At 36.6% G+C, this 288,358-nt stretch overlaps 2 protein-coding genes and 1 long non-coding RNA gene across 18 annotated transcripts; 2 read left to right on the forward strand and 1 right to left on the reverse strand.

Annotated features, from left to right (window-relative positions):
- Positions 1-33,614: 33,614 nt before the first annotated feature.
- Positions 33,615-119,754, reverse strand: SLC16A7 (solute carrier family 16 member 7). Of its 3 annotated transcripts, none has more exons than XM_048300391.1 (5): positions 119,537-119,754; positions 70,837-71,080; positions 48,838-48,981; positions 46,571-47,383; positions 33,615-44,216 (listed from the first exon to the last, which is right to left on the reverse strand). In XM_048300391.1, exons 2-5 carry the CDS (start codon positions 71,048-71,050, stop codon positions 43,945-43,947), a joined length of 1,443 nt encoding a protein of 480 aa, XP_048156348.1. In that variant the 5' UTR covers positions 71,051-71,080; positions 119,537-119,754; the 3' UTR covers positions 33,615-43,944. The 3 variants fall into 3 exon arrangements, with proteins under 3 accessions (XP_048156348.1, XP_048156349.1, XP_048156347.1); XM_048300392.1 differs by lacking the exon at positions 119,537-119,754 and adding an exon at positions 99,270-99,368; XM_048300390.1 differs by lacking the exon at positions 119,537-119,754 and adding an exon at positions 97,629-97,868.
- On the forward strand, positions 118,871-149,607 carry LOC125324480 (proline-rich receptor-like protein kinase PERK10). Of its 11 annotated transcripts, none has more exons than XR_007202997.1 (6): positions 118,901-119,522; positions 123,994-124,211; positions 126,908-127,117; positions 130,412-130,616; positions 131,095-142,195; positions 142,961-149,607. XR_007202997.1 is itself a non-coding variant. In XM_048300393.1 (4 exons), exons 1-3 carry the CDS (start codon positions 119,038-119,040, stop codon positions 122,929-122,931), a joined length of 699 nt encoding a protein of 232 aa, XP_048156350.1. In that variant the 5' UTR covers positions 118,871-119,037; the 3' UTR covers positions 122,932-122,933; positions 123,994-127,372. The 11 variants fall into 11 exon arrangements, 1 of the variants encoding a protein (XP_048156350.1); XR_007202996.1 differs by having other exon boundaries at positions 126,922-127,117; XR_007202992.1 differs by adding an exon at positions 121,223-121,327 and having other exon boundaries at positions 118,945-119,522; positions 123,994-127,117.
- A 5,307-nt stretch (positions 149,608-154,914) lies between these two features.
- LOC125324481 lies at positions 154,915-186,315 on the forward strand. 4 transcript variants are annotated; one of them, XR_007203000.1, is made up of 5 exons: positions 154,915-154,998; positions 158,865-159,007; positions 161,376-161,503; positions 163,497-163,661; positions 167,357-186,315. It is a non-coding gene; the product is annotated as an uncharacterized LOC125324481 (long non-coding RNA). The 4 variants fall into 4 exon arrangements; XR_007203001.1 differs by lacking the exon at positions 158,865-159,007 and having other exon boundaries at positions 154,918-154,998; positions 167,357-167,480; positions 167,967-186,315; XR_007202999.1 differs by lacking the exon at positions 158,865-159,007 and having other exon boundaries at positions 154,918-154,998.
- The last annotated feature ends 102,043 nt before the right edge of the window (positions 186,316-288,358 follow it).

Below are 288,358 nucleotides of genomic sequence, written 5' to 3' on the forward strand. Positions count from 1 at the left end.
TGGAGAGTAGAGTACATTCACCCTTCAAGGAAAGGCATTTTAAAATTCATTTCAGTTATTGCTCGTAATTGAGTTTAACAGCTGAAAATCCTTCAGTTGACCTCCTGTCTATCTCTGTTTCTTCTTCTAATACAGTTACTCAGAGAGCAAAATGTCTACCCGAACAATGTGGAATGAAAACAACAGTAAATATATATATATATATATATATATATACACATAAACATATATACATGTATTTGTTGTATATGCACAACAATTTGTATCTTGTATTGTTTGCATATACATATATATGTACAATATAAGTTGGTGTTGTTAAATGCAAATTACATATTTATATTTATATATATCACCCATACCCCTACATAAAGAATAAAAAAACTGTCAAAGCCATCTGGTTTTGGAATGCTAGAACTGATGCAGGCAAATAATTGCGATTGCTTGAATTGTTTGGGTTTTTTCCACACACAAAGAAAATTTCAGAGCAACATGGTACAAAAAGATCACATATGGAAACTAATTAAAATCTTGTCAAAGTGAGCCTGTCATCTGAACTGAAGTGAGTGAGAATATGGAACAACTCTGCTATAAAATTTGGCACAATAAGTTGTTTTTATTTGAAAATACCTTGAAAGAATTTAGAAGCTGAAATATGCTCTTGAAAACACTATTTTAAAGCTGGTATTCTGCTTTTTCCCTACCCTTCCTTCAATACCTTGATGATTATAGCTATAAAATCCTACAGCCTGACTGGAACAGTATCCTAGCATCACAGCTTCATCTGGTTTTGACAAAACTTGTATTACCTTGTTCTATAGAGAAAAAGATATGCAAGGAAGTAGAGTATGGACCGCACAAACCAGATGAAAATGCCAGCAGGGATTCTGGATTTGCTGCCCTTTAAAGGAGGGCCTCCCAGAAGGTCCATCTCACTGCCTCATCAAACCTTTGGAAAAAGTACCAGGAATTATCTAATTGACTAAATGGTTGACAACTCTACCTAAGGTTTTCTTAATTTATTTTGATAAATTCCTTAACAGTATTGGTTTTGCAAGTAGCAAATAATTTCACTTCAGCTTTGTCCCTGTCCTATCAGTATTTGTTCTTGAAATATGACCTGTGTGTTTGACTAAGTTAACAGCTAAACTAAACACTTCTGAGGGAGGCACTGACCACTGCACCACCTTTCAAATACAAAAAGGTGAGGAAAAAGCAGGTTTTACTAATTTTTTCAAATATATTTTCTCAGACAGTGGACAAATTACATTTCTGCTTATCTTGTTGCCTCTTTCTTTCTCAGCTAGAACGGCCAAACTGTCGCTCCTAAGGAAAGACCAAATAAAGTTTGACATCTCTCTATTGATGTTTTAATCATCCTCTGTATGCCTCAGATTTGTCCTACTGGAAGAAAAAAAGATTACCACCTAGGTTTTCTGTCTGTTCTACTTGAGTACTTCACCTAGCTTCACTTCTCGTACAACAACCACCTCTCTAAATATATCTCCACCATAAAGGAATTTAATAACATGAAGTTTCTCTTTCATCAATATTTGTCTCAGGTCCTAAACAGACTCACCTGGAGCTTCCACCCACACCAGTCATCCCAGGAACTCTATTTAACCTCAGCCTGGGGCATACCAGAAAAGTTGTAGGCTCCAGCTCAGTTATAACCTGGCTATAGGCCTTGTTGATACTGATCCTGACCTACAGACTGATTTTCTAGCTCTGCCTTGTCACAGTTTATCTGTTAGTAAATTGATGCATCTCATCCTAAGGTTGTCCTTCAGACAGACTTAATGGCTTGACTTGGACCTGTGTCATTACCATCAAATAGCCTATTGATTAGAACTCCTGACTGGACCTGACCACGATCTCCAGGTCTGTCCTGCTACCTTGCTTGGATATTTTGGGATGGGCCTTCATTGTTAAGTCCTCTGGCCTAGCATGCTGTGCAATTTCTGTCCCTTAGCCAGCAGCTGGTCCATGGTACTCCCAACAGCTTCCTCCCTCTGAAAATCCTAGTTGCATCCCATACATCAAAGTAAGATTGATCTTTTCCTTATAATCTTTATATAGAAACGTACAATATGTTGAGGTATTGCTGTTTCCTCTCTCTTCTTCCAGACACTTGAAAATGTGTTTCCTGACCGTATTCCTGACTGTACTTACAGTCATGTTAGAATTGTGACTAGCTTCAGTACAAAAAGATTGAGATTTTTGTAAGTACCTTCAAAATACATAATTTTTCCTCCTTCCAAGTCACATCCAGGTTTCGTCTCTTTAATAACTGGAATTGTCATTATAGATGACAAAACATTAATTGTTGCAGCCTCCAGTAGCCACTGGTATGCAGTCCCAGACAAATATATCATTAAATGGTTTGAGTTGGAAGGGACCTTAAAGATCATCTACCTTCAACACCCTTGCCACGGGCAGGGACGCCTTCCACTACACAAAGTTGCTCAAAGTCCCATCCAACCTGGCCTTGAACACTTCCGGGGTGGAGCATCCACAATTTCTCTGGGCAACCCCTTCCAACATCTCAGCATTCTTATATTGAAGAATTTCTTCCTAATATCTAATCTAAACCTACTTTTAGTTTAAAGCCATACCCCCTTGTCCTGTCACAATATGCCCTAGTAAGAAGTCCCTATGTACAAGATGGAATATTTTTTAGTATAACTTCTTATAAACTTCTATGAATCTAAATTTCTTCAAATACAAGGGTCTTCAAATATATTTTCCAATTCTCTGTCTTTATTATAGTGATAGCAAATGATCTTACTGCAATTCACTTGTCCATTGCTCCAGTTACTGACTTGATTTTTTATCATATTATTCTCTATAGAGTTTCTTCTAATTTCTCTGCTTCCTAAGTGTTGACTCTTCTGGATACCAATTGCTCATGATAATCAGTTTGCCTAAAAATAAAATGATTTTACATCTGCAGACCAATTGCATTTTTTCTGAGATGTTTTCTATAGTATCAAATTGTTTGTGTAACAATACAAAACACAAAAGTTAAGTATTGCTTAATGGTTATTTTCCTGTCACTTTTTCTCTGGATTTTGGTATTCTCTCCATTTTTGCTGCTTGCACTAGTTTCCCTGAGTAAACGTGTCAAGGGAATGACTTGATTCAGTAGCATTGAATTACTAGAGTTTTAATTTGGTGTATCACGCCACACATATTTATTTACAGACTGAAAATTATACCTTGCATTTGAAATCATAATTCTTGGTGCCCAAATGTCCCCAGTATGTTCTATCTCCAAATTCCAAAGCTGTGCTAATTTTATAATTGTTTTATAAGAGTAGCCCTTGAATACCTTAATTTCTGCAGTTCAAGACAAATCTACTTCAGGGCTCAGCATGGCTTGCTATTGACATCATTGCTGCTCTTTTCGCTTCATTTTTGTTGTTTCAATAATGAAGGTCCCCAACACTTCACAGCCAAACAAAGCTTGGACCTGTTCATCTGAGAAATATTTATGAGATATATCTCTGGATAATTTGGAAAATCTGTTACAATAAATATTTTTAATGGAAGCAGCTGCAGTATTATAATTTTGATTTCATTAAATTTCAGAAGTACCTTCTAGAACTGAGCCAGAAAGAGGCAGAAAAGATGCAGAGGAAAACATACTCAAAATAAAAAATAAAACAATACAATGTGCAATAAACCAGTACTCAAGTACCTAGAAACTGATTTTCTGATTAATATTATGATTTTTTTTTTTACTAGCTTACACTGACTTTTTTTTAACTTAGAACTTTAAATGTAATATTCCTTGCCTCAATAATTTTCTCTTTACAATCATACTGTATTATCAACTGTGTTTCAATTAAACATTTTTTATTACGTATTATTTATGCATTTTATTTTAATATTTATTTATTACGTGTTTATTATGTTTGAAAGTGGTTTTGTCACAATTTGAGAAAAAATGGACATGTCACGGTAGAATAAAAAAATCTTTAAGTACATTTATTTTACTTGCAAGATGGAGAAGTAGGAGGCAATCCTGTGAGAAGAACCAAGTAAAGGAATGCTGTCTCTCCTGTGATTATGTAGGAGAGGATGCTATAGTAATGCTAACTTCAATTCAATCAAGGTCCAACTTAGGCAAGTTTTGCAGGTTTCTGTTTTTTTCATGTTAATAATGAGCACAGAATGGAAAGTTTTGGTTACTAAACTTTTCAAATTGTGGATTCTATGTGGGTAATTTCTGCATCATGATTTGTTTGCAGACTGAGTAGCAGAGTTTGGAATCTGGCTTTAGTTCCTGCAGAATAGTTGCACATACACTGTTTATGCATAAATACTTTGGACACTGTTTAGAATAGAAGAAAATATATTTTCTTAAATAGTATTGACTTGTGAATTGTGACTGGAAATCAAAAAGTGTGTGTTTAGATTATTTCATATGTGAAATCTGAATGGTGGGTTTGTTTTTGCAAACTGGGTTCTATCGTCCCATTTATCTGTTATTAAAAATATGGTAATATTCCATTTTTCTTCCTTGGTTGCAGGGCTTCTGGGACCCGACCCCCCCCAGCCCCCATTAACATTTTAAGCACTCTTTGTGCTTATAGTAGAAAGTTTACACAACAGGAAGGATACAGTCATACACTGCTGCCAATGTCTTTTTAATGTAAACATTTCAAAACCTGTTTCTAGTAGTTAATATATAAAGCCTGACTATGAGCAGGAGCTCTGGTCTAGAACAAAAATGATTAATTGGTCTGTACAGCCTACACTGAGTTTGAATATAGTCCACTGAAAAAACTGTGCGTCCTGCTACCTTGTAAGATTTCTCAGATCCAGACTTTGTTCAGCAGTCACACCAAAGCAGGACCAAAATAAATCATTGAAGAGTCTCTAAGCCAACAGATCTCATTAGACTTGGAGTTACAAGCTTAGACAGATGTCCTGAGACTGCAGGATGCATCCATCTGTAATCAGTGAGAAGGAAGAAGAAAATTTTACTTGTATTCCTACAGTGAATACAGACTGAATCCAAAAAGCTGAGGCACTTCTGTCCACCTCTTTTGAAGACTTTTGATATTGCTTTATGCAGTGGATGTAGACCTGTGTTTGCCTATTTACAAGTGATATACAGATATTAATCCAGGAGGACTATTTAGAAATCTGTATCTCACACACAACAGTCATTCAGTACCACCCTCATATTCAGAAAGTGTGAAGGGGAAGGAGAGAAAGATTTTTATCCTTTCATTACTTTGTGGCTACAGAGTATCAGCTGAAACCTTTCAACAGCTGTCAGAGTTTTTCCTCTGCGAAAAATCTTACAATAAATAAAAGCTCAAGTAGCTTTGGATTTCCAGTTCTTCCAGTAATGGGAACACTGGAAGACCTGCCAAGTCAGTACTTTCATGGCATTTTTATCTGGTTGCAGAACAAAGAAACTCAGAGTATAGATACACATATGTAGATTTTGTCCTCCAAATTACAATTTCAATGCCTTTGAATGTCACCCAATCAGTATTACTGATTTTCAGAGCCTTTCCTTGTCACCTTCCTGTGACAGTTTCCTGACACCTCTTGCTGTCATCCACATTCAATCAAGATTCAGAGAGAGTGCTTGTAATTTATATTTTAATTTTATTCTTTTGAAAAGTAACTCTGTCTCTCAGAAGGGACTGGCACATTAAGCAAAACACAAACAAACAATCATTAGAACAACTAGTGAATTTGAATTTCTATCATTTTTATTTTGTTCTATTTGATTTGTTGCCCTCATTTAGAGAGTCAGACAACATATCCATAAAATTTTATTCTTGACTCCTCATCAAGGAGCAAGTTATTGCTCCATTCATATGTTAAAAAAGCTTTAGAAAGCTTTAATATCTTTGTAGAAGAATGGATAAATGAACTGACACATTACAGTGAATACATTTATGATGAACTCGTCTTGTTGCTGAGTGTATCTGCCCAATAATTGTATTCTTTCACTGGATAGATTAAAAAGGTCATTAATTCAATTGCACTATTATAATATTTATACTGCAATCATACCTTTTGCAAATAAAACCAAACAGCCATTAGAATAGTCTTTCTGGGCAATTGGTAGATTTCCTTAACAGTGGACACCTTTAAGATTCATCTGGATAGGATGCTGGGTCATTTTGCCTAGACCATGCTTATCGAGATGATCCTTGAGGTACCTTCAGACCTGATATTATATGAATAATAATATTCTATGAATATAATTCTGTAAATTATTTCTGATCCCTGATTGGATGAGAGATCAATCACCTTCAGCACAAGTGTTAAAATAATTTAACTTTGATTTCCATAGCATTCATGCCAATAAATAGCATTTCTTTAATGTCTGTGGAAAATAAATATTAAAAAACTTGGAACTTGTCTAAATGATTAATTTATAATACCAAAGAATGCTCCTAAGAGGTTTTGTATTGCTCACCATATAGTCTTTAATATTAAGAACTGAGGTTGATCCTGGAGATAACTTGATGATATACTGGGCAAGGAGACTAAGCTAGAAAGAAGACATCATATTGCATCTTGTGGCCATACCTTTCAGCTTTCATTGCACAGTAGGAATTTTAAATAAATTTGAAAAGAAAGAAGTTGTTCCTACAAATATCTCTGGTAAATAATTCCAAATATTTAGAGCAAACAGACAAAAGTTGCATAAATTTTTGGACTTAATATGGTTGTACAGGAATGACATGACACCAATTTCTGGTATTGAACATTGAATTTCTTTACAGATTTTTAGTTTTTTTGCCCTTCTAGTACACTTTTCTTCAAATAAAATGAAATAAATTAGGTTATTGGAACTTCTTTTTGAAATGTCCTAGGTAGGTTACGTTTTATTTTGATAGTGTTAAACAAGAATTTTCTTCTATAACCTCATGTGAAAGAGAGAACATAGAGTGTGTTAACTGAAAGAGAAATGGCCTTATTTTTCATGTTTATTGTATTGCTGCTTAATTGAGGGATGGAACATATGACACAGAAAGCATTAAATAAAAATTCTGATACGAACTTTTAGAATTGACACTCCAAGTTTACAAAAGAACTACCTTTAAGAAGGAAGGAACTGGGTAAGGAATGAAATGGTTTCAGTGGTTTTTAGACCGACTCATCAGTATGAATTCTTACAGTTGTTGCAAATCATGCTCTTCCAGAGATTTTAAGTCAATGGTTTGTAATTTCCCCATAGAATCAGTAGATGCATACATACCTTTATGTCTCATGCAGTTTAACAGAGTGCAATTCATCTTTTACTTCAAATTGCCTTTCTGCCTCTATTTATAACATTAACAATTCCCAAGCAGACCAGACAGGACTGTAGCAATTAAATGTAGCTCTGAAAGCACTCAGGAATTTTTTTTTTTAATTTGGTTTGTTTTCTCCCTTCATCTGAGAGAGTAGACATTTGAATATATCATGGCACTGGAATAAAAGAGGAACAATTTCTGAAGAGAAGTTGTAAGCAGAGCTGGTGATCAGCTGAGGCAGCTGTCAGTTCTTGGAACAGGGAGCAGATAGAAGTACTGAGCAATTGCTGAGATGAATAGCAAACAAAAATGTTCACACGTTAGAGTCAAGAAGAAAAGAAAAACATACTTTGAAAATTACAGTAGAAGAAAAAAACTTCTTATTTACCCAAATTCATTCATGACAGTCTAATTTCCTAGAATAATTCCTGGTCCTTATGTTGCTACTCAGGATTACAGTGGTGTCTATAAATTATCCTGGAGGATGATATTTCTAAACTCTGCTGAACTGGAAGGGTCATGACCTTTCAGCGACGAACAGACATATTTACATACTCACATATATTTTGTCATTTATACAAGAATTTTCATGCACTGCTATAATAGATTTCATGTGCCAATCCATTCCTGTCAGGAGAAAGTTCCTATTCTAGCTCAGTTTTTAATCTGATACAGAACTTGAAAATAGATCAGGTATGGAGATCTGCTCAGAAATCTCAGCAAGCGGTCACATTATCTGCCTAAAATGCCATCTGACATGCAAAATAAACTGCTTTATTCTGGATATTCTTCCCTTAATCTTAATTTCCTTTTATTATGTGCTAAATATTTGCATACATATACCCAGCCCACATGCATATATATGCATATCTAAGGGGTTTTTTGGTTTCCGAGCACTTTGGTTTAAAGAAACACTTGGATGACTGTTATGCTATTTTCATCACATTCCGTCTGAAATGTCTGTCAGGCTTGGTTTTGATGATGTCATCTATTTTGTCCTGTGTGCTTCGGGCCAAAATTTAAACAAAACCTGAGAAAACTTTGTCATCAAACAGTCTAAGAATGAAGTAAGTAGTATATAGCAAGACATCCAATGTGGAAGTGGGAAATCAAACCTCCCCGTCAGCTCCTGTTCAGGATCTTTACATGTATACAAGTATAACACTACCTCAGTATTAATCCAGCCTTTAGTCTTGAAGCCTCACGACATTTTTTTAAGTATCTGATGCTACTGAATTGACTTAATGACAGTTTTGTAATTTGCTCGCTATTGTAAGTTTACTCTCAACATTATTAGTAAGCAGTTGCATGCAGTATTTTCTAAATTTATCTTAAGAAAGAACCAGATGTGTGTTACAGAACAGCTTTCTTCAGTTTTTCATTAACGAGTTATGCCTCAGATGTTGTATCACAAAGGCTTGAATTTATACTTACCACTTTTGTATCACAGGATCACACCTGCTATTTTTATGAAAACAAAGAGGAAAAAATAAAATAATTTAAAATAATACAGTTCTATTCCTTGCCTCTTCTGTAAAGAAAAAAAAGCAAAAGCTAAAAAAAAGAGGAAAAATTCCTAAGAAAAATCCTGCAGTATAAGTTGTGATATGGTAGTGTAAGAAGCTGATGAGTGAAAGTTGGCTAGTTTTTCCTCAATTTAACAAAAATATACATTGTATGTTCTGTTAGAAATCCTTTGAGCTATTCTTGCAGCCTAACATATCTCAGCTTCCCCTGTACATTTTTTTTGTCAGTGTAGCTCCTTCTTTTGCCTTGTGGTTTGCTAGTATTTGGGGGAAAATGGGGAATTTGCTCTAGAAAATGAAGATACTGTTCTTCCAGTCCTAAGTAGCCCATGATATGACCTATTTTTTCTCACTCAGCTGAGGGCTCTAAGCAAGTACGACTCTGGAACGTGCTAAGAGATTAAATTCTACTCTAGATCTGCAATGAATGGCAAGCGACTGGTGAAATACCCTCACTTTAGTTCTTTTTTTGTGTTGATTCCATTGGGGAAAGGGAATGTAAATAGATGTATACACATTTGTGCACCTTACGTATTTTCTCAAGGATCTCTTTTTAGATTACTGAGAAAAACCATGGCTTTACTGTTCATGCTGTTAAGTCAGAACTTGAAAAAAAACCGTGAAGCTTTGGTTTTTTTCTCTTCTGACTCATGAAAGCCTAGAACTGCTAAATTCCAGTTGGGGAATATATTAGCATATGTAGTGACTGCCAAAATTGTTTCTGGGATTTCATAATTAACCAGTCTTTTTAAATAAGTTCTTCATACTTCATGTTGAATGGTTTTACAAAAAGAAGGGAAGATATTTGAAAAATGGTACAATAATTAAGAAATGGTTGAGTTTTTTTAACCCTGAGCATTTTTATCATCAGTCTGCCTTGCCATCTCTAAAATTAAGCAGCAATATTAATTAATTAATATCATAAATACATCTAAGACAAAATACATAGTACACAAAATTTCCAAGAAGAATTCCTTCTTCTCCATATTACTAAGTATTCCGTTTTTCAGGTATAGTAATAAAACTGAAACAAAGTAGGTAGCAATGGAAAAGTCAATCTGTTAATTTGAGACAAATTTTGTTTCATTTTAAAATGCAGAAGGAACTATGATATAGAGTTTTCATTGAAACTAATAACATTGCTCTCTTCACAGAGATTTCTTAATCTCTTCAAAGTTTAATAAACAGAATTAATGAAAGAGCTTCAGATAAGTTCATCTTCTTTTAAAAATTCTAGATAACAAAAAATTGTTGAAATTTTTAAGTTTTCCCATGTTCGGTGGCTGAAATATTGATATCTTTTATATCAGTGAGATTAGAATTTCATCTGTAAATTATGAGGTTGCTGCAACAGTATCTCTAGCACACAGATGCATTTTGGAGTTCTCCACATACCTATTCTGAACCTATTTCCATATATATTTCCTATTTATAACCTATTTCCATAGGTTATAAAATTCCAGTCGATGCATATTTAAGAGTTTATATATTTGAAATTTTTACTTGAAATTTTACAAAAATCTCCTATAATAATCTCTTCTAAAGTTTGTACATACAGCTTTTTAGAACTATAGGCTGCAATTAATACCAGAAAATCTTATAATAAGAAAACAAATTTTGTAACTTTGCAGATCTTACTGGTTTTTCAGTATTCCCAAGTTTATGCCTATTCAATACTATTGTTAGCGCACACAGACAGAATAAGATGTAACAGCCATGCATCATTTAAAAGTTATACCTTGACAAGTGATGAAAATTGAGCATGACAATTTTGGTGATTCTTATTAAGATTTCACCATAATCACTTCTCAGACTTCTTCCAAAATTCCTGTTTAATAATAGTTTGAAACAGCTCAGCAACAGTACTTTATTCTATTAAACTAGAAAATTCGTCCCCAAACCATCTGGGCTGGCAGGTGCTCATCATCATATCTAGGTTGTTATGAGACAAGATTTGCTTATACTAATTAGTCACGTAGCATGAAACTCCAATTTTGCTCATTTGAAGCAACTTATATCTGCAAGGGCATATTACCAGCGCCTGTAAAGCTCAAAGTGTAAGACCCAAGTTAATAATGTCAGAAAAAGAGAAGACAGGGGCTACTCATACATGTAAAACCTTCCAGGTTTGCCCCTAGTTCTCTGACCCATGGAGAGTAGCTTAATATGAATGATGTGTTTGCCTCTGTGTCACAGATAAGTCACAAGGCCAGCTCAGTCATTGTGTTTAACTAACAGAAATTAGGAGTGTCTCTCTGAGTTAGAGCCCTTGCAGTGTTGAATTTTTCTCCTAAGAACCTTCCTAATGGTTTCAGGTCTGGGAGAGGAGAAGACAGGAAATACTATGCAGTTAAAATACTTGAGTTATGATTTTTTTTTTAGTATTTGTATTATAATGGAGCCCAGAAGATTAAGGTATGGTTAATATAGCATTCAGTAGCCAACATTATAAACAGCCAATAGACATGTTACAGAATTTTTCATATTAGAGTTGAGATAACCAAAGGATAAAATTGAGACTATATAAAATCATCATAATTTGAGATAAATTCAGGCAATATACTCTCCCACCCTGGTAGCATTCTAAGTAGAAGAAGATTCCAGTTTTGAATCAAAAACTTCCCCATGCACTTGCTCACAAATACTCCATATAACCACCTAGCCACTTAGTGAGTGTAAACAACATCAAAATTCAAAGATAGATTGGAAGAGGTACACAAGCACTGATTATGTTTCCACACAGTTGAAGACCCTGAAAAGGGACTGAGTTAATTCTAAAGAACATTTGTCCAGGATTTCAGTCATGGTGGTTTCATTACAGTCTGTGACACCAGAGGAGCCAGCATAATAAATAACTTAATTCAATGGTTTCAGAACCAACTTCTTATCCCTCTGTCCAGGGTAGCGTACACCTATTTTTTTTTTAATACAGTAAGCATAAAGGTTTCTGAGAGACTAGAACATAGGGAGTCCTCAGGCCACTGGGATATGTTTCAACATGGTCTTCCTTGTCAGTTTTTTTGTCCCATAAATCTTACACAGCTTGCAGAAGTGCCTTTGACAGGGAAAAGGCAGGTTGTCAGTCTTATCCATAACTGGATGATACCATAACTGAGGCTTTGAATTATCTATGATCCACTGAGTCCCCATTACTCTTACCCAATACCAGTTTCTCTGGGTTTTTCCAAATACTCAAAACCAAGTTATTTTTCTCTTTAATGTTCGTATGCCTGTACTGACACCCAGATAAGAGATTCCTAATCAGCAGCGTTTAATCAACTGTCAAGGCCTCAGAGATCACCTTAGACCTATTCTTTGCCTACCCTTTTTCATTGTATGCTTGTAGCTGCTCTATGCATATCTGAGGATCCTGCTGGATGTTAGAGGATTGAGCCTCACATAACTGAAATTGTCAGATCCAGTGGCAGTATCTAGATCTCCTGAGGTCAATGATTCCAGGTATGTAATTAGTTCAAATAGTATAACAAAATATTTGTTTTGCACTTCAAGTCCTTTTTTTTTTTCCTTTCATTGATGTCCCGTTGAATTTTGGTGTATTAAAGACAACTTGTGTGGACTGACTCCAGGAGGGAGACTCCAGGGAGTTGTAGCTTCCCCAAGGATTAATACTTGGTTATATCTGTTCTAGAAAAAGCATACATCTGGCTTAATTAGTATATAGGGGCTCAGATTCCATTTTCTTTTCTCTTGATGGCACATCTTGACAATAAAGCAATTAAAAAAAATTTCTGCATTTAATGTGACAGACCACCTTATGATGAGCACAAAAATGCATTAGACTTTTAATTCACAGTGCTAATAAGCAACAGACAGCTTTCCACAGGAGCAGTGATTTTTAGTGTGCAGTTTATGCAGCTTTTTATCTTTTTTCCCTGATTTGACACAACCCCTTGTTTTTGTTTTGGTTTTGTTTTTAGGTTTTTGTGGTTGGGTTTTTTGTTTTTTGTTTGTTTTTTGTTTTGGTTTGGATTTTTGTTTTGTTTGTGGTTTTGTTTTTGTTTTGTTTTGGGTTTTTTTTGTTTTGGTGTTGGTTTTTTTTGTCAGAAGAGTCCATGTTTTCATCTGAAAAACTTGCAGAATGGTCCAAACCTGAACACAAAACTTTACTGCTAAAAAAATCTTCACTCAGATTAATAGTGCAGGCTGGTATTCATTCAAGATCCTACTGGGGAACTATCTCCAGCTCTGCCTACACTGGCAAGTCATAGGAAAGCAGAAGTGGATCCTCAAGAATGAATCACATGATGCTGAAGACTTGAAATTTGCATTTTGGAGGTTGAGATAGGGCTATTAGAAATGGTATATTTTATTTCACAAAGTTATAATAGTTGACTGAGGGTGTAATTTTGGATGTCAGAATATTCCTCAATTTTCATTGTCTCAAAATACTAAATGGCTCAAAACTCCAGATAACAATGGAGAGAGGAACTATTGGAATTCTTGCAGAGCTTCTCTATCTCAGATTGAAAAGAAATGGTCCCTCCTGCCTCCCAAACTTTAAAGTCCCCATAATCAAAAAAATGTTGAAAAGAATTTAAAAAATATGCCCCCAGCAAAAACAGTTGTGGCAAGAGACAAAACCATGTGAAGTGTTCCACTCCATTGTTGAATGGAATAATTTGCCTGGAATCATTAAATTCTTATCCATTCATTTAGCAAGCAAACTGAGAAACCTGCTGATTCAAGGGAAATTTGATCATTTCATGGATATCATTCTTCAGCCAATTAAGGAGAAACAAATTCTGGTACTGTCTGGATGTGAGGGACAGGAAAACAGGCATTTAATAGCACAAACTTATAAATTGAAAAGAAAAAATATAAAATTAAACAAATTTATCCTAGCATTTTTTGCTGAACCAATTACTCAATGCTTTTCTTTATAAGCTTAGTGAAATGTAAAAAGCTGTATGGATATTGTGAGATTTACATAAATTATTGATGAGTACCTTTTTATTTTAATTTACCTGCGATTTACCTGCGATTTACCTGTGAGATTGATAGTTATCCCACTGGCATTACAACATATGCTTTTTGTTCTTTATTTTGTTTGTTCACAAGAATATTTAAGGAAAAAAATTATCTGCAATTTTTACACATCACAGTACAAACACTAGTAATGTTCCTCTATACCTGCCTAGGGTGGTCTGAAATGCATGAGTTACAAAAAGAGAAGGAAGTTAGTTTTCCAAGCCACTGAACAACCAATTAAAATGAGTAAGGAGGAGGAATATAAGGAGTGTCCTTTGCACACAAAGGTCTTTTGCTGGAGAGCATTTGTTCATCAAAAAAACAGTCCACCATGTAGCTGGATAATAAGACAATTTGAAAGACTGGATGTTTCTCAACATGAACTCTGTATAACTGCACTCGTGCTGACACAAGGTAATGGGCTTCCTGACTAATCCAACCAGTCAAAGAGTTGATGCAAAGGAGCAATAGCACAAACAGTTCTTTTCTCAGGAAGCACAAAACTAGGAAGAAAAGAAGAAAAGGAGGCATAGAAACAGAATAACACTATTTCTAACTTGTGCAACACCCTTACAGTAATATGAAGGCTGTTGAATACTTCATCATACTGTCCTCCTGTCTTCTCATTAGCATCTCATCTTCTGAAGTGCAGGTCGCTTAATTCCCAAACAGTAATTTTAAAAACAATATTTGTAACTTTTATACAAAGTTTTCAAGTTAGAAATAGAAATAAATTTACAATTCATTTTCAGAGATGTGAATACCCATCACTGCAGGCACAAAAAGGCAAAGTAATACTGTCTTTTCTATTGTCTCCTTAGACGTCTTCAGGCAAACATCTTTTCTATCTGTTAAATCAAAGTTAGATGCAGCCATGAAGTTGAGATGCTATGTATGTCCAGAAATAACCTATCCAGACAGCTGTCAGAAAAGGAACTAAAAAGAAAACCTTTATTTTCATTTTGCAGTATGAATGAATATATAACCTGGGGCTTTTATTCACTCTTTACTATTACTAACATAGACCATGACAGTATGTGTATGAAAACACACATACATAACCATGCAAAGTAGGAAGAAAGAGCAGACGAAATTGTTACAACCACAAAAAGGATGAAGAAGATGCTGTGATGGGTGTCACAGAGTTTCCACTGGGCATGGAGCACTGATTTTGAATAACTAAGACTTATGAAATGAGAAGGAGAGAGTGGAAAAAGAGTTCTGACCTAAAACAGGAAAGAAAAAGAGAGAAAGAGAGAAAGAGAGAAAGAGAGAAAGAAAGAGAGAAAGAGAGAGAGAATCAAATCAAAAAAGTCTAGAACAAGAATCTGAAAAATAAGCTAACAAAAAACATACCTAGGAATTTTGGATAATTTTATCAGAGAAAAAGAATGTAATGGTGAATTAATAGAGAAAGTCATAAAAAAAATTGCTTTTTATTTTTTTTATTTATAGCCCTATTAGTAACTGGATAAATCATGCTAAGCTCCCTCAGCCACCACTTTATTGTGGCAATATTTTTATTTAGCATGATTTATTTTATGTTTATCAAATGTTAATGATGGGAACTTGTCTCAGAACTCTCTCTTAAATATTAGTGAGGTTTGGAATTTTAAGCACTCAAAATTGAAGAAAAGAAGACAACTCTTTTCAGATGTTTAAATCTGTGAGATAAACTCAGAAGGTGATTGTTTTCCCCCTTGGTGCTAAATGGAAAAGATTGCACTTTTTTTTTCTAGATCTTTAACCTAAGTTTTGCTATGGAATTAAACACCAATGAAATTAATAAGTATGAAATTCCAGAAGCTTTTGAGGAGGTAAAAAATGAACAGGAAAATATTCCTACATTTTAATTACACTACATTAATACATTATAATTACATTTTATTTATTGCCATGGTGTTAAAAATGTGAGGGAATCCACCAAAAAAAAACCAAAACACCCCAAAAAAACCAACAAAAAACCCACACCAAAACCAAAACCAACAAGATGATAAATGCAACAGAGCTTGTGCTTTATTCTTGCTAACACAATTTTCAGGACATCTCTCTTAGTAGTAGTACTAGTTCTGTCCCTGGTTAAGATTCTAAAGGAGAAACCAACTTCAGTACAGTATATTTCATTAACAGGACCTGTCATTCATAGCTTTACAAAACACTTTTGTGTAGCAGATGCTCTCTCAATGTAAAGTCTCCAGAGTGATTAATTAGCAATTGAATGCATGATTAATGAATGAAATTCAGCCTTCATCTGCCTCAGTTCATGGATAGATATCAGTACTACAACTTCCTATGGAAATGAACAAGGAAACTTTGTGTCCCCATCATCTTTTCTATTTCTGTTTCCCCTTTATATTTTCATCTGGAACTGCTTAGAAAAAAATGATCATAACTATGGACACTCATATATAATTGGCTAATCTGAATGGAATGTTATTTTTTATGTTTAGATTTGGAGAGCCTCTTACAAACCTTAGCAGAATCATATATGGGTAAAGTTCCTTTACCTTATAGTAAATAAATTTTTTAAATAAATAGAAAAAAATTAACCACATTTATTGTTCAAACATGTACATCTTTTTGTAAAGAAACATTATCAACACTCAAAGGTAAATCTGAGTTATACTTTCATAAATCATTTTCAGGAACAATGTAAGACATAAATATGACAGTCAAAGGTTATATCTCTATGGGCTTACACAACATTTGATCTACATGCAAGAGAACTCCCTAGGAAAATGTGCTCATTTCACCCCACTCTAAAGCATGGTGTATTAAATAAAAAAACCCCTGCTAAATCCATGGGAGAGAAAAATTTCTTAAAAATATATAATATTTGTTGTTGTTGTTGTTTTTTTCTTTTAATATTTACCTGTTGGTTTCATAATTCCATATAAATGTGATTTGGTCAAAATCAAAAAGTTTTCTGTAATTGTGAAAACCAGAATAATGTTTACAGAGAAGGAAATTTTCTAATTTCCCAGTAAAACTTCACAACAGATAGCAGACTTCCATTGTATGCATACAAGTATTTCCAATCTCTCCTAGAGAGCTGCCTTCTCTCTCTGCCTTCAGAAGTGTCATCCCATAGGCAGGAGAAGATTGAACAAGTTTCTTGATAAGAAGCATGTGGAACGCATTGCTTTGCATTAAAAAATCACAAAGGTTCCCTATTACGTCAAATGCAATTTTCTTCTTCAACTCCTAGGAAGTTTTGAAGATGATTCCATTCCTATAAATTTTACAGACATGTCAAGTTACCATTTTTCAATAAAATAACTCTTTATTCAACTTCAATGCAGCAATTTTCAGGGATCTTTGTTTTTGGCATAATCTGCATCTCTTAAAATTCTACAACAATTAATTAAGCCATATTTAATCACACTTAACCAAGAAGTTGCTGATTCTTAATGAAATGAGGTTGCAGGAAAAAGAAGGTTAAGGTAAGAAGGTACTATTTTACTATTATAACTTCTAATGTCAGTGGATTTAAACTGGAATTAAAATTAAATTTCAACAAGTTTGAAAATGCACATTGGCACACAGTGCAAGCATTACTGAAGATAACCACAGGAGTCTGTTTTAGGAACAGGCATGTGATTCATCTTTGGGACACACAGTAAAAGGCTAACATTCACAAATATCTTCTCAGAGTCTTTTCATGTGCCTGTGGGAAATGATTAAGTTGAAAGCACTAATGTCTCTCATTTTCCTTTGTAAACAAAGACAGCCTGTAAACAAAGGCTTTCAGAGATTAAGTGAGATGTATTGACTAAAAGCATCATTAGCTCCTCACATTCCACATGCCTGGACTTGAAGAATATATTTCTGATTATAAAAGTACAGTCTCTTAGAGTAAAAATATGTAAATATAGTTTACTCAAAAGAGTAGCTCAATAGAGTTAGAGCACTGTAGAATCATTGAGCACTTGGCAAACTGACTCAAGGAAGTTTGACTTCCATAACTCTCTGTGACAATGGGAAAGAATTTTGATCTCTATGGGATTTTTCCTGTCACATATTTGTCACAATATTATCACACCCAATTCTGTACTGAGAAGTATGTTCATCTAATTCTGTCCATCCTTATTGTCCCATTAGGTTACATGACAAAAGATGGCCCCACACACAAGGGAATGCAGAGGAAAATCATAGTTGTGGGAATCCCAGCACCTGGATGCATAACCTACTCGTGGAACTTGTGATAGAGGCAGCATAGGAGACACCTGGAGAGAGCAAGGAGCCAGATCCACCTGCTGGACAGGCTGAATACCCATGACTTGGAGATGCATGGTGTGTGACTGACTAGCAAGCAAGATCTCACCAAGCTGGCACACACTGGCAATGTGTACACAACTCATGTTTTTGATATACACCATTGACTCATCTATGGTAATACTAACCAATGAAAGAGAAATTACCAAAATAGGGACTTTTATATTTCAGATTTGAATCTATGTCACAAAATCATAAATGGTGATTAGTGCTGTTTTGCTCTTTTGCCTTTTATAAAGTGATTTCCAACAGTTTAAGAATTATTTGGTAATAGGGAAACTCTTGAAGTAGATTTAGCCTATCTAAGGACTGGATTCAGATAAACCAAACCAGAATATATCTTCTGTTGCTTAAACTTTTAAAAACTCATGGGGAACTTGAAGGTAAAGTGTGGTCACTTGAAAGAGAAGTGATGGGTTACTATGATATGTGTCTTGGGATGACTTTATGATGTGTATCCCGTATCGCTGCCCTATGCCCAGGAATTAATTTTGTGCCTTTCTATGCCTTTAAACTGAGCCTGAGAGGGGGGAGGAAAACTTGAGCAAAACTTCTTCAAAGCAGTTTGCAGCTTGTTCAAGGTCACACAGAGATAGCAACTTTTTTTCCCAGCTGCAGCAGGGGAGCAAGGAAGCACCCAGCTGGCTGCTCCCGGGTCAGTTCCTCGCCAGTTGTTCAGTTTCTTCTTCTCTGGAGAGAGACTGAGAGTTGAACTTTTTTTCCTTCCCTGGAATTTCAGATTTTCTCCCTTTTCTGCTGGACTTCTTCAATATTAGAACACATCGGGAGGACTTTCCACCAGGCACAGAGGGCCTGGCCCTGGGCCAAGCCCCAGCTCCGAGGCGACCAAAGGGAGGACTCTAACACTTTCCCAGGTTTTTTTCTCCACAGCGAGAGATTTTATTATCTAGCATTATTTTCCTTTTCCCGTGTGCTTGTTAAATAAATAGTTTTTATCTCTTTCACTTTCCTTTGAGGAAAATTTATTTTTTCCCAAATCTAGTGGGGGAGGGGTGGTTTGTAACCTGCCTTCTCTCAGAGGATATATTTCTAAATTTGGCCAAAACAGCACATATGTCACCTCACTGCTGAGACGACCAGACCTGTTCAGCCTGAGAAGAGAAGGCTTTGAGGGATTCTACCAGCACCCCTTTAGAGCCCATAAGGAGATGATGAAGAAGATGGAACTGAGGTCTTCACAGGGGTGTGTGGCAGGAGAATGAGGGACAATAAACACAAGCTGAAACAGAAGAGCTTGGATCTGGACACAGGAAAACATTTCTCACCATGAGAGCAGGCAGGCAAGAGCCAGTGGTCCAAGCAGGCTCTGAGGTCTCCGGCCTCGGAAGTTTTCACAGCCTAACTGCATAAAGCCATAAGCAACCTCATCTGATTCCAGAGATGGCAGTCAATGTGCCCCAAAGCCAATGGGACCTGCGGTCTGACTTTGGTGGGGGAGCAACAGGGGCCCACAGGCTGGGCTGTCCCATTGCCCCAGCCAGGAGCAGGCAGCTGGTATTTAGTAGGAACAATTAGGTGCCGTTTCCAGGGTTTATTGAAATTATGGATTAATTTGATAAAAAAAAATCAGATTAGATTTCTATCAATCAGCAGTGAAAAACCTTGAGAAGTTAACTGCTTAATAATTTATCTCAGTTTAAGCACTGTTGTTTTTCATAAGCTATCTTTTCCTTGTTAGAAACTCTATTTTTCCTTGCTTAGTAATCTGTAAGGTTTATCTTGTAACACATTCTGAATAAAAGTGCTAGGCTCTAAGGTCCAACAAAAATAAACCTGGTTATAAAAATAATTTCCATGCTGTGGCCTAATAATAATTTTGAATACCTATACTCTTTCAGAAGCCTGTCAAAATAACAAAAAACTATTTAATTTTCAGTACTGATCTTGACTATCTACACTTTACAATTTGTGATGTTAAATTAAACTAATGAAGAAATGCGGGATGAATTCTACATAAACATTTTGCAATAAAGACAAAACTGTTCTGTGGTATTGACAATAATTTTTGATCTACAATCTAGCAAGGTAATATTGACCACAGTTTTCTGCAGTATTGAAAACTATACTAACTCAGATAAAAATTCCAGAATTTGCTTTGTTTTGTTCAGCTTTAAAGAGCAACTTTCAAGAAGGTGAATTGCAATTCGTGCATCCAATACCAGGTCATTTTCTAAAACAAACAAATAAACAAAAAGAAAAGAAAAAAGAAAGGATGATCCTGTGGTTATACCACTATGTCTACTGGACATGTACACAATATTAATCTTTATAGAAAAAGAGCAAAATGATTAATTAGGTGACTTACAAAAGTCCAAGTTACCACTGAAATAAAACTGTATACAGCAGCTGCTTACATGTCAAGGTTTTTTGCAGATATTTTTGATATGAGACTTCCTCTGACTTCTGCACACCTGGTTCTAGTGCACACACCTGGACATGTGAACTTGACTTTTGCCTAAGTATCAGTGAATTCTAAAGACTATAGGAATAATACAAAGGTCACTTGATTTGTACACTGAAATCTTTTCCTCATGTCTAGTGACACTAACAGGAATCAAGCATTCATGAATGGAAGGCACAGGTTCTTGATACTACCTAGTCTATGCACCATAGTGATTAGATTCTCAAAGTATTAAGCATATATTTATTTTCCTACTTTGGAGGGAAATGGAGAGTTCTAAAATTATATTTCTGTAATTTCTGTATCTCTTACAGAATAAGGTTTAGTAGGCTGGATAGCCTCCTACTCAGGAAATTGTATGAAAAACTGCAGTTTAATTGTTAGACTACTGACTGTCTTCAGTGTTACTAGGCACAAATTCTCAAGCACTTCTGCTATTGAATGAAACAAAAACAACAACAATGTACTGGCAGACCAAAATCTAAGAGTCCCTTTGGCAGGGAATTTTTAATATAAATTAATTAATTATATCTATAATCTATAATTAATTATAGATTTTTTTTCTCATCTACTGCCTGCAGAACAAGGATTCAGCATCTCAGGAATTACACAGGAGAGAGATAAAGCATTCTCAGTCACTAGTCTTTCTGCTGGAAGTTAGGGAGCTTTCTTAACAGGCAGAACTTTGAATTCTAGTTTCCCCTGCAATGCTGAACCAGAGTATCACTCTCACTGACAACCCTTTAAGTTATAAGAAAAGTATAAGGAAAACCCTAGACTTCTTGTACCATTGCCATCAAAAAAACCCCACCAAAACCCAAAAAAACCCCCCAAACAACTCCCCCCCAAAAAACCAAACAAACAAACCCAAACCCCCTCCCAAAAGCCCCCAGATAAATTCCAAGTAGCAGCAAGTAGCAATCCTCTGAATTTCAGGCTCCAGTTTCTAAGCAGTAGTTTTGATACTTGAGGTACAGTACAGAGTAGTACTCAGTAGCCTGATGAGTAGCTCAGAGTCTGATGGTAACTCTGGAAAGGAAGAATTGTTTAAAGGCACAGTAACTGCCTGTTTAACTTGAAGGCACCTAAACATTTAATTTGATCTAGTCTAAGACGATATTTTCAGGACTATCTTCTAACATGTAACCAGCTCTGCTTACATGTAAGGGACAAACACACCAGAACAAAAAATTGGTAGTATCTTAACTGATAGGTTGCTCAAGTTATTATCCCTTGCTATTTTGAGAAAATTGTTTTTCTTTTCCATTCAATTCAGCACCAAGTGGAGATTATTTCATATTTTGACTCAAAAGAAATGTGTTATTTAATAACTGCCAGTACTGATTCCTCGATCATGCATATTTTCCTTGAGAGTCTCCAGATTGAATGCCTGCACCTTTCCTTCCTTCCACACATTAGTTATAAGATCAGACAGGACCACAATTCACCGTAGTATGGCTGCAGGGCACATACATAAATATTCAACACCTACAAAAGAAATTTATTTTTCATGATAATGCTAAATTTTACAAATGCAAGCCCGAAGATTCTGCAGATGCTCCATGGCACAAAAATGAGCTCCTACTCATGTGATGGAACTTACTAATATTTTCTCAAACTGGAAAAACAGTCCTGAGACTAGGACAGGGGCTCCTGTCTGTGATGGGGGCATTGGGATCTGCCCATCATGGCATTTCTATTCTATTTCTTGGTCAAAAAATGGGTCTTTCAGCACTCCATGAGGTCAGACTGTGGTTAACATAAGCAGGGTTTGCAGAAGCACTCAAAGAATGGTGGCACGAAATCTCAATTTTTCTTCCACTCCTCCAAACTGAGGGAAGTACAATTATAGGGTAATTGATAAAGGTTTAGGACTCCCTTTTTTCAGAGATTTGAGATCTCATTATCATTCCACAAATCAGTTTGGCTAACAAGTACAGATGTATCTGTGCCTTATCTTTTACACACAACCTTCTTGGATTAGTTCAAAGAAGAAATATGGTTTGTAAATGTAATACTCTTCTCCTGTCTTCAAAGTGATTTTCTCTATCCCATAAAATACAACTAGTGAGACTGCATTTCTCAAAGTAAATCAAGATTTTATACTTTAGAGTGTATGTGGAACCCTGCTGGGACAGAAAAGAATGCTCCTAGAAATACTTATGTTCTTTCTGCCTCTATTTACATTAGCCCGTTTCCTGAAGTGTCAGATAAGAACAGATATTCTTTATAGATTTTCCAGCTAGGACTCTAGGACTTCTTTTCTTTTTTTTTTTTTTCTTTCTTTCTTTTTTTTTTTTGATAAACTTTTCACTTCTGGCTTACACATACTTTACCTGTATGCCATGATGTATCCTTAAAGTGTTTTATGTTCTTCCTAATACTTAAAAGCAAAACCTTTCAGATTCCATTATATATGTATATGTCATTACATTGATCAAAAGGTTCAGGGGCTCATTAGAGTCAATAATAATAATTAAGAAGAGAGAAGAGTTAAAAACTCCACAAAAGAAGTAAAAAGAAAAACGATCTTGAAATATAATTATAGAGTTAAGACTGAGCAAATATGTGAGAGAAGATGAAGCATAAAGCAACAACCATTTTCATATAACAATAGTTCACTAAATTAAAGCAATAACCTCATTGCATCTGAGCTGGTTGATCTTTTATTCACTAATTAGCTAATAAAAGGCATTTTATACGAAAAGTATTTTTGTGTAGGAGATGTTGCTTAGGATTTTTTTGAGAGCAACATCCAAGATAATTTCCATTATTCCATTATAATATTAATCATAAACAAATGTCATGTCTCAAGGGGTTATTTAGAAATACTCTTTTTAAACAAGCAGTATAGTTCATTCACGTTATTCTGTAATAATTTCAGATTTAATTCTTTCTGATTATTACAAAGGGAAAGCAAACTGTACTTTGTAAACATATATTCCCTTAAGAGACACGAGGATTAATTTATGACTTATATTTTTGTTTTGAATTGGATTAATTATGAGGGGTGATGCAAAGACCAATGATGGGAAACACTTTTCAACTCTTAATGTAGAGATTTGAGTTCAGTACATGGATGGCAGTTACCCTTGTTCTATTTTCTCTAACCCCTCAACCCTTGCCCACACTGCAGTCATTATGTGTGCCAGTGACAAGTGAGAAAGAATTAGGAACAAGTGAAAACAAAAGCTTTTTCATTCCCTTTGAATTTGTAAAAGTGGCCAAAGTGAATTCTGTGATTTGTCTCTTATGAAGTCCCATTGAAAAAAGAAAAGAAGAAACACAAACAACAAATAACCACAGTATCTCCATACCCTATAAACATCACTTACTGCTGAGAAAATAATTTCAGTGGTACAGAAGATCTAGAAAGAATTTTGTAGTAGAAGATGCATAAGAATAAACTGAGAAGAAAATTAAGTACTAGGAAAAAACCTTGAAACTAGAAAATTAAAGATCTTGAGTCCGATTTGAAGATGTGTATATGAGTCGATTCCTGTATTATTTTAGATTTATTTGATTATTGTCTTATAATTGGTTCAGCAGAATCTGATTCTTAACAACGACCAGGAGGAAACAATAGTTACCATTACTTCTCTTTCACGTCTGAGATAGTGTAGTAAAAACCAGCACATACTTGTAGAGTATAAAGAAAAAAGAAGTGACAGGAAAGCAAAGCAACATGACTGGGAGAGGAGGAAGAATATTTGCAAATTGGAAAAGATTGAAAAATCACACAGACTTTGGTCATTTCTTTAGTGACAAAGAGACTAGATAGGGTGGCGAGCCATTTTGGTTTTCTTTCTGTTCCTCATCAAGGCTGACCCAATCTTGCACTTAGTAATTATATCTCTTTTATCACAAAACAAAAGTGCATCTTTGAAGTGAGACTCCAGAAGCCAATTAGGCAGATTAGTTTCAAAACACACAGGATGCAGCAGTTGTCATTTATTGAGCGTTGAATAGCTGTGCTAATGATTTTGTCTCTATATCATCAATGTCTTAGTTCACTTGTGGCTACTTAGGTTTTAAAAATGTTAGGAACTTGATTAGCTACCCCAGCCTAGCTGGAATATGTGGGCTGACTGTCCAGCTGTATCATCTGTTGCTGAGTTTAAAAAAAAGAGGACAAAATCAGTGAAGTGGAGTGTCAGGTCAAAGTCCAGGTCTAAATGTTCCTAACTGTGAGTGCTTTAATTGGCTTTATCAACAGAAATTTCCTCTGTAAACAAAGTATTGTTTATCTAAGATAGAGCCAGCAACACTGTCAGAAAATGTACATATTTATCTCTTACTACATAAAAGTGATGAATGAATTCTAGCTCAATTTATTTTTTTTTTCCAAAGCTTTTAATTTCTCTGGTTTTAATTTCCATATTGTGTTATTTGTAATAAGGTAAGGAATCTACAGTCATCCCTTTCCCTGGTAGCTAGGGAAAATAGTAAGCTTGCTAACAAATAGTAGAACTTCAGTTTAACATTTCAACAGGAATAAGTCAGTATATCATCATATCATGTCACATCATATCAGATCATATCACATTTCATATATCATATCTTCTCCTCAGCCTGTTGAATATTAGTATTGAATCTAGTTAAAACTGAGAAAAAACGAAGAACTGAAACATATGATCTTCAATATATACAGAGCAATGTGAAGGTTACTACACCATTTCCATTGTTGTTAATGTTATAGGGAAAAATACCACTAGACCCAATTTCTGTTATCACATTTGTGCTGGTGATCACTGTACTCTGAAATCCATTAGACAGCTCCTGAAGGGAGTAAAAACAGTTCAGGAAGACTGTCCTTTGCAGAACATCATCAGGGTCAGGGTTCTGTGAAAAATAAATTTATGAACCTAAGCCTGACCTAGCCCTATCCCAGGGATAAACTGTGTTTATAATACTGAATTTTACTGCTTGATAAATAAATAGGTCTTAAAAGACTTTGTACTTTGATAACTTTGCTGATTTTATTTTGTTGATGACTGATGATACCATTTTTTATATTTAATGAAATCTGAACACTGTGAAGAAAAACTAAAATTCGCAGAAAGAAAATGAGCTAGGGGGAAGGAAAGAGAGAAAAGAGGGTGAAGGAGAGGGAGAGGGAGAGGGAGAGGGAGAGGGAGAGGGAGAGAGAGAGAGAGAGGGAAAGGGAGAGGTATTCCACAGTCACAGTGTGCAGGAAGTGATAGGCATCTTGAAAAGTAAGTAATCTCACCTTACTTAGAGCTCTGAAGACAGCAGAAATCCTCTTCTAGGATTAATGACAACAAAAAGACAAGTGGCTTGATGTGCTAAATGGCTGAGGTATCAAACACAAACAGTATACTAGCAGAGAGATATTTCAAATAGTGTAAAACTAGTTCAATTGTACAATACATCCATAAATAACCATTAGGTTTATTGTTAATAGGATTACAACTTCAGATCTATCATGTAGCCAATGCACTTCTAGTGAAAATGTTCAATTTAGTTACTGAGCTCACGGGGATTAGGCGCTCCATTTATTTTCTTGGAATGTTTTCCACTATGACTTCTTCAACCTTCATAAAGCCTGTCTTGTAAACTTTGCTCTTTTTCTTGCTAGCTGGGTGTAATTATTTTGTAGGAAAAAAAAAAATTAAAAAGAGATACATTGCGCTGCAGAATTATAGAAATAGTGTTGATTTCCATCAGAATTATAGAAATAGTGTTGATTTCCATCAGGCAAAGGTCTGAGCTCTCAAATGCCATTACTTAATCAAACTATGAATACAGTTTCACTTGGATCTATTTTTACTTAAAACATGAGTTCATCTTTTCTGTATATATTCAATCACTTTCACAGTTTAGGCATGTGACACATCAAATCTTCTCATTTTTTCCCAAATTATTTGTGTCAAATTGACAGCTCTTAGCACCAGGCTTGTAGTGCTTTATATGATGTATGACTTAAACAGTGAGTTCCTCAAATGATCAAATATCAGTTGATATAGCTCTTTTATACAGCAGTAAAATCTCATTTAATTCTGGGAAGGTAATCTTAACTATTTCTTGCATTCTGTCAACAATTTATTTTCCCTCCACAGTGTTGAATACAAATACATATGTCAAATACAAATATCTATCAGAAATAAGCCAAGAAATGTCATGGAAACTTCTTTGCCTCTGGAGTGGAAAGAAACTCTTACTAGCTGAGAGCCATGGCTATGATATTTTCCATAATGCTGTGGAAATAAACAGATGATTGCTTCCTTTGCACAGGTATTTACTGCAATGCAATGGGCAGCACACCGGAAGACCAGGTTAACAGAGAGGGTGAGAAAGCTGTAGATGGACATAAAATTGAAAATTCTCAGATCCTTACATAAAAAGTTGTTTCAGCACATTAACCTGGCCTTTGATTTTTTTTTTTTTTAATGCATGCAATTTGTTGTACTTTAGCGCACCTCTTGAAACTACTTTAAAAGATGTAGAAGCCCAACTGGACTTCTTACAAGAAGACTTGCATCACTCTTTAATGATTTAAAACTAAGTTTCTATTCTCCTGAACTCAACTCTAAGCTGCAGTTTTGAAGTTTGAGAAGGCCAAAGATACCTTTCATTTCTTTTGTAAAAGTATGGATTTCATGAACAGAGCAGCAAGTACGCTTTTTGACTTTACACAACTTTGATTGCCAGAACATTTCAGGGCCATTTCTTTAATCTTCTGAGAAGATTCTCTTGATGACTCAGATTATAAAGATAGATCTCATTTACTGATCCGTGCAAGCAGATGAAGTTTCTGACACTTTCATATATGCTTTTTTTTAAATAATCATCCTAACAGAAGAACTTAAGTAGTTGAAATATGAAATAGACAGTTAATTATGAATATAGAAAAACTGCCTGAATTTAATGAGGATTGTTCCCTATGAGCAGGAAAGCTTTAAAAGTTGAAACATGAAACTTTCTTAATGATTAATATTTTAAAATTGAAGGGAATCAAATGGAAATTCAACGGAAAGTTACCTGGAGAGCTCCATAGAAAGTGTATGTGTAGTATAGCAGATTCATATGGAACTTTGCACATACATACTAGGGAAAATGAAAGTGAAGTGATAAAAACCGTATTCAGAATGGAGATTTTAAATTATTTGATTGGGATGAGAATTTTTTGTGTTAGTGAGTGAGTGAATTTGACTGACTCTTTTTACAACCCTATTTTCATTAAATGTAAAGAAATCAGGAAAATAGCTCTGTAAAGTATTTGCTTTCTGAAGCAAATGAATTATTTTTCTGTTTATATTCATTTTTTACATATACATATACATAATGTTTCTGGGGATTAATTTAAAAATTGCAATTCCCTGCAGTCACAGTCAGTTTCCAGAACTGCTACCTGCATAACAGCTGATAGATTTCAATCATAAGATTTATCCAAAGAAATATACGGCTGGTAGTTTCAAAGCTACTCCTGACATCTCCAGCTGACAATCATCCACTCATTTAAATCAGACTGCAATTAAGCAAAAAAACTGTTGGACAAGTCTGAAACTTCCAGAGCTCCATGAAGACTCTTGGCTTTCATATGTATTCAGAAATTCAGTAAATCCAGTGCTTTGGATAAACATCAGAATTGGCATGTTCATTCTTGCTCTGCATTACAAGGTTAATTGTAGAAGGCCACAAACTATGGTCTTAAAGGTCTATTTGTTTCAGCTCTTCTATAATGTATTGAAAATAATATTTTAAATAAAAGGTGACATTCAGAACTCTGTCACAGCAGGCATAAACTCTACATTGAACCTGTAAGTCTCCGTCATGTATTGCAACTGAATGCAGGACACTAATTGTGGTCTTCATTAGCTCATAAAATGTTTCAGAAACACTATTGTTAACTGAATCAGAGACTGCTACGCTTTACACTTCGTAAATCACACATTAACTAAGAAACAGAGCTGATTGTGTCCTCTGTGGATTGCACTCACTGTTTCCTTCCTCCCTTCTCCTTTTATTCATGCTATTGAAATCAAGTCTTTGGAGAGCAGCTGATTTCCTAATCCTGAGACGACACCGACATTCTCATTGTAGTGTCCCAACAGGAGACTCATTTATGATTGTCCCACACACACATGCACAGGCATGTGTGGGTTGGAAAAGCTGAAGCCACCACAACATGTGGATCTAGAAGACCTCCCCATTCTCTCTGCTCAGCTCATAGTCTTACTAACAAAGCTTGTTTGAAGTGTTGCTCATCAGTCCATACTCCTCACAGACACACCCTGTTCAGGCCTGCTTTCAGGAAGATGCAAATAGCAAAAATAATGTGGTTTAGAGAGCTATTTGCTTGTTGATATAGATAAGAAAGGTTTAAGAGGAGCAGAACAGAGAGGATGTGAACGATGCCTAAGCAGAGATGTAGGTAATCTGTTTCTTCATCTTGAAGCAAGTGGCTACTGTGACATAAATATTTCACTGAGTGACTACAACATAATATGTGACAACCTGTCATGCGGTAGTAAAATCATATTGCAATAAGAACACTACTCAGCAGTAATCACATATATTTTCAGTTAGAGACCATTTTGAGAGACACAAAAGTACATTTAGAAAGTGCCTGTGACAGAAAAATATGAGAGAACAGCTAGCCAAGTAAAGACCAGCTCCTAGACTCCACTTACCTGCTTTTAGCTTAGACATTACTCACATATTAATGAGAAAACAGAGATTTTCCCCTTATTGCATCTTGTCTCGAGACTAGGAACTATGAGAGAGAATGTCCTATCTTTTGAAATGCAGGAAAAGACGGAAAAAAGTCACCAGTTTAGCAGCATATGGCCTTTTCTTCAACCACTGGCAACAAAAAAGGAGTTGTCACAGCAGCTAGGAGTGCTCAAGGGAGTAGGAATCTCTCTGGACCTTTCCTTTGCTCCACATCCTCTGCAGGTCCCCAACACTGCATAATGTTACCGACTGATTCAATGTGGGGGTAACCAGATGGATTTACAGATAGTTGTTTTTGTAGTAGAAAAGGAGATATGGTGACTGTAAGATGACTTTTCAGAAAGATTAGATGCTGTTCCTGAAATTGGTGCTTGATTTATATTTTTAGCTTCAGAGAGCACAATATGTTCTTTAGCAACTAATCCATTAGCGCTGTTAGAATGTCCATATCTATGCTTTCCTATGGTAATAAACCCCACTTAGAAAAAAAAAAAGCAGATGAATAGAGAAATGTCTTTAAATTTCTCTGAATTTTGCTGAACTATTAAGTTCTTTTTAGGCCAGAGATGTTAGAAAGTGCGTAGCTGTGTTATACTCTTTCTTCAGGGATGCTAGAAATCTCATGCTGAGAATTTATTGCCTGCAATTCTGTAACAGGGGAAATGGTTCTTCAGCTGCTCAAAGGTGACATGGAAAACAGTATGTGTTCTGAGAACATAAAAATATTAGTAATCACTGGTATTACCCCTTGAATTCATAGGTTTCACCTTTCTTTACTGAGGACTCTAGCCATGACTTCTTGTACGCTTAGAAAGGTAGGGAAATAGATCAGGTCCAGAAAACTGCTTGGAAATTGCCTGTAATAATCCACAGTACAGATGTGAAACAAATTTCAGTTATCTAGCATTTAAATTTCTTTTTATTTATACTGTGACTCTATTCTAAAAGGACAAGTTTCTAAAGGTATAAGCTTTCCCCTAAAGTCTGTATAAAAGAAGAAAAGTTTTTCAGGAGTGGAAGAGAGATGTGTGGAGGTGTTCTTCCATAATCTTGTTACAGTCGATACTTGTTTTTTGTTCCTTCCATCCACCCTAAGGTACTTCCAGCATGTGATTACTAAGAATTTTCCCAGTCACATGTGTTAGTCAAAAAATTTTTGACCAAGAATGTATTTTTCCATAAAGTGACTGAACATTTCTTGGCAGAGAAACCCTCTTAGGTACAGGCACCCTAAGGTGCAAAAATCTATTCATAAAGATCTTTGATTGATTCATGTGAGTTTTTTCATAGTTTTGGTAAAATCTATCAGAAAGAGAATTCCCTAATTAAAAACTTTACTTTTTAACTTTTGCCTGTCTATTATGTTCATCCACACTGAAGCTTACAAACAGAAAAGAAAGAACGACACAAACCTTTCAGCCCAAAAGTTTTGTGATCATCCCTCCTCACTCTTGGGGCAGAGTGAGGAAGAATCTGGACTCTAAAACAGATACTTTTTGATATAACCCAGTGAGACAAGCCCCTGACCTGAGCACCTTGCAGCACCGAAGCAAGGCATTGCTTCGTGGTGTATTGTGGATGCTTAGCTGTATTCTGGAGAATGTGCAAAAAGTGTGAGGCCAGCAATTTCCACTTCAGGCTCTACAGTCAGCTCTCTCGTCAGCACTCCAAGGAAGGTGAGAGAAAGGTTGTCGTGGAGGCCTCTCAGTGACTGTTGCTTCAATAAACAGAAAACACATTGCTGAGTCTGAGGACATAGATGTGGGAATAAGTTATTAACAGATACTCAAAACGGGATTGTAAATGGCTCCAGGGTGTTTCACGCTTGTTGTTGATGCCCTACACCAACTGAAGAATTTAAAGCAGTCCTTTGGCTGCAAACTCCTGTTAATGTCATTCTTAAGGGCAATTAGCTACGTCACGCTTTCAATACCTAGGACTATATATTTCTGCTAACAGCCCACTTGCAACCCTTTGCCAGATGCACTGAATCTCCAGGTTGCTGCTGCTGCTTTTACATAGACAGAATTTAAGAAGGAGTTTTTAATATCTTTTCTTTGATTAATTTTAAGAGAAAAATCTTGCTTTAATAAACTTGAGTAGAACCCAGAATTAAGATGATTTGATGACACTGTTACTTGTGGGAATAACATTGCCAGAAAAATTAACTCTCTTAGAAAATAATTGCTGCTTTGAAGCATTATTTCTCATTTTCAGTAACCTTTTGCATCCAGACCAAATTTTGTGCCTCTGGGCTTGTGGTTGGGAAGAAAACCATCTATTTCTGTAAGGAATCATTTTCAATTAGTGTGGCCCTGCAGCCAGGAGGGCCAACCATGTCCTGCAGTGCATCAGGAACAGCATCGCCATATGGGCAAGTCCTACTTTGCTCTGCACTGGTGTGGCCTCACCTTGAATATTCTGTGCAGTTTTGGGTACCACAATATAAGAAGACTATAAAGCTATTGGAGAGTGCCCAAAGAAGGGCAACAAATATGGGGAAGTGTCTGGGCAGGAAGCCTTATGAGAAGAGGCTGAAGTCACTTGGTCTGTCCAGCCTGGAGAACAGAAGACTGAGGGGAGACCTCATTGCAGTCTGCAACTTCCTCATGAAGGGCAGAGTAGGGGCAGACTCTGACCTCTTCTATGTGGTGACCAGTGACAGGACCCAGAGAAATGGCCTGAAGTTTTCAGGGAATGTTTAGGTTGCATATCAAGAAAAGGTTCTTCACCCAAAGAGTGGCTGGGCACTGGAACAGGCTCCCCAGGGAAGTGGTCATGGCACCAAGCCTGACAGAGTTCAAGAATTGTTTGGATCACGCTCTCAGGCACATGGTGCTGGATTCTTTTCCAGGGCCAAAGCTCAATGAGTTGGACTTGATGATCCTTGTGGGTCCCTTTGAGAAATTGTACCTCAAACAAATACAATAAATCCAATGTCAGTGTAAACACAAAACAAATAGCTATGGATTTTATTAATACCCAACAACAAAGCCTTTTATTATTTGCAGTGGACATCAGCTGAGTAAAAAGAAATAGGAGACTATCAATGTCAATCTACTTTTTTTTTCAGTGTTTCAAAAGCTGTGGTTCTTGTAACTTTCAAACCAATGCATTTGCTGTGATATGCCCTAAACACTATTTCATAGGGTTTTTTTAGTGTGCAGGTACTAGCAATTAATTTTACTGGTGTTCCTTCACCTTGCATAAAATATTTGATGCTGGAAGACATATAGTCCAGATAGTAGAGCATCACTATGTAAAATGGAACAAAAGATTGCTCTCTTCCGTGGCAGTAAAAGATATGACCAGGAGAGAAATTCAGTCCTGAATCCCCAGCCGCTTTAGAAGAGGGAATCATGGGGTCATTCACGTCAGGCAGAAGAACTGAATCTGTCTCTCAATATGTCTGGTGAATAATGTAATCATTGCTAAATTCTGTTGTTTTAAAAATTACATCCAATTTTCCCTTTATGTCCATTTAGAAAGTTCAAAATGGAATTGAAAAGCTTTGTTTTGCAATTAAGGCAAATAAGCACTTTTTCTGTGAGGGAAAAGAACCTCTTCATTTCAACCTCAACCATTTTCCTCCAATTATTCAGTTCAGTGATTGAACTGAATAATTATAGTGCCTAACTGTTACTCATTTATCATTCAGGCCAAACTGGAATTGCAGTTATTAATCAAAGTATATTATGATGGTTGGCAAAATGAATCACTGTTCCTCCAAAATAAACTCTTTGTCAGTGAAAACTGATACATGTATGATACATCAGAAAATGTTGTCATTTCTTTCGGTAGCTAGCTACAGCTTTAGGGTTCTACAGGACCATTTCCGAAAATATTTATTTTGTGGAAAATATAAGTACTAACAAGTTAGGGATATCCAAACTAGATTACATAAAATAGATGTTTTCTTTTAGTACTCAGTTAAAACTTATTTTAAAAGAAAGTTTTGAGAGTTTTAGTATGTTCGCATAACACATTTTCCTAAATATTTCACATGAATTTTTTGCTGAGAATTTAATGACATATAAAAGTTTAATTAAATGCTCATGTAGTTTGTAGGTCTTCACAAACTTTGATGAGCATAATAAAACAAAAACAAATTGATGAACTTCTGCTTGTCTTAAATTAAGAAACAAGTAAAGCAGCATTAGCAAATTTTCCATTCCAACTTCACAGACATTAAAAGTGTTTGAATAGATTGCACACATTTCCAGCTTATGAAAAATGGTATGAAGGGGAAGTAGGAACAGCAGTAAGAATTGACTTGAACTCTATATAATTGATATAGAAGGCATGAAAACTATTATGCTGTCACAGTTATTATATATATAAAAACATATATTGCTTGATTAACTATGGTTACACAATTTCCAGGGGAAAATATTGTAATTGAACTCTGGAAAAAAAAGAGACATAGCAAAGAAAGAAAATTAATAGGTGTTTTTAATGAAACAACATAAATGTTAGCTACTACTCTTAAAAGCACTCAAATTTAAATTGACAATTTCCAACAATAAAATCTAATTCAATCTTAAATGGAAATATGTGCAGGACTTCAGGATGATATCTGCAAATGCTGAGCAGTATCTCCTCCAGGCATGCATTTTGATTCATTTTTTTCTTTATGGAAACTTCACCATTTCGAAGAAATTTCTCAGAGGTGCTTTCTGTCATGTAAGGTCCAAACAGTTGGAAAAGAAGTTACGAAGTTTTTTTACTTACTGTTGTTGTTGGGAGGTTTTACAACTGAGACAGTTTGTGTATGGGTGTTCATTCCTTCTGTCACACCCCTAAACACTCTCCTCCTCTCCCTCAGCTGCAGGGGGAGTGTGCGCAAACCTGGCCTCAGCAGATGAGCCTGTGGGCTGTGGCCTCTCCCACCCTGAACTCAGCCAGAGATGATTTGTATCACAGCTGCTGAGTTTGGCTTTCCTTGTGGATACACTCTTCTCCCTCAGCCTTGTTTACTTCTCCTTAGACCTGAGATATTTGGACAAAAGTACCACCTTTATGTTATCTCAAGTTTCCGTCAGAGTCCAAATTCCTGTCAGGAGGCATATTTGGGAAGGGATGGGCTTCAGTGGTCAGTAGTCGCTACAATGGACAAAAGTCCTTCGGTGATCTTAACAATGTTTAAGCCAGTAGCCATTTTTAATCTCTCACACTTGCATGACCAGTACCAGTGAAAAAGTTAGGAGAAGAACACATGAAAGAAGGGAAGTAACATAATTACCTTCCAGGCCCATTTACTCTAAATTTTGACAAAATCCTAAAAAAGAAAATAATCTAAGATTAATATTAGTTTTGACAAATTTCTTTATATCCTCATATATTAATGTGAAATATTGGTTTGAGGCAATTTTCACACAATACATGAAATCTACAATTATAAAATTTTAAACTGAATTCAAGACAGTACAGTTCAAGATGTTTTAAGATCCATTTGTGCTAATGGATAAAAAGTAGGTAAAATGTCCTTAAAATATCAATCTGACTCAGTGTTTTTGGATTTTCTCTGGGTGTATCATCTGTTTTTTTATACCTTGTGAGAAAAAACAGTGGAACTTTGGATTAGGTCAAGAGTTCCTTTGTACAGACAAACCATCAAGATTGAAGTCTCATGCTAGTCAAAAAAAGAACAGAATCATATTGTCACATACAAGTTTTGAGGTAAGAACATCATTATGTTATACAATAGGATTCTGTAGGAAGTTTCCATGAGAAAACCAGTTGTTCACGAAGTGGATATTTTTTAAACAAGACTGACTTTCAGTTTGGTGTCACTGGGCACTGGTAATTAGAGGTCACCTTATGAAATGGAACTACTTATTCAACCAGTGAATCAAAATCATCAATTTTATATATATATAATTTACTATTACTATATATTTAATTTACTATTCACTATATATATAATTTAATTTTCTTTGACCTATGATTCAGACTTCATATTTAAAAAATAATGTTGGTATCTCTGATCTCTAGGGCACTGTCTTATCTGTAATATAAGAAGATAGAGCAAGACATAATGCGCTATGGCAAACACAGATGTTTGTCAGCTTCCAGTCAGCTGGGTCCTCTTCAGATTCCCAAGACTTTTGAAAAATAATTGATAGAGGTCTTGGATTGACATCAGCCAGCACTTTGAGTATTCTCAGAGTAATCCCATCAGGTCCCATAGACTTTTAGGGAACCGGCTGGCACAGCAGATCCCACACAAGTTCAAGATTGAGTGCATTTTATAGATTAGGATCTTCAATGAATCACAATGTTTTTAAAGTCCTGATCAGAGGAATAAAACAGTGGAAGCTATTAATGTTGAGTTGCAATGGCAAATGCAATCTATTTACTCGACCTGGAATAACCAGCAGTTAAAAGGGTTCATTATTAGAATAAAATAACATTTGTTGGAAACAGTAACAGCTGTTACTACAGCTGTAACTACAGACTGAGGTCTCCATTTATCTTGCCACTACACTATCAAAACACAAAACCTCAGTAACAGGAATGATTTTTCTCAATTCAGTATCCATTTCTTAGCAATATATTTTAGTCACGCAATCAGATTCAGTGACACAACATATCCTTAGGCACAAAAGTGATACCAGCTATGTATTTGAGCAGGGTTAAATATCATATCTTGTTTGTTGTTCCAAAGGGACAACTTCATCACTAGATATTTTTAGCTTTATTTTTATTCTTTTGCTTGGTCAATGCCTGAAAATGGATTTTTATTAATATTAAAATAGTCAGATACGCAACTATTATGAGGGTTCATAATCTAAACAAAATCTAAACATATTTTGGTAGCTGAATCAAAACTTCTGTATCACAAAGATTGTAGGCATAATTCTTTGAAAACAGATTTTACAGTTATTAGAATTATAACAATCATTTGCTTTGAAAAAATTCTTTCTCACTCAATAGTTCATCTTTTACATCTTTGTTTCCTAGTAGCTTACTATGCATCTGTATGAAAGGTGTGTAGACAGTATCCTAATACTGTCTTTAACACCCCCATAATATCTTAATTTTAAATATCAAATCACATTCTGTAAAAAACAACAATTTAACTAGGGCAAGCAATCATAGACTGAAGTCAATTGACAGAAACACAGGAACAGATAAGATTTATAAGGATGATACAAAGTAAGGCTTATCTACATGCACTATTTCAAGCCTCTTCTGTAGCAAAATGAGTATTGGTGATCAAGCAGTAACATTGCATATACATGGAATATAGAAATATCCCAGTTCGAGTAATGGGGAAAAAAAATCTCTGGTGTCCAGATGATATTTGAGTTATGTATGAGAATAAATCCTAATTATGCTGAGATTAGGAATAGCAAGGGGTTGGTACAATGTTCTGCTACTAGTAGTATCTTTTCTCCACAGGAAATCTTTAAGTTGTGTTTCTGTATGCAACAAGAAGTGATTTTGAGATCTTTGCTACAACTGAATAGTGAATCAATCTATGTATCTATGAATATTTGCACACTCTGAAGGTGTAAATAATTTACTATTAAGGAGCCTAAGAAAACAGAATTTACATCCTTTCAGAAACTTTACATGGAAATTTTATTTTCATTTTTCTTTTTTTTTCTCCCAATTGCTTATTTTACACAATTTTCACTGTAATTTCCCATAAATATATATGGACAAACTTGACATATTACACAGTAGTACAAGCCTGGAATAGAAGTTAATGAACAAAAATGCATTTAAATACAATTTAATGCAATGCATAAGCATTTTACAAGGTTAATATACGTTAGGAACAATGAATTTTGTCAGGTCAAAAAATGGATTTGGCATCTAGAAAGAGGATGTTATCATTCACTCTTATATCTTTGGAACATAAATAGCACCTCTATCTAATAAATGGTTGTCAAAAAAAAAAAAATCTAGCCAATATATTCAAGTAAAAACCATACAGTATTGCAAAGTACAGAAAGAAAGAAACAACTTTATTAGTCAAAAACAATGGTTACTGCATATTTAATTATTAATTATTGCATAGCAATACCAGGTTCTGTTGATAAACTGCAGATACAGTGAACTTTCCAAGTAGGCTGTAAGTGGAAAATGCAGCTATATCACTTTTCAAGGAAGGGAATTTATGTAAGTGATTTATGTACCACTGTGGAAAAAATCTCCCAGTAATTTCATGGTATAACTTTTTTAAAGAGTGAGAGCCAAATGTAGACGTTTCATGGGCTTGCCTACTTGCAGACAAATTAAAACCACCAAAACCTGTAAAAGGTAGGATAAATTGTCAGTGGTTTTAGTGACTAGTGTTCTGGACAGTTTCACATATTAATCTAACAGGATTATTGTTTGCAGACGCCTGAGTATCCTCATTTTCCATACTTGTTACATAAATGTCATGTCCACCAATACTTTGTATGAGCTTGTCATACATACCACAGTAGATGAAAACTCAGTCTGTTGGTTGCAGCCTATTCAGAGATCATTTAGTTAATATTTCCACAGCAACAACACCCCACCACCAACTCACGAACAATGTAGATTTTGCCGTCTACATCAATGAACATTCTCAGTGATCTTAGGCTGCTTTGAACTGAGTCATAGTTGGAAACCAGTGTTATGTAATACTGCAGCTTTTTGAATGAATTTCTACTATAAATAAATCTAGCAGAAACTGAAAAATAACATATGCCCTTACAGAAAAGCTTCAAATTTTTCTGTCATTTGTGGAAGTTTTTTATTTGCTTACAATTATGTTTCATTTATCAGGCACAATATGCAACTTACTCTAAAACCTTATATATATTTTATATATACATGAATATATATAATATATATAAATTAGAGTTTTATATATAGGGGAATACGTATATACACACATACCACATCTGCATATATATTCCCTTATATATGTCCATATATACATTCACAGAAGACATAAACCATTTTCTCTGGAAATAAGAAAAATGAAGGTTATAAACTGCTCAAAGAAGGCTTGAAAGGAAATAGATAATTTCCTTTGGGGTTAACAGATGTGTTTGGATATTTATTTAAATATATCCTCTGTATTTTATAATTTACATTCAGAGTGTATGGTGGGATTTTTTAAAAAATTTATTTACATATACTGTTAAAATAATACATACTGTGCATTAATTTAGGGACGGATTCATTAGGAATATTATGCAGGCATAGCAAATTTGCCAGTTGTAACAAATCCTGCATTTGCTGTGTTATATCTGACAGTCCTGAGATTTGGAATGGAGAAAATAAGGCTGAAACTTCCACTGAAGCCAGATCACCTCCAGTGTCTGATAAAGCTCTTTGATTGGTATTTTTATGTTGGCTTTAGTGGTCTTTGTACTAGGTCCTAGAAGGCAAGAATGATTTGCAGAATATCTTTGAAGGAACAATCATCTCTGTTTTTGTAAAGAGCATGTGAAGAACAGTCATTATTCCTTGGCCCCAACCTAATATTTTGTGAATACCTACTTCAACTGCCCCATGAAGGAAAAGCAAGCTAAAATTTGGTATTATTTCTAAATCAGAAACACAATTTTTTTTCAGGGATGTAGAATGTTCTGTAATACTTTTAAAAGCTGTTTCGACATTTGAACTTTGTTAATTTCCCTAACTCAGAAATTGTAAGAAAACAAAAAAGAAAGGAGGGCCAGCATCTCACAGAAAGAGAGCAGACTTTGGATATCTAAATGACACGCTGAGATTTTATAGCAGATCAGTGATACAAAAACTTTACAAGTATGGGTTAAGTGTTCAGACTTAATAAAGATATGCCAGCTGGTACAAAGATGTGGTTAGACATATGCACTGTCTTAAAAGCAGAAGCGTAAGCAGCTTTAAATATTTGGGAGACTTTCTAATACTCTGTACAGGTTTTACCATTATGCATTTTGTTAACTCTATTCTTCCAGGGTTGTGCAAGTCTCCAAACTTCAACTGAGAGGTAGATGATGAGGAAAATTTGAACTGAAAAACTACAGCATGCAAATTATGTTGAAATCACACAGCAATGCTTATGCAAATTCTGACCAAAAATATGATAGTACATGCAAGCACTTTCATTATATATATATTTGCACAAATATCAGAAGTTCACCCACCCCCAAAAAAATCCAAACAGCCTTATTAAAACTGGCATGCCATCTCTGAAAATAATTATTTTAAAATTCCCTTTATATTCCTCTCTGTGAGTAGAAAAATAGTCATCTATAGAGAAACTAACAAAAATTGCCTGATTCCATTTTGTTATAGGCAAAATTGTCAGTGTCATTTATAGCATGTTCATCTATAAAAGTGGTGATTGGCTTTGTTTAGTGAAATCCTGATAGCAGCCCAAAATCTGACTGCATGTGGTATCTGTAACTTATGTATCCCAGTAATACCTCTCCACTAATATTCACAACCAGACATGAAAGAAGCAAGTGAAAAATGTTGCTTTTGGCAACATGGCTAATGTGGCATTTCAGGAAAAACAAGAACAAGAAAGAATTAAAAATAAGTCCCTACATACCCAGTCCAAATTTTTTGTGTTACATCAAAATGAAGTATGGCATGGTGGAGATGGGGAACTTTTAAGAGAATTCTCTGGGAGGAACAATCATGTACACATTGCCAAATGTTTTTTTAAGCACAATGGATACTGATATGCAACACTACCATTAAAATGCATGTGAATTTTGAATCAAGAATCAGTAAAATTGCTGCACTTCACTTCAGCAGTAAGTAAAGCTGAACTTCCTCTCATAAGGACAGCATGACTTAAAAAAATCTATTTAAAGATGAAGTCAGATTTCCCCTAGCTCTGTCAAAACAGCTCACAAATCATGTTCTTGAAATCATTGTAGTCTTCCATATAAAAATATGCTTTTCTGAACTTCACGGAAATACAGAACTAACTGCAATCACAGTTAAATGGGGAGAGATGGGAGGGTGTGAAATTTCGATACGTTCTTGAAATAGTACTGAGAATTATTAGTGATGAATCTTTCTCTGGAGTTGGAAAGGGCAATACAGGATAACTTCCCAGCTAATAAAGTGTATGACATAAAAAACCCAAAAGAGAGACGATGTGTACTTTAAAACAACTTTAAATTTAACCCTGATATTAAATAGGCAAAAATATTATTGATGCTATCCCACCTTGCTACTAATTTTCAAATTTTGGCATTATTTTTTCTAGAAGAGAAAGAGGATAATTAGGCTTAGTGATACTATGGCAGAGAAATTGAAAGAATTAAGCATACATGAGTATAAATGAGAATAAGACCAATTAAGGATTTGCTTGCACTGACAGAGACTACAGATTCTTATAGTGCATAAGAGACTCGTGCTATGAAGTTTGAGAACATTTCTTCATCACTTATCAGAGGAATGTCTTAGTCCTTACCCTTCAGTGTTTTCAGACTGAGGGTGAGGTAATTAAGAGAAACCAGAAGAATTTAGAGAGATGATGTATATACCCAGGTCTAATCTTGAAAGCAGAAATGTAATCTTGAAATGATTTACAGTACAAATTACAGGTCAGTGCAAGTAAGAATGATATTCAGGAGTTTGAAGGCAAGGTATACTCATTTTGCTACTTTGATGCTCAGAATAAAGATGATTCAAGGCAATTTGTTTTCATCATTACTTTCAGAAATAAGAGCTACCTATACTAGGCAATTGCCCCTTTAGGACCTGTTATTTGGAAGACACAGGTTTTTAATTTGAGGCAGTTTTTGCATAGATATGGTTCCAATTTTCTTCCCTCATCTCTGGATTTTAACTTATTTAATATTCAGTAGTATCAAGAGTATGCTGATGAGTTTTATTTTGTTGCTATTATTAAGAGGAAGAGTAATGAAAGAGGTGTAAGTAAATGTTTCACTTGACTCTTCCTACTTTATATTGCTCCATTTGCCTGCCACATAATTTTGCCTTATGGGATTAGAAATTGCACATTGGTGAGTGGTGGTAAAACAGCTCTTGCACTCCTATTATCTTTTAACATAATTTACCAGAGAAGAAAGAGTAGCATCTTTGTAGAGTGTTTATAGAAATTTTTATCTCTTCTGAGATAGTAACATAATTTTTGCTACTGGTGGTCAGGTGTGTCTATGGCTCGAGGAACCTTGTTTTTCCCTTATTTCCTATGCCACGTTGTTTTGTATTCTGAGATCCTGCATAGAACAGGCAAGTTGCCTGCATATTTCCTGAGAGACTTTTTTTTATCATCATTTTTCTGAATCCTTTATTTACTCAACAGCAACTTTTAACAGCCTTCAGTCAAAAGTTGACCCTTGTTTTCTTCTACCCTGTATTCTTAATCATGCTGCTTTTTTGCAAAGAAATAATAAGCACCTACAGTGTTGCCTCAGACATTTTGGTTCAGCTCCTGTACTAATCTCTTTTCAAATAATCTCTGCCTTTCTATCAGTGGCTGTCAAGAGCAGAGTGATGTTCCTGATGACTACTCTTCAGCTAAAATTTCAGTTCATCTTTCACAATCCGGTATTTATAACTGATATTCCCCACTGCATGAAAGCTTAGTGTCTGTGAAACTCATCACTTTCTGGCTATGGGTGTGCAGGGCCTTCACAGATCCTGGAATTCACTCAGTATATTTGTACAGCCAAAAAGAGAGCAATGCTTTCATGTCATGGGGTGCTAGCAAGGCTAAGGTTCAGAGGGAGGTGCAATGTATTTATTTCCTCCCTGAAGCTGGGGGTTGGGAGAGGAGCTGTAATTTTACTGGGATTGAATCATTCCCCTTTACACAGAACACTACTCAAATCTGAACATGTAACCAGTATTTTCTCCCAAAACCCTGAAATGCATATATTTTGTTTCTGGTGCTCCTAAAAAACTACAGGATTTGTTGGAGAAGCTTGGTTTTCCTGAATGTAATTAGGTAAAAAGCAGGTATTAAATTCTGTACCATGCTGAGAGTAGATTCATGATGTTTCTCCCCAAAACAGTGATGAGAACATTAAAGAATTCAGCACTAATGTGGAACTTTATAAGATGATAAACCAGCAAAACAAAAGCAAGTACTACCAACAATTTTAAAAGAAAAATTAAAATAATATTGAACATGATAATATTAAGAAACAACTTTCTTAAAAGCCCTCCCATATCTACTAGACTTTACCATTAATTTTTAAATTTTGTTATTGGCACTTCAGAGTGCATTTATCACAGCTCTCTGTCCAATGTATTTCCAACTTTTTTGAGATTTAGAAGACTAAAATGAATGATATACTTTTCCTGGAATTGAGTGTAGGTGTATCCTGCATAAACAGTGCCTAAATGTTTTATGAATCAGACCCTTAATTTTCACAACTTCTAAAGGCATTAATAAGCATCCCTCCAAAATGAATAGCACTTTTCCTTACCTAGAAATAGAACAGAAATAATTTCACATATTTCCTTCAGAAGCTTGCACTTTTAACTTTCAAATGCAATACTAAATGATTTCTGTAAAGTCAGATTTGTAGATTTATGCTTTCTTTTGTCTAAAGGAAGCGGAACAAATGTGTACATTTTAATTTATATGAGTGTCTGCATGAAATTGTAGACACAAGACTAAACATCCTGCATAAAGCAGATATGTCAATACAAAGCTTCCAGACTGCCATTGTCAAGGTGCTTTACAGCATTTTTGCTCAAAGCAGCATTACAAAAAAAGAAGTAGCTTTTTACTAAATTCCTGGGAAAGGGAAGTGAGCAGTGGTATGAAGCTACCTATCTGCAAAGATCTGAAGTTAGATCTTAAATCTCCTCTCAGGAAACCATCAAACAACTAACGACTTGTCAATAAAGCCAAGCATCTACTTTGAAGTCATTGTCATGAAGCTGATTAAGGCCACAAAAGCCAAGGGTTAGTATCCTTTTGACATCAGCACATTCTGAATCTAGTCCCTTTAGGAAAATGGCTTCACAGTCCGATCCAGATCCTTCAGCTACACAGGAATACATAATCAAACAAACTAATTGCCACTCTTGTTAGAAATGTAAATCTTGGGTTTAAATCTTCTATGTACAGGCAGATTTTAGCTTGAATTAGCAAGGTCTGAACGTACTTTGTATTCAAATGTATATATTGAAGTACAATGTAATCAGCTATCACTGGAGGAAACTACTTCTAGAATATATTATAAATCAGCTTTTTGATGTATTTTAGAGATATGCTCACCAATTATTTATCTCCTAACCTTAACTTTTATATCCATAAATGGTTGTGGCTTATGCAGCCATATTTTTTATCCAGTGGGCATACAAAAGAGTACTGAATGTTTCAGTGTGTTTCAGTCAGGTATTATGTCTCTTTGACTTTATGTTCTCTTTAATATCAGTGGTAAGTAGAGTTTGGGCAGATTATTTCAGTAGCCTTTAACCACATCCTAAAGAGGAATGCAAGCATCTTCCCAAATAAGAGTAGGAAATACTTTTGCATTAGATATACTTTTGAAACAAAACTGTTTGTCATTGGAAGGCTTTATAGCCTGGTTTACCTGTCTCTTGATTGTCCAGAGATAAAAATTAATGGACTAATTTGCATTGAGTCACTACCTCTGTAATTGTAATTTTGTATCGCTGAAATAAATAAACTATAGATAGTAATTTAGCTTAGAGTCTTGCCATAGGGCAAAAATCTGTTCCCATCCAATATTGTGACTGATCATTATTACCACAAAACCTGGCCTGTGTCTTGAAGACAGATTCCTAATGGAAGTCATAAACGTTGCCTTCTGAGCTATATTTCAGATTAAATATTGGTTTCTCTTTCTGATGGATCTTCAAGAGCTTTATCAGCTCTGCTGGAAGCATCTTCATTCTCATTGTTTGTTAATGGTTCTGCTTCCTTTGGGTCAGCATTCTTCTGTGCTTTCTGCTTCTCATCTTCTAACTTCTTTTCTTTTGCCAAAAGCCTGTAGTTGATGGCATTGCCAATGAACAACCAGATACTGGCCACAGTCACAATTACTCCGCAGACAAAATACATGTACTGATATTCACCAGTAACATCTACTAACCAACCTGAAAGACAAGAGGAGAGAAAAAGAGTATTTAGATTAGGATACCAAATATAATCCACATATTTCCTTTGGAGAAATATCTATATATTTCTTGGTTTTGAAGTTGGAGCAGAAACACATTTTCAACATGTTAAAGTTGTCTAACAGTGGAACTCCTAAAAAAACCCTGTATTAGTCAGGATAGCAGTTGTCATTGAAGACACTGACAATAAAAAAATATTGAAGAACAAAGCAAGTAAAGCTTAATGAATAATGACAGACAGTTTTTCAGCTCTTTCATTTTCATTCTTTCATTGCCGTATTATTTTATTCACCTCCTAATTGTGTTTCCTATTGTTTGGAGTGACAGTCTGCCACTCACTGAGGCTGCATAAAGACAGTAGGATGAAGAGGTATGTGCCTTTTTCAGCTGCTGTCTCCTTGCATCAGCTGCCTGCTTTTTACATGTACTTTCCTGTGACTGGTGAAAGAGATAGAAAGGTTTTTCCCTTCAGCCATCACGCTCAACTGCTGAGTTTTAAACTCTGAGCCTTCTACCTAAAACTTATATTCAGACCTCTGAGATTAATTTCTTCAGGACAGGGAGAATAAAGATAACAGTTCTTCCAATTCATGAGCCATTCCTTTTAAATTTTCCCAACTCCCAAATTAACATTTACACATATCCAAGTATTTAGCTCTGAACTTTCCTACAGTATAATTGAAACTCACAGGGTAACCTGCACACTTCAATTTAGTACCTATTTAGATGCTTTTACTGAGTTGAAACCATAATGCCAGCCTATTCACCTGATACACATTTACAAGCCAGCAAATTATTCCAGACTTTTCTTTTTTTTCACAAACCTCATATTAGGAAAAGCTTGAATAGCACTGCCAGTGTACAATTCACCTATTAGTGTAAATAGTGCAGTCTGCTGATTTTTATCAATAAGCAGTCTCATAAAAAATGTTTAAAAAACAAAATTCTGAATTAGCATTGCTTCAGCATACTAGTTTAAAGGATATGAAGTAGTCAAAACTGGAGCTTAGCTTTTCCATGTTTTCATCCCCTTTGTTGCCTCTGTTTAACAAGTTAAATCAATTATTCACAGTGTTATAGCACAAACAAATGTTTTCCAAAACTCCAGAAAACCTAATATACTGAAAAATAAATAACTGTGGAAGCTACTGCTCCATAAATATTAGATTTGAGTTGATGCTGAACCTGACTGAAAAGGTTGGACTCCAGTGGTTACAGGCTCAGACCCCCCACTAGGTGGCATAGAAAGAGTCTGTGTGAGAATATATTTTGCTCTACCAGAGTGGATTTGTCTGTTAAATGATGAGAAAATTATGGAATGCCTTTAGAAGTATTAAAAATTTATTTGCAAAAATATTATTGTACTGAAGTGAGTGGAATTGTTTTGGCATATTTAGAATTGCACACAAAAATGTTATTTTTTGTAGAAATACTGAGAGTAATTTGAAGTACTTCTGTATGTATAAATGCTTTTAGGCACACATAATTTTGCTGACTTCTGAGGCAGTGCTAATGTGAGTATGGTATATGTTCATAAGGCTGCCAATCTCACTATCTTTATATTCTTGTATTGTTGGGCTTATACTGCAACACACACACACCAAGATACACACCAATGCTCCTCAATAAAATTTGAGCATCTATTTTAATATCTTATATCAGCAGAAATCTCAATAATACAAAGCTTACTATCAGCTGAATACTGACTAAAAAGCTAGCAAACAGAAAACACTTTCTGTATTTCATCATTTTTGTTGCTAGAAGCCCAAGTGTTACGAATATAGTCTAAGCTGTACAGCTAGGCTCCCTTTAAGCTCCCTTTAAGCTCCCTTTACACTTGAAAGAGAGAGGCTGGCAACACTGATCTTTCAGCCAGTTCACACTCTGAATTGCCTTGCCTGTATCTTTTGGCTACAGAAACAGGCTAAAGGACTGGCTGTGAGCAGAGATAGGGTGGGAAATCATGCCAGGGCGCAATGCTCCACAGCACCATGATGGAATCCCACTGTGTGCGCACCCTGCCTGAACAACTGAGCATGCCTGTGTTCCTTCTGACACCTTCCTGCTATTTTTTTCTCTCTGGAAATGGCGATTCTCTCTGTTTAGACAAATTAAAGTTGTTTAAGCAAGCGTAAGTGAGCACTCTTCAAGCTGCCCCTAGGTTGGAGAAAAGTAACTGATGCAGTTACGTTTTACTATCAGGCTGTTACCGTACATTTCTAGTCACAGTGAAACCATTAAATAACATAAAGAACAATGTTTATATTAATTCAACGTTACATTGCAAGTTTATGCTGTAATGTCTGAAAAAATAGGAAGAAATAGATTCTTACCTCCTAGAGGAGGGCCTATGAGCACAGGACAACATTCCACAATGGTGACGAGTCCCACTGCACTGGAAAATCTGGCAGCTCCAACAAGGTCCATCAATGTCTCAAAAAGAACACTGCTAACCATTCCAAATGCAAACCCAAAAAACACAGCATATATCACCAAGCCAGTGTAATTTTTTGCCAGAGGGCACAAGATATGACAGACACCATTGTACAAGACAGCAAAACTAAAAAAATACTGAATCTTTGGCCGGATAAACCTGGAGTTTGCTACAAGTCCCATAGAAGGCCTAGCAAACATGTCTACAAAGGCTAAGATCGAGAGCAAAAACGCAGCAGAATATTCATCAATTCCTTTGTGCTTGGCATAAGGAGCCAAGAATACTATTGGAGCAAAGAAACCAATAAACATAATGACATTTCCTGACAAATATATCAGAAACCCTCTGTGTTTGAAGAGGGACAGATCTAGATACTTATTCATAGTTTGCCAACAAGACTTCTTGTTGTTTTTGTGCAAGGCAGAATCTCCTGTGCCTTTTTCAACATCTTTTTTCATAGGAGGGACTTTTTTTGGTCCAACAGGTCTCATAAGTGACCCAGCCACACAGCAGTTCAAAAGAAGTCCTCCCAGAATAAGAAAGCTTCCTTTCCAGCCAAAAGCATTAAAGAGGAATTGATTGAGAGGTGCCAATGTGCTCAGAAACACTGGACTTCCAGCCATCGCCAATCCATTAGCGATGGGACGCTTCTTATAGAAATACTTGCCAATCATGGTCAAGGCAGGCTGTAAGTTGAATGCTAAACCCAGACCTAAACAACACATAAAAGACAATATTATTGCAGGTCATGCAGTGAAAAGCATACCCCACCTCTTTCAAATTATTTTTAAAATGACCAATATCCAATCCAGTGATTCTCAGTACAGAAACCAACTAGCATCAGAGAATGAAATACAGCCTCATTGCTGCCTGCAAGGGTTAAAACCAAGACTGTGTCAGGGTGGCATTTGGTCATTTTCCCCCTGTAGCACTGCATTGAAAGCCAAAACTCCTTGCTCTGTTTCAGCAGTAATAGAGACAGAGGAATCACATACAGAAGAATGATGGTATCAGTGCCTTGACTCACCATTTTTATATTTGCTAAGGTATAATACAATTCTCTCTTGGCTCATTTGACAAAAGCTATTAAATGTCACCTCAGCTACAATGAATGCAGGGTTTATTTAAATGCATAAATCTCCTAATTTCTTATTTCCAACTCTAATTAAGATCCAACTTGTCTGCAAAACTGGAACATAAAATGGCAAATTATTTTCCAGCACATTCAGTTCCCCTTCCCCAGGTCATTATAAAGGAATTGTAAAGGACATACATGGGAGCAGGCCACCCATCCACATCAGCTGAGTGTATAAACAACCCTAAGCTGAACCTCTAGGCCTTCTCTCTGTATTAAGACATCTAAGCTATAAGCTCTGATATGGATCTGCTTGATGGTACAGGAGAGATGCTTTCTTCCCTAATAGGCCCATTCCTGGACTCTGACTCTACTCTTTCAGTAGGTACAAGGTTTAGGATGTCAAAAATAAGAGATTTAAGGACTAATCACTGAAGAAAGAAGGACTCCTTTAGTTCCAACATAAAGGAAGATGAGCCCAAATATTCAAGTATTATCTCATTCATTTATTACCGGCCAATATGCACCTCTCCTTCCTTATTCAGAGATGGGAATTTTAAAAAAATCCACAACTTTTGATAAGGAGATTCTTTAATTTACTGGCATGACAATAATTTTACTTCATTACTTCAGACCTTTGATAGATGATTATGAATAATTTTATTTGGTGATTGACCCTGGGTGATTTTAAACAGAAAACTATTGAACTGAAAGTTGTTATACTTTTCTGTGATGGTATGTGTATGTACAGACCTACAGGAAGCTGGTACAAGCTTTCACAATTCTACTAGAATTTGGCTAGCCTCTGCCACCCTGTTTGCAGTGCAACATGACTGAAAGCTAAAACAATGAATGTGAATTCATATATGCAGTATTTATTGAATAAATTCATCAGATTTTTCTGTATTATCCTAGAAAAAATTCAACATCATACCAGTTAATTTCAGGTAGCTGAAATTAACAGATCTTACTGCCTTCTTGGATTGCATCTGTACACAAAAAACTCTTGATCAGTGAGGCTTATTTGTAGAACAATATTAGAAATAGTTCAATATAACATAACATAATATAACCTTATACAGGACTCTTACCTCCAACCACACCGATACATATGTAGAGTTCAAGGACACTATTGCAGAAAGAGGATGCAATCATTCCAAATGAACACAGGATACCCCCTGCTATCATCACAGGCCGGCTACCATACTTATTCACCAAAATGCTGCTTATGGGACCTGTTGGTAGAAAGAAAATGCAATTTCAGGTAACAGGTAACTCTATCTTTGTATTTACAACATGTTGAAATGCTTTACTCTTCCATCTGGAAAAATGTTAAATTGTTTCTATACCAATCTGTCTTATAAACAAACTCTGTGAGTTTGCAGACACAAGACTCGATGTGGATATACTGCCTCCATGACAATATAAATATTGATTAGTTATGGAGACGGATAAAAAGATTAAAGACATCAGACAAGCAAGAGGGATTGTTACAGCTCACGAACAATCAATACCGAGATTGGTCAATGGAAGTTTTGAAAGTGCAAGGACTGAAGAATTTCACGTATGAGACTGGTATCAAAACTCCACAGAGCAGGAGGAAGCTTCTGGCAAGCAGACTAAAATTACTTAATACTGCAGCATGTCGTGCACCCCCACTTAGAACCACACACGGGCTTAAAAATATTGTCAAACCAGAACATAAATCTCTGGCCCCTGAGACTTGTTTTCCCTTGCCTCATCAAAAGGGGAGTGTTAATGGCAGTAAGATGACTATAGGCTGTCCGGGAAAATCTAAAATGTGGTTTAGCATAAAGACCTATAAACTTTTAAAATATTGCTGCAGGTTCATTTTTCAGTTTCAATTGCAATTCAGTTTATGGCATAATTACATTCATACTAACCAAACAGCTAACGTGCAATTTAGCATGACATACATTATATGTTTTTGAACAACCATGGCTAGAATAGATGGTGTGCTACATATCAAGATTAAGAGGTTGTCAAAGCTCTTCAGGTAAACCTGCATAGCATCTGATTACACTATATTTGGCCCAAACCATTACGAATAGTCTTACTTTTGCAATAATGAAACTTATCCAATACAAAAATTTTAAAAAATAAAACAAAACAAACAAAAAAAAACCAACCAAAAAAAAAACCCCAAAACCCCAACATCATAAAAAGCAAAGCATTTCAAACTTAAGATAGAGCTGGCACCTAGCATGAAGTTGAACACCTTGATTTGCATCTGAGTCCACTGCAAGTTATTCACTGTACTGGTGACAGTTTTAAGTGTCTGTTTTTATAAATATCTAAAGGAATAAACTTCACGCTGTGAAAAGCCAAATCCAATGAAATTTAAGTGTGCTTTCATAGGCACAGTTATATTTTGGACTTCACTTTTCGAATTACCTTAAATGTATTACAGTATTATTATTGATAGATTGCAAATGTTAATTACTATTTGCATATCCACAACAGAAGTCTTAAGGATATGCCAAATGATCAATTTTTAGCTTCCTTCCTTAAGGAAATAAGCTTCTACAATAGAACTGGCCTGTGCTTGTCTGTCTTTTCTAACAGCTCATGAATACAGAGATCAACTTGAAATTAACTTGACCGGAAAGCAAAGATTTGAGTGATGTTTGGATCTCAGTTTGTATATTCATCAAATAGCTTGAGTCCCCAGGAGTCTTAAGCATAACTGTATATTGAAGCCAACAGATTTAAATATCCACAGCATGGAATGGACACCCAAACAGACAACAGCCCTGTGATTTATTAAAAGACTTTGGAACACTTATGAAGCACTAAAACATTAACTGACAGCTTATATGATGACATACCTAACATTTCTTCATTTCCATTTGAGGGGAATCACTAAGCAGAACTGTGACAAGCAAGGCTTTCCCCTTTGAGACCATATGAAGAAAGCAGTGAAACACAATTATTTTTATTTATAGAGCTACGTTTGGAAAATCAGTGGTTGGGCTCATGTTTGCGTTAGAAAGCAAGCCCTTTTGCAATATGTAAACAATATAAATAATTCCTCTGACTCAAAAGAAAAAAAACCCCTTTTAACTGGAAATCTCTTTTTAACTCAAAGTTTCATTCCGAGATCAAGTAACAGCTATAATTTTGAAAATAAATTAAATCTAAGGCAATTAAAAAAAAATAATTGTTGTTGCTAAACACAGTAACAGTATTCACTTAAGAGATATCAAAATAATCATTTTTAAAATTATTTTTAAAATGATTTTCCAGTTCTTCTTCCTGTGATGAGATGGAAGTATTTGCAAAATTGAAAATGAAAAATTTGTTTAGTGTTTGTTAACAGACAGTTCCTCATCAGGAACAAGAAAACTGCATCTCTGCAGATCTTCACTGTGGCAGTTAGACCAGCACTGTAAGTTACAGCTTTCCAGATGAAAACACCTAATGTTAGCTTCACCTACAAGACCCAATAGCTGAGCTCAAACATGGATGTATTAATGTAGGTAGGTAGTAGATACAGACACCAGAGGAAAGGCAAAGATGTCTGAGACTGACTCTATACTTCCAAATGACATAAATCTGGAATGTATGATGAATTAAAAAACCCTTAAACACAATACTGTTTTGAGATATTTTCTTTAAGTTAATTATGTGTATTTACAACGAAATTAATCTCCACTTAATTTGAGGTTTTCTTTATGGCTATTCCAGTATTTTGATTTAAAATTTGTGCATGTGAGAAATATTAATTGTTCTATAAGCCAGAAAGCAAGTTTAAGCTCCCTGAGTGTCTAGGAACTCTTCCAATGTGATAAGTAGGTTAAACATTTTATTCTGACATCTGTGCATACACTTGGTTATGAAGTCTCATAAAATAATGCATATTCATACCTTAACATAGAATCTACATAAATTCCAGCTGTTTGCCTGCCATCATATGTTTTATAGCCTTATACAAATTTCAGTCACATTTAACATCTCGTACTATTATTTAAGCAATGTTCAAGTGCCAGCATGGGTCTATATTCCTTGTGTATTTTTTCTTTTTAGACGAAGGAAGATTAAACTGTTTAAATACTATTAAACTGCCAAAATCTTGCTATACATTAATGTATGTTAATGCACTAAAGGATCTCTGTATCTGCTTTCCTGAAGCCTGAAGTAACTGCATAACAGATGTTAAGTCAGGAGACCCACAAGAATATTTATTCTGATCTCTCCCTTAACACCTACAAACCATCAGCCACAAAAGATTATATACTCCCTAAACCAAATTTAAGACCATTATCATAATATGCTAACACTCTCACAGCTGTATTTTTGTTTTCTATCTTTTTGTTTCAGGCAAATGACCAGGCTGTGAGAAGGTATAAGACAGCAACTGTGACCAGTGCCACTGAAAAACAGTCTCAGGAAGGGCTGAGCTTCAGAAGAAAAGAAAAAATAGCCACTTTTCACATTGTTTGTCATTATGCCAAGGGAAAGATGGCAAAAGTCATTTCAGCTGTGTAAGCAGAGATGGGAACATGCATTTTGGAGCTGTTTATGATGTTTCATACAAAATCTATAATAGTGTGACACCTAAGTTCTATCTCAATGGCTCAAGAGAGCATTTACTTGCACTTGTGCACAGAGAAATTATGGATGCAGAGAGTACATTTAGATTAGATGTAGGGAAGAAAATCTTCCCTGTGAGGCTGGTGAGGCACTGGAAGGAGTTGCCCAGAGAAGCTGTGGATGCCCCCTCCCCATGAGTATTCTAGGCCAGGTTGGATGCGGCTCTGAACAATCTGGTCTACTGGCAGGTGCCCTGCCTGTGGCAGGGGGGCTGGAACTAAATCATACCAATCACAGTCATAGAATGGCCTGGGTTGGAAGGGACTTTAAAAGTCATCTTGTTTCTGACCCTTTAAGGTCATTTGCAAAAGGTATCTCCCAATCTTTCCTGTAGGTTCCCTTCAGGCACTGGAAGGCCACAATTAGGCCACCCCACAGCTCTCTTTTCCCTATTCTCTCAGTCTTTCCTCACAGGAGAGATCCTCCAACCATCTAATCATCTTGGTGGCCTCCTATGGACTTGATCCAACAGGTCGATGTCCTTCCTGTGCTGGGGCCCCAGAGCTGGATGCAGCACTGCAGGTTGCAGAGTATAGGGGCAGAACAGAGCAGAGCAGAGGGGCAGAAGGGCAGAATCCCCTTCCTCGCCATGCTGGCCGCACTTCTTCTGATGCAGCCCAGGACACAAGTGACTTTCTGTGCTGCAAGCACACAGGGCTGGCTTGTGTCCAGCCTCTCCTCCACCAGCACCCCCAAGTCCTTCTCAGCAGGGCTGCTCTGATCTGTTCATCCCCAGCCTGTGTTGATACCAGGGGTTGCCCTGACCCAGGTGCAGCACCTTGCACTTGGCCTTGTCAAACCACATGAGATTCCCATGGGCCCACTGCTCCAGCTTGTCCAGGTCCCTCTGGATGACATCCTGTGCTTCAGGTGTGTCAACTGCACCACTCAGCTCAGTGTCATCTGCAAACTTGCTGAGGGTGCACTTGATCCCTTCATCCCTGTCATTAATGAAGATATTAAATATTATCATTTACTATAATATTAAATAAGGCCCCAGTGCAGACACCTGAGGGACAGCATGTGTCACAGTTGTCCATCAGGACTTTGAGCCATTGACCCTGAGCCCTCTGGATGTGGCTGTCCAACCAATTCCTTATCTATCTAAGAGTCCACTCATCAAGTCCATCTCTCTCCAGTTTAGAGACAAGGATGTTGTGGGGGATCGGGTCAAAGAATTTACAGAAATCCAGGGAGATGACATCTGTAAACCTTCCCTTGTCCACAGATAAAGTCACTCCTTCATAGAAGGCCAATAGGTTGGTCAGGCAGGACTTGCCTTTGTGCAGCCATGCTGGCTGTCCTGAATCACCTCCCTGTTCTCCATGTGCCTTAGCTTCTAGGAGGAGCTGCTCCATTTGTCCTAGCTTGATTTCTCACTGTTGTAATACAGTGATATAATTAAAGATCATTCTGTTGCTCGTTTTGCATATTGCCAGAGCATTTATGCTTTTTATTTTGCTACCTCCATGAATTTTAGTATGGAACTAGAGATAAACTTTCCTGATAAAAAGGTAATTTTTTTTAACATATATTGACAATGTCATTACAGTGTTCATAGTGTCATCAACCCAAAGCAACATGGGATGACTCAGTCTGAACACTATGACATTTATTTAAATGAAGTGAATTGCTGAAAGAAGTTGCAAATAAATGTAATAATACTTCAAATTGCACTAATGTTACATTGTAGATTGCATCCTGTCAAGTCAAGTGGTTTAAACACATTTTCAGCCATCTGCTCTGCAGAGTCAATGCAGCTGTCTTTCCAGTCAAGGTTTATCTTTTATTTCTGTTTCCTAGAAGGCTAGAAAAGCCCAAGGAGCTCCAAGAATTAATATTAGTATAAACTATTTGCTAAGATCAGCCCAACTTTCTTTTTTTTAATAAAATATGAAGCCTTCTAACAAAAACTCCTCCAATCACAAAGGCTTTAAGCAAGTACTTAGTACTACTATTGGAATCCTATCTCTGGTATTCAGAGGAAAAGGAACTCAAAATGCTTAAAACCCGTTCATTAACTTGGAAAATACTTACAAAATATGCTGTTTTTCTCAAGGAGGACCAAGTCAAAATATTACGCATTCTGTGACAATACTATCTCTCATTCAAAAACCTTTGGCTAAATTCTTTCAGTACTCTTGGACAGGCTTTAGGCAGAAAAAAAATATTAAAATGTCATTCAACTATTTTTGTATTATTTTGTATATTTGTATTTGTCATGTTTCTGGGAATGGTAACCTGCATTTCTGACACATCCTATGTATTTGTGTAACAGCAATGAAGGTAAATTAGTTCAAGAATTGTTGGAAAGTTTTCTCTGTAGTTCCTCTGCGCATTTGGCTGTATTTTTTTTTTTCCATTTCATATAACATTTACAACTGGCTGCACCGATTCCATAAACCTAGATAACACAGAAACCCTGGCAAAGTAACACTGACAATGAGAAAAAATGCACTTGCAGCAAATACCACCAAACAGAAATGTGTAACACTGAGTTAGGGTTGTTAATCTATGAGTTGGGAGAGCTCAGCAGCTAAAAGCTCAAGCCGCCAGGGACGATGCACTCACTCGTTCAACTATCCATCAAACCTTGCTCTCCACTTCCCCTGCTCTCAGTGTCATTACCCTGAATGCTCACGTTCTCACTTGTGTCCTGAAGAGGCCTTGTATTCTATCAAGTTTTTATCTTTTAATCTCTAATGAAGATTAATTTGACCTTCATCTATTCCTTAGGAGATATATAAGAAATGCAGTAATTGTGTGTGTGGTTACACATAGGAGCTTGACTGATGGAAGAGTGCTAAGCACTCCAGCTGCTTCCTCGTGGTTCCTCCTCCCAAAAAGGTTATGTCTCCAAGTTTTGAAATGAAGTGCTCAAGTCAGAAACACGTATGTCTGACTACAAATATAAGCTGGTTTTTTCCTGAAATGTTCAGGAGAAACACAATTAGCAATCAGTGGTGCTGGTACTTGCTCTGCATGTATTGCTTTTATGGAGGAATCACAAACCCTTGATCTGCTTTGGTATTTTGTTTTTTTCTAGCAATACATCAGAGACATGAATCAAGGGCTTTACATATTTTGATTAAAGCTCTTGTTTGGCTGGCAGGTTTTTTTCTTGTTCATTAGGGCGCAAATATGTATGGAGTTATGGACCACGTAATTTAGAAAATGTCTTCAAGTTAGCAAATTGCTCTATAACTGTGAATTTTAAAAAGTTGGAAAAATGCCCACTTTTTAATCAAGGAGTAGCCATGCTGATTATTATTTACATGGATATGCATCAATGCTTTATATTAATTATGTTTTGCATGCTGTGCTGCAGAATTTTTTTCATGAAAGACTAAACCGATCAAAATGCAGAAGACTTTAAGATAAATTATGACTTTTTTTGAAACGAGAAGTATAAAACTTCATCATATTTAGTAGGAAATAAGTGTAATTCTATGAGCTACTGAACACTCAGCAGATTTCAGAAACATATATGGTCATTGACTAAAAAAGTACTGTCACAAAATTAACTGCCCAAATTTCACATTGACATCTTTATTATTAACAGAAATCAGATGCAGAAAGACCTTTCAGTATTTTTAAAGCTTTTCTTGTATTTGGTTTCCTGTTACCTTCAATATCACTGAGTAGAGAGTGAAGCCCATGCATACATATTTTCAAAAACTAGTCTTTCAACTTAGAAAAGGGTAAGAAACAAGAAAGAAGAGAGAACAAGCTAATGATGAGATGGAACAAAAGCACCTATTGTTGTAAACAGAGACACTGTAACACCAAGTACATATTATTCCAACAATGGCCTGCATGCCTCTGTAAAGGGGATAGCTGGAAATAGCATCAGTGCATGATATGTGCATTGCAAATAATCTTCTCAGAAAAATGTTAATTTCTCCACAGAAAACCAAAGCAACCAGCTTGTAACTTGAGTATGTAATGTATCAACAAGAACATTAGAAAACTGGCAAGTGGCAAGTAATGAGGTACTGGGAAAAATTAATGAAAGTTTTCTGCAGAAGAAAAGACAATGAATTTTAAAGCTTAGTATTTAACAGCAATTAAGTCCTCAGGATGTCATAGGCTTGCATGATTCTAAATTTAAAATAGCTTTTCTGACTCAAAAAATGTGTGGGCATTTCACTTAAATAATATTACTCTTAAATGCACAATGAACCTGTGCCATTAAAAGCAACTTCTCCTTCAAATGAAAAACCAAACAAGGACTTATTCACTATTCCCTCCTGGAAATACAGAAAAGATAATAATACTAATATATAAATATTAGTAAATGTAATTATCTACAGCAGTATACACTATAGAAGGTAATAATAAATTAAATTTCCCTTTCTTTCAGGGATTCATTAGGAATGTCATGAGGCATAACTCTAAGGTATTTCATGAGTCATAACTCAAATGTTCTCATGAAAATGTGTAGTCGGGTTTTTTTAGAGATATCATCTTTGGAGTGTTATCATTCTTTCTCTATGGATGGCTGATATGAAAGCCTAAGTTCAATTCTGTGTTTGAGCACATGAACAGAAAGCATCCCATTTCTGAATATTTAAAAAAAACCCTACTAGGTCTACTTTCAGGGAACAAAGGGAAATTAGCACTAATCAGAAATTAGAGGTTTACTTGTAGCTAACCAGTATTTCTATCTAATAGTTTTTCTGTCTCAAAAATAATCTTATTAAAGAACTGTTATGGTCAGACATGGAGACTACATGCTCACACAAAGACACTCATAAAACCAAAAATACCCAATGCTTTCCCTCATCTGATTGATGGACTCCATGATAAAAATGGGTTGTTTTTTTCCAGGGATAATAGAAGGCACTTAGCCCATATATAAGTATTTTTCACCTGAAACCTTCTGAACTCATTCTTTCACTTTAAAAGAACTTGGAAATTTCTCATTGAAGACTTAGTATTCAGTACTTTGTGCCTTTCCAAAGCAAGTTACAATTTTTAGCTATCAAACTTGTCTTTACAGCTTGCTAACTGTGAACCAGATTGCCAAACAAGTTCTGTATATTCTGCTGTTACAAAGGCGGGGTGATTTTCTGAAGATTATGAAACTGAAAAAAAAAGGCAGAGGTTACACTCTACCACTGTAACAATTATAAATATAGCAACTTGAAAATAAGAGATATGTAGTTAATCTAAGAGACAACTGTTGGGAATCAGTTGTCTGAATCAAAGAATCAAAATAAAACAAAAAAAAAGACAGAATAACCAAACTGAAGAGTTCATGCAAATATTTATTTTAATTCCTCATAGACACTTTTCGTAAACCATGTTATTGCATAGTTACAAAGGTTTTCATTTTCTTCTTACTTCCTTCCTCTTTGAGGAATGACTGTCTTCTAAAAATCCGTGTATGCACATGTGAACACAATATTTGTAAATGTTCATTAATTGCCACTTCCTATTTAGTATTCCCTATTATCAGTCATTATTTTTACACCCCTACTTAAAAATCCCTGGCTACTTTTCCTGGAAGCAGAACAATTAACTTTGTCAATTCTGCCTAGGAGAATTTTAGAGAGCAAAAAGTCGTAACAAATACAATAGCCCAGGCTATTGAATAGTTCTTTGGAATATAGGGTATATTGTCTCCAACTCAAATCAGTACATTTTTCAGATAATGCATTCATTATCTGAACTGAAAAGTTCAGCCAACTTCAGTTAAGATTAATATTGTCATTTGGATTTCTCTGTCTTCTACAAGTTGCTCATCATAATAAAGTTCATACAATATCTCATTTTCATCCTGCACCTCATCCTACAGTTTATTTGTTTTCTTCTAGAATAATATTATAACTAACTCAACTTGGAAATGATTCCTTATATACTGTTACAGACAATAATATGTAATTTCAGAGAAAGCACAAAACACTTGTTTTTTTTCAGTTGTTCTATCATATTCCTTTCTGGTCCCAATTTTGCCCTGTATAATTAAACTTCAAGTTGAAAATACTGAATCTACTACCTATGATGTTTCTGTGGACCACTTACTGTGACTTATGGATCATGAGTGGATCATTAAATCTCATCTACATACTTAGAATAAATGTGATGAGAAGTATAAATCTGGATGTATTCATAACTTGGAAGTGTCCAGAGAAGTAATCAAATTTAGGCCATTGTCAATAACATTGTAAGATTATTTCCAGATGCATTTAACACATTAGTATCATCAGGCTTAAACGCTATTTTTTAGAAAAAAAAGGTAAATCATTATTTAATCTTTTAAATTACATTCTTTTAATAATATCCAATGAAATTTGGTGGCTTTCAGTGCTAACATTTAGAAGCCTAAGTGAGACAATTTCCCAAATTCCTTTACAAACCATAAATTAGAACATTTCTAAATATTTTGATAATAAAATATTATATTTAGTAATATAATAAATATTTAATAATATGTATTTCCCTATGTGCTGAGGGAATGGGAACAGGGAGGTAAAGGGGAAAAGGCAAGCGTGAGGGGAAGAGAAATGACAAAAAAACCAGAAGGGGGAAGGGAATTTATTTGTGTTTTTGGCACCTATTTAGAGTGTAAGTGCAGACAGTAGTAGTGTATTAATGGGATCATAATAGACACAGAAATTACATTTTTCCCACTATTTTTCAAAATACATTCAGTTGCCAATTAAAACTGAGAATCTTTGTGAAGCTTCATTTGCTTTGTTTTTTCCCGTTTTCAAACAAGTGAAAAAATAACGTGTTCATATTGAGAAAAATCTGTTAAACTATAGAATAATATGTAAACTAACGCTGAATAATTGTCTTCCTGGTCAAAAAGACTAAAAGCAATATAAACTTTTAAATGCCTAGAAACATGATTAAAAAAAAAAATCAAAATTAGAATAATGAACAGCCAAAAGTTGTCAAAATAACTCTTGATCCAAAACAGTAACAAGATTTATGTGATGTTTTTCATTTTTCAATGCATTTTCATTGCAAATGTGCTCAAATTAGTAGCCTTTATTACATGCTAAAAGAAGTGGAAACTTTGAAGACAACTCAGTCAACACATACAAAATTCTCAAAGACTTCCAACCCAACCATTTTATGAGCCTGCTATTTCCAATTTTCTTAAATTTAAGACAACCCAAATTTAACTGCTTTCTAAAAATAATATTCAGGAAAATATTTACTGATTAATCAATAATTTAAGAGTGGCTTCTAATTTCTTCTCTCCTCATTCTATTTTCCTTGCATCTCTCTAGCCTTCTACAGCCAAATACATGACTCAGAATAACTCTATCCAGTAAAACTGAAGGAGAAATCAGATACATTTTTAAAATCTTTACATCTGAGTAGTTCAGTTTATCTCTGCGTATTCCCATATCCACCTCATATTTTTTTTTCTCATCAGAGTTGAATTTGCCATTGAGCTGTCACTTCTAGATTTCCTACATTAGAATCTACATTAGAAAGAGCTTTACTTGATCTTTCAAATTTTTAGTGTTCTCCGTGTATTGTCACTTGTCATTTACTTTGTAGACTCAACCAAAATTATCATAAATTATGACCAAGTTAGGAGTCAAAGAGTCATGAAAAACTAGTAGAAGAAGCCTGGGGCTTGGACATGGAAAAGAAATATATTATGAGGGACTTGAACAAAGGCCTTTATGGCATTTGCATCTTGGCTGGACTAGAGAGGAAACAATGTTTATAACATTCTCTACATGGTCCTTTCCCTTGTAGCAGCAGAGGATACACCTCCATAGACAAGGTTTTCTGAAAATGTGTGGGTGGGCAAGTCTAGGTTGGGTCTGCTTACATGAACAAGGAGTATTTTAGCTCTGCTTCAAAAAGCAATATGAAGTGGCTTGGTGACCTAGTCCCACCCTGTTGCACTTGAAGATAGTATTTGCATGGCTTTCAAACAAGGGAGGGGTTTTTTACCTGCTGTGAAGAAATAAAACCTGCCACTGGCAGAAACTTCATTCTCCACCTAGTAATGTGAAGCATCTTCCTTCTAATGATTGTGATACATCATAAATTCAGAATAAATTAGTGCCCATTAAAATACAGGCTTCTCATGATTTGTATTACAGATACTGCCTAAGCATCGTGCATTTCTGGAGCCACCTTTCAACTAAAGAAATATCTTGACATTCTTCAGCAAGAACACATTAAAATAATCCAGTGAAATATACCTACTTCTGCAAAGATTTACCTTGTGTGCCTGTGAGGAGAATATTACTTAGGTTTACTGAGGAAAGTAATACTTTCTTCCTACAGGAGGAACTATGTTTCTTTAGTAATTTTTAATACATCTTACTGGAAAGCAATTAGCCAGAACTTTGATCTAGGCAATGTGTATATCTGAACACCTTGTCAGGTAATTTTTTTATGACATCAGGTGAAATAATCTGGAAGAAATTCCATGATACAAATTTGTTCTTGTCTTAATCCCATTTGCCACTTCAGCTCTGTTTCTCTGAGCGCAGGGTCAAGTGCTTTGCACTCAAGTTACTGTTTACATTTGAGTAAGTAAATATGAAGAGCTTCTAAATCAGAATGGCAAATGTGGCCTTGCACACTCTTTGCACAGGTATAAACTCTGATGCTGTGTGAAAGACAAGAGAAGCACTCCCACATATAGTATGTGGCATGTTAGCTGATTTTTAAGGAATAATACAGAAAATTAAAACAATCATTGCATGAACCAACTTTATGCTTTAACATCCATTTTATTCCCAAGCTGAAATAAAAATTTCAAGCCTCAAAATTTCCAGTTAAATTAAAACTCTTCAAAAAAGTCACTCTGAAATATCTCAAATGTCTTCTGCCATATAAATAAACAAATTAAAAATATAACCATGGGGCATTACCATGAACTAATTCTCCCTCTTAGCTCAAAATAATTACAAACATTTTGTTCAAGGTTATTAGGTATCATATTGCATTTCATTACCAAACAGTCTTAGAAAACTTGCAACTCTACACTTTCTTATTTTAGTATAAGCCCAATTTCTGGACTGTGCTTTTCATTATTGTATATGCAGTCACCTAATACACACTGAACCTTTCTCTGAGATGAACTGCAACATCTCATTCTGTGAGGTGTAGTCCTCCAAGTCTAACCCATAGGACACAGTGGCTTGTGGGCATTTTTTGTTGGGTTTTTGTTTGTCTATTGTTTTGTCAAACAATTTTTTTTTTTTTTGCTTTTCTGTACCTTTCTATTCCAACAGAAACATGTTAAGCCAAAGTGATTGTTCATGCAAGGGGACATGAGCTCCTTAGAATCATCTCCCATGTTAGAGTCATACAATTTAAGATCACTATCTGGAAGTGTTTTGTTACAGAATCTGTTGCTTCAATGAATAATCAGAATAATCCTCATAGTCACAAGTGTCTGATTCTTGACTCCACAGTGCACTTTGCAGCACCAGAACTCTATGGAATCCAATAAAATAAAACTGAATTTAGGAGACTCATACTTAAGGTCAAATTGTACTGTGTCCTTAGATTTTTGTTTTCCATTTACAAAGCAGAGATAAGCTTACTAACAAATAAATCAAAAGTTTTATCAATTACTTCAATAAAGCGAATACCACCAGCTTTGCTTAAATGCTGTAAGTTTTCAAAGCTAGTATTCTATATTTTATTTATATTTTACTTGGGGAAAAAGATATGAATCATTTATGGATCATGTCTTTTTAAGGTGAATATAAAGAAAAATGACATTTTAATGAATGCCTCTGTGATCACTTAAGTAATTGAAGGTACACTGTCAAGAAATCTTGATGGTGCAAACACCTAAGGATGAACATATTTGCATAAATATATTAACATACTTATATGTTGACTTAGGTAGGTAAAAAAAAAATTGAATTTTATGAAATAGCTAAGGTATTTAAAATGAAGTATTTCTTGCAGGATAAGCACCAATGCCCATACTTGGAATGGAGTTCCAGTCAGTTGTTTTAGATGTCCCTGATAAGAGTGTAACATCATCAGTGAAAATGTTCCTTCTCGCCATCTTTAAACCTTTATGTTCCTTAATTAAATGTTTCATGGTAACAGTTATGGATTCTTGGCTTCTTATGGATTTTATAGTTCCTCTAAAGACAGTCTTTAAGTTAAATATCCAGAAGGAAAACCTCCTGCACTTTGTTCATTTACTTGCTGCTCTGAAAATTACAACTATTCTGATGAGGCAAGTAATAGCAGATTCATACACTCTATTACATACCGTTAGCAATGCCACAATATGGAGAGATTAATTCTGCCAGTTGGTTATATGCCAATAATTCAAACAATTTAGACCAGAACTGCTCTAGAAGCTTTTCTGAGTGAAATTTTACTTCCAAGAACATAAGATAACTCCACCTTCTAGGGAAGGCCAAATAGGACATCTGCTGCCTTCTCTTGTGCCAGTCCTATCTTGAAAGCTGGTGCAGAGTTCTTAGGAAATCCTGTAAATCTGGAAGAAATATGTGTGGGACAGAGAATCTTATCCTTGTAAAAGAACTAAAAATTTCAGTCAAGTAAGTTCTGTTCCAGGAAGAGCAAAGGATTCCTCCATAGGAGAGCAGTATAAGCAAGGTTTGTATAATGACAAAATTGGTGCTGCCAGCTGATACTGGTAAGTGTTTGGGGATCTTGTTACAAAGAGATTGAACTGTATTTAACTTTTAAATCATTCACAGAACATAAGAAAATATAACAGATCCATAGATTTCTATCAGCTTATAATCAGCTACAGAAGAATGCAAACCTGGCCAATTATTAGACAAGCCAGTTATTCTCCTAGTAGTGTTTTTTCTTAGCTGGTTATGGAAGAAAGTGAATTACAGGTATGAGGAAAGTCATTGCAAGATAAGAGAAGATTTACAAGCTAAAAAGGTGGTCTTAAAATTACCAGGTATTTTTAAGCGCATCAAAACTAATGCAACTGAGTTGGTGTCACTGGAACTTGGGAGAATTGCAACAACCTAAGCAACATACAAGAAGAAGATAAAAGAAGAAAATCAAACCTTAAACACAACAAGCTCAAAATCACTAACCATGGGTGTTTATCTCTAATAAGAATGTTCTTAGATTTCAAGGTCTCGAGGTAGCAAAATATAATGTATTAGTATAGGGCAACAACCATGTAGGATGGCATCAGCTCAGATTTGTGCAACATGGACATCTGAACTTGACCTCTAGATTCTTTTAGCTCTCAAATACAAAGACGTCTTTAAAATACAGTTTATTTGATGTGTTTTGGACATTTAACTTAGGAAGGAATGAATTAGAAATTCCCATCTTTATTGACTGACAACAGAAGTTGTCTAGACAACTGGATCAGACGTAGGTGCCTATACTGAGGAAGACTAAACACACGAATCCTGTTCATCTTATCTGCAGCTACTATTGATAAAAGCCTGTAAGGATACCACTGCTTTCTTCAAAGTTTTCTAAAAGCTAAAGCTCTTAATGGTATTTCAAAGCATTACACATAGAAAACCAAACAGGGCACACGTTCCCATCATCAGTGAGAATGTTGCAGGAAGTGTTTGAACGATATGAGGAAATCAACATCTTAGTTCATAACACAGTTCCTGTATTTAATTGTATTATTATAATACAGTTCCTGTATTTTAATCACATTCTTTCATTTGGATGTCTAGTCATAGTAGATATTTCCCCAAATATAATCAGGCAGAACTGCAATGCAAATACTTAACTGTTTCTTGACAATGAAAAAACACCTGCCAAAATTTGTGGAAAAGAAAGCTAGGCTTTTCTTTGGCTTGTATACACCAATAAAACATGTATAACCTACTAAAGCTGCATTTGTTTGTATTCTTTGACATTCAGAATCTTAATAGAATATCACTATTAGATGAAAAGCTTCTGACTCCTCAAAAACTCTTCATATTGTTTATACATTTAAATACATGGTCTTTGCAAAAATCTTCAGAACCAGCAAATCAATTAAAAGATTGCTTAATACAATCATAGAATACATTCTAAACCACCTAATTTTTTGATTTCTGTCGTTCCTCTGGCATCACCATAAACCTGTCACTAAGTCCCTGGCCCACTTACCTCTTTTAATGAGTAGAGAACTACATATCTTTATGAATCATGGTACGTCTCAGCTGTTGCCATTTGATACTGGCTTAGAATATCTTCTAAACATATCAGTACAACTCTGTTTTCCTTGAATATATTCTCCAAAATAAACAAGGAAATAGTTCTTAGACATTCCAAAACAATGGACCAGCAAAATTCTATAATAAGTTCTTTGTAAAATGTTGGGTTTATTATTTCATTTGAAGTGCTGAGTGACTACAATGGTATACACAGACTTTTCCTTCCCCAAAGTTCTCTGGTATCTGCTTAAATATCTCATGATTCCCAGTTGCGCTAGACCATTGTTTCATTACCTTTGAATTACCCAACACACATCAGGAACACAACCATTGTATGACCCAGTGAAAAACTATATGGGAACTAATCCAACATTTGCAGTACACACAAAATAAGCATTCTTTCGTCAAAGTTTTACAAGCTCAATGAACATATCAAAGGCCTCAGTTTGTCCCTTGATACCTTTTTTAAACAAACCCGAAGTTTTAGCCCCTTAGAAAGTGATGCATGTTATTTATTATTGTTAGACTTTGACCTATTACTTGAAACTAAGTGGGAATCAAAAAAAGAATCATCTTTGCAGATAAAAAAATCTGTCAATATTGATTTAGTATAGAAATCCCTGTCTATAAAACCAAATTAAGATCAAGACAAATATAAAGTCTTACAAAGGGAAGGAGGGATTAATAAATGTTCATCATGTAATCCACATTTCCTACTTGTATGTAAATGAGACCTGTTTCAGAAAAAGGCTCAAGTTAATTAAACTTAAGTTACCACAAATATTTCTACAGAATCATGGAATTTTTAAGTTTGGAAAAGACCTTTAATATCATCAAGTACAACCATTAACCCAGCACTGCCATGTTCACCACTAAACCATGTCCCCAGGGGATCATATGTATCAAACCATTACTAAAACCTTATGGCTGGAACACTAAAAGAGGTTCGTAGAAGCACAGTGGGAACTCTGTATCATGTAATGTCTTTCTGACAATTACTCAAAATTAACACAAGCATGCAATAAAAGACAAAAAACTCTTTATTTCTCTCAGTGGAAGCATGTCCTTAATTTTGAGACTGGCTTCCTGAGTATATCTCAGTAGATCCCAGCGAAACTTTTGTTTCATAAAAACTTGACAAAATCAGATCCCCAAAAGGCACTGAATATTTAGCAATTAGATCTTTTCTGTTCAGCCAAATGTAACAAATTGCAGAGTGAAAAACCAGCTTGTTCCTGTACTAGGATGACAAACCTGTTTGAAAAGAAAATGTATAATACCATCTACAACAGATATGCTTTTTTTTCCCCACCTTTCTTCCCATGACCATTTTAAAGAGTGTTTTCTAAATATCTAGGATGGTCTCTGTTTAAAACATTCATTGCTACTGCAGAAGACTACTCCACAAAGTCCAGTTTTACTAAAACTCAAAGCCTTCCAAGAAATGTAAGACCTGGCTCTATTACCCTTCACAGGCTTTAGCATTCCGGTCTTGTTTTTTAAGAACTGAACTAGTTTACTAGTTACTCTTACCTCCATTTGCTAGTAAGATTCAAAATGCTCTGTTCTTGTGAAACCTCATTATGAATCCTTTTTCTTTGAGTCTCAAATTAACTTGACATAGATGTTTTACATGTATCTTAGGCTAAAAGTGAAGTATTCCCTTATGCCCATGAGGTATTCAGAAAGTTGGTAAGTTCTGTTTTCAAGGACACTCTAAATGAGGTTATTAAAATTCAACACTTTGCATATTTTGATGGAGAAAAACACTTGCCCCTGACAACAAAGGAGATAGGTCAATTCAAGAAAGCTTCTCAATCTCCATATGGATAGCCACTGAATTCCTTGTGCCAGTATGTGGAAAACCAAAATTAGAAAATGTTTTCAGGGAGGAAGAAAAGTGTAGGAAACCAGGTCCTGCCCAAAAGTAAAAATCCATAACCATCTGTTGTTTGTGTTACATGGATTTCACAACTGTCATCTCCACTGTGCACGCCATTTCATCTTCACAGCAATATCACCAAAACACCCACTGAGATAAAATCACAAATATTTTGAACATACCATATGACACATTATTTTCCAAATTAATATTAGACAAAGTCAAAATGAGGACTTGTCTATAGATTACTTTTGTGCTGTCACATGAAAAATCCTTTAAGGGTTTGCTACTGTTTGGAAATACTTAACTTCAACCTTGACTAACTTAACCAGTACAGAAGAGAAAGGAAGATATTAAATGCTGCATTTTTAAAGTATAAGTGTGTTTTGAAAAATTATATTGGCCACTCCATGCATTTATATAGCATCTTTCTTCAAAAGCAGTCTAAAGATGACTTTTAAATTATTTACTTAGAAATATCCAGAATTTAAATTTATGTTTTCTGAACTCCAGACCAGCAAGACTGTCCCACATTTCAATCCTGGGTATGGCTTGAAGGATTTATCAGCTCTCAAGGTAATCTTTATAACCCAATGTTATACCCAAAAAGTTCTTTTTGAGAAAAAACAGACAAACAAAAGAAACAAAAACCCCGAACTGAAACTGTCCTTGGAAAAATGACAGAAAATGAGTTAAGGACCAGTGAGTAAACAATCTACTTTTTCCCTGAGGAAATCTAATACTCAAGGTCAGCTCTGTCTGAAATCACCGGACCTGTCACATGGCTTTCATAGCTGCCACTATGGCTCCTATCAAACCCACACTGAAAGCAATGAAAACATTTTTACTGGAAACAGATCGAGGTCTGATAAGAAGTTCCCTAATCACCTTTGGCTGATAACGTTGCACAAAGCAAGAGGTGAAGTTTGGAAAAAGTGAAGAATGAACTAAGAGAACTTGAGGTCAAATGTATTTGATCTTTTTCTTTAATCCCTTAATGTCTCTGTGTGTTGGAGCAGAAATATGACTCTGCAGGTGTATGGATACATATATAGTTTGTATACATAAGAATACATACATGCATATGCACTTTATATACATATCTGTTCACACATGTACAGGAACACAGATTGTGCTGTCAGGATAACTCAACTAATTCAATTTTATCCCAGATTCTGTCCTCCAGTAACAAAAGTCTGATGGTCCCAATCTCAGCCCCTTGGGTGTAGGAATCTATCACAAAACCATCACCCTTAATTTAATGCAATTGACAGTCTCTGCTCAAGAGAGGCAGAAGAATGAGTTACCATGGAGACTGAACTACTGCCCTTCTCCAGAGGATGCTTTTATCAAGCATGGCCTGAACAGTAGAGACTGTGCAATACTTATAGCCTTAATCACATCACTGGATCTTGCTTTTTGGGATGCCTTCTTAGTAAACTCTAACAAACATCAAAAGGTTGGGGGGTAGGGGAAGAAGGAAGAGAGAGCTTAACAAAACAAACAAACTAACCCCCTAAAACACAACAAAAACCAGTATGAAACTGCACGTTGTGCCAGATTGAGAGAGAAAGGAGTTTCATATTGATTTGATTTATCAGATTTGTCACCTCTGCCTGGTGTTTCTTAACGTGGTGAATGCTGTGCTTGACCTATTTGCTGGAATTAACCAGGACTGCAGGAGACCATATGGATTGCCAGATGGTCTACTATAATTTAATGCCATTTATTCTAAGTATGAAGTAAGTGATAAATATAATTAACATTCTTTTAGCTCCTTACTGGAGCTTTTTTCTCAGGCATTGAAAGGTAAGTTAATACCTTGTTGCAGAAACACAGATGCCAGCTAATTACTGCAAGAGGCTGCAGCCTCCAAAGCAAAAAGTGTCTGGACAGATTCTAACTTATTCACTGACCCCACTGTGATGATTAATAGGTCGAATGCTAAGCTGTAATGAGGATGACAGATCTTAGATGTTTTCAGGTTACCGTGATTAGTAGTATGATGAACATCATTTATTGCAGATATATGTATCACACTTCATAGTAAACAATACACCTTGTACTTGCAGGCTAAACGTGTATTTCACATGACAGTACATCAAATATGAAGGAAGAATCAAACCACCGTCAGACAGTAAAAACAACGAAGCGATTTCCTTCAGAAATGTTTTTCCAGATTGCTATTTCATATTCTGCCAGTGATTGTCTAAATGGCCTTTTTTTTAGGAAGTGGTCCTAGAGAAGCTTTGGCTTCAAAGAGTGTTTATATCAGGCAGGGTCGTCATTCTCAGCATTTTAAGACCACGAGTCTGTAACAAGATATCCAAACAACTTTGGCCACTGTTCCTGTGCTGATAATCTTTGTAGTAAATGGGGTAGGTGTTGGCAGAATGAATTGCAAACAATTTTGTAGATTTTAATGTCAATATACAAGTGGACTTAGTATCTGGTAATCAGAACAGTCAAAGAAGTATTAGAGAAAGGGAAGAAATATGGAATCTTTTGTATTTAACATGAAAAGTTGTGCATGTTGAACCTTGCAGATAAAAATGACCACAGCTAAATGTCCTGAGATTTTCATGTGTACCATTAATAAAACCTGGGGGAACTTTGACCTGATAGAAATGGCATAAATTAAATGCTGTGCAGAGAATACAACATAACAGCACCCGCACTAGAGAGCAAACCTTCTTCACATTGTTAAAGGAGCCCAGTGTCAGCAAGTCACAACATATGGAAAGCAGAAAAAATCCAGCTTTTCAGCACCTGTGTTCTTCCCATGCTCCAGATTGGTTCAACACTTGTTCAGAGACCTCCACAGTTACTCAGGTACACTCCACAGTGCAGGTGCTGATGCACCTTTAAGGAAGCACTACTTTAGAGGGGACCTGAACATGATGAGACACATCCTCTTTCACTTCACTCTTGATTGCATCAAGTTATTTCTTCACCTGGTGAATTTTGGCGAATCACTTGACTACTGTCGCTGGTCCTATGAAATCCTTTATACTTCTCCACTGACATATGAATAACTTATGATTTTCTATTTGTACATGGATTAAAAAAGTATCAAAATGTCTGAACAGTATGCTTCTGTTGATATTGATACCATTTGTCAAGATGTCTTCATAAGGTCTCTGTAACTCCCAGTACTGGAAAAAAAAACCCATTTTTCCCTCCCATCAGCTGCAAAATATTTACCTGAGGTGCTAAAGCTAATGCTATGATGGCTCCAGCTTCCTTATTATACTCAGAGGGGAAAAAGAGGTAGTTGGAGAGAGCAATCCAGGTAGCCTGATTTTCTTTGTAGGCAAGCTCCTCACTTCCCTGACTGCTAAATAAGCTATGGCCATTCATGTGTCAAAATTTACGGAGACTGAAATAAGAGATAAAAAAACTACCATGCTAAAAATGAGACTTCATGCATCCTTCAACAGATCATTTGTTGGACCTGATAACACTGTACTTTACTATTGCACAGATGCCACTTCTGAAAAATCCTGGAGTGATACTCTTCAGTGACTAAAGAGTTTCAGTATCAGTACACTATCGGCACAATGTTTTCAGTCTCTATATATATACACTCACACACATGTACATATTCATAAACACACACATGTTTATAAATCTATGCATTTAATTGCTCCATCAGTGCAAATAGTCAGATGTTCCAGGTGGTCACCTCTTAACACTAAAAGAAAGGGAAATACCAGATGTGTTGCCTGAATTAATGTAGTTCACACCTCTGAACTGTCTAAGTGTTTTGCCTAAGCAGCATCTAGCTCTCACCAATAGTTAAAAAAGAAAAAAATTCTGAAAAAAACAAGAAACCATGCAGAATTTAACAAGTTAGTCCTTTGGGGTTGATAGACACAAAGCCTATCAAAGCAGATTTGACACTTAGTTCTTAAACACAGTTTTATACTTTAAAATCCTTTTTCATCTGTCTTGTTCTTTACTTGCTTGCTTACAAGAGAAAAGGTATCAGAGAATATATGTTCACTGTTCAGTCCCAAGAATAAGATTGTCTGCATCTTAGCTGTCATACAGATGGCATGTTTGAAACATCACTCTTGACCTAAATGGAAAATATGAATTTAGGACAAATAAGGACAGGATATAAGCCCCCCGTCTACAGAGGAATACCTGTGTCTCGCTAATGAACTCTCATTGCCATAAAAATTTTCTGTGATTAAGCTTCATCATCGGATTTGCTGAGAGATCTCACCAAGGCAGTGGAAACTGACTAAATTTACCCCTAGACCCAGAAGAAATTATTTGGGCACTGATTTGTTGGAAAATTGTACTCTCAAAAATTGTGACTTTAGGGAAAGATTGCAAAATCTTTTTTTACCTAAATTACCTAAATCTTAGGTAGAGGAACAAAGAAAAGGCCATAAGGGGAAAATTGCTTTAGGATCATATGAAAAAAACCAACCAACCAATGTTATTTGCTAATTTCACAAATGTCTTACCTCCTGCATACATGACAGCCAACATTATCGATGATATCCAAGCTATCTCACTATATGATGTGTGGAAGATCTCTTGTATTTCTTTGAAGAATACTGTGATGGCTTTGGGGAAGGCATAGGAAAATCCAATGGAGATAAAAGCCCCAAAGACCACAACCCATCCCCAGCCTCCATCAGGAGGTGGGTAATCTGGCGCTCCTGCTGCAGGTGGCATTTTTTGGTCTCTGTCTCTTCTCCAACTAGACTGAAAAACAAGGAAAGAAAAAGGATGTTAATTTTTTTCCCCTTTTTCTCCATATCAAACTACAGTATTCAAAAGTCATCTGCAGGGATCATAAAGAATCCTCAGAGCAAAGACCAATTTCCAGCTTTCATGGGACCACAGAATGAGAGTAGCTGTTTCTAGAAGCAAAAGCTGTTCTGCAAAAAAACTTGTGGCAAGAATATTTCCAAGAGCCTAGTCAATATGTGGCAACTGTTACAAATCACTGATCTCAGTCACTGAAGCTGTATTTGCAATTAGTCACTTATTGCAAAGTGACTAGTTTGTGTGGGTTGATTTATGTAGCTCTACCATCTACAGTGTGGAGAAAAAACAATGGAAAAAAGTTACACCTAAATTATAACTAAATGCTATAAATAAGTGTTAGTGAGATTTATTGGTACCACAGCAAAATCATCAGCAACAACAGAAAGGAACAAATTGCAAATATCTGAAAAGCATGTTCTAAGGAGAGATTTCTAAGCTAAAATTCCCTGTGTACCCATAAAATAAATACACAATATTAAAATTCCATGTTGTACTCTTAAGATTTTGATATTTTAATGATGATAGTACTTGCAGGAACAAGGTGGAGCTTGATGGTACTAATTTTGCTCTTTCCACGGCAGAAGACATCAAGAAGCCTTTCAGTAATAAACCTCACAAGCTTTCCACAGCTCTTCTCTAATTTAGAACTGGCCATAAGAGCTGCCACCAGAATGATACCTTACAGAGGTTCTGAGAGGTGTAGCCAACACATTCAGGCAGCTCAAGAAATCATAGGAAATTCACATAAAAGGCCTGAAATAAATTTTGTATTGCTAATATCATCCTCATATCTAAAACTCTAAGTTTTTTACATTCTGCATTGCCTTTTTAGAAAATATGTAGACGTGAAAATGCATTATTTTATTTCTGAGATTTTTTTCCACTATCAAATCCCTTTATTATTAAATGCTGAACTGGAGTCTGCTGTGGTTTTTTCTGTGTAATCCAGCCTACACAGACAGTATGAACTGCAAATTCTCCTTTCCTCCCTGTTTCTTTCTTGGGCATTTAGGCAACTTATTACTCTATTGGTCTCCTGCCATACTAGTATTGAAAACTGTGGATGATAACAGTGAGTAGGTTACTGTTATGCTTATGATTACCAGCAAGTCTCTACATGATTTCTTCTGTGCCACTTACAGCATATTCCAATTTCTCACAGTAAACTGCATTAGCAGTGGGAGTGAGATGATTACCTTAAAAAAACCAAAAAAACCAACTGTGTCAGCTTATACTTATCTCTTGGGATACTGCCTGGAGTACTTTCAGGGTAAATGCCGTGTATCACTGCATGCAATATATTCCACAAAACAAGCAAAATGTTGTTTTTAACATAACCTATCACTAGGTTAGCCCTGTAATAGAAACCCAGTGTACTTATGATTCTCCACTTCACTGAAGCTGACTGTAGACATCAGCTACAATCTCATGTAGCTGCCACACCTCTAGGGAAAGCTAAATCAATGACTAAAACATCTGGCTTTTAGGCAAAATTTTAAAAACCCAGGTAGTTTGGCTTCTGCACATATAACAGAGATTTCCTGCAGGCAGAATTAGGTATCTATTGCTCTGTACACAGAGCATATAAATCTTTTTACATGCATGTCCAGAAAGAACTTCTGTTATGTACTTTGTTTCTGCTTATTCTAGTCTCAGTTTAATATTAGTTCACAGAGAAAACAGAGAGGAAAACCTGGGCCTGCCACTAGAACAAGTTGGACAAACAGAAACATTTCTGGTCGCTGAGACTTAACTTTGTCAAAAGTGTTAAATGCTACTTTGTTTTTGATAATCAGGATCCATTAGAAGAAAAGAGTATCTCAGAAAGCCCACGATCACACAGAGCACAAATAAAAATGATCAATTGCATGTTCAAGAGCACAAACCCTCAAATTTGCCATAAAAAGCAGAATTCTGTTTCTGTGAGTTAAGTGGAAGTAAACAACAAAGTTTGCTATCTATCCCAGAAAAGCTGTTTTTCCGCTCATCTGAGAATACTTTTGGTTGTTTCATGAACAAAAGGTTAACTATTGTTTTCTTACACTTCAAGGGCTTGAGCATATTTGTTTTCATACTTAATATTCACATGACAACACTTCTATCGCTATTACAAATTTTCGTAATGGCAAACAACATCAACATATTGCTCTTCATAAAAATGGAAGGGGTTTATCAATTTACTGAGGAAGCACTCCTTTTCCTAAAAATAATACAAAAGCACTTTGAAAAATCACAGCCACCACATTAGTCAAAAGAATGTTGAAGGTTCCTGAATGTCACTAATGAATGGTTTGGAGAGATCCCGCTATATCCATCCCTTTAGGGTAGAAGAACAGGCTCTGACAGTTCAGTGCTTTCCTCCCTTCAAAAGCTTCACAGTAAATTACAGGAGCATTAAGGAGAGAAGCAAAGGGACATAGGCTGCTCCTGTGCCTTAGCCTAGAGGCAAACTGGTGCAAAGGCCACTGCATGGTCCTGTCTGCCAACCTACACTGGGCATTACGCTGTCACAAAGGGACTGGATCATTGTATCTCACACCTCCTGTTTATCCCATGAAGTAGAGCTAAGAATAGTTTCCCTGATATTCCTTTATGATCATCATGGCAAATATTAGCTTCAGTTAATAAAAGGCGAAGAGGAAAAAAATGATAAATATATGTTTGTACCAAGATGAAAATAAGTATTAATTTTCTCACAAACATTAAATCCAACATCTCAAACATTCCATATATGCTATGGAGCTAAAGCAGTATTCTCCTGTAAAATCTGCACTTAATATCCTTGAAACTGAATCCCCTAAAGAAGTCTAACCCATTAATAAACCCAGCTCTAACCTAAGCCTAACTAGTAAGATTTGGGTAGTATAGGTAGTATTAAGACAAGTGTAAAATCCACTAGCAACCAAAAACACCCCAGGATTTTACATGAGTAGATACAAATGTTGATAAAGAAAGAAGCAAAAGATGAAGGAATGAAGCAATGACAAGCAAAATGCCTTTTCAGAACTTTTAGAGGTTATTATGGGCTGTGAAGAATAAAAAAAATATGGTAGAAATCATAAAAATAAATATGTGTGATGATGTTCACGTGAAGGACACAGTACCAGACAAAGATAAGAAAAAAAGAAACAGCACTTGAGTAAATAAAGGTCACCACCAGTGTTTTTAGTCAGTCACATGAATTCCATCATGTGCCTAAAACTAGCAAGGCAGCATTGCTTGTACCTATGCCTTTCAAGGCAAGCAGCGGCCTTCCCTCTCCCAGGGAACCAGCAGGGGAATAGTGACTGGAGTGGGTCCTGAGTGAAGCCATCAATCTCACCTCTTGCTGTCAAATATACAGAGATTGCTCAGCCCTTACATACCCTGAGTCAGATGTGCACAAGGATTTTCTAAGCTCCCTCTAGTTCCCATGTATAAATCCCATTTATGTAAGCAGTGAACAAGAACGCAGCTTACTGTAATAAGAGCTGCATGTGTCTGCTAACGAATAGGGGAGAAACAAGACAGGGGCACTTTTATAACATCTGATACACAACATTTTTATTGCAGTTTTCAGCACATTTGAACTTAATTAGGCATATGAGAACTAGTGAACAAAAGAAAGAAAGAGAAAAAAGGAAGGAAGGAAGGAGGAAGGAAGGGAGAAAGGAAAGGAGTGAAAGGAAGGAAAAAAAGGAGAAAGAAAAAAGGAAAAAAGCAGCAAGCAAGCAATAAGGTTAAACTAAGAGCAAATGCTACAAACAAATAATGTATCTTGATATTATGCATTGCAGACTTCAGTCAGGTATAATCAACCTGTTCAAACTGCTCATGCACCTACCAATACCTCATTAATATTCTGCCATTGCCAGCTGCCTGAATCAGCTATCAACACAACAGCTTGTCAAAGACCCTTCTGAGAAGGGTTTATATTGTTCTCTTTTTTACTGAGACTCTCATTTTACTGTGAGTTTTAGTTTTGTTTTTCTGCAACATTAGAGTAACTTTGTTTTTCTGCTTGCATTTTGCCTGCCTTGTCCTCAATGTGCCCCATCATCACTTGATTCAGCAGCCACTTGTCCCAGAGTAACAGAACTGGCATGTGAAAAATCTGTCCCCAGTTGCTGTAGGATAGTAGGAATAGTTGGCATTTGTGTACTGCCCTCCAGTTCCACTCAGTAAGCCAGGAACTGCAAAAAGCTTTGCAAACTTGAGCACAGTTATAACACCCCTGTGAGGTGACTGAGAAATGACTTTTAGACATGAGAAACAAATGTGATAACAGACTGAGTAACCCTAAGTCTTGTCCCAGATCAGAGCCGGCATATGGACTAATGTCCAAATAAGATGTGAGTTATGACTGAGATTTTTAACTGTGTTTTTTAGAATCTCATTAAGTAGCAAATGCAGATTATTTGTACCTCTTAATACTACAACTAGGAGCTCAGGTGGGGTACAATGTTTGCTTTATAGGTTTGAATAGTCTGCTGCTCCAACTTAGCCTTAACACATGTTAATTACACTGCTGTATTTGAAATAAATGCATTAGAAAATAATGAGTTAAATAAGAATTATAGTCTTATAAAAGGTCCTTGCTTAAATGCTGCAAGTTTTTCAATTTTCATGAACCGCTATTTTAATGAGTTCTAAGCAGGATGGCAGAACAGCAGGTACCATCTCATCAAATGGCATGGCCTCACCAACATTTTATAAGCTATTGTCATGATTCTGGGAACAACTTTCAGACTTTGAAGAAAAACGTATCTTGTTAGTTTTGTGAGAAGGCTTTGCTCCTACTTGTGACTTTTTTTCTTTTGGAGAAAGGGAGGATGCGTAAAGACTCTTGATTGTAAGGTAACAAGAGAGTCTGTTCTCTGCTTTTAGCTCTAACTACTCAAATCTGGAGGCAGTGTAGATCCTAAGGAGGTCTGGTACCTAGCCTTAAAGAACAGGCTAATTGTTCTGAAAGGAGAAAATAGTTTCCTTTTTGTCTATATTCAGAGACTAAGGGTTGTGTGATAAATAAAACCCAGGTAGATGAAAGATGCACTCACAGTCTGATTTCACTTCCTTTTTTCCACTAGGGTCTAATCTTCAGGACAAATACACCCTGTGTGAGACAAAAACAACTAAAAATGCCCAGGCTAGTTAGCATTTTAGAAAGATGCTGGGTTTTGTAAAGTATCTTCAACAGGCTTGGATCTAAGGGTCATGTCTGTAAATGCTTTCCAGACCACTGTATGACAATAACTTACATATAATTTATTAAATTGCATTTACGGGGCTTATATTAGGATTTGCTACTCTTGCTAAAAGTCTAAACAAAAATAATCCCAAAAATCACCATTCTTACTTAAAGCCTATTTCACTTCATTCTTTAACAGCACAATATCCAACATTATCAAAAATATATCTACAGGTATTTTAAGTCTAAAGCTCCAGCTTACTGAGAAAAAAACCTTTTTTTTCTTGAAGAAAAGATGAAGGAACTAGTTCTAAATATTCATATTTATGAAACAAATATGGAGTTATTTACAGTTAAGAATCAGTGCAGTGCAGTGTACTTGTCATCCCACTGCAGCAGTAACAAAACAAGTGTTTGAAGCAGTGTGGGAAAGTAAGAGCCCCTCACACATCCAGGGCAGACATATTCATATCACTGTTCCAATTGTCTAGGAGGTTGGCAAAGGCAGGCTTCATGGAGGGAAGCAGAGAAGAGTGAGAGGCTCATGATGTAAGATAAAATTAAATGAACAATCCCCATAACTCTTTTTTCTTAGGGTCTAGCATTTTAATGGACTGATTCTTAGGGACAGCATCAACTGGGCAGATAATTGGATGTTAAATCAAAAACTGTTTGCTGAGCTATACAAGGATGATTACAGATGTGAGTTCCTGATGGCTGTGGGAATATTCACAGAATCACAGAATATGCTGAGTTGGAAGGGACCCACAAGGATCACTGAGTCCAACTCTCACCCCTGCACGGGATACTCCAAGAGTCACACCATGCACCTTAGAGAATTGTGCAAACGTTTCTTGAACTCTGTCAGGCTGGTGCTGCAACCACTTCCCCGGGGAGTCTGTTCCAGTGCCCAACCACCATGAGGGTGAAGAATGTTTTTTCTAATATCCAACCAAAACATCCCCTGAAACAACTTCAGGCCCTTCCCTCTGTCTGTCACTGGGCACCACAGAGAAGAGATCAGTGCCTGCCCCTCCTCTTCCTCACAAGGAAGTTGTAACTGCAATGAGGTCACTCCTCAGTCTCCTCTTCTCCAGGCTGAACAGACCAAGTGACCTCGGCCACTCCTCACACAGCTTGCCCTCAAGGCCCTTCACCATCTTTGTTACCCTCCTTTGGCTCTCTAATAGTTTAATGTCTTTTTTATATTGTGGTGATCAAAACTTCACACAATATTCCAGCTGAGGCCACACCAGTGCAGAGTGTATGTAGAGGTCTAGTTCACTTTTACAAAGAAGACTGAAATAAAGGCACATAATCTAATTTCTTTCTTCCTCTTAGAGGACTCAAAATACAGTTACTGACACAGAAGTGAGTCTTATAAGATACAGCCCTATAAAAAGCAAAAACATATAAATTATGCTGTTAGTGTAATTAAAATTCCATTTGCACTAAGGCCAAAGCTATTACTAAGTCAGTAACTAAAGTGAGTTTTTTACAGTACTGGAACCTCCATCTGAGAAAATTATATTCTAAATATATTGGAATTGTTACATCACTGAAATCAGATCTGCAGCATTGCTGAGTCAGTAGTGAGATGACTAATGTAATTTGTCAAAACTAGTATTAATGCAGTATTTATAATTAATTTGATTTTTGTTGGTGGGTTTGGTTTTTTAGTTGTTTTTTATTTCAAACTTCTTTTGTTGTGCTGCCACATTCTCCTGGAAAACCATTATCTGTATTCACAGTCACAGTCACGAGTTGGACTTCCATTCATCATGTCTTCTTTTATTACCTTTTTTCATTGATTTTAAGGGAAACCTATATGACTGGCTTACTCTGGATAACTCAATACCTAGACAATTAGAGTTAAGTGAAATGAATTCCAACTGAAGTGATTACAGTTCTGTTTTAATTACTGCGAAAACACAGTCAATAGAATATCTAACCTAAAGAGGTTGTCACTCCACTCAAATTGAAGCACACTGAAATGAACTGTTGATGGCTAAATTTAAAATGCCAGTGATCCAGTCTGAAGAATTAATCAGATATAACAATAAGTTGATTGAAGTTGATAAAAAATTCTGCAGACCTGAAAAAAAACAAACCACCAAACTAATCAACCTTTCAACAAAATGCAACCCAGAACTTTCTTCTGCCGTTAAAGAACTAGTTTTAATAAGCTTAGCTAAACTTTCCTTTATAAGTCAAAGTCTTAGCTCCCTACACTGCAACAGTATTGATAAACTTATTAATGAATTTCTAACCACTTGTACCATCTCTCAAATTCTAGCACTACTCTCTCATATTTAAGTATGGTAGTTACCAGCTTTAAAACTTACAGATCCTTGGTATTTTAACTCTTTTTACACCAATATTGAACATTTTTTTGGTAATATTAGCCTTTCAACTACATCAGCACACTCATCTTCCCCAAAACTCACACTGAATAAATGTTTTAAAAAGAAGACTTCCCAGAATAACAGAAGTCATGTAAATTTGGAATGGTATGCTTGATATATATTTTGAAGAGTTCTGATGTTTGGAAGCAAGGTTATATATTCATGCATTTGTAATATTTTATAAATGGAAGAACTAAGGTTTCAAGTCAGTGTTAATGGAGTTGTCTGCACAGCTGTTGCACATTTTTTTGATAAATAAACAGCAAAATCTTTCTAAAGCAGCAGATTTTCCATTATCAATAATAACAGATATTCATTTTAATACCATTCTCTCAATACTAAGTTGCAGGAAAAAATATCAGTTATGGGAAAAGCTAACATATACTTAGGCTGCACCTAATATTTTCAAAATCTAAATTTGCATCTTTTTACATAAACATGTAATTTGGAGGTGGAAATATTTAATTCATTTATTGCTGAAGATAATATTCACATTCATCTGTGAGCTGAATATTTGACATTAGGAAGATTCAATAGATTCCAATTGAAATTCTGCTGACATTAATTCCTGTAAATTTTATGAAAGTTACTCTGGACTCTTGCACTTAGAATCCAACCCTTGGCTGTCTTCTCTGCTCCAGCATTATGGCCCAGTGGGTTTTTTGTATATGTCCCACCACTTGTCTAAATCCTGGCCTGAAAGAATCATCTCACACACACTGGGAAAATATTTTTCTTCTATTCTCGTGCAACACATGACTCCCATGGGTGGAAATAGTTACTAATGCTTAAGCCTCAGTGACAACTACTTAGATTATATAATAGGAAGTAAAGTGATCTGGATTTTTTTCCTAAGAGCATATGACAGGGAATATATAACAGGCCAAGGCTGGAAAACAACTCCAGATTGCAAAAGTTTATACAGGGGTCACATTTCATTTATTCCGGCCAGTGTGGAAATTGTTACTAGTTTAAGAAATTTTTCCCTATTACTAGTAAAATGGGCAAACTTAGGAATGCTTCTGATGACATAGTCTTTTAGAAGTGTGAACTGGGAAAGCTAATGAATTATAAATCATCTTTTAGCAAAGCTACAGTTATCTTATGTACTTTATAGAAATATAAGTAAATCAGGCAAAAATGAAAAGGGCAGAACTACCAAAATTTACAATGAGGAAAATATCTTTTAAAAAAGAAATTACTTGGGGACCACTGCATCTTGAAAAAGCAGCAAAATTTCTGCTATTCTGAGTACCCAGTTTAAAAACCTCCCCAGGAGTTAGGTCATAAGAAGCTGTTCAGTTAATACAGATTTTAAAAGTTGTATTAGAGTAGAGGAAGTATGCCATCTATTTGTATAAAATGAAACTAAAAACATACAGATAATTGAAACTGAAAAATCCAATTGATTCAGCTGTGCCTGTAAAGGCTTAATGTGTGACCTCTTTCTGCCAGTGAAAGTTAAAATGTGAGCCACTGATTCCAAACAAAACATAGCCAAAAAGTAGATTAATCCAAAAGTTGTTCTGGAATTACTAAAACATATTAGGTTACCTATTTGGTTAGCAGCAAGAGAGGAAGGAAGGCAGGAAGAAGCAAGAAAGCAAGAAAGCAAGGAAAGCAAGGAAGGAAAGGAAGGAAAGGAAGAAAGAAAGAAAGAAAAAGAAAGAAAGAAAGAAAGAAAGAAAGAAAGAAAGAAAGAAAGAACAAAGAAAGAAAGAAAGAAAGAAAGAAAGAAAGAAAGAACAAAGAAAGAAAGAAAGGAAAGAAAGAAAGAAAGAAAAGGAAAGAACGAAAGAAAGAAAGAAAAAGAAAGAACAAAGAAAGAAAGAAAGAAAGAAAGAAAGAAAGAACAAAGAAAGAAAGGAAAGAAAGAAAGAAAGAGAAAGAAAGAAGAAAAGGAGGAAAGAAAGAAATAAGGAAAGAAAGAAAGAAAAAGAAAAAAGGAAAGAAAGAAAAGCATTTTTAGTACTAAATCAATGTGGCTTTGCAAATCAAAGTGGAAGAATTGTACAACGTCAACATTTTCCTCACAGAGATGTCTAACTGAAAGTTTTTTCAAGCCAGAGACACTAATTTTCATTAATTTTCGTCTCATGACCAGTGATAGCCATGGCTCTGAAAAAGCAACACGTGACAGCAAGGTATGTTCCCCTCTCCAACTGTTTCCAGTTCCTGGCAAATAGATAATCACACAGGTATGCTAACATGGAGCTCATGCTTGGGACCAACTGGGAGCCATCCCTGAAGATGCAGTTGCCATTTCTTCAGTGCAGAAATCAGATGGTAATAGCACCTTGAGGACTGTGCAGGGGAATCTAACTTCTCTAACCACCTATCATCGAAGTTAACAGCTATGTCCAGCCCACTCAACTTTCAGCCTGTCTTATGCTGACATTTATGCTGGTAAGAGATCATAAAAGAAAGTCTACTCCTATTTAATAACCGACAACTTTGGGCAAACTGCTACACAAATGGGGAGGCATACATTTACATGGGACAGTGTAGTATACACAGATACCATACACTTGCCGTCTCTTGATGACTGAATATGGCTAGTAGAAACAGAAAAGCTGTGTTAGCTCAGTATCCCATTGATGCAACTTGGCTCTGTTTGAGTATCATGGCATGGTGCTACACAAAATAAGTACACATATGATGTTTATTTGTCCAGTCTGCAACACGATGATAAAAATATTCATTTGAAGTATGTACCAAAACTAATATAATTTAGGTAGTGGCAATATTATAACATAAATAAATACAGGGAAGGAAGAAGCTATGATTGTATTTGATTTCCATGGGAAGGAAGAGGATGTTTAATTACAAACTTACTATGTACTTTGTCCAAGTGTTAATGAGATGACCTGCTGATATATATACAAAACAACTTTAAAGACCAAGATGGTTTGATCAAATTCTGACACGTACTCCTCCACCCATTGTAAGAAATTGAACATGGGGAGATCAAAAAACCTCTCTTGATTATTAAAGAGGACACCTTTTCCTAACACAGAAAGTACACAACACCCAAAGAGTACAACACACTGCTGCACCTCTTAGAGAACAGTTCTACAATGCTACAGCAAAAACAACCTTCAACTAATTTTCAACAGGCTTTAGAATTTATCAAGGATTTTATGTAAATCATATTGTTTATAAATGTATAATTTGCAATGTTTTTACTCTGCCATTTACTAACTCCTCATAGAATACCCAGAACATATGCATGAAAGCCATGGTTCTGCTCTGGCACAATGGCACTGAAAAGTTGTTTGGTGCTTGTCAATACACTCAAAGAGATGACCAACCACTGAAGGATGTATGAGAAGTGCTAGATCTTTCTGAAAACCCTCCCTTTTCATGCTGACATCAAGAATTTCTGAAGAACCTAGAAATCGATTTTTTCCTGATTTTTTGGTCATATTTTCCATATTCAAATTTCCCATTATAGATTTTCCATTTAATCCCAGCACCATTGATTTAAGTTGATACCATCTATTTTCCATTTCATTTACAATGAGAAACATAAGCCTTTTGGAACATAAGCTTTTTGACCAGCTATCTCAGGCTGGTAGGAAAGTGCTCCTTTCAAACGTTAAGAGGAACTCTTTTTCTTACTATGCACAATCAAAACAGGCTACTGCCTGGGTTGCAGACCCAAAAGGTAGACCTGAAAGATGAAGCCCTGAAGTGCAACAGCCTGTTAGTTACAGGATATGAACTTGCTAATGCATTAGCTGTGTTTTAGCTAGCAAATTTCTCATTTTGCTTGACAGAGAATATGGGGTAGCATTGCTTCATTGCTCAAAAGCAACCTGATAAATCCACTACAAGATTCATTGTTGTTGAGTTATGCCGGACTCTTAACTGTGAAACTTCTCCCATGTACCAAAATGGTTTGCTCTACATAACTCCTCTTTGCCAAAGTCATACCTATGTAAACAGACTCACAAGCATCAGCTTTTACATTTCTGCATCATCACAAGAAAAGCTTTACACTTCAGATTATTTTTCTGCAAACTGAGATAACATAACACTCCTTATTCTCATTCTTGAGTATCTAGAATAGAATTAAAATCCTCAAAAATTGACTATAATAGCTATGTAGAAACAGTAGTAGAGTTTACAAAAATATATATCAAATGAGACAAGAAATAAAAAGATCTCTGTGGCATTTGCATCCTCCCAATTAGCAAAAGGGCACAGGAAAAAATGTTCACAGAAGACACTAGTTAAGCTACATTTATCTGGACGCTTAATAAATCAAGAGCAAACCATATCCACTGTAGGGCAATGAGCAAATCAATATAAGAAATGAGTCTACTGTCCCTTTCAGGACAGAAGTTTCATCAGTTCAGAGGCAAAACACTGAGTTGTGTTTTTCCTTGTAAAAAGCAGATATATACACGTTTGGTTGTTCATGATACACGTTTGGTTGTTCATGAGTTCTACTGAAGGCCAATGGACTCATAAGAGTTTAGCCAAACTTTCTATATACAAAATTATTTGTAACGCATAAAAACACGTACAGCACACTCCACACACCTATTCATTTTGTCTTGATAACAAGAAAAAGAAGTGGCAGTGGAGTTGTGTAAATCTCGAGGTTTTTCCTTGAGAAAGCAATACAATCCTGGGATTCAGAGCCTAAGCATTATAGTCCCCTGAAGACCACTTTCAGTCTTCAAGACAATAATATTCTTCTTTGTGTACAAAACAACTCTGGAGTTTATGTGTTTTGCTAAAGTCTTTAAAGACATCTCTTTTACTTATTTTCACGGAAGTCTTAAACTATTATCTACCTATGCATAAGTATGCACAGACTATGCATACACTTCCTATACATAAACTTTCACATACAGCCCAACTGACTTCAAAGGGGAATAAATGGATTTGAACTCCATTCAAGTTTTATTTAGCTAGATCCTTTCTCAGTCAATAGCTGCAGATGAAACAATCACTACCTTCTGGGATGACTGGGTTTAACTACAACTTTGTTTCTTTGCAGATTCTTCTCCAAACAGATTTTTCAACACTTCTCTTACCTCTCAAAATATTACTAGATACACTATGAGGTGTTCCTGTGGGGAAGTTGTTATTGTTGTAATCTGATTCAAGCATAATACCTATTTGCTATTCAATCTTAGCATTATTATTCCATTTTCATGACATTTTGCAATTTGAATATTAAACATGGAATTTGTGTCTGTCCTTTTTCTTTTCTTCCCTTGAAGTTAAGCATTGTGAGATTCATCAGTCAACAAAATGTTTATATGAGAAAAGAACCATTGCGTAAAACAAACTCTGCCCGAATGAGGCCCAAATAAATCTGTATGGCTTTTATGTGTAGAAAAAGCATGGGTTGTTTCTTTCCTTTTTCCCTAATATAACTTAGTCATCCAAAAACCATGTCTGTAAAACACCACACGCATTTATTACACCCTTTACATGATGAAAGAAGCATGTGATGGAAAAACATATTTGAGGGTTTCTGCCTGTGCATGTCAGGAAATAGTAAAAAGCATGTAGATGATAGCACCTATGGAATGAAATTTCAATGCACAGAGTTTTTCATTTGGCTTTTGTAGGAAAAAGTGTGATTGGCCCCTGCATAATAAAGATGTCTGTTAAAAGATGCAGCACTGATAAATCTTGAATTTTTAGGAAGTGAAAAAGGACAGTAACAGAATGCACCTGTTCAGATTTCCAGAGAAAATGTCAGAGAGCAAAAAGATGAAGTAAAGAGTGTTGTTTTCACCTTCAAAATGTGAGTAAAGCAGTAACTCCTCTGCAAAACAAAACAGGACTTTGAGGTGGGAGTGCATGAGATGTCATCTAGCTCTGGCTATTTATGAGTCTTTCAACTGGCTCTAGCTTCTATCTGTTCTGCATCAGACCCAAACCTGCTTTGTAGGGTTAGCTGTATTCTTGCATACATTCCCAATCAATATGCATAACAAAATAGGTATTATTACTACCCATGATAGCTGAGAATATTTTAAATGGTAAATTAACACAAAGTACTGTTTAATTTCCACCAATCAAAAGAAAACCATCACCTTTTTCTAGCACCATCCCTAAATAAAACTATTTTTTCATATGCCAGTTCATAGATTTTTTTATAACTATTAAAAGGAAAAAAAATAGAAATGTAAACATGGTGTACAAATTCTGAATGTAAGTGAATAAAATGTTTTCTAATACAGACTTCTTCAGTGTTATTTCTAGAAAAGACAGAGTGGGGATTCCATACCTTCCACACCAGTACAAGCAGAGCAGAAAAGCAATAAGATGTAATGCAAAAATCTGATTTTGAATGATGGTGAACTTTTAAGTACTGTTGACACTTTTCACACCCCACATTTGAACATGCAGGTAGGTGGTGGTTTCTAACAAGTGGATGTTTATGTATCTACCTCCTTCAAAATAAAACATGAGTGCTCACTGAAGTTAAAAAAAAACCTCCCTTGAACTTCATTTGGATTTGAAAATGATTTCTGATCTGGAAGGTTGTCCCACAAAAACAAAGATTAAACGTTTTTAAACACAAGAGGTACTCTAATAATTGAATTGTTCTTAGATATAAAATAGAATGCACTTAGAATATTTGTTCTGTTATACTGAATTTGTACTATTAGAAAAGCCAAAAACAGACCTACAATATAGTTCTTAGTAAGAGTACTTGACCAAAATTGTGACCAGAAGCCCTGTAAGAAAACATAAATACAAAACCAATCAAACCAGCACTCCGGTCATCTGAAGTTGCATGCCTTCTGTGATCCAGGAAAAAAATATATAAAACAAAGCAGTCACCTCCTTTGAGGCACATAGGATAAAATTTCATGTAAAGCTAAAGCAATGCTTCAGTAGATTCAAGGTTAAGACTGAGTGATTACTCATTAATTCATGCTAAGCAGATGTGTTTCAGACCAGCGGCATGATCACCTAATATAAATTGGTTTTTTTAAAAAAGCTCTCGTTTCTCCTTGTTGTTGTGACCCATCCCACTGCGGGGCTGGGGCAGCGTGATGCCAATCGATCCCAGCCCCTCCCCTGGATCGAGTTTCCCAAAGAGCAGACTCAGAGGGTGGGTTGATGGGCGGCTCAGAAGCCTAAGCCGCACCCCCTGGGCAGTGCCCAAGTCCAAGCCGCCTCCCCCGGTTCAGGAAAATTCCCGGTTCCTCGGTTGTTCACTGGTTCTCTGTTACAACTCCCGCCTCTCTGTTTCCCCCAGTGGTTCTTGTTAAATTGTATCCTCCCCCTGGCTTGTAACTCATTGGTTGTTTTCCCCTTTCACCACGGTTTTCAAACACTCTATAACACTGAGGACAAGCCTCGGGGGAGGATCCCATTGCATTCCATCCCTTCCGAGCTTGTTCAGGTTGTGAAACTTCTAACAATAAACCTGTTAGGAGTCAGACCAGAACAGCCTCTCTCTTCTTTGTCTCTGAGCTAATGTGAGCCAATCCCATCGGCTCCTGCCGTGTTCCCTCTGCAGAGAAGCCAGCGAGCCAGCCCAGCCAGCAGCTCTTTTCCCGATGCCGAAGTCGCTTCAGCGACGCACAGAAGTAACGCAGCTGGGCTCTCTCTGACCTGGGGCACGCCAGAGCTCGTGCCTCGAGCACAAGTACTGCGTTATATCCTGATTTCTTAAATATCAAGAAAAAAACACCTTCTAGAAGAAAATACTACATCTGTCTGCATTTCTCATTGCTATGGGTTGCTTCTAAGTCAGTGTTGTAAAAGGCTATTCTGTCCATTATCTGAGCCTTGAATCACCCATGGTCAACCTCGTCAACACTTTTATATCATTCACTGAAATTCACTGTATTTTGGCTTCTGCATGAGGAATGCCTCCAAGGTTCATTGGAAAATAAGTTAATGCAAATACTGTGGAATTATTTAGTGTCATGTTTTTTTGATGATTATGATAAAAACATATTTACAAGTTAACACAGTTTGAAAGAAAATCTTTATAAACAGTATCTTTCTCTAAAAACCTAAGACAGTGAAATAGGACAATATCCTTTGTCAATAATGATTATATAATGTCAAAAATCATTCAAAATTGTGAAAATTACTTAGCCATAGTAATGATGTTGACATAAGCTAAACAAAAAGGTTGTACTCAGGCCTCTCACAATCACATAAGAAAAAACCCCCAAACTTATCATTATGTATTTCACATACCCAATATATCTACAAGTCTTTATGATGAAGTTATGCATAGCTACACCTTACTTTAAGAATTTTTTTCGTCTGTTAACAGAGCAAAGTGATGGTTTATTCACTATAATATATCCTACATACCTGCTCTGATGTAAAATAATGCAGTATCACACTGCCATTTGCTGCCAAGTAACTACAGAATCATTGGTAATTGCCAATAAAGCACTTGAAATAAAGTGCTTATTTAAGCACAGCAAAGATGGCTCTAGGGCATATTTGCATCATGGGACTGACATAAAATGGCTCCCATACAATTTGAGATGGAGTCTTTATCCATATCAATGACAAAGAAAGATGTATTTTACTAACAAATCATTATCCAAAATAGAATTATTACCTCCATTCCAGAATATTACACCTCACAGAAGAATGTGCATAAAGATAAATTTAAATATAATAACTGGTCGTAGATTTTTGTTTTATCTGGATATCAATGCTGAGTGGCTGAAAGTGAAAAATATGCAGCCTTTCTGAAAAACAATGTTTATTTTATTAATAGGCTGATGTACCCAGCACAGGAAACACGGAGCAGAGAGATGTACTGAGTCTTTGAAGGTGTACATCAGCTCTTTCTTTCTGTTTGTAACATAATTACACTCTGGTATGAGTTGATTAGTTTGTATCAAGTTGACTGACACATTTAATTCCTCCTTTTTTGAAAATTCTTGCTTTTTCATAAATTTCACTTCATTTTTTCTTTCATCTTAATAACGAATTTCTCATCATCTGTACTTGTGAGTGTACCAATAATATTAAGTATACACCTGACTATTTTTAACTGTACCTAACATATAAGCACAGTCTTCCAGTCAAGGCAATGACTTAGGTTTCTGGTGACCGGGACCCATTCTCTCATTCTGCATCAAACTTTTCTTGTACTTTTAGGCAAGACTTTCATGTATCAATTTAACAAAGACCTTAATAACATGTATACATCCATTTGTATTCCAAACAAAACATTTAGGCTCAAGACCTTTGCAAGCTTGTTGGCTGCAGTTGTCTAACACCTGTAGAGGAAAGGCAGTCCCTTCAAGAAAACTTAAAGTCTACATATCCTCCAAAGCTGCAATTTTTCCTGCTCAGGGTACATTTTGCTAGTACTTGTATTTTCAGCAGCCAAGGAATATGGGAGTATTTTCTTCAAAATAGAACAATTTTATCAAGATAACTGAGAATGTCCTCCTGAATAGTCTCAGAATTAAAATTCTCTCCTGAAAGGTGTTGCGAAGTCCCCTTTTTTCCCATACATGATTTGTCCCAAATTAAAATGTTGTCAATCAGATTGTTGTTTCCCCTCCCCTTTTAGCATTGTATATGCCCTGCTCAGTTTGTCAATCCTCCATATATACCACCCCTTTCTCCTCCCCTTTTCTAGAAAGCTCTTCACCCCTCAATGTCCCATTGGTCCCTTTGAATTTCTCCCCTCCCCAAGCTTGCTCTCATTGGGTAGCTGTGTACAGCCCCGCCTGTGACCCCTCCCCTTCACTTCTTCTATTGGCCCTGAAGTTGTTCCTGCCCCTTGCCCCACCTTCCTTTAAAATCCTGTGTAACTGCCTGTTTGGAGCTTTTCAGTCCCTGGTTCCCCTGAGGGCAATAAACAGCCTTGGATGCTATACTGGAGCCTCCTCTTCCTTCTTGCCTCTGCCTTTGTGCACAGACCACCTAGTGGGTCAAGAGCTTTGCCCAGTGCAGTGAGACCTGTACCATCCAGATCTTAGGAAGCTGACGCTGTGGGCTACTGGGCAACTCCCACTGCTACAGAAAGGGAAAAGATACTGGCTAGAATCTTCTTGCATAGAAAGCAAACATTAAGAAATGTCCTAATTATTGTGCAAGTGCCTAAAAAAAAAGTACCAGTGTCACTTAAAAAATCCAACGGTGTCTTGGCTCCCTATTAGGCAGGTAGTCTCTAAAATGCAGAACAGTCCCGACTTAAACAATGACCTCATTCTTGATGTAATAGACCCAACAGGAGCAAGACATCCAGTATAATTAAAGCTGGGGCATTTCTGACCATGCTAGAAGCAGAACTTTAGCCCTGTAAGTCAACTAGGAAAAAAAATTTAAGGACCCTCACAGCAATTTTTTGAAGTTTTGATTACTAGAGTTTACATGTATTTTTATTTTTATTACCATGTATGTATGAAACATATACCAAGCTTACGTATAAAACTTATACTCCTTTCTGTATCCAAACTTTATTGTAGTGAATTAAAGGATGATGAGATTATGAGATCTGGTTAAATACACGTCTCCAATGCAAATAACAAAAAAGACCATTTTCCCCAACTGTGAAAACCCCACAGTTTAAGTGTATATATATATTGTATATATATATATGTAATTGGTGGTGTTATCTTTGTTTTGGCCATTGTGGAAATTCAGTGATGAGGGGGGCTGTTATAGAATGTATTGTCTATCAGCTTCTTCTTTCCTCATTCAGTTTTAGGTGTGGGAGCCTATGTATTCTACTCAATGCAAGGTCTGTATTATTTTTTGCCCTTTGAAGCTGCCTTTTGCACAGATCACTGTCAAAGCTTACTTAATTTATCTGCATTTTTAAAGCATTTATTGCTGTGGCACTGCCACCAGAGTGGTGTCAAAGATTAAAAAACAACAGGCAGGCTGTCTGCAGGTAGGCAGGGGAATCTATGTGTTCAGAATGCTGTAAGACAATGAAGTTTCTCTTGAACAATCAAGGGAAAGATAAAAAAAATAGTATCTGCAGAAAACTTTCCAAAATGAGAGTGGTAGTGGGGAATCCCAAAATTCACATTTTTGTAATGTATTTATTTTCCCTTATTCATGAAAAGCCATCAATGGTTTGTTTATACAAATAACCTTACCTCAATGGAGAAAAGGTTATTTCAGAAACTGCTTTCTCTCTTCCAAATGAAATCAGATAAAATAAAATAAAATAAAATAAAAGCTACAAAAAGCATACAAACTTCACCCCCAGCCGCCCCAAAATCATAAAACTCCTGTATTTTTTAATGCAACTTTCTTATTTGGTCTAGTACACTCAATTCAAGATTTATAGATGCATATACTTTGCAGGGTAAACAAGTCTGGGTTTAGCTGAAAAAGAGACAAAAAGCATTAAAGCCAACATTTCAAGTGAGAACTTTTAGTGATATGTGAAACCATTACAGATTAAAGCCAGTACTTTAGTCTTTGAAAAAATATTCCCCTTTGTCTTCAGTAAAAACTTGGCAATTTCAATGCCAATCACACTTTTAATTGCAAGTGAGTGAAGCCTAGTAGCGGTGTTAATTTGATTGTATGCTAGCAACAGTCACTCTGCAGTTCATCCCACGTTATTTTTCCTAGGCAAAGAAATATATATTCTTGATTATTCTGAACAAAACAGATTTCATCTTCAGTGGGTCATGTGGAAATCCAATATTCAAGTTGTTCTACTGGAAAAATATGACATCTTGATTTTGAAAATCTGGAATGGTAACATAGCAAGCACCTTTTCCTTTTATTTATTGCAAATGAAAGAAGAAATCTGTAAAAAAAGTCCAGTTTCACATTCATCCTGAAATGTACTGAATGACTGGAAAAATTGAAATCAATGCTGGCTTTCATGTTACACATCACTTAGCTGAAACCATACATGCAAAGTCCACATATTCAGCACTAGTCAAGCTAGTGCCTGTTTGCATTCTGCAGCTTGAGCAAGTCCTTGTTTGAAAGACACATACAGAAAGAGGAGCAGATTAGCATTTTTCTGTGCAAAGTTGAATCTACTCATAAAAAAGAAAAAAAACTGCCATGAACAAAACAGGAAAGCATTCTGAGGTATTAGCAACGCATACATAACATTTTTTGAAGGCTTGATTTCATCATCACATTTTTCTTATTTAAACAGTCTCTTATTTCTCTAATATTTTAGTATTTGTGCTCACGACTCAAGGATCTCTCAGGAGGCCTCAGCTGAGATTTGACATCATAGCATAACAAGGTCATCTTTTAGCCTCATGACCAGAGCTTTTGGTTCACCCTCATTGACCCTGCCTGTACTATATTCTGAGTTAAGTCATGCAAGGAGGTGGAAAGTATTATGCAAGAAAATGTGGGCAGGCTCAGTAACATGTATAAGCTTACACACTTCATAGAAAAGAAGTACTCGACTCCCCTCTCAGCAGGGTTTGCATCTCTCTGTGGTGTTCAGTTGCCTTTTTCTTTCTGTGCTTTTCTAGTCAAGCCAGGTATAAATTCTGTGCTTTCACACAAAATTAAAGGCATCTTTCTTTTGCATGCTATGGCACAGTCATAGGTATTTTAGAAAACTATTTGTGGCTTGCTGACACCCTGAAGCACTTTTTCCAGTAGCCATTCTCACCTCAGCTGACCAGCACAGAACAACATGCCATTTCTGGAGAAGAACTGCCATGCCGAAAAGCTTTCAACTGTGAAATCATTCAACAGGTTTAGGAAACAATATAGCCAACTGGGCAAAACTGCTGGGTTTTATGTGAAAAAATTTATCAACACAGAATTTCAGGGATATTTAATAGCTGATACTTTCTTCATCAAGCAGTCTAATTAAACACTAGATTTAGGAGCAAATATAAACTAAGTTTTATTCTCTGTAATGGTTTTCTTACTCTTTAGTTTGTTTCCTGGCATCCAGCATAAACCCAGTTCCTTCTCTGCAATTATCAGATTCCTTATTGCCTGCGAGATAATACAGATGCATGGGCATCTCCAAAATACTGATGGGCAACAGACTAGTATGAGCACAGCCACAGATCAGCTACAATGAAGGAAATACAGCAGCAAAGTTGGATTTTACCTCGAACAATCAGATCCTGAACCAAATTAGGGAGGAATATCAGAGGAATTAATAACTAGGGTCAGAGCATAGGAATATCTACCATAAACCCTTTTGTCTTTCCCCAATTTCAGAAGTGTTACACATGGCAGAGGGAGACGAAGGTAAAAAAACAACCAGTCTTTATTATTGGAACAAAATTATGCAAAACTTTTCACAGATTCTTTTAATAGCAGTTTCCAGCAATTAAATCTGTATGAAACTTGGGCATTGGATTTGTTTTTTCCCCAACATTTTTGTCTGAGACAAAAGTCATATGAAATATTAATGTTGATGTCAAAGTTGTTGAAGAAAAAATACTGCTTGAAACAGGTAAACAAACAAAATCAATATGATTTTAAAACCTGTTGAATTAGTTCTCCAGATTCATTCTCTGTTTGAAGCATGCCTGTCTCATCTGTGCATGCAAATGTTTAAAGAAGGTTCTGTAGAAAAAAAAATGCTTACAACTGTTGAGCTTTCAGTGAGGACTCAGAAATTATTTTTTAAATTAACTAGTTATTTAATGAATCTCGGTATCTGAGTGTTCAACTCATGTCATGACAAAAAAAAGACTTATTTTCAGAAACTGTAGAAAACACATTCTGCAAAGTAACATGGTGTAGTTAGGATGTAAGGCAATAGAAACGTGATTCCATGTATGCAAGACACTGACCAAGTATTTAAAAATATCTCTTAAATCAGAAATTGTTAAGTAGCCATGATGTTCATTTCACTTTTCAATTTCAAAACTGAAATTTTCCTTTCAAGTAAACATATGAAACTTCACCTTGATAATGCAAATGAAGAATAGGATCAGAGTATTTGATACCCAAGGCACTGGTTTACTTGTAGCAAAACCAATTTAAGCATGTCACACATGGTATGTAGTATTTTATGAAACATGAGCAACAAGGCAAATAAAGCACAGTGAGAAACATTGAAAATTATGTTAAAAGGTATAAAAGCAAGCCAAAACCAGACTTATTTTAGTTCTATTCCACATAAGCTCAGCAATAACTCTACATCCTACAAAACCTGTTGCAGGACTTACACTACAAAACCATTTGCTTCCACCTGACAAGAGTAATTAACGATCCATCAAACGTGACACGGAAGTAAATTTTATACTAACAGAAAACGTGCTGAACCACCCTCAGCTACCTGAATCCAGATAAATGAACCAAGGCATGCTGTACTACAGCACGGCTTAAGTACAATTTTCCTACTTGCATGGTGTGCCTGTGACAAATACAGCCTGAGGTTTCCAACAACATACATGCTGTTATTATGGCAACTGCACAAAAAGAAAGCTTGTGAAAACCACACATGACAAAAGTTGAAAGGAAAGTCACAGTAAATAATTGCTTCCCTGAAGCTGGGCCTACTGCTTTTCTTTTAATTATTTTCACGACTGTTTGTTATTCTGTAGATTACACTAATTCAGCAATGAAATTATTTTTATTAGTAATACAGGTATGCACATCATGTTAAATGCTAAAACGAGGAATTTGTAAAGCAAGCTTGAGGCTTGAAAAATGTATTGATATTTGATTATTATATCATGATAGCATCAATCCATTATCCTTAATGGACTTCATCCTCACAGGGCATAGGAAAGAAAAAAAGTTGGTTGTCTATTCATAAATATGTTAGGATGATCATAAACTGAAAAAGTTGTATATGCCTTTGAGACTTCCATGAAACACTTTATCCCAATACCTGTTTAAACAGATAAGGCATTTCTGATTTTTATATAGAAATGTGCAAATTTGATGAAAGAGAAGTCAAGGTGAAAATAAATCAGTAAAGAATAGGAGATAAAAAGATTAAAATAAGTACAAAGAATTTTGAGGAAATGTGCTGATATAGCAACAGGTAACTTTGCAGCAATATTAAAGTAATGCAAATTATTTTTATAAGTTGTAATGCTGTCAAGACTTCTTCCTGACATCTCTTCCCAGAAATACTGTCTATGAAAATCTAGCACTTCTAATGTTGGACATACCTTTTCAGTTCTGAGCAGGCAGAATCACATTTGTACTGTTCATACTGTACAACAAAAGATTAACAAGTGGCTAAATGTCAGTACTTAGGCACTTCTAAATCAGGCTACAGGTTAAGAAAAATCCTCTTTCCAGTTCATTATAGAGTCAAACATACTTCAGAAATTGTAGTACTCACCATGAAAAAATAAACAAGCAGTGCTTTCAAAGCAAGTTCTGACACCGGCCTCGTAAGAAATGAGGAAATAGTGGAAGTAAGCCTCTGTGCAAAAGAACACCTCTTGCTTGCCTGCCATTTTGAGATACCACAGCAAGGTATCTCAGAAGCCAAGAGCTAACTCTGTAGCTTAAAATTACCCTCAGATCCATCAACAATGTTTTTTCATCTGTTTTTCCTGGCCCGTACATGTAGCCATCATGATACAGACATGAGGACAGTTATTTACAAGGAAAAACATTTTCAACTTCTTAAATATTATGGGTAGCAGGGAAAGAAGGATGAGGAATTTATATTTAGCTAAAAAATACATTTCCCTAGTATCATAAGGAAATTAATGCATATGTACTTTTCTGTGAACTTATAAATTGCCCTTCAGCAACCTGCTAGAAATTAAATGTTCCCCAAGAATAGATATCAACTGTTACCCCAGGTTTTAGAAGCAATTTGGTGACTCATCTGATATAGATGCAATAACTGATGAAGCTGCACTTCTGTCATTGTTCTATTTCTATGTTCTGTGGTATGTAGAATGCTTCTATTTGTGAAGGACTTGCTTCTGTAATTTCTCTTCAAATCTTCTATTTCAATCCTACAATACCCAAATCATGAGCCTTACAGCATGATTTGATTGCACACAGGGCTTGCAGCACTATTTTCCTCTGTTTGCACCAACTGCTTGAATTACAGTAACTTTTATTTTGGAACTAATGGTATTTTCCCCATACCTAAAATGTTTCTGCTTTGTCAGTCTGTTTAATCAGCATTACACAAGAATACTGGGCCCTTGAGCCTAAAATTATGTATATTTCTATGCCATTTTCTTCTCTTACTGCTATCACACAACTAATTCAGCTGCACTATGTGGCCAGATGTTAGTACATTCTGTTGATCTATATCATTCTTGCCAAATCAAAAATTAATATCATGGGATCATTTGGAACAAATAAAATACTTACTAAGGGACAGAAAACAATGTGTTCTATGTGAAGGATGCAATGCATCCCACAATGCTTTTTTTTATAGACTGTAATTAACTTTAATATTTTCATACATTATAAAAAGTCTTCCTCATAAGTCAGAGATAAAATATTAAACAAAAAACTTCACTGTTTTTTTCCAATGGTGCGTTCCATACTGTGTCCTAATAATACATGAAGAGCATACCTTGCTAAAGCAAAAATTTCTAGTCTACAGAATTACATCCCTGTTCACCTCTTCTCTTATTTACATGTTAAAAATTACTCATTTTAAAATGAGTAATTTACCTCAATTTAAAACTGAGGACATACCAGTAATTTTATATATTGCAGTGATACTAAAATTCAGTTCCTAATCTCTGAAAAGTGAAAAGAAAAAAGAAAAAAGAAAAGAAAAGAAAAGAAAAGAAAAGAAAAGAAAAGAAAAGAAAAGAAAAGAAAAGAAAAGAAAAGAAAAGGAGAAAAGAATGAATTCAAGCCATTTAACATACAGAAGTAGACACCCAAAAGCCCAAACAGCCCTAAAAGGTTGTTTTGTTATATCCCTATTTTAGTACAGCAATGGTCTGCTTGTGATTAGTGATTTAAAGTGTCTGCAATGCCATCTTTGGTTAAAATACTTTTGAAAGATTCCCAATTCCATTAGATGGGATTTCTTCTCTCTTTTCCATTTTTCTTTATTTCTCAATTCAATATCTTAAAGTGCCTCTTTTGTGGGCATGAAGGTGCATTAAAAAAAAAAATTGCTTCCTCCTCATGCTATGCTTATTCTTCTGATTTGCAGAAAGTGTAATTTTGCCCTCCTTCAAATAAATTTTATCAAGTGTTGGTTTTCAGTCTTTAGTGATTTTAATAACGGGGAGAAGGGTGATGGCTTTCCCTCTTGCAGCTTAAGGACTTCTGCATTGAAGTAGATAAACTTAGCTAACCATGACCCAAAACAGCTGATTTTTTATCTCGTAGTCCCATCCCTTTGTCCTAATCCAGAAAACACCAAAAGGAAGGGGATTTTGGCTGCTTCTCATGGAGAATTCTTCATAACACATAATGTAATTCATATCAGATACTTCCCCAGTTCTTTTGCCTTTCAACTGCATCTTTCAAGATTCCGCCTGGCTTTACATCTGCCATCATTACCTTTATGCAAAAGAGCCGATCCTAAGGGGCTCAAGAAGACTTTCTTTCCCAGATCAGCTGCTCTAGTTTTGTTTTTCTACCTCATTCTCTTGACCTAATGCACTCTCAGCACATACTGCTTGAGTTGCACACCACCATCAGGCTGTCAGCTGAAGTTACAATGACCTCAGGCTGAAGTTATATCAACCTGCCATTTCCAGTTTAGATTAAGTTTTTCTGGTGCCCAAATTCAGACGTCTTCAGGCAAGGGCTAGCCAGCAGCAGAGACATGTGTGTGAGTTACCTCCTAAGTTCTAGAAGTGCTGGCTGCAGTGCACAGCCTGCCAGGAGCCTCCCTTCCACCACAAGCCTTGGTACCCAGGCTGCACCGGCATGTTTCCATCTCTTCATTCCCAAGGAAGTGTAGGCTCCAAAGCAAACACACAAGACAAACCCACTATGTTATCTAATGAGTGTCCTTTTTTTTTGCAGCATCTATTTATGTCATACTCTTCTTTCACACATACCTGGCTTTTACTGTCAACCAGGGAAAGCGCTTCAGCTTTAATGAATCTGACAGCAGTAAGGGAGGGTGGAAAAATGAATTAACACTTGATACAGCCACCACAGATAGACACCCAGAATGAAGTGAAATACATGAAAAGGCTCCTCACGCTCAATCTAAAGATGATGTAATGACATCAATCACATATTCTTGCTGCTCTATGTCTGCGACACAGTAAAAACAAAATGATGTACAGAAGGATAGTAGGTGACAGCTACGTGCTACTTCTCTCAATACAGGGATGATGAGCTACTCAAATAAATGATAAAGCAAATTCTTTAATGATGCATGTTTTTAGGCAAATCTACAAGGAGTGAATTGTATTTCATTATACTTCCCTAAATAAACTTTGAACCTTGTTTGAAACCTGAGGTGGGGGCAGGGGGGGTGAAATAACAAACACAAAACTATCCTTTCCTTAGAAATCCTGCTCTTCAAATAATCCTTACAGCCATGTCACCATCCCTTTATCTCAAAACAAACATTAAAGAGGTATTTCTTGGCATTTTATCCTGCTTGCACAGGTTTAGATTTCAGAAGACACTGTGAATTGCCACATTTTCACTGTCAGAGCATTTCCTAATTACATTGCAAAATTAATAATTTTGAAAAAGGGAGAGTAATTATTATTTGTGAATGTGGGAATAAGTCCTTAGAGAGAGTGATGAGAGCTCTCTTGACACAAGACAATGGCATATTTGATGAAATATAAAACAGTTGGTTAGTTACCAAGCATTGTAAACCAGTGGTTACCTGGAAAGCACTTTCTTCCAACAATATTCCCCATAACAAACCTCAATAAAAAATCTCATTATCAAGTCCTAACAAGGCTTTTAATCTTCTCTCCAGGAAAAGACTTCTCAGTTTTTTAGTGACACAAACAAACGCTAAATATTTTTCTGGGTCAAAGCTAGAAAGCCCAACGCACCCAAGAACTAAATTTTAGACAGGAAAGTGACTGTGAAGTGCACCTACCCCTTGTGATTCATGTTTGCAGCTCAGCTGCATGATGGCTCAAGAGCATAACTACTGCTGTCAGGCTGATCTCATGAAAAGGAGGGGGATGTACAGGACAGCTGGCCAGCAACAGATGGGAATATGCTGCTCCATCTCACAGGTTGGTAGACTTCCTGTTGCAGCACATGCTATCCAGAAGGAATTCTAATTCTAATGCAGCACCCGTCTTCCAAAGGAGGCCTGGCTTTAAGCCACAGTCAAGTCCTAGAATTCAAAGAACTTCTTAAATTGTCTATCAACTCCTTAAACAGTTCAGTCATTTATAGCTCAGATCTGTTATTTGAGTTGAGAATTAATTAGTCGGTCCTTTAAATTCTTTTTGTTTGTTAATTTAAGATAAGGTGAAAGGTTTTATGAGCAGAACTTGATATACCTGTTGACAGCTTAAAATGTTTTGTCCTTGAAGAAGAAAATTATTTAATTTTCTAATAACATGATAGATGCAAAAAGGTCATCATCAGTTGCAGTCACCACAAGGATTATTGCTTTCACTCATTCTTCTTTAGGGTAACATTAGCTTTGACTATCAATTGACTTCTAAAACAGGTAAGCTGCATTAAAATTAGACTGTTGTTTTTGCAATTTACAATGAAATGGATTTACCTTTTATTCATTCTCTTAACTTTGTATAGACACCAAGAATTTAATTTTATTCTTTTGATTTTTCAAATTAAGTATTACTTAAAAGTGAAAAGGTAAAACTCATTTGAAAACTTAGAGAAACAGAAATTAAAACTTAGAGAAACAGTTCATTTTGACCTTCTGAGTGGAAAGAAATGAATAAATGAAACATTCATGCCACTTCTCATTATCAAGGTGTCTGGACACAACTGTAGGGAGCTCATTCCACTATGCAAACTCACCCTGACCCAACTAGTCATTGTGTGTCAATATAAAGAATTATCATCTCATCTCCTAAAAATAGAGATAGTGTTGTGGATAAGGTTATCTATACAAAGACAGTATTCATTTGTAGTGCTAGATTCACACCAGGGGTTAAATTACAAGACGCTAATATAAATTAATGGAAAAGCAGGTTAAAGGGGATTACAAAATAGGATTTGGCTGAGAAATATTGCTTTTTTGCATTATCATCTGTAACACTGTGTACAAAGAGTGTTACGACTTCACAGGATGCAACAAGACACCTTGAGCTCATACTTGGCAGATAATTAGAATTTCTGTGTAAACAATGCCTGTACAATTCTATACATATACATAATTGTTCAATAGGACGATTTTTTCCTTTATGCATTTTTTTCTCTTTTCAAAAGGCTTTCAAGTAAAATTTGTAATATATTAACAGTGATTTATAAAGACAACTCAGTAATAAATCCTTTTTAAGCACACAAATTACAAATTAGAAAAATTGATATGGTCTAATATTCATTAAATACCATTTTTGTATTATGTATTTCCCTTCTTTTAAACTCAAAGATCATTTCACAGAAATACATATACAGTCTGACATTCTGAAATGTCTCCTGACATCAAAGAATATCTGCCTAAGAACAAGAACCTATGTTTTACAGCTTCTTCCTCATTATCAACAAGTATTTCAGTATTCAAACTAAAGGAGCAAGTCTTGTGAATACTTACAGCATTTTAGTAATTGTGCATATTCTTACTAGACCCCACAGCATTATATTTCACTCTGATGAGCTTTTTAAAGAGGGTTTTGATGAAAAAGACCCATAACTTTGTATAATACGCCCTACAAAAAAAAAAAAAAGCAACTGGATAGTCTGAGTACTCACACAAATAAAACTAATATTCAGTCTAAATGTTTACAAATATGAACCTTAAAGAAATGCAGCAAGCTAGAATTGAGTTTACCTCACTCTCTAAGCCACTAATTCATCCTCACCACAAACCAGAACATTAATATGATACAGTTCTACTCAGAAAAAGAAGTTGAACTTGCTGAATGAAATAATGCTAGTTTAATGTTTTCTCATTTTCTGCAACCTCAGAGCCAACCCTTTTCCTTTTTTATGGTCTACCTGCTCTTAAATTTGAGACCTATAGAGCACCATCAGCTTATCAACTGTCACATATTTTTAAATTATTATTAAAAGAGTTAAAATTATTCTAACCTGTTATTTTCTCTAGTTTCTTCACACATCAGATGTTATTGGTATTGTTTTACACCCAAGAGCTAAAATATGACAAATCATGTATCAGAGTTCAAAATCTCATGTAAAAGGACAAATATGCATAACTTCCATAATTCATATAATTGGTATACTGCTTTTGTGTCAGCAGACATCATACACACTGACATTTCTGTGGTTACTGTAATGCATTAATTATGATTTACTGTTGCTAGATATATAATATTAATTTGCTGCAGTATAATGAAAGAATAAAAATTTAAATGGCAATCCGAAGATGGAGATAGTGGAGTGTTTTGTCAGTTTTAAGGATCTTCAGGACCAAACATCACATACGGCAATTTTATCTGAGGTTGATGACCACTTCCATTTGTCATGTCCTAGAAGCTGATTCCATCAATTTTGTATTGTTTTGAATCACCAGATGGCTCTTCTGCCTGTTCTGAAGATTTACCATCTGAGCATGAAGGAGTTAGATCTGAGACAAACATTTCCAGCTGAACTGAGATGCTGTATAGATGTCGAGATCCTTACCAGTAAAGAAGCACTTGTCTTGTTCCAATCCCTCTCTTTAACTGAAAATATCTTTTCTCAAATTAGTTGCTGTAGACAAGCTATGTCTACAGAAGTGAAAAAAAAAAAGTATTAAACCCACACACACACTTTTGTCAACACATATGCACTGCCCAGGGACATTTTTAAAAGCATTCTTTCACATTCTCCACAAGATTATATTTAAAGCTGCACTTCTAGCTTGAATAAAATAATATTGACAACACAAAATGAAACTGTGTTGAAAAGTTTGTCCATTTCTAAGCAGCATTGTAATTTTGTGGCTTCTATTCTGGTAATGTTCTTCAAATAATTTCTCTCCCTTGTTTCCATGTGCAATCCACAGGAGAAGAAAAAAATCAGAAAAGTATGCAGTCATGGCAAGAGCTCTCAGTGAACTACAACCATGATTCATTATCATCACATACTAATGGAATATCTCGGTGGAAACACCATAAAACAATGTTTAAACATCATGCAGTGATTGTTTTATAATGTCTGTAACTACACTGCACACACATCTTTCACTCTCCTGCTTTCCTCTGTTATGTGGGTCAGGCACAGTTCTTCCTTTTCTCTGGGACTTTGGACAGAAAAGACAGGCTGATTTAGATTCCCCCCCCCCCGCCCCCCCATTCCTTTCCTTCTTGTAGCTTTTTAAGGGGATAGGGAGGTGTACCAGTAAATAAATTTTGTGTGAAAATCTGAAAAAAACCCCCAGGATTTTAGGAGCTAAGTTAAAGGAATTTTCCTCATATTGAAATTTCACTAAAGTTGCATGCAGCATCATGAAAAGTTGTTTGTTCAAGCACAACTCCTTTACATAAGGACTTGGGGACCTCTCTACTATTACCTTGTAGAAATACCTTTCTGTTATCTCCTATGTCTCCTATGTTGTTAGTCAAGGCAACATTTTTAGTGTTGGAGAGCTAGAATACATCAGTTCTTCATGAGACTGAGACTTTGAGAATATACACTGAAGTTTCAATCACTGGTGAAAAACAAAGTATTACATATTTTTTGAACTTCCAACTACTTTATTTTTAGAAACAATTTATGAATAATATTTCATGTAGATTTATTGAGAATCATATCATAAGCAAATACAAATGAAAAACTATAAAGAAAGGTATAAAATATCCATTGGAAATGTTTGAAGACTCCATTGAGGAGTTTTGTCTTTTTTTCTTTTTTAGAGTTTGACCCACTTAAGTCTACAACCTTACTGTGTGATAAGCCCCTACAGTGCTTCTGACATCAGAAGAATTGTGAAGATGACAGCCAAAACTCTGGCCTCTAAGCCACCAGCCTACTCTGGTGAAATCAAAGACAGCTTTAAACTCAGTTTTGAGCTCAGTAAACAAAGATTTAGACCTTTAAGCTTTAATGACAGGGATGACAAAATCACCAGGTTATCTCCATGAAATAAACTTGGCAAACTTTTCTCCAAAATTATGTTTCATCAGCCATTTTAAAACTGCTAGTAGACTAATTATTTGCAAAACTGTTTAGGTTGGCTGGAGATTTTAGAGGGGTTGTTATAATGAAAAAAAAAACCAACTAATTGGAACTTTTGCACTTGATTCTAGGAATTTAGTAATATTTAAGTGCCTATATCTGAAATGGGGCATAGGACACTAAGTTCTGACATTGCAAAAGACTGACAGTTACTTGTGTCAGTAAAATACACCCCCATGTTGCTTGCTTTAAAGCAACTCCTCATCCTTTGTTATAGAAATCTCTGGTGTTGCAGAAGAACTGTCTGTGTAAGTGCTCAGCAAGGATGAATAACCTTCATTCCAACACTTGGTTTCATGCAGGGGAATTATGCTATTGCTTCCCTCCCAAATCCTTATGAAAATAATATGTTTATCATGAAGACTTCCCTTGTAAATAAAATTGATGTTGCATTTATAAATTATATGTTACTTCAGAACACGTGGCATTAATTCTTCCTATCTGACCTGAGCTACACTGATGCTTCCCTTTCTTTAAAGTTTCTCTTTAGAAGACTCATTTTTGAGGTCTTTATTTTCTCAGAAATTTTGACAACCTATATGAACAAAATATGTCCATCAAATCCATGGAGTGTGGTTAGACTGGGAATTGTCACCATACAGTTGTTAATCCTTGTTAAAACTTTTTAGGACTTGACAGAGTATAATAACATTTAAAGTACTTCACACTGTTTCAGCAAGACATGTTAGATAATCATTAAAAAGCCAACAGCAAATACTGTGCAACATGTGCTGGTGCACTGACTTGTCTTGCATTTAATTAGTCAATTAGTTTTGCATGGATTACCACAGTAATCTGAAACTACCTATTGCTACTAAATAAAGCTAAAAGGAAATAGAAAAACAGCACATTACCTGGCAGAGAGCTGCTGTCCAAGACAATAATCGGAACTTGAGAGATACAGAGCCTTTGTTCAGTGTGAACATTTAAAGACTCTTTGGAGACCTGATTGGCTGATTATCACACATGATGTTTGGACAGTTTATTTTGTGTGACCAATTGCCAAACCAACAAGCATCTCAAATTACTGAGGCACAAGAGGTTGTGGTGAAGCTCAATATTCAGAACACAATCCCACAGAAGGACATTCTTGGTTTAAGAACATTACATCACCTGTTTAGACTTTCTTTCACAGCTTCTTTGTCTGGCATGCAGGATTTTTCCTTATCATCCTCTGTTCACTTTCAAAATTTTATTTAGATGCTATAGCCTTTAAAATGAGTGCTAATATCTGGGGACATCTGAACATAGTTTGTGTCTAATGCTCTAGGAGTTCACCCTACATGGTGAGGCTGGTTGGGAAACTGCCTTTTATAACATACACTAAGATCAACATTAATATTATTTCGTTGAGTGAATAAAAAGTATAATAAAAATGCTCTTAAGATCATCAGTAAAAGCTTAAAAGGAAAATTAGAGGCACTTAATGCAACTAACATGTTGCAAAAGTCCAATTTTTTTCTCATTTGGACAAAATTGTCCAGCAATTAACAGTAACTGTGCAATTAACTTAGATGTTTTTAGACTGCTCAATTAACAATCTAAGTATAAAATACTGCATTAGGCTTTATAGAGTAATTAGAAACTTTCTATTAATAAGCAATGTTAGCCATGAGAATATCTAAAAAGCTCTGTTTTGCTGGAGATAATGCAGAATTTGCTACAGAGCTCCAAAAATTATTTTCCATTATTTCTTAAATTTTACAAAAACTCACTATTTTTGTATAGGAAAAAAAAATTGAATCATCTGCAAAAGTGATGATAGAATAAATATATTAGAACCAAACCACTACATATACTTAGAAGGTATGTTGTGCCTAAGACCAGATCATACCTTCACTCAAAAATTTTGAGTAAAATGCTTTTTTAATTTCACATCAAAAGCCTTTTCTTTTTAATTGCAAAAATGATCTTAACTATTTTGCTGGAAAACCAAGCAACAAGGTGTGTATGTCCTCACAACTGTTATTTTTTATCAGTCTCACACACCATACTTGCCTCGACCCAAAAATTGCTGGAAAGGATGAAACTGCCTGGCCAAAAGAAACAGAAAGACATTGTGATGACTCAGGCTGGAAAAATATTAAAAATTTCTCTTGTCCTACATATTAACTAAGCTACTGATATTAAAGCCTCAAAGCTCTTAGAAATGCTTTGTTTGGGAATTTTAGGCCGTCTCTGGGACAGATTTTATGGGCAAACTGCTGTTACTTTCACTTCTCACTTCTTTGAATGTTCATAGGCAAGAAAGCGATTCTCGGAATAAATTTCTTAATTTATCTGAAAATAATGATGCTAATGATGATCTGCATTTCTAAGACGTGTGGCATTCTCACATGAAAAGTGAGACAAGGTCTAGAATTACTGGAAACTAACCCAATAGGAGACTTGCTTAAAGAAAAAGACCAGCCTAATAATGAGAAAGTATTATCATTTAATTGATCTCTGTATTGTCTAAAACTTTAATTTGAATCTGAAACAGTTCTTTCAGGAAGTATGAAATATACTGGAGATAATGCATGGCAGTGATAGGTGAGGCGCTGATGCCAAACTGTGAGGAGGGTACTTGCAAGGGGTGCTCATCTCAGCACTGAGGACAACAGCAGGAAGGGAATGTGTTTGCTGACACAAGCACACAAGACAAGGACAACAAAGGAAATAAACATGGGTTGCTGAACTCTGACAAAGACCCTGCAGTGACAACAATACCACATTTCCTATTATTGGAGAGAAGTAGGAAGGGAGGTATTGTTGCTGGACACATTCTGTTACATTTTGACAACTTGTGTTTAGTCCCAGGTACAGCTTCTCACTTGTGTCAGCAAAGCTGCTCTCCCCCACTGTGCCCTTCAGTGGCAGGCCCTTCCTTCCAGAGGATCCCCATCCCACCCCAGATGGGGGAAGAGAAAATCACCACTGGCCCCAAGATTTCTGTATCCGTGAGAAATAGCCACAGAAAGATGGATTAACAGCAGGTACCACTGCAGTGTCTCTAGGGATGATGACCACAAAGTCCAAATGAGCAAGCACAGCCCACCATCACGGTGGGGGACCACAGCTGCCTTTTGCCCACTGACTTTAGAGAGCAATGAGAACTAAAATCTGTGCCTATCCTGTGTCTGAGCTTCTAAATTCAGGGAACTGAGCATGAGGTAGAAGGTCAGAACTAACACTAAAGTGTACTTCTAAGTGACAGAGCTAATTGGCACGGGCATGCCAATGGCAGGCAGCTGGCCTGCAGTCTACCATCAGCTTGAACTTGACAAAAACAGAAGTTAATACAGTCTTGGACCACTGTCTATAAAAACATATCAATACCAAGAGGGCTATTGCTCAACTCACCATATGAGACTGTATCTGGCAGTGTATTTTGTGAATAGTAATGGCAGTGGAGTTTTACATAAAATATTCAGCTACTCAAGAGCTCCTCTGAGACAGGGTGCCTAGATCTGGCTCATTTATTGCACCTTGCTGCCCCCTCACACATAGGCACATATTAGATGCAACTATTCCTCCCTGGAAGAAAGCCAGACACCAGGAGGAGACTGAGAATTTCTTTTGGGATCATAAGATTAAACTGTTAAAATTGAAGTAAACTCATCATAACCATTTAGTCTGGCTGCTGAACTTCAGCTCAGGTTTCCTACACACAAACATCTGTTTCACTATGTCTTTTTATTAATAGACACTTGAAAAGAAAAAAATCTTTGCTGCATACAGTCGAGTGCTACCATTAATATTGCAGCATAATTTTTTCTTCTGTCTCAGTCCAAGTCTTCTTGAGAGAATGCCCTATGTTAGCAGAGGCAATAATACCTAAAGCTTATAACAGTTTGTTCTAATAATGGAGGTTTGATCACAGACTATTTTCTTTTGGTGTGAATTTTTACTTTTTTTTTTTGGTATAACTCCCTGCAAGACCTCAGGTATTGGGTGATAATCTTCTTCTCTCCTACTAGTATATACTCTAGATTTACACACTTTAGAGAAGATTTAAAATTTTAATACAGATCTGCAGGTATTCTTTGACTTACACACAGTTTGACTTTTTCTCAAGTAAGGGAGCAATCCATCACAACCATATTTTGACACTGAGAGTGCTGACATCTGCATGTGATTAAGGTTTCACTTATAATCAATGGGCAGAAACAAAGTTCTGAGACATCTCTCCCCGACTTGTTTTAGACATCTGAGCTATAACGTAATGATATGTGGGCTACCAGTGCCTATATCTCTCCAGTAATTAAAGAAATATGGTACATCTGGAAAAGCTGTTCAATTATAGATGCATATGCTACTGAACTCTGTGTTTGGATGAACCCAGCCATATATATAGCTGTAATACAGTTTCTTGGTACTGCAGTGGACTGAAAATAGTGACCCAGTCCTTTTTTCCAGTTCCATGCTCTTGAATCTTAAGTGTTTTGGGGAGGGTAGGACAAGGGTTATCCTGTTGGCTTATTTAGCTCTTACAAAATAAGAAAGTGAAAAACGTATGCTCTAGATTCTAAAAATGTTCTTTTTGTCTTCTTTGAAACAGATCCACAGCTTAACAACATGATGTCGAAATCTGAAATTCTGCAATCTTTTCTGTACTGTTGAGAAAACTATATCCAGTTTAGCTGAGTATTGTCTCTGAAAAGCATGTGCTGCAATACCTATATTTTGTCTCTGTGTTTGCAAAATGTGAAACTCAGAACTGTTGCATCACAAACATTTTTGTGGTTATCATGGCTTCATAGAAGAAAATTTATGGAAGGTGCAGATAAACTATCTTGTGCTTTGCATACCACAGACAACAACCTTTTTGAAAGTAAATATTCAAGTCAAGTCTTAGGCAAAAAAGCATAAGAAAGAAAATCACTGCTATGTTAAACAAAAAGGTGAAGAATTTTATATGTGCAATTTTAATTGACAATTTACTCAACTAAGTCACTGAATAAACCATTCCATTAAAACTTGAAACGATGTTCAGTGCTTTATAGAAAAACATAGAGGACAGCTTACCTTATGTAAAGGCTGGGTACTTGCCCTGAGCTGCAGAATTGGAGAGGCAGCATTTTTAGAGCCAATTTGTGACAGCACTGATTAAATTTCTAACAAGACATCAATTTTTATAATGCATAAATACTTTGTCTCATATTTTTATGTAATTTTGTGAGATTGTATTTCATAATATCTGAATATGTGGCATTCTACAATTCTATAAAAGTACCTGGTATTAAATACAATTTCTTCCAAATGTGGAATAGAGGCAGCAGAAAATATTTTATTCAGGCAACAAAATAGCTAGGGCTGTCTCTGATGATGTAGATACTGAATATGCATCAAGGACTGCTCAAAACTTAACAAAAAACCCAGTAACTTTGCCCAAGATACTGCCAAGTCTTTTTGAATAAGCACAGGAAGTCCATAGCAGATCCATCTGCAGAACAAAAAAAACCAAAAAACCCCCAAAAACCCCCTCCCCCAAAAAAACACAAAAGAAAAAAAGGCTATGTTAATTTCAAAACTACTCTCTGTGAATTATTTGAAAAGTATTATCATACAGCTTGAAGTTTTGTAGGCTTAGATAACTGCAGATACACAAGAGTTTGAGTAATAAGATATGCCATAGAGTACAGTTTGAATGTGTTAGGTATGAAGGAAGTACAAATCTGAAAGCTATGAGTCACATTGCCCAACATCCCAGCCTTTGGGTTGCTTCTTGTCTGTTTCTGTGTAAGCATTCTTTTTCAGTGGGTAGATTCAAGGGATATTAAGGAGTGAATGGAGAATACAGTCAGGAACCATGAATAGAGAACAGCAGGACAAGACCTGCTGTAGCTGGGCAATGTGAAACAGATTTTCTCATCAGTCTCCAAAATGGCAGTAACTCTCACCTCTTGTACACCACCCTTTAGAATGAGCCACACACACTGATGGGTTAAAAATCACCTGTCCAAAATGTATGAACACAGATGTTAAAGAGAAGTATCGGTGGTTTCCTCCTCACCAAGCAGTACATAAACACTCATTGCAATGGTATGGTAATGAAAACACGCTCCCCCACCAGCTCCTTATTCTGCCAGCCCTCTCCAGTCTGTCAGCCCTCTCCAGTGGCAGACATTGCTTCAGTCTGCTCCACAGATGGTCCACTGCCCTCCCTCCACTCTTCCTCCCTAATCCCCCAGCTTCACCTGGCTGTCTCACCCCTCCTTGCTCTAACAGCTCTATGCTAGCATACAAAGTCCAAGGTAAGGAGAAACTACTCCACAAATGGCTTACAGCTTCTTCATCACAAAACTGGTATTTTAGGTTTCCCCTGGTTTCTTGATTTCCCTTCAGTTGTCCTCACTATCTTGTCTTTAAGTGTATCTGTATGAATGCATAGATAATATACACAAAATAAAAGAATGCAATACCTTAGAAGTAACTTTTAAGGCTACTCTATCAGGGCAAAGTTTAGCTGTGATTATTTGAATATCACTTTCTGCCTTAAATAAAGAAGTACAAACTTGGCCACTAACATTCTTACTTTTTTAAAACACTGCAGTAGCTCATGAAGACCAAATATGTTCAAGTTATTAATATATGATGGTAATTTTTCTCTTTTGTTCAGATCACTTTAGATGCTTATATGAAATCCATTTCTTTGTGTTTTATAAATCACTTGTGGGCCAGTGTATTTTTTTGGGTATAAAATCTTTTTCTAGTCAGATTAGATAATGTATGTGAGCCTAATTCAGTGGAACTGAGTGTGTACGAGACTGAGTATTAAAAACTAAAGGATTTTTTCAGAGGTGAGAGGGTGATATGAGGACATTGCAAAAAGAGGATAGAGAGCTTGAATGCAATAGTCCTACTGCCTTTACTAGCATCTTAATTTTAATGGTATATGTCTTGTGAAAGCTTGTGCCTCTTAACTTATCAATCTTTGTCATTGCACAATTATTTTGTTAGGCAAAAAATACTTGTTTCTCACCTGTAAGAAAATGCAAGATGTTATCCAGCTTGAAATTTTATGATTTATATACAGATATATAAGTTGCTAAATATGTGTTATATTTGTTGGAGGTACACTCAGATTTTCATCTGGGTTTGGACCATGATTAAACAGGCATTTAAAACAAGTAAGCAGTAAGTATAGGTGTATGCTACAGTGTGAAAATGACAGTTTTCCTTGGGTATGTACTACTTAAATAGACAAGCATAGTGATAAAAATATTCAGCAATTGATGAAGTAATTTTGTTTAAAGACAAGAAGGAGACACAACCCAAACTGATTAAAGGGTGTAGTATTTAATGTATTTCTACTTTGCCTCAAAGGGCAGCTATGCTGGCAGAAGTTTTCAGCCCTGCAGGATCAGCTCTTGACTGTAGCAGCTACAAGGCTAAAGCAGGTTTCTTTTTCAGGATGAAATGCACACAAATCCTGCCAGCTGAGGGTCCTTGGAAGTCAGATACATTTTATGCAACTCCCTGCAGGCCTGAATACTGCAACAACAGCACCTTTCCCTTGCAGCTCACTGGTTTTGCCTCTGGACTGATCAGTTTCTTCCAAGCCACCCTGAGTAGGTCTATTTGAGAAAAATACAACATTTTTAGCTGCCACAGGTGAAAGATGCAGATCAATGTACAGTTTCACTGTAGCTCTACAGCAGCAGGCTATTTTAGAGATGGTAACCTTATCAGTAACACAAACCACCTCTCACAGGCCAGCCCAATGTCCGCAGCAGAACTGCTCCATCTATTCTACCTATGCTGCTGCATTTTAGGATTGAAATTAAAGCCAGTGCTTTGACAGCCTCCATTCTGAGGTACAGTGGGCTTTTTAGGTAGCTCATGCTTTCCTCAAAAGTAGGGCAGTGCATTGCTGGACTGCCCAAGGATTAAAGATCAGTAGCCTGATAGTTTATATCATGTACCCTTCCTTCCTTCTTCCTCTACCTTCAAGACCCTCTGTCTTCTCACTGCTGTCACCAGCCTTCCTACTCCTGCTTAAAGAATCACTGCAACACCCTCTGGATATTATCTGTTCTCTGAAGGAGAAAAAAAAATAATTAGAAAACCTCTTGGATATGCTTTTCTCTCTTTAGGACAAGAGTCTCTCATGGTTCCTGTTTGCAGCAGAAAGTAGGCAGCCCATTTCTATCCTCAGCAGGGCCCAGATAAATAGTTCTATCAAACCAAGAAACAAACAGGGATTCCCTCTGTCAAAGTCACAAAAGCAGAATAAAATGCGCCTGGGAGCATGAGTTCAACCAAATATAAAAGGTTCTGTGCTCAGTGGGGTTTGGTTAAATAAATCAGGTCTAAACTTTTAGGAACACAAACACAAACCATTCTCTTCTCAATGGGGTAACAGAAACAAACACACCAAGTTAATGAACGCAGCAGGGATTGACCAAACAGTTCAAACTTTTGCCCTTTGGAGCAATGCGAATAGCTGTGAAGCTAACAGCCTTAGCCACTTGGCACAGGAAAACAGAACCTGCTCTGCTTTGGTTGGATGAGTAAAAACTTCCTTGATTACATGAAGTCCTTCATTCTAAAATGAGGGGCTAAATTTACTATTAACTGCTGACTAAAGAATCATCCGTTCAACTCTGACAGTTCACATGCCAAGTCAAAGTATTGGCACTGATATGCCTCCTCCAAGCATTTGATTCTGCTGTTTTCATAGCTGGCCCAAATTCTCCATCTCCTCACATTCCTGTACTGCCAACATCACCCATCAGTACCCACTACTCCTTCCACTCACCTGGTCATAGAACTGTTCTGAAGAGGTCAACAGGATCATGTGGAAAATACATACACATGTGCATATGGTATCTATGGTTGCTCACTACAGGCTATAAATACCATACTGCAACGCTAGAACTTCCCAAAACATCAAAGCAATATATCTGCACTCTTCCAGGGCTCTCTTCATTTCCCCACTTCACCTCCTAGTAAGCACTATGTTACATATTTTTTCCTATTTTCATATCACCTTGTGTATTTGTATATACACATACAATTATTACTATTAGAAAACTATCTGCTCACTTATGTATAGTCAGCTGCCATATTGAAAAGTAAATGCTTCCAAGAATGCAAGATTCTCTGCATATGAAACAGCTATAACTGCTGTTCAAAGTACTTATAAAATAGGCTGTTCAGCATACAGTTATAACTTCTCATTTCAACCAGTACATGTTTGTTAGTAGAGGGGATTGATTTAAAAGTAGGATTTAAGCTTCAGTTATTAACAGACAACAACCTACTTGTTACCTACTTGTTGATCCTACAGGATCCAGTAACAGAAATTAGAGGTTGTAATTTAGGTGGCTAATTTAGGTATCACAAGAGTATAGCCCTGCATACAAAAATTCTTGCATTTATACATCTGGGATAAAACTGGTAAATGGGGAGAAAGACAAAAAACAATAAGGAAGAAATTTGTAACTAACTCATTAAAGTTAAAAACATATCTTGCATACTTAATAAAACATTATTATTCAGTGCAATTAAGCTATCAATTTAATAATTCCAAAGTAAGCTTGGATATAACAGCTACAATAGCTTTGCTAATTTTTCAGGAAATACATACAAGAAAAAAAAATCATGGCTTCATAGCTAAAATACATTTGCATTGAGAACAATACAATTCAAGTCACCATTTTATGTATACAATATTTCAGCAATGTTAAAGTGTATCCAGAAATGCAAGCTCATTACCCAATTAAGCAACAACATCTTGTTTCATTAACACCTGTCTATGCTACTACATTCAGAAGAAGAATCTATTTCAATTGCGGAAAGGACAGGCTTTTGTATCCTATTATGGTACTATTCATCAACAACAAAAACCTTCCTATGGCCTACAATTAGAATAAAGAAATCATAAAAGCAAAGGCCAATATCCTCTGTACTCCTTTCTCAAAAAAAAAAAAACAAAAACCAGAAGACAACTAAAACCTGCTTTGACTGAAAATATGACATGTAATTCCACTTCTGCTAGGTTGAAGATATCTTCCTCTGTGATGCTCCTCAAAACAATATTTCCTCAGGTTAATGTGTTCTTCCATCTACTCTGTTTTCACCTTCTACATGTGTCACTCTTCCAAGGCTACATTTTTTTCTGTACCCTAATAATGACACTTTAAAGGCAGAATTAAAAGCCAGAAGGATAAAGAATGTAAACATTTGTAACTCTAAATATAAAAATTATATCAGTACTTGTTGCTATGGAGGAGCATCATCTGTGCCATATAAAAGCTGCCCTACAAGTGACAACTGCCTCTGACAGTTTCCAATTTTAGTGTGGAAAACCCATTATGCCAGTAGGATGAGCAGAGCAGAATACTAACTTGCTACTGTATCTTGAGGTTTTTTGTTCTAATAAATGGGGAGAAGGACAAAGTTCTCACCAAAATAAAGAGGGGAATGGCAAAGAAGATGGACACATTAAAGCATTTATTTGGAAATAGAGACATCATTTTGATAATTATTATATCATTAGGAGAAATAATTTCCATTTAACTAATCAGGAAAGTCAAAGCATGCAATCCAAAAGACTAAGTAATGGAGTCTTAAGAAGCAGTCAAAGACTCTCCATTACTGGGTGTAAACCATGAGTAATCCCTAATAACCCAGTAGAACTACACCACAGGAAGGGAGCTCAAGTGTGGACCTGGAGTCACAGAAAGAGAGGAAATGCCAATCAAGCAACAGGGACGTATTAACTGACTGAGAGAAAACACCATAGTGCTTTTAGGTGTCACTTAAAAATGCCCTTCCTCGATTTCTCTACCTCATGTGAGCTTGGCACTTACATTCATTAGCTTATAAACCACTTCCATTATTTCATAGAGATAAAACTGAAACAGACCACAGGCCATGCATGGCACTCAAAATGTTCTAGTGTTGTTATGTATGAATGAGGAAATAAACTAAATTGAAATAATTCACCCCTATTTCCAGCATAACTACATCAAAACATCTCTTTTTAAATAACTACATAAGAAAAACATGAGAAAAAACCCTTACCTCTAGCCAACCTTATTATATCTGCACAAGAACAAGAAAACAAGTTCTCTTTTTTTTATTCTTCACAAATATAAAGCATACTTCATGCTTTGTAAATACAGGCTATTATGGCATATTCTTTTCTACCTATTTTCTTTATATATATGACTCAGAGGTCAAAAAATACAAAAGCTTTTTTCATTCCTTGCTAAAATATGTTGCTGTGGTTTCTAATCATGGGCCATTGAGTCCCCCGATTTGCCTTTTGTAATGTTGGTGAGAAGGGAAAGAGGCTGCCTAATGGAAGATAAGGAGTTAGGATCCCTGTGTGATAAAATGAGTAGAGATCTTACAAATTCCTCAGGGCAGAAAGGAATCTTTTAGTTTGGCACTATATACAAATTATTATAAAGATGCACATCCTAAAAAGGGGCTGGTAATAGGATGATAGGCCCATTGCCGCCTTCAGCTTCCAGCAGCGATTTCCTTCTTAGTCTATTTGGTTCTCTCCACCTGTTCCCACATGCAACTCCCTTGCTCAGCCTGCTAGAGTCTGTCCTAGGCACACTTTCTTCTGTTTTTGAAACCAGTCTTCAGTTCTAGTTTGCAGTATATCTCAACAATTTTCATTTCTAACATCAGCAGGCGCCACTGCTGAGAGCACAGGGTCCACTATCCAGATTCAGACCCAAATCCATCTCTAGCAGAGCATGCAAAAGCAATTAAATTCTAGAAAGGATCTGTTCAGTGGAAAGTATACTCAGCAAAGGCTGAATTGTCAAGGAATTTAGCACATAAAATTTCAACTGTTGAGAAATTGGACACCTACATTACCAAGGGGAGTTGATTTGTATCATTATGTTGTTCTTTTCTTGGTATCTTTTGTGAACCTATCCTGAGGGCCATATTAAGAATGCAAACTATAGGAGCTCATTCTAGTAATGACAACTCCAATGGCATTTTAATTCAGTAGCACAGGTAACTGTTGAAACATTCCATTTTTAGGTTCTAACTTCCATCTCTCAATAAGGTTAGCAGAGAAAAGCAGGTATGTCTCTCAGAAGCCAAATTGTTAAAGCTGGTAGATTGAACATAGTCTTGTATCACTTCAAAAATCCTCATCTTCCCTGCCAAATATTTATATTGTTATCCCAGTGATTTGGAAAGAATACTTCACAGCATCTAATTTTAATGTTTGAAAAACCACTCTAATACAATTAATTACAAAAGCATATGCTGGAAGGGAGTACATTGCTCTGTCTGAAATACTAATCAAATACGTTGCAGTAGGAACTAGTTATATTTTTAAAAAATCAAATACGCATTTTGCATATATGCTTTCTCCATTTTTGTCAGCACAAAAATGGGGAGTTCTTTTTCGTTTCTTTCTTCACATATTTTTAGTACTTTAAAATACATACTTGTTCTCAGTATTTCTTGATTTCATAACACAAGCACTGAAAAGTACAGTTCTGATGACACTATGAGGTCGAAACTCACACAAGAGACAAACTGAGATTTCATCTCTTTTTGTCTCTTTTTTGCTTGTACCATAGACTCCAAGAGATTCTAAGTGCTGGGTGGCAAGTATGAATGTTAAAACCTTAATTAACCTATTTCTAAGGAAAAAAAATTCTATCTTTTGGGATGATGTACTGCTGTTTTGTGACTGATTTTACTCATTTTTATTAGGAAAAATGTAGAACATATGGAAGAGGCAATGTACCTCATTGCACTTCACAAACAGAAAGCATACTTCATGCTTTGTAAATACAGACTATTATGGCATATTCTTTTCTACCTATTTTCTTTATATATACGACTCAGAGGTCAAAAAATACAAAAGCTTTTTTCATTACCACCACTGCAATGACAGCAAATGCTAAAGTTCTTTGATGCCAAACACATTTTGAACACCATTACAACTCTTTGTTTTATGTGCTATCCCTAGGTGCCAAACTTGGGAGTGTTGCCAACAGCTTGCTAATCCTGAGGCCACATGATGGAAGGGCACTACACAAGGGTCATGCCTGAAGCTGCAGTAGGAGTCTGCTTGCAGGTGTGGGAAGATCAGCTACTCTAAAGGACCAGAACTTTTAAAATATATAAATAAGAAAAGCTATGAAATACAGTTGTTCTGAGCTGCCTTCTGTGCAACATGCTTTCTGAACCTTGATCATCACCTACACCTGAGTCTTCCACTGGAAAACCTTAAAGAAAGACAAAAGTGAAATAACTACCAAGCTTACTATCAAAAAAACTGGGAAGTGTTCTTTTGGAGGATACAAACATTCACACTGAAAGAGAACAAACACTGTTTAAACAATCTTGCATGTTTGGGCAACTCTAGTCTGCAGAGTTGTATACTTTGACTGGTTTTTGTGGAATTTGATGCTTTCTTTATCTTTCATAGTAACCATATGAAAATAATGTCAAATTCACCTATTCTCAAGTATTCCAACTTCTCCAATGTTTGGGCATCCTGTGGTTTGTTGACAGGTGACTTAAAAGTACAAGTTTCCTACAGTCTAAAGTTCTTAGCCAATTTTATATGATTTACACTATTATTCAAAGCACTGCTTTCTTGTTGGGTGGAACTGAAATACATTCAATAGTTAACATTCAATAATCATGACACCAACTTGAAAGAAAATGCATCAGCACTAAAAAATAAACTGGCTTAAGTTTGTTCTCTAGTGCTTCCTGCTTTTTTGAATTAACATTAATTCAATTTCTTAAGATCTTAAGTATTACAACTACAAAGGAGAAGAGTATATTGTGATAAGGCTCAATTCTTTCCCATTATTTTCCTCCTTCACTTTTGGGAACCTTTTAAAGTGGCCTAGTCATGTTCATATTCTCTTGGAAATGCTTATTCATTTTTATTAGCAAATGCTTTTTATGGAAACCTCAGATGACATATTACTATAAGTGTCATAAGACAGAAAAGCACTGTGGCCCAAAAATAAAAAAAATATTAGCATGGAACTGGAAGCTTGACCTTGAAAAGGCACAAATAAAATAACTACTTAAAAACAATACATAAACCAAAACTAAGATCTATGAAAGGAGCTGAGGATGATCAATCTGCCCCCTCACCACCACCTCTCCCCAGCTCCCCAAAACTAATATTATGAATTAAAAATCTTTCTAGTTTGTCAGCCACCGTGACCTAGTTAGATAGCCCTTTGCTCTTCAATAAGAGTTTAGCAATATTTTGATTGCTTGACCTTAAGACCAAAAAATATAAAAAACATTGGATAGATTGTAAAGCCAAATAGAGCTCTGCAGTCAGTTTGTCCAACATCTTCTACTCCTTAAGTCATGGAATATTGTCTTCTTACTCCTGTAGCCAAATTACTTTTGTTTGAATGCTGCAAACTTTTCTTCAAATATTCCAAGATTCACAATAAAATCAGGAAAGTTGGCCCAACAAATCACAAATACATGCAAGTCAAGGAATGCAGGTCTGGATTGAGATGCGTATGTGGGACTCGACCAGTTTCTCGTACTCATTTGACACATAAAACAGTTGGTCAATGACATCATGTTTTCCTATCTAACCTCCTCCTTGGTGCTGTGCAAACATTATGCCATATATACATTACATAAACAGACACAGAAACTGGTAACATTCCCTATCAATGATTTATAGCTATGAGCTAACCATTTTAATAAAACTCAAAAGATAATTACATTTGTGCAATTATACCAACTTTGAAACATAAAATTCATTTAACAACACAGATTATTAGCATGGATCTCCTTCTTGATTCTCACACAAGAAAACTGACAGCTTTAATTTTGGCGATGATGTTAAGGGATACAATTAATTGAGAATTATATTCAGACACCATCTTTGCTAAAGCAAACTTCTCCTCAAGAAAAAGGCAACTCTTCAAAAGCCTCATGTAATTCTGCAATGGGAAATAATATAAAATGAGGCATAGCGTCTTTCCTTGAAATAAAATGGGTCCAATGGTAACCATATTTACTGGAAATAAGACCACCTGCTCATTGCAAAAAGAGGAAAAGATAATTTACTTAAGAATCAAAGGGTACCAGAGAGGACTTTTTTCTAAAATGAAGAAAAAAGAAAAGCAATGTGTGCCAGAAGAAAAGATATATAAAGAAATAGAAGTATGATGTAGTGAACCACATCCAAGAAAGAAGAGTAATGAAAGAAATATCTTTTTAAAAACACCAGCTAATGATTCAAGAAATGTTCTTTTCTCTCATTTAACTTGACTTACCATAAATTTAGGCTGCCCAAAGATCTCCTGCACCGATAAAACTTGGATTCTAGAATGAGAATTCTGTCATAGCAAGAACTGATTGAGCTTAAATGTATACTACAGAGAAATGACAGATAGAATTATGTTAAAGACCTGGAAAGAAATTTTTAAATATACTATTAACAATGCATTTATTTACAATGAAAATTGCTGAAAAGGAATTCCTTCATTCCTTACTGTAGCTTAGTAGTAAAATAGCTTAGTTAATTACTGTAGTATTTAACTACACTCTGGGGGCTTTTTGATATTTCCTTTTGTAATATTTCAAAGTCTCCCCCTTTACATGTAACATACCTGTTCAGATCAGTGTATCACTACACAATCCAAAGAGTTTTCCTATCTATAAAATGTGTGAATTTGGTTTTCCACCATTCATGAAGACCTTCCATGAAGACCACAGTTTGTATTTAGGCTATTCTACATCTGCATCATATAGATAAAATTAGGCTGCCTTTATTAACCAAAATTATTTAAATCTGCAATAAAATAAAACCCATAACCTCCAGCCACCCCTCTGCCTATTCAAAATGATCAGCTGTTTTGCTTTGAAGCCACTTACACTGTAAACACTATGCTGCAAACTAAGCTAGCTGGGCCCTTCCACAAACATGGACTTACAGTTCTGTAACAAATTGCATAAATAATAGAAACATCTGGAGTATAATCTCTTCTCTTAATTTATTCCATCATGGAGAAGTTCAGCACTCAGGCTCGAGTACAATACTCAAAGTTAGCAGACAATAATGCAAGAAGAGAGAGCTGATTTAAAAATAAGAAAGTAATCACTTATGTATTATTCCCATATTTAATACTTGTACATAAAAGTATATATCACTTTTATTGAATTATTGGTCTGTTTTCTCTTTTTAAATATAAGTCTACATCCCTCTGTGTCAATGACTAACTTTTCTGTCATGATTCATCTAGACAGAGCTAAGGCTCTCGAGTTGTTGGCTCAATTGGTGTGTGATTAAGTTTATGGCCCCATTCCTGCAGTGGAAGCTGCAAGCACCTATTTCATTACTATTTGAACAGTAACTTGAGAGCCACAGATGGGTGCCACTATAGAAACATGAGCGATTATTATGGAGATCAACAAAACAAGAATGGACACCTTCATGAGGCATCAGCTTTCTTTAGTTTCTCTCTTTTTCCAAAAACAGCTTTCAACAACAATTTCAGTAAGACTCCTTTACCGAAAGCTCAGGCTGGCACTGGAAAATCCAGGTACTGGCAAATGTTCTTCTGTTTTGTTTTGTTTTCCTACCGACCTCACTGGAAAAGCAGTGGAGAACTTGTGCCAGGTCTGCGACCCTGCAGGACTGAAAGGTAATGTGCTTTCCCAGGAGTACCAGGGGACACTTTGGTCTCTGAAATGTGAACAGGGCCAACTTCTTGGCCTCTCCTAGGACTTACTGCCTTTTAGGGGCCACTTCAACAATGATGAACCCTGGACGATTGCTGCTTGCCAGGGAGACTCTTCAGACCATTCCCTTCAAGGACTGTGTACTAGCAGAGGTCAAGTAAAGAGAATGATGGAGGACTATTTTCCTGGCTCTGGTACTACTTACACCAGAACCATTAACTAATTCCAGCAGTGTTTCGAGATAATAATGCAAGAATTGTGGTACTCGGAGCAGCCCAGAGCACGGAACTGCAGCTGGCATGGAGCAATGGTGGCTCCATCCAGATCCACCTTCCCCAAGGTCACCTCGACCGCAGAGTTTCTTGCAGGCCCGTGTCTGATGACGGCAAGCGCGGCGGCACGGTTTGCGCTCCGCTGCTCTCCGCCCACGTTTCCCGGAGGAGCTCCGCGGGGCGGGGGCCCCGGCCCGCGGCTCCGCTCCGAGTGGGCGCTGCCTCAGGGCGCGGTGGCAGGCTCGCCGCCCCGCGGGGATGCGCGTAGCGGCGCGGGGGCGGGATCGCGCCTCGCTCCCCCCAGAGCTGCGGCCTCAGCCCGGCCCCGCCGCCCGCCTCCCTCCCTGCCCCGCTGTCAGAGCCAGCCGCCCGCCCGCGTGGCAGCGGGGCACGGAGCGGCGTGCGGCGTCTCCCTGCGGTGGCTGCTTTGGTGCCGGGGGACGACAGCTGCGTCCCACGCGGCGTCTGTCCATTCGTCCGTCCGTCCATCCATCCATCCATCCGTCCATCCATCCATCCATCCATCCACCCATCCATCCATCCCTGCGTGGGCGGCGGCTCGTGTGTGTGTGTGTGACTGATAGTGAGGCGCGCACAGCGCGGGGGCAGCCGCTCGCACGCAGCCCGCCGGGCCACGCCGGCGCGCCCCGGCTGCGGCAGCCACTTCTCCATCCCCCGGAGCCCTCCCCGGTGGGGACAACCTCAGCGGTCTCGCTGCTCGTCCTCCTCCTCCCTCCTGGCGGGTAGGTTACATTACCTGGTCTCTAGCTCGGACTGGATCTAATGCCGCGGCCGCCGCCGGCTCCTCTCCCGGCCGCGGGAGTGAGTGGGGGAATTAATTTATTTATTTTCCATGAGGTGTCCTCGGCAGCGGCGGGAGAGCCCGGGCCAGGCGGCAGGGTGGGAGGCCCGGGTGCTGCTGTCCCGGGGGTGCTGCCGGGGAGCGGCCGAAGCGCTTCAGCACCGGCGCGGGGGGGCGGGGGCTGCGGCGGAGACGCCTCCCGGGCTGCCCAACCCGGCTCCGCGGGGCTGGCGGGGGCGCGGCGCCCGGCCCGGGGAGAAGGGGATGGAGCCAGCGCCAGCGCGGGAGGTGTGACAGGACGGGATGTACCGCGCCGTACAGGGCTGGGGCGGGCAGTGCCGGGCCCCCGAGGCCCCTGGGGCCAGGCGTGAGCGCTCCCCGCCCGCGGCTCCCCGCCCACCTTGCCGCCCCGCCGCACCCGGAGCCCCCTTGAGCGGAGCTGCGGCCGGGGGACAGAAGGGCACCGGGAGCCCTGATGGCCGCGTGTAGCGCGCTTCACCTCACTTCTGGCAGCGCAAAACGTGTCCATCCCCGCGTTCCACCCGGATCGCGTCCTCTTCAGGACTGAGGGGGCCAAGTATTTCACACTAAAGGCAGTTTGCACTCTCTGGTCCACCAAAAGGTTAGAAAATGGTGTATCAGTTTCCTCGTGTTAGGGGAAAAATAAAAGTAAATTAACAGAATTCGTTTTGTGCTCAACGCAGGACCTTCGTCTTCTGAAACAGTAACTGAAATTTGGCCAGTCAGCAATGAGTTGCTGATGAAAATCTTGGTTAGTCACCTCAGCATTTGCTGCCTTTTTGTCTCCTTAAGGAAAAAAGTTATGAGAACATATGATGAACATATTTATGAAAATGACGCTAAATTATCCAGAAATCCTGTCCTTAGGGCTAAAATCCTGTAGGGAAAGAGATAAACATAATCATATAATTGCATAATTAAAGCCTTTACCATCATGCCTATTCTTGTGTAAAGGTTTCACATTATGTGCAATACTTAAGTACTGGGAGGAGACTGGATTAATTCTAGTTGTTGACATTGTGTTGCAAGACGTACAAAAGGAAATGTTAATATCAAAAATTTTAAAAAACTTGATTGCAAGCACTTTGTTAGAGCCTTATGAACAGGATCTTTACAGGCATGTTAGGAACTGACACTGCCTGTGTATGGACAGGAGGAGAACTTGGGTTGTAGTTGGGAGTGTTCTAGTGTGCTGACCTGCTAGTAAAGGAAGGAAAGACTTGCAGTTTATTTTTGTCTGTTTATTTTCCATTAATAACATATGAATCCCTTAGCTAGCATCAGCCACAATGAACAAAAAGTTTTGAAAAATAATCTGGAAAGGAGCATATCAGCCCTCAAAAAGCCAGCAGCATGAATGGCAATACCTATTACATTGAAGAATCCATTCATGGAGGATTGCTGTCGGAAGCACAAATTAATAGAAACCAGCTTTCTTTGTTTCCTTTTATTATGAATTGATTTGCTTTTATGTGAGAAGTATTAGGAACTTTTCTGTGTTTTAAACTGTAACCATAAAATCAGAAGACACAGACCTGGCAATATCAGTAATGTAACATTTTAGTATTCCTTCATTCTTTAGGATGTTATTGTTATTATTTATGTATCATCCATTTCCAGGGCAAGTTTTCCAGATTCAGGAGGGAATACTTTGTCACGTGTTTGTAAAGCAGCCAGGTCTCTAGAGTCTCTGGGCAGATTCTGTCACTGTACTCATAAGGAACAGTAAGTAGTTCACTGGTAGAGACAGCAAACACTCTTCTTCCTGAAACAAACTCAACAGTGTGGAGTCATTTTTGTGGCATTGCATAAGCTAAGTAGTACTTGAGTTATGTATCTTGAATCCAGGGGCATGTTTAGGAACAAACATGGTGACTGCCAGGGCGGGTAGTGGAAGTCACAGTTGCATTAATTTAGGCAGCAATATCTTGTGCAAGTTTGTCAAAGGAGCCTGTGTCCAGCATCCTCACAATCACAGTGTCTGTCCTGGCAGCAGATTGCACTACAGGCTTTGGAAGGAAAAGGACCCATGAGGGGCCCACTAAGGCTATTGGAGGGAAGAACAAACACTAAGCTCTTGGGCATGCAAGCAAACAAAGCTTGGGTACTGATGCCCATGGTCAAACTCTTCTAGGCAGGCCCACAATAACAGGGTTAAAAATGTTGAAATTAGGATGAAATCTGATGTAAAATCTTTTGTAATAAAAGCTACTAGTGCTGAAATCAAAGTTGTACACTTGGCATTATTGTAGTCTAAAGCTCTCTTCACTATTCAAACACTTTTCATGCCTTAAAGAAAATTGTAGGCCATATAGGACCTCAGACAGTTCCTGTAAAATGCAAAGCATGTCTATGTTGCTCTTTACAGTGAAATAGTACAGTTTACGTGCTGTCTTATATAGTGTTAGAAAAGTCATTTTCTAAGGAAACTGAAAATTGAATACATGAAGATAGAAATGCTACCTTTTTCATTGCATAGTTCTGTTTCCTCCACTGATATGCCCTAACTAAAATAAATATGTATTTATATAGATACAAATATATATTTTTGATTTATAAATGTATCCTATATATTAGACACAATAAATTGTACACAGTATACAGATATACCTTATCACATACCTTATATGTGATAAGGTATATCACTTACACAGTATTTGCTGTACTATATAGTACATGCTGCAAGCTGTATGTAACATAGTGCTACATACAGTACAAGTTGATGTACTCTGTGCTTATAAATAAATTTGTATATTTGCATATAGTAACATCCATATAGAAATAGCATATTATATTATCCTATGTTAACCATTACAGGCATATACATCTTCTGTATATACCTATGTGCCTCATTCAGCTTCTTTCAATACCTCTTTTCAGAGCACCCTCTGTAGGAAAGGTGATCTTAATTGACTTACTGTTGCTGTGTGCTTCATTGCATTGGTGTTTTCTAGTCCAAGGCAGAGGCAGATCATAAACTAGCTGCAGTTGTAACAGTGTGGGATTCTGGCCTGCAGTCTGCACAAGTTCACACACAGGCTGTTAAGTGCCTGTCACCTGCTTAAAGACACAAAAATTGCCATGAGCCCTCAGACTAGAAGTTGATATATGAATTAATTTTTTATTCTGACTTTTATTGCAGTGATATCATGTTTTTCAGTGAATACACTCCTCTGTGAGTGTCTGTAGAATGAAGGCACTGAAATAATTTGGTTCTCAGTTGCAGATTGAAAAAAACCCTGTTGTCATTCTGCATCTTTCCAGTCTTGGTGCACCTTTGCTGTAGGAAGCCCATTACTCAAAGTAAAAATATCCATACCTACCTCTAAGGGTAAGAATTAAAAACGTTTGAGTGATAGCAATTAATACTTTCTGAGTGAGTTTTAAGAAGCTACTAAAGGTTCAGAGCTCTGTGTGCACATCCGTGTGTCTGTGTATGGGAGTGAGGCATTCTGTATTTTTCTGTGAACTAATTGTTAAAAAGAAATTAAATCAACTTATCTACCATATGTGTATGAGAAGAGTGACCTGTGTGGTTGTCAGTTTTGTGTCCAGTTGATAGATAGATTTTTGTGAGGTTGCATGTTAAACACTATCCTGTTTTGGTTGTAACAGATTGACATTTTTCAGTGATATTAACATAAAAGATTTTTAAGTATTATTTTTTACTAGAGAAAAAGAAAATGCTACAAATGTTGAACACCTGATGGTATTTTCTGTAAGTCTCTACAGTAACTGTTTGGGTAAGTCCCCTACTGGAACAGTCCCTTTTTCCCACATGCCGCTTGTCACAGTTTTAGCTGAATCCAGAATTTTACAGGTCCTCTTCTAAGCTTAGATCTTTTCTGCTACATCACAGGTTGTGTCTTCTTGTCACAGAGTCTGAATCTAAAGGGTGCATGTTTATGACCATGTGTCGTTCTGGCCTACGTTGGATTACATTCTGATTATGTTCTATTTTTCCTGGACTGACTTCGGTTCCATAAATACACAACTCAAACTTCTCTCACATCCATAAGCAGGCTGGTGCGGTGCGCATTCTTCTCATCTCCAAGTGATACACAGGATAATATAATGAATGCTGTATTGGCAAATCATCTAGGCCACCTTCTGTAAGCTTTATATCAACAGCTAGTAATTGTTAGCCTCTCACTCCACCCTCATTCATACACACAAATAGCTCTGTCACTAGCATAAAATTTAATCCTACTCCTGTTAGTGAAAGAGATACATGTACTTCAAGTTTTGTGATAAAATTTGTATAAATATGATTAGAATGTAGAATTCTATGATAATATATAGACAAATCATGTCTTTCCATTGAGGTTGGTTTTTACTGTAACCATCAACAATGTCTATTCTAGGCCAAATAAAATTCTTTTCTTTTACAGCTCACGGTGACACAGAACACAGCACGTTGTAACTACAGGAACAGACTCAACTGTGAAAGATCTCTATCAGGCATCACAGAGAATTTGAAGCAGCTGGCAGTTATCAGCTGAAGCAGTTAGTCAGTAGAACTGTACAAGATAAATAGATAATTGCAAAGCCATCTGGAAACCTAAGAGAGATAATAAGCCTCTCTTCTGGAAGGGGGGTAACAACTCAGGTAGGTCACTGATGAACTCAACTCCCAGATCAGTGCTAATATCACTTAAAATACAGTGGTGATTCATGCCTGTCAGCTCTGAGGTAATATTCAAGTTGTTGTTGGAAATGCAGTTTGGCACGTTCAGTTATACAAATCATGATTGCAACAGAGTGAAGAAGGATTGTACTGCTGAAAGACGAGTGACCAATATCCCAGGAGCAACATGGCCCTTTGTTAAATTACAGTTGCCAAATAGAAAACTAGTAACATTCCCTTTTTACCTTCCATGCTACTTTGTTTATATTGCCATGTAACCAGTAGTATTCCTGCCACATTGACCACGGTTGTCTGTAGGGTGAGTTCTTTTTTGTGTAATTTATTTTTGTATTCAAATAACAGAACTATTCTGGTTTCTCTACCATGAGCACAGAGAAGGGAGGGAAAAGGCCAATGTCTATAAGTAAAAGAATGTGTTGATCTAAGTAGCTTCATTTTAAAAGAGTCCTAAAATCATCTTCCTGTTCAAGTCAATCTCATGATTCTCAAATTTCTGACTACAGAAAGTGTGAAATCTTGCATGAACATGCAAGGAAACTGATACCGTTTGGTAACTCTTCTTGCTGGGTTCTGATCTCTCGTAGATCTATATTGGTTGTAGGGAGATAGCATGAGATATTTTTGTGAGAGTGGGTACAGAAAAGAAGTTTCTGGCCTTTTTCAAAAAAGGAAGTGGCATCTTTCCACCAGAGAAGTGCTTGAATTTATCCACTGACATCTGTATACTTTGTTAAACCACTCAGTTGGACCACAGGAATAACTGATGCCAGTGTAATATTAATTCTTGTGAAGCTGAACAAAACAGAAAAAAAACCATAAAAAAAACAACAAAACAAAAACCAATAAATACTTTGCTGCTCAATTTACTTTGAAAGATGCTTTTAAAAATCTGTCTACAAGAATTCTGTCTAAAAATTCTCTGCATTTACACTGAAAGAACATAAAGAAAAACACATGTATCAAATATTTTTAAGAGTATTAATTGCTACAGTTATAGTACTAACTAGGCAAGCAACATATTACATTCACAAAATCCATTAAGAAAATTTGCATGTGTTCATGTTGCTGGTTGCAGAAATAATGTGAGTCATTTGAACAGTCTCTGTAAATCTTAAAAAGTAACTGCTGTTTTTATTTTTTATGTATTGTTTTAATATTTGTTTTACTAAGATACTGGACATGAATTAGTTGTGTGCCTCTGTAAATTCTGCTTTTAAGTAGTGACTGTTGAGTATGTCTTTCCTTTGATATCTCATTCTATGACTGCCAGAACAAAAAGAGGCAAAGTTTTAAAGCTTAGAAATGCACCAAAAGTCTTAAATTACCATTTGCTATTTTGAAGCCTGATTCATCTTTCCATTATAGTCCTGGTGATAGAATTCAGGTGAGTCTAGATCCATTTTTTATATCAGTTTCTCGGTTTAGATGCAATTGTACAATTATAAATTACCATTGTGTTATAAGATATGCCTAACTTCATTAGACTACAAAATTTCTTAGGTAGCAGGAGAATTTTATTTCTGACTTATGTATTTTTATTTGTTTTTAAAAGAAGATGAAATGAAGTAGCCAAAAAGATTGCTTTCTAAATAAAATTCCAGAGTCTGCCTAAATATTCTATAAGAATCCAGTATATCAATAATTATAATTTAAAAAGATGTTGACAACATGCTGTTGTAAACAGTGCAAATAATACTTAGAATAATATACCCAGCCAGAAGTGAAAAAGCATCACTCCCAGGGAAACATCCTTATAATTAGGATAGACACAAATCTATTTTACTTTTTCCTCTCCCTTATGAATCCTTTGAGTATTTCAGTCTTTTTCTGTGCTGTGATCCAGATTCAACAGGAAAAGTGGAGAATAAATAGTTCAGCTCAGGCTCATGCGATATAACTCTCTGAGATTTAGGTACTGCTACAAGAGGTCTGAACAGAGGAAGTACTTAGACACTCTTTGTGGTCAAGTTCACTAATTGTGCGTGAAGGGAGACATCCTTCATTATCTTTTGTGTTCTATGTGTGTGGTTCTAAAGTGAAGTGTGAGGAAGGAAAAGTCAACTTTCTATTTGGGGAAGGTCTCAGACTGCTAATCCAAACCCCAAAAATTTTCCCCAAAAATTATGTAGCATGGCAATGTGTTTGCAGGTGTTCACATGTCCTCTTACTTTTTGGTGACTTTCTTATACTTTAACAATTAGGCCTGATGGAGCTTCTGCGGGTGCCCCAGGATCACACTATTCTGTTTTGTTTATTCCACAAAATTAGTAATAATAATTTCTTTTTTAAAGTTTCCATTTTATTGTCAGTCATTGTCTCATTATCAGTAATGTCTTTGGGGACACCGGTCTGATACTGAAGTGGTATTCAAATATCTACTTCTTGTCAAATAACTTGAATTCTGTAGAAATTTATTGTGGTCTAGGGTGAGACTTAGGTGGGGATTGAGACATCTAAGGAATCTATATGGAAGGGCTCAGGCATAAACTATGTGTGTAACCTCTTGCTCTAGACAACAGAGTCAATATGTGGACCCTTCTCCGTGCCTTGTCTGCTGATGAACTGCTTTGCATATGTTTCAGAGGGAGCTGAGTTGCTCTCTAAGCTCCACCTGAACACAGAGAAAAATTATGGCATTGTGTGAAATGTACGGTCAGTTTCTGTCTTGCAGCTCTCCACAGGATGAAATTCCCAGAAACTGGAAAAACACTATACTGTTATCACTAAGTTCCTGAAAAAATAGTGAAAAGAACTTTCTTGAGTTTCTCCCAAAGACGAATCAGGATTCCGTAAAATTGTTGGATCTTTGCTTGTCATTTGCTGTCACTCATGGACATCATACAACAGTACTTGAAGCTATTGGCCAGGTAAAGCAATCTTGGATATCTTCATGTGCTTTTATTCTGAAAATCTGTATCAAAGTAATGACAGTTCTTGGACCTCTCAGGCTTATTCAATGCATTTAAGATACTAACAGGATTGTTTGAGTTGGTAACCTGAAATAATCTGACACTGCATTTATTGATGCAGAAGGTTATTCTGAATTTTGTGTCCAAAGGTCTTACTTACTTACTTACTTTGCTTACAGTTCCATGTGAATAAAATACTTTGCTTTAAACATAGGTTTTCATTTCCTTTGTAGTGATTCTGTCTACTGTGGAAAGTCATTTGTCCCTTATCCTAGAGACTTTTGCTTCTCATAGCACCAACACCACAGGGTTTTTTAGAGCATTGGGTTAATCTGAAGATCTCCAGCTAATATACAACAAAGCAGGTTGGAATCCAACCATAAAATAAGATCAGAAAGCAATAGCAAAGGACACAATCCAAGTTGTGGTCAAACTAAGGTTACACAGTGTGGCTACTGCCCCAGCTACAGAGACACAGCCTCAACAGCTGCAGAGCAGTGGCAGCCAGCCAGCATGCCTGAATAGATGAAGATGAGGCCAAAAGGAGGAGAACTTAAATCTCAGATATTAGCTGCTCTAATATAGAACTAACAAGCTATATAAGAACCTCACGTACCCAAAAAAGAACTAGAACAGCTAGTTGAAAACAAAGTCCTTGAAGTTTCTTGTGCAATTTTTCAAATAGAAATTATCACAGCCAAAGTATTTTAAAAATATTAGCTTTTAAGATTTAGTTCTAAAAAATTGTTTATACTAGGTACATCATAAACAATCTTTGCCTTCAAATACATCATATACCCCATAATTTTATTTTTATTGAAAATGTGAGGCCATTAAATTGAGGCCATGTCTTCACAGGTGCATTACAGTTTATGCAAAGGTAATCCTGGATTACCTTCGTTGGCTGGAAATTAGAAGCTGTTTTCCTAATTATACTGTTTTTAGTATCCAAAACAATCCACTCTTCATGTGGGCGTTAGGATACTCTGCTGTGTCTTCTGAACTTTAATTGTTTTTGAACAAACAAAAACTATTTATGAAAGCCCTGTTTCTCTCTGAAAACTGTGTTTTTCAGATGTAATGTGTAAACTGTGTTTCAGCCAGTTCCGCTGGCTGAAAAGATTATTTTTCCCATTCTCTTTATAAAGGATATTAATGCTTTACAGAATAGTTGCAAACTGTGACACAAACATCTGGCAATTGAAAAACAGTCAATTAAATAGCTCAAAAAGGAGGAAAAGAAATGCAATACAAAAAGACCTATGCAGAGAACCCATAGCTGTTTGCAACCCTTCCCATTATTCTGTGTAGGACGTACTCGGGATTAGCTATGGATACAGATGATGTCAGAACCAGTCCTCTAAACATTTTCAATTTTCCAATATGAAAATATGCTGTAGAAAATATGTGGTGTGGTATCGGATATAAAACAAACACGTTGGGTTTTTCTTTTTATGTCAATAGAATTTCTTTTCATTAATTTTTAGTTCATCTGTGCTGTATACTTTTTTCCTATTGAATAAAAAATCTTTCCTGATAAGGACATCCTTTCTGCAAGCACTTCTTAAAATAGACTAGCTTGATGCTGTGGATAGTGCTTTGACATTGAAAAAAACCAGTGAGATGCAAACAAATTCTTGCAAGTCTGGAACTGATGCCTGTATACTTTAGAAATGGTTTGACTTATTAGTAGATTAATAGGCTGCACAGAGAGCTGGATCTTTGAAAGAAGTCAGTGAATTAAGAGCAGACTATTACCCTGTAGCTCCCATTAACCTGCACATTAACCATCTAGATCTACAGATATTTCTGTCCCATACAAATCACTGGAATGATGGATATAGGTTTTATATAAAATCTTTGTGGCCATAAAATGGAATGTAGGAACACTTTTACAACTACTGCAGTTAGAATGGCCAAAGCATTTGAATACAGCTTTGTCAGGGTTTTTATTCTCAAGAGCCCATGTAATTCACAAATCTGGGGTAGCTGAATATCACAGAGTTAGGTTTCCTAGTATGGTTATTTTTTTCTCTGTAATAAGTCATAAAATTATTTAACTACTGTCATGGAAAAATAAAATTTGACAAATCTGATAGAAAATATACCTGCTCTTGGCTGAGGGCAAAGGAATGGCTAAGAGGACCTGTCATCTCTGATTGCAAGCTACTGTTCCCATCCTTTATCTTTCAAACAGTGATGAGTTTTGGTGACAGACACAGTGAAATATAGCAGTCCCTTCCAAAGGGCTTATAGTGCTCTGTGTGTGCAGGAAGGTCATAGGAAAGGTGAGCAAGGTCACAAACACTCCACATTAAAGAGTTCCTTCATGGGCAGGAGCCTTTGCCAGTTCCATTTTGAATTTCAGTTACTTTATGTGAGATTCATAAAAGCAAACGAAGCTTGCAAAGTAGTAGCTGCACTGGAGCTAAGCATCTTGGCTAATTCTCAGTGGTTAGAAATAGGCATCAGAAGGACACAGTTAATTCCATCAAAAAGGTCTGAAGTGGGTCAATGGAATTGTGTTCTGGGACTACCCATTTGTCTCTATTGACCACGAAGATAAGCCAGTGTGCTAGTATAAGCATGAACAGTGGCAGTTTAAAAATCTAAAGGCAAATGAAATTGCTTTATGTGTAACTTTTCCCTCATTTGCATATCACCATCCTCTTTCATGTAAAAAGGGATAAGTGGACTCAAAACAGATATATCATACTTCCTTTAGCTGATTTTTGACTGCTCAATAGTTCGTTATATTCACTCTGTGTTCCTATAGTACAATAACTTACCAGAGACTTCAAATTTTGGGTGATACTTCTGCACTGGATAAGCACATTATTAGTTAAACTGAAGAAAATAAAATCACAAAGCCATGTTATGTGTGCACACTAATGAATTTCCAGAGTAATAGACTTCCTTCTACAGTCTCCAACACTGAACAATGACAAAAATGGAGAAGACAAGGATTGCAATGTCTTTCCTGATTTTATTTTTGATGCAATAAGAGAAATTTCAGCCTGATCCTGCCTACCCACTAATGTGTGCACCTAAACATAAAGACTTAAAAACTTGTTGCTAAGTTCACTTAACTGCAGGTTGCTAAAGTACTCCAAAGTTGCTAATATATGCCATTTGAAAAGTGTGCTGTGAAAGGATCCTGTAGTGTGGATATAATATCCAAGAGAAGCGAAAAAAATGGCACAATTTTTCTGCACTCATATTTTTTGTAAGTTGTAAAGAATCTTCTTACAGATGGTGTGAACCCCCATAAAGCTCTGCAGGAACAGGAGTGTTTTACTCATTGACAAGCCCAAAGCTACGGCTAATGAACCCAGGCCAGCAATGCAGCTACCACAGATCTGCCCTCAGCTGGCAGCTGATACGTGATATTCATGGAGAAGATATTTTTCCGATGTGTGCAACATCTATTTGCTGATTGTGTTCAGACTTGGCACAGGTAGGAATATTCTGTTTTCAGCTATTTTCTTTTTGATAGGAAACAGTGATCTTTTGTGAGTTTTTTCTCCCACATGTGACAGCTATATTCTCTCTTTCTTTTAGACCTCATCAAAAACTTAGCTAACCATAATTACAAAAACACAGTAAAAGAAGTAATATTCATTTAAAAATCCTGTCTACCATTCTTCTTGTAGTAATGTGGATCATTTAGAATTATCAAATAAAATAAGGCGATGGCACTCAAAGGGGAGAAAATTGGATGTATATATAAGGAATTCAATTTCCATTCATTTTTCAGTGAGAATTTTTAAAGACGAGAAGGTTGTAAAATTATAGTCATATTTTGAGTGAACACGAGACTGATTTCTTGTTTATAAACCAACACTCATGTTTTGTTATGCATATATGACTACAGTTAATTTTTTATCTTTATGTTTATTTTTAACTTTATTATTTTTATCTTTATGTTTATTTAGTGCTTTTGTCATGCATTTCTGTCATTATCCTGAACAAAAGAGGTGAAGATAGAGTGGCTTAAAAAGTAAAGAAAAAACCATCCAGACAAACAGCTCACCCTCCAAAAAAAATCTCAAACCAAAACAAAAGTTTGGATGGAGAAAATCCCTCTCTATTATTTGGGGTAATTTATTGGTCTTTGTCTGAGTATTTCATTTAGATTGTGGTATGGTAATTATTTTTATTGTGAATTAACTCAGAGGGGCTCAGATTAGCAAATGAGTGCTTTTCTAAATCTTACTAAGAAAGATCAATAAGTGATTCTAAAATTACTTGTGACAGATCTCAGCAATAACAGAGGAATATAGTTTTCAATTCACTTGTGTACTTCGGTGCATTTATGTAAATGAGACTGATTATATGTTATGGCTGTGCAAAGAATTGATTTTTTAATTTAGCTTCTGAATTAAGCAATAGAAATAATTTTTGTTCTGCGAAACCAGTGGTTTGTGGTTGGGTTTGGTTTTTTTTCACTTTAAGTTCCAGAATGATTAAAATAAAATCACTTAGTTTGAGACTAAAGTGTTTTGTGGCCTGTATAAACAATTTTCCTTAAGCACAGGTAAGAAAAGGCAAAGAAGGAGTTGGACCAGGTCCAGACAAAGCTGCTGGAGAAAGCCGAATCTTTCTTTCTGTTTGAGTATTATAACATCCATCTGCACTATGCAGCTTAGGTTTAGTTTTCAGGTCATCTTATGGGAATTAAATCTTAAACTTCTCTAATCCTAAATGCTGAGCTTTGAATGGTTTTGAAAAGAGGACAATTCTAGCACAATTAAGAGAAACCTCATTTTCTCTTTTCTCTGCATTATTGTCAGAATATCTGTAGCCTCAGGAGAAATTAATAATTTAAACTATGAAATAAACTGTCTCAGATTCCTACCCTCAATGAGAAAGAGAACACAATTGAGTTCATGTAAGTACCAATAACAGGTTGGATGTGGAGCTTGTGAAGGCTGGGAAATTTGTGGATAAGATATCCACATGTTGGGGATACTCTATTATATATGAGACATCATCACTGGCTCAGAGAGAGCAATAGCTTGATAATATGGGGTTCAGAAAACTTTTCAAGAACCACTGGATTTGAAAGCACTAATAAAATACAGCAGAGTTGAAACTAAACATGCTCTCCCATTTCTTCTCTGTACCCTGGAGTTAGGATGCTAACCTAGGATCTGTGAGAAACCTGGGAATTTATTCATTGGACTGCCATATTTTGCATGAATCTCAGGAGCACTAGATTAAACAGGCCTAATGATAGTCCTATATTTGCATGTATGTAACAAAAATTTGAAAATTCTGGTAATGAGCACATTTGGCTTGCACTCATATCATTTTGAAGTGACTGAAAAGACTTTTGTGGAAGAATTTATACTTTGTCAAATTATCATCAACATCATCATCATCATCTCTACTCATGTCTCCTCATCTGTCACCAGCCTTAGTTGCAGTCCTTCAATGGATGAAGATGGAGCAGAAATAAAAGATACCATTGGGAAGACTTAGCACAATAAGGGTGTTTGATATGGAGTATGTTTCCTTTTGCATCCTGTTACTAAATTTCTACAGTTACAGGAAAGGGGAGAACTATTTCTAGTTTGTCAAATGTACCAAGTTTTGGTCTTACAGAATAAAAACATTTGACTTTAAGAATTGAAGAGCTTAAATGCAGATTCAGGAAAAAAATTAAGATACTGATGCATTTCAAATTTGGAACATGACTGTATGAAAAAGGGCAATGGGCAAACAGAGCAGTAGCTCCCTCTGTTCCTCTGCTTATGGGGTGTAGTGACTTCCTTGACTGTTTTGGACTGATTTTAGTTTCTTTGTCATGTATTTCAGTATTTTGCAGACTGAACAAAGGAACATCAATCAGAATTACAACAGATGCTGTTTCCTGCTGTGTTATTACATCCTAAATACAAAAGTCTTCTTTCTCTCTGTCCCGCCTTCACACATACACTTAGACACAGAAAATTTAGAATAAGTGAGTTTTCATAACCTGATGGTTTAAGTTTGTGGACGAGATTAGAGCCTAAATTAAATCCAAATTAGTAAGAGAAAACAAGAGGCTGTTTTAACCTAATATACAGTGTTATAGAAACTTGTTTTTGAAAGCAGAAACATGAATTATGTAAATTATATCTGTTTAAACTAAAGTTACTCTTGATTATGCAATTTCGAAGTTTCTAGGGAAGTCATGAAAGTGTCTTACTGCGAACCTAAAATTTTTTGTAGAGGAAGTGTGCATGCACAGTACTATCATAGGTTTGTTTTCTGAAAGTGTCAGAAAGAGGATTTCAAAGGACATTTTTGGCAATCAAGTTCAATTTTCTGCTATTTCTGGCTATGTTGTTACAATCATTTTTAAGATTTGGACATCTACATTAAAATAAACTTTTTTTCCCAGAGTTCCTCAATATTTTCTTCCCAAACTCCTCACTCTAGATGGATGGATTTTAGAGCTTCTCTTAGACGATAAGTGTTACGATCTCTTTCTACTGAAATGGGATACAGTATTAGCCACATCCAAGGTTTCTGTTTACTCTCCTTACTCACATATTTATCTTTACCCTATTTTGAAATTGCTTTAAAATTAAGTTCTGAATTATCTTTTTGAATATATGTCTTCTTTGGTTTTTATTCAAGCTTCAAGCTGCTCCCTGTAATTATTGATCTGTTAGCTATGTATTGACTCAAGAAAGGATAAAACTTATTCATTCAAAGAACTCATGATGTAAATTTATGAGTGAAATATTTTCCTTCACTGCACTATGTAGTTACATAAAGCTGTCCATTAAGAAGTGTATTAATACAAACATTTTCATCAATCTGTGGAGTTTACCCTGGTTCTTAATTGAGGCCATTCACAACAGTAGGCAGTAATTGATTTAACAATAGTCTTGGGATGACTCATACACAAAACTATTTTTGAAATACACCATAAAAATTTTGCCAAAAGGCAAGTAGTTATTCTCTCCAAAGCTGATAATATTTTGCTGCATCTGCAGAGACCAGGCAGATTCTCCCCGAGCACTCTTTTTTCCCCTTCAGCTTCCTACTCAAACTAAGAATATAATTCTTAACTCCTTCAGCACTGAATTCCCTATTCCCTGCAACTGTTCTAATTCAGATAATAGCCTTTATATTATTTTTATGGAGCAATGTCTTTTGCCAAGTGTCTTTAAAAGTGATTTTCTGTGATGCACATAGATTGAATTTTCAGTTCTATGCTTTCCATACCTGAAACTGATCAAAATATTTCAGAAGGCACATATTGCTATACTGAATCTGGTGATGTCTGTATGTCATGAGCCCCTCCTTTTCTGTCTAAAGCTTTGTAGTAATGTATATGATTGCAGAATTATTTGGTCTTGCAAAGCACTGCCTTCTCTACATCTGAACTCCATTATGTTTTAGAAGCCTAAAGACTGTTTCCCAAAATATCCAATCCAGAAACTGCTTGTTGGACAGTCTCATGAACTGGGAAGAGAGAATTCAATCTATGACAAAACACAGCTGCTTCCTTCAGAAACCATTGTTTGGAAAAAGATGTGATTACTAGGGTGCATTCACTTGTCACACTGCTTAGAGGTTGGAGCATCCTGGTGGAAGGCAATATACATAGGTTTAATCATCTCTCCCTAGATAATTTATGCCCATTACATTTAGTGTGGGATTAAAACAAAATAGTAATGCCAACAATGTTATTCACCCACTATGGAGCCTATCCAAAACTAATATTTCTAGCTGGGTGCTCTGGATATCACTGTCAGCCCCAAGCTAAGCTATAGCTTTATTGGGAGGCAGTTTGCTTGGGATATGAAAGCTGTGCATTTAAGCTTGTTGGAGTTGAAGGGAAAGATATAATTCTCTGCAACATTCTACATTCAAAGGGTAGGTAGCATCAGACATGCTTTAAAAAAGTTGAGCCCTTCTTGATTGTTTATATGTTTAGCCTAAGGAAAGAATTTAGCGCCTGAGTCCAAATCGCTTAGTGAAGTCTCTTTAGATTAAAAAAAACCCCAAAAACTGTAAACTCTGTATCCCTCCAGATGTCCTCACTGAGAATGTGGAATAGCTAAGCCTTGACAAGTTTAGTGAATTTCTGTATCAGCAGTAGCATTGACCTGCATCTTCATCCTGCAACAGCTGGTGATACTTGTACTTCTAACAGCCAGGGAACGAACACTCTTCAGCACTAAGGACAACTGACACAGACTGGCCACAGCCACATAATATTCTTAGCCTTGGGCCTGTGCCTGGGACAGTATCCCTGGATCCAAAGATACAGTAATGACTTCATTTTCTTTATTTTTCAGTTAATATGTTTGAAATAATGAAAGAATGTTGAAGCCCAAAATGTTGTTTGCAAAGCTTGTTACTGAGGCCATCTGTTACAGATTCTGAGGTGTCATAGACAGGACTTGGGGGTGTATTCAAGGTGGAAGACTTGCTGGAATAGTGCTGGAGGTGGTAGTAGGTTAGTAGGGGATAGCAGGGTAGAGAGAGCTCTGGGTGGGGCAATGGCCCTTGGTTCTTCCAATGCCAAGTGTTTTCCAGAAGACTGTTAGAGGGTACAGGTGAAAACCATGCCAGAGATTATGTTAATTATTAAGCAGTATGAATGGTTGAGCTCAGGGTTTGAGCTTGCTATCTAGTCCCACTTTATTCAGCAGTGTAGACATAGACAAATGAGATAAGGTTTTACTGCTGGGGTAATTTTCCCCTAATCCAAAAAATGTGCAAACATGAGTAGATAAGGAGACGGAAGCAGGTAACATCCAGCTGGTTTCAATAACAAGGACTGGGCAAAGGTAGTGCAAAACACTTGGTTTTCCCCTTCAAAGCTGAAGTAAACTATTCTTTTACCCTCTACTACACATACATATTTACTGGATTTTGTTAGAATGGGAATGCTAGAGACGCCAGAGCAGAAATGGAAAGTAAAAGAGGAAACCAGATCACAGAGGTGCAAAGAAAGAAATATGAATGTGTTATAAACTCAGAAGTACAGAAGTGAGTATAAACAGGACTTTCATAAATACAACAGATTGCAATGACACCTTCATCCCAGGCCCACAATAGATCTTTGGAAGGACTATTGACGTCACTTCTATGGTATCACCTTTTTTTCAGGTATTGGTTTTAAATAGCAGTTTCAAGTAATAAATTAGTCTAGAAGTATGTCAGTAAAACAGAACAGCTTCCTGAATTTTAAAAAGGAACTGTTACATCTTTGGACAACCCTGGTATCCAAATCTATCTCTCTTAAAAATTTTTAAAGTAGACGTCATCCTTTGAAACATTTTGAGACAGTATGTCTATAAATTACAATAAAATAAGAAATATGCAGATACATTCAAAATATAAACACAAAAATATGGCAGTTTATTTCATTCTTTATAGATTTTTATATTATCACTTAATTCTAAATTATGATTTTGTAGCTTTCCAAATTACTCAAATTCCTACCTTTAGTATAATTTGTCAGTCTTTGGCTGAAAATTACTCTAGTAAATTCCTTAAGGTCAACAGAAATGACAAGAGATTTTGCAGTTGACCGGTTTCTGAAACAAATATATAAAGAAAAAACTTCTAATTATATTAATTTCAATTAATTGTAATTATATTACAATTCAGTGGTAATAGTGTTTTTAAAATGCAGAACACTGTTGCTGTTTCTTGAAAAAATCTCTTTTAGTATAATTTTCCTCACAACATTCCATGCTGTAGGTTTTGTGATGTAGTTATTTAAAGGGATGTTAAATCACTTTTTAAAATATTATAGGTGAGCATCAGTTACATGCTTATACTATTTATTTCAATAAGACAAATTAAATGCTGTGACTCCATCCTCAACCAAGTGCTTTGACTGCAGTAGAAATGTGGATCTGTAAAGGGCTGAAATGGCAGGTCATTCTCCACATAGTGCTTTTACCTTTCAGTTACAGTATGATTTTTGAGACTTAGAGTGAGAGGTACTTCACAGAAAAATGGCCTGAAGTGAAGAAGAGCTGATCAAGCCTTTTGTCATTGAAAAGTAAATCAACAGCCGGCTGGTTTTAGAATCTCATGGACATGGCTTTATAGTGTCTCTCTGAGAAATATTATTTCTAATTTTTTGAGGGGATAAGCAAATCTGTAAGAAATGTTTGCTGAGAAGTCAAGATCCCAAGCTGGGAAGGAGGGATAAGATATAACTGTAACACCTTTGATTCCTTTGATGATCCCCACACTATAACTCTCTCTTACTTTGGGCAGGAGCACTAGCCTACTATTTTTTAGTGCATTGACAGCTATATAAAGCTGCAAAGGTACTGAATCAAGTACATTATTTACTAGCAAAGATGACAGTGGGAAAAGCTTGAATGACAGCTCTATGCTCTGCATTACCATCTAAAGATGAAGATCTGAGAACAAATCTATCATAAGGGCTTTGTACCGTAAGGACTTCTTTGAGAACAAAGCCCAAAGGGCTGCAATCACGTACTCATGAGCCTGAGAAATCCAGGTCTCCTTTATGAGTAGGAGAAAAGATGCTGTACTGCTTCTTTCAATGGCCAGTTACAAGCACAAATCCCAATAAACTTCATTTAAGTACTCTGTGTGTGTACTGTATTAAAAGGTTTTTCAACTGTCTTGCTTAAAAAGATCTCTGATCTGCATAGATGAGATGATGATGATCAGCCTTAGCCACCCAGTCAAGTAATTTATTAAGAGCATGGATTTTGTCCAGATTCTGCTTGCTCTGTTTTGTGAGTTGCTGTTCTGGACAGCCTAAATCCTGAGGAAACTAAATTAATTTCCTCACCTGTGTACAGTTCTCCACCTCATTCACCAATGACACATATTGGCCCTATACGACTATAAAAGCATCTTTTTATTTTCTTATATAAAAGAAATCTGTCATGGAACTAAACAAGTTGCCACCAGGTTTGGTTTTTTTGTTGGGCTGATGTGATATTTTCTGATAGCAAGAGAGACTGTAATCAGGCAGTCTCTATCTCTACAGGTGGTATTATTTGACAGTGAAACTGGGAAAAACTTTCTGTCCTTGTACCCTAAAAGGCAGGGAACATGTTCAGATGAAGTATATAAATATCATTGTGAATGAAGCGAGAAGGCCAAAATACACTGACAAGGACTGGAAGGGGTTGCTGTAAGCTTTAGTGATGACGTTTGCTTTGCATTAGTCCTCTTCATCAAGGAAAGAATGCACTTCATACAACAGGCTGATTCAGGGTGTTTGGGAGACTCTGAGAATCCCTCATCAAGACAAGTGTGAATCATTTCTGTGAGAGAGAAAAATCAGATTAATAAAAAGGAAGGGGACAGCTCAGCATCAGAGAGATGATTCTCTGAGAGGCAGAGAGTCATATTCAACATTGTTCTCCATGTGATTTAGGGCAGAAATTAAAACACAGGTTTCATCCTGCATTTTAAGAGCAGAAATCCCATTTTGAGAAACACCGATGAGGTGAAATTGGTATTATGTGTAATTGTGTAAATAAGCCTAGTTATGCAGTAGCTGTAGTTTATTTAAGTAACTGCCATATTTCCAAGTTACTGGGAATGAATATCTGAATGCAGATATTTTCCAGGATGACGTAAATGTTTCATGCCTAATTTTCAAGTAGTTGTGGTAAAATAATCAGCACCTGCTGATATGGCTGGATTTTTGTAGCATTCTTTTGGTAGCTAGTAAATCAGCTGAACTATCTATCACACATCACAGGTTTTTTCATAGTTTATGGTCATACCCAAGGAAAGCATTTCAATGGATGTCTCTCAGTAAATAAAGGAATGGCCATCTTGACTTCAGAAACGTAAGGCAAAGCTTTTGTTTGTTTCTTCAGTAAGATAACTACATTCTACAAATAGCCTTGATCTTTCCCCTCAGAGATAATAAATTTACCATTATCTTCTAGAATTTTCCTATTTTGTAATTTAAATTTGAATTTCATCTTTAAAGAAAAAATGTACAGGATCAGTAACAGATGAACCCACATTTATTGAATAAATTTTGAAAAATATAGAAACAGTAATTTATATCCAAGAAGTGCCTGATTTTTCTGATTAACAAGTTAACAATGTCTATTCCCAAGGCTGTAATTTCTATCACTATAAGATATATTAATGAAATAATTATATATTGTAAAATTGGTGAATGTATAGCTTCATGTTAAGCTCTATATTTCATGGTACAGCTTTTTATCAGTATATTTTGTAATATGGTAATGGAGCTTGGTAATCATAAAAAGACCATTATGCCAGATGGGTAAATAAATAAGTAAACAAATAAGCAAAACAAAAAAACCCAACCAGCACAACAAAAAACCCCAGCAAACCAAGGGCAGGTACTTGGATAGAAACATCTATGAAATAAATGTTTACATAGTATTGAATTTGAATAAAAAATTCAAAACTTTTTTTTTGTGAAGTATTTCCACACAATAAAAACTCGCATGTGTAGGTGAATGAATTCTAAAAACTGCCAATGAAATTCAACACTGATAATAGCACAGAAATGCACATAGAAAGAACAATCTTAGCTGTAGATACAATCACATGCATCAGTGTAACTGTTTCCACATGAAAAGAGATCTTGGGAGGTTTTTTGCGGTCAGTTCCCTGGCAATCTGAGTTTGATACAGAGCAGAGCAGGGAACATAAATATCCTAATGTGTAAACGTGGAATGTGCAAATAATAAATATTTTATTAATTTCTGAAAATACAAACACATAGAAACCTCCAAAACTGTAAAAAGCATGGAGAAGGGTGTATGGCATAATAAGAGGTAAAAACCTGCTTAGGACAAGTGGAAAATAAATTTAAGATTTTTTGTGTTTCAAATTCTGATTGCTTTCACTTCAGATATATAATTTCCAGAGCATGTGTTTGGCATGTTTTTATCAAAAAGACAAATAATTTAGTATATTCCAGGATGCTCTTTAGGATTGATGGTTTTTCTTCTAAATTAAGTGCTTGAAAATTAGACACTAAATTTAGTCTTAGCTATCTCCCTTATAGATGCTACAGAAAAGTTTCAGCTCACCTTAACATAGTGATCCAAAATTGCTCCAATGAGTTGCCCTTGAGGTGTCTAGTTTCATCCATCAATTCTAAATATGGCTTAGAGTGTCTAACTCAGCTACAGTAACGTGCTGCTGTTATTTCTGCCATACGTATTTCTGCCACCTCTTTGGTCTACAACACTGTCCTGAAGAAATCCTTTATCGTGATGGAAGGTTGATCAGCTTTCACTTCACTTCTGAGATACCTAACTTGTCACAGACTGTTGGCCATTATTTTATCATACAAACCTTTAACTGAGGACAAATCAACTAGTTAGCAGTATATAAAAGAAAAGTCAAAAAGAGCCCCAAAACAATCAGTTGGGCATGCAAAACTACATCTAGTGCTAGCACTGGCAAGGAATGAGGAGAGTTTGCATATTGTATACACTGCTTACCTCTCTGCAATGTATGCTTATTTCAAAGCTTCTACTGTTTCAAGAGATGTTAGTAATTACAGAAGAAAACAAATTTTTGATGGAGTATGATGATTTGAATGGAATGGGAACACATGAAATATTAATAATAACTTGCAGGTCATGAGTTAGTGAAATACTTTTTCAGTTTTCTTGCAAACCATCATGGTTTCCTACCCTTGAAAAAATCAGAGTGGTTAAATCTCACTGCAAAGAATTGTTCTTGAAGATTGTAATTAAGGTTCAAATCCAATTGTAGCCAAAATATTGCATTGTATATGTGCATAGCATTTTTCTGTACGGTTTTATCAGTTAAGGCTGTAGTATTTCCAGTTTTATTGTTACCTGAGAAATCCATTTCCAGCATATTTTGTTCATGACACTGTTCACCCATTGTAAGCACATAAGATTTGTCCTTCAGACACTGCATAACCTTCCTGTCAGTTTTTGGGATGATTTAATAAAATTGTTGTTGACTCTAGCATGCTTAATGGTCTGGAACATTTTTGTATTAACAATTTGCATATTCCTAATGAAAACACTGAGGTATTTCACTGTCAGCTGTTTGCCAGTCATAAATTTCACCTTGCAACATTTGGACTGAAAAGCATTTTTTTCTCCATGTGCCTTTATTACATGTTTTTGCTTCTTGCTATTCTTTGCTTAGCGTTGAAGCTGATGTGAAATGAAGTGTATAAATATGCCTTTTCTTGTATATTTTTGCACAAGACAGTAAGGTGGAAAATCTGAACTTTCTATGTTTAGCAGGACAAGTCCAACTTAAAAATGCAGGAGTTTGATGTGGTTCAGTGAAAGCACAGTCATATATTAGAGGAAAATAAAGGTAGCAGGACTAAGTGCGGATTTAGATACAGAAGACTATTCAGTAGAATTAATGAACATTACCCTTTTATTCTTAAGCAATGAATGTAAGAGTTATTTTATTCCAGGGCATTATTATTATCTGTATCCAGCATGAACTGTGGAAAATGTACAGTGATTTGCATTGCATAAAAGAGAAGTTATGTTTGGGTTAGAATTAGAAGTATGAAATATGTAGTAATTTTACTCTTGGAGTGTCCCTGTTGATATGGCAAGTATTATATTTGGTTTTTATTAAGTAGGAGATTATCTTTCATCTTAACAAATGTCTTGCACTTTTACTTTCTAATGAGACAAAATGCCTTCCACAGCAAATTTGGTTGTAAGTTTTGTCAGTAGAAGTTTGCCCTATTTAACATTGTTCTTTTCAGAACTTCTCTGTCTTGAGGTCATTACAGAATGCTATTGTTTAGGAGGTTTTTTTTGTGAAATTATTAGCACAATGTCTCTACATAGGACATCAACACTGGAGTCAGAGAAAATGAAAAAAAGAAATAAAAATGCTTTTCTCTTCCAAGAAGTTTGTGATCTGTCATTAATTCAGAATTAAACTTTTGGGCACTCAGCAAAACAGAAGATCCTTCTGATGAAAAAGTTTATTGCCAAGTTCAAATCAATCAAAATAATTCAAAATAACATACATTCCAGATTTTTCCTTATGAAAATACTTTTCTTTTCCAAGGTGAGACCTGTTCATGCTTCATTGCTAATATTTTTTTAACTTATTGCCTCTTCTCTGAAATTAATACCCAAAGCATGAGACAACTGTACAAGCAGAAAAGGTCTGTCTTCACATCTCCTGTTGCAATTAATTTTCCACTTAGATATAAATAATAACTGAAGCAGAGAATTCACCTTTACTGTGGTTCTTCACAGGAGTGAATTTAATTTCAAAACAGTTAGTTTCCTTCTCTCAACCAAGAATATTTAGTCATTTATATGAAGAGAAGCAACTGCATGGAGATATTTATGTTTAATACAATCACCTGGCATGTACAAAGGGCAGGAGAGTTCCAAAAAGTCTCCAAATTTTCAGTAAATATCGGATATATTCTTTAATCTAATGATCCCTTTCAGTCTGTTTATCCACAACCTCCCAATATTCAGTGCTTTGTCAAGAGGCCATCACATGTTTGGGTGGTATAGCTTATGCTGAGTTTCTTCATCTTATAAGTTCAGGATAGTTAAACCTTTTCCAGAATTTTTTTTTTTTTTTTTTAAGTTTTCTCTGAACACCTGACATTCCCACTTATTTTTCAAGCATTTCTTTTCGTACCCATATAACCTATGCGTGGCCACCATTCTTCAACTTCCTATCATGCAAATTAGCCTAACATTCCCATTAAAAAACCAGGTTGAACCAAAACAGTTTTCTCCCAGGTCCTATGTTAAACAGACAATTACCCTTACAAATTGAATTCTAATAATTTCTTTCTGTCCTTGACAGATTGCTCCATCTCTACAACATAATGAAATACACGTGCTTCACAAGAATGGCAACGAACAAACGCTGGTTCATAGATGTTCTCTTCTCCTTCCAAGGAAAAGTACAGGCAAGGGAGGAGCATAATTTGCAATGACTCTTTTCAGGAGGGAGTTTACAGCTCTAGTCTTGAGTTAAACAGCCAGTTAAACAGCTGAAAGACATGCAGTCCAGAGCTCTGCCTGTTGTCTTGGGGTGTAGGGGTGTGTGGGAGGGTGTGTGTGTGGGGAAGGATGGTGGGAGTGTGTGTGTGTTCCTGCTACAAAAGAAAGGTGCCTGCTTTAAAAACCTTTGCTTCTGTCACAGATTCCTAAATCAGACACACAGGGAGTTTCAATAGGACATAATCGCTGTCTTTGAAATATTCAGGTCCCTAGCTTTTGACAAACTACAATATCAATTCAACAATTTTTCCTCTGTTTTTCTGAAAATTATTATAACCAAAATTGAAAGTGAAAAATGAGTCTGTGACAAATAAGGTCAGATTTTGCTCCTAAATATAATTTTCTCTTAGCATGCTGGTATTACTGTTATGTCTATTATGACATTTCTATGAATAAATAGTTAATATTATAAGAAGATCTATTTCTATTCCAAGTGATGCTTTTCCATTTTTTCCCTAGAAATATTCAACCAGAATGTGATTTACAAGTATTACCTAGTTTTTATGTTGCAGGGTCTTTCTTTCTGTAAGATACTTACATACACAAATTCATAATATATAAGCGTACATATATTCAAATATACTTTTCTACAGTTTTGAATCTGCCAATTTGAATCATGAAATCATATAACTGCTGCAAATAGAGCAAGCAATTTTTGTTGCATCAAAAGACTCAATGTACAAACTTATGATGATTATAAGAACATTTCTTTACAGTGAAAATATTACTATTTCAAATATTAAGTTACAGTGACAAGGTCCCCATTGCAATGTGATTTTATATACTTCTTCAATCTTTCATAATCCCTCCTTTCTGTGACAAGGCTGTCAAAGAAATGCATGCAGTATGTTTTTAGGTAACCCTGGAATCATTATATGTAGAGCTCAGAAGCAGACCAAAGGAGAGACACAGAAGTAAAATAGAAAGGATATCCTTATGTTCCTTCCACACATGAAACTCTAGGAAGCATAGGCTTGAAAGAAAATCAAGCTGCAGGGATTAGACATCAATGTAATTTTAGAGCAGTTACTGCAGATGAACAGAATTTCTGGAAACCAAGACAGGCAACCACTTTAAACATGCAGGTATAGTCTCAGAGGATAAACTGTGCCTCATAGAATATTTAGCCTTTTGCCATCATGAAAGTCGTTACCCTGTTTTCCAGTTCTGGATGGTGAATGCCATATTCTCATAGAGATTACATGGAATTGCAAAATTTCTAAGCAACTGGGTTTTGTGTCTACCTGCTCTTATAGAGAAATGTGTACATTCCTCTAAAAAGGTTTGGTGGCATTTTCTTTCACAGGAAAGCATTGCAATTGACAGGATAAACATTACATGTTTACACAGTTGAATAAATATTTTACAGGGAAAATATTAAATCAGTTTTCCATTTAGATGGTCTGGGACAGTTGGAAGACATTTACATTTGTAGCATCCTCTCTCTTAGTGAGTGGAAGGGATTGTAATAGTGTAAAATTACTGCTAATAAAGCTAAAGTATTCTTTGACAGAACTCCATATACTGTATTAGGAGTGTAAGTACAGAGGAAAAAAGTGGCTCCAGAGAAACCTGTTTTAGACAATGAAGTTTTCTTTTGTGGGCTTTTTTTCTGTTTTGTAGTGGGTTATTTGTTGGGATTTTTTTCCCTCACGGAAATTCCTTAGCAATAGAAAGAGTAACTCTGATGCTGATGACGATTTCTACACTGGCAACAGACAATATAGTGGTGTCAGAGTGTCTGTTTCCATCATGACATTCCCAGGGGACCAGTATGAAACTAACCTAGTTAGCAGTCACAGCCAGTGATATCAGACTTCCCTAAAATTCTCTTTTCAACAAAACCAGCCTCATCTGTTGGCAATATCACTGGGTTCCTTAGGCGATATGGAAGCCAAAGGCATTGGGAATTTTTTTAAATAATTTTTATCAAAATACTGTTATTGTTGTTATTGTTATCTCTCATACGTGAAGACTAGGCCATCTTTCAAGTAGTATTCTATTACATCTCGCATTCTATTAATTTTTATGATAATAATTTAAAATTAAGAATTATATCAAGAGTTTGACATAGAATGAATTTGCTAATTCGTTTTTTCTTGTTCTTAATTTCTGTCCTCAGGCAAAAGTAAATAATACAGTTCAACACTGAGTTTCCCACTGGATTATTGCATTATACTTTTAAAATATAAGAAAGATCTTAGGGTTCAGAAAGGCTCCACAAAACTTTTCTATGTAGACATCATAGTGTAACATATTTTGATATATCTTCTTATTTAAATTCCAGTCTGGGTAACTGGATTCAGATTCAGAATAACAAATTCCTCTGTGTTTCAACTGAGAATTTCAAGGTTGTCTGTGAGGTGAAGTGTGAGTCTCCTGTCGACAGCACTGGAGACTACAGGGACTTCATTAGATACAGTATCTGTAGAAAAACAGGCAGGTTTATAGATGGTATCTAGAGGAACGGTACAACAGGGAAAGATTTGAGTTATGCAATGATCAAGGCCATCAGGATTAGCAGGATAACAGGGTGCAAAGAGAAATGCAGTTTGATGGGTTTTTTCTCAACTGAAGAATTCTTTCAAGAAACTCAAAGTATTGCAATAAGTCATTCATTAATCAACACCTACAATCAACAGCCTTATCTGAGGAAAGGGAGCAAATCAGAAAACAAAACTGTCCAAAATCTGGACATCATAGTAATTGAAGGAAGTGACCAATGGTTTTGATCTTTTGAACATTGTGCTTTCAATTTAAGTATGTTCCTTGATCCTGGGTGGTAGAACTCGGATTAATAGTAATGAAATAGTGATGGCATCTCTGCCATTATAATCCAACTTTATAAATTGAGGGGAAATGTTGTTAAAGTTTATCACTTGGCAGTTTCTAATTCATAGTTGAATATTCCGCCTAAAAATAATCTGGGAGATGAAAAAGCTAAACTTGCAAGCTTTTGAATTGCATCTAAAAGCATTACATCATGTTGCTTGGAGCTTCTCACATAGAGTGAGATTTCGGTGTTAAACAGGGAAAAGTGTGATTAATTTCCAGAAACAGTGTGAAAGTTGTTGCAATGGTCAGTTTGTGTGAGCACAGTTTGCATCATTCACTAACTATGCCTTGGTCCAAGTTGAATTGCATATGTATGAATTTTGGATTAATTTTGCTATAAGGTTTTGAAAACTAATCTCTTGTTTACTTGATAATACAGTTGAAATAAAAAAGATTCAAAGCATCTTCAACATAGTGCAAGAGGCTAGACTGACAAGATAGGAATGAAAGAGAGACTGGCCAAAGGTTGCGTGTGGATTTGAGTGACAAGAGTAATAGAAGTTTCAGGGTTTTGTCAGGTCAGCACCTTTAGCAGCATGAAGCTTACTTATCCCTTCAGTCTTGCACTACCTGCAGCTTGTTAATCACTTGCAGTTCCTGTACATCAATATTTTTCATCTCTATGAAAAAACCCAAAACATGGTGGAAAAATAGAAGCATTGTGAATAAAGCAAGGATATTTGCCAAGCTTATTTTTTAATTTTTCCCTGGGTCCTTTTCACAGTTGAAAGACTAGAGGCATAATTCATCTGATATTTTACGAGAAACTCAATATAATACTTTTTTTTTTATTACTTTTTATTTTTCTGTTTTTTACATCTAAATGTGGTCAGACATGACTGACAACCCATTTTCTAGAACCACTGGAAATATGCCATAGAGCATCCATAAAGATGCTTTCTCCCCTGAAAACACTTTGATAGATTTATGTGCATGATACAATATCATGCAAGAATATCCAAAGGTGTTTTGAGAGATCTAGTTTGGTTACTTGCTTATCTGAGCATTGTTTAACCCATACTAACACATCTTATTACTTAAATCCTTGGACTTTCTCCTGCTTTGCGTGTCAGTGGATCAGCTGTCAAAGTGCAAGGTTTCACATGTTATATTCAGTTGTATTTTGACCAAAAAATTCAGATGGGGACATTGTAGCACTGAAGTCCACAATTTAGGAAAATATTGTTTTACAAAGGTCTCGGGTAGTATTTTTCTGGTTATTTTTGCAGATTTTGGCTTATGCAAAAAATGTGCTTGCAATACCTTAAAAATTAGAAGCTGACCCCTGAAACAAACTGATAAGAGCTGATTCGGAGACAGATGATCTAGATGACAAGATTGCAAAATATTTCCAAGGGTTCTGCTCGAATGTTGGTATCAGAGACCCCTTGACTTCAAGCAAAAAGAACATTCCACTAATGGGATCTTCTCTCTTGGACAAACTGTGAAATCCCATGGTTTTTCCATCTTATATTCTTAGTGCAAAAGATAGGTTGCTATTATCTGGGAATTTGGATAGACTTTGTGTATTGTAAGTTAATCCTTTTTGATATTTTTCCTGAAAATGTTAATTAATGTCTGTATAATCTATGCCACAGGAATAGAGGTGATTCCTGTCACACAGCCCTTCTGGTACTATCCAAATTTCCCATTACTGTACATCTGTATCTTTTAAGTACGCAGATGCAATAATAAGATGAGCATAAATAATTATGAAATTTATCAATAATAGTATTGGGTGATGACTAGAAATCTGAAATCTACTCACAGTTCTGCTCATAAGTTTTCACAGCTCTCTGCCCCATCTTCCTCTCTTCATAAAAAAACAACAATCTGTTTCCATTGTAAATTTGTGGTGAGGTTTCCTAATGGAAATATTTGTATGAATGATGGAAAGAATGGCAAGAGTTACCTAACCACATTTTTGTTGCAAATGCATTTATATGCAGGTGCAACTTCAGTTATTATTAAATAGGTGTTATGTTTGTCTTTTAAAAGGACACTCAATTCAATGTAGACTTTCTCTGACAAAAGAAAGTGTTTCATTAAATCTGAGTTAAAGTTGCCCTTGTATTTGTGCCTTACCTCAGAATTAGGGTCAGTGAAATGTAACATTTTAAAATCAGAAAATTCTGAATTGTAGGACACGGAGTTGTTAATCTGCCACCTTTGAGCAACGTCTTTAAAAGTCCGCAATTATACAGATTCACACCTGGTCTTAGCCACCAAAGTCATATTTGAGAGCAAACAAAATGATATCTAACTCTTTTTTTACCTTTTCAAAGGTAAATGTGTGGCTAAATGAACTAGTTCAATATATCCCCAAGAGCTGTAACAGTGGGTTACAAATACGAAGTAACCCCAAATAGGCAATGTTCTACAATCCCTTTATATATCTGCATAAATTAAGTTGATTTTTCTGCAGGATTTTCACTCTCACAGCACTGAAAGATCAGTGTCAAGAGATGGCTTGAATTTTTTTTTCACTGATGTTGGATTAAGACACACAGAAATATCTCTTTCCTTGAATAAAGCCAGTACAGGCTCAGACCCAGATCTCCTTACACTGCCAAGTTTCTCCAACTAATCCCTTCACCATTCAATACCACTGCACTTAGCATAGTGAATCCAGCTGAAATTCATGTGGATTTTTGCCAGCAAGGGAGGAACAGTACAGTCAATATTTCACTCTCATATTTTCACATTCTTTTTCTAGATATTCACAAGTTTAAGTTACATATGCATCAACTCCTTGTTTCCTGGCTTTCAGATATCTGAAAGTCACTGGATTAAACATTCTGGAAAGAAACATGACTGTACTGATATTTTAGATCCTGGTAAAAGACATTTTTGTCAGACATTTGTTATGTAGCACACGCTTCAGATCCAAACAAACACGATTTTACTGCATGCCAAGGTAAGTTGCCAAGAAATGTTTTACACAGAGTGTGGAGAAACAGGGAGGGGGATTATGTAGCTGTTAGGAGATGCTGTAAATTCTTGAGGTCATGAAAAAGTTTGTGGAATAGAGCAAAGTAAAAAGAATGCGCAGGATTCAGTAAGAAAAATAAGGTAAGGTCAGAAGACGTTTTCTTGATTTAAAGCCCTGGAGTTGGGATCTGAAGTAGATGACAGACAAAAAGGTTTTTCTGTAGTGCTTGCTGCTGGCAGTGATTATAGGTGTCCTGGGACTAAGCAGTAGGAAACAGAGACATTGTGAATACCAAAGGGAACAAGATCAAGAATAGAATCTGCAAGAATTTCAGCAGACAGTTTAGCCCAAAAGTAAAATATAGTTTAATGGATTCCTTTTGAACTGGGGGATGTCTGTGGCATTGTTTTGTATAGGAAAAGTGACTAGCTTTGTTCTGTGTTTGTCCTACAAGTCTGGGACTCTGGAGAGAAAAATATTGCCAAACCACCAGTCACCCAGAAAATATGAAAAGAGACTAGGATAACTCATCAAGGATCCAGTAGGGCCTGTGGAAGCAAAACCAGAATAAATGTTAGAGAAAATGCATCATTCATCTCTGGAGCAGCTACACTCATGCAATGACATTGTACAAGAGATGATTACTGATGAGGTGATAAAAAGCAGTAGGGAGCCATGAATAAGTATATCCAAGGAAAGTCACAAACACATGATTCATCAAAATGGGGTATCTTTAGAAACATTTCACTGTTCAAATTTTTATGCAAGGTTTCCTTTAGGAAAAAATTTCTAAGCATGAAATCAAATCAGTTCCTTGTTCCTTTCTCTTAACAAAATAATGCTCTAATTTTTACCTTGGAAAGAGACTCCATAGTGAAAAACAAGAAAAGAAAAAAAAAAACAAAACCAAGCTGTTAAAAAAAAAAATCCAACTATGAATTTGCAAAAGTTTTGAAACTTTTTAACATTATGAAAATGAAATGCCAGATTGCCACACAGTTTGGATCATAAGATACAAGGTAGGTGTTTTCATGCTGCAGGATAAGTACTAATAAATCTTCAGTTTCTACCTACAGGAACAGTTACTGAACTTGCACAACTATGATTAACAATAACTAATAAATAATAAAGGTAAATATTTGAGAATAGCTCTTGCTGATAAAACATTTGACTGTAAGAAGGAGGGGAAAAAAGGGAAAATCAAAGGATAAAACAAAAAATACACATATTTAGACATTAATTTGACTCTATACAAAACCTTCAGAGTTCCAGATCTTACCCAATAACCCTTTAAATCACATTTTGTCTCAACATTTTTAGAAGTGCATGGTGGATAAGAGTGTGAATCTGAAATAGTAATAAAATCCACCAATATCAGATTTTTAAATATTGCTTTTGTAACTGTACCACAGAGACTGCATGTGAATACAATATTTCTGCATCTGTACTTAGGGAGCTGACTGTAGAGCTAGATTGGTGTTATCAGTGTTTAACTGTGTGATTGGAATACTGGTGCTACACAGGAAAACTATTACCAACTCCCAGTGTCTGGGGATATTCAGGATTTCTGGATAGTGCCATAATTTCAGATCTGGATAATACTGCATATACACCACAATATGTAGTCCACTGTCCCAGATGAACTCATGACGATTGCATCCTCAACAACTTATATCTTTGCAATAAAATGTTCATAACACAGTCTATGTGTTTATCCTTTCTCATGTGAAATATCCTTCACATACTATCATTCATTATTTAGTAGGACATTATCAACATCAGTATTTAAATAACAACTTTCTCACTCACAAGAAAAGGAGGTCAGATTAATCCTAATATTGAGATCTTTTTTGTCTTGATGAATGGCTACTCATCAAATGTACTTTACTAAAATATAAAAAATATATTATATTTTTCTAGTTTGTAACATCATCTCTCCTTTAAATTCTGAGTGAAGCAAAAGCACACTCAGAAGAATATGCACACCCTAAAATTGTAAACTCCTGAGTTCACAGTATCCATTGTTAATACGGATGGATACTTTGTGCTTATACTTTGTGTTGCATGTTGATCTTGAAGTTTTATTTGTTCTTCACTATCTTTAAATCTGAGATAACTCCTTAATGGAATTTTTCAGTGTTGATAATAAAGAAAAATCTGTTTTATTTTTAGATAACATGGATGTGTTCAAAGTTTCCTATCGGAATAAAGTCTTTGAATTCATATTGCTTACATTATCTTTAGTTAATGTTCCATTTAGAAAGTTCAGCCAGTACTTAAGCTTCATTAAAGTATACAACAGATATGACTTACTATAAAGCCATTAATAAATAATTTTCCTAACCATTAGCAAGTATGAGCAGAAGGAAGTGGGTTTTGACATCATAGAGTTTAGGAAACATTTCTGTCTTAGGTTCTAAATTATGCGCTTAAAAAGATGCACTTTTTTCCCGTTAAGACCTTTGTTTACATTGTATATGTATCACAATAGCACCTAAGGAATAAGAACATAATATTAAAACTAGGGAGTATTCTTAAACTCCAAAATAGTACATTTTATTGCTTAAAAAAAAATAAAAAACAAAACCAAAAGAAAACTCAGCAGAATTAAACATTTATTGGTTGGAATTTAAAAATCTTTTAACGATGACAAGTATTATTTATTATTCATGACACAGAAAGAATCCTAAAGGTCTTAAATCATGGAAGCAAAAACAGAAACTAAAATGCAGGAACCTGCTGAGCTTAGATTACTTTTCACGATTACCCACAGCCTAGCAGTCTTCAGAATTGAGTGTGTCATCATGGACAATAGGGTGATAACAGCTGCTAAAATAAAATGGATCATGATTGTATAGGGATTTGTAAATAATCAAGAGGACTATAAAGAGAGTTAGTCTCAGCAAACTGAAACTCATTGCTGGCACCTCCAGGGAAAGCATGAATGCTGAGAGAATGTGCAAGTTGCTCCTTTGAATTAGCTTTTCCTTGTGTAGTGTAGGAGTTATTTCTAGAGGTTATCAAAGATTAGGTGATCCATTTGGTCTGATTGTGCATCATGTGTGATCAGAATCAAATAATCAAAGTAAAATGGAACCAGCAGTGCATTAAAGAGGAGAATAGAAAGCACAGCCTGTGTGGTGAATCTCATTTATCTATTTTGAGCAATGAAGGCTTTCTTCTGAAAAGCCCTTTCAGGAAATGAAGGACTTGACAAAGTCAGGGGTCTATGTTTTAGCACTTATCTACATTAAAGCAAACTCTTAATCAAGATATGCTACACCATTATAAAACTGAGCTTGCATACACTGTACACTGTAGTTCAGTGAACCTCTTCATATTTATGAACTCAGCCTGTTCAGGCAACAGATCTATAAAACGCAAAATTCTTTTGGAAATATCATCTTTTCAGTAATCACTCATTTTCAGAAGATTAACTATAATGAATATGAACTGGCCACACCCCTCTTCAAAGCAATACATAGGTTTTTAAATTTATTATATCTCAGGATCCCCCACTCTTACCCACTCTTTTCTCACATATGACAGCAACTATTTCTCCTTTGGGCAAACGGCTGTGAGGGGAGGAGAGAAACATGGGTTCTGCTGACTTTTCTTGCACATTGCTTTTTGTGCCCTGAAAGAACAAACCCAACATGTTCCAGATTCTAATTCCTTATCTACACAGCTGTTTGTGCACGTATACTAATTTAGGCAAATCTTCTAGCTGATTACAACTATTCTAACCTGGTGAGGGGTGCCATGGATAAATCATTCATAGAATCATGGAATATCCTGGGTTGGAAGGTACCCACTAGTATAACTAAATTTGAGCTCCTGGCCCTGCACAGGACCACCCTAAGAATCACACCATGTGCCTGACAGTGTTGTCCATATGTTTCTTGAACTCTGTCATCCTCAGTGCTCTCACCTCTTCCCTGGGGAGCCTGTTTGAGTGCCCAAACACCCTCTGGGCAAAGAGCCTTTTTCTAATGTCTAATCTAACTGCCCCTCCCATCCCCACCCTTCTACCCAACACAGCTTCAAGCCATTCCCTTGGGTCCTACCCTGGTCAGCAGAGAGAAGATTAGCAGTGTCTAATACATTAGCAGTAACTAATCCTCCTTGAGAGGGATGTTCACAACTACAATGTAGATTAGTCTCCAGGGATCTGCTGAAGCAAATGTGGAATGCCAGAAGCGGAGATGCAAGAGACAATGTCAGAAATAGAAGTGGTAGTGGAGCAAAAACCAAGACTTCATCATGAAAATGAAAAGAATTAGACAAATAGGTTTTATCCAAAATTGACTATTAACATGTAAAGCTTTTAGATTCAATATCTCTGTCCACTCAGGGGCAGCTTACTGTCCTTCTTTCTTCTGCAGTGCTCTTCAAGGTAACTTTACTTGTATTTTAACTAAATCAAATAAGTAACAGGAATCTTAAACATCTAAGACAGCCCACAATAATTTTATTTATCTTTTAGTGTTTGAAATAACTTTTTTTCAAAATTCCTTGAGAGATTCCAGGCATCAGACTGATAATTACTGAAGAGAATGTTTTGAAGATTGTAAAGCTGGCCACTCAAAAAATTGATGGATGTCAGTTCTGTTTGTCTGTTTAACCTTATTTAGATTATACATTGATTTTGAGATAGTGTTTAATGATAAAATTGCTATCCAGTTTTCTGCCTTCCTAATAAAAACAGCATGTTGTGCAAAGGCTCCAGTATATACTGATGTAGTGATAAAGCAATAATTTAAATTCCATATTAAACAAACAGAGGGAGAAACACATCTGCAGAAAAGGTCTAGTTTACTGAGGATAGGGTCTGATATTGTAGATAAGTTTATCTGACTCCTGTTTCCTGATCTTAGACTGTATGTCCCATCTGCATCATGGTGCTGGCTTATTGGCTTTTTTGTTTGTTTTATTGATTGCTTTTTAACCCCAACTGTACATGGAATGAATGTGTGAGAAAGATTTTTACATTTATATGGGTCAGATTACTTTTTCCTGCTATTTTTATCTTTAAATAGGGCCTTAAAAACTGCAGAGTTAGCAGAAGATATGCAGCAGAACTGGGAGTTACATGCTTGAAACTATTGAATCAGTTTTGCTTCAGACACACTTTGAATTTTCATTTCTTGTTTTGTTTTCTCTTTCAAACACAGAAAATTTAGCCTTCCCAGAGAAGGGTCCAGTCTTAAACTAGATATCTACCTCCTGTTTTCAGGAGGTAAAGAAAATAGGAAATAGGAGTAGGAAATAATAAGAAGTGTCCAATGTTTAGATTCGCTTGGTATTTGGTCCATCTAAGGAACTAATTATTGATGGTCATATGAGAGGAAACACAGAATGTATGAACTTTGTAACAGATTCTAAGATTTCCTGAGTGAATAGGCTCTTCAACCCTTTCCTTAAAATTCAGCCATTCTTGTTATTCCTGTGGACATAAAAGAGAAAAGAGAAGAGAAAGTCAGACTGTAATGGATTATTTAGACACACAGCTGGGAGTGAGTGACATGTTTCTAATTCTGCCTGATAGGCACGATAAGGCCTGATAGGCATGATAAGCATGATAGGCAACTGGAGAGCCAGTTGAGATGTGCTTAAATTCTCACAGAATCATGGAATAAGCTGAGTCGGAAGGGACCAACAAGGATCATCAAGTCCAACACCTGGTGCTACACAGCACCATGCCCAAGAGTTCAGTGGAACTCACCGCCTATTTAAAAGGTAGTGGAATGCTCCTGTTCTGCACAGAAGGAGCATCAGCAGGATAAAACACAAATTTACAGACAGAGACTACTCAAGAGAGCTACATCTCCAAAACTGAGCATTACATCGAGCGCACGTAGATACTGGAAAGCAGCCTATTGTTCTGTCTCTAGACACAGTAAGAACTGGGAAGAGTAACCCTGGTCTTGATCAATATGTAAAGATTCAAAAACCTGGGGAATCATTCCTGCTTTGGGTGATTTTTTTCTAGATGTGAAGATAAATCAGATCTTGATAAGATATATTTCATAATTGTTTGGGAACAAGAAATACCAAGGCCAGCAGATCAGGTATGTATGTTTTGGTTGTGGTTTTGGGTGATTGGGGGGGAGGTGCATGTTTTGTTTTGGATTTTGTGTTTCTTTTAAAAAGCTCCTATACTGTAGGACAAAAATCCTTAGAGATATAAAAATATATTTCCAAGACATCATTAATAGAAGAGGTAATGTATCAGCAGATTATGAAACAGAGAAGAGACTGGAACACAAGTAATAAAAATAGTCCTGCCATGCTCAAAAAATACCTCTCAATATTAATTTAGGTAGATCGGTGGCATTTAGTATTCTAGGAAGTTCAGTAGCTAGATTTCACTGGGAGGAGATGGTCACAAAGTATTTGTCCAACTATGGCAAAAAAAATCATCCCCTAGCTATTGAAGAGGAGATTTTGTGGCAAAAATATATGTGTTTGATATTCTGTATTTATTGAGAATTTTTTTTCTTTAAAAAGAAGTTTGTTTGGCTTGGAGAACTGTGGCTTTGCTGGCTTACATTTGGACTTAGCTCTGTACCTGAAGTACAATCCCAAATAATATAAATAGTTGAAGCTGTTCAGGTTATTAAGGTATAACACAGAGGATAGTATAAGGTAGGATGAAATTATATAGGAACATAACTAGACACTGGTAAGTTCTGAAATCAGTTCATGTAGCAGATTTAAAGTACAACAACAAATAAAAGACTAAAGAAAGCATATAATAAAGTAAGCATATAATTAAGAAGTGTCTTGTGGGATGTGTCAATATGATAGAAGTGATTCCATGACCTATAGAAATAAAATTATGTACAAAAATTTGTGAAAAGATATGTTTTGGGGAAAGTTTTTGCCTATTCACTTGCTTTCTTAAGGGCCTTTCTTAATAAGCAAAATTCAGAACAGGGAACAGATACCATCAAAACAAGGAGTTTGACATTCTTACACAATTCCAGCAGAAGACAACTGTCCTGATATTCAAGCACAGTTAGGGCCAGACAAAGCTGTCACCTGATGCTTGTAAGCAGGGCCTCAGGAGCACACTTGCACAGAGGCAGAATGATCACTTGAGACTCGAGCATAGGTTTCCAAACCATGGACTGACTGAGCAGTGGTGTGCAAAAGCAGAAAAAGGATGTCTAGTTTTACTGCATGCAAGGAAGGATATATGTTGCTTTTTTTTCCTGAGGGAGACCAGGTTTGATAGAAAAAGTTCATGAGTTTTGAAAGATGACTGCAAAAAATAAGTTAAAAAAGGCTTCTGAATTTTAGAAACTTTCAGTTTCAGCTGTATGATTTACAAGCAGAGATGGAAGAGGAAAAGACTTTGTGGGAACAGGAAGCTTGTTTTAAGCTTGGGATAGAAATGAAGTAGGAAGACATTCAGGTCCCATACTGGAGCTGGGTGAGCCTGTTCAGAAAAAATTCTTCACGAGGTGTGACCTCTCTCAGAGGATATGATCTGTCACTGCAGAAGCCACAACATAAAATCAAACTGCCAAAGATAGTGATGGTAATTAATATCTTGCCCTTATAACAACGTTGAAGATCTTTCTGACACATATTATACTGTGTTTAAGAACAACAGACTTCATCCTGTGTTGATTTCTGGTTGCAATTTTCTACATATGGTAGTGCCAGAAACACAAATGTTAAACACAAACTTAGGTCAGCTAAGTCTGTGGTTAAGTTACAGAGTAGTATCCTTGAATCTGATCCTTTCACCTGTTCCAGTGTTGTTCAAGTGAAATCAGAAATCAGATCATTAAACTCTTTAGCCAAAAGTAGCGCTGCTGTATGCTGTTGCAAATACCGTAAGAGATTGGGTGTGGAGTGCTGTATAGATATATATGCATATATATGGAGGGAGGATAAAGCTAGGCCCAATATATATTTTTTTTTAACAACATAGAACTGGTTTTATGTGTATGTTATTGAAATTCAAATAAAACATAAGAATATGGGCAAAAACATAGGAATCTTTGAGGAATTTTGCCTTATTCTGGGGATGTGGTAGGTAAGCAAAAACAACTGTATAAAGAATAGAAAACATTTTCAGAGCCTTCATCAAGAGAAGACAGGAAAGAGGTGGATCCTGTGTGCCTGTCTTCTAAAAAAGAAAAAGCTGGATACCAAAAAGGATCAGAGGAGGTTCTGAGCAACAAGACACAGAGGAAATATATAGTAGTGTGCACTGTCTCTTTGTAAAGGGTTGTTGAAGGGCAAGTAATGTGTAACTTAGTGTTGTGAGGCAGCACCTCTGGAACATTCTTGTAAAACTGGTTTGATGTCTGTACACAAGGAGAGCCAATATGGACATAAGGACAAATGTAGACCTTTCCTCTTCCTCTTCAGATCTTAGAAAAATATTTGTAGCTTGCTTCATAAATAACAGAGGTTTGCCTTAGAAATTAGTCCAGGACAGAAGTCTCATTACCTGCAGTAAAGCTGCATGTTCAGGGCTGATTCCTGGATCTGTGAAGGCCAAAGAAAGTTGTTGTGTCCACTGCAGCTTCTGCCCTTCTAGCATGGCCTGGTTTTCTGTCAGGGAAACCCAGGTGTGGCTGGTCTGTGACAAGATCCTTTCTTGGATATGTACTGGGGAAAATGCTAACTCTGAGTGATCAATGGCGCACACCATCCCTTCAGGGCCAGTGCTTGCTCAGAGACATTAACAGAGTTAGAGACATTAACACCTAACAACATTACTTTCCCCTGGAGGCTGCCCAGTTTCTGACTGTTTAGTCTAATCCTTAATTTTTGGTCCAGTTCTAATGAACCTAATCTGACAGCACCTAAATTATTTCTTCTGTTTCATTACCAAATGTACTCTTCTCAGCTCAGCAGCTCCATTCCCTGAAGCCCTGCTAATCACCAGTCCTTTTCTCCTTGTTTTGTTTATTTCACTTAGGATATTTTTCAATCCTGTTTTCTTCTCTACAAGATCTGTACCACAATTTGCTCTATCATCCATTTATTTGTTCCCATTTTTCCTTGATGAGCCTAGGATTTGGATCTTGTCTCCTCTTTCAGGTCAATGCTTAGACTTCACCTCCCTATTTCTTGCAGGCTGGAGAAGCAGGGTGTACCACAGACAGCCTGTGAAGAGACAGATACCCTCTTATTTTTTCCAGTTCTAGCATCTGTGCAATCCCACTCCTACTTTCCTGATGGTGAAAATTGCTAAATGGAAAATCTGACTTTCCATTTAGTGACTCCGTATCTTTAGTTTACATTTAGGTTATATGAGCCCATTGCTGAGCCCGTGACTCACTGCAGAAGCTGTGAAAGAACATATGGTCTAGAAGCACTCTGAAGATATGAGGGGACTGAGCACAGTAAACTGCCCCACAGATCTGGTGCCTGCCCTGGTTGGTCTGAAGCTGTAATAAATTCAAATGTGCGAATCTTTGTTTCCTCAAGTTATTATTAAGCTTCTATAGGTGCTGTCAGGCCCCTGGGAGCACTAAGAGGTCTCAGATACCCTATCCAACCTCAGCTAGGGCCCTTCACCCTCACCCTGCCCGGGACTCTGATTTAAGCTTGGGCTGGCAATCTGGATTTAAGGTATGACATAATAGTGCCTGTGTTAAGACCTTCTTCTGGCCTTGTCTCCTGGCTGGATTCCCTATACAGACTCCAGCCCTAGTTCCTCACTTGCTTTGTCCGTGACTGTCTGAAGACCCTATTAGCAACCCTAATATAGAGCAGAGCAACCACTGGGAGCAATATCACTTGTGACTTCTCAGCCCTGAGGGAGCAGCTATCCATTGCTGAGCCCTGACACCCATGTGACTAGTCTGAAGGTCAAAAGGAAAAGGCATATATCAAATGCGAGTGTTAAAACAGAGCAATGATACTAAAAGAGTACAGAATTATCTCAATTTATCCTTTCTTCTGGCAGAGCTTCCCAGTGTGCAGCTCCATGGCAGCTTTAACATCACGAGGAAGTTATTTATGGAAGGCACTGTAGGTGGGAAAAAGAAAATTCCATCCGTTCGAAGAGCTGGCTGCTAATGCAGTTACTCAGAATGCTAGATATCTCTGGTAGGTGTTTGTCTTCATGGCAGATTTCTGTTTAATGTTGTACTACTTCCTGTGGTGCACTGACTCTCTCAGCCCTGCACTTTACTTTACTGACCTTGATTATGCACCCTTTTTGTGGGTAATAAGTGCAGGCTTCAAAAAACCCCACATCATTGTACTTCTTAATTCCCTAGCCAGTTCAAGATCCTTTCTCTCACAGAAAGTGTTTGAGATTAGTATGAGACTTGGGTTTGCCTGAAAAACTAATGAAGCATTTGTACCTTTGGCTTGTGGGTCTTTTATTTAATTTCAATCCTTCCTCACAGCTTGGATCATGGAGCTGGAGCCAAGGGAGCAAGTGGGCATGCCTTCAAATTGTAATTTGCCTTCAGCTTTTCCTGGCTCATGAATGCAGTCCCTGAGTGTCACTGCTGAAGTGCTCCTATTCATGCTGTGTCTAACTGAGCACTTATGGCATACTGGTATAGGCACCTCTCTTTGTTTAGAAATGTGTACACTATAGTTTTGTACAAAAGCTATTACACTGGGTAACTCTGGATTGTCTGAGGGGCTGGATGTTGTCATATCTAAAGAACTTTTCTTCCTTCTGGTTGCAAAACTTCCATTCAGCACACTTCTTACTCTTTCTGATTCTTGTAATCTTCCTCTCTTCTGTCATCATTGTTTTGCCTACTTATTATGGGTAGGAGGCTATTACTATATTTATAAATGATGAATTTTCAAAGAAGAGAAGTTTTGGATTTTTTCTGTGATTTCGTCTATGGTTTACCTCATTTGCTGTTTATATCATCTAATCTTTCCAATCATATTATTCTACTGCATGTCTGATCATATGACTGGATCAGTTTACAAAATTGCGATCCTCTTCTCCTTAAACACAAGAAGGGTAGTGTGCAACATTTAGTTGTCATCTAGTGAATAAGGCTTTTTCTTAACACTTTATTTTTTTTCCTTTGACTTGCATTTTTTTCCCCCAAGCTTTCAAGCAGAAATAGAAGCAGCTGTTGAAGTGTAACTTCTCTTTCCACATTTTTTCTCTTTATAATTAAAGTTGGTTTGAACATTCAGTATTTATATCTGAATTTCACTCTCTAATGTGGGATTGCATCTCAGTTGGAATGATCTCAGGTGGAAGATTTCACCAAGGGAGATCTCACCCCGTATAAAACATACGTGATACGTATTAGGAGGGAGTGGTGTTAGCAGATCTCAGTGAAATACTTTCAGATAGTAAGATGCATCTTTGTAATGACTGCTTATGAATGATTACACTGGGTTCCAGGGCAGCAGAAGGTTTATAAATTTGTGGAGGGGGAGTTTATTTTTTATTTTGCATTTTATTTTATTTACAATCAATAATTTACTTACAAGAATGATGGAAGAACCATTAGGCCATTACAATTAGAAATTCCAGTGATTTGCAAAGGATTCTTCCCATGTGAGTGGAGTCCTACTCGACATTCTTGCTGTCCATAGATTCAGAAGTAAGTAATTTTTGGGATAGGGATGTTGAATACTTCTGAAAACAATGATAGTTACATGAGTCTTTGCAATCTGTTGGATATGAAACTAAAATGTGCTTTCATCACTGTGGCCTATTGCAGCATCTTTAGTGTGGCAGGTAGCATGGTGTAAAAGATCTCATTCACCCTCCTTCCCTTTCATTCTCTTCAACCCACTGCAGCAGATCACACAGCCTAGGAAATGATGTGGTAGTAGTGCCTCAAAGAAGAATCTCAGAAGATCTGAGGGATCATAGCTTTTAGAGAGATTGGGAACTTCAAACTTCACTAGATTACTGGGGTAAAGCCAGTTACTAGCATTGACATCTGACCTGCCAGAAATGTGTCTATCTCAAAATATTTAACATAATTTCTCACATTTACTTTCTGAATCACCTGTTTTTTCACAGTGTATTTCCAATGGCATCTGTATCAAGTAACTGGGAAGGTTCAACCTACGAACATTAAAGATGGGTGACTACAGGATTTTATATTGGCAGAGGAGAAAGGATTTAAAATTAGTTGCCTGCATCCAGTTTCCTAGTTGCTTTTCCAATATTTATTCTCATAGCATTACCTCCTGCTATTTCAATTTACGCTGCCAGTTCTGGAAATTTCTGTTTCTCTGTAAAACTCCCATAAAGCCTGGCCCATTTCTTTGCCACATAAATAGAGCATTTACAAAGCTGAATGTCTACTGTGGTAGTAGCCGTTCATATTTGATTTTGTCTGAATATCAGAGTCATACTGAGCAAGGTGGGAGGGTGAATGTACCCTGTGCATTTGTAATGGTTTGGAAATACAGTCATATTCTCTTTCATTTACTGAACTGGCTTTTTTTTTTTCTTTTTTGGTCTGGAATGCAGAAGAGAGGCTGCTCTTCCCATAACACTCTGGAACAGCAACACAAAGTCAAAGAACTGATTTATGCCTTATTTCCACTAAGTCATGCAAATTGGAAAGCTTCAAAAGCCTTAGCAATCTGATGCAAATGGTAAGATTATTGTTGGAAGCTGATTTCCATGTGTATATACTGTATGCATGCCTTCAGACAATATACAGACCTCTATAAGCAAAAAGAAGTTGCATGCATTTATTAATGACTAAGGACAGCCTTGTTTTCAAAGGGGAAGCAAAGAAATAATTTTGCCATGAACAAGCACATGTGGAAGTAAAAAGAAGAAAAGATTAATTGATCATTTTCTGTAAGATGTATTCATGTTTTTTTGGAAAAGAATCAAAAGAACATATCTAACAAACCCTGTATACAAAATAAGATTAAAACTGACTGTGGTGATTTAGCCCCAGTGAGCAACTAAGCACCAGCAGCTGCTCAGAAGGGGGAGATAATTAGAACAGTAAAAGTGAGAAAACTTGTGGGTTGAGATAAAGGCAGTTTAATAGGTAAAGCAAAAGCCATGAACACAAGCAGAGCAAAACAAGGAATTTTTCCGCCACTTCCCATGAGCAGGCAAGCGTTCATCAGGAAAGCAGGGGTCCATCATGCATAACTGTTAGTTGGAAAAACAAAGGCCATCACTCTGAACATCCCACCCTTCCTCCTTCTTTCCCCAGCTTCATATGCTGAGCATGAAACCACATGTTGTGGGACATCCCTGCAGTCTGTTGGGGTCAGCTGTCCTATCTGTCCCCTCCCAGCTTCTTGTGCACTCCCATCCCACTCGGTGGTGGAGTGAGAGGCAGGAAAGGCCTTGACCCTGTGTAAGCACTGCTCAGGAATACAAAGGCATCTGTGTTATCCACATTTTCCTGCGCAAGTCCAAAACAGCCCCATATCAGCTACTGTGAAGAAAAGTCATTCTATCACAGCTAAAACCAGCACAATGCCCTCGAAATTAATATTCAAAATACATTTTTTATTTCTGAGGGAGCTGGGGTTCTTTATGCTGGAGAAGGCTCAGAACAGACCTTATTACTCTCTCTGGTGAGTGGTGCCTTCAGTGCAGGTATCTCGGGGCGCAGCTGCAGTGGGAGCTGCAGGTTGAGTTCTGGGAGCCCGAGACAAGAGGCCATTAACTCCTGACCCTTTGCATAACAAAGGGGCTGGGGACCTGTGGCCTGACCAGGTGACCAGGCAATAGGAGACACAGCAGGAGGCGTATAAAAACCCAGAGATCACTTTGTTTGGTTGATCCTGATCTTGTTCCTTGTTCTAGCAGACCCCACACTGTTATTCTTTTCCCTGGCCCATGTATGTCATACATATAACTGTTTAAAACTCCAGCTGTCCACATACACTACACACAGTGCAATCCTTACTTTATTGTAAGAATATTGTAAAATTAGCAAAAAGCATAACTACATTGCATCACTACTCATACTACAACTAGGTTTTTATTCTGGGTTTACAGTCAGGATTAAAATGCACCTAGAAAGAAGATTGCTTTTTAAGTAGGGTCATCTGTAGAATCATGGAAAAAGTAGACGTGCGTTTTGGAAAGCTACTCACTGATTCACAAAGAAAGGGGACAAGACTATTGGAGGGGTATGCAGATGCAAATCAGAAAAGGTAATTTAAGAAGACCTCAAGAGGAAGTCTTCTCTGTTCCTAGAGGCTTTGCTCGCACCACTAAATAAAACAGAACTACCTTGTGGAATCAAGCACTAGTGTGTGACTGTATGTATAATTTCTTTATTAGCACAATGACTAACTGGCAGGAGTTAGAATGAAGTAGAAATATTTCAGAAATTTGGTAGATTTGCTTCTCTCTCCTTTGGAAAGGAGAGTGTTTAAGCAGATGAATATGAACTAGAGCATAGTGGCACATGTAACTTCAGGGTTAGAAATTTGCCCCAGCCTCTTTTAGTTTCTTTTGTAGATGTAATCACAGGCCTCAGGAAGGGAACAGAGCATGGATAATCCTGTGACAGCACTGCTGTACTGAGAAATGGATAGTAAAAAGTGTAGTCATTCAAGGTAAAGTGTTGATTAAAGATCTGATTTCAAGCTTATTCTGCATTTTCAGCACTCCTATGAAATTCCATGGGGGCTTTAGAGGTGCCTTCTATGCAGACCCTAAGGAGAACAAACAGCTGCCTGCCCTTATAGTGCATCACTTCTAAATACTAAAGGGATTTGCTAACAGGAGAAAAATAATTTGCACCTGTCTATGCCATCTTCAGAGCATCTGGTCAGTTTAAACCAATTTACATCAATATTCAAAAAGTGTGAATATTGATGTAATATTACACTTTGAAATTGGTCCATTCATTATTTATAATGGATGTTGCTATGTGCCAGTTTCTTTATGGACTGGCTAGAAGGAGGTTTACTTGTTTCTATTGACCTACAGTAGTGTGGGAATTCTGGATTTTGCTACAAATCTGCATGAAGAACACACTTTCCCACTGAAAAAAAGCTGTTGATAATTGAATAAAATGAAAATTCTGGTTCTAAATTATTTTTTGTGCATACAATTTTTAATTGGGACACAAAATAGTCTTGAAATATTGTATGAAGTTAAGTTTCACAAACATTCACCAGTTTAGGCATTTGGAATGAAACTTTCCATCCGAAAGACTTGTCTTAGCCTAAATTTCACTGGAAATCATCAGTAAACTGTGCATGGCCATTTTCTAGTACAAGGCTGAAGAAAACTGCATTTTCCTTTCAAGTTAAAAACAAGTAAAAGAATTGCAGTGGTGTTGCTGTCAAGCTTTAGTAACTCAATATGGAAAAGGTGACTTGACATTTGGCACCAGAGCAGGACTGCATTTTGAGTGTGCCATTTACCAGCAAGTAGCTGTGAAACCTACTGGCATAAATTGAATCTGTAGGGCAGATCAATATGCTGGATGAAAAGTCAGTGATATGTTCTATGAAGTGTGTATTATGTCCAAGAGCAGAGGCTGTGTCATGGATGAGTTGCCAATCATTTCTTCAATGTTCTTGAACATCAGGAGTATGTCTAGTGATTCTTTGATGTTTGGTTTATTATTTTAAATCAGAAGGCATGTTCATCACTAAGACAGTAAAGTCAAGTGCTGAAAAATTAGGAACTCATAGGGTTTATGTTTATTTGCAGCCTTAACCAAATACATATATATTAGGAGAGTATTTTGTTTTGTGTGCTTACAGTGTTTTGTTTTGGTGGGATATTTCTTTCATTCAGTGCTCCTGGTAAGCCTGATGAATCATCAGGGTGATTCCAAACCCTAACACACAGAACCACTACTAAACTTAGAAGATAAGTAGGGACAAGACAGGGCACAGGAAGAGTACTTAATGCTGATTGCCTTAGAACGGTAGTGTGATTTTAGGCAAATCAATGAGACCATGTTTTTATAGTTGTGATCCCTGCAAGTATTTAGACTCTTAATCAAGAACAAGTCTGGGCTTGCACGGAGGCCCACAGAGATCCATGAGATCTTCAAAGCACCTTTCTGACTCCCTGAAAATTTCACAGACAAAACTGCAAACAATGAACTTGAGATTAAGTCTTGACTTACTCATTAGCTGGTTGCCTAGTTGCTTGTCCACTTTGAGCCAAGAGTAGGATACAATGCTCTGAAGGATGGAGCCCCTCAGAGGTGTCTTGTCTTAAGCGGGATCATTACGGGGATAAGTGTATTGAAATGTACTTCCAGTAGGAGACTGGCTCTGGCATTTCCCAACTCAGCAGGCCTAAATTTTGCAACTCTTGAATTTTATGAGCATTGTGAAACTGAGAAATATTGTGGAGCTTTATAATTTAAAGGTAAAATATACTCAAGTGAAGAATTTTATAATAATTTATATTTTAGGGAACAAGGGCTTTTCCTAGTTTTTTTGCAGGTTTGCTGGGGTTGATTTTCAAAAGTAGGAGAATTATTACTTTCTTTTCTTTCACCCTTTACTTGTTTTCTCATTTAAGTTTGGGCACCATGTGGGATGTCCTTTTTCCATTTGTTTGGTTCCATTCACAGTAGGTTGTTCTGGTCCTTTCTCCTTCCAAAACTTTCTACTACTCAACGCTTGTAGTATTAATTTTCTGATTGAGTCACAGCTTCTGCTCTGCAGTGTTAAACAGTGTCATCGCAGAAGAATATCGAGAGAAGGCCAGTGAAGAGAAGGTGAAAATAGTGAAGTGGAGACAGGAGGATAAGGCAACTGGTGTCTACCACAAACTGGGTCCTTCTCAGTGTGCCTGGAAACTAATGGAACAGTGCCAGGAAGTGAAGTCCTGCAGTCTTGGGCACTCTCCCTGTTTCCCCAATAATTGTTGAGTCTGTAAAAATAAAGACTTAGCTTAAGGTGCACTGGCCTTCCTACCTGCTGACCTTGTCTCCCTTTGTGTGAACAACTGATTTGTTGCTTGCTATTTATCAGCATTTCAACAGATTCTCAAGTACTTTTTATTTTTTTCCATTACTAGTTAGAAAACTGTATGCACTGAAGCATAAGGTGAAATCTCATCTTTGGCAGTTACTTGGAGACTTTCAATAGTTCTCCTTAGTAGTTCACTATATAAGCATGATTATCCCATTAGGAAGAGCCCTGGCAGATTACAATGGCTACTGTCTCTAATTCATGCCTGCCAAGCCTGTTCACTCAGCAGCAGGTGACATTTCAATGACAGTTTGAACAAGTCTCACCATTAGGAAGCATCTTCTTGGTTCTCTCATTATAGCAACACCTGATTTCCTTCATTAGCTAGGAGACTTCTTTTTCAGTACAAATATCCAAGAACTGGCAATAACTTCAGTCCTCTGTTTACTATTAGGTTATAGAAATTGTTTAAAAGGAATTTACTGGGCAAGATATCTACAGCCAGAATACTGGTCTTTCTTTTTGTCATACCCACTCATATTCCCAGTAACCTGAGAAGGACGACATTTTCAGTTGTATTGTTAATAAAGGCTACATCTTTGCTTAGTCTTCTTTGATTTATGTAGTTCCTTGCTTTGCTTCCTGAACAGAGAAAACAATGACTAACTTTAAATTAATGGTTTGAGTTTTAATTTGAATTACTTTCTGATATGGTACATTAATTCTCATCACCAACTGCGGTGTCGTAAGTCTTCAGAACCAATTGAGGTGAAGCTAGAAAATCTTACACCTTGCTGGGGTCTGGAGCTATAGCATTAAATTATTGTTTTCTACTGCTTTGCAATCTGAAGGTACTTTAATTTTCCTGCTGTCAGGAAATGATGAAGGCAGGAATGCACTAAAAGCTTTTAGTTCCTTGTAATTAAGACACATTGGTACAGCTGAGTAAATCTGTTTCTCTCTACACACTATCCAGTTCTGGACATCTTTCTGTTTCAATGCTATTCATTTGTCCCCTGTAACACTGTGGTTGATGACAGCACAATGAATCCTTGCCCATTTTTATTTGGTATAGCTGAAACCTGTGTGACCTACATTTGCCCTTAAGACAGATTTCTATACAGAGGTGGTAGAGAAGTAGTCTGAAAATGGAAGAGTTAGATTGTGTATTGTATCAAAATATTATAATTTTTTCAGAACGAGTCACTCCTACTTCACCATCTTGGCATAACTTTCAATAAAAAGCTTGGAGGAACTGTAACATGAATCAATGAATGGAGATAACTGAATTTATGTATAAACCAAAACACTGATACTTAACATCTTCTGAATCACATTTGCTCAAGCAATATATTAAAATTAGCAAAAACGTAACATGGCGAGGTTGTTTCTTTATGAATATCTTATGGTACGTGGCAATCTAAAGTGCCTCATTATCTCTATTCATAGGATAGTTTATGAACTTGTTTACCACAGAGAACGAAGAGGTTTCTTGTAAAATTTGTCCTAATTTAGGTGAATGCTAGTGACAAAAAATTACATTATATTTACTACAAAATCCTCCTTCTTTCCTCGCAGGTTTACAAAAATGAAAGCAGCTGAGAAAAGAAAATAAATTGACCTGCAGCATGCAAAAACTGCAATATAAACCAGTTTCTGGAACACTACAGTTTTGCCAGATATTTACAGTTTAAACTTCATTGTAAGATACTCCCTGGAATGCCAATGCTCCCACAATCTCAAAAGGATCTCCTGCTTTAGACTGAGTTTTGACAAGGATACAAGCAGTATGATGCACTTGTTCAGATATCCAGGGAACTGTTTAAATTCTCAACAGTTCTCCAACTATTTAAAATACCTAATATTTTTAATAAAAAAATTCAATATGTGCCTCAGCTTTTAATTTGTGAGCATAGCATGTCATTTACATGAGGGAAACTTGAATTCTCCTAAAAGAAAATAGAAGATTTACATAAATGTTAAATACTTTCAGTGCCACCTATTGGCTGATAAATTGTTTCAGATGAACATCAGCTTCATAACTGTGGACAAAGTACGTAGGGCTACTTATAGTAATATTTCTAATTCGTACTGAAGGTAAAACCAGCATCAGGGTCTATAATCATATTTGAAGACATTATTCCATCTCAAAGAATTTAAAGTCTAACCACTTTTTTTTTCTTCACAGAAAACAACAAATCCTGGAGGATGCTTCAGACATATTGTGGTGGTATCAATGTTCTAACGCATTTAGAGAATAGGTATGGTGTTGGAAGATGTATGAAGAGGTCAGGAAGTGATTAAAACTTGTCTTTTTAGCCTGGCAATGGGGTTTTACTTGTGTGAACCTATCATCCAATCAGTTTAGCTACAGTTAACTTCTCTGTAAAATTTCAAGTCAAAGACACTCTTCACTGCATCTCAGATCCCATTTCTGGAATATACTGAATTCTGTGGCATCTCTCAGAACTTAGGCCACAGAATTAACTTGCCACATTGATAATTTCATCAGGAACATGAGGAATACCATTCAATTACATAGTTAAATGTAATCTCATGATTGTTTTCTAGAGCAAAATTTGCCATTCTGAATGAATGATGTTTATATATTTTATCATTTTTTTAAATGTGTATGTTTAATAACTCTCCGAATGATCTTGAGTTTAGGATTTTAGGTAAGCTATCTAGAGGCTCTATTTATACAAGGAAGGCTCATTTGTTACATACATTGTTATGAAGCTTGATATTTCCTTGAAGAAATGATAATTCAAGTTTATAATTATTTCTTTGTTCTAGGAATTCCACCCATAAGAATGATTTATACTTTTTTCCTCTTTATGCTGAGGTTTTTTGTTTGCCTCCCAGATAAGTTATGTCACAATAGGGAGATGGAATTATGGCTCATATTTTCAAAGAACCTAACTGCTTTGAAAACAAGGCTTGATCATAGTGCCCTGTGCCAGAAAGGGACTTAATATCCCATACAGCTCTTTGTATTTGCTGACACTTTTTTAAAGAGAGTCACCTTATCTCTTTGATAAACTAGATATTTTAAATCAGCTGCTTGGGAAAAGAGCAGAGCTACACCTATGCCCAGAGAGTCCAGCCACTACAGACTAAGAATGGTCAGTTCTGTCCTTGGAGAAGGAGTTTAGTTAATTACCTTAGAGCTTACAGTCTGCTTAAGGTGAGCCTCTGAATTCCTTCTATAGTCAAAGACAACCTCTCCAGGTTGGCAGCTTGGAGAGAAATCCTAGTTATAGGACAATGATCCAGAACGGTAAAGTATTTTTACAAGGTGACTGTCCTGTATCAGGAGCTATTCAGGGAATGCAGGTGACCTTAAATTTAACACTAAAACTTTTTAGGAGACTGACATTTTGAAATGAATCTTATCCTGACTGTCTAACGTTTTAACTTTGAACAGGTCCTTTGCGAGCATTTCCAGTTGTCTCAGTTTCCTACAAAAAAAAGAAAAAATTGCCAGGTCTGTGTTACAAAACTAATCTTGGGATACAGTTGCCAGCTGGGGGCAGACAGGACAGGACCTTTCTGGCTGAGGTCCCAGAGATCATGGAACTGGCCCTGGCTGTCGAGGTTCACCCTGCCTGGCCCAAGAACAGCCTCCACCATTGCTGTCCTCATAGCGCACTGACACTGTCATTAATTTTGCACTGATTTAATTCATCCTTTCAGGTCTTTTCTACTCCTGGCATTAATTTTTGCTTCTCCTTTCCCCTTATGCCCTCTCGGAATCAGACTGCCCTTTTTTGGCGCTGAAGTGCAGCTAAGCAGCCTGAAGGCTGTGAACTTTTGGCCACAGACTCAGAAGCTGTGACAGAGGCTGAGTCAACAAAATGACTCAAGGCCTGAAACACATCAGAAAAAAGAAAAAATAATCTGTCCCATAGGATTTGAAATAAATTAGGTTTTTAACAAATTACAACAAATCCTTGGCCAAAGGAGAAAAATCCAAGAATGGGAGCAATGTTTTTCTTCAGGCTAACATGGTGAAAATAACATGAGCTTCAGTGCTAAACTATATCCATTGGTGAGGGAAGAATACAAAAGTGCAATATTTATTTAATGACAGAAGAAAATGTCTGACTCAGTGTTCCTCTGAAGCCCAGCTTACTACAATGGTGGTTGTACTTTAATTCCCATATCCAAACCTGAAACTATATAGGCTGAACAGAAACAACCCTCAGCTGTGGAAGATTATTTCCTGGCTAAGGGCAAAATCATATAAGGACATCTAATCTCTAATCTAATGAGTACTAGAAAATAAGTATGGAAGCTCATTTGCAATACTTCTGATGTTAGAAGCTTTTGCTTATGAGTCACAAGATTTTGGTGTTGTCATATCCAAAACAAAATTTACATTTTAACTAGTGCTCTGGATAAAACCAAATGAGGACTTGGAATGCTATTTCTTAACAGAAAAAAGCCACTCATAACTTACATAGCTTTTTTTTATAAATGTTTTGATTATTAATAGATTAATTTATTTAGCTTAATCAGTCTCTAATTTCCAAAACAGGACAATTTTTCATGTTAAATTTTCAAGCACATATACATCTGTAAATAAATTTTTTTGGAGAGTTGCCCATGGCATCATCCTCATTTTAGTACTTCCCTTTCCCAAACAAACAGAAACCATGTAAGCCCTACCTTTCAGGTGGGTTCTTTACCATTTTTCAGTGTTTATATCATTTGACTTAGAAAGTCATTCCTCCAATCCCATATTCAAATAATTTTTAACAATTTTCTAAGTGAAAAACATGTCATTACTATGATAAATCTCAACTGATGACAACACACTGCACAACTAAATTGTCATTCTAAAAAACTCTTTATTTAACAGGGTTTCTTTGGTCATGATACTTGTTCAAGTATTATGAAGTTCATAATAAATTATCTCCACATGGTATTAACCATGTTCATGTCAAAGACATAGGTCTCAAGTGTGTTGATTTAAAATTTCTACAAAAAATGTTTAGTAGAATCAGTGCCTTGAGAATACAGTAGCAGTATAACTTCAGCACTAATTTGCTGTCACCAAGACTGTATAAACATATGCACTGAGCTGCTGCTTTCTTTAGATAGTGGTTCTGGGCTGTCTCTCTGCAAAGTACTTAGGTACAGTTCACTCTTTGTTAAAGATCTCTCAAACAACCAGTGTGCTAGTTGGAAATAAAGTAATAAAAATCGAGTAAGACTTCTTTATACCCACCAAACTGCTAATTCTGTGTTCTCCCTGCAGTTCTTCACAAAGATTATTGCTACACAAATTCGGCTCAACTTCAGTGGAATGTCAGGAGGGAAAAAGAGAGAAGTGTGGGTTTATACTGTTGAAGATTCATAACTATGGAATAACCTTGTATGAATCCTATGATTCTATGCTTTTTAGATCCAAGTTGTGTCTCCTTTTACTAAAAACGATGATTCTCAATCACAGCCAGGTACTTGTTCTGTATCCAGAACAGTTCTACAATGTCATAGAATCATAGAATCACTGAATGGCCTGGGTTGGAAAGGACCCAAAATTTTATCTAGTTACAACCCCCTTGCCATGGACAGTCTATCACTGTTTATTAATCAGAGGAAACTATTTTTATATTTATTCCTGAATGTTTTATAAGAGGCAAGTTGGAATTCCAAGTTTTCAGAAATTGGCAAGTGCATAAAGAGTGAACTAGACTTATTTTGAGAGGGTTCTTTTAGTTTTGTCTTTAAAAAAGTAACTAGATTATGAGGTTTAGGTGAAAATGTTATAACTTTATTTCTGTTTTAAGTCAACTGAAACCAGTCTATTTGTTGACGAGCCAAATAATTTATTTGTTTTAGCTTAAGACATAGCAATGTTTGTAGTCCAAAATTATGTTCCCTGGATATCCTTAATGTGATGCTGTTGGTTTGTTAAGTGTATCCCAAGAAGAGATGAGAACAAGAAAAACCTTAGCTATCTTTCATAAAACAGCTAATATGACAGTTTCATGGTATCTAAAAAATGTTTACTACCATTTTAAAAGATTATGTCAGGAAAAAATTCAAATGCATGAGTGTGCTTCTGGACAGCTTGACTGTTATGTCACACAGCTGTGTCACTTACATTTTTTTGTACAGATTTATGCTGTAGAATTCCAAAATAAGCAAGATTCCAGGCCAAATGGATCCAATCTGATAATGCATTCTGAGAGTGGTACAGTTCCTTTAATTCTTGTTTAAAAAGGCTTCTCAGTCTTCTTCTGAGTACCACCAGAGTGACTAGACTCCCTGCTATTACTGAAGTGTCAGGTTGCTTAATATTTGTACCTCATGTTGTCACTAGGATAATGTACCATTTGATGTGACCACAAGTCTTTAAAGTGGGAATTATTTGGTTATTTAAATAGTAGCTTGTTTTTCTGTGAAAGTTTAATAATGATGACTGTTCTCAAGGAAAAAAAAGAACAATCCCTAAACCCTTAGAGTGACTTAGACTAGCAGCTGGCTTAGTCAATTAGCTTACAGCATCATCTCTACTGTAATGGTGTTCTTCTGGATCTTGACTTTCTTTTATGCCTGATTCTGGACAGAAAAATGATAATGTTTGTTTTATTAATTTGTATGACACAGATTACCCATGAAAATTCTCACAAGTGATGCCTTTTTGATGGAAATAGACTCTTCTTGGGTCTTTTCTGAAATACATCTTGGTGTATTGATTTAGCAGTTGAAAAAGACGTGATAAGTCAGCAAAAGGAAAAGCAAGCCCTAGAAAATAAATAAATACATATTAAACATAAATATAATTTCTACCTGAATAGATGCATCATATTTTCAATGTTTTTCAGTGTTTTCCATATAACACTCTAACGTTGTCCTGCTATTAATTCAAAGAAACCCAATGCAAATTGCTTCAAGACAAATAGCAGTATCACTGCATAAGATCAACTTCATATAACTATGTTTTAACGGCCTTAAAGTCAAATATGTCTCAATGCTTCCCTCCACTCTGTGCTCTTTTAGAGAGCAGTTCAGCCAGAATCTGAGTGAATTGACATCTGGAAGTACCTGTCTGCCTATTTGTGTTTGCCTCTCACTTGGGGTTAGGTGAGATGGGGTGCCTTTCCCTCACCTTCTACACTCACTTCAAGGTTATTTGAATGAAGTGAGTATAGGAGAAATTAATGTACCTTCCACATTTTAATAACGTATTTTATGGGTAAACACAGTTCTATCTTTTTCTGATATTAGTTATTATTTCTATTTTGTCATTACTCTCCTTAAAACCACTAACCTTTTTAATATTTCCAGTTGAAAAAAAAAACTCCTCTTATATAGTAGATGAGAACCTTATTCCATTGTAAAGGTGGAAGAAATGCACAAAAGTGCTACATATTCACATTTTTATCAAATAACCGAAAATTTTAAAAAATCTTTTCTTAATTTAATTATAGCAAAAAGATAAAATCATATTTACTGTTCTTTTACAGCTGACAATTGAATCCCTTGTTGACTAAACTTCTCTACCTAAACAGATCCACAATGACATATTTGGGAATCAGTCTTTTATCATCCACAGTGATGGAGCTTTCACTGTGAAAGCCATGATGATTACTGAAGTACAGCTTGACTCTTTTCAAATTTTGCAATGTCTTGTAAAATAAAGGAAGATTTATTTTATATTTACACATATGCTTTGTAATTATTTAATCAACCAAATCAAAATTTTACAAGTAAAAAACATTTGTCATTTCATTATGCATTGTTTGAGGCTGAAAAGGCATTTGATTATCATAATTGAGTAATGGATATTAGCTACAGTGGTAATCAAAATAAACACAGAGCATTTATATAGCATCTTTTCATGGTCCTTTTCCAAATTATATAATCCATGTACAAACTGCACATGAATAAAGTGCTAAGGTTAAACAAACAAGCCTTTAATGATCAGCAATGGTGAAGTCAAGAGGTTTCTTCCAGACATATGTCTCAAAGAGTACCTTTAACTGAAAAAGCTAAACATTAGGTTTTGTCAACGTTAAATATTTCTTGTCTCAGTTCTCTAGAGTCTGTAATTTTTTTTTTAAATGTTTAAAAGCTTAACTTATTCACTCCCACTCTACAAGGTGTTCTACAGAATCCTTTCACATACTCAAGAGATGCTTTCCAGTGGTGTGTGATTAGTGTTAAAGTGTACTTGGCCTTGTACACAAACATGAAAGACACGATTATATCAGTCTGGAACTTTGCATTAGAAAAAGCTGGCTTCCTTATGATGGCATTTGTTACACTAGTTGCAGGTGTGCAGGTTTTTTCTCTTTTTATTTCTGATTAAATTGCAATATCAAAATGCCCCATTTAGGAATTCCATTGAAATGATCAAATATAATTTTTTCTGTTTCCAAAACTTTTGTGTAAGAAGCTTCTATATTTCATGTATTTTTAAATAACAAGTAAAAGGGCTGTAATAAAGTTATTCATTCTTATTACCCAGAAACACATTTTCTGATATTCTGTAAATGCTCTGTAACAGTCCCTTCCAGTACTGTTTGAAACAGATAAAATGTTTCTTCCGTTACAGATGAGATCCTGAATCCGTTGCAGAAAGTGGGAACGTTGTGACCTTCACTTGGGCAGGCTTTTCAGATCAGGTTGTTGAATGTTTTGTCTCAAATGCAAACATCAGATACCAAGTAACTATGCTATAGAAGTAAAATTTTATGCAGGCGGAATCTTAATTGAGGGACCTGAGTAAGGTTTAATTCTAGAAATCTGGAGACTGCACAGGGAATAGTTTGAATATTCAAAGATCCAAGTACCAATGGTTTGAATATTTGTGGTATTTGAAGGTTATCATGAAACAGTATTTCTATTGCTTGTTTTGTACCACATGGTTATGACTATGGAGAAATACTTTTCACTTAGCCTTGTTTTCATGTTAGCAGTATCTCTTTTCTCATTAAGTTTAGTGAAGACGTATAACATGTTTAACCATTTTTCTTATATAAAGCTGGAACACTCATTTCTACAAGAGACACTTATATAGCCTGCAGTACATATAAGCCTTGTTAGAGCAGTCTAGGTAATTGTAGTCTTTTGCTGAATTTATGCAAACAGACACGCTACACAGAATGAGAAGAGAGGCTCTTCAGGAAAGCCATTATTGTCTGCAATATTTCTTTTGACCCTTTTTCATTTCAGAAGTGGCATAATCTTGTACTTAATCCCACTGACCCAGGTATTTAAATCCAGTGGACTTTAGGCCATACAAAAATTCTAGGGAGAGGCAGTATCTTCAACATGCCAATGTAAAATAAAGGATAAGATTTCAGGGCTTTTTCACTATGAAACTGAATCAGCCATCAAACAAAAAGAATGGCTCTATGTCTTCTGAGCTAGGTACATTCAAATATTGCTATTTTTACTAGTCTAGTCTTTAGGAACTAGGTAAAATGGTAAATGTCAATTTATTTCCCCCAAATGATTTAAGGAATAGTATACTTGTTTTACTGTATTCAAACACCTCCAGAGAATAGATAGTAATACATTATGGATACCTGGTAAATTCCAGAACACTTTAAAATACATAACCATTGCAATTTGTGAAAACATTTTCTGCCTGTTTGGCCACCTCTATGTAAACTTAATAGTGAAAACCATTAATCCCTATAATGTGGTTACTGTTAATATGTATTTTCACTTTAATCTCAGAAAGTCAGAAAAAAAAAAGGTTTTAGGTTATTTGAAGAATTTAGAGCAGTGGCAGATAATCTGTAATTTGAAAGAAGAAGAGCTGGATGTAAAGAAGTGGTAAAGTTTTGCCCTTCCTTTCCTGATTCCAGTTTAGGGTTGGGGGGGGGCGGGGGTTTTGAGACATTCAAAATGAAAATATGTACCTTCTTGCAATAGGTGTTATGCTATACTGGACTCCTTGTAAAAGTGCAATTAAGGAGGAATTTGAAGAAGAGGGAACTTCTCAAGCTGGCTCTCAATGCTAATAATTGAGGAAGTTAATGGAAAGGTCTCCAAGAGTGTAGGTGTAGCTTTGTGCTCTTAATAACTCTAGGTGTACCTGGTCCTATTGCTGTATTTGAGGAAATATTTCTCAGAAGTCACTTACACTATTCTAGGTTTCACATCAGGACGTTTTGCAGTTTTGTAGCTGAATCTTAAATAAGTTTAAAAAATAAAAAATTTGGCTTGTGCTGTATCTTGCCTACTGTACACTACTGTGGCATACATTTTGAAGTAGCATCATAACTGGCAGATCTTTCCATCATTTTGACTGGTTAATGAAATATTTTTCTCAAATTCCCACAAGTAAATAATGAACACTGTGATTTACATGCATATATGCACTTTTGTCGTGGATATTAGACAGTAATACAGAATTCATGGTTTATCTGTCACAGTCCTTGCAATACAGCACTTCTTCCATGAAGGATCTATTAGTCAGACTAATTCAATTCTGTCCATTCCTGCTGTCCAAAACATTATAACTCCCCTTGACAGAGGTGTGTTCTGATGCCAAAATTTTGTCAATCTCCTTTTCTGTTCAGTAATTGAAACCTGACACACTTTGCATGCCTTCAATGCCATTAACTGTTGTTTTAATTCTAGGTAATGACTGGGTCATTCAAGATAAATCTTTTTACAAGGCTGATTATTTTAAAATAAATTTAAATATTATACACAGTATCTTTCCAAAACACTTGAGATTAATGAAGGGTCTTAGTAGCATAACCAACAGTTTTAGTTATTTGACCTCTATATTAAATATAATGACATCTGCAGAAATTTCTGTGTCAGAGCCATGAGTGCACCAAGATACTGGTGAAGTACCCTGGCAAATCTCCCCTGAGGCCTTTACCCATGCATCCTCTGCTCTCTGACTTGGGGGCTGCATCAATCTCAGACTCTTGCCCTTCTTGGTCCTTCCTGAGTTATGATGTAGGTTTGCTGCCTCTGGCCCTGCCATTCAGGCAGAGATTTGTAAATGGGTCTCTTCTGTGCTGTGTGGTAGCTCTAAGCTCTGAGGTGTTGGAATGAGACTTTCCTTTTCATCTGAAGAAAGATGGACCTACCCCCTGAAGAGGGTTTGCAGTTCAGAGCAAGGGGGATGCAAATCTAAGCAGTAGTTATTAAGACTCAAGTCTCTTCTGAAGTGGTTTCTTTTCAATTAATAATTTAGCTTGTTCTATTCCCTAGAAGTCTGTTTCTGAACCACCCAGTATTGAGCATATTCTTCAATGAGTAAGAAGTGGAAATTTATTTCTATCCTGCCTAAGAGTATTTCATCCCCCCACCACTACATGCCCTAAAAGCTGCCAGCAGAAGTGGGTGGAGAGGTATCTTTTTCTTGTGTAGCATTAAGCAAAATAGGAAAAACAGAATCTGTTGCATATAAATTGCTTAAATAATTGGATGTGGTAAATTCACCTGAATACTAAATACTGCATTACACAGTTTTCCATAGAGAAAGAAAGTCTGTGAATCAAATGTATGATTTCCAAGCTTAAGCTCTTCTCATTATCCTGCAGCTTCTTTTTTCTTTGCAATACTATTTCACACTAAGCCATGGAAATATTAAGAATTGTGCATTGTTCTTACAGAAATTTTTCCCAAAGCCTAACAGTACTAGAGGAAGATGAGAAGTGTGCATGCCTACTTCTTGCCTATAAAGATTAAATAATCAGGGCCATTATTCAAGTTTATCTTCTCTTCATTCTGAACAGTGGTCATTTGGCAGTATTTACAAACATTATGACTTGTGTGCCAAGTAAGGATCTGTAACTGTCACTGAATTCAACTGCTTTCGCTGTGCTTCTACTTATAATGGATCACATTCAGAAAAGTAGAGGCAATGACTTATGCTGTTCATAGAGGGATTTAAAATACAAATACATTTGGCTACTTGCTGACCCTCCTGAAGGACACTGTAATGGTGAAGAATTAACAGAGGAAAATCTCTCAGCAAAGTGAAAGGTAGAAATGAGTGCTTTTCTATCACCAAAACCCATGCTATTGTCCAGGCCAGGAGGTTAGCTTATAAAATGGTTCCTTGAAGAAAATAAGTACTTTCATCATCAATAATGCCTATGGATATTTCTCTCTCTCTTCTTACTAGCAAGGGAAAATCCTACATCATAATTTGCTACCCAAATTTGTCCTAGTGTGAAGTAACTTCATACTGCATGACAAGCAGGTATATTAGCAGCCCCCAGAGAAAACTTGTTCTCAAAATGCTACATACATTTTCAAAGATATCTTTGTTCTTGTGGCCACAAAGATGGCAGTTAACCATGACCAGGCTACAAAATATTAAAGAATTTGTAGACCTGGAACTGAATGTCAGGAGAATACTATGAATTCAAATACTGGTATCATTAAACTAATTTCCTTAATACTGATATCTTTAGCCTTAAAAAGCAAAGAACCATTGTTTGTATATTTGCAGTATTTTGATCCTGGATTGCAGTTGGAAAAAAAAAAAAGCAAGAAACAGTTGTTTTCCAATAGAAGAATGTCAAAAATTTACGTTTAAAATAAGCTCTAGTTCTTAGTACTGTGGAATAGGCATCACTGTCTTGTACAAAGTTAACATTAGTTCTGAAGTTTGTTTTTTAAATGTGCTTACAAAATTAGTCAGAAATTTGACAGCTGTGTGCATACAAAATAAAGTGAAGTTCGATTATATAGGGGAGTTGCTTCAGGCAAGCCTTGACATTTTTTTTTTCTATGCCTAGCAACACTTCATCAGAATTATATGTTATGATATAATTTTATCTATTTATGTTATGTACCTATGAAATTTTCACATTGTAGAAGGTTTTTTTAGTGAGTGTAATCAAAATAAGTCAAGAAATAGTCCTTTCTCAAGAAATGAAAAAGGTGTCCTAGGGATTCATAGCTGTCTAAATTTTGGAAAGTTATAATTAGTATAGCCTTTTCTCCAAAGTGGAACATCATTCATACAAATAACTTAGGTATGTTCATCCGAATGTGCCTTACTAAGAAAAAGTAATGGCTTATTATCATGCCTTCTGGTCTTCAGCAACATATGAGATTATACAACCAGCAGAAAGGATCACATGAGTTTCTAAATTTTCTTCTTTCTCTTAAATGACATAGTGTAAAATGTGAGGCAGAGTATGTGAGGCAGAAAAAATTTAGAGTTATATGGGTTACATTATGTGGATGACAGCTTACAGGTGACTGCAAAGTGCACCCACATATGAATGCACCTGTATCCATTAACAAAGTGCTCTGAAAAAATGCTTATTTAGGAACAATATGATGTTTATACCACATAGTTTACTGGTTTAATGTGATACATTGCAGGTATATAGTGTTTACTTCAAGACACAACCAAACACTACATTGTTCCTTCGTGTCACAGGGAGCACACATTTAGGCAGGACCCTTGGCAATCTTCTACTGTAATCTGTTCCCAAGCAGGATTTTATGTGGCTATGTTGCTACAGCCCCAGTTTGAACATGGCTGGAACATTTCCCAGATGAGAGGGAAAGAATGCCATAGCCAGAATTACGATCTGCCTAGCAGACACAAAAATAATTGTACACAAGTGTATACATGTGAGGCCTTTACTAGGTCCAGATTTTGTCTCACTTATTTATATAAACGCCAGATCTATGGCCAGGCAGTGTCGGTGTCTGTTGGGTATTCCCCCCATCCCACTTAAAGTGCCATCTGCTGTTTCATATATCTGCCAAGTGTATGGATTAAGTCTGCTGTTTCCCATTTATGTCACGTTATTAATAATGGTAATGAATGTTTGCTAAATGATAGTTGCACAGGCTGTAGTTGTAAAATTCATGGTCACACATTCTTGTCCTTTCCTTATTTGTCTTATGAGTGCCAGAACTCTGGACATACTTTTCAATTCTCAAATATTTATTTCTCCTGATGATCCCTTCTAATATTCCAACAAATCATAGGGCTTTAAAAAATATTACTCCCTGATTCTATGAACTGACTGCATGTACATACCCATGCATTTTCAACCTATGCAGGCAGTGGGTACAGAAAAATAACCAGCTTTAAATGCAGTAAGGAATAATCTGGTAGGGTTCCCCTGTTTCACATATGATTTGAAGAAGCCCATCTTTTCACAATCCCAGCAGTAAAGATAGTAAAAAAAGAGACCTTCTCCATACCTGTCCTGGTATCAAATTTATTGACACATTTTGATAAACAGTGTGCAGCATGTTTTGGTATTTTAAAACATGATAAAATGTAATTAATTTAATTTTTAAAAGCCTCACACAAGGATATTTTTTCCCCTTTCAATAGATCTTCCTTTTTAATGCCTGAGCTCTGAAGACTCTTGCATCTATAACATAAATGAAGGAAGTTTCAAAGGGACATCCCATATGTAATTTTTATGATATGTAATTCAATTTCACTGTAACTGTGGATACTTATGATGGTTGCATGATATACACTTCACATATTTATTGTGATTATTTTTCCACTGAAATCTGATATCAGACTTCTGTAGTGGGACAGTGCAGAGTAATCAGAAGTAATCATGTTTTCCCCATCAAAACTGTCTCTCCCAATATTCCCACGTGTGTATAAAGAGCCACTTAATCACGAACTCTAATATGTTTGTTGGCAATTTAATTTTTTGTTTCACCTTGAGAACTACAGTGAGGTCAACATGCTTGAGTACAGTTTTATACTCTGCTGTAATAACTTGAATATTTTTAAACCTACATACATATGAGGTCAGTGCAAACTGTAAATATGTCTGTCGTTGGACCAATAGTCTTGATTTTGTCCTTGTTTTCTGACAGTTCTAGTAGCTTGTAATAAACTTTTGGATAGGATTTAGTAGCTAAAGCAGACTTAACTAAGACCAGGTCACTAAAATCAAAACCACAGGAATGAAAAATGGTGGTAACTTCTGCTTAGCCTTGGAGGTGTCACAGGTCCATGCAAGATTTTCTTTTCATATGCAGGACTTTGAAGTATTCAGGAAATTATCAGGAAGTTATCCATCCATTAATTAATTAATTAATTCTCCTCAGTTTTGCCTAGCAAGCTTTAATCTAGTAGCTGTTCCCAGGGCATGCCTTACGCATTTCCACATAGAATCCTAGGATTGTCTGAGTTGGAAAGGACCTTAAATATCATCCTCAACTTCTCTGAACAACCTGTTCCATTGCCTCACCACTCTTACAGCAAAGATTTTTTCATAACATCTAATCTGAATCTCTCCTCTTTTAGTTTGAAACTATTTCCTTTTGTCCTGTCACAATCTGGCCTTGTAAAATGGTGTGAGAGGATGCTGCACAGATGGAGGGATACGTGTTTGGCCAGACTACCTGAATTCACGTTCCTCTTTGGACCTCATTGTAAATTGCCCTGTTAGGCTGGAAAATACCTGTAAAAGAGGGGGTCTTGTTGAAAGCAAAGAGAAAATGCTGAATTTCACTGGTCAGGCTGGTTTCAGAGCTACATGTATTAGAAAAATACTGAAAAATATCACCATATCCCAGAAGAGGAAACACATGGGGCTACAAATAATGATTCTCCTCCTCCTGCCCTTTGCCCTATGTGCCCTTCTTTCCAAGGCAGCACACCATGGCAGCAGGTGGAGGAGGGAATGAACACAACCACAAAACAGCCATGAGACAATGAGCATTGGTGTAAAAGCCACAGAAGGCAGAAGTCTACCTCTCACCATCTAAAATGTGAGACCCCCCACTGCCCTTGATGAAAGGTTACACTTTTACCCCCAGGAGGGTGCTGCAAAATAACAAGAAATTTTTCCATGTATTCAAGAGAGAGAATGAGGGTCGATGACTTGTCTTTGATTTTCTTGTTGAGCTGTGCTCAGTGACAGCTACAGATGATTGCATGCTGCTAGGTCCTCTCTCACTGTATGTCTGCTTTAAACTTTTTCCTAAAGCACCTGGAATCCCTTTGGGATCTACTGGGGAGAATAAATGCCTATTTTTGGACTCCAAATCACATTTTGAATCTGGCATTCTTCCTTTTTTTCTCATAAAGGATGCTTACAAACTGACACAATGCCCTGACTTTGGTTTTCTTTTTTTTTTTAAACCAATGGAAACAATGTATATGACTAGTTAAAACTACAAGAAAGCAAAATAATAAAGGTGGTCTGGCTTTTATCTGTCTGTTTCTTTACATATGAAGTGCACTCAGAAATATTTTTGGGTGTTGTTTTCAGTGTACAAGTTCTTTCAGACAGCTAAGGAATAATATAAAATTACTTAGTGTCCAGAGGAAAAAAAAATATACATCTATCATAATTCTGAACCTTTAAGATAGCTAAAAAATAATATAAAATTGCTTCATGTCCAAATAAAAAATTATACATATATCATACTTAATTCCAAATATTTAAAAAGCATTAAAAATTCAGATTTGGAACCTGGGTCTTGTTTTCTTATTTTGGATAATGACAATGCTAGCCTTCTAAATGTGATTCTCCTTGTGTAATATACATACATATACATACGTCAAGTCACAGAATGGTGATTTGTAAAGTAAATAGCAATACATTCTACTTTTTACTGCTCTCCACTTGAAAACTGTATTGACTTGCTAACTGAGTGCCTTCTGCATAAGACTTTAAAATTGGAAGTGAGCTCAAATATTTGAAACTTCTCAGACTTGAATCTTAACTCAGGTCTATTTCATACAGTTTATCTCACTGGAAATTAATACTTGTTTGTTAAAAGTATGTTTTTCACGTCCCAGTGTTCATACTCCCAATTATTCCAATTGTTTGAATTCAGTTCTTTATTATAAGAATGTCTACAGTGAGTACATTGAATAGAGCATAAAGCCATTTTTACTTTTGCATGTGAATATAGCTCTTGTTTCTACAATTACTCTACATATTCTACTTAATTTGCAAGATATAGTAGGAAGGTTAGTTTGGTTGGCCCATTTGTCACCATTATAGTCATCCTAAACAATATTGTTAATTTATGCTATGTATTTCTAGAGTAGAAAAAGAGATAAACTATGCAAGATGACCATATAATCATATTCAAGGATATTGATAATGTAAATGCTTCAGCATGAAAATCTTAATTAGCTTTCAAACAGGCACACAAGGAGAGGATGATGGTGAAGACAGCTGTAAACAGTTCTCAAAAAAGAGAAAAAGAAAAAAAAAGAGAAAACCATGCTCTCAGTGTAAAAAGGGAACAGAATTTTCCAATTGTATCATTGTGTCCATAGAGAGCTATTTCACAACATAGTTAAAGAATTATATCCACTCAGACTTGCTAGCTATATCAACGCCTATGTTCCTTTACTCAGTTTTGATAGCTAGGATCTGACAGCAAGTCTGCATACTGAGACTCTTCCTACGACTTCAGGTTTTCTTAATCTCCTTGTATGATCTCTGATGTAGGCCCAATGCATGTAAAAATGTGATCCACATGTTTTTAAGTTCTCTTTACAAAATTATTACTACAAAACAAACGAATTCTATTTAATAGATTCTGAGAAATATAAATACCAACCCCCCCCGCCCATCTTACAACTTTATTTTTACAAAGGCATCATCATCCTTCAAATAAGTTTGTAAGAGCATTTCTCGTAGAGAAAGAAAGTGGTAGAAATGGCAGGTGCTGTATGGGTGATGAAGCAGAAGTTACAGGCTTTCATGCTGTCTTCATCTGGTCAATTTTAAAATGGCAAATACTATCGAACAGGTTTTCCATCAAACTTTAGCAGCTGTGAAACAATGAATACAGAAAGCACACCTGCCATGTTTTTCATCACCCGATTTGGCTCTTGGCTCCCACCTGGATTTGTGGCACAAATTCTTGTCCTTGAAAGCAAGTCATGCTTACTGCTATTGTGGGCCCTATCCACCAGACAAGTCTATCTGTGCATATGGTCCTAAGAAGTTGGTGTCTAAAAGCAGCAACCCAGAAAGAAAAGTACAGGTCATTTAACTCATCAGATATAGCTTTCACTGGCACTTGTATTAAGGTAGAATATTCTCACAAATTATTTCAGCGTCTCTACCAGTGTATCTCTTCTGCTTGCCTTTCTCTTTTAATTTCCTCTTCTCAGCATCAGTTTCACAAATGTTTGGTAGGTCCTTTCTGTGCCAATGAGTCATTCACTGCAGAATTACTCTGCTTCTGTTTGCTTTCAACTGGGCTCCACTCCAGATACATGGAAATATGTTCCTTTGATGCAATAACGATTTTTTTTTCTGGATATCTTGTTTGAACTATTGGCCATTTGTTTTCTCCTGATTTCTGGATAAATCTACCTCATAGCTAAGGTAACCAACAAGAATTTATCATGCCTAATGGTGAGACAATAAGGCTCAGCATACTAAAACAGAAGCAGATGCTACTTCTGCAATGCTCATACTTTGCTGGCACATTGGCTGATTACGATCTGACTCTGCCCTATTCCAACTTCCCGTTGCCAGCCCAGAAAGTACCAAGTGTGTTTCACCTCTTTATCAGTTACAGAATATATGAAATACAGTCTATATATCTAGTTTTGTGAATGAATCTATTGCAAAGGTTCAGGACTAAAGTTAACAGAAGACCCTTAGAAGTTTTAGGGTAAGCCATATCATTCAGTGTAAACACTTCTTTGATGAATTCTCCTTACATGTGGAAAACTTATACCAGGGTTTTTTATTGCACAGGAAATGATTAAAAATATTGCCACAGTTTTCAAAGAGTTTCAAAGAAAAATAGCAGGGTTTCAAAGATGCCACAAAGACCCATCTTATTTATTAATCATGGTCATTGGTTTAACGTCCTAGTTTCCTTTTCCAGCTTTCAGAATTTTGAAATTAAATGTCCCTAATCAGTTTAAAGCTCATATTGTTGTCTCACCCTGGAAAATGGTAGTCTAAGATTTTTTTTAATGACTAACTGTTAGCACAACATAGAGTATGTAGCACTTGCTTTCGGAAAGGTGATGACAGGAGTCCATTGTTGGATCTTGAGTAAAATTTTGCTCAGAATACCAGTATAACTTTCAAATTAATCTCGAAATTCTGTATTTATCTATTTACCACATGTTGCTTTAATTTCCAAGTTGGTTTTACTTAGAAAAACCTTGATTTTTTTCTGGAGAAAATTAAGCTAGAATCTATTCTCATGTTGTAATTTACTATCTTTCCTTTTCTCTTGCATAATACGTTTGAATGATATAAACAACCCAAGAAAATAAATAAGAAGCCCAAGAATGTGATTTATGCTGACAATTTTCTTCCTGAAAAACACAGAAGAAAGGACTATGCTAAGCAACCTGTTTCATTCTCTTCTTCAATTCTTTTTGTTTTTCACTGTACCATCTTTTGGCTCTCTGTCAACAGCTCCAGCTTCCAGGTGACTTTTGCAATTGCAGATAGCTTTGGTGTTTGTGTAGTTCTTTATTTATGCCTATCAGATGGAGAAACAGGTAAAATGAAGAAAGAGTTAGTCCCTGTTCCCTCTGTTTCTGACTTATCTGTACATCCTATTAAAAAATCATTACAGAAAGCTGACTGAATCACAGGAAATGGCGCAGGGTTTATAAAATCAGAAGTATATTTTCTGCATTAATTCATGCAAATGATTCATGACAGAAAGCGAAAATAAGTAGTTTGACTTTCTCTTCTCAGAATGTTTTTATTTTCCCTTTCCATAAAATGTTTTAGTATCTTTTAATTTAATTTTAGATTTACTCTCAGATACAGGAACATACCTACACTGTGGCTCTGCTCCAGGACTTAAATATGACCTTCACAACTGCTCCCCACTCTTGCCTTTCTTCCTCACTCTCTGCTTTGGAAAGAATTCTAGATAGATGGCCCAGAAGACAGTTTCTGTGCCTGCCAAGAAGCTCCCTAACTGAAGAGATCAGAAGACCAGGACAGGGCAACACACTGCGAGGCATGGCTGTCTGTGCAAGTGTTGCCCCCACCTTTCATTGATCAGATACGTTCAATACAGACTTTGCTCTTGCTCCTTGTCTGTTCTCCATACTGTACAAACATTGTGATTTCTTTCCTGTGGAGTGGAACCCATGTAAAAATAGACATGAAAAGATGGTCATGACATCCGTGCCTTCATCGGTCTAATAACAATTTGGTTGCTCAGGTTGTTGTACCTGGACCGGATCATTCTTGAGTTTGAAGAATACGGAAATAGAAATATTCTTGAATTTTTCTCTCAAGTTAGTATTTTTTCAAGCAAGATTTGGTCTTTAAGTACAAGACTGATAAAAACTGGAGTGATCCTGTGGTGTATTGCCTGACAGTTCAATTCATGCAGTGTTTGATTCACTGTTTCTCAATCCATGCAAGAAAAGTTTGTCAATTCAATGAATGACGTGCAATAGTTTTAAGTCAGACATATTCAGTGATACTTCAAAAATGAATATATTGGGTAAATCTATTATTGCAACTTTTAATTTTTTTTAGTATGACTTCATATCCACATGACTTCCTTCTATAGGAGGACAATGATTGTGTGTTGTGTCACAGTTATTTTATAGAAGCTGTAACATTCATTTAAAAGTAAAAGGTAATCCCTAGTAAGTCCTCTGCTGTGGTCTGCCATGACCACTGGTTTGGAAATATTTTTCTAATAAAATACACCCTAATTTTTTTTGCCTTAATAAGATTGTTCTCAATGCAAAAGATGGTGATTAAAATTCTATATCTGAAGAGTGCATATAAATGGCTATTTATCTTTTTGGTCTATTGCATACTATAGTGAAATTAGATAAAAAGGTGGAAAAAAAATGCAGTCAGTTTATTTTTTCATAAAGCTGCTGGGAGATGCTGACATGTAAAGAATGTGTTCCAGGAGTTGTGCCAAGGAAGCAGCTAGCTGATGTGAGTGATGATGATGCAAAGACTTGGAAGGAAGAACAGATCATAAAAAAAAGAAAATAATCAAGGGAAAGAATTAGATTGTAGGACTGCTTGTGGGTCTTTGCTTCTTCATGTCAGTTTCACAAAAGGAAATAACTGGTATAAGAAGAAACACTTACGAGCTGAAATGAAATGTGAATCTGAAGGCCAAAACGCTCAGTTTATAAGTAGTTTTACTGTTTCAAAATGACTGCAGCTGTTCTAACTTAGCAGCATTTGTTACTACAGAGCAACATTATTGTTGTTTTATAACTTCTGGTTCCCGTCAATACAGATCATTTTCCTAGCTGTGTAAATATTCATTAGCAAAACTCAGCCCTCTCCATATTCCTTGTTGCCCCAAAAAGACTCAAAAGGAAACTAAAGACTATAACTTCTTTAACCCTGAGGATGTAAATTAGTTTGGTTTTCTTTCAATTAAGCAGTTTAAATGATAGTTGATATTAACAATTGTCTTCTTCAGCAACAAATCACAGCACATAAACAAACAATGCACTTACTGAAGACAGATGAAAGGTCACAACACCTTTTAAACAGAAGTATCGAGTCCAAAATGTGCAGCCAATTATCTGGATGATTTTCTCTTAAAATTGACAATTATTCGTAGTAGAAACTGAGCTGACAGAATAATCAGAATAAAAATGGCAATAACATTGTGGCAAATGCAGCCTGTATGAGAAAAAAATCTATCAATATTTTCTACTTAGCATTCTTGAAGTATTTAATATCTGCTTATGAAGAAATGTGTGTCTTACAGAATTATGATACTCCAGTAAAACATTCTTCACCAGTAAAGAATCAATGTTATCCCTCATTACTATACAGTAAAGTCAGCTCACAGCACCACTCTGCAGTAAGAAAGTACCGTTGTCTTGTTTTACAGGGAAAAAAGATTAAATATTTGGCTGAGATCACACAGTCAGTCTGCAGCAGTACCCACAATTCTTGGATCCTGATGTAATCTGCTGCTCTGCTGCTTTGAATTCCCAAGTCAAAAAACAGAAAAAACCCCAACAAAACAATGCCAAAGAATCCTGCATCTTATGCAGTGGTTGTAGGGCCACTAGTAGCTAGTTGATTTTTTAATCCCACTTAAATCAAGATTACAAATAAATCTGCCTCTAAAAATCTATAAACAACTTAAAGGCTGGTTTATAGTTTCTCTTTTGCCATTCTACTGTATATCAAGGGGCATTACAAATACTCATTGACTGCACATTTTAACTGTTTAGTAAGTTTTTTGCACGATTTAATTCTGTATGCAATTTTAAGAGTTAGCAGCCTAAAGACTCATAAAACTCCTGACCATATGTTCTCTTGCTCTTCAACTTTTAGTATAAAATTCAAAGTATGCATTTTAAAAATATCTTTAGACTCCTAAACAAATGTTGTTGCTAAGATATGAATAGGCCATGAAAACATTGTTAAAACTGTCTAACATTTTCATTGCAACAGAGACACAGCAGTGAAATAGCAGAAGAGAAGAAAAAAGAAATCTACTTTCCTTTACTTATGCACCACTTATTTTCCCAATTTTAACACCATTATGTACTAGAGTTGTATCACATTTCATAAAATAAATAGCCTGAAACTCAGTCCGGTCTTTGAAGGGAATCAACAACTAAAATCTAAAAGCAGTAAGAAGCTTGATAATAATTCAAGCTTTCTTATTTTTCTTCTTTATTGATCCACTCCTTGGCACAATGTTCTATGCCGCTGACACGTGCATTTCATAAATTCAGTGTCCAAATCACTCAGTGCTTTCAAAGACAACGTAGTTTTATAATATATCTATATATATATATAATGAAGGAATTGTTCAGAACACATTCTAGCTTACAACATCCATATTTTCTAGAGATTCCATTTATTTTCTACCTATATTTTTCTCAAAGAAACCCATGTAGTAAAGACTTATGGTGTTGGAAGTTCTTTCATACTAAGTTAACTGACCACAAACCCCATCCCCATCTCCCTGTGCCATTGGGAGGAGGAGGTACAGCCTGGGAAGGAGGGAGGGGTGGGGGAAGGTGTTCTTAAGAATTATTCCATACCTCCAAGATAAATTACAGCAAACTAACTTTCACATTGGATGATCTCAGACAGGAATGTTGTGATAAAGTAGAAGGAAAAAAAAGGAAGGATTTTGAACAAATAACAATGCTTTCTTTTCAACAATGTGCAAATCTCAGATTTACTGTTCTTGCTTGTATCCTATTCTCTGAATGGACCACTGAAAATGGTGATCATTTCCTACTTCATTTGAGAATTCTTGAGTTACCCTGTTCTAAGGACCTCCTGAAAAAATTTTTGAACAACCACCTAAACATTGAGAATCTGGCTATCACTGCAAAAAGAACATCAGTCCTCATATTACCTTTATTCTGAATAATTAAAATTCTCAAGTCAAGTTTGTTGCAAAATTGTATAGTTTTCTCTCCTGGAAGGTACTGCACCCCTTCCCTTATGGGGAACTTATTCTTTTAGTCATGAAGAATTTTGAGCAGTCTTCATGAGATTGATTAGTTTCCTCCAGATCTTGTCATGAGGTTCAGCAGGTCTGCACTGACCAGAAGGGGAAATGCCACAAGAATAATTCACACTGACAGGCTCTGGCGACCTCCATAAGGAGCAAAGCAACAAAGTAGTAACTGCAAACAGGGACAACCAGGCATCCAGCTCTTTAACTGGCTGCTGACTTCTGTGTTCAACAGTGCAGACATGCTGTAATGCCTGGAATGAGGCGTTCCCAGGCTGTATTAAGATTTGGAAATCAGCTGGCAGCACCTGTTCAAACAAAGGCCCTCAGACTACTTTGGTTTTGCAAAGTCTCTCGCTTAATTCTCTTTCCCTGAGCCTATTCCGGCTCCTGGACATTATAACTGGAAGTTGCTTCATTTATTCCCTGTCCTTAGAAGAGAAAACCATGGGGACAATTTTGACGCAGATAATGCCGCTTGAGGGGCACACATGTTAATTTATATTTTTTTATTCAAGATTCAGTATTACAGTTGAAGTAAAACCTCTAAATAAATCCAGTATTTTAGACTTCTGTAATGTATTTTTTGATGATTTATACATATCCCAATATCAGTCTCAGAGAAGGACAGATTTTTTTTTACTTTTTGAAGTCTGTATGAACTGAAAGCTTGTGAGAGAACAAGAGGGGGAAAACTTCATCACTCTTATCAGATGGTAGACTGTCCATTTGGCATTCTGCCTGGAAACTTGCAAACTCAATTAAATGCACATATGGTCCATAGCAGGCAGAATCAGTCCTTGCCAACACACATCCCTCTTACAGGACTTCCAAACTGTACCCACGCTAGATAGCTTTTTCCACATAGATGATTTTTTCCACTTCTCCAGCAGCATCAGCTCAGCATATTGTCTTCTCCGCTCTGGAGGGATACAGGGAAGAATGCCAAGATGAACATCAGTTTGAACTCCACAGGGGTGATTTTTCTATTGAGGAGTTTTGTTGAGGAAGACAGGTATGTAGATACCTAGATTTAATGAGCAGTGCTGGTAGAATTAATAAATCTCCTCAATACTCCCTGAAGCAGCTGCTCTATTTTGAAATAATGAGCATATGGTTTCATTATATTTCATTGATTTGATCCCCTTCAGCTAAAGAAATATTTCAGGGGAATGCAAACAACGTACAGAATTTCTGCATATTTCTCACTCCTTTTATTTTTCCTGGCGAAACAGAAAGCTGACTAGCATGCAAAAGGAAGACCCAGAGGCAGCATTCACATTCCTTAATAGGGGTTGTGTGAGGGGTGATGGGGCCTCCAACAATAACGAGGGCTTGTGTGTGCCTTGAAGCTGCAGTGCTGGGAGGTTTCCTTAGAGGTTCTGTTTCTGTGAAAGAAACTGTCTGAAAGAAACAAGCTCAAGCTGGACTAACACAACCTATAAGCTGTATTCTATATTTAAAATTTCTCTTTAGGGGCTCGGGATGGGCAGGAAGGAGGCTGATAAAATATCAAAGCAGCTTGTTGATCTAAAATATTAAAAATTTATAGAAAGAAAGGAAGTTATGAGTTAATTTTCAATTGTTTACAAGAACAAACCTTTCAAAGCACAGCAAAACACATTTTACTTTCTTAGTTGCTAGAGCCATTTCCCTGCCCAACTGTTTAGAGGGGAAACTGTATTCAATACTTTGTCCACTGTGCATCCTGCTGCTGACGTCAGAAAACCAAAATCTGGAGTGAAAGTCATTTGCAATTTTTTTTATAAGATCCTTCTAGAAACTGATTTTGAGCAGCTGCAAGCTCGTAGGCTATCCTTTTAAAGGAGTCAGAATAAATAAAGAAAATTTACATATGTTTTCATTAGGTAACTGGATAATCTTGGCACCTCTGGTGCCTGGAGGGCAGTACCATTCCTGGAAAGTTTGGTGACTGAGAGGGAGGTACCATGTTCTTTAGGTCAACTGTGAGGAAGATGTACATTCTGCTTCTGGTTTCTTAACCCTCTTCCCTATTCATTGCCATTACATTATTCTGCAATATATGTATGTTAATTTGTTCTATCTTTATATTTAACCTGTCTGTTAAATATGAATATATATATATATAATATATATATTTGTGCCATATATATGTACAGATATAGTGTACACATTACAGTTTTTTGTGAACAGCAAATCATGTAGTAACAGTCGATGAGATTCTGTTTCTTTATCTGAAAAAATGATACCATATTGCTGAAAGTACTTCAGTTTTCCTTTTTTATTTAAATAAAATCTGGTTTTAAGAATCCCTTTGAGACTTTTAGGCATTTTCCCATGTTGGTATTTTAGAAGAAAAAGAATCCATATATTTTTTAATGCAGCAGGAGCTTTCTGACCTGCCTTAAACACCTAGTGTTGTATCAGGTAATTTTTGAAATTGTGAAACAAACCAGAAGGATTCAGTTCCGGTCTTTGCCACATTTGAACAAATAATGCCCAATTGTAGATTCAGGCCTACAAAATACAAGACCAAAAGGAAGCCCATGGTGGTACTTTTCATATACAAGAATTCTATGCTTCTTAGGACAAGAAGCAGTATTTTTCAATTTCCTTCCAGCAGAAATAAAAATGGTCTGTGTTTTGATGGATTGCAAATTGATACTAGGATCCATCAAAACCATCTTTTTCTCTACTAGAACAAGCAAAATAAGCTTGGACATCACAAAAAGTGAAACAAACAGTCTTTAGAAACCAAATTAATCTCCACTCCCCTTAAAATGTATGAGAAATATTGTATTTTCTATCAAAAGCAATTGAAAAATTTACTTCAACCTCTGTGGTCCTGAAGAGATTGTGGCAGGTGATGTCTGCTCTTTATTTCTGATGTGCAAGTGGCAGGGAGACAGATGAATGCAGCACCTCTCTTTTTGTGACATAATCCATATGCTATTAATTTTTGTTGTTGTTCCCCTAAAGCTGTGAAACAGATGCTATTCTGAACTGAAAATCACCATTCTGATATGAGCAGACACAATCCCTGAGCTACCCAGTCAACTAATTAATGCAGCATAATTTAATAAAGGATGGTAATTACTCCGTTTTCCCCATCTTGTTCCCCTCCCTGCTAATGATAACCCTATCGAGCTTAGACAGGGGGTTGTGAGTGTGTGTGTGTGTGGAGAGAGATAATTTACAATTGAAGAGGATGAGTAAGCAGATGAAGCAGCAAATTTTTCAATCCAGGAACAGGCTTCTAAAATCTTCTAATTTCTTATATTAGGGGAACTGCAAAATGGCAGTATTAAGTAGAACAATAGTGACAACCCAGTTGTTAAAAGAGGTAGAGAGAAAGCAGATAAAAAAGGCTACTCTGCATGCATTTATTTATCAAATTCCATTTTTACTGAAATCTTAGTAGGCAAATGTATTTGTGGACAGAATTGGAAAAACTTCCTCCACAGGCTTTTTTCTTTCTCCCTTGTTACGTCTGAGCGGGCAATGAACGATGTCAGTTACAGCAGGATCAATCTTGGAAGCAGAAATAATTCCCATATGGTGCAAGTTTTTCCTCTTTCAAAGGAAGGTGCCAAAAGGTGTTGCAAGCATCAATACACTAATCCAAACTTCTGAATTCTCATCCTGGCACATTAGGACTCTTTTGCATCTTTAAAAACATCTCAGAGGACTCCTAGCACACCTGTATATCCTCTGTCCAAATAATAGAATATTTAAGTCATTACAATCTGGTCCCATTTTCAATCTTTTCATTTGCTATCAACTCAAAAAAAGTATATATATTCTCCCAAAGTAAAGAGTTGCTGAGCAACAGCAAGTTATATAGTAACTGCACTACCAGAAAAATTTGATAAGAAAAGAAATTAAGAGGTTTTTCTGCATTTAGAAGCTTCACCTGTTTAAAATACATATTCATTTAATCGTTTTCCTAGAACTCAGATTAGATTAGATTAGATTAGGTTAACTCTTCCTAGAATTGCTGTGCTATTGTTTATAATATCTGAATTTTTAGCTTGATTTGGAGCCTAAATATCTCATTGAGGAAGGAGTTTAAAAAAAGAATAATTGATTTATTTTTAATTTGAAGAATTTTTCAATTACTACTTTCTATTGATAAACATGATAGAGTATTGCTTAAATGGTAAATTTAAATTTAAGAAATTACATGTAAAGCTTCATGTTTTCTTAAGTTCTTCATAGATATAAAAGAAATATTTTCAGACCAAAAAATATACTAAAACTGCTTTGAATTGGGAGCCTATAAACACTCATAGATTAACTTCTCACATTCAGCCTGATTCTCAAGGCACTTACCTGCCTGCTCAAGGAGGAACAAGGACACTAGAAAGAATACTTCAGTGGGTAAAGAACTGGTATGTTCTCTTACCTACACCATATTTTTTGAGGTTTTGTTTCCTGGGTCTCATATTTGTATTCCTCTTGAGCTCACTCTTCCCCTTATGCATTAGACTGTCATAAAAGAACTGTTTCAGAAATTTAAATTATTTTCTGTTTCTTTTTTAACTGTGTATGCTTGGCAAACTGATCTGAGGTAAAGTCTGTAAAGCCTCTTTTTTTTTTCATTTCCTTAATTTCAGAAAGTAAGACAGTGATGGCCATGCTGCAACAAATCCAGACTGGCTGCTACTTACATGACATAGAAGAGAAAGAACATGTTCCCCATCATAGGAAGGACATGGACTGGTGGGAATGAGCCCAGACCAGAGCCACAAAGAAGATAAGAGGGCTTGAGCACCTATTCTATGAAGACAGGCTGAGAGAGCTGGGATTGTTTAACGTGGGGAAGAGAAGGTTTCAGGGAGATCTTAGAGCACCTTCCAATACCTAAAGGGGGTGATGTGTGGTACAGTTTGCCCAGAGAAGTTGTGGATCCCTGGAAGGGTTGAATGCCAGGTTGGATTTTGGTATTTTGAGCAACCTGGACTAGTGGAAGGCGTCCTTGCCCGTGGAACTAGATGAATCAGAGTCTTTAGCTCACAGTCTGTGGGAAAATGACTGGGGACCCTGTGGACAGGTAATTGGGGATACAATTAGACAAGACTGAAGAGTTATATTAGCATCTTAACAGGAGTTATAACAATAGAGAAATTATAGGGTAAATCACAGTTTCTGCTCCCTGGATGGAATGCTGTTGGCATGACTTGAAACCAAGTCCATGATGATGCTCCACACACACACATCTGCCAAGGGGGATGGAATGGAGGGTGGAGCAGAGTAGAGAAACTGCAGCCAGGGTCTGTGGAAATCCTTTCAGGAAAGGGAACGCGATGGTACTTTGCAGCTGATAAACCTCATATCAGGAGGATAAAGGAATATGTCCTACTGCTGAGCCAGCAGCTGTGGCAAAATCCCTCTCCTTAGATGAACTTGCTTCATTAAACCTAATAATAATAATAATATTAAAGCACACCTCCATCCCAAAGTTACCCACCTCCAAGGTACAACCACCCCTGACTGGGCATGTGCTCTATATTCGTTTTGACTATCTTTAAAAGTGAAGTGAGAGAATTTTACACACATCAGTGGCAAAGGTATGTATGACTAGAGTCACTCAAGTTCCACCTAAACACAAAGAAATAGTACAAAATAAACCGAGAATGGTGAAAAGTCGGGGAAGACTCCATCTGTAACTGCTGGGATCAGGCCATGGGCTGAGCCTGTATTCACCCCCATAGGAATGCCTATTGGGTAAGAATCATACTCTATGCATGAAGAATATTTTGCTGAAGATTAGAGCTTCTTTTATATTCCTTCAAGTATATTTTTGCAGTCAGACACTATCAGTGACACTCTTTGAACCTTAACATGTCACGATTTTATATTAATAAGACTGTTATTCCATAAATTGTTGGTGTGAATCCTTTGCAGACACTGGCAGTCACTGGCAGCAGGTAACACACCCGAGTAAAGAGGAAGACCTGCTGAAGGGGTCTCCCATATGCCGGTGGTGTGTTTCCCTAAGTCAGTTGAACCACCCTCCAATCCAGCAGGACTGCTCAGTTGAGGAGCCCCCTAACAGGTCACTGACAGACTAGTTGGGCACAAGGATCTTGACTTTCCTGGGACACTTACAGACAAATTAAACACTAGGAGTTGAGTAAAACTCCCCACACTAAGGGTCGAGGATGCCTCTGCTTTTCACATGACACAGTCTTTATGGATGTGATGGTAAAATGGACAGCATTGGACTAAACAAAGGGACATTCACACACTTATAGGTATAAACATAAGAAACAAAAATGTAAATCATCTCACACTTCAGCAAGAACCTGAGGAGAGAGCAGGTTAAAGCTTCTGATAGCAGAATTAGAACTGTTTAACACAAAATGCAAAGTTCTTAAAAGCACTTTTGTTTCACCAGAAGGTTTAACTTTTCTTGCCACTGGGTAGTCAATAGAAACATGATAGCAGAAATGTGCACACAGTAGTGATCTCAAGCAAGGGTAAGTCTGGAAGGGGAGACACAATGCAAAGCTTGAAACCAGCCAAATAATCCTGGCTGCAGAAGATTAATAGCTCTTTAAAAATGAGTAATGCCAATTTCCAATGACTTGGCTAATGGGAACTGAGTATACTCACAAAGGAAAATGTGAAAATTCCTTTAAATCTTAGTAGGAATTAAATTCATGAAGTGTTGAGTTGCCTCTCCTGTCAGCAAGTGGGAAAGCCGGTGACTGGGCTTAGGCCATGACTTTCTTTTCATTACGAAGGACACACTGGCCTGTCTAACAGCACATATATTCTAAATTATGAACACCTGCTTAGTAACACTCAAGTATGCACAAGCAGAGACTCTCGACAAAGAAGCCTGTCTGAGATCCCTGACAAATAAAACATAACTGAAAGTACAGCAGTCCCATCTCACAATCTCATAACTTTCGAAAAAAAGTATTTAAATTAATATATCCCTTTGTTTTACTGTAACCTAGTCATGACTATACTAAAACACAGTCTGATTCTGTCAGCCGCAAGCAAAGCAGGCTTAAGGCTTTAATATTCCATCTTGTGAGAGAACCATTCTGGTATATATTAAACATTATGTGCATCTGGCATATGGTATATAGACAAAACCAGGAAGAAAAAGGTGCATTTTAGAAAGACTTTGGGGCTTCAAGTCATTCTCATATTGTATGAGATCTAATGGGGGATGGGGTATGTGTGCGTGGCATGTGTAGAAAATCTAAAATACGAAAATCTCTTTGCAGAAAATATTTTAAAAACCTTTTGGATTCACATGAAACAAAGAAAACTAAAATATTTTATAATGAAAATCTGAAAATAGCATGTTTTGAAAGTATCAGAACCTTTCCCCTTCTTCTCCTTTTTTCTTTTAAGAAAGAATGTATCAGGAAGTAGAAACATTAACTGACATCACAATTTACTACCTAGGTGTTTGACAAGATGTAGTATGAAGATTTATTTGCTTTAGTTCGTCTGCCAATACCAAATGAAAAACAGAGAAATGCAATTGCAGTACTTAATTATATTAATTAACTTAGACTCCTCATCTTTAAAGTCTATAGATGCATCTCTGGTAGGATCCATGCTTGTATACAGACCCAGTGCCTTCAACCAATTTCCTCTTTCTAAATTTCCAGCAGTGTCAATTGTGCGTTGTATGGTTACAGGGTTCCTTCCCCTCAGGTTTACTGACCTAAGCCTTCACTGAAAGAAAGCTATTTGTCACTGTTAATATGTATTAGCAATTAAAAAACATTTCTTAATTTCTTCCTTAGTATTTTTTGCTCTCTCTCTTGCTCTCATTAAGTAAATTAGCACTTTAAAGTAATAAATGCAAATTTTAAATAAGGTTGGTCTGCAAGAACAATACAAAATAAAGCAATATAACAACACCAATAGCAAGAAAAATGAGAGAGAATGTTCATGCAATCGGAATCTTTTAGGGTATAGAACTGTTATAATGGCTCAAACCCACTACCAGATTTTTGTTATCCCTCTAAAATAGTGTCTGTTGGGTAAGACACTTATTAATAGAAATAAATACCAATATTGTGACCCAAGAAGTTTTAAAGGCAGACGAAATGCCTGTAAATTGAAGTAGAGCTTTCATAAACTCTGAATTCTTGAGCCAGAAATCTACTTCATTTTATTGCAGTGAATCTGGGATGTTACCTTATAAAATTGCAGGCATAAAATACAATACAAGTTGTTTCATGCGTACCAATTAACATGTTGTATGTTGATAGCGATTTGATAGCTCTGAATGAGCAATAAGGAATGTTTCAATTAAACAAAGCATCATTATTTCACAATACGAGTATGAATAGCGAAAAGCCTCTTATTACAAGGCAAAGAATGTATTAAAGTAATAAATAGAGGGTTATCTCTCAAATATTCATGAACTAAGTCCTGGGGACTCTATTCAGTCCACAGCAACCAGCATTACATGGCTAAATCTTTGTATGACTTGGAAGGTGGCACACATTTTGCAGGAAATGTGTTGCTTTTGGTTTGTTGTGGTTTGTAGGTCAATTTTAATAGGAAAACATTACAGAAGGTAATTTTCACTCTAATACTAAAAGTTGCTTTGATAGCACATAATGGTTATGAATGTAATTGCTTAGGGATAACACAGCAGGAAAATACATGGAATCTGGTCATAAAAGCTAGCAGAAAATGACAGACTTCCTGGTTCTGTTGTTTGGTTTGTCTCTTCATATCAATTACCATTATAATTCCTATCAATCTATCCTCCTACGTTCTGATTTACACCCAACTGCTAAATATAGTCTTTACTGTGCTCTTGAAATACCAGTTAGCCTTTTTTTGACACAAAGCTACTTATTATGGATATCATGGCAATGTTATGAGGGCTTGTATTAAAAAAAAAAAAGAACAAAAAAATATTGCACCACTGAGAGCCCAGGTGCTGTGATTCAGTGAGTAGATGCTTTCAAAAGAGGCACTATGCATTTTTCTGCTGTGCTTTTAGAAGAATTTTACTGTGATCTTTGCATTCCGTACTGCTTTATTGTGCTTAATTATCTTCCATGTCTTCTGCCCTTAGAGGTAGATGAGCGGCAGCTCTTCAGTTCTTGAAATGGAGGATAACACATACATTTCATCTCATTTACTCAAAGTATAAAAGGAGGAAAAAAAGTTGCTATGGACTTCAAACACCTGCCAGTGACAAATTACTTCAGATCCCCTTTGGAGCTATTAATAACCACTGCTGAAATTTCAGCTCTTCCCAAGTGAAGGGAAACACTTTAAATGAACTAGTGCAGTGGGCGGTGAGAAACTCCTTGACTCATCTCATGCATTTTTCATCATTATTTCATGCAATTATTTGCCGAGAAAGAGTGCAAAAGCAAAGGCTCCCTTTCAATTCCTTCAATTCCACCTGACTACATTTTAATTTTCTAATTAAGTATTCTAGATTATATATATATGTTACTGGTTTTCTGTAGATTTTGAGCACCTTATCTGGAGATTAAAATTGTAATGACAGTCACAAAGTCACCCTGGGCTTGCTGGGGTGAGGAGGGGGAAATTTGTGTCTTCCCTCCTGATACGACTCAAAACTGCTGTCAGATAGAAGGCAAGTTTAGACTGCTGCACAGAAGTTGTTTCTCAGAACTCAAGGAGTCCTGGACAATCTTCCTAACTTTTTTTTGCTCTTTTCAAAGTTCAGTTTGCACCTGAGGGTACAGACACAATTGCCAAAGAAGCAAAAGTGATTGCTGGCAAACAAAAGTGAGATTAGGACTGATTCTCTCTGCCTTCAACAGATATTGTTTACATGGTCTCTATAGGTTTACTGCTGCTAATTTGTTTATTAAAAATAGTAACAGTTTTAAGTCTGGTCCATACAGATTGCCAGCAGTAAGTGTTTTACTTAATATTGTCAGCAAGATTCATATTAACAGGCATTAACTTCTGAAAACAGAATAATCATGCCCTTGCTTAAAACCTTACCAGTTAGTTATATGAGGCAGCTGCCACTACTGTGGTATTTCAGAGCTCTTCCTGAGGCAAAAACTGCAGCAAGTGCAATGATAATTTTATTTAGTTATGGAAAGAATTGGAAAATGTTCAGTTGCGGCCAACAAAAACTTTAGCTAAATGCTAAGAAAGCATCAAGCTGGTTTACTGGCATATTCAGAAAGATCATGTAAAGTCACTTCCACAGGTGGTGTTTTTGTGAGGAGAACTAACTCCTAGAAAAGGGTAGAAGTGATTAATCCTGGGTGTTGTGTTGTATGTGAATGTCTCATTTTTACAGAATTTGTGTGTTCATTTCAGGACCAGAAACAATGAGGCTGATACCATGATAGAAATAAGCCATATTGAAGCATGGTTACACCTTATAAAGCCTTAATGGAATATCATGCCTGTTGGGGAAGATGAAACAGGAAAGCCTTATAAATATGATTGCCTGACAAAAGATTTTGGGAATATGAAAACTACAGGCGACATCGAAATGAAAGCCACTTTTGAAATACCAAGTCTTAGTTACTGAACAACTGGAAAACAATGGTATGGCCGACTGAAAGTAATCCCCTCTTGATTGAACAATACCCTCTGCTTGCAGGCAGGTCCAAGGGTCAGAGCAGACCCTACTAGCTCAGCAGAAGGGGTCCAAAGAGTAGTTTTTAGAAGTTAAGATGTAACACTCTATGGTAATATAAGAACTCTTACAGGCTGTATGTAAATGCTATAGGATTTGTATCTTGTATTAGATTGGTTAGTGACAATTAGAATATTCAGTACAGAAGACGATTTATTGTATTGTAACCAGGACTTCACTTTTCCATTCTATTCTCATCACTTCTTCTTCACTCTCATTCCTCTCGCTCTCTCTCTCTCTTACTCGCTTACTCTCTTGCTCTCTTGGGCCTGCTCAGAGCTGCCAGCTGCAGCTCTAAGCAGTGCCCCTATACCCACGCCCTTTGCAATAAACCGCATGTTCCAAGATCTGCCCTCAGAGATCTCCCGTCCGTAACCGACACATGCCTGTCAGTAAACATCCATGACCAAAACTATCAACCACTGTGCTTAGTGCAAGATGAGCTGTATTTGCTAGGCATGAGTCAGAGTCAGTCATTTATTATGTCATTTTATGTAACCTGTGATATCCAAGATGTACACACAAAGGAAACAGATGTAATAAGGATAATCCACCTTACATCTTCTGGAACAGCAGCTGGCAGACAGCTGAGATGCTTTATGGGGGAGAAAATGACAAGAACAACCTGTGCTAAAGTAAAAGATCCCACCCAATGTGTCTTGATGTTTGACTATGAAAGTTTCTTGTTCTCTGAGCAATGACTGTGCCGTATGCAGGATTTCTCAGTGCTTGGTGGCTCCGTTTCTAGTCCTGACTATGCTCAGTTAAAATTCAGAAGAAATGCTTCTCCCCAAGATCATGTTAATTTTTAGCGGTCTACAATTGAATTCACTTCTGAGTGCAAGAACTAAGTTAATTTTCTCACTTAACCTGCAAGAACTTGTTTCCACTCTTTTTCAACTGCTAGGTACGACTAAGGAAGACAAGTCAAGCATCAAGTTTAGCTTTGCAGCTCCTAGCTTAGGAAGTCTGGATCTTTCCCTTGCAACAAAGAAAGGTCACCATACTTGAGATCCTTCAGTCAACCAGCCCCAGCTACTTACCTTCAGCTGCTGAGTGTCCATACCCAGTATCTCCTCTGCACACTTAGAAAACACCCTCAGTTTAATATAATTTGTGTCTGTACCACTGACATGATCTTTAAATTGTAGTAAGGAATGTGAGACACGTTAAGGAACATATTCTGCTTCAAATTTCTTGGTGGAGTAGCACCTTTTTAGAGGATGGAAAAGGGATGGGAACAAAAAAGCCATTAAACAGCAAATTTAAAAAAAGTCCTGGAGTTGCTCAAGGGAAACCCATAGGCTGTGTCCCTGAAGAAGACACAAACATTTTTCTTCAGAAGTGCATGAAGGGAAGCACTGAGAGTTTGGGCTGTGATAGGTCTTAACACTTTGGTAGACACTAACCTTCACATTCAGATACGGTCAAAATTTTGTCTCACAGTAACAGCATAATTACCTGTTTTTGTGTGCTAGAAGAAGTCTTTTGTTTACTTAGTTTCCTTTCTTATGTATGTCCTTTGCCTTCTTTGCAGTTGAATATTCTGCCACACACATTTTCATTTCGTGTTATAATCTGAAAAGGAACATTACTGAATGATGAGTGACACCAAAACTACCAACCAGCATCAAAAAACTTTCATTTACCTCATTGAGCATTTACTGCTACAGAGCTTAGTCTAAGGAGTTTCAAGAGTATAAATGGGATCTACAGTGTCTAGTCATGAAGTAGAATCATCCATTTTCATTGCACAAGTAATTAATTTGAAACTGGAGTTTACATTTTTGTATCATTGAAATAAGGCAGAAGTAGCATGGTGTGAGACATCTCTGTTGAATCAAAAGTTTCAGAGCCAAATCACAAAAAAATAGCAGGGAACAGTGGGGGAATATTGCCTCGGAAATCTGATTGTAAGAATCAAGACCTCCCTGAAAAATGCGAAGGTGAGAGTCAGTAGAAAGTGATGTAGATGTTTCTGTGATTCTGGAGTTACATACTAAGTTTCAATAACAGAAGTGCAAGATCCCAGAAAACTAGAAGGTATAATAGAAGTTATATTACAATAACAATATCTACTGAAATATATTTAAGGAGTATACCTGTCTGCTTCATACACTGGTGGAGGTGCATCTTTCAAGTATGGTAGAGTAAATCTCAGAGCTGGGAAAAAAAGGTAACAGAGGAACAAAGACACTGAAGAGCAGAGATATGGTGATATCTTTATATCTGCTGAAGACAGACATAACTCTTCTAAACAGTGATTCAATCCACTCAAATGCTTGTATGAGGGATGTAGCCAGTTGCATCTGCCCATCACTGTCAACCAGAGACCCTATATGAACGGGTTAAAAAGACACATCATTTTTAGACAGCAAAATCTCAAATAGAAAGAAAAACCCAAAACCCAAAAAAGGAGTCATGCACTACACCCTCCGCATATTTAGTCAGTTACTTTTTTGAAGATGGGTAGTTGTAGTTTTTCATTAGGACAAGATCATGCATTGCTTGGTAGGTTAAATGCAGCCAGACTCCTCATGCACAGCTGGAGAGTATCTACTAGCAGCAGGAAAGTAAGATGAAAGAACAGGGATGAAAGACTACACATAGAGAAAAGGAAAATTATTTTTAAAAATAGAAATTAATTTTTAAAGATTCCCGAGTTACTTTTAAAGCATAATTTATTTTTTCCCATGAGACACCTATAACATAATACCTAATGTTTCCTTTTGCATTTATTTCCATTTATCCTTTGATTGTAAAGATTCACCTGTCAGCAGGTGCTCACTGAAAAGTGCGAAGTAGGATTTTGTAGTGACTGATATATTTTTCATTGAAGTACATGAAGTAGGAAAAAATCAATGAAAAATAATATCAAAATCTAGTTTAGAATATAAAAATGCTGCATCTGTTGTCTAACCTAATTTACATTTTTTTTAGTGTCTGAATTTCCTGATGGAATGATGAATATTGAGCCACAGTAATATTGTTCCTTTCAGTAAAGAACCTGAAAGGCAGAAATACATGAAAATAACATTTAATCATTGCACAAGAGTACAGTTTTACACAAATTTTTTTTTTTTTACCATGCCTTCACTACTGAGTAATAGACGTAAGTCTATTTGCAAGAAAAAGAAAACAAAAAAATGGAGGTGCTGGAAATCCCGCAAGATTCAGCCTTCTGCATGTTTTTTGTGTGACCTCATGTCTCTTGCAAACCTGAGACAATACAAGAACACACGAAGTTTGTTAAAGCCATAAAAAACGGGTTAAAGCCCTAGAAAAGAGGTGAAATAAGACTTCAGAATGCAAATGGTTGTTTCAAAAAGAAAGGTAATAATCGCAAGTGGTTACAGGTCAGATTTGTGTTGGATATTAGGAAAAGAACAGCCTACACTATGAATATAATTAAAAACTGGAATAGGGTGCTCAGGGAGGAGCATAGTAAACATCCGTGGGGAGCACAGGGAATATCTGTGATACATATATATTTGGAGAGGTTTTGGAGCCACTGGGAGCTGGCAGAAGGGGGTTTTACCCCTCACGTGCCAACACAAAGAAGCCCAGAGCTCAACACTGAAACCCCTCTGGAAGGTGGCACTCAGTGCCCATCACACAATGAAAACGGGGCAGAGCTCCTCACCCAAAAGGGGCTGTATCCTCCTGTCGCTGTTAAGCAGGCACGCAGGCAAAGAAGAAAAGAGAAAGGACTCTCCGCATGCGTTCCACACACGTTTACTCCACTGAAATGACAGGAATGAAGAAACCAATTGGTAGGAGGGTCCAGGGATCTTATACTGGGTACAGATAGGCGGGGAAAGAGACCTCAGCCAATGGGATAGAGACAAGCAGGTGGGGTTGACAGGAAGGGAACCAATGGGAACAACACATAGGAGGGACTCAGGGAAGGATCCAATGGGGCGTCGAGGAACGAGGAACTTTCTAGAACTGATACATAGTAAAGACAGGAAATGAATATACATAACTTCATACATAAAACAGGGAGGAGAAAACATTAACCAATCAGGGGAAAACACGCAAAAGACAGAACAAGGGAATCATGGGTTCTCACCATGACTGAAGTTACCTGCTAAACTTGGGTTGCTGACCACCGCAGCTAGTTGTCTGACTTTTCTTTAGGAAGCAGAGTGGCTAGAGCCGCTTGCCACTGCTGTGGCTATTCTCATCTTGTTTTTGAAAATATGCAACATTTTTTCTGGACTGGTTTCAACGCATTCATTGCTTGTGTTGATAAGCAGTTGAACTAGATTGACCTCTCAAGGTCTTGCTGAGTTATATATTCTGTAGTTATAGGAAATCCAGATTACTTGTTAGCACAGAACTGAAAAATGGTGATAAACAAGGTGGCAGTTAACACACACATAGTTATTTCCATGTTGAGGTTGAATAGATTACATGCCATTTAATGTGAGCACAGAGATATAAATGTATGCTTGACTATAGAGAAAATTGAAACTCCGACTATTTGTAAGAAAATGCTATTTTCATCAGAAAAATATCAAAATACTCTGTGCATTCTGATTTAAAAAGATACATTTGGTGTAGCAGTAGTGTCCTACTTATACTGTAGGCCAATAAAGCTCCTTTTTACTTACCTGAATGAATATCCTCATTCGTGCACCAGAGGAAACCAGAGAGAGGTGCTGGCTAAGAAGCAAACTCAGAATTACATAGTAGTAGAGCTGACTGGCAAAAAGATGCCATGTGGATCCTGAGTCTTATGGAAGCCTTACTTGGCTACTGGGATGTTGCAGATTCATTTACAAACTACGGCATTGCAGAGCCTGGACAGTTAATCTATGTGTTTTCGCAATAGGTGTGAAGACAAAGATAAATAAAATGTTCTTGTGCTCACGATGGCCCGGTTTCAGCTGGGGTATAGTTAGTTTTCTTCCTATCAGCTGGTATAATGCCATGTTTTGGATTTAAGGTGACAATAGTATTGGTAACACTCGAATGCTTTAGTTGTTACTGAGCAGTTTTTACACTAAATCAAAGGACTTTTCAGCATCTCCTGCTACCCTGCCAGCGAGTAGAGGGGAGGCACAAGAAGCTGGGAGGGGACACTGCTGGGACAGATGACCCCAAATGACCAAAGGGATATTCCAAACCATATAGCATCATGTTGAAAAATAAACCTGGGTGGAGTTGGCTGGTGGTAGTGGAGGGGTGTGGGGCAGGCATCTCACTGCTTTGCAACTGCCTGTTTAAGCTCGACCCACAAGTTTTATCTTTTGACTGATTCTTCCCCCTGGCCCAATGAGTGAACAGCTGTATGGTGTTTGGCTCTATGACAGGTTAAACTATGACACAGGAAGACCAAGAAAAAGTCACAGTTGTTTGCAGATGGATTTGCCTTTCACCTTGCCAGGATTTTATCCCACAGATGTCCAGCTTCATCTTGAATTTTGACTTCATCCTCTTTCATCTAGTGTATGAAATTTAATACGTAAAATTGTAGTAATATATTTTTAATTTGCAGAGAAAAATGAGAGAAAGTGGACTTTATATGAAGTTGGTTTGAAAATAATTATGAAAACTTTTTCTTCATAATAATGTGTATAACAGAATTAATTATAATTTAATGAAAATTAAATTGTATTTATTAACATTGTTGTATTTTTTTTATTATGGCAATCTATAACTCCTTTGTTTCCTTATGTCTGTCAAGAATTCCATGTTGCACTGAAAGCAAAAGCTAGTTTATACGCCTTCTAATCTGAGACACAATGTCATTTATTTTAATTGCCAGAGTTCTCTCTATCACTTGCCACTGAGTCTGTAACTTTATTAGGCTTGTTCTTCAGTAAGGCCCTGTAAGCACTCACAGCATGGTGAGTACATGGATATGTTCTCAGGATCAGGCTTCAGTTTAGAAAGCATTAAGACAGTACTATGAATGAGAGTTCTGAAAGTCTTCCTCACACCAGTATAACCAGTAATTTCTCAAAGTATGAGAAATTGTACTTCATCCTCTACTGCCTTGTTTCATGTTGCAGTGGGGATCCTGCAACACGCATATATCAAACCAGGAGTCCCGTGGAAAGGAAATATATATGGACAGACAGATTCTTGATAGCTGTTTCAGAGAGATGTTTATTTCTCCAGCCGCATGGCCGGAGCTCTGCTGAGGACTGTTCCAGTCACGGGACCAAGGGTCCTTCTGCCCGCGCAGGGAACACAAACCAACCAATGGGAACGAGGCTGAGCAGGGGCAGGGAAACCCCGTGTCTGTGCCCTCAGGGCCCCTCTCCCAGGGCTACACAGCAGGGGAGGGACCCCAACACCTCACCCGTTTTATTTTAATAAAAGGAGAATGAAAACAACTGGATAAACATAACAAGAACAGTTTCAAAACAAAACAAGCCACCCTCCTGAGTCTTTAAATGTCCAAACAGATTCTCTGGAACATCTTAGGGCTGACAGAAGGGAGACAGAACTCTGAGCATGCTTTGTGGGGAAACTGAGGCAGGAGAGGGTTTAACTTCTTCCCTCCCCCTTTTCATCCCCCACTCGGCATTGGAAAGGGATTTTTGGGGAAACAATTGGCAAAAGCATGGTTTTGTGAGGGAAACCATGGATGAAAAACGGATTGGGAATACACTGGGGGTAATAGGACATAGGGTAAAAGGGAAAGGTGGGATTAGGAAAGGGAAACTGTAGGGGGGGCTTACAATGGAGATATTGTCTAACATGACTACGATTTTTTGCATATATACTGCCTTTTACAGGAACACCATCAGGCCCAGTGACCTGCGATGCTTGTAACCCTTTTCTCCCTAGTACAATATTAAATTCCACCACCTCTCCATCTCCCAAGCTTGGGATGCATTTTTCAGGGTTATTCTTTTTAATAGCAGTTCTATGCACGAATATGTCTTGCTGGTTGTCACACCTTGTTATAAAACCATAATTTTGCTTAACATTATACCATTTTACTATCCCTAAGATCTTAGTTGCTATGATCTTTTCCTTTTTCCGAGTGGCTGCTGTTTTCTGTCTCGCTGCGTCTTTACTGTCTCTTTCGGTCACTCCCGTGTTGGAATTGTCGGGGCTGCTCGTGCCTGCGCGCTCTTCCCGGGGTCGCGTTCGGGGCTGTGCGGGCCGGGCCGGGCCGCGCCGCTCAGTTCTCCGTGCGTCGCCTCCTCTGGTCGCAGCTTCGCTGCCGCTGTCGGGCGCTGCACCCACGTCTCGGCCGGGCCCCCGAGCGACGACCCCCCCGCGCCCCGCTCCAGCGCGCCTTTCGGCTGGGCGCAGCTCCATTCCACCGCCACCGCCGCCAGCTGCTGCCCGCGCGCCGCGCGCAGCCGGGCGGGCACCGCCGGGTCCCGCCGCGCCTCACTCCGCCGCCGACACTGCGGCTCGCGTGGCTCCGCCCGCGCGCGGGAACTGCCTCGCTGCTGCTCGCAGAGCGCTCGGTGCACGTGGCCTGGGCCGCACGGTCCCTGCGCCAGGCTTCCCTTCGCCAGGACACAGCTGACATTGCTCAACAGTCTCGGTAACTAAATAATATTCACGAAAATATTCTTCCATCGGCATATATTTTGACTCCAGTATTAACTGTGTCCAAACGGTTTTCCAAAAGCCCTTGGTAAGAATTAAATCCCAAGAAACATAGAAAAAGTTCTTAAACAACCATGCCAGGAAGTGTTTCAGTTCTTTTTGAGCTTGAATCAAGCTAAAATTTACAAATCGTTGTTCAAGAATCATTTTAAGTTTAAGATAAATGTCCATATGCGGCTCTGAGAGCCAAGAGTCTTCCCACGGTTCCTCCATAGTTTAGATACGGAATAGCAAAGCAAAACCAAGAAGAGGAATCCAAAGTTTCCAGGGTTTACTCACACAAATCAGTCGCTTAGGGATCGGGGATCGTTCTGCTCACAATTCTCCACCATTTGTTGCAGTGGGGATCCTGCAACACGCATATATCAAACCAGGAGTCCCGTGGAAAGGAAATATATATGGACAGACAGATTCTTGATAGCTGTTTCAGAGAGATGTTTATTTCTCCAGCCGCATGGCCGGAGCTCTGCCGAGGAACTGTTCCAGTCACGGGACCAAGGGTCCTTCTGCCCGCGCAGGGAACACAAACCAACCAATGGGAACGAGGCTGAGCAGGGGCAGGGAAGCCCCGTGTCTGTGCCCTCAGGGCCCCTCTCCCAGGGCTACACAGCAGGGGAGGGACCCCAACAGTTTCACACACCGAAATGCCAAGGATTTTTCTTTCCCTCTCACAAGAGTCAACAGCAAGTGTCAAGCAAAGAGTGTCAACAAGGGGATGCTGGCAGCAGAAAGAGGTACTATTAGCAAAACTGCAAACGTGCAACAGTTAGTATTGGAGGTGCAATGAAGCCCAAAGACTGACTGGGTTGCTGTGTTCTGCAACAGAGAAATGAAGAGGTAACTCATCAGGAATGAGCAGCCCTGCTCTGTAACAGAGGAGTCTTGACATTTTCAGATAACACCTACGTTTCCTAAAAGAGCAAGAATGCGTAACTGGGGGAAAATTTTAATTTCATTTTCAAATCCTCGTTTAGTATGCTCTATAACTGGAAGATAGACCAAGAAGTTCTGTGTTGAATTATGAGCACAGATACAGAGATGCCAAGAAATTTTCTCGTATTCAGTCCACACAGGAAACTTTTGGTGTTCTCTACTTTCACTTTCTTGTAAATAAAGATTATGCCAAGTTCTTCATGAGATGATGACCTACTGCATGCTTTGTGGGACCATTTTGTAACCTGATGATATGGTTCAACCACTTGAACACCTCAGAAACTTTTCAGATATCATCCTGTGTAATTCTGCCTGATTTTTAATACCTTCCAAGATTTATTGGACTGTGAAAAAGCAAGGAAATAACCACTGTTGTGTAATGCTTCTCCTTCACATGTACTAAAGAGACCAAGTACAGCAAACTGAAGACATTAATCATCTGGAAAGGTAGGAAACAGATCTTAGCCCAGCATTGGAAATTATGAGATCTAGGTCACATAACCCTTGACAAATTGTGTTCCTGTTGACAAAACAGAGACTTAACTGCTTTTTTCAGGGTGGTAAAACAGAAACAAGAGCGTACAGCTGATCTGTCTCCTGCTTTCCCATTCTTATTTTCACAAGTGATAATCAGCTGAAAGGGTTTGAGTATGTTTTCTAAAACTGAAAACTTGAGGCCCTTCCCCTTAGGATAATACATAAAATATTAAGGTATTTGGTGTGGGAAATCATACTGTGAGTGAACAGAGCAGTCTGGGGCAGGATTAGAAATAGGGACTCATTTGCAATTCCTAGTACTCCCTCTTCTCAGAAGTCAAAGTTTATCCTGGAATCCTTGAAGACACCAGGCCCTGTCTTGACAGAATGGATGTGAGCAGGGAAGGATTGGACTGAAGCACTGCTACCAGATATAGGGCATGGCCATGGCACAGAGGTGTTGTCTGTGTGAAACCAAAGAAATGCCATGGAGGTAGCCTGAAAGACGTATGTATCTCTCAGTGTCATCCTAAGGGGGGGAATGAAACATTTTGCTTCAAACCAAGCAAGTTTAGGGGTTATTTTGCTTTGGTAATTTGGTTGATTGGTTGATTTTTTTTTACTACTCCATAGTAAGTTGTGATGACAACTCAAAATTGGAAACCTTCATAGAAGTCCAAACTAATAATCTTCTTATTCAAAAAATGAAAATTATTGTGATACCATATGACCTCAGCAATAGTTTGGTCTTGTTTAGAAGTACAGACTTGGGAAAGAGCAGTAAATTACCAAAATAATTCCCATATCCCTTTCAGAATATAAACAAAGCGTGCTTCTATACTGACAATGGGGTAGGCAGACGATCAACAGGGTTGGCACCTTTTAAATAGAATCACTAATGCTTTTTGTGTGGCAGTGATGTTGCAACCTTATTGGAATTGCAAAGAAGATGAAGAACGGCAGGAGAGGTGAACAAAGTGATAAAGGATTTTAAATGATCCCTTTGTGCAATATGCAAACTCCTCTATACTGTATCCGTTAGGTCTGGCTGAATTACTTCAGGTGAATAATTTATGTCACTACTTTTGGATTTTTTTTCTATCAAATGGATTATTTCAAGGTCTCTACGTGAAGTTGAATCATGCCTGATTAATACTTTGGTAACCTTATTTCATATTTACAAATTATTTCAAATAACACCAAATTATTTACAACTATATCTTCATGTGAGTTTAACCAATCAACACTAGAGACAAAGTGTTTTCAAAATAATAAAAATTCATAATGTATAAATAAAAAAAGTCCCTTTTAAAAACATACTTTAAATTTTAAAAATCACCTATAAATGAATCAGCAATAAGATTTTTTTAATGCCCTTCAGGGAATGCAGGAGACATGGTAAACATAGTGCAGGTTTCTTTGGAACTCCCTGTCTTCATAGCTGATTTGGGATACAAAATAAAGTTTCCATCTAATTGTATAGATTGCATAGAAAATAACATACAGGCAGAATTTAGAGCTGCATTTCAAATGGTCCACAGGACAGACAATTTCTGGGGCTTTGAAACTGGTATGATTACAGAGAATTCCTTGTTAGAGGAGCAAGGATTATTCCTCCATGGGTGATTTGAATCTTGAAGGCAAGACAGAAACAAAGCACTTGTACCCAGATGTCCCTTATCTCCTTCCTTCAAACATGTGAGCTGCATGCATTACAGTCCTGCCAAAATTTGTCTGCTGCAGGAACCACACAGAATTAGTATTCTGCTTAACATCAGTTTCTCTGGGGTATCCTGAAAGAGGGGAATGGGAATCCACAAAGGTCCAAAATGTGGAGACCTTTCGACTTAACAGCCTCACTTATTTGCAGGCAAAGCCCCTGCAGCCTATAGAAGCTGAAATAAATTAAAGTGTCCTAGCTCTTATTTTTCACTCTGCAACTTTGATTCTGTGAGTGGATATGAATTCAGAATCTCTTATAATGCTATATGAATAACTAAACATCTATATCTGCTCTTATTTTATGAAAATATCAGTGTCTTAAGAAACAATTTACTGATCACATAGGAAATAAAAAAAATTGCTGTTCAGCAATGATGTTGACTCTGCAGTGACATGAATTGCAAAAGTGGGTACTCTAAAAGTACAAAAAGAGGTCTTTGACTAAAGCCAGAATGCTGGTTTGTTGACTGGAATGGAAACATTTTATAAAATTACTCTTTATTATTATGATTCTTCTTTGAAATAGTTGGAATTGTTGAGTTGTTTTGATTCTTTCACTGAAAAGATGATTGGAGTTTTAGATTTGACACAACAATCCTAATAATTCAGAACTGCCAGAATTTGTATTTATTACTTGTATTTTAAAATTTGTGTTTATTTATTTTGCCTGTGTGAATTGTACCTAACAGATGATTAATATATTTAACATAGGTTTTAAGAGAAAGGTAATAAAAAATGGTCAGAGGTAGGAGGGTGCTAAAATGCCTCATAATTCAGTGCATCCTTTATTGAAGTGATTTGACCCTATCTCCCTATTTCAAATAATGTTCTACAGAGTTTAAAAATATATATATAAATAAAAAAATCTATTAGTTGTATTTCTTTGGGCAAAAGAAAGTTTGAATTGGATCATATTTCACAACTAACTCAACTTCAGAGCACAATGCCTTTGAAAGCTTTGTCTGAGGCTTTGTCCAAAGGACACTACTTAAAGGAAGAACTGTATTCTGTTATTAAACGGTTTTGTTGTTATCATTTTTAAGTGAAGGCTGCCCTCATTTTTTTTGGTCTTCATTGAGACATTTTAGCAGATAAGAATGTACTGCATGCACAGAGAAACAGGAAACACATTCTTTAAACAACTTCAATAAATTGTGTCCTGTCTTTCTTGGTATTGTTTTGCTGGAAAGAAACCCCAGACTATAGGTCCAAAATAAATCAGTGTTTATCATAATGCTTTAAATGCCAATAGATTTCTATTGTTATTGTAGTAAAAACAAGCTACCGTATTTAGTGGTTTCATTGTTAGAGAGAACATCAGCAGAACTGAGAACACAATATTCATATTTCATTGTTGTCTTTAGGGTAAACAAGTCTTTTTGCAGCTAAGTGTGGTGTGTGATGAAGATGATGATACATTAAGCCTTGATTTTGTAAATAAGTGAAGGTAGTTTGGCTGCACAGGGATGGTCAGTCTGTGTGTGACCTGTTATAAGACTGGATCTTATTTTTTGTGACTTATGACACGAGGTTTCATATATCTTCCCGCCATAGCATTTGCCTGCCTTTCTTATTTTCTTACTCACAGAATCGCAATATCACAGAATCATCAAGATTGGAAGAGACCTTCAACCATTTAGTCCAATCATCAACCCAGCTCCACCATAATCACTCCTAAACCATATCCACCTCCAGACACCTCTTGAACATTTCCAGACATGGTGACTCCACTGCCTCCCTGGGTAATTTATTCTAATGCCTAAACTCTCAGTGAAAAAATGTTTTCTACTATCTAATCTGAACCTCTCCTGGTGCAACTTAAGGCCATTTCCTCTTGTCCTTTCACTTCACACAACAGAAGAGACTGACCCCTACATCACTGTAACCTTCTCTTTATGTCTTTCTAATACAAATAAAATTTCTCAGGGGAAGCAATGATAGGACCATGGCCAGTTGTTTACAGCCAACTACCTTGTTCCCAACTAGATATGCACCAGTGCAGTGTTGCTATTAGATAAAAATCTCATTTTGTTTTCTAGCTTTTCTCTTTGGTTACGGTTGGTTGCTCTTATATGCGCGCTGGCATCTATGTTCAGGTTTATATTGGTCTTAATTTTTTTAGATACTGCCTTGAAGTAATTTGCTCAAATGTGTGGATTTGAGGATGCTTTGGAGGGTCCACCAGTTTTAACATCAGAGTTTTGTTGAGTGATTTTTAGATTTTTTTTTCTTCTCTCAAGAATAAGGGACAAGATTTAATTTTGTTTCCTAGATTTGGATGTGCTCACAGAAATTAAAAAGTTGAGTTCCTGTAACTCTTGTGTTGCTTACTGTCTTTGAATTACAACATGACTTACTTCATGTGTCTTTCTGACTGCAAAGCTTCTTACTCTCTCTCCACACTCCTTTTCAGTCAGATTGCAGCTCTCACCATTCTTGGATATCACATGAGAGCATTCAGCAGTGGGTGCTTGGGAACAGAGCAAGAGTAGGAAAATGCACTTCTCCCTGCACATTCAGTGATAATTTGAGTGTTAGGGGATGATAAGGGCTATAGTCATCTCCAGGAGTACTGTAAGTACTTGCAGTCTAAAAATTTTTAGCATATTTCAGTTTTAAAGAGCCTTTTACAATTTGGGCATCACCATATCCTGTGAATTTAATAATACTGAATTTAATACTGAAAATTTGAGTTCTCAGTTCTTCTTCTCTTGGAAAGACATTAATGATCTTTTATATCTTTTTCATAACACTCCTATTTTATCAGTTCTCATAAATCCTAATCTATTCAGTTATTGTACAGAAGCAGTTTCATATCTCCAGTCATCCTTTTCTTCCTTCTCTGTGTTGTTCTTGATTCTGCTACATTTTTTTGACACAGAAGTTATCAAAATAATCCACATAGCATTCAAGATGTGGACTTTCTCAGAGCTGGATTGTTGGTTTTGTCTCATTTTCTAGATCTCTCACCCCCATTTCGGCACCAGATACTCTGTTGAACAATGAGAAGATGAACAATCCACAGTGATTCCAAAATCTCTTCCCTAAACAACAGGAACCAGCTTGGTGTCCATCAGGCTATATGAGCTGGCAGAATAGTTTTCCTGCATACATTTTTTGTATCTCTTCACATTTCCATCAGAGAAATTAACAGGTAGGATAGTAAGCCCTTCTGTTATTCATTACTTTATTCATTGTATACCTTCTACCATTATTTCCCTTGTATGCCTGACCAGCAGATTCACTGACTTTGGTTGAAGCTCTGTCCTAAGATGTGATAAATGTATTTGTTTCACTACATTCATTCCAAAATCTACTGTGGTTTTTTGTTTGTTCCCCATCACAGACAAAGCTTAACCCTCTCTTTTTTTTATCAGTGTATATCCCCTGCAGCACCTTTCTCCCTCTGAGCTGAACTGGTTTATTGCTTGTAACTTTGCATCTTGTTTGCTGCTTTGTAAATTTGCCTGGGGCTTCTCAAACTTATTACAGCATGTTAATAAATGCCATCTGCTTTTCTGAATTATATGATGAAAGATATGGGTCTTCGCCATGTATCTGCCATCAGTTCTGACTTTCAAAGATGATACTTTCTCGTAAGAATGTAGAATTATATTTTCACTGGTATCTCTTGCAGTGCCTTGAATCTAGATTTATCTCATTTAACTTCAGGGACCTACCTGAGGTGCCTATAATAAGAACACAGTTGCCTTTGGTTCATTGTGGAATCAATGCAGCAGAGGTACGCATAAGATGATTCACTCCATGTAAGAGTTGGCTCAGAAATCTCAGAAATACCTGTCTTTCCCTAGTTGAGACTAATATGCAGAACCTCACAGACTTGTGCTGGTAATTTAGATACTCCAATTGCATGCTGATGTTAGACAAATTGATTCCAGGCTGTGGTATTTTAAAATGCGAATTCTTCAGAGTGACAAACTATTGAAAATCTTAGTCTTCAGTAAGGAAATAGAACAAAAATAAAGGGGAAAAAAAGCAAAGAAATAAAAATAAAGGAGAAAAAAAGTCCTACTTTATCAAATCAAAAAAGGTATACTATATTCTCAGAATTATCCTGGCAAAGATCAGTCACTGTTTTTGTGAGCAGCTTACACAGCAGTTGTTATGGCTGGTACTTCTGGACAAGACAAATATATGTGAGTATAAATATAGTTCATATGGATAAAAGACTATAAAAGAAGCTCAAGTGCCCCTTAAATGAACTTTTAAAAGAAGAGGAAAAATTATTTAGCCATATTCTTCCCCTACTAGAAGTAGCCAATCTCACCTGGCCTTGACTCTAGAAGAGAAAAATAAAGGACAATTGGGAGGGAACAGGTTTTCTATAAAAGTTCCTTCAACAAACAGAAAATTAGGTATTTCTGCTGGATAGAATAATAGGGATTTTTCTATTCAAAGTACAGATGAATGCCCTGTAAGACGCTTGTTTATGCATAATGACACATATGAAATTATTCAAAAGACTGCCATGACCTGTCACATGGGCTGTGTACACTGTGATACAGAATGGAGAACATTCCCAGCCACATGCTATTTAGCTTAGAAATATCTGAGCCTGTGCCAGGATAACCTTTTTACCTTAGTCGAGGGAAGCCCACAGGAATATGGCCCTTAAAGGATGAGTGTTGTAGTTTGGAACAAAAATGTTTGGAAATATCATAAAAGAGTCCTAATTTTCTGTAAAAATTATTTCCTTTTATCTTTTTTGAATTCTCTGTGCACTCTTGAGATTAAAGGGGATAATAAATAGGTTGCTTCTCGCATTAAAGTAAAAGGAGATTTTTTAAATAAGTTTTCCTACCTATTATGCAAAACACCTTTGCTGACCTACTACAGAATTCAGTAATTACTGACTGAAACGAGCCTAGCCCCCCATTACAGAAGGTAACCTGATAACTCTGCTATTGTTACCATTCTCTGATGAGGGCAAGGGCTGCACAGAGCCCTGAAACCATCTCTACCTCAATTTTGAAACATGAGACACCTAACCTAGAAGAACAAGTCCTCTAGACCTCTTCTTCATTCAGCAGTTGCTCTCTGGAGGTGCCAACCTCATTCCTTCTTCAGGTTAGAAGCTTAAGGTGGTTATACTCAGAAGACTATTTAGATTAAGTTTATGGAGCTAAAATGCTCTTTCCTTTTGAAATGAAATATTCCTGGAAATGTGACACTGAACCGTGCCGTAAATCAAATCTCTCCTGATGGGAGAGGGAATTTTAAAAAGTCCTTGCAAGGAGTTCGCGAGAACAAACAGAGACTCTTCCTGGAGTTTCACTGCTGCCAGATAGTTTATAAATCTTATCAGAGGAACAGAGCCACTAGTGTGACCCAGGCATAACATAGAGCAACAAAAGAAGGAGAGAAGTGTGTGTTTATCAAGATTTACACAGCCTTTTAAAGATAATTTAACCAATGGTTACTAGAAACATGTATTATATTCACTTTCCTACCAATTATTCAGTAACACAGCCAGGAACTGCAGAATTTATTGTCCAATCATCCCAAACTACTTTTACTGTAGAATATGGAGTAGTAGAAGAAGATTTGGAGAACAACAATGCTCCATTTTGATGGTTTTTGCTCTTATCTATTTACTACAAAGAGAAGCCCAAAACCTCTAAATTTTTCACTCTGTGACAATCTTACATAGTAGTCTATCACCTAATTCACAGCACTGTATTTTCTAGTTCTTGTCTGATTGTAGGCAGTTTTTTCCAAGGTTGGAGGTTAAAACAGTGTTGTTCAGGGGGGCAAAAACCCTTCAAAACAGGCAGAGAAATATTCTCGGCACTCTGGGTTCCTACAAAATGCTTTGCTTCTATCACCTGTTTGTAAGTAACCACAAGGTTTGAGTTAGACCTTTGTCCCATCTAATCCTTACCTGAGTGCACAAAGGGGCAGAAGGCCAATAAGGTTGGTAAGTTTTCTATGTTTGTTCTCTGTGATGGTTATTGTAACAAGGATATAAATATGAAGACAGAGAAGTTCATTGATCCACTGAAAATGTACAGGATTTCCAATTACTTTTCGATTAGATAAATCATAAACTGGAGAAACATACAGAAACGCAAGAAATAGCTGTCCACCCATCTCAGTATTAAAAGTGTGGGGGAACAGGAGCATTGCAGCAGACCTCTGAAAAGACAGACACAAAAGAGAATGAAGGGAAGATGGAGACCTCACTGCTGAATATAATTTAGTGTCTAAAGTTCTGAAAAGAGCTATTATTCTCTTTTAAATAATCTTTTCTGAGTGTACCAAAAAATAAGCTAGCCAGATGCTAGCTCCACTGTACAACAGCCTTTTTATACTGGCAACACTAGAAATAATTTGTATCTTCATAGCATCAGGCAAATTAGCTCTATTGAATAGACATATAAAAATGTGTGGGAATCTGTTGTCAGGGAGAATCTTCAATCATTGTTCTTTACAATAGCAAAGAACTGGATGGTGTGAAACGATTCTTGCCCAGACCTAAGAGATTTGGCATGGATGAGGCTAGGCAGAAGGGAAGGAGGTAAATTTCTTTCTCATTTCTCAGAGCATCTCTCAGATATTAAGGAGGGATGCTGAATCCTTGAGCTCCACAGACTTTATGACTGTGCTGGAGTATATTCAGCTGCAGATTCAGAGGCCGTTTCAGCAATACAAGTGCACATAAACTCAAACCCTCAAAAATTGTAAGACAACTGGGCTCAGGTGAGACAACACAATTAGAAACATATGCATGGTTTTAAATACTGCAGGCACATTTTGTGGCTGGGAACAGCTGTTGTTATGACTGTTTTAAATATCTAAGCACAGGAAAGGACAAGGGACCTCCATAATATATGTGAGAATAATAAAACTACAGCCTTAATGGAATTTTCTTCATTTTATTTTATTTAATTAAGGGTGTGGGATTAAGAACCAAAGATATTTTAACATTTATTACCTAGAATATGTTTTATATGTTTTCTCCTGGTCATTGCTCATGAAGAAATTTTAATATAGATGTTTAATTTTACAAAGCCTTAGAGTTCAATCCTAATCATGTCAGCTGTCCAAAACATCTCACAGGAGTAGACTTATGACAGGATTTTTAAGGCACACTCTCTCTTCTCTAGAGCTAGTTAGAGTCCAGGCTAAATACTCTTAGAAAAATGACACTGGACAGCAGGAAACTAAACCTGGGCATTGCTGTATGGGTCACACAGTCCTGTGCAGGGGTCACAGGACACCTGTAGCCACATATTCAGTATGTTTCTGTTGCCTAGGGAGACCCATATGAAGCTTAGTCACATGCACACTCAGATGCCACATATATTTAATAGGGAGATAAATCCCAGCCTCTGGGCCTGATTCAGCTACCAATACAGACACCTAGTAGCGTATGAAATGTCCTGGGCTCTCCTGCCTGGCATTTGCTGCTATTTTATATGGACTTGGGTCTCCTGTAGGTCCTGTGTCATAACTGTCAGCTATACGTGAACATCTGATAGTTTATATCGTGATGACACTAGATGCTCATATTTCAAAAATCACTGTAGCTGAATCAAGCACAATTACCTTTCCAGTGATTCCAGATTCATTCAGAACTGATCAGTTAGTAACTAGAGATAGAAATGCCCAGTTGCCTTTAACACAGGAGATATTTTGAGAAAAAAATTGTTACTTAGCTGTTAAGTTGCTGTTCTATGTGTTAATAAGGGTCTAAGCCTTTGAAATTTTTGTTAAAAACTCAGGACACTTCTCAGTTTATCCAAAACCAGAAAATAAGGAAAGACTTATGCACTTCATAAGTCACCAGCATTTAGTATTCTCAGGCATCAATAGCAACACCAGCTGATATTACATGGATTAATTCTCATGGGAAAGGTTCCTTTCTCACGGGAAAGGTCCCGATTGTAACAAGAAGTTACACAATGATATCCTATTGGAAATTACTGTTTCATAACACTTGGAATAAGCTGTATGAATGTAATAGGATAATATTTCTCTGGGGGAAAAGAAATTACCTGATTACCTTGATTTTCCTATAGTGGTAATGTTAAAACATATTTTGTTATATAGGCCTTGTTTACATTCAGGCACTGCAGTTCTGAATTTTATTTGATATTTAAATTATTTTGTTATCATAGTATATAAATGAAATAATAGTTCATTTATATGAGATTGAACATTAGAAAATTCTTGTTTTCTACTTTCAGGGTTTAAAAAGTCCAAGTTCATTCTTCTGGGGAGCTGAGGGAAGGGTTCTTTTCACTAATAATTACAAAAATCAGGCTTTTTTGGTAATTTGTAAGGAAAACAATCTTAAATGCTGGACTTCCCCTTCAGAATGTGAGATTTGGTTGAAATATGAAAATATGGTGTCCAGCCTGCTATATAGCCATGAGTGCTGTGTCCTTACTACTGCAAGTAAAGCAATGAGAAAAAGAGGGGAACTGTGTCACTGTTATGTTCTCTACTAATTGTCAGTCCCCTCGTCCAGCTCTGTATCCAAACCAAATTGTCTGCCACAGTTTTGGAGAGAGAAGGGGAATGCTGAGCAGCTTGAAGTTTTGAAAAAATAATGAAAAGCAATATATCTCCATCCTCATTCACATAACTCTATTGTTCATTCTACTCATACCTTTTTATTGAAAACATATACACCAGAAATGGATCTCATTTTTCATTCCTTTTTTTTTCTAAGAGTGGCATTCAGAAGGGCAGACCATTTTAATTAGCAGCTTCTAATATGTCTAAGGTCTATTATGTCAGGCTTGGAAGAAATTGATCCTTTCACAGTGAGAGCATTACAAAGAATTCCAAAATCCTTTTTCAGTCCATGTGATCTGTGCTGAGGTGTATTCACTGGGAAATATCTTTCATCACAACACAGGGAATTTCATGGTAGTATATTAAGGTTAAGAATACATTTCTATAATTTTTTCCATAAAGCTTTTGGTAAGAATTTATATGTGCTGTCACAAACTAGGGTCTCTGTGTGCATGTTCCTTGGCATGTAGAATAATGATAGTGTAAACCTGAGGTACAGCATAAATGTCAGCACCCTCCCTCAGCTATCTCATAGAAACAGTTCAGCTTCTTAATGTGTCAACTTAAAAGTAGCTGCCTTAGATCTACTGTATTCGCCTACAATAGAGAGGCATCCACCTCTGTATTGCTGCTATTTTATAAAATAACTTAAACTGACAACAATTCTGTTTTCCTTTAGAAAATCCTTGAAACAAAATGGTCATATCTGTTGCTTTCTTGTCTAAAATAAGTATCTGTCATTTATACTACACCAGACCCTTAGAGAGCACTTTTCAAAAGGTAATAACTATTTTTCACAGCACTCAGTGCATTAGGATTTGCTCATTTGTCAGCTGGGTAACTGAAGATGTAAGGAGGATAACTGACTTAGTCAAGGCTGCACATGAAGTTCATGATAGCAAAAGGTATAGAGTTCAAATCTTTTCACTGCTCTGTTGAATGCTTTTCCACTTTGTGAATAAAAGACCATTTTCTTCTGTTTTTCTCAGGACTGAGGAAATAATTCATCATTGAGGAGAAATAAGCTGTTCTTTTTTTTTTTCCTTTTTTTTATATACAGAAATTTTCTCAAATTTTTAAAATTACTGTACAACTGGACAGCAATCAAAGTTGTTTTGCTATTTGCTTTAGGGATGATTTTTCACCTAATCCAGATTAGGTGACAGACTCCAGTACTTTGTCCAAAGAAGGAGTTCCTGAGGTTTAGGATGGGATATCAGATTTTCCAAAGATAAAAACTCTACTTGTCAATACACAATTGCTTGCTTCAATAAGGAACTATAATTTTTTTTTATACAATCCATAAAAGTAGAGTGGGAATTTATTATATTCATTTTATACTTCCCTCTGTAAAATAGAACTAAGGGCTTTATTTTCAACAAATATGCATAACTGCCTGAACAGTGATTCATCTGGCCAAATGTAGTCATCTGGGTAATAGTTTACAATGCTCATGTATTAGAACTGCCCCTTTCAGGTGTGGCAGTCCAAACTGAGACCTCTTAGGTTTACTGAGGTGAATGTTGTCAATGTTGCATTCTGTTGCATCCAGAAATTTAGGACCATTTATTCTTCTTAGCCTAACTGAACCATATACATTAGAAAGCAGATTTTTCCTGTCCTTCTTATGGGCATAAAACAGAATATATTGAATTCCAGTGGCAGACAGATTACAGGAAAAATTGGAAAAAGTTGTACTCTTTCTTCTTCAGTTCTGAGGCTCTAACTGAGGCCAAAACCCAGATGAAAACCAGAAGAGTGGTAGTAAATCCATGAGGTGTTCTAAGGCTGACAGGCAGTAAACCCTGCTTGCAGAAGGTGCCATGAAGAATTTAATAATAAAGTCACAACACAGAGGTGCATCTGTGATCCAATCACTTTGCTTGAATTTCATTTAACTGCCCTATTGGGAGGGGAAAGTATTATTAGGAGCAGTCTTAAGAACAGCCACTGGCACATTTTCCTCTAATGTGTTGAGTATTGTCTGGAAAAATATGAGGAAGCAAGGGTAAAACAAAGCCTGTGAGGTTCCTTACAATTAATACCACGGATTGTTTCCTGTCACTAAACCCAACTCTGCCTTGGTCTTGTTTTGTTTAATAGGGCAGACTTAGCCTAAAATTCGAAATTCACCTTTGTCAAGTGCTATGTTCACTGAAGTCAACACCCATGGTTTTGGCTCAATATGATTTGAATGCTGCCTTTGTTTACATTATTTATTTATAACAATCTTTCTATTTTTCATTTCCATGTAATACACGTGGCAGGAAAAAATTTCTATACAACAGTACTGACAAAAGCTGAACCTTGTGTTTAGATTATAAGATTGCATTAATTCTGAAAGATAGCACAATCTGACCTTGTTTTTTGGCCTCAAATGAGATTTCTTCCTTTTTTCTCACCTATGTCAACATATCCCTTTTATATCCAATTGATTTCTCATTCCATCCACATCTGTGCAAATTTACAGTTCCATAAATCAGGATGCAAAAGCAGGCTGAACAGCCCTACTGTGTAGGTATGAATAGGTCACTGTGGCCATAATTAGCAATACACTGGTTGATGTTGATGGTTATTTATTGTGCCATTGCTGTATTGTATCAGAAGAGCCCAAAGATCAGTTTGTTATCTAGAATTCCTGACTAAATTTGGCAGAGAGCAGCGGAAAGGGAAAACTTATATGAATTTTATCTCACTCAGCAATCACCATTTTTTTAAAGGACAGGTTTGATGCACTGGGAAAATTCTTAAGATATATTTTACATTTGTGTTCATTTCTTAAAATTGTTATTTGATAGAAGAATTAATTTACACTATTTGAAAAAGTAAACGTTTCCCCTGCCAAGTGCTAGTCCTTGTATACAATTACATTTAGGTAAAAAAAAAATTTAAAATTACATTGTTTCCAAAACAATTCTGGTATGTGCATTTTCTAATGAAAATTTTTCTAAGTAGTAAGTCTGGGTATTACAGGCAGTAAGCATTACAAATTTTATATATTGATATTCCTAAACTGAAATAAAAATATACCTTAAACATAAAAACTTAAAATATTTTTACTAATGCAGCCTGTTATGCAGAAGAAAGCTAAATCTGCTCTGAACTGCATTAGTCACAGCCTGCCAGCATGCCAATCTCTGTTCAGCACTTGCGACATCACTTCTTTTCTGCATCCCATCTTGGAATCACTTGTGCAAAGAAGACTTTCAAAACTGGACTAAGTCCAGAAAAGGGCCCTTCTTAGGGACAGCTTCAGGGACTGAAGAACTGGAAAACCAAAGAGACGCTGAGAAAAATTAGCTTATTCATTCTGAAGTCAAGAAGGTTTATAGGACTGAATGACTTTTCACCTATCTAATGCAGGATTGTGGAGATGGAGGAGTCAGACTCCGAGGTGCACAGCAAATGCACAAAAGCAGAGATGCAAGTTACAGGACGGGAAATTCAAACCGGCTGTAAGGAAAAAAAATCACAGTGATGGTGGTAAGAACAAGGAACAGGAGCCCAAAGGGGCTCCCCATCCACAGAGATGTTGAAAACTTGGTTGTGCAAGTTTGATTGACCTGGAAGTCATATTCTCTGAGAAATGTAAGAGTTCTGAGGAATTTTCTACCTCATATTATATACAAAACTGATTCTGATCATTTGAAGCAAACCCCAAACTGATCAGCATTGCTACAGCCTCTTGCTTTCCAAATTGCAATGCCTTATTTACTGCCAAAGAAAACTTCATATTCTCCTGAGATAAAACAGACACGTCTGTACTTTGCACCCTAAATTTCTGATGGAGGCTGCTATTAGAACTGATGCAGTCCCAGTGACAGATTTGCTTTACTGTGCAACTGCAAAGAAAGGGGCATGGATATTGACACAAGGGATTTCCTGTGATATGTCAAAGGCATTTTCATTTACCTGCAGAGGACAGCAAGTCGGAGTGTATGAGGATTAATATATATTTCAGGATGGTACATTTCCTTGTTCCTGTGTTTTGACCAAATGTTGCCTTTAAGTGCCCTGAAATGGAATCCCTGAGGATAAAAATGTGAGAAACAAGGGATTACATTGAGGCATTCAGAAGCCTGAATAGTGCTGCGGGTACCTGAACGTTTGTTAGTGATACTAAGGTTTTTGTGCACTCATTGTGTCTGTATATCTTATGAACTGTTATTCATAAGAGTTCTAGAATCCAATATTCTCTTAAGTAGTTTATTAAACACTTATATGAAATCCCTATTCCTGATCACTGATAAGTCTCAAGAAAGTCCCTAGAGAAGTCATCTTTCCTTTGGGAATATTCTGTGAGTTTTTTGTAGTTCCCAGGCCACAAGGGACAGTGGCTCATCCCTATTCTTTACTTACTGGACTCAGGATGCTAAGACAACATCAACCAGTCTGATTGAGTTAGGATGCCTCTTCAGCACTCTTGTTTTATGTAAAAAAGAGTCAGGATAAATAAAAGGAAGCAGAGAAGACAAGCATAGTAGAAAGGAAAAATAAAAGTGGTAGATGTATAGAATGAGATTTTCTAGATCTTTCTAGATAATACAAGGAGTAGAAAAACAAAAAGGCTGAGCAGAAAATTAGTGAAGAAATTATGTTCTGTGCTTGGGAATCAACATACTACTTTGCAGCTTAAGAAGCCTGGAAGGAAAAGAGTCTTCTGTGCCTTACATGAGAACCTGAAGATATACTGTTCTATTGTACCATGCAATGTCAAATGTCTCTTGGAAACCTAAATAGATTACGTCTACCACATCAGCCCTATCTGCTCCCTGCATTCTCCTTTTGATAAGACAGAGATTTATATTCTTATTCTTCTCTGATAGGTGCATCAATCTCTGCTGTCAGGTTGCCTGTCCAAATAACAAACCTGCATATCACAGAACTGTTTTAAATGTAATGTTGATAGATGTTGTTTGTGTGCACTTGGCATCAACTTACAGTCACTTCCCTGCAAATTGCAACTTTCTCAAGAAACCCTTATTTTCTATCTTTTCAATGTTCTCACCATTAAGAATTAATTATGGTCATAGAGTCATTACTTGGGACATTTCTAGGAATTCTGTGCTTCTGTGTCACTAGACTGATTCCCTAAGCTGCTTGCAATACCCAATGCTACCATTCTCTTTCTGGCTTCATAAAACATGGGTTGCATTGTGGGGACAGAAGAGTTGCCAACACTGAACAAAGCTGAATGCTTTCAGTGAAATCTCTGGTCTGATATAGCATTGCAAAGTGTTCTGCTCTGTAACTGCTGCTGTTCGCCAGCACTCACCCACACCCTCTGATAACCTTTCAGAAACCTTGTGCTGTCTCAGCTCCAGGCAACAGCTCCCTGCTCCTCTCTCCTGCCTACACCACACACCTACTTCCACCTTTCATCTACTCCCAGGTAAATTATTTGTCCAAATACCATCTCTTCTGATTCATACCCCCTTCTGCTTGTTTTTCCCCCACAGAAGCAGTGAACAGCAACTAGACCTTGACCAAGTAGCTGCCTTAGCTGGTATAGTCAAGGGTAAAATCCAGAGTCCTTCTAAGATATTGGTTCAGCTCCTGCCCTCATGGTCCTACAGCAAGGAAATCTCCCAGAATGACAAAAGCCAAGTTGTAATCTCTCTTGAGTGTTGCTGCACTGGCTCCTTATGTAGAGCATATAGAAATATGCTTATAACAACATGAAGAAATAAAGTCAGAACATTTTTCTATGCAACTAATGAATTATTTACTGTCTAACACTGCACCATTATTAAAATGCCTGGATTTTTTTTTTTTTTTAATATTTTTCTCCTACATATTTTGCATTCCTAATTCACCTCCCTCATAACTCAGAGGGAAGTGATTTCACACATTGCTCAGCACACTGCATAGGAACTGTTAATTTTTTGCCTAAGCTGCAGACACTTTCATTTGTTTTTCAGTTTCAAGTCTCTTGAAATGCTCAGTTTGCAAAACTGGTATTTTACTAGCAATCTGTCATTATAAAGTCACAGAAGGTCTGTTGTAATGCACTGTTTATGAGTTTGCTCTTTTCCTCCATGCCCTCATATATCCTTACAGCATCTATAGATGCTCAGTGCATATCACACACAACAGTATATTCTGAATGTTATTCATGGCATTTTAAATGCCTTTTGCCTCAAGTATTTCAGAATTATCAGATTAAAGATCACAGTCCTGTGGGATCAATATTTTTTGTGATTACAAGTCCATGTAACTTTTTTTAAAACTATTTGAACAGAGCTTATAAATATTATATCTTATTGCTGTCTACTAAATATATAATATTTTTCCTTGCTGTTCCTATCCCAGGGAAGTCAATAGAAAACTTATAAGAGGTCACAGTGAATCTTTAGGCCAAACTTAAAAAGCTGTGGCACTATCATTAAAATTGTTTAACAATGGCTGTGACAGAACGAGGATGGTTTCAATTCTAATGTAATTCCACCATAATAAATAGAATCAAGCAATGGAAGCATATACATGTTTATTGTAATAAGTCTTGTTTAATTTTTCATGAATGGCTGCATACTAGTTTCTAGCCAAATGAAGTCAAAATTTTGCTAAAGGAATCTGATGGAAGAATTCTGACTATTGCAGTGGTACAACCATGGCAAGGATTTCTTATCAGTCTGAAAAATGAACTCACAAATATTACAGTAGTAAACATGACTGGAAAATTTCCAATTAAAATATTAATTAATTAATTTATTCAAAACAACAGGTAAGACTATCAACAGAATTGTTTCAAACTCTAGGCAATGGCATTTTCCCAGGTTTGGGTGAAAAATCAAAAGGCTAAATCATTCATGTAAAATGGAATCTTGGAAAACATCAATTTTAAATTAAAAATTCAGATTTGAAACTCAGTTTTTCTATTTCATTCTGTCTCATTCCATTTCATTAATTTACATAGCAGATTAACTAACTCAAATGCTATACACTATGTAAAAAATTGTTGATCAAAACTAACCCTTTCCTGAATATAGTTTCAATTAATAATATTCTTTCCACCTATACATTTCCAATGAAGCAATCAGATACATTTTATTACATACTGAATATTTCATTTTTTGAAGATGTGACACTTACAATGAGTATCTTATGTCACTTTTCCTGAGGGTTAAAAAAATCAGCAGTGCTGTCAAATTTTTTAGCTTAAGTGTTAAATATGACCACATTTTTGAGAAGTCCTTGTTTCCTGAAATTAAGGAGTTTTTGAAGAAGATTTTAAAACATGTAAAATTAAATGTCCAATTGCAATGGAATTCAGAATACTTGACAATATTTTTCTAAGTTAGATGAGAATTTAGCAACATAACAGTAGTATATCGGGTAGCACAGAACTGTGTTTTGGTACAGTATTACAGTTTGTTACAGTGCATTATTGTACTTCTGAAAGAGTCTAGTTTCTTTACAAGTCTTTGGCCAATACTGCACATTTAGTTTTTTCTTCCTCTTCCTTGATGCACTTGTGATTACGAAATCCTGTCAGAGAGATCAAAGGGTTGATTCTAAAGGTTAAATAAATTATTATTTAAACAATGACCACAGGGTCTAATAAAAGAGGGAGTTTAACCCAGCAAATAATTTGGCAAAGTGACTAATAATCTCAATCCATGAAAAAACAGAACAAAATAAGAAAATACCCAAAACCAACCAAGCCAAGAAACGGAAGCAGCATACAAGTCTAAATGTTATGATGTGTTTAACCAGTGTCTGGAAAGAATAATGGAAGGAAACATCTATTTCATTAAAAACATGAGTCAAAAGAAAAATTCTTATGCCAGGTTCTCACCTAGTGGATGTTATGGCTGTGTTACCTTTGTGAAAATTTGGGAGGGACTATTCATATGGGTATGACAGTAAGTTTCACTGAGTGAAGATCTGTCTACTAAGTAGGGCAAATACATGTATTTTGAGAAAATTCATTGACTTGGTTGACTCGATCAATCATATTCCAGGACTGCTAGTTTTGTGTCTCCTTGTTTCAGCTGTAAGTGAAGGCTTATGCAATGTGAACTACCTGTTATCAATCAAGGAGTTCACATCTTCAGTGACTGTGCTTCTTTGAAGTTCTGGGAGAAACAGAAATATCTATCATGTTCTCAAGGTGGTTTCTGAACCTTTCAATCTTATATCTAGATTACAGCCAATGACTCTTTCGTCAGCCCTTTCGTAGACTGTGAAATCAGCAGTTTGAAAAGACATTCTCAGCACAGGAAGCACAGAAGAAGTAGGACAGATAATCAATCTTCAGACTCCCATGGATCCCGCTAACAGGTTTTTATTTCTGTAGTCATCCAAAGGATTACACTGCTTGGTAAAACATCTTCACTGTCTCTCTCTCTGCCTTTCACTCTTTGTGTGCTTTAGCCCTTTTCCCTCTCTCTGGTATATGGTTACTTGCTGCCTATATTTTCTTTTTGGTGAGATACCCATTACCACTTTTTCACTCAGCCAAGCACAATCTGCAGCGAGATCACAGCTGCTTATAACACTTGAAAGATACATTCAGCATGGTGTCTTTGGGAAAAAAGAAAATCAAAATGTACTAATGGGTTTATTTTTTGCTGTTTTGGAAATTCAGCCAAAAAGAAAATAGCAACTGCGCAGATGTTATATCTGTCATTAAGTTTATGTGAAAGGCAAGGATCATGCTATCGTCGAACTAAATAAGTTCTTCTCATGCTAGTTATACCTTGTTCATTGATAAGTAGGAACTGACATTTACTGTGCAGTGTTTCAATTACATGAGCATTTTACCCACTCCTGAATGCATGATTTGATTTACAAGTATTGTTCTTTCTCACATGTCACACTATGCTCTCTCTTTGCTTTTTGTTGCTTTCAGCCATTTCTCTCAGATGCTATAATAACCTTGATCTCTTCCAGTCACTTCCTTAGGCTCCCCTGGTAGCCATCCTCATAGTGAGCTCTTGACAGCACTCATCAATTCTGGATGTTTCAATTAATTGAGCCAGCACCAATCTGCTGGCTGCCTCTGTTAGCTCCTTCCGCCAATACTTCAAAACCTCCAGCAAAGCAATACTGTAGGATGGCAATAGCTCAGTGACCTCAACACAGTGAGACCAGGCTGGTAGTTTAAGCAGAAATTTTAGTCAGAAATATCCTGCCATGTCCCCTGCTCCAAATTCAATTTTCAGCTCTGTTCTTAGGGATGTGTAATTACATAGAAATCCTGAAAGATTGGTGAATTAGTCATTTTTTGATTTTTTTTTTCCTTTTTGGTAGTAGGGGTATGCTATTTCCTGGATCGATGAGCTCATGAGGGAGTGAATTCAGAGGCCTTAAAGACAATGTGCAATCCTTTCTAGTTGTTTTCTATTCATGCATTTGGTATCAACATGTGTTTGTGTCTCTGTGTGTGTGTGTGTGTGTGCATGTGCATGGTGTGACCTGAAACTTCTAAGCACGCTAAGTGAATTGTTCCACCCAATTATTTAATTGTGAATTTTTATCTGTATCACAATCAAAAGTAATATTTGTGTGTTTTTTATGAAAATTCAAGTTAAATAAAAAGGAAGAAACACTCTTTGCTGTAAGCTTCTCTACTGGAGTATATATTTTCTAGTAAGAGCTTTAAAATTATTACTTGAGTATTTCCACATTAATTTAGTATTTTTACACTTTTAACCATACCAAATAATTTGAGATGTGGCCCACAGCAAATACAAATTAAATCCACTCTTCTGCTGCAGCTGTTCAGTAAGATGTCACCAAGGTTTAATTTAAGGCGGTTACCTCTAATTAGAAAAAAATTAAACCTTAAAGTAATTGAACATTGAACTCAGTTATTGGGAGACTAAATGCATAGTGCACAAAGCTCCTTCTACAGCAGAGAAAGATATTAAGACATTGAAGTGAATACAGATAAATACTTTCTTACTGAAGGAAAGAGCAGTGTTATCTAAACTCATCTGTTACAGTCTTTGGTGCTATCTCAGAATTGGCTCACCTTGATCCCACACACTGTTTTATAGTTACACAAAGTATCATAATCAAACCTTTCTTTCTACCTAGCTTGTAAAACTGAACTTGGAGGAAATATTCATCCTCAACTTCAAAAATCAGATATGCAAGATCTGATCCCATCTTTGTATATTATCAAGGCATTTTTATAGATGTCATTCTCATTATGCTGAGAATTGAGTTATTTATATGTTTGGGCTAAATTCTAACTAATCTATCTAGGATATTTCACTTTCAATAGAGCCAGTGGGAGCTGTGTGAGTTAGCCCAGAAGAAGAATTAAAGTTTTAATGAATAAACTTGATAAGAAAGGTTTCTATATCTTTTATTTCCTTTTTTTTTTCCTTTCCTTTTTTTTCTTCTTGATAGTAAGCAGAGCTAGTATGAAAGGTAGTATGGTGCAATTGAGTGCACTTTGCATTTAGAGAACAGCATTTTTGCCATATGTGATGGTTGGCTTACTGAAAAATATGCTGTTTCTCTAGAGGAATCTGGATCTCACAAGCAATGGAGCTGAGTGCCTTTTATGTAGTTTATGACTTATTGTCAGTGAAGGAATGATCCAATTAGTAAGTGATTAATCACAGGTTCCTTCAGGTCTCAAACTGTGTGTTGAAAGTTTATGGAATAAAAGAGTATTTCATGCACATATCTCACCTAACTGGTAACAACCACCTGGGAATGAGAACTACATTTAAAAAAAAGAACAACAGGGGCAGAAGCACAAAGTACTAATCATTTGACTAATTTCTTTTGTCACTGAGAAACATACCTTTGCTAGACAATCATAATTATAATGACATTAAAAGTAATTAATATTTTATTTTCAACAAACAGCAAACTAAATATTCAGAATTTTCATCCTAACCAGTTTTTTGGCATTTCAGCAGCATATCAAAGTAAAATTTGCTGTACAGAATTTAATTCTGAGATATGAGACATAAGAAAATGTGCATAATTTCAAAGATTTAAAATGTTAAAATGCTGAGTTTTAGAGAAACCTAATTAACATGCAAAGTGAAATATTTTGTTTTGTAAAAATACCCAGTAAATATTAAATAAACACAAAATCCTTTGAATAAAATAGAAAATCATCATATTTTTATTTTGTGGATGTACAAGGGCTTGTAGTATGTACATTTCACCATGATTTATCAAACTATCTTATACGGACCTGTTCTACATTTTCCATTTTTCAGTTGTTCAGTTACTAAAATTATCTGCCAATTTTTCTTTATTCCAGGCTAAATAATCATGACTAAATTTCAGATAAGGACTAACCTTATGATGCTTAATTTTGACAGTAAGGTGGAATACAACAATGATATTTTGATAAAATAGATGATGAAATATGATAGAAAAACATAGAATTTTCAGTGCTGAACCATAACCCCCCAAATCTTTTTAGTTTTGCAATAAAATATCAACAGATATTCAACATAGAAAAATGGAAATGCAAAAAATTGATCAATTTAAAGGCTAAAATACGAGTTTTTGGATGAACAAGCAGAATAAATCTCCATCATCTTTAGGTCGTTTGCACCTTAAATTAGTAGAACAGTACCTTTGAGCACCATAGTAAGAGACTGAAAAGAAACACTTCAAGACAAGTGTGGAATCTTCATGTGTGCTTCTTAAAGTCATATATCATATATTGATTGTTCAAACAATGCATCCTCAATCTTGGTGTACTGTTTGTAGTTTAACTGCAAGACTGACTTAGGCACCCTGGGTTCCCTTTGTAGGCAAGAGAACAAACTGGGATTGCATCAACATGATTCTTTTCATCCCAAATTAGACAGTTAAAATATATTTACTAAAGCACACATTTCTCATGTTCAGTATAGCATTGTAGATCCATCAGATAAGTGTTTGCTCTGGCATGATCTGCCTCCAGTAAACCAGTGAAAACAAAGTATTCCTTTGTTTGGAATCCTGCCTTTGTGGTCCTGTCTGTAGTTATCTTCCACAGGTGGAATATGGCAGAAAAGGCAGTGAGCTAGTGGACTTGAAGATTTCTCAAATCATCTAATTACTGAAAAGCTGGTTGCTCTGTCTTTATTTATATTTCTTCTCTAGCTGATTTGCAAACAATAAAAATCACTAGACTGATTTATCTGTATTCTGTACTCACAGTTAAAGAATACAGACAGCTATTTTACCAAAAAACTCAGCCACAAGGAGCCCTACTGTCCTTCATGACACCAAACTATTGTGCTTGACCTTCAGCTGATAACTGCCAACAGATTTCTAAAAGTGTTTTTCTAAAAGAATTAGATGATGAATAAAAGGTACTTCTGCACTTGCTTGCTGAATAACAGCAGAAATAATAGTTTTGCTGAATTTGTTCAGACAGCCTGGATAATGGTGTCATAAACAGGGAAACTTTTCAGACAGAGCAGAAAAACCTTAATCTTCATGCTGATTGCATATGGGCCTCTTCCCATTTTTCATCCATCTCTTATTTTTAGAGGGACAACAGATAAGTGCATCAAGGCAATTCTTCTAGACTTCTCAGAAGTTATTCAAATTTAATCAAATTATTTCTTAATATTTTGACTGCTTGGGAAATTTCTAGGGATGTTTAAGTCCACTTTTAACCATCATCAGAAGAAAATAACTAAGTTTTGATTCTGAATTTTCCTATTTTTTAGTAGTGATTCAGAAACACATTGGATAGTTAGTAGTGATGTCAGAACTCAAGCCATTCCTAAGTGTAGGTCCGTGAGGTTCTCTTCTTTCCCGGGATCTAGCTAAATTTTTTATTTGCTGCAGGGAGACTTTGTTACTTTTACTGAGTTTTATTTCATTTACTGTTGAAAAAAATTTACTTGTTTGTCAGTCCTGATTTGTTACAATTTGATTCACTACCACCTCTAACTTAAATGAAACTGAGAAGATGCATCAAGAGAAAGCAAAACTGCTGGTGGACTTATATAGCATTTGAATGAGTTCTGTGAAACTCACTTCAGACAAAACAGAGGTGACACCCTTTTTCTGATGACTGAGTAGGAATTATTTCTTCTACCTCTCCTGAAAAACCCGTGTACATTGTTGAGGACTGTATTCATAGATATGTAGATGAGGTACAAGTGATGCCAGTATTTCTGTTGCATGGGCTGATCTGAATTAACCAGGACATAGAGGGTGAGCCTATCTCCTTTACATTGTGAGCTGTAATGCTGAATCTTTTGAATATCTGCTTTAGTTTATTGATATATAATTTTTATTAACCAATACCTGAAAATCAAGAAGAAAACACAGCTGATCCAAAATGCAGATGGCTGTTTCACTTACAGTATGCACTAGACCCATATTCCACAGACTAGACTGGCTTTCAGCTGGTTTCTGGGAATACATACGTTCTGCAAGAGTGCTTTCATTCACAGTGTGACAGAATTTGGCCTTGTAGACAACTAGGCCTTGTTACAAAACCTTTTCTGTTACAAAAGTTTCTTGCTTAAGCTGTTTGGTTTTGGTATTTTTATCTGAGAAAGTTTTAAAGCCTTCAGATGAGAAAATTTTCATTGGGTCAGTGACACAGTCCTGATCATACTGAGACATTGAAAGAGGAGAATAATTGTGTTTTGGGAGAAATCACTGAATGTAATTATTGGCTATGTTATTAATTTTTGTAAGGTGTTTTGAACTTTGGTAAGAATTTAATATCATGAGTTGGAGTGCAGGAATGTTTTCTTAATATGATGAATTAAATAGATTTAGCCTCTTTCTTCCTGCTTTAGAACTTCTGCCTTCACACAGAATAAGTATCTTCCACAAAACTTTAACACGAAACTGTCATGCTGTGGTCTGATTCTGGTGTGAGTCTTTTGTGGTACAGATAACTCAGAGAGTGGATGGACACAGTGTTTGTATTTCTCATACAATTTCCCATTGGTTTATGTCTGTGGTCATTTAGGTAGAATTTATATCTAACTACACAATTTACTTAGATTATGTTATCATGTAATTTATCTTCCAAATTATTCAAGGATAAAAAATTGGAATTATACAATCAGGCCCTCGACCCAGTCCAAGGTTACTTTAAAGAAGAAGTTGATATGGCTGAATCAATTGAAACATTTTTCAAAATTTTGTTGCCTTAACTTTTAGAAAGACAGCAAGACAGAGAATGGAAGAAAGGGGAAACTCTGTGACTTGAACCTCCAAATACTGTCGCTTAAAAGCTTCTGTTTTCATGAGCTGTGTGAAATGAAAAAGGATTCCAGAATGTGGATGGTGCCTCAGAAACTTATTTGAAGTTCTTCTCTTGACTGTCAGGGAAAGTATAAGCAGAGAGAAACAGAGTATCATTTTAGTCCCAAAGAAAACATTTAATTCCCCCTTTGTTATTGAATATTAGACTTGCATAGACCGATTCAGATAATTTTAATTAATTTCCCCCAGGCAGGATTTTGGGTGGTGACTCCAAACTTACCTGATATTAAAAGAGGAATTTGCCAGTGAAATTAAGTGTAAGTGTGCAAGTTACAGCAGCCTTGAGACAGAAGAGAATTCCACACTGGTAAATAATGTAAGTTTATAAACATGTTTATTCTGGGCTAGTGGAAAAGTACACTGATATTTCCCTTGATAAATATTTGAGGCACTCATCATCTTTTAAAAGCATCTTATCTAAAAGCAGAAAAGGCAAAATAATATGATTTGTATTAACTTTGTTTCTCTTCTGCATTTTTGAAAGGGGTAATATTTTTATGCAGCAGAAGGCTGAAGCATCTAGGGTGTGGAACTTTGTGCTTATCTAAAGCAGACTGAAGATCTGTAGAACAGACTCTGTAACATGAAGTTCCACAGCCAGCACAGGTAGGCAGTAAACATAGGACTACAATGCTACTTCTCTTTTTTCTCTTCAGATCTGAATTATTTTCTTTGTGTTTAAGTTACCAAGATAACTTACATAAACTGTGTACTCTATTTGGAAATATATCTTTTTCTTTTTCCTTTTTTTTCCTCACTGATTCCTCGTATGGTTATGTGGTTTATGAAAGAAAATGCCTCTGTACAAAAATAGATTGGTGTATTTTCATCTCTAGAGTAGGAGACAGTTTGTGCTGAAGGAAATATGGAAATATTGCCCTTAAAGGACTACAGAACAGCGTCATTCAGGATCATGTAACATAGTGCCTATTAATAAATAGGCAAATTGAGTTCTACTTCATGTTTAGTGATCTTATCCCTGTGATAACAACAAAAATTAATGTGCTTTTTAAAATATTTTCAAATATGGCTCTTCTGACTTAAACCATAGATAGCTAGAAATGTGGCCTGCATTCTTCACTCAGACTTCAAAGAAAAGGTATTCAGGACTCTGACTAATGCCAATAAAGAGCAAAAAACTGGTACACATTCCTCTAAAGAGTACTTAGTTTAGAAACAAAAAGGAGAGCAATCCTACAATAACAATAACAACAGCCACTAAAACAACAATAATAACAGTAATAATAACAATTCTACCTAAACCCCAGCAAAATACACTGAAAATCCAGCAATGCAAACAGCACCCTTTTACATTGTGGTAAATAAATACAGGTTAATTCTTTGTGAAGGTGCAACATTATCAGTTGTACTAAAGTACATACTGTATGCATATATAAAAATCTGTTCCTGTCTCACCAGTCTGAAGCAATCTTTTTTTCCTGAAATAGATATTAATCAATCAATCAATCAATCAATCAACATCATCATGTAAAAGCAAAATCCTGGAAAAATAAAAGATTTTTTGCATGTAACTAACATCAAATGTTGACAAACTAAGGGGAAAGGTGAGTTCAGACTGAAAATGTTACCTTTGGTCGGTGCCCTACATTTAATCCAGACCTTCTCCAGCAATTAGGGCTCCTCTGTGATCTGTCATTGGCGGAGATATTAGTCCTAAAAAAGTAATATTCAAACTGTTTTGGAAAAGGTCAAAGCCAAATCTATAAATCTACCCTTGAAACTGACTGATAAATATTGTAGATGAAATAACAGGGTTATAAAGTATATATTTTAGAAGAAAGCACCATTCAGGTACATGTAATTTTTGAATGGTTTTGAGGTACACCACCTGATGAAGGGTCAGAAGCTTCCTTTTGAGAATGTTACCTGCAACCTCACAAGTCCTGAATCATGCCCAGTTTTGTCTGGGAGAGTGTTAGTTGGCCTGAGCCCAAGGCAGGTCAGGGACCAACCTCACAGTTAGTTGAATAGACTTCCAGGTTCTGGTGTCTGGTAAAGTCCCTGAATGCTCTTCAGTTTGCTTGGCTGTCACATGAAGGGCTTCATACTGAGCGCAATTGTCCTCCCTAAGCTACTGCTGGAAAAAAAACAATTTATAAACACTCATACAGCCCCTTGAAGCTTACCATGCTGGGTTAAAATACTGGAGTTCCTACATGCCAACATTTTTTCTGTAAGAGGCTTCAATCTGATCCTGACTATGAGGTGTTTTTGTGTCTGCATTGCAATATTACTCAGTTCAATAAAAATTTCAAGTGACAATGCTTCTAGTTGTTTGATTTTGGGATGTAGTTATCTGAATAAATGTTTACCCTGTGCTATCATGATATCATCAAAAAAGGGAACTTATGTGCAGGTGTAAAGTTACTTATATGCAGATATTAGTAGGTGTAGGTTTGTATATGCGTACGTAAAGGCCCTAAATTACCTGATTAATTCTCTCTTAGTCACAGCCCAAGCTTGTGCTAACCTGAGATATTGCCCCTGCTTAATAAGACGCATTCAAACCTGTCCCTTTTCCTCTAAATTCATAGTCATCCAGTGTCCATTCAAACAGCCTGATTTTGCTTCACCGCTTCTGTCCTAACTGCATGAATCCACAGCCAAGCAGAGTTTAATGCTGAGCCATTGTCCTACATAACATATATCAGGAAAGTAGTTCACAGGCACAAACACCAAAGAGGCAAGATTTGAAAACAACTGTAGAACACTTTCTAGTACAAGCTGCATTTCTCTTGGCCAGCATGCCAAGCAGCTTCAACTTTTAGACCTAATTCGACTAAGCAACAAATCATACAATATTTAATTACTCATCCAATGAATATCTTATTTTCCTGATAATACTCATAGATATGAAGGAGGAAAAATGAAAATAAACTTATTTTCATTATGAACTGAACTGTTTTCAAAGAGAATGATTTCCATGAATCATCAGTAGAACTTTAGCTTTTATGCCAGAATTACTCAGCCTGAGACTGACTGCTTAAGAAACTAATTTTTTTGCCATTAATAGGCAGATGCAGAATGTTTTTAAAACTATCACTTTGGACTAATTAAATGGAATTTTGGACTCACTTCATAATGTCGCTCTGCAAGCTTTCTTTAGTAGAACTTCCTCTCCTGTTCCAAAATGGCCAATTAGATAAGAGTGACAGCTGTTGGGGTGGCAGATGCCAGTACCAAACTGATGATAAAAATAATGACTTTTCTTTTTTAAAAAAGACACATTTTCACATAGTGTGGTGGAAAAGATGCAACAAATCAGCTTGAAGTGTCAGACTGGCATTTCTTAGCCTTTTCAAGCACTGCTTTAGTTTTCTGGTTGCATCTAGGGACCCAGAAAAGGTAAACACAGAAAAAAATGGACATACATGCCAGTACAGTTCTCAATCTAATTTGCAACCTATTCCTAGAATAGGAGGGGAAGGGAGGGGAGGGGGGCTGCCAGTTCTGGCTCACATTCAGCCTGCTGCTGGCCAGCACCCCCAGATCTCTTTGTGCAGGGCTGAAAAAGAACTGAAAAGACAGTGGAAAAAAGGAATGTCTTAGTCTTGACATACACATCAGATTCCCAGATATATTTCAGTGATTAGTAAACCCATGTAATAGTTTCTAAGCAAGCTGTGTGTCTGACCATGTTGTTCAGTCTCCCTGTGGGCAGGGAGTGGTAGGGACCATTCCTTTACTTGTGTCATGATGCAGTCCCACTGCTCACCCTACTTTGGGGCTGAGTCTCAGTTCACAACTTTCTGGTTCCTCTGCCAAGTCCTTGGAAGACTGATCTAGGTTTTACACCCTGCTAAAGGCTTTCCTGACAGTGCCCAATTTGAAGTTCCTTTACATTTCATGAAAAAATTTTTACACTGTTTGACATTTTTGTTTCAGCCAAAAATAGCTATTAATTCCTTGTTTGCCTTGAAGATGCATTTTTCAGTGACTAAATAACTTCTTTCCAACTGTATCCATTATTTGACAATTTTTGCCCCCATGCTTAGAGGCGTTAATACTATTTTGTAGGCCTGCATAATGAAATTGTGATGTGTGACTGAAGCAGAGACAATGTTGTTACAGTCAGAAATAAAACCATTACATTACTTCCTAAGGCACTGGTTTCTATTTTGACAAAATCTTCACTTTAACTTTGTCTGTCCTCTTGTGCATTATCATAGTACTACATTGGTCTTCCAGCAGATAGAGGAAATCAGGAGGTGATATTTTCAACACCTGTCATTTTAACATACACACATGTATCACTTAAGATATACATATATATGTAAAGCAAACAAGTATACCAGAAACAGTAGAGTAAGGCATTCATCTCACAGGTGACTGTCCACACAGCTTGCTGAACAGCTCATACTCTGACAATGAAACACATTTATTTAGAAAGAACAGGCATGATTTGGAGAAAAAAAAAAAACCCTCATGATCAGAGGAACAATTTTGGCAAGTATGTAGATCGCCATTTGGTTTATTTATAAGTGTGAAGAATTTAATTATAAAGTATAAAGCAAGCTCTGTCATGACAGTTTAAAGAACATATTATTCAGTTTGGTTAGATTTTCAGAATATTTTAATTCCTGGCTTCTTTCACCATTTTAAGGATTAAGGATTGATCCCACTTTTTTTTTTTAATGCAAATGGTTCTTTTATAATTATGGTCTTTTAGCCTTTCTGGCCTTCATCATATTTTAGTTTATATGACTCTATTGCTTTAGAAAACAACTCAATTTCACATTTGGGAACTGAACAAAAGGGAAATTATCTAGCTGCTCCTTTGACAATATTACACTGTAATTTTTCTTCAGCTTAAAATTTATTGCATGTTTGTCTCCACGAGTAAAGAGTCTGAATATTATCTTGACAAGCTTATTTTTACATTTGTCAAGGTCCAAGAGAGTAGAGAAGATCACCATGGCAGGTGTTCTACCATGGACCTTTTAAACAGGCAAAGGCACAAAAAGAGAGAGCTCACATCTGTCCAAAATTTCTGTTACTGTCACATTGTTCTACTTTTTGAAGAAGGAAACTTTCAAAGGTCTTTTTATTGTTTCAAACTAGAGGCTGTTTATACTCAAATGAAATTTTCACAGCATCAATATGTGTCTGTTGGCTAAATGCATCTTTTTTAATCAGAATAGAGACATTTCTTCCCTGTTTCAAATCAACAGCATTTCCAGTCAGCATATTAGACATTATGCAACATTTATGCCTCCATGTGCCTTTCTCTAAGAATTGTTATATATGTCGTTCAGAGTCAGAACTCTGTGGCAACAGATCAGTCATATAAAACACAGTCAAAAGACTGGGCAAAAATCTGACAAATTTGCTGATAATAGAAATATCTTGTGCATGAATAAACTCCAGCATTGAAGACTGCTGGTTGAAGAACACTGACATCTGCCACTGAAGTCCAAGAAAGGTGAAAGAAAAACTGGGGTTTAGGTCTTCAAAAATCCATTGTTGACTGCATATCCACTCTTTCAGTATTTTAAAAAAGCCTTAGATTACCTTAACTGCAACTTAAAACATTTCTCAATGTTTTAGAAATCTTCAGCTTTGGAAATTGTTGCTGGGTGTCTAAAAGCACAGTCTAACTGTTTGCATCCTTTGGTCCCAAGAGAGATGTTTACATCATTACTGTGTGCTGCAACAGTTAGAAAATGTGATGGTTTTTACCATCGTCATGACTACTCTGCATAATTGGGGCTTAATCAGAAATGTCTCAAGGGTAGCATAATGGTACTCAGTTAGGACAGTTGTGTCATCAGGCAAAGGTTGCTCTGTAATTATATACAGAACTATGCAAATCACTTCATCCCTCTCTCCCTCTCTTTTTAAGGAGGGAAAGGTATTTTTTATTTGGGCAGATAGACAGGACAAAGGGCAAATGGTTTTAAACTGAAAGAAGTTAGGATTAGTGTTGCTGCCTGTTCTGAGCTTGCCCTCCCCCTCCCAAAGACACTTGCCTCTGCCAGGTACTCTGAACCCCTCTGTTCTAAGCGCGGGCAAAACCAAATGTAACTCAGACTCTTCAGCAGTGTCTGATTGGCCGCTCACCCCGGGTCCGCCCCCAGTCCTCCCCTTTCCCCTTCTCCAAATAAAAGAGACGATCGAGGGAGGTCCTGCCCTCTTTTGGCTCTGCTGCTCCTTCTGCCAGCATCTCTTGTCTGTTTCTTTTGAAAGCTTCTAACTGCAGGAAATTGAGCGAGCAGGGAGCTATATTTCTCCCTCTTTGCTTCTGCTGATGGTATTTGCTTTGCAGCTGATACAGGTACCGATTTTAGAGCTATTAAAGTGCTAGATCGCCCGTGCTACCTCTCAAGGCTGCTCGAGGCTTTCTAAGGCATTGATTTACAAGCGCTAGCCGGTAAAAAGCTGAAAAGATACCTCCCTCAGATTAGATCAGATGCTTAGGAAGGAATTTTTTACTCAGAGGGTGCTGAAGCACTGGAACAGGCTGCCTAGAGAAGTTGTGGATGCCTCACCCCTGGCAGTTTTGGAAGCCGTGTTAGATGGGGCTCTGAGCAACTTGATCTAGGGAATGGCATCCCTGTACACAGCAGGATGGGAACTCGGTGATCTTTAAGGTTTCTTCCAAACCAAGCCATTCCATGATTCTATGAGTCTATGATTATAAGAACAAGGGAAGGATCAGCCATCCATTCCTGTCTTTGGCTTCAGAAGTAACTTCTTATGTTAGTAACATAAGTAAGAAAAGATAAATAGTTTTAACAATCTTCCTGTGTAGTATACGCAGGGCTAGTAGGATTTGTATTCATTTAACAGTGTAGTTACATCCCATCAATTTTTAGATTCATTTTCATCTCTAGGGTCTCTGGGTAGTCAGTGTCTTATTTATCCTTGATGGTGGGACATGCAAGTAGGGACAAAAGGCTTTTTGAACTTAATCTCTTTAAGAAGTAAGATTGTCTCTGCTGCACCATATATCTCAAAACAAAACCTTGAAGGTCAAGGTTCAAACTCTGGTTCCAGTTAACATCCCTGAGAAATATCCTTTTAATGTAGAATTTGGGGCAAAAAAGAGAGAATTATAGTATACATTTTTCCATGAACAGTGAATGCAAGACTGTGTGTGTGGAGGGATGTTTATGATTTACATATTTGTGGCAGATCCTGAGTGAGAATATACAGTGCAACGGGAAGGAGAAGACTCTCAATGTTGTGAGCAGCTGTCCTCTCTAAACTAGAAGTGTTCATACCTAGCTCCTGGGAAAGGCAAGATCTCATATATTTTCTTGTGCTGAATATTTTGCTAAATAGGAACAGTGATATCTTGCTACTCAGAAAAATAACTTTTCTCCCGATAAGAACACTTGATAACAAGTGCCATGCACATACTTTCTCTACATTAAATTCTGAACATTACTTTTATTTATTTTTTTTTTTTAATCTGAAGGCAATTTATGGTTAACGTATTTATGAAACCCAAAACACTTGTCAGTATATGTTGCTCATTACAGACTCATGCTCCTAGTACCACTGGTTGCCTGAGGATGGCAATACATAACCTCTCATAATTGTTTATAGCTGGGCTGAAAGTAATTTTCTCATGGTGTAATTTATGGAGAGTGGTAGGCTCCCGTCTTCCCTGCTTTGAGCAACAGTGCCAACAGCAATCCTTAAACAACAATCCTTGTGGCTGGAATGTGCTTGTACAGAGAATGTCATGGGAACAAAGCTTCATTGCCAAAAAAATTTATCATGTAGCTTCAACAGATTCTATCCTGGCAAAAAATCAGTCCCCAGGGTTTATTAGCCAGTGGAGAAGAGGAAAAATTCTGGAAGATCTGTGTGGCTGTTTAAATAATTCTCTATATCCACAGAAGCAAGTGATGCAGCATGGCACCCCGAAAAAGATGTCTTTTTTTTTGCTGGAAGTTTATTTTGGTTCACGAGATGGGGGTGGGGAAATTTGTGTTCACAGGCATAAATATTTCTCATATCTATTTCCAGTACAGCCAAGTGAACTTGTTGGGAAAAAGATGGAAAGTCTCTTAGACATAAATCTTCCTAAGAAATTTTTTGTATGATGAATCTTTCTATAGAAAAGTATTTTATATTAATGTTATCTGAGCTCTAGGTGAGACTGCCCAGTAGATTCCATAGACATGCTTTAGTTCAGTAGTCACTGTGCTGACAACTTCACCTCTCTTCTAGTTCTTCCCTAAGCCCAACTGCAACACATCAACTGTTCCCAAAGTTCTTTCAGTGCATTTTTTAGTTTATGGTGGGACATCCAACTTTGATGTAAGCTGCTGAATTCCCAAAGAGACAAAAGTAGTAAATCATAATGAATATGAACTGCAAGCAATAGTAAACTGCACAAAAACATTGCTCTTATAATCTCATTATAATATGTTAGAAAATTTTGTGCTCTAGGGTCTCTGATTTAAAATTTGGATAAAATGCCTTACTTAATTTACAAACTCTCACACCTCTGAGCAATATGTAAAGCCATTTTCTATGCTATTAATGGTGATTATTTATAAATGACAGTTTAACTTCAAACTTTTGTACAAATACTTACTAATTTGACATGATTGGAAGAAAATTGGCTTTTGCCAATTTTTAGATTTGTTCCTGTGAGGGCATACTGTCTTGGCTGTTGATTGTCATGAGTGTGATGGTTGGATGTCCATAAAAATAAATACCATAAGAATCACTATTCATACAAATCAATGTCCATGCCCACACAAAATCCATCCTCACTAGGAAACAGAGAAGCTGGAAAGCCTGGCTCTGTTGCCAGGAATTCCTGTACAGGGAGATTTCTTGGAGTGAAAATCATCTCCATCATTGTAAATATCTCTGGTAAGTTTAGGGGAGTGAATGTGCTTTTAAGTTTCAAGTTATTTTTGGAAGGAGGAGTGAGTCATCAGTGAAAGGCCCATGACTGCGCACAAAAGAAAGGTACTTTATAAATGACCAGAGGTCTCTGCATGCTGATTCGAATGTCTCATGTCCTTATGCAATTTTTAATGCCATAGAAGTTAGTACTATATATTTCATTGCCTCAGATCTAAAGATTTTGGAGTATTTTAATTTTCACATTCCAAGTTATTTTCATGTAATTTTAAAATGTGTAAATAATTCATTGCTGAGATGACATAATGAGGGTATCACTGATGAAATGAAGATGCTGCATAAATATGATTAAAGGTTTATCAAACTATGGAAGTGTCAGCTGTACTTGGTAGAAGTGCTAGACAGTTTGTGACAGGCCTTTTTTAAAAGGACTATAGGTTTTTTTCTCCATAGATTTTTCACAAGTAAGTAGAAAACCTGTGTGAGAAACAGGTGCTCTTTGGTATGATGTGCACCAGGGAAAAAAAATGTGAATTAACAAATAACCAATTTACTTCCTATTTTAATTCATAATAAATAGCACCAACATCCCATGACTATTCTTTTTGTTCTAATAGTTATTAATCTGAATGGCATTTGTGAACGTCAGTATAATCTGTACAAGAACAATGAAATCAAAAAGCATACAAGAATAAATAAAGGTATTTTTACAAATGAAAACTCAGAAAATTGTTTCATTTCTTTTGTTTCTAGAGAATCTCTCTTTCCTGCTTTAACCTGTTGTTTTGGGAGCCTGTGGACACTAATTAGGAAGTTGAAAAGTCAAGCGCCTCTGGTCATCTTGACTTGAGGCTATTTTTTGGCATGCCTGGTTCTGATGGTGCCAAACAATTGCACAGTTTAATCCAAATATGACATTTCCTATTAAATGCCAAAATGTGCATCTGTGCTCCTGCAAGAAAACCATTGGAATGTACTGCCCAGAGAGGTGGTGGAGCCATGGTTCCTGAAGGTGTTCAAGAAACAGCCGGATGTGACGCTTCGTGCTCTGGTTTAGTTGACAAGGTAGTGATCAGTCAAAGGTATGACTGAATGAGTATGACTCAGTGACTGAAGAGGTCTTTTTCAACCTAAAGGATTCTGTGATTCTGTGATTTTTCCTAGGATCTGTGAGTGAAAAATGGCAGAGCTGAGACCATGATATTTCAAGTGAAAGTCACCACATATCTTTCATCTTAAAATAAGGATAATGAAATTGAAATTAAAGTGCTTACATTTAAGTAGTAAACATACAACCGGATTCAAATGAAACAAAATATGTAGTGGGGATAATGGGATTATGTATCTAACGATCACTTAATGGTTATGTAAGCATGAATAACTCACTACACACATAGCTCAATTAGCATATAATAAATATCTGTAAACAACATTTACTGTCACTTGTCTATCTCCTCCTTCTAGAGAAAATGTTAATAATGCCAACGACTACAGGAAAATAATGGCTAATTATTCTTCTGCAAATACTGATTTAGAGAGTCCTGTGAAACAAAGGGCTCATTTGTTTGTATCTTATTCAGGTTAGAAGGTTTTCTCTTAGCATGCGTTTTTTTTTGTTTAGCCTGCCCTGATGAACTTTTCAAATGTTTTCAAAAAGTGATTGTTGTTGGTTAGTTGATGAGATCTCTTGCTAAGGGAAGTTCTGCTGGAGATTCTCCAGGTCAACATTTTTCCTGGAGCTAGAGATTGAAAATTTAAAAAAATAATTTCAGGACAGTCATACTTACATTTTCTCTAATATTAAGTACAGACTAATGCTATTCTCTAATATTATATACAAAACTTTATTTCATGAAAATTAGAAAATAAGCTGTTTATGCTTTGAGGAGAGCTGTTTGGAGAAAGGAAAAAAAAAGCACATTGCAGCCAAGGACAAGTCCTGTTACTATTACTGGTAGCTATGTTATTTCTGAAATGGAGGAATAGGACTCCCACATGTATACAGTTCAGACAATAATATATATTTTTAGTCAATACAGTAAAACACAATTTTCTCCTCTGGCAACCATGTAAGTCTCTTTAGCTTATGGTTTCTTTCTTGATATCCAAGTGAAATAACATCAGGGTGAAAGCTAAGATAAAAATCCATCTGGATTCAGTAATTTATAAATCCAGGAAGCAGGAACAGCTTTGATAAAAAGAGCCAGGTTCCTACTGTCAACATTTTTTTTTGTATTCTTCTGCCATGAGCAAAGCTGAAGCTTATGAAATCTGTTGCTGTTTGTAATGCAGTCTGCATTCTCTAAAGGGTAAAGATAAAAGAAAAAAGAGTTCACAAATTATTTTGTTTGATATGTTATTCTAAAAATACTTTTTCTGCCATGAGATAGATTGGCAAGGGATAATACAAGACAAGGACTGTTTGTATTTATTTGCTTTAATATAGTACTTGGTCTCCAGAAACAGTGGAGCATGTGGATGTAGTTGAATATTTGCATGGAGTCCAGCCTTGCTCCCTTGACCAGCCTTGCTCCCTCTCAGTCAGCAGAGATGTCACCAACAGGAAATGAATCAGATGCCATGTGCACTGCAACGAAAGACAAGTAAAAAGGACAATTAAAAAACTGTTGCTTCTTGAGTTTATATTACCAGCTAGGTGTAGTCTCACTTTGAGGTAAATATTTTTAAAAAATAATTTTAAAAAGCTAAATGTATTAATAGTATTAATAAACTCTAAGTAGGCTGAAGGGAATTGCAGGGCATCCAGTTATACCACATGCAGATGGAAGGCTTGAACTTCTCTTGTAGATGCTGATATGGGTTAGATGGGTGGACAGTGACGTGGATTGGACACGCCTGAGCAGCTGGTCCCAAACAGAACTAATCAGCAACACGAAGTCCTGCAGACAAGGCACTAGTGGGGTATCCTAGGGGTTGCTGCTGAGGCTGATGTTATAACCCGTTCATTAACTATATGGATGGTGGGACAGTGTGGACCTTCAGGCAGTTTGCAGATGATACAAAATTGGAAAGAGAGGTGGCTGCACCAGATGGGTGTGCTGTCATTCAGAGGGACCTGGACAAGTTGGAGAATTGTGTAGTCAGGAATTTTATGAAGTTCAGCAAGAAAAACAATCAAGCCCTGAACCTCAGAGAAATAACCCCCCAGGCATAGCACAGGCCGAGGGACAAACAGCTGGAAAACAGCTTGGAAATGTCCCTCTGGCATTGCTCCCAACACTCGTTCTGTCCTCTTTTAGCCAGCTTAGACCTCTGAAGCTGATGTACTGATCCATCTGAAAAGAAACTGTATTTTTTAGAGTTAATTTTCATCTAGATATAGCTCCTTCCTTAGCCACACAAAAACTAGTACAAGGGAAATTACACCGACAGGCAAAAGGAATAAAGAGGGAACAGGTGGGATCAGAAACTTGTGTTGCATCTAAGTGACCATGTAATTATAGGCTGAATGTGCGTACCATCTGTCAGAGAAAAATTTTGAACATCATCTGCAAAAGAGGTATTATTCTTTCATGCAAATTACAATATCATGAAATTGTCTTTTCCACAGAATTCTTGACAGTGCTTCTTTGTCAAATAGTTCTTCAGTGATAAGTTTTTCACTAAAAGGTGATTTGAAATAGCTTATAGTTTTTCTAAGACAGAATGTCCTATGTCCTGGATTTATTTCAAGACACATAAATAAAATGGGGCCATAATATTAAAATACATACATTTTCAGCTTGTTTGGTTTCCAGAGCCATCAAGTTAAAGTCCTAAGCAGTGCATGCAACCGTGCTGGTTTTTCACTGACGGTAAAATATTATCTGAATTTGTGCAAACAGAAACACAAATAAAAGATTATGACAAGAGATATGAGCATTGCAGTGAGGATGAAAAGAAGATACAGTGCATATAGTAAGAAGAAAGAGACTGACGTGAGTGTTTAGAAGGTTAAAATGTATTATAAAATTATGTTGGATCAAAGAGTACAATATATGTACCCTAACTTAAGGAGCCAAAATCATATATTTAAGTTTAATTTAGTCATTGTGCTTTTCCGTCCCATCCCATGAAGAGAAGTAAGACTCCACAGAGGGCAATTAATCTCAATCCATGATGTTTGCCTAAAGAGTCAGAGAATTTATGCTCTGGAAGTACCTATTTCACTCCATGCCATGTAACAGTTTCTTAACCTCTCATTCTCATTCACTGATTCCAAGTCTATTTTCACAAGGAATAGCTAAACCAACACTAGAACATGTCTGCACATACAAGGGCGACAGGAGAGAAGAGAAAACAAAAGGCAAATTTAGACAGTAGATGCCTCTTCCGTTTCAGCTCCTGGGATATGGAAGAGTTTAGTACTGCAGTTTTGCAGTTGATTTCAAAACTAAAAGAAAACCAAACCAGTAGAGTCCATTGTTATTAACAGGCAGCAGTTCTGAAGGCAATGATTAGAGTTTCCACTTAAATACTTTTGCCTTCAATAAGTTCTTCTGGTTTTTTATGCATCTCCCATGAGGAAACCATATCTATGCCGAAAGGTTTGCCTGAAATCTAGACAGCAATCAGCTCAAGCCATTAAAATGGTACTCCATGTCATCAAACATGCGGTGAAAGTTTATTACAATATTGAGTTCAGCAAATAAATCAAGCCTTACCCAGTGCAATCCATAAAATTAATCAGGCACAATCTACCCCATACAGCTTAGCAATCATCATTGCAGAGGTTTTAAAAAATAAACACTTTTGAGCTATTAAATATGTATTTATATTTTTGTATCAGTTTAACAGTTGAATTAGTATAGTTTTAAACTCTTCATACAGTCTCATTTTCTCAAACATCTGGATAAAAAAAACTCATTGAAGGAGTGAGGAAAGATAACCATCCACCATGTAAAATTCCACTTTACCTTTTACTTCTCCTTAGGTTATGTACTAAAAGCAGCCCTTGAAGGGTTGCTGTGAAGCAGCCCTCTGATTACTTCTGAAAATGGCTCAGTATGATTTATCATCTCTAGAAATATTGACAAAACTCTTGATTTGAAGATCAGATCCCAAGAAGATGGAGACAATGTGTTCAAATAGCAAAGCTCGACAATGCATTCTCATTAGCATGAACACTCCAGAAAGAGCTACTCTTCCTATTCCTTACAGTTCCCAGTGGCTGCTGCAGATTAACTCTGCATCCAGAGGCAGCTGCTATTCTGTCCCATCTTCCTAGTTTCTACACTTCCTTCCAACGCTGCCACAAAAGTACACTGAGTGCCATTGGAATTGTGACTCTCCTGTCAATGCATCAATTTCATAATAAATGGAGTTTCGAACAGGTGGGTGTTTGTTCATCACTCATCCAGTATGGCAGATGGAAGCATGGAGTGGAGGTAGTCAGTGCAGGGAAGGAGAACTGCTGTGAGTGCTGAGGAGGAGAAGTATGTGTCTGTCTATCACAGCTGTTAGTAATGCTGGGCACATTGTCCCTATGCTGATGTTACCACAGTTTTTGTCACCTATTCATGGGCGATAATTATTCACTGGCTATTTGTTTTCACTATCAGCTGTAAATAAGTTACACAACCAATAGACAACAGCATCATGTAATCAAGTAATGATCAGTCCCCCAGGTAAAATTATAATTGTATGAAATTATCCTGCCATTACTTTTTAATAGGCTGCCTAATTAAGGCAATATATCTTAATATATTGAATCCTTGTTGAGTCACAAAATAATTGATATATTGAATCCTTGTTGAGTCACAAAGTAATAACTCTGTAAGAAAAATGTAGAGGTTGCTAAGGATTATGTTGAGGCTGGTGAAGCTGTTTCTGACAGCTCCCAAATGAGCTCTAATATATTGTATAGCCATTATTAAATTGGCATCATATGCCTTGAGATTCCTATTTGGTAATAATTTCTACATGCTTGCCTTTTTATAACAGTGGTTCTTAATAGATAATGAAAGTTAGAAAGAGGTAATAGAACATATTGCAAGGCCTAGAGAAACTTAAACTTCTCTCAACAAAACCAGCAGCAGTTGTGAGAGCACATAATGGAAAACAACCAGATATGGGGTCTGACTGGAAAATCACTTTGCAGCTAGAAAGTTTCAGATGGATATTACTTTGTCAATGAATCAAGTTTTGTATAGACTTAGCTAAAAGTCAGAAGTGTTTGCTACATGTTATGACAGCACTTTGATGCCAAAGACTCCCTTCTATTAACAAAACAATTTGAAAAAATGGATTCCAGTACAAAAAACCCTTGGACTGTAGTCACCCAGTTGTGTACCATGGCTGACTGACCATCTTCTGCATACGTTTGTACATTATTTACCATTCCAGTGGTACTTCTGAAGAGATGTCACAAATCCTATCCAATTATGAGAGGAAAACAAAAAACTTATATTCTGTACCAAAAAGATAAGGAATGAGAACTGTGAAATAAAATTGATCCAAACAAACTTAAGAATTGTGAAGTTAAGCTCAATTACTTTAGAACATATCTATAATTAGGTATGCAAAAGTCCTGTGTCATTATTGATCCACACTCTTGACATTTATTTCTTGCATGTAATTTCCCTGCATTCATAATACAGCCCCTGAAATGGGTGAGTTTTTCCTTTTCCAGAGAGTGTATTCACCAGATGAACTTCTCCCTGAAGGGAAGTTATACCAAAGCTTGCTTCAGCATTTTCTAGAAATGGCTATGTAGACACAGTATTTAATTTTGGAGCCAACATAGAAAAACAAACAAACAACAAAACCAACCAAAAAAAATTGAAAAGGAAATTTAGATTATCCTTGGGAACATAGTCCAATTTAGAAAATCACTGTTCATAGTCTGAATTGGGTACCACTCATAGCATACCATACCATAACCTTAGTTTTCTTGGTCAGTTTTGCAGGTGGTATCCCATACTATTAACCAAAGAAGTCCTTGCAAGTAAGTGAAATACTACAAATTGTAGGAAATAGGTATCTCCTGCAGCTTTACACAATTTTCAAGTAAGTGTAGGTCTGGTCCGAGGTGAGTTCAGATGCTTTTAACCTATCATAGGGTAAATAGAAACAGCAGGAGGAGTGTAAAAAAGTTGGTCCTTATATTAGATAAGCATAGCAACAGCACAAATAGGGATCTAGATTGCAGCAACAGCCCTGTAAGAGCTATTTGAAGCCTATGTGGCAGCCAGGCAGCGAGATTAAAACTGTAATCAGTCACACAGGAGAGGAAAGAAAAGAGAGCAGATATTTTCTTCTGTGTATTTTCCTTGGTGATTCTTATTTGGTGATAGGATTTTAAGGCTACTGTGTGAAGTTTCCTTTTCTAGTTACTGAAGGCTACCAAAAAGCAATGGAAAGAATTTTTCTCTAGGCTTAAACAATGAATTACTTACTTTTAGGGTCTCTGTCCCAAATGAAAATTGAGCAGAGATCCTTTGAAGCCCATGACTCAGTTCTTTTAGAGCCCTTCCACTTTGAAAAATATTTAAAGGGAAAATAATTGAATCCAGTGATTAATTGATTTAAAATGAAAAGAAACCCCAAAACATCAAGACTATATTTACTTAAAATCATCTGGCCAAATATATGTGCTTAATAATCAACATCATCTGTTCAGGAATTAAGTTGTGACTGGGATTTTAGGTGTCCATAGCGGACAGTACTAATGCACCTGAAACTGATAGCTGACCTGCAAGATTTAAAAACCCAGAAATGGAGTAAAAATAAGCTTATTTTACATATGGGTTTTTCATGTTTATCGATATTATTGCTATAAGTACAAGTTTGCAGTTTATAGGAAAGGAAATTATAGAATTGCAGTCTTTAAAGAAAATGTTTTTACTGCAGATCCACAAAACGAAGCGGAGGAGGGGGAGGAGGAAGGGAGGAAGGGTGGGATGATTTGTAGCTGAAAAATACATCTTATTCTGATGGTTATCAAAGATATTGTATGAGGAATTCACTTAGGATAGGTAAGGATAGAAATTATAGCAACACATTTGTTTAGAAGCATCTTGAAAAGTAACAAAATCTGTAATTTACTACACACATGAGCAAAATCAGGTCTATTTAGGAAAGCTGTAGCTATGTGCCTTACCAGGTGTCAGCGTGCAGGAGGGAGGGTTTAACTGAAAGATGATCTCTCTAAGAGACTGTCTATTGGCTGAGGGCTGTCTGTTTATTTTCCATATTCAAGGTGTAAATAGGCATCTCTACATGTTTGTGGTGGCTGTAGATGCACAAGGTGCATCAACAACACTGAGAGTCTTACATTATTTATTTCTGGTTTCCCATTCCCAATGTGGTAATTGTAGCTTGCTTGAAGAATTGTCTTCTTTGGTTCCTTAAATTTTCTAGTGTTTATTATGGGGAAAAATAGCAAAAGGATACCTACTTGTATTTCATATAAATTAGTATTTTCTTTACACAGTTCAAGTATTCAAGCAGATTTAGATAGACTATAGGGAAAGCTGAATTTCTGCCCTTGCTGTCTGTGGTCTGTACAGTAGCAGTGACATGAACACCATGAAACTCACTGAACCATTGGTCTTATAGGAATTGTGTCTTTTTTTACCATTTGTGAATTTCTTCTTTTGAGAGCTGGGAGTTAAAAAAAAAAAAGTGAATAAAACAGACTGTCAGTGTTCATCTTATGTAAACTTCTTTATTCCTATTCTCTGGGTGTGAGTGTCAAAGCATGGCAGGTGTCAGAGAAAGGAACATTTTACTTTGTTAAGCTTACATCTTGGAAACTTCAAATGAAAGCTAGAACCACTGGGTTGTGTGAGAAGCAGTTGAAGCCCATTCAGCTGCAGTTCTGGTTAGAAATTTTCCAGAAAGCAACTTTGTGTCGGAAAACACTGATATTAATTTCTGCAAGTTTTAGACAGAAGCAGGTCCCAGGCCCACCAGCAAAGTCTCACACATGGTAAAGAACACCCAAATTAACAACACTACATGTCTTAATGAAGGAAAGTGCCAAAATACAGAAGACTAGGTTTGTGTCCAGATGGAAATGCCACCATTCCTTTTCCTCTGCTGACATAATTTATTTTTGTATTGCTAACTATTCACAGGATCAGGGACAAATCAGTTTTGGAATCCACTTTATCTGTGGAAGGAAGGAAAAACAATATCGAAATGATACTGAGGTTTGGTTAAGAAGACACAAGTGTTAATGATAGCCAATTTAATAGAAAGACAATTGAGACCTTTTGAGGAATGTAACTATTTGTGTAAAAACACTCAAAAATTAAAATTTTTAACTATGGTATAACATACCTGTGGTAGTTTCATTAACATATTTTTAACTTGTTAGCCTATAAACCAAGAGGTCATTTTAAATTCACTGATCTATTATTTGCATGCTTTTAGTTCTGTTTTCCTCTAGGAGCTGATAATCGTAATGCTGATGGGAGCGAAAGTACAAGGAAAAAAATACTTTCAATGTTTACATTTATGTTTTTTTTTAATGTTACATTTTGATTTTTTTATTTATTAAATCAGCTTTTCAGCACCAGAATAAATTGTGCTTAAAGATTAAATTTCTTAAATCCACTGCAATTTTTTGAGCTGTAACTTAGGCCTTACTGTCAGTTCTCTGAATTTTCTGCATAAAAGTAACTCAATGCCTGCTAAAGGAAAACAGAGCATTATGCATCAGATGGAAATGGCCTCTGGGAAAATATTATTCATATTTTACCATTTGTCCTACTATTACTCATCTCATTAAAGGTGAAGAAAATAAATCTCATCTTTCCATTTTACTATCATACTACTCAGAAATGAGGCATGCTGTATTCTATTTTGTCTCAGAAAGGTCATTTCATTTTAAAGTTGTTTTTTTCTTCAGTGTTTGAAAATATTTTTTGAGTAAGGAATCATTTCAGGTGACAAATTAGAATAAAAATAATATTCCTTTTCTAAATCACAGAATTTTTTTGAAATTTCAGCTTGTATTCCAGCTGTCAGGTCCTTGAAGTACTGCAAAATTCAATAGTTTTGTTGAGAAACTGTATAAACTAAAATTAAAATTGCAGTTTATAATAGAAATAAAATGGACTTGCAGAAGAGATAAAAAAGTTCAGGTGACATTCTTTCAGTCTTTCTGCAGCACCTATTCTAACCACTAAGGAACACAGAGAGGTTTACACCCTCATATTTGGCAGGTATATGCAAGGAAAATCCAAGATATTTTACTGTCAAGTGAATGTATTTAAGTGGAGTAGATTTCTAGAATAGTTTCACTGTGTGAGAAAGAAAACTGCTCTTTTTCTATTCCAGGCTAGCTCCTTAAAAACTCAGATGTCAGCAACACATCAAAGTGACAAGGTCCCTCCAGACTGAGTGACCAAGAGGCAGAGGTTTATCTCCCAGAAGCAAGGCAAGGGGGCACTGAGCCTGCTACTCCATCCTTCTATGCTACTCCAGAGACAGACCTGCTTGGCTGTTCCTCCATCTTTTCTCTTTATTTTCTATTTGTCTTCTGTTTATACTGCAAAAGTTAACTGCTAAAACTGAAAAAAAAAAAAAATTTGCAGGTAGTGTGCAATTCTCAATCAGAAAATCACTGTGTGAGAAGAAATAAAGCTGGAGTCCTTCAAGGGCATCTATTAAATAATTGGTTTCTTTTACTATCTTTGATAATTATAGAGGATGAATTCCAGTGGACATTCTTCTGATCACTAAAAGCAGAAAATACAAACAAAATCTAATATTATGTGTCTTAGGTTGCAACGAGGCAAAAAAGAATGTATTCTATCACCGTCTGTTAAAACCAGGTGGGGCAGTGTTCCTTATCTCTTCTGTGACACACCCCTGGTAACTCCCTCTAGGGGATATCTTCTGTTAATGGGCATCAAGCCTCACTGCATGACTCATAAAATTACATCATCCCATTGTGAGATGCTCTGATCAGAGGAAGCATTCCTACCTGGATATAATCTGAGGTTTGGAACAGCACAGCCAGCTCTTACCTACTGGGTTCCCAGAGGGCAAGACCTCTATAACCACCGCTGAACTGTCAGAGGAGGGCCAGACCTCTCTACAAAATCACTGCTTCAACAGAACCATATCTATCACTTCAGGAGGACTGCAACCACCATTTAATTGGACTGCTACCACCACCCTGACCGACAGGGTGTCAGGTCGTATCCTGACTCTGTCACTGTTTCTGTACTACTGCATTTATTTTTAATTTTCCTATTAAATTGTAGTTCTGATTTTGAGTCTCTCACTGGCTTGCTTTCAAACTAGCGCACTATGCTTGAGAAATTCAATGGCAAGAAAGAGGTCTAGACAGTCTACTAGGGAAAATAAAGACTCTGGAGAAAAAATGCAAGGCTAGCCAATAAGGGAAGGCTTTTTAAAACCCACTGTATGTATGCATATATATTTCTAAACTTGGAAAAGAAAGATGATATATTCCTACTGTATAATGATGGACTTCCTTAACTTTAAGTAATCATCAGGAAAGTAAGGTGGTATCTACTCTGACTATTTCAAGTTCAGGATATTTGTACTTGAAGCCCAAAGAGTTGTCTGAAGAAAGAGTCAACTCATTGGTAACTTTTAATTACCTTAAATTACTTGGCAGTTCCAAAGACTGTAAATCCACTAAAGCTACAACAGTGTTGATAAATGCCAAGTGGGGTGATTTCAGAGTTACCCCAGGCTGTATCTGCTTTTTCATCAATCCACGGAGAGATGATAGGAAAATTGACAGGACTTTTCATTTTATATATGACTGCTCAACAAGCATTTTAATAATGCTCATAGACAAAATTTTTAAGAGCAGAGATATTATCAAAGAAAATTGCTTTCATTCTTTGAGATACTAATTTTTCAATAATAGTGCCTAATAAACATAGTTGAGAAGTGGCAGAAGATTTTGTATGCCACTAATGTGACATTCTGTTTAAAAGACTACACCACACAATCACAGTAGAGCATAAATGAATGAACAACTGGCAGAGAGAGAAAATGTCAGTGATACATCAGCTTTATACAAAGGCTTTCTTGTAGATGCTTCTGGGAATGACCTTGTCCTATGAATTGAGTTCAACAGTCTTTATTAATGAAATTGAGACAACCATGAAATCACAGAAAATACACAGGTAAGAAGGAATACTTAGGGGATAAATGAGAAAGAGAAGATGACGACCATATTATATGATCCAGTTACTTTCTTTATAGTTGACAAGTCAGTCCTGCAAAATACAATTTAAAAATATCAATTAATACAAAAAAAATAATATAAGCCTTCCTGGTTTTTAGACCTGTTGGAGTGTAGGTCCACAAAGATGATCAGAGGGGTGGAGCACCTCCCCTATGAAGACAGGCTCAGAGAGTTGAGGTTGCTCAGCCTGGAGAAGAGAAGGCTCCAGGGACACAGAGCACGTTCTAGTAGATAAAGGGAGGCAAGGAGAGCTGGAGAGAAACTGTTTCCAAGGGCATGTAGTGATAGGGCAATGGGGAATGGCTTTAAACTGAGAGTAGATTTAGACTGGCTGTTAGGAAGCCTTTATGGTAAGGGTGGTGAGGCACTGGAGTGGGTTGTCTGGAGAAGTTTTTGATGCCCCACCCCTGGCAGTGTTCAAGGTCAGGCTGGATGGGGCTCTGAGCAACCTGGTCTAGTGAACGGCATCCCTGCCCATGGCAGAGGGGTTGAAACTAGATGATCTTTAATATCCCTTCCTACCCATTCTATGATTCTTTGGGGTCTAGCTTAGGATTCTGTTTTAGTCAGCAAAATGTGCTAAAATGATTCTGTAGGATATATGTCTATATAGGGAAGCGCAGTATCTCTGCAACACAACAGTGCTTAGACCAACATTAAAATGCTCTATACATTCCATAACAGATATTGTATTTATATTTATTAAACTAATATTTAGAAATACAGGCACCTATTTTTGTGTGTGTGTATATATAGATATGATTATTAAATAGATTACTCTTTTAGCTGTCATGTATAATTCATAAATCAAAAGAAGCTATGTAATGCTAAAGGAATTTCTAATATGGTGGAGACTGATGTATAAGAACAAGTGCTGTGTTGAAATTGAATCAAGGCATGTTTGAATGAAAAGCAAGGCATTATTTCTTAACAGGGAGGACCATTTTTCTACTGAATCAAAATACCAAGACAAGCACAATTTTTACACATCTTCAGATCAAGACCAAATGCCTTTAGAAAAGATTTACTTCAGTTAAATGGGAGTTAATGGAGTTTGATATAAGCAAAATGCAACTTTCTGATACATGAGAGGTCAGACTAGATGATCTAATGGTCTTTGCAGTTACTCAAATGGAAAAAATAAAACCCATACAACACAGAGGTGATTTTGATAAAATCCACAACATATGTGTGTGTATATATAAAATCTCAAAAGCAGCATACAGCTACCTATAACATAACCACACACAGAAAATGGAGTCAATGTTCTCATAGACTAAACTAATAAGAAAACCAAGGCACAACCCAAAGAAATTACATGATATATTGCTTAATTACCAGCACACCTGCTGTCATGGTTTAGCTGTTTAGTATTGTTATAGCCTATTTAAAACAGTGCCAGGCACAGTTCAAGAGGATTGTGTGACAAGCACTGTTCCCAGCAGGGCATTATGACTGCAGCCACAGTCTTTCCACAAAAAATTGTTTTGGTGGGAAGAAGTTAGCCATATACTTTCATTTGACCTCTCAGTTTTTTAGAACCATAATCTAGTCTTGTTTTTCATTTTATCTGAGACTCAGAGTTGAATGGGAAAAAGTGATTGTTCACCAGTGGTCCCATTAACTGCAGACTCCAATGTCCATGCCTGAGGTAATGTCCCTTCCAGATGATCACATTAAGCATTTTACATTTTCTAGGTAATTGACAAAGTTTAGTCAAATTGGACAAATCAGAGCTGCTGCTCTCACCTTTGGTTCTGCTCTTAGGAAAGATGGTAAATCATGAGTGCTGCTAAAGTGCCCAGAGCTAATTTTACAGATCAATATATCTTGAGTTTTTCTCATATAGTCCTGAATCCTGACTGAGAGAAAACTCAGACCACAGAAATGCCCTACAGAAATTTGTCCAGGCTCTTTCATGGGGCACCCCTGGAGGTCATTTCTACAGACATGCTGTTAAGGTGTCAGAGAGGAGTTTACGGAACAAAACTGAAATTTTTCATTTCCCTCCTCCCTTTCATCCAATAATCCTGAATTTAGATTAGAGATGGATTTGAAGTGCTTGTAATCCTTGCCCAAATGCCCCCCTTCCTCTGACACCATGACCTAACCATCAGTGGGATGAATTCTTGGTCCCATCCATTGGAGCTGCGTACCTGCATGTGCAGTACATATCCTTCGCATTAACTTGCCCAGGAATGCACAAAACTCAGTAGTGTCTTGCAAAGGAAAGCTGGGCACGGGAAAGACTTGGCAAAAATCTTCAGGGCAATTGCTCTGGTCTTTCCTGGCATAGAGTTAATTTTCTTTTTAGTAACTGGTACAGTTCTATGTTTGGGATTTAGTATGAGAATAATGTTGGTAATACACTGATGCTTTAGTTGCTTCTGAGTAGTGCTTACCCTAAGTAAGGACTTTTTCATTTTCCATGTTCTGCCAGTGAGAAGCTGCACAAGAAGCCTTGAGGGAGCATGAACAAGACACAATTGGCAGAAGGTCTATTCCATACCATAGAACATCAAGCTCAGAATGTAAAATGGGAGAAATTGGCTGGGAGGGATGATCACTGCTCAAAGACAGGCTGGGCACTGCCAGTGTTTGAGCAATTGGACTGTGCATCCATCCCTTGTTTCTTTTGTGTTTTATTCCTCTCTTCCTCCTTTTCATTACAATTATTATTTTTATTATTATAATTATTACTATTGTTATATTTTATTTTGTTTCAGTTATTAAACTATTCTTAACCCGCAAAACTTACTCTATTTTTCTGATTCTTCTCCTCAGGGAGGGGTTGGGGAGGGCAGTGACCAAGTAGCTGTGTCGTTCTTAGTTGCTGCCTGGGCTTAAACCACAACAGCAATCTTTCCTGAGAGACATGTGTGATGAGTCCCTCACTCCCATCTGAGTGCCCTCACCATTGGGCAAAAAAGTGAAAATTGTTTTCTGTATTGTTTCACATTGAGTTACAGTTTTCTGGTTCCTTATGGAGCTCTTTTCAGTTTAGTTGGACTAATAACAATAGTTTTGTGCAACAAAAGAGAACATAAAATTAATTTCTAGTTTATAATGGTTAGCTGCCAATCCCAAATGATAACGAAAAAATCAAAAACAGGGTTCTTTGACATTTAGTGTGAGTTCATTTTCTCTGTATCTGTGAAATAAATTGAGTGGAGCAGGTAATTTAAACAATCTTGAAAACTCAAATAACAATTTGGAATGGGATTAAATGTTTAAAAATTAAGTTTTATAGATGGAGCTGTGGGAGAATGTAATACCTTATCAAGAAAATGTTAAAAATAAAGCACATGAATGTATTTGAAAAAATAATTCTTGGTTAAGAACCAGTAGCAGATGGAAACATTTATTCACTGAAGACATTACACATTCATTCATGGAGACACAGATGCTACTCAGACTGATGTGATGTACATTAGCCATAAATTAATAAAAATAGATTTAAACATTACTTTTTTTGCCTGTTTAAAAATGTGTTGTTGAGTTTAAAATCATTACGCTTGTTGAGAGATTTGAAAAAACTGACTAAAAATATTGCAGCTCTGCTCTATGCTTCTTTATGGATAGCAGAGGCAATGCATGGAGGTGAGTGATCAAACTGAGACAGAGACAGCTTAAGTGGCAGATCTGTGACCATAGATCAAAAAAAAAGTTTGGGATTTTAGCCTGTTCTTGCTGTGGAGCAAAGGGGGCAGTAGTCCTCAACTGCCCATAGGCAGTTGTGAAGATACTTAAGGCTGCCAACTAATTGCTCTTTTGCCTTGGAGGAAGGAGAAGCTTCTCTTCTTTGGCCAAGGACTTGTGGCTGCAATTAATCCATGTATAGGCTTACATTCAGAAAAACTCAATACAAAGCAAACCACTAAAAAATTAATTTAGCTATGACACAGGTTAAATACTCTCCCAATTATTTAACCCCTGAAGACATTAGTGTGTCTAATAATAATTTCCAGCCTAACAATGGGCATCAATGAAGAGCAGTGTTGATCCTCAGGAGGATGCTTTGATTGTATCTTTGTTTTCTTTAAGTGAAACAAGAGCACTGAGTATTGCTTATTCTGCTGGCACAATTGCAGTTAACTGAAACCCATTATAGGATTGCGAGTCATTATGTTTAACTTCATTCTGAAAATAGATGGAGCATTTTGAATTGTATGTATAGAATAATTTGCGTCATACATCTCAGGAATACAGGAAATCTATATAATTCATTATTTCAGCCTTTTTTTATTATATAGATCCATGTGTTTTCTTGTTAAGGTAAAGTTTATACTGCCTTTGGACTATCAGAGAGTGAAAAGGGAAAGAAAGCCCTTAAAGATAAATGCATCATTAAAACAAAACCAAACAGAAATCCCTTTGGTTGTGGAATGATGCCATGAGCTTGCTATGATGGCTATTTCTTGGAAGACTGCAATATCCACAAGACTGTGGATATAATATTACAGGATCTAGAGACATTTAGTAATCTCTTTTTTAATCAATATGTCTAAAAAAAAAAAGCAGTGGCAATACTGTTTATACTGTTTTAGGCATTGACATCAAAGAACACTAATGTATTCACAATGCAGAAAAATGTAGTGTGCTTTCACAGTATGGGGGGACACTTTTGCCCTGAGAGAAAAGACAAATTTAATTATCCTGTAACTGGACAGTTGCATTTTGTCTCACTTGGCTTAATAGATAAGGGCAAGGAAAGTTATGACTTCACAGTACTCAAGAAATGAAAAAATATTTGAGGATACTGAAGACGTATCCGCATCTGTTCACATAAGGGAGTTCTGAAGCTTGAAGCACAAGAAAATTTGGTAAATAGATATCCAAGCTAGTTTCACACAAGCTAGCTTGCATCCAGAAGCAGCACAGCCATGTGCATGCAGCCTGTTGTAACTTCTGAGCACAGCTCTCAGCTGCTCACTGCTGCTCCAGCCACTTGCTTTACCCATCGGTGTAATGGGCTACTGAACTCAGCCATGTGGGCCAGCAGTCATGGAGGAGTCTACACTGTGTGCATCTGTGGTGTCAACACAAGCTTTATTTCCTGAAAGATATTATCAAATGGAAAACCTGGCAATGTGGAGGGAGACTTGACTTTTGCGGACTGCTGACTGAAAACTCTGATAGAATACTTTCTCTACGAATAAGTGAGATAATTGTCTTTACAATATAAAAGCCATTCCTGGATTAGGAATGAATATGCAAAATAGTCAGGAGTAAAATTATATTAAAAAATAGGACAATATTTTTGACTATCAGAGCAGTAGAAATCAGAAGCCATCTCTCTGCAGTGATGGATAGCAGTAATTAGCAGCTTCCCTCTTCTGTCTTTGACTGGACTGCACAGAAGTGGGTGCTTTGATGGAGGCTACTTCCTAGAGATTCTAGCATTTGCTATCTTTAAGGCAGAATGAGAGGCAAATGAGAAAAAGAATTAATCTGACCTTTTTTTTTGTTCTTTATGAAACTAGTTATAAACAGGATGCACATATTTCTGTTATTTCTTTTCTGGGTAGGTGTAAACTTCCAATACCTCTCTGCCGGAAAAGGACAAAAACTCCCCAGCCAGGTGCCAGACTAAGCTAGGTGTCAGTGTGGGACAGTGGGTGGAACAACAGCTGGAAGGCAAACTTCTTTGTTTGAATCACAGAAGATTAACATGGGCTTGGCATGTAATACAGATGTTGTTCCCATGTAACAGAATCACCTCAGTCCTCTACACAAACTCCCCTCAAAACTTCCCAGCCATTTGTGTTTCACACAGAAATCAGACTGCAACAAAACCTCAACAACCTTATAGCCTTTATAACAGAGGTGCAAAAAACCTCTGGAGTTTTGGTGCATTGTATCTTCTGTCAGGGACAGCATGAAATATCCAAAGCAGCTAAAAGTTTAAGAAATTTCTTGGCATAAAAACACAAGTGCAATGGAATGCCTTAGCTGAAATATTTTCTTACTTTAGTTCTTTAGAGTGTTATTTCTTAAAGTATTTAGAAAAATACCTACACTTAAATTGAGGTGGCCATCAGAGTACCAGGACTGTATGAACCAAAACTTCCCTGACTGCATGAACATGCAATATTGTTTTATTTTCACTAACTACTTCAGTCCATCATGCTGTGAAAATAACAAACAGAATAAAATAGATTAAGTACAAAAATGTAAAAAACCCAAGAAAATCACAGGAGGAAGATTTGCAATAAAAATCCATTCTACTAAATTCTGGACAGTCTATTGATATCTTAAATTGTGAGACAACGTTGGCCACAAGTTACAGTTTTGAGATATATCAAACTACTGCAAATAGCTGTCCTTTAACAGCAGTTCAGTAGGACCAGAAAAGATACACCTTAGACAGGTTTGAGAGATTGTCTTTTCTGAACTGGTTGCTCCTAGGCTTGATTTTATAAAAGCAGAAGCTATGTCATGCAGTAGAGTGTGGTTTCGGACTGCAGGTATAATGGAGATGGAGAAGGAGACAACCAGGCCAGTGGGATGTAGGTGCTATGGTCTCCTAGTGAGCGTTCTGTTGAGTGTATTTAATATAGATATAGGTAAGGTTTAGACTGCACTTCAATGCATTCCTAGGTAAGGAACATTTTACTTCACACAGACTCGCTGCTACCACAGCATAAATTTTATACTGCTGTTTTAAAAGGTTCTGCTTTTCATACACTTTTTCATAGTGATTGTGTGCAGGATTGGGTTCTTCCAAGTGTATAAAAATATTTACAGAAAAATGTCTTTATCTCACAAAAAAAAGTTTATATGATTGATTTTTCATGTAAATAGATTTATTTTAATCACATTTGGATATATATGCAAAATCAGGAATTAAAAATACATCTGCTGAGAATCACTTTCTGAATTTCTTGGCAGTCATTCACTGTTAAAATATTTTCTTTACATGGAATTTACTAATGTTACTCTTTATAGCCTACCATTTCACTGACAGTTTTTTCCAGACAGGCTTCCTGCTAGCAGAGAAGGAGGACTAGGTAAAAGCTAACTGTAGAATATTCAATGACTATTTTATTGTGGCTTTACTCAGCAACAGGATTAATGCAGAAATTTTGAATCAGCTTCATCGTAGGAGGTTTAAGCAATTTAATAAAAACTAATTGTTAATAAGTCAGAACTTTTAGCTTCTCAAACATGTCCACATTATCATAAAATATCCCTCCCAAACTCTTTTATTTCACCTTCAATTTTGTTCAGAGACAACAAAAGCAATTCCCCGTTTGTTTCCACTTTGTGACTTGAGAAGTGATTTCCATTGTGATGTTCTTTTTTGTTGCCTATGATATGCTATTCCACATTCAAGTCCTTTTGAGAAGACATCAATTTAATAATTAAAAATCACTATTTTTACTAAATTATGATAATGATTTATCTAGGAAACCTTATTGTTAAAGTGTCTCAATAGAGAAAAATATCTTTTACTAGATTCAGACTGAAGATTAAGGTATTGCAAGTATGCATATAAATAAATAATTCTTGGAGAGTAGTCTTTTCCCACTGGATATTTGAACTGTTAGATGCTAAGCAAGATAGGATATTGCTTTCTTCAGTTTTTTGTCAAAGTAGACACATTCTGAACACACATACTTACTATATACTTGCATTTCATAACTGGGATATACAACCATGGAACTTTTAAATATTTTGATCTATAAAACTGATATATATAAATATATTTACAAAAGTAGATTTTTTTTTATTGCAGCTGGTGGTGGGGTCCGAGGCTGTGACCCAGGAAGAGGTGACCAGTCTGGGGAGATGGTCCCGAAAGGAATCGCCTTCCCGGGGTCCGGTGTCTTCCTCTCAGCTGCTGGCAGAGAAGCCCTTGCAGAAGCTGTCAGCTCTTTAGTGATATCAGCTCGTGATTCCAGCTCAGCTCTGCAGGGCTGCCTCTAGGCCAAACCAGACCGGAGAGAGAGACGAGAGGACCCGTATGGCTGGTTCCGCACGAAGGGAGCTTTATTGTGGGTCCCCTCTGGCGAAGGGAAGGCCAGGGACGAGAGCACTCCCTCTACAGAGGCGAATTGGTCTTTTATAGGGATCACCAAGGGGACCAATGGGTTACAGAGAGTCTGGGATAGACCAATGGGTTACAGAACGATCTGCATAGGGTATCCCAAAGGATTGTGGGTCTACTTTTCCTCACCCTGACTCAAAAGTCCTTTCCAGGGAGTCCTGCTGGGCGGTTGCGAAATCTCTTATCTCAGCAGACATCCCTCCAGGGCAGTGGCTGGGCAAATCCCACATTTTTTTACATAAAAGTCACATTGTGAGAGTATGATCTATACCCAACTATGAGATTCTGGGTTTATCCCATGTTGTTTATAATAAGACACATAATGTTGCAAGTTAATGATTTCTGCAATCAATGAGAGATGACAATTCAGCTGTTTAGGTCTCTTCCTCACCATCTGGAAAACATTCTGCTTCATGGGATCATCCCTGAGCATCATTACTGTTTTAAATCTTAGGATATTCTCTCTCATTCCCTTCCTATAGCAAAGGAGGGATTTTGACCTTCAGTTTTGACTTCACTTGGGGCAACCAATAGGCTCAGGACTCTGTGCTCTGCAGGGGTCTGCAGAATGGGTGCCTCAACATGCTGTCTGACCTGCTCTGACTTCAACAACCTTTTTCCTGTGTGCTTTCTGCAGATGACTCTTACCTTTAGCAAATATGGGAAGATAATGAACTTCCTTTCTTAACTGAGCAGTATGGATTAGAATTCTTGGTAAGGTGGAATATATTTGTGTCTAAGAACTGCTAGAATTTGGATAGCAACTCAGCAATGGCAATTACAGGTTTCAAGGCTGGAAATGCATCCAGGAGCTGAAGGCATACCTAACACTGAGCAACGTTCCTCATTTTTATTCAGTTGGTTTCATCTGGAAGTTATTGTTTCTGTCTGCTCATGCCCCAGTTCTTCTTCATGTCTACCTCTTTCTCAATATAGACTTGTTTTAAAACAAATGGTGTACTCTAACTCTGTTGTAGGATTGTATCAATATTGCCGACCAGTGTCCCAAAGTCATGAATGAGAACACCAAATTTTTAAAACTGTGCAATTAAAACCAACAGTTTTCATTTATTTTGCTTGATTCTAGGGTCATAGGAAGTCTCTACAGTTTTTGCAAATTCTGTAAAGTCACATGATTTAAGAAGCTGGGACTTTAGGAAAACTTTCCCCAGGCTTGGGTATCACAGTGAGAGACAGAGACACTGATACCTCTGCAGCTCCAGTACAGTTACTTTAATTACGTATTCTACTTCACCTGGTGAGAGAGCAAATTAACACTTTTGAATTTAAAAGCAAGTATTGGAAATTCTGCCTGTGCACACATCAAGTCAGCTTTTGCTGGGCATAAGGCAAATGCTTCTATCACAAGAAACAAGTGATAATATATCATGCTGGCTATCCAGTCTGAAGGAAGTCTTAATAAAAAGGTCAGAGTATATAAAAAGATCATAGTAATACAAATCAAAGCAGGCAAGGAAAGACCATACAAGATCTTTTTTTCAGAGAAGGCAGGGGAAAAGAGATAAGTAAAAGCACATTGAAAAGTGCTGTATTTCAACTAAATTTTTAACTTCAGGGTAATTACATTATACTTTTATATCAAGAGCCAGAATATAGATGGATATACATAATTAATGAAAATAATAATTATTTGGAAGTGAGATATTTTTCATCTATTGAAGACCTTAATATCCTTTCACCAAAGCAGCAGAACATTACATATTATGTGAAATGCTTTGAGAATTCTGACATCTGCAAATCTGATTACAGTTTATATATAAGATGATGAATTCAGACTTGTAGAACTGATGTCATACATGAAAAAGTCCTACATGAACTGTCCTACAGATTGATATATTGAATTACATTGAGAACATATTGATATAATGAATTACATGAAAATCTACAGTTATAAATGTCAAGATTTTATTTTACTATATATGCACAAAAATATTTTCATGATTTAACTTTAAAATCTACTGACAGACCCATGAAGCACACTGTCAGAAACATTGCCTTTCTTCCTGAATAAATTAAAAGTAAAATTACTAACATTTAATTTTATTTAAATGTCTATAATTGTAATAATGAACAATTCCAAAACAAATATTTCTCTTTGTAGGTTTGACTTATTGATTAGCAGCAAGGCAGACTCTACACAACTTTTGATCAGGCTATTTATACAGGCAGGTTCAGACAAATCAAATCCTCTGGCCACATTTTATAACATGCACAGATGCAGGACAGCACAGACACACTGTCTAAGACAATTAATGAACCCATTTTCATAGGGAATTCAGAAGAACTGGTTTCCTTTATTGTATGGCTCTGGAGTGGTTGCCCACAGGACCACACAAATCATGATATAGCTCATTTTCAAGCAAAATTCACCCTAAAACAAGGCTCTCACTTAGCTGTCCTAAGGAATGTTTTTAGGCCTTTGGAAAAACTGTTCTCATTAAAAAATTAAGGTAATCCTAATTTTTTGTCATGCTTGATATATTGGATATATTTTTCAAGCCTTCCATGAATATGAATTTTGATTTGCCAATTTAATATAAAAGTGTTTCCCAAGTGGTAAAAAAAAAAAGAAAAAAAAATGCCTAGTACAGACTAATCAATGTTTTAGTCTGTAGTTTTCACTTTTTTAATATGAGTGGTCCTGTCCTGAAACATACCTGTGCTAATGGCATTGTGGATACCACATCATTATATCTCAAGAATTTCTGTATCAGATGTGCTTAGTTTAGAAATAAAATGGGGTGTTTACATTTGGTTTATTTTGGGTTTTTTTCTGTTTGGGTTTTTTTCTGACTGCTTCCTCTCCATTCCCTAGAATCCAGCAAGATTTTTTAGGGTGGTTTTCACGTTGCTTATCAGTGCTTGTTATCAATGTTGTGCAAAGTAAATGAGGTGCTAGCTACATCTGTGCAACACTAACTTCCAAATCAAGCTGTCTGTGGATGCCACCATCAGCCTATTTCCCTCAAGAGAATTGCGGAGGTGTATCCAGATGAAAGCTATTAAACAGGTCTGTTGATGACACACAAGATGGAACAAAATTTGCAGCTTAGTACTTTCTAGCTGTGCTGGCTCTGCAGGAGAGAGAGTTTATTTATATTACTGGCACAAGCAGCTATTACAGAAGGCATGGAGAAAGGAGTTTTGCTGAATAAAACAGAGTTGTTTGGAAGGAGGAAGGGTTCAAAGCAGAGCTAGGCTTTATGGTCTTTTGTACTAATATCCTGTAATCACAGTGGTTTTTCTCCTGACGTGGTAGAACAGGGGCAGATGTCAACAAGAAAAATTGCTACAAATGAGAACTTTGTAACCTTAGAAAGAGGTAATAAAATGTTATGACTTTCTCACCAGCTGCATCTACAGAAAAGAAGTATATAAGTCAGTTATAGATGACCTTGTTTTGGAGTGATCCCTACAGTCATGATACTCCAGTTCTTATTTCAAAAGATACTTCAAAATCTTTTCCATGAGATTCTTAAGATTTTTCTGCTGTCATTTATTTGATCCTTTCTGCATTTTTGCTGTTGTTTGGTGTATTCCCTTTCAGAGAGGGAATTACTATGGCAGCCTGCAACCTGCCCATGAATTTTTGCCACTTGGGAAAATCTTGAGAGTGCTTAGTGCACTCAGAATAGCAAAAAACCAACCCAAACCAAAAACAAAACCCCCACCTTCTTATTTAATTAGAAAAAGGAAAAAAACCACAACAAAGCTTGAAAACATTTTGCTTTAAAATTAATATGACCTTCCAATAAAGATTTGGGGTTAGTCCTTTTCTTCCTGAACCAGTCTCTCCCTTTTCAGCTAAAAACCTCACCCTTGACTCTTCTCCTTAATATTTATTCAACCTTTAGGTATATTCAACCTTCTGTTGTATATTTGGAAATGTAAAGTATGCAGCTATAATTATGCCTAGAAAAAAAAGTCAGCAAAAGAAGAGAGAGTTATTTGAAATACCTAGATGGAAATAAACTGGGCCAAACCACTCACTTCAGCATCTAACTGCATGTGTTCCTATAGTGCCTAGACACTTAAATGTGTAAAACTTAATTAAGTTCACTATTTGTACTGAAATTTTCAGACTGATATAATTTTTTATCAAACCACCATACTCAAAACCTATGTTTATATAAAATTTTCAGACATCCTTCTACAAAGATTGCTTGAAGATTCTTTCCAGACAAAAAAACATCTGATATTAAGCAAGTATTTACGGAACAAACTGTCCTAAACTTAGCACAAAAGCAGTCCATGGAATCACTGAATCATCTCTGTCGATCCAAAGTCCATTAAATGTAATGAGCTAACCTGGCTTTATTTCACTCCCTGTTTGCTGACTAATTGGTCTATAACACAAACATGCATCTGTAGGCTGTTACTTCATTATCTTGAGACTTTCTATTACTTCACTAATTTCTGAAAGATTTTGCTTATTAATATAAAAGCAGAGAGCAGCAAACAACAGCCTGGAAAGGAATCCCATCCCTCACTGCAGCATACAGCGACTGCTGCTTTTTATGAGGGCAGCATGTTCAAGATCCCGCCATGTGAAAATGAGCAAAAGCCAATACCTTTGGTTCCTGAAGGCTTTCAGGACTACCATTGTTCTAAGATACTTGAAAATAAAAGACATGATTTGCATACTTGCTTATAATCTCTTCTATTGTCTTGACAGAATAGCAGGGGTTTTTTTCTTCAGCTTCTTGAGGATCATTACAAGGTAGAATTATAATCCAGTCTTATTTTTACTATACTGGCCCACATTCTATTTTTTTCCTGCAAAGCTCTCATAGAATCACCTTTTTCCACCCTCAAAAGCTCCATGTATTCTGAAAGGACTCCACAGATAAATGCATGAGATCTGATTCTGAGGTGCGAGATGAAACTCAGGGATGTCTCATCCAAAAAGCCCCACAGCTGACCAGTCCAGGCCAATGCCTATGTGCAGTTTTAGGAGCACTGTATGGCATGACAGAAGTGGATTTTATCTGACTATATCTATGCTGCACCTGAGACATTATTTCAGCCTAGAAAACAAAACCTTTATTGTCTATTACTTTAATCAAAGGCCTAATTGATCTCTCTTCTGTGCAAGCCCGATGGATCAGGTAGAGGCAAGCATACATGTGACCTATCCAGTAGCTGGTGCCATGGTCCCTGCACTTCCTTAGCATAATATAATCACTTTTAAGATTTAGCCAATGACAAGAGTAGAAACCACATGGTATATGGCTGTGATTAAGCTGCTTTCTGGATTATATAATTATAAATGGTTGATTAAATGCATCTTTATTTCTTGCTTCTCCTCTCCTCTGCTGCTTTTGCTGTTATTCACCATCCACCTTATCCACTTACATATACACACAGGTCACTATTTTTATTATGGGCTTGTAAAATACAGATTTTTATTTAATGAGCTTCCCAACCATTATCTTGGATTTTATGTCATTAAACGTGATACTAACATTGCATTTACTGCATTAAAGTTAATAATCCATTCACTTACCAGATATGACACATCTGAAGTCAGGCTAATTCTCTATCTCATTAAGCAGTGTAGGGAATATTATAACCATCCCACACTTGTCTATCCTTTTAAAATTATACTATTGGAAAACCCACACTTATTCACTGAATTAATACTCTAAAAATTTATCTAAGATCAGTTATCTTTTACAGGTGTCTACATGAAAGTCTAGGAATTAGTTTCTCAGTGGATTATCATGTTAATGATGTTGGTCTCAATACACCTTGCAGGAGAATAATTTTTTTAAATTTATTTGAGGGTTATAACTTAGAAAACATCTCTTCACTGTTTCATTCTTGCTTCTTTAACTAACAAGTAAAATGAATATTTCTGTCCTGCTAGCAGTCTCTCCGTAGTATGTGTGTGTGTGTGTGTGTGTAAGTGTAAGGAGATAACCTGAAAGATTAAGTTATGTTAATTCATATTTGTAAGTATATTTTTATTTCATGGTTTATTACATTTCACGCTTAAGTGTAATAAACCTGCAGCTTAAACATTTCATATTGGAAGTCTTTCAATGTAAAATTGGACTTTTGACCAAACCAATCTTCTTTTCTTATCAAAAATTATATACATTCCATAGAAAACTGCCTTTGTTTTATTTCATTTTCCTTAAAGACCAGAGGCCTAAAACCCAAATATTTTGATTTGGCTGTGTTCCTGTAAAGGGACATAAAAGCCCAACTAGGTCTCTTTTTTTTTTCTCTGCTAGGGGCTGGACTCCCAGTCAAAACACTAGTATAGTATGTTACAGCCAAAAGCCATCAGCAGGGGAGACTGTGGTACTCTATAGGAAGATACTGATCAAATGCAGATTTAGATTGATGAAAGTATGTTCTTTCTTCCCAGTAATAAGTCCCATGGACCATGAGCAGTACTTATTGTTGTAAACCAATCATGTTTTTTTACCAAAAAGGAAATGAGGACAAGTTAATAAAAGAAAAAAAGCTAAACAATTTATAAACTATTCTGAAAAAAACCCTACATCTAGAGAACAGGCAATTAAACCTATACTTAAAACCATATGTTTGCTCTAGAAACTACAATGACTAGTACAGTCTCAGCCATCCTGAGGCCTTCAAAATTAAGTTCTATTGTGCAAGCCCCTCTGAGAGGTGATCATTCAATTTTATTGATAAAATGTGCCATGTGAAGAAGACTAAGAGATACAGACAAAATACAGACAGAAGAAAAATGTATTAGTTTGATTGTTCAATTTTTATTTATCTACTCATCAAAATGCATATCACAGAGGACACTGCATAAGTTAGAATGCAATTGAAAATAGCAGTATTTATAATAAAGTGCATCTTCAGTGTATGAATCTTCTCTTAAGAATGTCCAGTGTTTTCTGGTCAAAAGATGGACACAAAACAAATTTGTGCAGTGGTGCAAAAGTCATTGTGCTTAGCTACATTTTTTACATGAAATGTAATAAACCATTCACAAGTGTGTAACATTCTATAGCTCCCCATAAAGAATAAGTCTCCATGCAGTCAATATGGTTTTAACTGAGGAACTAAAGAAAAAGACTTAGCTATTAGGAGTCTTTCTTTTGGCTGGAAGTTATGTGGGTAAAGGTAATAAAATTAAAGCATCACTTCTAAGTGTTCCTAGAAGACTCCGTTATGCTCCTCTGCTGGCAAAAATCAATACCCACACATGCTCTGTTCTCATCTGTGCAACTGAAGTGTGACCGTCAACTTCTGATTGTAGCAGCTGGGAGGTGCAGGACTAAAGTTGTGCAGTGATGGCTGGTTAAAAATTTTTTCATGAAGTGGTTTCCTTCAGCAAGAGTTGATTCATTGCAATTTTGGGGGGTTTTCCCCCTAGAGTACACAAAATTCTTTGAAATGTTTATTCAAGAACTCTTGGATACAGGGTAAGAACCTTCAGAGGAATGACCTTGAACACTTAATAATCCGAAGGCTAAAACATTTTTGTTGGATGTTAAATTTGATCAAAGTCCTTGAACTTTCTGTTAGCTTATGTGACAAAACCTTCCTCCCACCCCATCCTCCCCACTGCCAAGGGAGTGCAAAGGAGCATTGCAGGTGAGGTAACCCCAATATTCCCATGTTCTCCTGAGGCTTCACAGGAGCCACCACCCTGTCAAAATCTCATCCTCACAGCCCCAAAGACACAATGGCAGAGGGGACCCTAGTGTCCCACTGAGAGACAAGAGAACCCACCCCAGCCAGTGCCTGTGCCTCTAGTAGACGGTCAGTCTCACTGCCAGTGGGACCTGCAGGCATCATCTTACTGCAGCAGCCTTGCCCCCGTGGCCTTCCTGATTTGGCCACTCCTAACAATTTCTGTTTCTGTCAAGCAACTTTATTCCAGTGAGTGCTCTGATCACAGGGCTGCTGACTCTTCCTTGCAATAAAAATGTGTACATTTCCCACATTTTCAAGCTAATAAGCCTGTTTGCTCTAATGAGTACTTAGACCCCAAGGCTCAAACATTTACCATTTAATTGTGATGTTTTCTTTGCCTTGTTGTCTTTATATAGAGCCTATTTTTGGTACACTGCTGGTTCTTGAGACCTGGCAATTAGATTGTAATTCCTGAAATATTAGACAGCCTTGATTCATTTTAATGGCTCCTACTTTAAGACAAATACATTTATTTTAAGTAATGCAAGTTATTCTTCCCTTATTCCATGGAAGAGAACAAATTTTCATTTTACATCTTCTTCTTCAATACAAACCTTCAATGCCTTGAAATCTACTTTCATTCAATCAGGGTACAGAAGTTATAAAAGCCAAGATTCATCCCACATACAGCTAATTGCTTAAGCATTGTTGAAACCTTGTTGCTCTAGCAACTACTGCCTCTATGGAAATGATTTTCAACTTGTGATTCAAGGAACCCCTGTATCTATGGTCAGCTCTTGAGAGGTCTGGCAACTAAGAAAAACAAGTTTGTTATCTGAAGGTTTAAATTAGAGGAACCATGGTAATAAGACCAAAAACTGGTGGGTGAGGAACAAGAAAAATTTTCACAGTCAACGGGAGGGTAGATAAAAAAACCAACTCAGCCCACCATCTGAATCACTGTCTGGAGGCATCTGTTACTTGCCATCAACAATTAAGGGAACTTCTGTGAGCAGGCTTCTGATGCACATCTTAACTTAGTAGCTTGAGTTAGGTGGGCTGGTTAATGTTCTGCACTTCATGGGGACTTTGTGGTACTCCATAATTAACTGAGAAAAAACCCCATAGTCTCTTAAAATACTTTCCACAACTAAAAAAGGGCTTTTCCCTTAAATTCTTGTTATACTCTGCAAGGGTAAACAAGAGACATGTATGAGATATCTGAAATATCCAAATATATTGATTCTCCTACTTGCATTAGAGGGAGGAGGGGAAAAAAGCTCATTTCAACTTTATTTTCCAGAATCAATTTGCTTTGGGGGATGCTTTCATACAGCACTAGTGTAAAGGTCTCATTCATTCTTTCCTGCAGTGGTCAGCAGCCTGGATTGTGATGCAGCCCAAGAGTAAGGAATGTAGGGTAACACCAATATATGGCAGATGTTATTTCCGGCACTGAGAACCATTTTTATGATTTATATCTGTCATTTTATGACATATTTACTACCCAAAATAGTCAATAACATGACTGTAACAATATTTTTATTAAATAGTTTTAATTTGAAGTAAACAATACTTTGAGGCACATTACAATGCAACAAATGAAGAACACCACACTGTCTTAATGACTCTTAAGAAAAGTATGCCTGTAACAGGTTGTTTAAAACTGTGTCTTTCTTTTAAGCAATTACCAAGATTAATGTATTGAGCAGTAAACAAACTCTGAAAATCCAAAAATGAAAGCCAGTTACAGAAAATAGCAAATCAAAATAAGCTTCTTGAAACTTAAGTTCTTGGTCAAAAAAATATTATTTCTAGAAAGTATTATTTAGAAAGTATTATTTCCATCAACGGTTGGTCTCATAGGTGTTTCACACAGTAATTTTTGTACTAAAAGGGTTAGTAAAGCTGTTATGGGTTGTCTTGCATAAACCCAGTGCATTGGTCAAGCATGTCATGCCTTTTGCATTAATTCATTTCCAGTGTCCCCACCTGGCAATTTTATGTGAGTGAACATAAAATTAATTTGAGGTGTTTGGACTTGGGATCTCAAAATCATCAGTCTCTTTTGAAAACCTTGGCCCTGGATTTTTCATTAATGAATCAGCCTTTGGATATAAATGTATAAATACATTCCATTCCAAAAAAGAAGCAAAATTTGCATGTTACAGATGTATGACTAGTCACAGCAACAAATTTTGAAGAAATTGCCTTCTTCGTTGCAATGTGTATGACATCTGTCTCTACATTCATTTTCTTTGATGTGCTTCTTTTCACATTCTCTGCTAAATGGAATATTTTTGTATGAATTTATTTTTCTTCTTGGAAAAGTTTACAGTCCCTTTCAATGAGACAGCTGAAGACAGTTTTTCTTTCTTGGCTGCAATAGGAAAGCTCTCATTATCCTGTTTTATATAGGCTGCTACCTTTTACATAAAAAGAAAGGAGAAAGGGTAATAAAATATTTTTGTGAAATGAAGATAGACATGTTGCTAGTTGACTCTTCTTATGCACTTTTATAATATTTTATTTGATACCTGGTGTTACCATTTGATTTGCTAGTTCTTGTATTTCTGCACATCCCCTTGAATGTGTGCGGGTGCAAAGCTTTTTCAAATAACCCTTCACTATGACAAGATGAAAGAAGAACCTTCACAGAAAGTAAATTCATCTAGCTGATTTTTTTTTTCCTAGACCTGTCTAAATCTGGATTTGAGTTTACAGCATCACATGACACAAGCCAGTAGGGATGGAGTAGGAGTATGATTCAACCCTTGTCAAGACCGTGAGTGAGCTAATACAATGTAAGCTGTACATCTGAAGAGCAGATGTGGCACTATCTAGACTCACAAATAAAAAAGTTTTGTTTCTTCAGAGTCCATTTTTGGAGCTGTCAAAAAGACATGATTTTCTCTATGTAAATAGCCTTTTTCAGAACATTAATAAACACAAGAATTCTTTGTAACCTTGGTTTTCAGACAGTTGCTGAACTATTTTGGAAATAAAGGATGATAGTGCATTGTGTTTCAGCATAATGAAATATGTTGCTACTGGGAAGAAACTTGAAAGTGGTATAATTACAACCCTAACAAATTTCTTTCCTGATTTTACTTTCTTTTCATTAGTGATAGGCTTCCTAAGAATTGTTTAAATATAGAGAAAAAACTAAAAATGTAAGAGCTCTAAAATTCGCCATAAAACTGGAATAATCTCCTCGTTTTTGTCCATGTGAAGTATTATTCACATATTTGGCTAAACTGGAGGTAAGGACTTTTTAAACTAGAGATTAAAACATCTCTAAGAATCTCATCTGGTGCAGGCAAAAGCTGAAGGAACACAAAGACCTCTTGAAATTCAGACACCGAAAGATATATGAATAAATATGAGAGCATACATTTTTTATAATTTTCTTCTAGTAGTCTTTTTTTTGTGTGTGTGCTTGACAACCCTGTGTGGCATATAATAACTAAATTTAGCAGAGTTTTACCACGAGAGGGCAGGAATGCTCATCAAACAGGATTGCCACTGGTTGTCTCACCACTTCTCTGCCAGGAGGGTGACCCAATGTGCTTTCTCTCTGTTGGTATTTAGTATCTAAGCTTGTACCCCGAGCATTTAACAACATGACAAAATGCTTTGACCCCGCAGTCTGACCTGTCATTAGTACGGCTGATTAATCCCCCTGGATGGTGGTGGGGCTCAGGGGCATGGCCGAACGGCAGCTGTGCAAGGCTCAGAGCAAAAGCAGAACTCCTCACTCTGGGCTGGCAAACAGCTGTACCAAGGCATCCACCAGGCTTGCCAAGGCAGGCTAGCCAGTAGGTAGAGGTGAATCAGTGCCTGCCTTTCTTCTTTATAGTGTGTAACAGGAGCAAGAAGGAAGATCTTTAGAAAGACTTTTTTTTTTTTTTTTTTTTTTAATTATTATTCAATATTGGCAGCACTGGCTGATTCATGAACATTATGTAAGCTTTTTTTTAAGTGAAACAACTTTTGATTGGACCATAACAGTAGCCAGATCTGAACAGTAGAAGACTGTACTGGACAGGATACTGTGTAGAAAATTTCCAGACTATTATTAAAGTGAAACAGATTTGTGTGGAAAGTCCTGGTTAACTCATAAACAATTTATAAACTGAAGCATTTAGCATAGCTTGATTAAAGGTTTAAATTCTTGTAACTGTTTGCCAACAAAATACAGTGTTTCACTGTTCCCAAAAACATGTTTTGGAAAAAAAATCTTCTGTGGGGCCACTCAGAGCTGTAAGATTTTAATCAGCTAAAATTAAGCACAGTAACTTACATGGAAATATCCTTTCTTTTCTTTATTTTGCTGTCATGATGAGTAGTTTCCTTTTTCAAATGGCAATGTTTTTCACCATGAAGCAAATAGTTGTGGAGTTGTGACAGTGACTGGATAAACAATATTCAACAGGAACAAAGAGAAATAAATGAAAACATAACCTTACTCTAGTCATAACAATATTCTTCCTCAAATAACAAGAAAAAAGATTTATGGAAGTTATTTTCCATTAGTTATGGCATTTGAATTATGCTTTTACGAAGTTACCACACCCTCCTCTAGAAAAAGAGTGCTCAACAAAATTATCAGTTGTTTAGATCTAAAGACTCTTTGTTACTTCTGTCATTGGGTTAAAGAGGGTTTCCCCAGCCTTAAAACACTAAGGGGTATTGCCTTCCTATTGTGTGGCTTGGCTGCCTCCTGTAAGCTCTTGACTTATACTTAGAGGGTTGCATACCTGCTAGGAGCTCTATATTCTCAGCCTCATTTTACAAATCTCTGCTTCCCAGAGGTTTTCAGGAGTCATGCTGCAACAGCATGCTACCAGGGTGAGTAGGTAGAAAAGTAGGAAACCCTAAAAGGTCTCCTCATTTGATGATTCGGGATTAATTTCTTCGGGTTTTTAATAGCCCTAACAGTGTGTGGCTCTTTTCAAAACCCTGGCAACATGCAAGTGTTTCAGCCCAGATGAAGCAAAAGACAGCCACCAGGATTTTTGCTGGAAAAGGAAAGGGCGTAACTGGACAGCAAGCAGTAATATGGAAATAAGCAAGTGGCATAAGGCTGGAAAGCACCTATTTTGTGCATTTGTAGGATTAACAGGGAAATCAATACAAGTCAGGACTTCTGCAGAAGCTCTGCAATCCCTGTGCAGATGGACCATCTTATAACTTTTCCCAGTCAGACTCTGAAGCTATGAAGGATGCTCTTGAAGATGAGCAGTATTCATCTGCAGGAGAATATTACCTATGATCTTTCAGAAGAAGGACACACAGGGTGTCTTGCCCAGTGCTTCATAAATGGAAAGCCTGTGTCATGCTTTGGTCAAAGAAGAGAAGAACTTACTTTCCTTTCTCTTCTATTGTATTTTCTGCCTCATAAGAATATAAGAGGTGGAGAGCCCAGGTCTGGGTGAATCTTACAGTTTTGCTCTTGCTGTTTTAGTTCTTACTAAGGATACATAGCAAAGAAATGGCAAAAGAAAATTTAAGTTATTGTTCTTTACTTTTTGTTTTGTTTCAAGGGGTACACTACAAAAGGAAATGAAAATAGGATGATATTTGTTCTGGCATTCATTCTTCTGTTACCTTTGGAACAATGATATTTTGGACAAATTTATGAGCTTGTCTCCGAACCCTTATTCACGTAATGAATCTACTCACTGTACATCCTTTCTGGATGTAGAAATCACTCTTTGATTTGTGGCTCAGTGTCTTTCCCATTAAGTGTGATTCTACGGAGATCAAGTAGGATTTCAGAGGATGAAAACTCTCCAGCAGACAATCACCAGACAATGCCTTATACAGGGAGCAGAGCCTACAAAAAAACTGTCTTGTCAGACAGGGCCACATGTGGTAAATGTTATTAAAATTCTCACTTGCTATAAGAGACACCAGGTATTTTAGAGAATTTTTTGTGACAGCAGTCCCTACTCAGAATTACTGTCTACAGCAGCCTCACCCCTACCTTTTTGCTAATCTTGTAGTGTGCAAAAACACTCTGTGAAATTAAGAAATCTAATATATTCTATGCAGAGTGCTGGTCCTATAAGAGAAATTAGACTTCTTCCTAAGATTATAGCAATTTAACAGTAAAAGTAAAGTACAGAAAGTATCTGAAGAAATTTCTGTGTTGGCTCTTTTAGGTGCTAGAAGTAGTTTAGATGCAGGCTTTTTCTCTCAGTTAGAAAGGTCTGGGTTGGTGCAGCTTATGGAGATACTTATAAAGTAGTAGATTTAGGAAGGCTTTTAAATTCACAAGTGCAGAGACCTACATTAACTGTCTCTCAGCCTCCTATCAAAACAAAGCCTGAGCAAGCACCTGTGCTTGGAACCCATGATCATGATCATGATCAATTTAAAATAACCTGAGTTGAAACATTGCTGAAGAAGATGCTATTTAATCCTGCCTCTACTGTACAGATGCTCAGGGGTGGCCAGAGCAAGCGAGGCAGTGCCTAGTCCAGAACAGCCAGCACAATGGCACTCCTCATTCTGCACTGCACCAGGCTTAGGCTCATTTACAGCATTTATTAACCTACAGCCCAAGAAACCTGTCAAATTGTTTTGTTTTCCTTTTTGTTTTGTTTTTCACTTGAATGTGTGTAACTGTAGTTTCGAAAGAATTACATTGTTCTAAAACTTGGATTTATTATTGAATTTATTTTTTAATAAACAAATGCATTTCTAAAATTATTAGTTTCTCACATCTAATCTCAGTTTGAAGCTTTCAGATCAAATTGTGTTTAGCAATAGAGTAATGTCCTATATTATCTTGCTGGTTTTCAGTAACTTGCTTGCTTTTCTGAATCAATGTTTAGCTAATGTGTTTCAGAGACTTATGATCCACCGTGATTTTCAGATTTTGTTCTTAAATAATTCAACTTTGTGCTTCTTTATTATGCTGATAGGAATTTTTTTTTTTTTTTTTTTTTGCATTATAGTGTACTTATCTACTATTCTATCAGAATTATGAGATCTTTTAATGACTTTGCATTCATGGGTTTTTAGGAGAATTTGATATTATACCTAGAAATAAGGATTTGTGAAAATACATGTACAAAGTGGATGTTCTCTATTTATTTCCCTAGTATATTTTAAGAGAGAGATTTACAAGGTCTAATTTTCTTTCACAAAAATCGTGGAAACTTTTCCCTTTTATATCCTATACATTTTTCTGTCTGTAATTTCAGTTTATTTTATTTTATTTTTTTATTGGTCAGTTGGCATGGAATTTACAGTCCTCCTCTCTCAACATCCCTTTTAAGAGTCAAACTTTAATTTTCTTTTTCTCTTTGGGCACTGACACCAAGACATGTTATGTGCTCATGAAAATTACTGATGGGAAAAGGTTCTTGTAGAAGGTGGATCGTGGGAGTGCTCAGACAGAAGTGAGGTAAAGAAACAGAAGTGTGATGCAAGTAGACTCTTCAGCTTGGAAACTACAAGCTGTCAGACTGGGTTACATATCTCATAAACCATGCTGCAAGACTCCTTCATTTCTCTCTAGAAATCACCCCTCTGACAATACACAGCCATGCAAATAATTCTAGATATTCTGCATTGACCTTCCTGCCTTTAATTATTTAAGGAGCTTTTGCCAGTTTTCCTCATTCTGATACATTTGAAATTGCTTTTATTACAGCTCTTCTTCACTTAAAAATCTGCTCCTCAAACTCTTTCTGTTTTGCCCTATTATGATTTTAAATTTAGGTTGCCTTCAAAGGCTTTTTTTTAAAAAAAAAAACTTCTGAAGGCTTTTTTTCCTCTTCTGCTTGGCCATACTGGCTATTTTTCAGTAATCCTTTTAGAGGTATAAGAACTAAACCAAAACTTCTAATGAACTGGAGACTTGAACCAGTCTCCTCCTTGCTTGCACTTTAATCAGTGGAATATTTCCATGAAAAGAAGTATCATCACATCACTAGGCAACAAAAACTGAATTATAAAACCAGCAGAGAGTTTGATACAAAACAATGGTTAACTAATTAAGGTTCGCTGTTAATTTTCGTTTCCTTATTTATTCCTCCCTAGAAAGTCACAGCATCTTTAGCACATTTCTACCTACAAGACTCAATCTTCTGTTTTTTTTCAGAACAAACGACAGAAAATCTGTCTAAAAGCCACAAAGTCACTTGAAGGATTTATAAAAGTTGTAAATAGCATTTTAGGAACACAAATAGTTTGGTGTAAAAAAACCCCTTTATAATATTTAAGAGGAGTGTGTACATCCTTCAAGAGAATTTTTAGAGAATTTCAGGAGATACTATTTTTGTATAACATATAAAAATATTTAATGAGATCTGAGTACTGCCTTCTCTATGTATCCCAGACTAACCAGTTTCTGAGAATGGAAACTGCATGAGTTGCTCCTTCTCCCCTGCTGTTTGAGTTTTTTTCTGATGGGGTTCTAGTTGGGACCACACACAGGATTGCAAAGAGGTCAGCATGAAGGAGACTGTAGTATTTCCAGGATGGAAATTCCAGACATTTAATAAAGACGTGTTAAAAAAATTTGAACTCAGTTTTACAGATTAGCAATAAAAATATACCTTTTGTTTTCATAAAAACTCAAGCTCTTCAGTGCTTTATTGGAACCTACCCTTTTGCAATACCTGAGCTTTTCACAACTTTTAACATCTTCTCAGTTTTAAAAGTAAGTCATATATTTCAGCATATGTAATGTAAAATGCGTGCCAAATGTTTGCAGAATGAGTCATGGCAACATTAAAGAGACTACATCCAGAAACGTGATCTTGAAACAATTCTCTTCAAATGATGTCTGTTCCTGAAAGAATAACCTCCACATATACCCTGTTTTTCCTACTGAGAACCTCACCTTCACAGCACTATGCATTCTGCAGTTTAGGCTTATTTTCTCTGCGTGTATGGTAAGTCTACAGGTTAGACTGTTTAATCAAGGAATAAAATAAAGCTAGTTATGAGTGAAGTTTGAAGCATTTTTTTCATTTGAACATGCAGTTTGGAAAAGATGACTATCCATGCTCTTCTCAGCTTCTGTGATAATATTCAGCTTCAGACCACATGAAATATTCAAGTGCTGTTATCTCACTTAACAGATACTTGGGAGTGTAGATATTTGCAAATCCCTTTCCAAACAGGCAGTCACAGAAACACAGCTATCATGAGGCCTGGGTCAAGACAGGTGATGATATTTTTAAGTGAGACTTGGAATTTAAGGACCTAAAACTGAGTTCTTGAAAGCTCCTGCTTAATCTTTGGAGGTGCCCAGACTCTATCAGCACCTCATTTCTCATTCCTGCGTTTCCTCAGATGCCTGAATTTTAGGTCTGCAAAGCCTTAAGAGTAAATCACTGTTGACATGACTGACAACAGCTAGGCTTCTGTCTCAATTTAAGTCTCATCAACAGCAGCAAGCTTGGTTCCCCTGTTCATTTCCACTGTCTACCTCAACTTCAAAGGCATTCTCGCAGCAAACTTGCCAGCATGAAAGGCGGAATGCAGGAGAGGGGTTAGGCTTGTGGCTGAGTAGAACAAGAAGCTTTTAATGAGAGCCTAAACCCTCTTTGGCTGTGGGCCTACACAGTTCACCATCAGCACTGCAGGACCTGTGATAACGCAAGAAGCTGAGTCCCATTTTCTTCCCCTTAGGCAAATTCTTTAATCACATAACTATGATTGCAGTTGCCTATAGACTTGTCTTTCTTTTGAGTGAAAGGCTGCAGAGAGCTGGGAAGAAATATTACATCCATTACTCAGTACTAAACTGGAAGAACGAATGAAAGAATCAGCAAAGAATAACAGAATTCACAGATAAAAAATACTGTAGAGAGGTTTATGTGGCAAGGAAAATTCAGATGAGACATTAAGACCTCATGGTAGAAACTCTGGGGAAGAACTGTAAGAGGCTGTGGAAGTCTCTGTAAGGTACTTCTGTGTTTTTGAAAATGACAGGAATATTGCAGATTCTGAGATGAGTACCTAAGTTGAACTCCACTCCTTTATCTCCTGAGCAATAAAAAAATAGGGTTTTCTTCCGGTTGTGTGCTATGTTAAACATTTTGGAAATTTATGGATAAAGTTTAGGATCTATGTATTAATTTTTTTTCTTAATTTTCTCTTATAGACCTACAACCAAAAATCAAAATCAAAACTGGCTACAAAGGTTAGGACCAACACATTAATTAAATTTATATATTGAATAAAAAATTGATTGATTGATTTCTCTGAAGGCATTTAAAAACAAGCAAACATTCTAAAGAGTTTTAATGAAGCCAGAAATTGTGTTTCTAAACAAATGTGGTACCACATGGCTGTAGGAGACTGCAATACCTTAATAGACACTTGAGCAACACTCACGTTACCATACTGAATTGACAAAAAAAAGACAATAAAATCCAAACGTCAGACCCACTGCTCCATAAGCAGTCCTGCACAGTAACATGAGCTACTTGGAGGGGGAATCCCTCAATGATGTACCTTTGGCTCGCAAGCTATGCAAGTTTTTGGCATGGGAAGCAGGTTTTGCTGAGTGTTGACGAAGAGCAAAGAGGCTCAGAGGCTCAACCGTGCAGAAAAAAGGCCTCCTGAGGAGACATATCTGGAGAACCAGTAGAGACCTCAGCAGACTCCAAGGTTTTTTGCATGTCTCTCCATCACAGAGCCAAAAGATGCCCTGGAGTCAGGATAAGAACAAAAATAAAATTTTAAAAAAACAAATTTACATTTACTCCAGGGAAGCTATATCTAGTCGTCCTGTGGCAGGCATGCTCACCTCAGTGCTCACATTTTTTGAGGGATATTCTCTGGTTTTGCTTTGCACCATACACATCTGGAAAGGAGCAGCCTCATTTTGACCTGTCATGAGTGCTGTGACTGTGGCTCCCTGAGGTTCAGTAGAGAAGAGGACAGAAACCTCTCCCTTCACTACTGTTTCCACAGGCATTGCAAGGAAGGAGGTGTGGTGCCTAGTCCACAGCCTCTCCCCTTCATGCCCCCCACCCTTCAAGCACCAAGGTGGCAAAACAGGGGAAGAGAACTACCAGGTGTTCCTCACTAGCACAGAAAAAAGTCACAGCAAAAGCCCCCTGGTTTCCTTAGGGTGCCTGCTGGAATATATAACACCTCTTCACACAGGCACATATACACATGTACATAGTTTCACAGAATCAAGCAGAAAAAAGTACTTCAAAGACCATAATCACCTTTAATGATCTCTTTCTGCTCATCTAGAAACTGTAGAAAAATCACATCCTGTGTGCCTGTACATATAAAGCGTTTAAATGGCTTAGACCCAGTGTGTGTGTAAAATGTGTGCTGCTGTTGCAATACTGGTAAATTGTCTGATGTTTTGTTTCCCACTGTTAGGATGCTGTAATGCTGGAGCTGTTATACTGATAAAATATTCTTCATCTCTTACAGCAAATTTTCTCAAGTGCCTCTGCCCCTTTCTTCCCTGGTGAAATCCAGCTTTGCTCACTCTCTTATGAATTTACTTGATAGCAGTTAACATTTCTGGTAATGTAAATCCCAAATAACATACTTTTCTCACAACCCCAAGCTAAGCACTGCCCAAAATCAGTTGGGGAAATGCATCTTTAGGACATTCAGTACAAGTTAAAATCAATTACATTACAACATAACTGTGCCTAAGCTGTGTGCTGTAAACTCCTGTGGCTTTGGCTAAGATGCAAAACAAGCAGAGATGTGCCCACTCTTGACCAAAAGCTTTGCTGAGAAAAGCCCCAACACAGACATCACTGCCTCAGCAAAACTGCATTTTTACAGGGATAGCTGATTTACTGGGGGGATGGCATGAATTTATAAATTTGAGATTTGCCTACAGTATTGCATACAAACCAGAGGTGCTTTATCAGTAAACAAAGTATGAACAGTCTGCTGCTGAAATATTTCTAGGCAAAGCATGTGTTAGGAGGCTTGCTGTGCTCAGTCATACTGACCTACTTACAGGAGAACAGCTCTGCAGTTCCTGTGTGCAGGTGCTAAAAGTTGTCACATCTATGCTTATGTACACCAAAGTCGCAGAGGTGTGGGTCTTCAAAAATGCTTCAGAGCTCATCTCCTTCTTTGACTGCCTCTGTTCAAGTATCACCAACGTTTTCAAAATGATCAGGCAGCTACCACTGAAGCTGCCAGGTGCCAGTTGTTTGCCAGGGGTCCGTTTGTGCAGTCCCAACTAAAGCAAGACAACACTGTTCCTTGTAAATTGCTGAGCCTGACATTGGATCTAATTTGCATCTCTTTCAGCAGCAGTATGGTGTTAACACACTCCTCCTCTCTTCTCACACACCAGTCAGTTATTTCTGCCCTTGAATTGCTCCTTAAAATGTGTTGGCACAGCTGTGTGAGTACTGAAATGAACCTGGAAATCGACAAATGAAAATTAATCTTTTCAGCAATCTTCCCTTTTTCTTTCTTCTTTTCCTTTCATCTTCCATTTTTTCCTTTTTCTTTCTTTTTTTTTTTTTTTTGCCCATTCTTTCCTCCTCACTGCCTCCTTCCCTTCCTAAATTTATTTCCTTTCCTATATTTGCATAATTCCTTTCCCTTCTTTTGCTGGATCAGTTCATCAATCTAGTTTTCTCTATAAACAAAACAATTTTAATTTAGCAAAGAAGTGGTGTTAGGCTGTGATAAGAATGCTTAAGCCAGTTTAAGAAATGGTTGTGCAGAACCATTCCTATACCCAACAAAGTGAAACCAGTCATATCCTGTACATATTACAATACTCACCTCCTGTAAATTCAAACCTCAGCACCAGATTTGAGCAGCACTTATTCATATGTCTGCAGTGACCTCTGCTGTGGTCCTTGAAAGACAGATGTTTTTAAAAGCTTCACCTAGAATACTTTTGAAATTCCTACTCTTAAACTGTTGCTGTGGTACAGAAAAATAACCTAGACATGCCCACAGGGCTCCAGGCTGCACCCCCTTATCGTTACTGCAAAAAAATAACCCAGTCCTTGGCTGAAACCAGGACAAAATTATAGGAATTATTGAGCAAACTGTTCAAAAACATAGATTTAATTTTTGTTACAAAGTTTTTGAGGGACTGTGTCCTTATAATATGTCCATGTGGCTGGTGACACTATTTGTTTTTCTGTGATGTACATGTACACCCCACGTTTTCATAATTTTAACACATTTTGATGCTCATAGTTGAAAAAGAAGTGGTAGAATCTGTCATATTTTATTCTAAATCTGTATTGATACTTCTAGTATATATAGACATATATTAGGCAAAGGTAGTTTGCACTTCCAAAGCATTTAATTATATATTTAGTCAGTCTGTCTCTCACTGTTGTGTAGGGCTTGTTTCTGAAATTGGAGATACTTTTTGCACTTGTTCTTCTGTCATGTCCATTTCAGTTCTACAGATGCTGGAAATTCACACTGCAGAAGCTTAGCAACATGCAGCTTATCTCTGATTGTACTGCTTAGAGATGAAGAGCCCTTATAGTTTTTGTTTAGACAAGAAAATTCATCTAATATCAAGTAGAATCACTACTGTCTATTATTTTCCTTCTGAATATATATGGGCTTTCAAGTGTAGACAAAGACATGTATTGACTTCTGTTTCTGCTAAGCTACTCTAAACCTTGCTAGGGTCAAGATTTTAAGCATTGATCACTGCAATAACATTCAGCATGCAGTGTGCTCTTCTTCAGCAACTAGAGTTCAAAGAATTGCTTGAAATTTGTGATAGATGCTTTCAAGGAGTTAAATACTTCCTGTTACCCTTTCATTTTGAACATCATTCCAGTAGTTTACTTTGTCTGCACAGATAGCTACGCTGAATAATAATTTTTAATTCAATTGAATATTTTTTTAATGTTTTCCTTTCATAATGAAGGGAAATGCCACTGAATGGCTTTGTCAAGAGGCGCTAAATTGCAATATCTTGTCTTTCTGGAAGAAATGTATCCCATTTCTCTGATTTTAGGTCAGGTTGCCACTGAAATAACTTATCTCAGCTATTCCTTTCTTTATTCATTTGTAACACAGAATATAGAAAAGGCCTTGCTAACTTCAATTTTGAGCTTTCTACTTGATATTAAACCCTATACTTAGATTTACATGACTGCACATATCAGGACAAACCTCTTACACATCAGTATTTTATTCACCTTTGAGCAACTGGTTAACTCTCAGCATAATAACAGTCTTAATAACAGAAGAGAACAACTGACAGCACCTGGATACTGATTTTATGAATGACAGGTCCATGGCACAAATGTTGAACTTTCATCTGTGGTGTATGAAAAGACCTTTTCAAATGAAACAAAGAATACCAGTTGAGTGATTCTTGACACAGTGGAAAGCATTTTGGAGAAAAAATTAAGACTGGAAGTATGTTCACAACTTTTGTTATTGCTGTGGTTAATGAAATTTACATATTTTGATCTATGCCTTGGTAAATCACTTACTGATCTTTCTAAAGATCGAATTTACCTAAGAAATATATCATTTGTGTAACCTGCATTCTGCAATTGTTTTCTGCTGCTCAGAGGACTAAGAAGTCCAGGCTAACACAGAAATGCTTCTGAGCTGGGATATATGTGTTTCACAAGAAGAGGAAATTTCCATTCTTACAACTGTTTTTACAGCTTCCTGAGACATTATTTAAAATGTGTTACAGCTTAATCTGATTTATTTGGGCTGAAGTCCATATTAACAACTACGTTAATGCAATTTGACATTTTGAGAGACTTTTTACCTAGGCCTATAGGGACAAGACAAGAGATAATAATTTTCAACTGAAAGATGGTAAATTTAGATTGGATGTAAGGAAGAAATTTTTTTTGATGAAGGTGACGAGGCACCAGAACAGGTTGCCCAGAGAGGCCATGGATGCTTCATCCCTGGGAATGTTCAAGGCCAGGTTGGATGGGACTTTGAGTTACTAGTCCAGTGGAAGGTGCCCTTGCCCATGGCAGGTGGGTGAAACTTGATAATTTTTACAGTCCCTTCAAACCCAACCCCCTCTATGATTCTACAATTCTATTTCACAAAGTGTAGTTTGACATAGGTAAAAAAGTTTAGCACAACATGTGTAATTGCCTGGGATTCATTCTTTTCATTCTTATCAGTAACAGTGATATTTTATATTAAACAGATAACTTACAGACACTTTTGTTTGCTAAAAAAAACCCCAAACAACTTGATAGTTTGGTAAAATCCATTAGACAATAAGATTGGTTTTGGTCTGTATGCTTAACTGCACTTTTTTTCTCCTTCTTACTTTTAGTTTGCTCTGACTTCTATTTTTGTGTTTTACTTTGAGCGTTAGATTTAAGCAGTAGTGAAAATTAGGCAGCAGTGGTTATGTTCCCCAGGTTTTGAATTTATGCTCCGTGATGATTTGCGTTCAAAAACATCGGTTCATCAGTCTCTTCACAAATAAAGTTTGGTTCAGATTAACTTAGAACTTTGAGCAAGGCACGTACAGCAGTTTTCAAACCTTGTTGATATTTCATATTTCTAATTTAAAAGCCAAATAAGTTTAAAATTTTATTTAAATCTTTGCTTTATTTTACGGAAATAAATATGTTTTAGAACCTATAAGCTATGTCTTAAACAAAGACCTTTCATGATCCTAGCAATAGGAAAAGCAGTCTCCAAAACATTTTTACTCAGAAGGATATCCTGAAGGATTATATTTTATCTGCCTCTGGAAAAGAGTAAGCTAAGCTCAGTCCAGGTTAAGACATTGTTTTGTTTGTCCAGATGCAACCTACCTGGTGTCAAAGTTCCATAAATGAGAGCAGGTTTTGGTCAGTACTTCATGATATCCTTTGTGGCTGGAATTTTTTATTCAGACACGTTTACAGGGATTGGAGAAACAGCATGGAATGCTTGACTTCAACCAAAATGTGCTGTAAAAATTCTAACTTTAATTAGATCTTTATTAGATTTATCAAATCAATAGTGTAACTCATTTTGACTCAAAAATTGACTAGTATTAGTCAATTAGTAGTCTATTAGTCAACTAGTCTATTTGGCAATTAGTCAACTAGTATTAGTACAGCTGAGTGAAATTTTTTGCAAAATTATCTATTTGTCAAGCAAAAGCAAAGAGGTCTTGAGGGACCAGAAATTATACTGAACTCATGGAAAATAGTGATTTTTTCAGTCAATATGAAAAATTATTAATATTTTCAAAGCAACAGTTTAATTTTTAAATAATTCTTCAGCGTGGTAGAAATATCTTGGTTTGGGCAAGATATTTGATGAGAATGAAGGAAATAGATTCACAACACTGCTGATGGTCCTACACTACAGAGTGCAGCAGTTAGAATAATCACCTAGGAGGTGGGAGATCAACACTCAGATCCATCTGAAACGGAGGTCGAATACAGAGCATGGATTTAAAAGAATGTTTGTTATCTCCCCTGTGTGCTTTAAATAGCTAGCAAATGCAATACTTGATTCAGAGCAGGAGAGCATCAACAAAAGGCAAATGAGCTCAGAATACCAGCACTCAGAATACTGGTTGGGGCATTGGCTTGGGAATTTGGTTTTTAAATTTCATATTAAATGTAAAGAACAGAACTCCCACATACCAGCTAAGTATTCCAACCAGTCATTTTGTCACAACTGTCACCAGGGAGGAAAAAAAGGTCAGGCTACCAGGGCTTGATCTTCCATCACTATCCCACTTTCCATCTCTGCACAGCTCCTGTACAGTTGCCAATCACACCACTCCTCAGTGGTATATGGTGACCCAGCTTCTGACTTGCTCTTCTACCATTGAAAAGTACAGAAATTGCAGAAATTGCAAAAGGGAACAGGAGTATAGGTGTGTCAGGGTGTATCCCCGCTCTTCTGTTTTTGACATGGGCATATCTGTATCATGCATCTTGGCATAAGGATGTGGCACCAACGTAATTCAGTGCAGAGCCACCACCTGTGCAGAAAGGAAGGAAAGAAGCTTCTCTTCTGCATGTCTCCATGTTTGTTTTCATGGAATCACTGAATGGTTTGGGTTGGAACTGACATTAAAGACCATCTTCCCTCTTCTCCCTTCCTTTCCCTTCTAAATTGCCCTTCATTGTACTTTCAACTTTTGTTTTAATTTGAGATTATAATACTGTGGACTCTTAAAGTATTGATAAACAAAGCTTTGTTCTTGGTGCATTCCTAGAACAAAGGTATTTCACTTACATGCACACTTTCGTGTGCAGATTACATAAACATGGCCCATCAAACACCGGAAAGGGACAGGCTAAAAAGGGAAGCAGGACAGCTGAAGTATTTTAATTCTATCAAAACATTAAATAGCCTCATACTTGCACTTTAATTTCATTGCTGTTACATGGTGTAGGGGAAAAGAGAGAATATTCAGAAGGTTGCTATTACCTGTGCATAGTTTATAAATAGGTGTACTATAGGAATACATGTAAAAAAGAAAAGTTCTAAGGCATTAACTCAGATATACAGGGGTTGTAATGTAGTACCACAAAGAGCCTATGTCTTTTCCAAAGCCTTGTTTTTCAGACTGATGTCTCTATTCCCTTGCACAGCATACATGCTTGCTGGGTGTTTTAGACACCGAACCTTATCACCTTAAGGATATATGTAACCCTTCCTCAGTATCTAAGCAGAAAGAGACTTCATTTTCAGTAGAAGGAAATTGCATTCTTTCCAGACACATCACTGAGTGACTTCATTCATGTATCCGATTCATCTGACTCAGCCTAGACAGCTACATCTCTGTTCATTGCTCTATTCTCTTCTACAGTCAAAGGAGGTAAACTGGTATCTGTTGGAAATCAGATCAGACTTCTGGTGTGGGCTCTTCAATCCCAGATCCCTATGTCAATTTAGCTTTAAGAATTTTTAACTATATTAAAAATACCTGTATGAACCACTCAGACCAATTTAAGATTACCAGCTGAAGGTTTGTTTAATCAAACTATCTGATTAAAACCAAGATACTTGGAGCAGTGTATTTGTACATTAGTATATGGCTATTTAAATTGGTACATTTTTGGTGTGCAGATTCTCCTTGAAGCTCACCATCTGTTAGGTTGTAAAGCTATTTGCTCTTCAAGCAAATTAGACACTTGAGAGGCTTTACACTATAAAAAGGACTATTTTTTTTCCATAAAAGTAATGTCTTTCTAATAGTGATAAAAACCAAATAGGGGTATATTTATCACCAAGGGCTAACATTTGGGAAAAAAGCCATCCTTCCTAGTAGTGTGCTTTGGTATATTCTGAATGTTTGACTCTCACTCTTTGTTTATGTTATAATTTCTCTCAAGACAAAGTAACTGAAACATCTCTGTACAGGTCTTTCTCTGTCATATATACCCACTGGATCTTTGACTTCATCTTTGTTGCTCCTCTTGCGGCTTTACTCATATATCT

Source organism: Corvus hawaiiensis, chromosome 4, assembly GCF_020740725.1.
Source record: "Corvus hawaiiensis isolate bCorHaw1 chromosome 4, bCorHaw1.pri.cur, whole genome shotgun sequence".
NCBI classification, from domain to species: domain Eukaryota; kingdom Metazoa; phylum Chordata; class Aves; order Passeriformes; family Corvidae; genus Corvus; species Corvus hawaiiensis.

Bases quoted from the DNA above. Each gene is read 5' to 3' on its own strand.
- SLC16A7 (XM_048300390.1), bottom strand. From the start codon at position 97,661: ATGCAGCTGAGCTGCAAACATGAATCACAAGGG. The intron at 71,081-97,628 runs GTAGGTGCACTT...CTTGTTTTTCAG, and splicing joins GCAAACATGAATCACAAGGG to TCTAGTTGGAGAAGAGACAG. The intron at 44,217-46,570 runs GTAAGAATCTAT...CTTGTCTTTCAG, and splicing joins CATAGGCCCTCCTCTAGGAG to GTTGGTTAGTAGATGTTACT.
- LOC125324480 (XM_048300393.1), top strand. From the start codon at position 119,038: ATGCGCGTAGCGGCGCGGGGGCGGGATCGCGCCTCGCTCCCCCCAGAG. The intron at 119,523-121,222 runs GTAGGTTACATT...ATCCATTTCCAG, and splicing joins CTCCTCCTCCCTCCTGGCGG to GGCAAGTTTTCCAGATTCAG. The intron at 121,328-122,822 runs GTAAGTAGTTCA...TTTGGTTCTCAG, and splicing joins CACTGTACTCATAAGGAACA to TTGCAGATTGAAAAAAACCC.